Source organism: Stegodyphus dumicola, chromosome 8 (assembly GCF_044657685.1).
Source record: "Stegodyphus dumicola isolate Sdum_Otavi_A_Nest chromosome 8, ASM4465768v1".
Classification (NCBI taxonomy): domain Eukaryota; kingdom Metazoa; phylum Arthropoda; class Arachnida; order Araneae; family Eresidae; genus Stegodyphus; species Stegodyphus dumicola.
The window spans coordinates 123,046,179-123,334,536 of NC_140775.1; the positions used below are offsets into that span (position 1 = coordinate 123,046,179).

Genomic DNA, 288,358 nt, shown 5'->3' on the forward strand with positions numbered 1-288,358 from the left:
CGTGTTTATACACATACATATTCCCACCCTCTTACTCGGTTCGGTGCGCTCAGTATTTTTATTCTTATACGTTGGTAAATTGCGATTGTTTTCTTATTAACAGCAGTTGAATTATCTTGTTCGTATGTTCCGGTTAAAGATTTTATGCCTTAGTTAATCTGAAATATTTGTAAAATTAATAAAAATTTAAAAGTTTAAGCGTCGTTAAGCCTATCTATATTTTTTAACTCCCGACCCGTTCAATGAAGGGCACTACTGAGAGACTTCAATTCTGTATCGGAATTGCCGAACAACTGATCAGAAATCCGCTCAGCGTATGCAACCATAAGGCTGAGAGCATAAACATTGATTAACCGCGCTCGACTGGAAATTTGATTATGGGACCTACTGGTCCTTTGTTAAACAAGCATATAAAGTAATAAACTAATAGAGTAAGGTAGGAAAACGTATGCAAAATATACAGAACGAAAACTTGATATATTTTTTTTCCCCTCTTGCTCTTTACAAATGCAGACAGGTCATGCTATAATCTTTCTCTTAAACACTTGCCAAATTACTCATGTGATATGATGAATTATTTATAATTAAATATATCAGTTATCATCAGGCGTTAGGCCTAACAAGCCCACCTTTGTTTACTTTTAAAACCTTTAGTAGGATAGTGTCAATTGGTGCATCAAATTCAGTAGCTTTTTGTCCAGTGGGACCAAAAGTCAGCTTTCAATTTCGTGCACTGAACATTTGGTCTTCCTGTCCGTACGTCGAATTGCTTTTTTGAGTAGCAACTTTAATTTTGATTGCAAAAACTGTTTTTCTTTATTTTTTTAACTGTATTTGGCGTTTTTAAGTTTTTCTGCATTTCACGATTTTTAATGAAGGTGTTTTGAGTTTTTACGTATGCCTTGCCGTGAAATAAGAACTGAATTGATTTAATGGGAAATATATTCGAGAATAGAGCTTCGAATTCTTCAATGATTAAACAATTCATGATTCAATTTAATGAAGGTGTTTTGTGTTTGTTCAAATAAACAACAGTTTATTTTTTAGTTTAGTCCCTCTTGGGAAGTTTTCGTATATTTCTTTTTAGTTCGAGTTAAAAGTAAGTTACTTAGTAGTAACTTCAATATCATACAATTATTTGAATAAACGTCATTCTGGAAATCTTAATATTTTGCTGTCAATGAGTTTGTATCACACATTGGGACCCAGATACCAACTTTTAGATTTCAGGCAGAAAATAAATATAAATTTTAACTTTTTCTTTTTTGAGTCTACATTTTTAAAAATGTGTAGTTAATTTTTTTTTTTTTAATTTAGCTAAAATAGAACAAATTTTGTTCTATTAACAAAAAGAAAAACTTTTTCTTTGTTAGTTCAAGGAGCTTTGTCCCTGAGGGACTACTGTTTTCGTTTTGCGATTTTGCCTCGAATCACTCTGAATGTCCGTTTCACTTTTCAAACTGTTGCCAGCAAATATTATCGCCCTGTATTATATTTGAAGAAATTAAATAACGAAGAATCTGCATAAATGTATGTATGTTTCTCGCATTTTGATAAAAGAACGGTACCTAGAGCCATCCAATTTTGAATGCCGTAAGCCTACTGCGAATATGTGCATCTGAAAGCTCAAATTTGAAATTTGTAATTTGTTTTATTATCGATTTCATATTTTCTAAAACTTTAACTAATTTTGATTACAAACTCAACGATTTAAAAGTGAGCAATGGCAACACTCTACGGGGGGACGAACCTTTTTATCTCTAGCGCGCGGAACTGTGTATCGGAAAATGTAAAGATAAGCTCATTTAAAAATTATTTTACTACATTGCTGTTGAACTGAATTTTATGGTTTAGTTGCAAAGAACATGATATTTAATAAATAAAGGTAACACATAAAACGTTAAAAAAAACGCCCCTTTGGACATAATTTAAAATCTGAAACGTTTCATTTTTTTTTTTTTTTTTTTTTTTTTTTTTTTTTTTTTTTTTTTTATTGTGTCTGCTACTTTCAGGTCGTGCATTTGGCCTGCATGCTGTTTGAGCTTGAGCTTGAAAACACTATGCTAATGTATTAAACACGAATTATTAAATGACGATTCTTCTTCTTTTTATTTTTTTTATTTAAAAAAAAAAAAAAAAAATTTTAATTTGAAGCATGACTAAAAATAAAACAGACGGGCATATAAAAAGCTTAATTCTACTGGTAATTAGATTTTAATGGTCTTGTAGAAAATTAAAATTACTTAAAGATGATAAAACATAAAGAGAATGTGCTTATGAAGGTCAAAATACGAGGCATACTCAAAAAATACGTAATAAATTAAATAAAATACGTAAACTTAATAAACACGCAATTATTAACATAATAAACACGTAAACTTGCGTAATAAATAATACTGTACTTAAATATATATTTTTTATGACAAGGTATTTCTCCCGCCTTCTTAGCATGCCTTCGTGGTATAGTGGTCAGCACTGCTCGGTGCGTATGGAGAGGTCCGAGGTTCGAATCCTGGCGAGGGTATTGCTCATTTTTCACATCTCCTGTTTCGAAATATACTAATGCCACTAAAGTGGCGGCCGAACTAAAAAAGGTGGTGGATGATGATTTTCCATCACCAAGATTTGTGGATTGGGTACCCTAATCCCCAGTCGCCCTTTCAAAGGTATTTCTCCCGCCTTCTTAGCATGCCTTGCTGTTGTAGTGGTCAGCACACTCGAGGCGTATTCGAGAATTCCGTGGCTCGAGTCCCGACGAGGACGTTGCTCGTTTTCCACGTCTGCTGCTTCAAAAAAAACCCTAATGTCTCTACAGCATACATACCAATAGTATTCTTAATATGAACAGTGAAACATAAAATTAACAAAGCAAGAGCCTTGTGTTTGGCGTAGATATTTCAAGATCTCAATCGATTTCGAGGGCTAACAAGTATAGGTCCATCAGAAGCAAAGTAATCTGCAAGACTGGAAAGCGGCCGACATAGGTGTTGTATTTTTTGGCCGTCGTATTCGTATAGATTGGACCGTTTGTATTGGGCCGTGGTATAAATATGACCGTTGCACACGCTGCTTTTCAGTCTTGCAGATTACTTTGCTTCTGATGAAGAGGGACCTGTACCTGTTTGCTCTCGAAATCGATTGAGATCTTGACTAAATCTACGCCAAACACAAGGCTGTTGCTTTGCTAATTTTATGTTTGACTTTCGCGTGTTTCTCTTCTGATTGGGGTTTTGCATTGAGTAGCTGATCAGCATTAATTATACTACTGTTCAAATTTTATCAATAATTCGCTTACAGATCGTACTTGAAAATATATTATAGTGCGATCTGCATAAACGAAGCAAAATTGAATTTATGATGAAAACTGTCTGTAAACCTTACCTGAAAAACTTCCATCTCAGACCTTAAATCTGAGAAATTTAAAACTGACTATATGCATTTCATTATTTTTCATATTATACTATGTTTTACATCATATTTTACTACGCAAGTACTATATTCAACTTTCAAAGACATGTAATTTTAATTTTCATTTATTAATATAACTTTCGAAATATTTAGTGTTCAGCAGCATGCCCTTTATGGAAATTCAGGATAAGCATTCCACCAGTTAGGAACCGTTGGAGTAAATCATAGAATACTTTTGTGCCTGACTATTTCAACATCAGCAAAGCATTCGTTAAAATCTGCACACTACAGATATTTTTCATTCTCAGAAATAGAATAATAGAAAATCGTTACTTTTTCATCAGATTACAAGTTGTTCCTACAAATCGTTTTCGACTTCTATGGTTTCGTTCGATGAAGAACATTTGCTGTTTGTCACGCCATCTGTCTGTTTTAATCCTTTTAGCTACAAGCAGTTTCTTTTTACAGCAGTTGTCTCGGTCAAAGTATGCATAATTTGAAAATGAAGTTACTGAATTCTTATCATTCAAAATACGTTCAATTCTAAAAAATTAATAAACATACAACCTCAGACTAATGTTGAATTTATAGAACAGCTTTTTGTATTTCGAGGGATAATACGGATCCCTCTTTCTCAAACAGCAAAACTTTTATGCGTCATTTAAATTAAAGCAACAAAATTAAATGCATAATACGAAAGAATGATACAGCTCCCATCTGTAGTCAAAACAGGAGAGAAAATGTAAAGGAATAAAGTTTTTAAACATTCTGGAACAGGAATAAGATTTAATCTCATTTATTAATATTGAAAAATTTCGATGACTTGCAAGAATTATAAGCTCTCCAATCGAAAGAGTGTATTTTTAAATCCTATTTGCTCAGCTAAAACATTAGTGAAGAAGACTGTACTTAGATAGTGAAGAGGGACTGGAAGAATTGGAGTTACAGTGATTAGCTATAAAAATTCATTTATATCACCTTTTACTGAAACAAGGTTCATGTTCTTTAATGTTAAGTTTTAGTGCTCTTTTACTTTAGCTCAAGTCAATAAGTCACAGTTTAAGATAAATTGTTAAGTAAAATAAATCTTTAAGCAGTTTAAACATACACCATCATATATATTGTTTTTTCTCCCTGTGGCACAAAACAGAAAAGTGTAGATACAATAAAAAAGCAAATTCAAAATAAAATATACTGCTAAAAAGTTTCCTATATTTAATGAAAGTAGCAATAATTGGATTTGTTTCAATACAGACTCTGAAAACTTATTCCAGTATAGGTGATAAGTGCCAGAAGACGGGATACCTGTCTACCAGGGGTAAGCAATTTATTCCACATCTTCCACTGTCTGGAAATACTAACAACTTCCGCAAGCTCGCTAAGAAAGCTCTATGGAGAGTATGTTAACAGATTCATACATAAGTTTAGTAGTGACAGACGTTCTGCTCATATACAATATTTTTTTGCGTTTATAAGGTAATGTTAGATATTCTACGTATAGCATTAAGGCGTATATACAATATATACAGTACGTAACGTATATTATATTTTAAATGTACAAAAGGAAAAATCCGGTACTTTTTAGCATATTTCGATATTCATCATGGCTGAGAAGACCTTAGCGCTGATGGTTGGGCAGAGTGTAAAGGCTCGTTTCCATTAGTGAGTTGACGCATTTAGCACAAGTGAGCTTGAGGAATCACAATCTTTATTTTTTACGCATATCAAATCATTCTTTTGCAGACAAAATATTTCTTAATTATAGTTGAATACAATAAGTTCCATTTTAAAGCACGAAGTCAGCTTAAGCAAATAAACAGCAGCGTGGAACAGCTGCCAACAGGGAAACGTAAGCGAAAAAGGACGCAGCAGCTCAAAGGAAGAAGGGAGCGAGTCAAATAGTTTCAGTTCGAGTTAGAAAAGTTTTGGTTTACAATTATTTGATTGGGAAGGAGGTTAGAACGTTATGTAACATAGAAAGATCTCGAATCCGGGAGAACAGAAGAATTTAGGGGGAGAGCACCAAATCTAGAATGTTAATTTTGAGGTCGTCAATTATTATTTTTTAACAGCTATCTTATTTTATTATATCTTTTATATACATGAGCATAATAATAAAATTAAATTAAACATTAAAAGTATACATAAATTATAAATTTGCGATCGCTAAAATTAAAAAATAATTTAGGGCTTAAACTAAATACAAATTAATTTAAAGTTTTCAGTGCAAACGAGTCCTTCACTTAATACATTTATAAAGTGAAATTATATCAAAGTATTTAAAATAATGTTTTAAAGAGTGCATGTTGTAGTTATTATAACCAAGGCAAAATGTTAAGTACTATGTTTAATAGTTAAATATCTATGCCAGTTGTTAGAATTTGATTTTAAAGTACTTTGAACAGCTCTTGAGCACTAGTTCTGTTGCAATTATCACTTCGTCATTGACTTCTTCATTCTCTTTGCCAAATATCTTGTCCCCAGGGACGTAGCTAGGGTTTCCAGCGCCCGGGGACAATTAATGAATTTGCGCCCCTTTCTGTGTGCCAAGAATGAAAAACATTTCATAAGAAAATTTCGTAGCATCAATTTGGCGGCCCTTGGATGCTGCGCCCGGGAACAGATGTCCCCCCTTGCCCCACTCTAGCTACGCCACTGCTTGTCCCAAAGTTGAAATAGTGTTAATTGAGTTGAAGCTATTCTCAACTGATGCACTGTTTTTCATAACAGATTTCTTAAAATAGTCCATATTTCATGTCGGTTGGGGTAAAAGACTGGCAGCTGTAGGTGGGCAGTAAAGTGCATGATGGTCAGGTTAGTCTTCTAATTCGCAGACGCATGTACTTGTATTTGAGATGGTGCGACAAAAATGGTTTGGAAAGGGGCCTTGTTCCGTAATAAAATTAATTAGTCGTTGAGATGGTTGTGTGAATATTTGTGCTAGCTTTAGAAATGAAACTATATGTGCATCTTTCAGTTTCTTCTTGTTCCCATTCTGTTTGTCATTACTGTATTGCCTTCTTATGCAGAATTCTGGATTCCAGTACAGATGTCAGTAGCAAAAATAGAAAAATACGGAGATGATTAGAATCATATATGGATTCAAAATCTTATCACAATCATTATTTTAGACGCATACGACAGCGTACAGGTGAAGTATCAGAAAGAAATTTCATTTCGGAGGTATACGAGTGAAGATGCCAGGAACGTCCTTTATTAACTAATGTACGAGTGTTAATAAAATTTTTCACAATATAAAAGCAATAACAACTGAAAATTTGGGGAGACTGCAAATTCTGATAGCTGTTTTCATTCCACGCAATTGGAAATATTTATATCGGAAAATTATATCAGCAACTGATATTGCTGTTCATAATTTGAAAGCTAAATTAATTAAACAATAAAAACTAAATGACTCTTTATCGAGATAAATAATTTCTGGAATTAAACATTTTCTCCCTTATGGTAAAGAGGGAAATTTTCGTAAAAATTGCCAGTTATACATATTATAAATTAAATGAATTATAAATGAAATCATATATATATATGAATTAATTCATATTCTGGCCTTTTTGTATATTATGTACATTTCCTTGTACTTTATTTTATATATATTTCATTTTTTCAACTTATATTTCATTAATTTTGCAAAGATTGTATTGTTTATTATGTTTATCATGTTTATAACCATTACTTAAACAACCATAAATACAGCAAAGATTAAATTCTGTTTATCATTTTTATAAAAATAGCTTTGAATTAACATGCACGAAAGCGAGGGTGTCGGGGAACACTATACTCAAGTATATGATAACAAATGTTTACTACTACTTTATCCAGCAGAGAAATTTTTATTAATTTCTCTGCTGGATAACACAGTAGGCTATAATATCTCGAGTAACACAGTAGGCTATAATATCTCGAGTAACACAGTAGGCTATAATATCTCGAGATTTCTAAAAAACTCCATTAACTTAACGAAACTGCTACATTCAAAATGAATTTTTTATAGTACTTCACTTTAATTCATCTCACTCTAATCTCACTAATTGAATTAAAACTCGACTTACAAGTTTGGTTTTAACTAAAATTGTCAGTTTGGCATTTTCCAGAAAGCGAGGAACATACGTATATATACAGATTTATCATTATTATAAAGTAAAGTTAAAATCTTAATTAGAAATAGAAATTATTAAAATGTGAGTTTATTACATTTAACCTTTTCACATTCATAAATAATTACAGTTATATTTTAAAAGAACAACATTTTATAACCCTGAGAATTTACTATTTGATACGCCGCGTTAAAGTTGTGTTAAATCTTGGTAGCTCATGCGATGCCAAGACTTCCTAGGTCGTGCAAATGTTAAATACCTGGAAAGTAACGTGAGATGATGAGATGTAAAGGCGCGAAGAACTGAAACATGCTTGCAATGTCAAAAGATTAATTTCTCAGATTAATATTTAATTTTCTTAAATTTTCTAACTAATTTAATTAATATAATGCTTATCTTTTAAATTAGAGCAACGTAAAATGCATCCACTTAGATGAGTTTGTACAAAATCAAAAGTCGGGAAAAAAAATCTTTTTATCCTCAATTTTTAATATACAGCTTTTGCAAGTCTGTACAACGCTTGTCACGTTCGTATAATTGGGCTTGATTCTCATGAAGAGCTCATATTTTGAAATACTGTTAAAGTCTTTAATTTAAGTTCTTCCAATATTCAGTGTTATTTAAATAACAAATTTTGAAGTTGAGACTTCACTTTCGAAAAAAAAAACTGATGTGTACACCGCATGAGTTCCTTGTACAAAATATTAAATTATACGCCCTTTTTCCTGCATTGGGTTTAAACTTATTTCCTTGAATTTCATTAGAGATACATTTCTCATTCAATTAATTCAGTTCTCACTCCGCGCAAGGTAAAAATGCATAGAAACTCAAAATATTTTAATTAAAAATTGAAAGCCATAGAAAAATATAAAACACCAAATACAGTTAAAACAATTTTAACAATTAAAATTGGAGTTTGTGCTCAAAAATAAGCAATTCGGCCAGCAGGCAACAAGGCAGATTTTTCGGTGCGCAAAAATGAAAGTTTAATTTTGATCCCACTTGGCAAAAAGACACTGAAAGTGCAGAAAGTGAATTCACTATTCTGCTAAGTTTCAAATGTAAACAAATATTGCTGCTGTGGTAAACAAAAATTAGGCTTAGCCGCACTTAAACAACTTTTAATTGTGAATTATTCTACAAATATTGCATGCAGATTAACTAAAGGTATAAAAACCTTAACCGGAAGATAAGAACAACATAATTCAATCATTTTTAAAGCAAAAAATGAGCAATTTATCAACATACGAGGATGAAAATAGCTGAACTCACGGAGCCGAGTAACACAGTAGGTATATATATATATATGTGTAATAATAAAATTCCATAGTCAAGAATACACTTAAAATTCTAACTGTACGTTCTTTTCATTTTTAATGGCGACGTTCTCTTATTTGAAAGTACGTGGAATTAAATCTACAGCCCCGTAGTCAAGTTGTTTTTCCCGCCTTTTCTACACGTACAGTTATAGAATGTTCTGGAAATATTTAAAGCTAACTGGATTGGCTGACGAGGCTGACGTCATTTCTTGGAAGCTCCGCCTTTCCAGAGGCTATAAAAGGACTCGCAAAAGAATATCGGGGCTTTTTCTTAAATGTCACGATGCAGTAAACTTCATACAAAATGTTATTAGTAGTTCTTTTTTATTTACTCCGGATATCTGATTTTGTAACTGCTATTTCTCCTGACCAATAATAAATGGATCCTGTTTTTTAAACTTATCGTCTGATACTTTAAGCTACGACTACCTTTATGATTCTTCAACAATTTATTTATTCTTGACAAAAGCTGGTACATCATATATATATATACATATACCTACTATGTTACTATATACGTTTGGTATTTATATACGTTTGGTGCGGCCGCTCGCAACAAAAAAGGTAGGTGCACAAATACATGTTGTAGCAGTCTTATATACAAAATTGAAATGCTCTGAGACCACTCATTTTTTAGTTGTGCGAGATATCTACATACATACAAAAAGACACCACAAAAAAATCTCTTCTGGACTCATTTTAAATTAGTTTTATAATTCGTTTGGAAGAAATAGTCCTTTATTCTGTCCTTACGTACAGATGCTACACAAAAACATCGTTAAATTGCATTCGATAGTGGTCGAAATGGTTGTTTTCGTTGAAATATGATACCCGGAATTATTCGTGATTACAAAAAATTAAAAAATATTGAATCTTACAAATACTTAATTTCAACACGATTTTGACCATATCTGTGAAAATATTGAACCGTGTTAGTACTTAATTCCTTTGCGCTTTACACAATATTTCAAATGCCTTCGTTTCTACTTTCGCACTTTGCGGCAAGACTTAAATTCTAACTTTTGCTCATTTTGAATCCAGGTCAATAGATGATCATTAGATCAAAACGAGCAATTAACTGCACGGAAAATTCTATCCGTAAACAGATTAGAAATTTAGAAAATTCAAGTTTAGATATCATAGTAACAAACGCTGTCAGTTATCGTTTGGCAGATTTACTGAAAGTTTTTAATGTGTTTATTAGTGTAAAAACTGAACTAATGGAAAACACTATTATTCTTAATAAAATACCTAAGAAACAAATTATTTTAAAATATTTTTTTATAAATATTTACATCATTTATATAATTCTAAAAGTATTTTTAATCCCGTTTTATGTTTTTCGATATCAAAAGAATCATTTTTTCAGTTTTTTCAGCACTTACTCCAAGTGTTAACCTTTCTTTTTGTATTTAAAACACTGTATTCTTCTAGCAAACTGTTTTTAATTAAAAATTATTTGCTATCTGCTTTTCCAGCAAGATTCTTATCTGAAATGTTTGTGACAGCTATTCCGTAGATAAACGTAAATTTAATTAACAGAAAAACTGTATCGTTGCTGAAGTTTTCCGTTTTAGCGCAAAAGGACATTAGCCCGAATGGGCTATAAGTCTCGAAACGGGATTTGGCGGCTGATCACTTTAAATGTCTGAATCACTTTTCAGATTGTTGCCACGAAATATTATCGACCTGTATTACTTTTATCGAAATTAAATAATTAAGAATCTTCATGAATGTACGTCTATTTCTCGCATTGTAAAAAAGCGACGGTGCCTAGGGCCATCAAATTTTGAATAAGGTAATCCTCCACCCGAACATGTGCACCTGTAAACCCGAATTTGGAATATTTTTTATTATCTGTTTCATATTTTGTAAAACTTTAACGAATTTTTGGTTAAAAAAGCTCATCAATTTCAAAGCTAGTAGTGGCGACACTGCACGGAATAAAACATTTTTATCTCCGGCAAGCGAGACTGTATGCTAGAAATTCTAAAGATAAGCTGTTTTTAAATATTTTCTGTTTTCTTATTCAACTGAATTTTATGTGGTGTAAGTGAGAAGAACATGATAATTAATTAATAAATTTAACACACGAAACATTAATAATAAAAAGCCAAAAAAGTTTTGGAAGCCATCTTATCTGAGAAAACTGTACATTGATATGATAAACTGAGTAAAGACTGAAAAAAATAGAAAAATGTATGTCAAAACTCAACCCTTCATCGGGATTCTAAACACATGCTGCTTTTAATATTTTTGTGATTTTGCTTTTGAATTGTATATAGCGCAAGTGCAAAGAAAATGTTACTTAATATTAAAGCCAAAAATCCAAACAGAAATGGCTTAGCAGGAGTGAGTGCAACAGTAGACTGGTAGACTGCGAGAGCCTAAAATACCTTTAAAAACCCTTTTGGGCGACCCTTAAAATCTCATCCCTTTCACATTTTTTAAAAATATAATAAGTCTATTGCCTGAATAAATCGCTGTATCAGATTGATGAAGTTACTACTAAAAATGCTTTTTGCTTTTTAGTATCAAGTATGGATACGTGTTTGAAATTTAGAAGTAGATCGAAAAATGGCAGTTAAACAATTAATTTTTCAGAAATGTTTGATACGATTTTATATATAACCTTTAAAATTTTCGAATACAGATGGTAACGGTAGAAACGTCTAATTTCATTTTTATCAACGACGGCTTTTGTTTACCGGAAATCAGTTCAATGTTCTTATCTATTTTGTAGTATTGTTTTAGATTACGAAATCAGAATTTCTGTATCTGGCTCCACGTTTTTGGAAGGTGGGTAACTAAGCATTTTAACTGACGCTATTGTTTTACGTGAGAGGTCAATTAAGCTATCTCCGACAGCGATATAGTCTGTTCCTTAAACCAATACGGCTTAATGAACCTATTTGCAAACTTAATGTATTAAAGCATCAGTACTGGCATATTAATGTTCAGATTAAAGAAAAGGAATCGCACAGAAAACAGTGAACTGAGCATTAATCGGTTATTGTTAGCGTCCGAAAAAGTTAACTTCAAAAGACTTATTTTCTAAGAATAAGTAATTATGTATATTAATAATGCTGTACTATTATTATTTCAATTTTGGGCCTCGCACAATCTTGAAATGTAGGATGCTGTAATTTTCGTAAATTGTTTGAAAAGGATTGAATTAGATCAACTGAATACGACAAAGCGCACAAAAGCTATCTAAACTAAGGGTAGGAATGCCTTGATGAAGAATTTTCTTAGGAAAATTGGCTTATATTCATGTTACACATGGGGAAATCAGAAAAATTCTCATGCAACTAACCGTTCACCTGGATTTGAAACCGAGATTCTTCGAAACGTATTTTAATCTTTGTAACGCGCACTAAGCTCTATCAAGCAAATATTGTATTTTTTACAAAGCATACAAGAACTTTCCAATTATAGGGTTTTATATCTTTTGTTGTTGTGTCTAATCTCGCTTGTCTGATATCAAAGCAAGCCCACGAAATTGATCGTGGCAAGGAGGCAAGATTGCGCCTGCCGTTGGCAAGACCCCTGGGCACCATACAGGTAACTGTACGACCTTGCTCAGTTCCGCCCCTAATTTTGAAGAAGAGCACTTCCCGGGGAGGAAGGGTCCGAGGGTCTCTCCCCCCCCTCTTCCCCTACCACCAATTTCTCGAGAGTACTTTTAGCTCGTCGCATATATAGAGTGCCTCCATGCCGCAAGACACTATACATATAAAAATATCCATGCCTTCTGCGGGATCCGAACCCGGGTCATTCGGTACTGCAATCAGAGTCACTAACCACTATCCCGGTTGGGCGGCGGGTGTATTTTTAAATTATTTTTCTTCTTAGTATTTTCTTATTATTATGTGTCTTCTGTACATACAATATAAATTACATGTTTTATTATTTTAAATAAAATTTGGGATTTAAACTTTAGGGAAAAGTAGATTTAACAAGGACTTTTGTTTCCTACTGAATACGATCACTGAAGAGTGGCAGCTGAACAATAATTTAAATCACGGGAGTCGGGCCGGATTCATGGGTATTATCGTGGAGTTTCCCATGCCTAATATCAATACGAACCAGTTTCTTTAAGGTAGTCCTCCACGAAGACATCCTTCTCTTACGTAGACAACACTCGCATACTCACAATTATCGATTAAACAAACATCTTTTAAAATCTTCCCTGTTCTTGTTTTATAAAGCCATCATCATGTAATACAGTTTCTGCGATTATCACTTTCAATGCTTTGGTTATTTCACTATGCATAGTTACTTAATGATCCTTCGTTACTCTATCATACATTACCTTTATTTGATAAATGTTAGAACAAATATTACTTTAATTGTTAATTAAGCATTTTATGAGCTCAGACACTGTTTAAAATAACATTCGTCATGAAATAAATACAGCGCACACAAAACAAAAATAGCAAAAAGAGAAAATGCAGCACTCATGCGTAGTAAAATGTTTAAACACGATAGACAGTCACTTTTTTTACTTCACAACTGCAATGGATTGAACAGACCGACATAATGATTAATCTACGGAAATCAGGACGAAGGTTTGCATGAAAGAATATGAGAAGTGGTCGATATTTTTTTTTTATTCTAAACTGAGTATAGACAGGATTAAAAAATAGTTCTGATGTGAGTAATATACGGAGTTAGAAATACGTTTGTTATTATAAATAATGCTGCAGATTGTAATAAAAGTTATCAGAAGGGCAGATAGTAAATTAAATATATTTAAACATAATATATCAAATTTAATTTTGGAAATAATATCAAAATGACGGAAACAGGCCAATGCTAAGGTCTAATGACTTATTTGTTGATGATCATCGCTGTAAAACGTGGCAATAAGTTACTAATAATTGCATTTATTGCTTTAGACTTCAGTTTCCTAAGCATTTATAATTTGAAAGATACCTTAAAGCTCTTCCTTTGACAAACGGAAACAATCTCGGAAGGGGATATTTAGGACACCACTTATAAGGCAAATGAAAGACCTTATGCTTTCACTGAAGGTAATACTTGCTAAGCCACAAGGTGATAAATGAATTTTAACATAACACATTGTGACTAAGCACTCAGAATTTTGTAAATACTTAGATAAAAATATTTTTAATTTCAAAATTAAACCGTAGAACACCGGAAACCATTAAAGCCGTTGGTCACCTCTGAAATGTGGGTTTATAGTAACTGGCAATGGAACAACGCAATTATACTGCTGATCAAAATTAAAAGGATAATCAAAAACATTTTCTCACGGATTTAAGTTTTTAACCAGTATTCAAAGGTATAATTAAATTTGTTAATTATTTGCAGTTGAAAGCAAAATTGGATTTCCAAGCATAGGTTAGTGCATGTAACATACAAATTAGGTGACTGACAACATGTTGCGGAATGCACGCATTTATTATAGTGCAGATTTTTGTTTAAAGCTATTTGGTTTCTGAGATTTTTCAATATTCATCAGTTGTAACTCAAAGACATAATTTAAGTAAACAGCAAAAATGGCGTTTAATTTTTTAATTCGGAGATAGGCAAACCTAAATGACGGGGTCCAAAATCTGAATATATGTCAAAGCTATATGCCAAAGTGTCATATGAAGAACTTGGAACCACTTTTTAAACAGTGAATTAATTACTAGAGACTATATGGCCAAGAGCGACCAAGAGCAACAGTTGTATCCAAAGATTGTTTTTTGTCATTGTCGGCTCAAAGAACTTCTGAACCGACTATTAAAAGAATAGGTTTTAGTCTATCAAGCTGCCACAAGAACTCAAATTAACCGCTGTACTGGAGGACGCTTCATGGCGTTGGACTTCACTCCAGAGAACTGATAGTTTGTGTTCCACTCATTTCAGATTTCAAGGATGCCCATTTAAGGTGCTGTGGTGGTCATGTTCAATGGACCCAAGAAGAATGTAACTGTGTACTGTCATCTGATGATGGGGTTCAGATGTAACCTGAATTGAAATTCTAGAAATATTTTATTTGGAAGTGAGCAACATGCAGCTTGCTTTGTTTGTTCAGGAAAGATCTTTTTTTTTATAGAAGATGTTTCTTTTTTTGGGGTAGAATCATCAAAAATAACCGTACCAAGCTATATATATTTGATGGAGGTTGTATGGCTGGTCACAGTTCAGTTCAATTGACGATGAATTGTATATTTTGTAAAGTATTTATGAGTTTTTGATTAAGAGACTCAACTCAACTAAGTGAGAAATGACAACACTGTACGAAAAAAAAATATCTCCAGCGCGCGAGTCTGTGTATCGGAAATTCTAAAGATATGCTCTTTTTAAACTATATTGGGATATTGCTGTTGAATTGAATTTTATGGTTTAAGTGCGGAGAACATGATATTTAATAAATAAATGTAACATACAAAAAATTACAAAAAATACCCCTTTGGGGCGTAATATAAAATCTGAAAGCTTTCAGAATTTTTTCTTTGTTTATAAATTTTATTCATTTTTATGATCAAATTATTTGTGAATCATTTTGAACTCATTAACTAAACATCCATATTAATATGGAAATATTATACGGTAGTTCCAGGGATTTAGTTATAACGTTAGACTCCTAAGGACATTCTAAGAAAATATGTGATGTGTATATACCAGGGCTACAAACTTGTAGAGATACGTGAGCACATAGATGCCTCGGAATTATTTAGCAATGTAGGGTCGCAAAAACATGATCATGGTCATACGCTAGTGCACAAAGAAAAACTGAAAGAAAAAGAGTCACCTAAGTGATTAACAATAAAGTTAATAATAAATGTATATTCGCAAAAGCATCAAAGGTCAAAGAAAATGCTCAGAGTGTCCTCCACGAGCTACAATGCAAGTCCAATAACTCCGATGCATTAAATTCCGAATATCCTGGGAAATTTCGGGTATGTCGCGAAAATTTGAGGAAGTTTAGTCCGAGAAAAAGGAGCACACTCAAGCACATATATAGGGAAGAAAATGAGTATGATACGCGTTTTTAAATTAAAAAGTTTAATTTAAAAAGAATGAAACTGAATAGAGTAATATTATAATCGTGACCGTTTCTGTAAAACTCCGATGACCGTTGCTTCGGTTAAATCGAAACGTAATAAAAACCCATTTTCACGCCTCAATGAACACAGAAATTTCATTATTTTAAGGAGTCTTTTTTAAGTATTTTATGCATTTTGCCTGTCTGAAATAATATTTTTCTATTAAAGTAGTTGTGAGACAGGAATCATCAGTGGTGCTACAGTCTTATATTTCATAGCTTCTACTTATAGCTGTTGAAATAGTTATCATATTTACCACATCTTCAGGTACTTGACATTTCTTTTAGTTATAATAATTTTTAACTAATACTCTGAATGAGTCGATTATCCAAAGTAATATAGTCGGCTGCTATTTCGTGTGATTGAAAACTTGGTTAAAAGACAAATTTTTAGATTTTTATTTCGAATTCATATTTAGCAGACTAAATTATTTCTTTCAACTGCATGACCTAATATAACACTAGAAATATCTTTTATTATTACAGTGATAGCAGAAATGTTTACAAAAACTATCAGTTGAATATATCATGATTACATCAATTCGGTTAATAGCTTAGGATTTTGTTCCTCGGCAGTTTAAGATACAAAACAGTATATTAATAAGAATTAACTCTTGATTACAATGAGGTGTTAAAGACCAAAATTTTATAGCAATTATAAAAAATTGTTATAGTATTATTTCATCGCAAATTAGAGCCGCGTAGAATTTTTCTCTCTTATGTGACTTTATTCACAACAGTAATCTGTTGCCTTATTTCACAGAATACTTGCACTCAAGGCTTGCAACAAAGTAGTGGCAATACTTTCTGTTTTGCCAGGACGCGAAATGAAAAAAAGTAGACACCTCGAAGTGCTTTCCTTCAAAATGTTTAATGATTTTTATTTACACAATTTTCATTTTTATTGCACTAAACTGCGCTAAAAACATTGGTTTTGATTTGAAAAAAATATGAGCCGTGCAATCCGTTTCTATGTAATTAAAATAAAATAAGACGTAATTCTTTTAGTGAAATAAAATAATAATCTTTGCATAAATGAGGTCAATCGACTTTCAAATTGAACAAATATGTTTCGGTATTATTTGAATCAATGAAAGAAACTAAAACCATATGGATAAATTGAAAAACATTTTTTTGCCTTAGATAAAAAGAAGGGATTCCATAATTTTGAAGTTAAAAATACTTGTACTTCGGGAGGATGAAGTTCTGCTCTACCTTAAAAATTCGAATCCTGGAATTTCACGTGTTTTAAAATAGATATGAGATTCGCAATCTCGAACTTTGAGCTTTTATCGTCATTCGGATTATAACTTAAAAACCTGTTAAACCTTTTAACTTGCAAGTTTGTAAAGGTTATTTTTACTGACACCCACTAAAACAAAGAACGCAATGATAATTTCATTCAATCTGGTTAACCATGTAGCGGCCCTAATTGCTACCTTTCTTAATTTTTGGCAGAAAATTTAATGTTTATCATCTATTAATTGTGAAATAATCCCCTTCCCTTTACAATTGCTTTGATTTAAAACAGGTTCTGGAAAGCTTTAAAATATTTAACTTATTACTCAAAATATATTTTGTCAAATTATATCAAGAAAATGAGCAGAAAAATGTAAGAGTTATACTTTCATGCTATATTTATTTAATTTCACTCGTCTTTCCTTAATAAAGGTGTTTTTAAAAATATTCATATATTTGTTTTTCATTAAACGCAGATTTCAAATTTCGCTTCAATTAAAAGCTTTCGATGCTGATAAAATATGAGGAAATTTAGAATTCATCCTACCATTAATTAGAATATATTTTTAAAAGCAATACCTTTATCAAATAAAATAATCTACGCGTCATTCTGAAAACAATTTCAAAAGGAATTCAAACTTCTTTATGAGTTTAAAGTATCAGCAGTGTATTACAAAAGAGAAGATTTATGAGAATCCAGATTATCCATAAATATTGTAAAAGTTATTTAAATAGTGCAGGTTTTTATCAAACATTTTTCGTTTCTGGTCTTTTATTATATATATATTTCTTTTGTAATGGCTGCTAAAAATTTTAGGATTCATTTTTCTTAACCTATCGGCCTATAACTCTCAGCAAATCGGCAAAATAATAATGTACAGGATTTATTATTATGAAACAAATGAAAGGTTACACAATTCCATTCTTGTAAAGTAGTTTCTTATAAAAACCTATGTCTCACTCATTTCCCTTATACACTAGATTTGAAACCTCCAGAGTACTTTCTCTTCCCTAAAGTGAAGTCTCATCCCAAAAGTCATTGTTATAACAACACTTAAAAGATTCATCAAAAACTTTAACTAGATACTTAAGCAGTATTACTAATGATGAGTTCTACGGAGGAATTAAACAGCTGTATGTAAGTTTAAAGCGTTGTATGGCCTTTTAAAGATTATATAAGTGCCACGCGTTGTATAAATTTGCGAAGACTATGTGTTGAAGGCAAAAACAAAACAAAAATTACTCTTTTTTTCCCATTCTTCCCAAATTCTTAATTTTGTATAAATATAGTGCCAAATCTTTGTAAACGCATTGTGTATGTTAAAGCTATTAGAAAGCCCGTGAGAATAATTTTCACGGAAATTCTTCAGTTGCAGTTAGTCTAATCTACTCTCTATGCTAGGATGCAATCATAAAGTTCCTTTCCTGGCCTACCTCCTTAATCTTGGAGCTAGATTCGTGAGGTTCTGTTGTTTGCGTAAGATAAAAGGGTGCTTTACTACAGAAATAAATCCCAACCTAGATAAGAAGAAGAAAATTTTGAAATTTCTTTTAGAGTCAACTCTATAATTCATATAAAATTAAAAGATAGGTAAGAATATTATCTACACTTTTTTTGAAAGGTGATGTTGAACTTTAATACACAGTGCCAGCACAAAAAATAGGATGAAACATAAAAACGATTCATTATCCGTGACGAACATCCTCCCGTTTCCGGATAAAATCAGCTGCTTTTAAGTTTTGGGACATCTCAGGTTATTTGGCATTTTTTATAAAATTTTTGGCCTAAGATTTTTTTTTTAATTCGATGAACAACTGATTCCTGTATCTCCACATTTATAACAACTTGAAGGGAAGAAATGCATAGTTTAAACACTTCATGACCTATTTTTTCTTCGAACTCTTTTTCCCAAATGTTGATTGACATCAACAAGTCTGTCCACTTAATATTTTTTAAAAACTAGATAAATTGTTGCTTTTAATAATCGAAATTTTTTGAAAGTTACAAAGAAAGCAATTTTTTTCTTCTTAAGAGTTTTCTTTCCTAATACTACTTTTCGTCCAGAATAACTTTCGTTAATTATCTGCCATATTATAAATATTTCGAGATTTAATTAAATCTGCTATCACTTGAAAGAAGTGAGCCGCCGTTACTATGTCAACATGAAGTATTTGTATACGGTAAAACATTGCCGAACGTGAGAGTTACGCCATTAACACACTGCCCGTACGGCAAAACCTGAAAAGTTAACTTTCTGTGGAGAAACGAGTTCATAGTTCAGATTAAGAAGGTATGAATGATTTACTCAAACCTAAATATAATTGAAACTAAATAAAAAATGAAACAACAGTTAATTGAAAAAAATTATATTGCTGTTTAATAAGTAGGTACATTAGAGAATTATTTTTAAATAGCTTGTGATTTTTGTTTGGTGCAATATCTGATGCAACTCATTAAATATTTCGCAGTAAGGAGAACAATGATTTTCGGCACCTCTCATATAAAGTATCCTTTCCTTTCTTCATTTGGGTCAATTTCCAATGCAAATTTATTATAGATAAGCTTATCCAATTCTTCATTTGCCATTTCATGTTCGTCATTTTCGACTAATTCTTCTTTCTTTTGTATCAGGAAATCTTTCACCGCCTATTGCTTTTGCAATTTATATAATTTCCATTATTTTCAATCGATAGAAATCCTTTAAAACCGTCGATAAGTTTTGACCAGCGTTGCTGTCAGTAAGCATTTATTGCTAATAAATTCACTCAATCCCATGCGACTTTAATCTTTTCTGTGCAGTATACGATGTTGAATTGCTTCCACGCTGCTATTAACGTGTCTTCATTTCCTTCGTCTAGTGCTTTATTTGCAGAGATGTAAACACGCCTGGCTTAATAGTCTTGGAATGACTTCATAATTCCTTGATTCATGGGATGGATTAAAGACTGGGTGTTTGTTAGAAGGAATAAAATATCTACATTAGAATACAGTGTCGTGAGAGCTTCAAGCCGTGTCTTGAAGCATTCTGAAGACTTAAGAGAATTTTAAAGCTCAGGTTTTGTTGTTCTATATATTTGACTTCTTTAATGATTGAAGTTTTAAACTAGTCATTAAAAAGGACTATCGGAACGCAATCAACACTCTCCGTGCACCTTCTATAATTGAAATTGTCGCGTTGGGCAAATTAAATGCAGACAAATTATAAAACGCATATACGCAAAATCGCGTTTCACAAATTTGCTCTGCAAGAGATTTATATTTACTGTCTCATACTTAAGCAATGTAGTTGTCTCATTCTTGTTTGTGAAGCTCTTTAATAGATATTATTGTTACCAAAAGACTTTTATCTTTATTGTCATTGAATTATTCAGCGAAATCAGACGGAAAAAAAAGGAAGTTTCAAATTATTTGAATCAACAACAGTACGTCAAGTACGTATTAAAACATAAAACAGTATCCTTGACATAATATAAAGTTATGAAAAGAAAAAAAAATACTGTTAAAAATTTAATTTCTTCTATTTAATTATTTTACAGTTCTCTCATTGAAAAATGTAATAATGTACCTAGAATACGGTGTATGAGTTTTAAGACATGCCTCTTTTAAAGAAAAGTATTTTTTTTTTTTTTTTTTTTTTGTATGTTTCAAAACTCTTATTCTTTGAATTTATCGTGTTCAAGATAGCAAAAAGTATGCGCCATTGTAACCATGTGCTTGCGGAAATAATGTGCTTATTAAGTATTTCTAAATGTTAAAATATCTTTATGGCCCATTCCCATATTTAGCTTTCAATCTATCGAACTTTAATTATTGAACAATAGGATGTTTTATGCAGTATAACTAATATTCGCTAGTAACAATTTAAAATGGTAATATTTTTATCAGGTTTTGTTGCAAACATAAGGAGAAAATAGGGTTTTTTTCGCAACAAAAACACTACATGTGACTATAAGATCATTACCACTATCGCCGCCTTCTTGAAATCTAAAGTCCTTTTTTGACCCATATCTAATTCTAATACCTTAAAAGAGCAATATTTTCAATTTTGAGAAACACTAATGTAAAACAAGTTATTACAACAAGCTTTAATGCTCCAATTTTCAGAGGATTTCAGATATTTCTAAATGTCACTGAGTCAAATAACTCGGGTATCCCGCCCACTCGTTTACTCATCTAATCAGTACTTCTTAAAATAGCTCTTTGAGGAAAAACAGTTAATGGAGAAAAAAGTATTCCATGGGAATTTGTTTAATAAACACCGTTATGGTTTCCTCCTTCTTGCCCAGTTTCCGCGATCTACTTGACTGCAGAAATGCAGTTTAACCCGAAATAAAGGACTTGGCCGAATCATTCAGAATCGAGATGGAAAGAAACTGATGAAGCGGAACTTGGGACAAGTTGTCCACAAAAAAAGCTCGAGGCTGTGACAAAAACTACAAAATGGATGCAAAGAGAAAAAATAATTAAAAATAAATAAATAAATAAAAAGGGGGGCTTTCGAATGTCGATCCGCTTCGACGCTCTAACGACGTCAAATCTAACGCTTCAGGGCTGAAAGAAAAGCACGGTGTTCAAGCCATATTGAGGAAAAGTTCTTGTCCGGCATTTTGGGAACGTGAGAAAAAAAGTGGTGGACTGTTGTTGTGCTGGTAATAAAATGCAGAATGTGCTGCGCATTCAGCTTAGAAGCAGTCTAGCGTAAGGAGTAAAAAGTGGCAAAGTAACTTCATGGCTAGGACCAGCCGACGCCCTCCGAAGGGACATTCACACCACAATAGTTATACGTTCCAAGAACCTTAAAGTTGCAGTCAGACTGTGGCTGTATTACTACTCCGCAAAGCAGAACTTCGTTTCTAGACAACGATAAGATAGTATTAATTTACGAACTGTATCAGGACTTGTATTTTTCTTAATTCGCTTTGGGAACATGACATGTCCTGAATAGGAACAGGGAGCTTACTCAAGCTATGTTCGAATATGTGTGGAATGGACGACACAAGCAGGAAGGGTTAACTTATTATTATTTTAACCCTTTATTTTCCACAATATTACAGGTGCTCTCGCCCTTCGGGGTATAAAGACCAACCACTTGTGGTCTGAACGTAAAAATATAAAGTACTAACTAACTAAAATAAGAGTAACTTTGAGAGCTTTACACAATTGACTAACTCTAAGACTGGCCTTTTAAATTATTACTTATGTAGTACGCAAACTGCTGAAAACTACAATACGTTTTGAATAACGAGAGGACTAAACCTATGGCCTTAAATTACAACTGAAGCATAAAGCTTTTTGTCTAGAAGTTGAATCTCCAGATATATTTCTCTTATGCCTAAAGTTGAACATATTTAACCAAGAGATCACAGCGAAGTGAGTGACATTATTTCACATCAAGGCGAACTTTCTAGGATTTGCGCGGTATATACAAAAGCAGCGATCATTCTAGGATTCGCGCTGCATGTACATAACCCCAGTTTGGTCGGAAATGGTATTGCTAGTATGATTGACTGCAACTTAGTTCTTAACACCCAGAGATTTGTTGATGTATACAATCCATAAATGTATAAAATCTGGTCTTCTTCGGTAGCATATAATTAGACCAGAACTCCAAATGGCATCTTGTGACTTTTCACTGTATCTCATAAATACCACAGAGACAGGGGAAGGGTGTGAAGGATCCTTTTTTTAGTGGACGGCACCAATTCGTGCTTAGAGAAGCCAACACTATTGGCTTTGAATCAAAGGTTACGGATAAACTAATATTAATGAAAATTAAGTAAACCCTAACGTTTCACAGTATAACTAGCTCTCAAGTTGGCTTTCATTGAAGTCGGCCTAAACACGCCTTATGGCAAAAATAAATAAACGCCGCAGAATTCTAATCGAGAGAATCAAAGATAGCAGTATGGCGTTCAAGCAGGCAGAACACGCTGTGATTTCACCCTCCAAAACCTTCCTTCTTTCTACCTAATTTGAATTTAGTGCGCGTTTCAAATTTACATTCTGGCAGAAAAATAAAACAAGGCTTAATAGGAAAGGGCATTAACGTAAAATAAATGGTTAGAAAATTAAAATGAGATCTTATAAATGTTTATAACTTACATATATTATCAGGGCTTCGTTACCATAAAAGACCACAAGACGTTAACTTAAATCTCATATTTTAGGGAGTTCCAAAAATAACATAAACGTGAACCAGTTTTTGGATAACTTGAAGACGTCCTATAATTCTTCATCATTCTATTTCTTCTTTATAAAGAAGCTGATGGACTTTGGGGCTTCGTAAGAATGCTTCAGCTGGGATTCCAAATTCTCTTAATCAGGATTTTGTGTGAGAATAGCGATATTAAGGGATGAAGCAGATTAACGAACTGAAATTTAAAAAAGCAGTTCTTCAGGCTACTCTTTCAATATTTTTCTTTTCTTTAGAATACTCAAATCTCTTTCAGGATACAAACAAGTTTTAAACATCATAATGATCTATCATGTTTGTAAAAATCTCTGAAGGTTTAAAGTTTAAACCGGAGTTCCTCCGTTCTTTTACAATTAAAAAGCATTTTAAATGATATGTATGTCTCAGAGAGCTTCCATTAAAAATATTATGTATCAAACTCTGTACTTTTATTTTTCTTTCATAAGCTGGAAATTGACAACGAAAGTTAGGCAAAACTACCAAGAGAGATGCCAACACTGAGATTGAAACAGGCAGCATGAACTGCCAAATATTTACTTATTTTACAGAACAAAAGTATATATGCAATAAGTTTATTATAATAATGCCATTCCAAACTTCAGTCTGTTATTTTTTCAAACGAAGAATTTTCAGATGTTTTCTAAGATAGCTTTTCCCAGTAGTTTAGTTTGCAATGCTGCACGTTTTCGACACACTAAAATTCTTGCAAAATGTGACCACACTCTGTCAGAGAATTCATGGTTATGTTTGAACAGATGTTTTATAGTGGAATTTCTAACAAAGGAAACATTGCATGGCCATCCATTCGTCCAGATTTACCAATGTGCAACTGACTTAAGGCTAACTTCCGTGTCAAGAGCATATTAAGAAGCTTATCAGTATTGAAGAATCAGGATAATATTCATGGAAACATTTTTCAGCTATAATAGTCAAGGCAAAGAACAAGGAAATGCAGCTATACCAGTAAAGGCAACATATTTTCAGAAAGAAAATTATGTTGTTAAAAATCTAAAGTGCTGAAAGGAAGAGTGGTACTGTTAACAATAGTGGCACTGTATATACTACTATTTTGTAACATAAATAAATTGTGTAAATTGTATACCATGATATTGGTTTCAATATCAAGATTCTTAGATTTCTTTGCCCTACTCTTTACTGTAATTTTCTGATGTCTGGAATTCTGACACGTGGAAGTCTATCAGCTGAAGAAATAACTTTGAGAGACGAAGAGAAAGAGCGAAAGAAATAAAATGAAACCAAACAAACTTGTCTTGAACGAAATTTAATCACAAAAATTCTTAAATTTTTAAAATTTATGTAGCCAAATAACATGCTTAAATGATGAAGAAATTTACTCAATAATTTGGGTGAATGAGAGACTGAATTTACGTGTTAAACGGCCTGTCAGAAAATGAGCAAATACTCTGTTTTCCAGTGAGTCATTCGGTAAATTTGCTATGTATAACCAATATGTCTCATACAAAGAAATTCAAATAGTTAAAGAAGTTGTTGGTGCAGCTTCTGTGCATTTAATATTTAGGCATCTTTATTTATTCTAGCTCTAAATAAGCGGCGTTATGAGAGACATAAGTTTTAAACATTTATTATGGTTCTAAATATCACACGTTGAAGAACTTTGCTATTTAAAAGCGAAGAATTTACCAAGAAATGGCGCACGAAAATTATGAATTGAAGTTAAATGCAAAAATGTCTTGCAAATTCCAAAAACTTTTATAATAACATTTGAGCCAACAATAATATTATACTTATACGGTACCTGCTCAGATCTTTTGTGCAGTTTTTGTTCTAATTCTGAATTTCGGTTGTTCTCTTTCCAGCGGAGTTAAAACATAAATATTACAATTTATTAAAATTTCAGGCGATATTTTATTAGTGATTTCAGGCGATATTGATTAAACTCAATTTTATTAGTAAATGTATAGTAATCCCTAACAATCACTCAAAATGAAGAGTGTTTCTAATATTTTAGTGAAAAATTCCATTTATCGACGAATATTAACATTTGGGTAACGTTTCTTCGGTGCAATTGTTCTATTTTTTCTTTTATCTATTTCAACAATATTACCATATTTAAAACAATTATCGCTGTAAACTGGCCATAAAAAGCTCGCGTAACAGGTAACGTAAAAGAAAAAATACCTTAATTGATTAATTACTCAAGTAAAGCGAGAAATGATATCATTTCAAGCAATTGTGCTAAAGGATTATGTTACGTACCGAATTCACATTAAATAGGGTTTCTCTGTAACTGTCGAACCATCAAGTTAGCTGGACTCTTCAAGCTAACTGAGCGGACTAACAGCTTACACTCCAAAAGTATGTACATGGAAACTTAATTAGTTCTTTAAATTCTTTTCCTTAAGGGAGACTAAGATGAGGTGCTTCTCCCACTTCCCTAACTCCAGTCCTAAACGGGCGACGAGTTACTGTCGACTATTTTTTTACTTCAGGCGCTACTGTTAGATTAGAATTATCTTTAGCTGGTGTCGATATAATCTGATTAAAGTTAAATTTTTATATTTCATTGCTTTAGCACGTTCACGCCGGCGCGGGCCACCGGTGGCCTGCACTAGTCTGTCTCACCCGGTGGCGCGTACCACCGGTGGCCCGCACTAGTCTGTCTTATCGGGCGCGCGTGCCACCGATGATACGCATTCGATTGTGTTATTAGAGGCTGAAAATTAAAATAATGAAACATTAGCGTTTATTCATTATAAAAACTTTTTAATAAGAATTATAATTAATAATTATTAGCAAACTTACAACTCGTATACAGGTCTGAACAGGTAATAATCGCGCGCCGCCAGATGAAACACGGCAAAATTCGCGTGCCGTCTCACGGCGAAGAACATGAAAATTGGCCCCGGCGTGAACGTGTTAAGTACTTCAGTTCTTAAAACCTAGAAACAACAACGTCTATTATTTAAGTATAAGTTATACATTGCAAGTAGCTTAATAATTCTTTAAATTAACTTTTACCTCTTGTCTGTGTTGTTGCAAGTTAGCTAGAATTCTGTTTAGGTGTAAAAACGATCATTCCTCCTGGAATTGAGAAAAGTTAAGCTGGTGTAATTAGATAGCTGATTAACTTTCAACTTTAAAAGTTAACAACTGGATGAAATTTACTTTCCACAGTAAGAACAATAAATGAATAGGATTGTTGGAATTCAGAATATCGTAAATTAATTCAAAGTTAAAAAAAAAAATGCCGAAAACTTCCGAAATATGATTTCATCTTTCTAATACAGTTAATTTAATACAGTTTCTAATATAGTCTTCGCACACGAAGTATGATCCTACTTCTTGTACGATAATTTATTCTTCTTGTATGACATATTTCTCGTCTGATGACTCTTGTTGTTTAAAGCATGAAATAGCAGTCCCCATATTTTGAGGAAGTAAGGTAATGTTATGTTAAGATACCAGGACACGCGAACTGAGGAGTGTCACCCCTTCCATGAGACAAGATATTTAATGTATATTCCACGTATACTAGTAAATACTTAATTTTCAGAATATCCCTAAATTTTCTTAATACATTTTAAATTCATCTGTTCATCATTAGCAATGTTGTAGAAACAATCAGGCATTTAATTTTGATGAAAGAAATGGGAAAATATGCAATGCTCTCACCGGGATTGGAGCTTCGGATCTCCCGACTGCTAGACGACCGGTTCTAGTCACATCGCGGGATAACCACGGTAAGGAGGGAGAAAATATTATACAATGTGTAGCCAATGATCGATTTACGGAAAAGAAGTTATGCATATTCGGTTCTGCATCTCGATAAATGATTGGATTTACCGACTCATTGAAATTCTAACTGATATAATCTAAAATGCATTAATTTATAAAATATCTAACTGATAATTTTTATAAATATTTGCACTGTTATTGTAATTATTTAAATATCTCCATACATAACGTACATGGTACACAGTCACATAAAACTTGATTTGTTTTATAAACAAATATAGGAAGATTTATTATTTTTCTTTGCGTTAATGCATTAGGATTTCTCTCGTATTAAAAGCACATACAATTAAATTAAGCATTCCAAATAATTATTACATACATATTTAATAAAACTCTGGAGCTTATAATACTTATGAAAGTACCAAGCAACTACAGTCATTAGTAAAAGAGTGTATGTGGGCGGCTTCTAGGTATTTCCAAATGGCAACATTCCAAATATAATACAGTTAAAAAATCATACAGTGGATTCTCCCCTTTATACTGGCTGTATTTTCCTCTAACTTAAGAAGGCAACCGAAAAACAAATTGCGAGAAAACTTGCTGTCTGGAAACTTCCGACTTCAATCTAACACTTCAAAGGGTATATTGCCTCCCAATAATATAGTGAACATTTCCGCTGAAATTGGTCTCTAATTCTAAGAACTTAAACGCCATTCAATATCAGCTGAGACAGCCACCTGCTCAGAAAGTCAAAATAATACAGGACCGAAGGTGGTTGTCTTAGAAAAGGTTCATTGTACTTATTGAGAAAATTAATCTTTTATTGTTCAATAAAATTAAAATCTCAACTCAAAAAATAATTTCAATTTTCAAAGTTCCAGTCTTTCTTTATTTTTGCACTTTTTTTAAAATGTTATAAGTAAGAAAATATCAATATATAAACTAGACATAACAGCTCGAGCGAAAAAGAAAAGTTAATAGTCTAAATAAGATTTTTAAAAAGTGCATTACTATGCAAAGATGATTTCTTCTACATGCTACGACAAATTTTCATCATTACCATTAGATTTTATTTTGTTTAACGCAATAACCAGGCTTAGGATCATATCTTACTATTGCACTGATGATATAAATTAATATTTGCTGAAAAATCCTATTGTAAAATACACATAATTTTTTTCGCGTTGTTACGGGGATATTTAACTCATTCTTTTGCTACGGAATATAAATCAAAGATCTTAGATCTCGTCATTTGGTAACAACTTGTGATTTTCTTGGACAGAAATCGATAAATGAAATCATAACACTCCCCTCTAAATATAATAAGTAAATATTATATTATTAAAATATTATTCTGATAAATATATATAATATTTAGCAGAATAACTCCACTGCTAAATATAATAAGTAAAATTCTATCCGGAACTGAACACGCCGAGTAAAATATTAAGTTTAATGCAAGTTTGTAAATTCAGCATGTAAGTATTCATAAAGAAAAGGTTGTTAAGGATTTAGTATTATTTACGTGTCTACTTATATACTGCAAGTTTTATCTAAGATTAATACATACACATCAGTTTCATATTTTGGAAAGAAATATTTCAATAATTCTGCTATGGAAAACTTATTGAAATTTTTAGTTAACTGTAAATTTAGAAATAACTAAAATGGCTCATAGATTCGTAAAACATTATAAACATTCTTTCCCCACCGTTTTGAATTAGCCAATTGGATTTCGCCACCTCTAGTTGTCCTTTCAGTGGGAAGGGACAATATAAAAAAATGAAGGTATTTTCTTGCAACCAAACCATTCTAAAAGATTTTTCGTCTTACCAGTAATTTAAGTGCCCCCCTATGTCGCAGAGATACTATACACACTTACAAACATCCAAGAGGGATTCGAACCTGGACCCAACGATGAGGCAGCCAACAGCACTATACCGATCACGGCGATACTGCTTGATTATTAAACATTAAAAATATAAATTTATGGTATTTCTAATTTTGATGATAAAAATTAAACTTCTTAAAACATGGGAGGGGGTGGAGGAAGAGGAAGAGAAAAAAATTTAGAAACATCTTCAAGGTATTTATCGTTTTCAGAAAACTAATTTGTTATCCTGGCCAAACAGGATGATTCTCATTCGAAGAAAACATTAGCCGCAAGTCTCGAGTGTAAGCGATTCGGTGAAATAAATGCACAGCTAATTTTTATTTGCAGCTAAATCTTAAATAGTGAAATCTTTCCTTACTGAATTCTGCCGTTTAGTTTTGCCATTTTCAATAATCCGTTTTAAATCTGAGATGTTATGCTCTATATCTTAATTTCTGGCGGATTAATTCTTAAACTAATAGATTTGTCACTAATAGAGATATAAATTAATAGCTATTCACCTATTTTAAAATACTTTTAGGTGTTCAAATTGAAAAATAGAAAACTGAGACTGCAACTTCATTTTACCCTTGTAATTTTGCATTTTTAAAATTTATCAAATATTCTTTTAACGCTGAGAAACTTTCATGGTAAACTCATCGAAAAACTTTTAATCTGGAGCTTTTATACTGCAGTTATTATTATGATTATTATGGTCATTATTTATATTTCTTTCAGTATTCTTAACAAGGAAGCTACAGTACGTAGTAATGTTATAGACACTAGAATTAAGGTGTGCAGTGCCATCGAATTTTTTGGTGAAACATCATTTGATAGTTAAATTTATTTATTAAACGTAATTTTTTTTCTTAATTCAAAAATAAATGCATTGCACAAATGCACACGTAAACGCATTGCACAAACGCACAAGTAAATGCACCTAATGCAATTTTTTTCCTTAATGCACAAGTTTTTTCTTAGTGCATAAGTAATTTTGTTAATGTTATTATAACATTTTTCAAGTACATTTTGTTGATACTAATATAATTTGTTATCAATTTATACAGATGTTACATATTAGTTGGAAATTTATCAATAGAAATTTTCTTATTAAGAGTCTTTTTATTTATTTATTTATTTATTGTTACGTAGTTATAATATTTTATTATAAGTTTAAAATTCAAGTAATTTTTGTATTTTGTTATTAAATTTTATGGAATAGAAATGTAAAAAGAAGAGCGAAATTAATTCCAGTATTTATTTCCTCTTAAAACAGATAACCCACAAGAAACTGGGAAAAAACGCAGTTCCCGGTTTAGTTGACTCCTCTTCCGCCAGAGATCGCTAGCTTCGCCTTGGCGCAGTGGTCACGTGCACCACCGCTGCGGGATTGATCCGCAAGCTCGCCTTCAGTCGATGGCCGTGTTCGAAGAGGATGAGGGCGGGCGGAAGCCTCGGCCCTTCCGCCCGTTCCGAAGTCACGAGGAGTATCTTTATGCGATGAAGGAAGATTTAGCGGAGTGGCTACAGACTCTTTATGACCTCCCGGTAACCGCAGACGATTTCATGGACCGTTTGGAGACCGGGGTGGTGCTGTGCCGGCATGCGAACCGTGTCATATCGGCCGCTAAACGCCGGGGCCGATCCCCGGACGAGTGGCGAGAAGTGGTGTACCGCCCCGAGGTACAGCCCGGCACATTCCACGCCCGAGACAACGTGCACAACTTCATCGCCTGGTGCCGGGGCGCCCTCAAGATCAAGGAATGTCTATTGTTCGAAACGGACGATCTGGTGATGAGGAAAAACGAAAAAAACGTGGTGCTATGTTTATTGGAAGTGGCCCGTCGGGGCACCAGGTTCGGGATGCCGGCGCCTCTCCTCGTGCAAATGGAAAGAGAGATTGATGCAGAAATAGCGGCCACCAGCCGCGAAGAAGAGTCTAGGACAACCCCTCCATCGTCCCTGTCTCTAAGGGGTGACTCGGACGAGGGTCACGAGGCCGATGACGATTCGGAGTCCGAGCCCCCTGCCACTCCGAGGCAACCGCAGACACCGCAGCCGCAAATTGTGACAAATGACCTGAGGTCTCTACACGAAAGGGTGAGTCTCATTACTTTCTATTTTCCTGATATAACATTGCCCGTTTTTACCTTCTGAGGGAAGCCCCTCCAATTCTTCCCGACGAGAAACCCCTTCAAAGCGCCTTCCCGGCGCATGTCTGTCCTGCGCAGAGAAGTGACTTTTACACGAGCATGATCCCATGACATGAAAATATCCCCGAAAATACGAAGGTCTATTCTTTGTCGCGAGGCAAAACATGGCTGTTTTGGCATTGAAGACACTATCACGAATCATATGACAGTGTTGTTAATGGATACTTAATGTACTTTTAAATGTTGCATAAAATATTTAATACAGTAGAATTCCATTTTCCTTTCAGATCATGTAAAATTAAGCCTGTTGCTAATTTAGTGATGCACTTCTAGTTTTCCCCTTATTCTTTTAAATAAGATTAGAGGATCCGATAATACAATACACAGTATATAGTTCTCCTAACAAAGTATATATTAAAACAATTTAGATGAACACATATGGCATGTACAGTGGCCTATAATATTCGGCAGATACGTAGGCTTGAATGAAAAAGCTGCTATAATGCTGTGTATTACATTACTATTCTTTATTTACTTCGTTAGTCATTCCTTAATCATAAGAAGAGTTAGTTTTTGATAAAATGCATTTAAAGAAACATAACGATGTTCATTCCAATTCCAGTGAAGAAATTTTTGTATTATAGTACGCAGTGTCAAAGTAAATGAAAGTAGTTTTATTTCCTTAATTTTAGTTCATTAATAATAATAATAAAAAGAAATTATGTGTTCAGTTTTACAGCCTACCAAGTAAAATTAATTTCAGCTTTACATTTTTATGGGGGGGGATAGAAATCTTACTGGGTGTTAAGGGAAATGAAAAATAGATTCATCATTAAATTCTACAGAAATAAGTATGCTATACATTTTGTGTTACGGAAAAAGAAATATTTCATAATTGCACAATTTTCTTGAAATGTAATCCGATCAATAAAAAAATATGATTCCCTCACTTCAGTTATACATATTCGGCTTATGAGAGGAATATTCTGTTATGTGAATTTTCTTGATATTGGAGATCTTGTGATCCGATTTACTTCGGATATTTTAACATGAACTGTAAAAAATCTACGAATACAGATATGATCTGAATTTTAAGATAAATTCGTCAGATTTTTACGATTACATCCCACGTGCTTATCATTCTTCACCAGATCACTGAATAGAAGGTTAAGAAATGAAATGGAACATTCGAATCCTGGAATCTCAAGAATCTTTAGGATTCTAGATTTAAAAACTCGAACTTTCATGCTTTTCTTCGTATTTCGAATCCTGACCCAGAAAATTGCTGTATATTTTAAGCCGAAACTTCGGGAAATTATTGACGTTCATTAAAAAAGAAAAACGAATTTTGCGGTATCAGCAAACTTGAATCAGTAATTTTAGAACCTCGTAGTAGACCTGCTTGTCAGTCCCCCCCCCTGTTTTTGAGGACAACAGGAATTTAATCAAGTATTTTGTTTTCTAAACACATTGCTATCAGAACTAATGCACTAAACATTCGACGTTTAGAGTTTACATGTGGTAACTTTTGAAATAATCCTCTCTCTTTTGTATCTGATTTAAGTTAAAAACATTCTTGAGTTTCATAAAGTCTGAATTATTATTCAAGTACTTTTATCAAATTGTATTGAGAGAATGAATCTCAAGATTCAAGTTTTAGCTATACACTTCATTTGTATTGGCTTAATACAATATAGGCGCATTTTTTTAAAAATGTTTTCTTAAATATGTTTTTCATTAAATGCGTGTTTCTAATTTTGCTTTATAACAATTTGAGGGGTATATTTTTAGCTAAATGAAATACCTCTATCACCCACTCACCCTCAAACGTTGTCTTTAGTGTGATGGCGAGTTACTGCCGTTTTTAAACAGATTGTAGTAACGAGAGATACACAAAATGAATGTTAAATTTATTTTCTTACCGATGGTGAGTTAAAGTTGGCACAACATAAAATTTATCTTCTTTTAGCTACTGTCCAGAACGTAAAACAAATTAACACCAGTGCTCCTACTCGAAGCTACTGTTCTCACTGGGTCGTATAACTTAATGCTAATAATATTCACATTTAATCAAAACCGTGCATAATGTCCAGCAATCAGTTTTATTATAACAGCGGCACCCAACTAGGCATTGCAACTAGGCTATTGCTGCCGCTGTCTACAGGCAGCGGCAGCAATAGTAAAGATCTCTACTGTAAGCCATCCGGTTGCGATGCTTCCTCTCAATCTAAACGACATCGTTTGCCTTAAAATCTGCATATACCCCTGGAGTGATCGAGTAAGTGACTAAACGAGGCATAAAAGAAAGGCTCAAAAATAAATTTTAATTAAATGTTACAAATTAATTATTTTTTAATATCAAGTAGTAGGTATTTTCTGATTTATTATTCTTATACGAAAGATTCGAATTTCGATCGCTTTTAAATTCGAACTGGGATTAGGATGCAAGAACATATTGGATCTGTCCCATCTCTAGTTATAAAGTTCCACCCATGGCTCTTCTAAAGTTTACCATGGTAAACTATAATGGTAAACTTAACTATAATGGTAAACTATAATGGTAACTATAATGGTAAGTCCCGATTAACAGGAATAAGCCAGAAATGACTTCTACGGTTAACTGAAAATGAAAGTTACTCTGAGGGCAGTTAATAAAAGCTAAAAGAGTAATAAACCATATTATAATTAACAGAAGAATAATATGATATATACCTTTCTGGCCAGTTCCATTTTTTGATCATACGGCCGGATAGGAGAATCGGAATCGATATTGAAAATAAAGAAAATGCACTATAAATACGAGAGAACTAATATCAGTAGAAATCAAGAAACACGATTATACTCGTAAAATAGTATTAAAAGAGCAGTATTTACAAGAGAACATTAACAGTGTCACTGAGTGAATTCCTGTAAAAAAGTTGGCAGCATTGTTTGTTGGGGGCTTATTTTATCTGGTATCCATCATTTGATATCACTTCTGTTATACTGCTCATTTTTGTTTTCCCATTTTTATTTTTCATGGATGTTTTGTTTTATGCTAGTGGTTTGTGACAGTAAATTTTCATCGTTTGATAGCCAACAAACTCAGCATTTTCTCTCTCTCTCCCGCTTTTTTTTTTTTTTTTTTTTAACAAAACTGGTTAATATGCTTTTAGATAACTGGCAGTTAATCGTATATGAGTAATCTATCAACTTCTTAATCCTTACAGAACTGTTTGTAAAACACACCCATTTCTAAATCCCGAGCAAAATGAATACCTTCTGTATGTAATGAAGTTTGTAGAGTCTGCGATAAAAGTGACATAAATATCACGCTTGACAAGTCAACAGTTAAAAAAATAGTTACAAGGAGCTCAATCAGACAAGCATTTCATTCATATGTGTTTCGGATTGCGTTTCTGTTCATCTATTCCATACCTTGTGCTATCATAATCATTCAGTGCTATTACTAAAATTTTAAAGTGAAAGATGGTAACTTTAAATCGCAGGAATAATAATAATAGAAATATTTTGTAATCTGAAAACTTCAGATTATAATCTTAATCTGAAAACAGAATTTACGATCAAATAAACAAAAATTAGTCAGGATCTCAAAACATGATTTAGCGTTGTTTCACTTTTCATTCGAGTCTATTGCCGTTCAGAAAAACGTAGGGTATTTTTCTTTCATATTTACTCTTTTTGTTATTAATTAGCAAGCTATTTAAAAGTAAGAGATGCAGTTCTTAGGGACATTTTTTACTTTTGAATCTGATTCAGTTAAATAAAAATTCATTTAATTCACGGTACAGCTCATTAAAAACATTAAATATTTTTGATAGAATTACGTCATACACATTTTCATTTTTCAAATAGACAGAAGCTATACAACGTTATAAGGTATTTCTCCCGCCTTCTTAGCATGCATTCGTAGTGTAGTGGTCAGCACGCTGGGCTCGTATTCCAGAGGTCCGTGGTTCGATTCCCGGCGAAGGCGTTGCTCATTTTTCACATCTTTCTGCTTCCAAAACATCCTGATGTCTCTACAACGTTCCGATGTTAGTCTAAATACTAACATTTAAAATCCTATAAAATGTTTCGCTGTTCCACTTGGGTCATCTCTATCGATAATACCTACTGATAAACCAACCATATTAAACTTATAGGCTATCTCTAAAACCTCAACCTTTTCAGATTTTATTTTATTTATTTATTTATTGCTTTTCTAACTGGTAACACTGAATTTTTACAGTCCAACAAAACTGAAACACAACTCAGGGTGGGGGGAAGGGAATGAAACTTCGTATACTAATTTCTGCATTTAATTTTAGAATCTAAAATGTTATAAAACTAAAATAAAGTATTAAAGAAGCATATGACGGTTTAAATAAATTAAAAATTTATGTAATATAAACAGAAGATCGCAATCTGTATGTTACAAAATCTCATCAACATTATTCGATTTAATTTTGCATGTAGAAGGTTGCACGCACGAAATAGAGTAAATCGACATATTATAAGATATAAAATTTCATTTTATTTACAGCTCTGATAAATATAAGCATAAAATAACGTAGGTTTCAGAATATTGTTGAAATGCGCGAAAAAATGAGTTTTTAAATTATTCCATATTTTAAGATGATCAGCAAAAGAGGTTTTTGTGATATGGAAGATAAATTAAAGATCTTGGGCCTTGTTATTTGGCACCAACGTGATTTTTATTTGAAATGAGCAAAATCCCTGATTAAAAAAACATTAGCATTTTTCCAATGTGTAAGAAAAAGCTTTATTTATGTAAATTATTGCGCTGAATTTCTTTGTATACTTGTTATTAAATTTAGAGTTCTCCTTACAACTGTGAATAAACAGAAAGGAGCTATTAATTTAAGCCCAAATGATACTGCCATTTAAAATTAGTTACACCTTTACCATGTTCAACAAGGAAGTTGGACTTCTTCTACCCCAATTTTAAGCAAGAGCACCCCAAGGAGGCGTCCGAGGGTCTCCCACCCCTTTTCCCTACCAGCAAACCACACGAGAGGACTTTCAACTCGTGGATATTTGGAGTGCCCCATACCGCAAAGACACTATACATTTACAAACATATATGCCTTCTCCCGGATTCGAACCTGGGCATTCAGTAAGGCAGTAGGCTTCTCTAACCACTGTACCTTCTAAACGGCAGTGCTGACAGTCTCAAATTAAATTAATGTGGATTATTCATGAGTATGCTAAAATTTTACTATAGTTAATTGAGAAAACATAAAAGTCATATTAAAAAGTATTACGTTAGGCCTTTTCTTTCTACTATTTTAAATTGCATGCAATGAATATGGAATTTTCGTCCACTACAAGTCATAATTTTTCTTAACAGAAATCTGTCATAAAAATCCTAAGAAGCGTGTTACCGTGAATCAGTACTGCAATTTTTAGTTCATGTTTTAATTTGAACTTCCCTTTGCACCATGTGGACATTAATTTAGAATATTCCAAAAATCATACCTTTATTTACATTTCCTTCTTTCTGCTGAAAGTATCATGATTGGGAGTCTCTACCAACGAGACGCAATATAATGTTTTCCAGTTTGTAAGCATTATATTGCTATATCTCGTTTGGTCTCTCACATGTTTAACACGTGAGAAATAGTTCCTAATTTGTATATTGTAGACATAGAACTATAAACATTTCTTGTTACCATTTGTTATATTTAGGCACCTTGTTTCGTCTAAAAATAATCATATATGTTGTGCTGATATTTATTTTTCAATGACCCCTTTTTCCCTGATCCCCTTGAAATGCGGCTTTTCATAAAATTTCCGGGGATATTGATTTTCAGCTCTTAGAAAGAGTTCTTTTCAAGATACCAGAGGCACAATAGGTGAAACTTCAGGAGATTTCTCTGGAATACTCTGAAAATATAGATTGGCAATAATTATATCAATCTTTATGTTTTAGAGGAATGTAGTAGCACTTGTTATTTTGTCTTGATGAAATTTCACTCTTTAAATAAATGGAATTTCTATAAATATCGGACTTAAATCTTTTTCCTAATAGTATAATCGAGTTGATTTTAACATTTTTTAAAACTCTTCTTATTTTTTATTTCGTACAGTAAGAGAACCCTGCGACAGTCATAAACCCCCTACTGAAACGTTCTTTACATTGACGGAACCAGGTTTGTACATTTCTTTTTTGTTCGTTTAGAATAATAAATAGACCTTGTTTTGTTGCATTCATTTAGGTAAACCCTTGAGCCATCCAATATCACAATGTATTTCCATTTACAACCCGTTACATAGTTTTCATACAGAGTTGTACAAAATGTTCTGTGTTGAGCCACATGCCTCCGCAAAAAGCTGCTGAACATTGCTATTGTTGCTACAGGTGTATTAAAAAACTTTGCAAATGATTTCTGCGTCGGTGCATTTTCTCTTGTTATCAACGAATTGACTTTAGTACACACCTTTTTCGAATATTCGTTTGTAGTCTTCCCTCCATGTAGAAGTAATGATTTACGGTTTTTTTTTTCCCTTTCCAAATAGAAATTGTGCTTATTTTGTAGTTAAAAATTTTAATACCATGCATTTCGCTAAGTTTTTGAGTTATGGATTAGGAGTATTTCTCTTCGAAAAGCGCAAAACCATGTCCTTCAATACACAGCTTGTTTACATGCGGCACTTTGAAAAAAGAACAACTTTAAAAAGTAGCAGACGATATTTCTCGTTTCAAATAGTAAGCTTCTGCCAAAGATTTTTTGTTCCAAAACTTTTGCTTTTTTTTTTTTTTTTTTTTTTTTTAAATCTTTATAGAAATAATTCTAAAAACATGTAAATGCCCTCTGTAGTTAATAGTTGTTTAATGGTAAGTGATTTAAAATTAAGCTATAGTGTAGACCGACCAGGTGTTTAATTCTGAATTAGAGTTTTGTTTCGAAAAATATTCGAAATTAATAAGCAGAATAAGCTGTCTGATGTTTGTAATGGTTTTAATACAACAAACCGTAGTTTAAGTTAAAATTTTGTTGTAAACTACTAGGACTGGTTTAAAAAATTTCTTACATGGATTTAAATTTCACTTGTTCTTGTGTTTGCAGTCAGATTATTGATAATAATAACTCTCCAATAGATTAAGATACCTCTGTGTGTTAGCCGTTACATGGCATTAGTTTCACATCACAGTGATATAATCTTATTAAATCAGAATCAGAATCAGCTGCGTGGCTGAAAGTGTAAATTTTTTAAAAAAATTTTCCTGTGAAAGTAATTTTCACACCGCTTTGGTGCATGCTCACATCTTTTCTAACCTTGGCCATTATATTTTACCTCTGAGCGTCTGGTAATTGTAATTACCTCGACTGTCCATTCTGAATTAAAAAAAAATCTTTCAATTCTATCTTTGAATGATTAACTGAGATGTAAATTGGTTGTAAGACTAAAGCCTTCCAAAGCTACATATGTTTATTTTAGACGTTATTTATTTTGTGAATTAAATATCTATTCTAATATATCTTGGAATTATTATCCAAAAAAGGCGTGGATATCTCATGAAAATAAGAGAGCTAAAAAACGTGAAAAATACAGCAAGACTCGCCGAAAACCAAGACTTCACTTTGACTTTTTACCAAAGACTGATGCGTTTTAGATTCTGTTCCCGATATTGAAACACATGTTTATTTATGCAGTCATTGAAGTGAGTAGCGATGCAGTGGTGGGGTAATAAAACCGTGACAGAACAAGATATCATTTGCGATAGAAACAAGCCTATGCACTACAACAGAGTTGTAGTTTCATTACTCTCAACTCATGCGAGGTAGTTGTTATGAAATATTGTGTATTGCTCAGAGCTATGGAGAATCAGCAAATGTCACTGATTTTTGACTTAATTCTTAGTTCTAATTCTTTTGTAAAGATTCCATTATGTTAATACGGCAACTGTTTATTCAGGATAAATCATCAAGAGCAAATCTGAATTCGGTGATAATGCTTCTTTTCTATTGTTTCGAATTATTCTTTGTTCATTTGGAATCCCAGGAATACAGCATCAAATCGACATGCAGTTCAAAATTCGCTTTAGATTCTATACCAATATGGATTCTTTGCATGTATCTTAAAAATAATAATTTACTCGATTTTTTTCCCTTGTGTTATTTTCGGCCTTGACTATATTACGGCAATGTTGATTATATACCGTTTCGATACTATGCCCATGTCGACTTGTGCCAGTGATCATATGCCTGTAACGAATCACGCAATTGATGAAAGTGCATTAATCCTCTTCCTGATTTTACATTATTGCGAAATTTTTTGTTTTGTTTTGTTTTTGTTTGTTTGTTGTGTTGATCGTGAACCGGCTCTTTCAAATGTTACTGCCACGGAATGTTATGCTGCGCATGTCAATCTTATGAAGTATCGATTCTAATCAATCTTAGTTCTACGAATGTAAACCCGGAAGAAGACGACGTGTTGAGACCACAGAAATACTTAATTAATTCTGGATCAAGGCCTACATAAGGTTAGATGCAAAATGCTTGTACTTCTGGCGCGTTTTTTTTTTTTTTTTCTTTTTCTTTTACTACATATTACGTTTAAGTTTTTGAATAACATCTGAGCTATAAAAGCTAGCGTGAGGCTAAAATGTAAAATACTGCACTGTTTATACACACAGCCAGATTTTTAGATGCCTAAGCATGTAAAAGACTTTTGATGTCCATAAAGCATACATTTATATCAGTTTTTTTACCCCCCATTCCTTCTCTTTCGGTCTTAGCTGCATACATTCCGTGGTAAAACCGGCACCGAAAATCTTGGTGGTGCACCTTTTCCTGAGCAGCTTTTTATAGTGCCGTCTTTTCTTGATGCCTAAGCACATGCTTATTTTCCTAAAAGTTTCATCCAGTTCCACATACAGCGTAATTATTATCTATTTCATTTATCATCTGTGTGAAATTATATTGCTTATTAGCTTTAATAAGCATAATGGTGTAAATATAATCTGTAGTTCTTAATGATAATTTCTAAAAAACTGTTGTTATTTTTTTATTTAGTCATTTATGATAAACATGTGAGACTATTTTGCCTATAGAAAGGGATGCCTTCATTGAGATCTTTTTAAGGGAAACTGACATCTATACATGTTATTTACATGACATCTATACATGCATGAAGAAATCCACATATGATACTGATGTTTACGCAATTAATGTTAAAGTGTGTTTTTTACACCATAACTTTCCATAAAAAATCCCTCTTACTTTTGCATTGCTTAATAGGATCTACGCTTATCAGAGTAACAAAATGAATCATTTAAAATGTCATTTTATCTGTACGCCTTCATGATATTTTGTAGTATTTTATAGCATATCTGTACCGATGAAATGCATTTCCGATACTCTGCAATAGGCAGATTGTAAAATTTCTAACTATTTCTTATGGGTAATATTGTCTCCATCCAACATAAAATCTAATGCTCGTGGTAAAATTTTGTATTAATTCATAACAAGTTTCTGTATATATTTGTGTTTTAATTCTGTTGAAACATACTATATTTTCTTAATATTTTGATATTACATTGCCTGTATCGTTTCACATTCCAAAAATAAATGCAGAAACTTTGCATTTAAAGGAAATCAGGAACTTTTGAAACTTGTTTTTTAATTTTATTCCGAAGTCAGAATCTAGCTTCGCTAACAAATTCAGCTAAATATCTGTTTGAATTTTTTAAAAATATTTTACGACTTAATGGTAAACCCCTTTTAAAGATGTTTAACTATAACCTCAGTTTTTTCAAGTTGTATGTTATTATTCCTCCGTTTCTGAGATGAATTTTCATTTTATTTAACAGTAAAGCTTTGATTTTATCATTTGACAGTAACAACTACCAGTTTTATTCATTTAGTGGTGAGATCCTGTTTGAGATATTAGACTATAATCTGAGGTTATTCGAAATAGAAGTTTCTTTTTCTGTCTCCGCCTTCTACACCCCCACTAGAGAGCCTTACAGTTCAAATTCCATTAAATCTATATTAAATCTATAAAATTTAATAGTATTATGCTGTATTTTAGTATATATCTGCTCATGAAGGATAGTATCAATCTCTCTGGTGGAAAATAATATATGTAGTGTTTTTTCCCACCAGAGTTACTTTAGGCTCATTTGTGATAGACGTGTTACCTATTGTGTCATTCTTCAAAAATTCCTTTAAAAACTGCCACTTAAGGCTTGGAGCTAGGAAGTAAGACTTACCTCCATGACTTAAGGCGTCGTTACTATTTAGGAAACAGAAAGGAGCCCTTCACATGTGAGGTGCGGTGGTGATTAACAGCAGCTGAACTTGTTTGCAATACAGTCCCCGACGTATTTACATTGTGTCAAGGACGTCATTAACAGATACCATCTTACTTGGATGAAGGTTCCAAAGAGTGTGTATTGTACATAGATGTTCTTTGGCTTTTCTATACCAAAGAGATGTTCTTTTGTCCAGAAGTTGCTCTGTTGCTCTTTTGTGATGAGCGGGGTTTAGAACTACCCTCCGCTACGAATTCCTCTTATACTCGTCCTCCGAAATTCTGTTGAACAAAACTGCAGTGGAAAACTGCTTGGTCAAACAGTCATCCTTTGGCTTTTCCTCATGAAATGCTACCACCCAGTTCTTGCAAAATACTTCCTGAGAATCAGAAAAGGATTACCAATGTGGTGTTTGTTCGAGACACTGGAAATCAAATTTTCTGCAGACGAGTTTATAATTGTTGTATAATGAAATCGAAACTTATCATCTGTTTTACTCTATACATTTATAGACTAGATTGCAAATTTGCTTTGGATCAAACTGATATTGAACCTTATGATCATGATGAATTAAAACTATTTTTAATTTTAGAAACATCTGTCTTTCAGTCAGTCATCGAATTTCTGAACAGTTATGTATGTTATCATGCATTTGTTCTCCATGTGCAGGCAGGCAAAAGTTATTTTTGCTCTGAATGTAAAATATATAATTTATCTGCTACTCAGTCTGGTAAATAGTAAGCTTCCAGAATGTTGCCCCTGACGAGACGTAAGATCTTTCATATTATAATTGCTAAAGAAATTTCCAAGCAATAAGCATGTTTTTTTAACAATTTAATTTTTTGTTTTATAGTTTTAAAAATGTGTCTAATTGATGTGAATTAAAACATATTTAATTTGTTATATTCCAAATTATAAATCTTATGAGCATTTGCAGGGTTTTTTTTGTTATTATTAATTAAACATGTTTCTTTTGCTAAATATAATGTGTTTCGATACTAAATCATTTAGATTTTTATGGCAACTTAAGTTCTTTCATTTCACAGTACTGCATAACATAGAAATGATAAATGTTTGGATTCTGGGGAAAAATACACCAAATTATTTTTTGACATTCATGCACGTATGGTATTAAAACTACCGTGAAATATTGGGTTGACAAAAATATCGGTTTGCATAAATAGATAGCGTTATATTCGTTTTCTAATTCTTCTGTCAATCTTGTAATTTTTTTTTTTCTTTTGAGATTTGGCAGCTGACCCTTTTAGGTTGCTCTAGAAACAACGTTCTGCGTACATTTGTTTACAGCTGTAAATTTACGGTCAGTTTTAACGTGACGCGCAAAATAAACATTTTCGACATATTTTACTTTTTTTATTTTCATAAAGACAAGGAAGTGGCAGATACTCACAAAGAGATATGTGAAGTTTATGGTGTCTGTTGCTAACAGAACGCATGTGTCAGAATTGGTTTAAAAAATATCGTTCTGGAGATTTTTAGATAATAACAAGCGTTCTGAAGTTGATGATGACAAAATTAAAGCTATAAATGACCGAATCAAATCATTATGTAAGTGCTGAAGATTGCAGAAAGGTTAACTGTATCACACACAACAACTGAAATCGACATAAAATGTCTTGGACTCATTCAGAAGCTCGATATTTGGGTTCCGCAGGTATTGAAAGAAATTCACTTAACATAACGAATCAATATTTGCCTTTCAAACGTAATGCAATGAGCCCCTTTTTTTTTAAACGAATTATCATCGGTGATGAAAAATGGATTATCTATAATAACATTAAGCGAAAATGATCATGGTCCAAGCATGATGCGAAAGTTAAATTGCAGCAGAAAAAGGTCATGCTGTCAAGTTGGTGACATTACTAATGTGTTATGTATTTTGAGCTGTTTCCCAGCAACCAAACGATCATCTCAGTTGTTTACTGCCAACCACTTATAAAACTGGGAGAAGCAACCAAAGAGAAAGGCCAGTTGGCGAATCGCAAAGGATGCGTGTTCCACCACGCAGGTGCGAGGCCTCATTCATCTTTAACAATACGTACGAAAGATTGGAGCTTGGTTGGGAAGTTATGTCGCATCCTCCATATAACCCCGACATTGCATCATCGGATTATCATTTATTTAAGTTTACAAAACTTATTAAATGGAGAAAATTTCAGTAACAACAATAACTTCAAATCGCATTTGATTGAATTTTTTGCCAAAAAAAAAAAAAAAAAAAAAAAAAAAAAAAAAGGCATTTACTTTCGTATTTCAATTTCATCAGAAAGATATGCTAGTTGCGATTCAATTTTGCTATTCTAGTTTTATTTAATGGAATTATACTAGGCAACCACAAGAGACGTGACCGTGAATAAAAACATGCATGCGCTGCTGGAACCAATTTTTTTATGAAATATGGTAGATATGGGTGCGTTTCAGGTTGGAAAGGTAGAACTCGGTTGAGTTATCATAGTACAACGCGGGTTTCTAGCCGGCAACTTAATGGATGTACGGAAGTTTTTTGGCGGAGAGTCGGTCGAGGTTGTATTAGCTGTTGTTAAGAAAAGTCTTTGTCACTAATATAGTAGTTTATCGTTGAATATTGGTTTGCTTGGGGAAAAAAAAAAAAAAAAAAAAAAAAAAATTTGTACTGAAGTACGCGATGGAACATAACAAGCGTATTTTTATTAGTTACAGGAATGTTGAAAATGCTCTTAAAAATTATCAACTGGATATATTGTAAATTAAATGTACGTTAAATTATATGTTAAATATGTTATTAAAAAGTAATGGAATATTTCTTTACCAGAGTGGTATAATGCCCTTAGAAGCGTCTATTTGTAATTGCAATCTGTTTTCAATTGTCTGTTTGTAATACTGAAAATGCTCCTAATTATGAACTGGGTGTTCATTAAATAAATGTATTTTAAAATACATCGATTGCTTGCATAGTTTAAAAACTCAAATAAACATTTAACTTAAAAATTTTTGTTTTTAAATCATTTAACTTGTTAAGCATTGTAGGTACGAACTGAAAAACAAATGAATAATTTTATGTCACGCTGAATAGCAATACTTTGGAAACTAGCTGGTGTCTAAGCCGCGTAGAAGATAACATTTGCTAGCTTGCGAAGATGATAAATCTCATAATATCATGTTTATAAGCAATGGCCCCCACAAATTGTGGAATGTCTCCACGGAAAACTAAAATTTAATCGAAAAATTTAACCAGTTAACTGTGCATACGGAATTCATGTAATTAAAACAATAGAGTAATCGAAAGGGTATTGAAGAAATAGCAGGTAAGAATTAAGAAACGTAAAATTTCCTTTTTAATGAGATATTATTTTCTGAAATTAATAGCCTTACTACTGTGTCTTCTCTTTCGTTTCGCAGAACACCTTTAACACGTATGCAGAGTTTCAATGTAAACTAACAAAACTAGTGATCCTTTTGGGACTTTTTTGTTTACGATGCAGTTCAATGATTGGAAAACTGCGTTGGTTCTTCAGTTTAAGGCCATTTAACGCATTACCGAAGATTGAGATATTCTGTCGCCAACAAGCTGCATTTTTATATTAGGATTGCATAAATACTGTTTAGAAAAAGGCACTCTTAAACTGTGGACAGCAGAAATGTAGAAAACTCTCACTAAAATTATTATACATTATTCCAGATGATTTCAGTCATATGTAAAAGTAATCAGCTTAGAGAGATAATAATGTAATATAGTCTTTAATGTTCCCAGAAACACTGGTCTCTTTCAGAAGTGGTCGTCTTGGAAAAGTGGTCACCGTTACAGGGTTCACTGTATTTACAAATTTGCGATTAAAATTAAAATAGGTTAAGAACTTGGTCTTTCTATTTTTTGTTACACTACTCAACTGTTCACTGCCTCTTCCCAGCCTGGCAAACTGCAAGTTCATGGAAATAATGGCAGTCACTGGAACATAAAGCATTTCAAGTTTATTCTTTATCCTAAGTATCAAATAATGTACATTAGCGTGAGATCTTTTCTACGTTAGAATATTGTATCAGAAATATGTTTCGTTCATTTGACTAGTGGTTAAAAGTTAATAAACTTTTTGCATTGAGAAATATCGAAATGTTTTTTAAAAGTACATTTCCGTTCCAGTAAACTGAAAGAAGAATTAACATGTAGGCGATTGCAATTTTATTTGATTTGCTTCAGAAGCTTATTATGATCATCAGGTTCATTCTGAACGCAAAGCTCATTGACAAGTAGGAGACAGAACTGGATTAATCATTAAGCAAAATAAGCACATGCAGGGCACTATATCAATAGTTAGATATGTTTGAAAGAGTTAATAAGTAAATATTGTTACGGATTTGGTATTTAAATAGCTAATGTTAGTTGAATTCTAAATTAAATTGTTTTATTCTCCGTGCAGTGTAGCACGTGACGAATATTAAAGGAAAGCTAAGCCGGAAAATTAAAAATACAAGAGCACGTGCATTTAACATTTAATAAATAAATAAATTATCTCTTTTTGATTTCGAGAAAGTTCTCTCGCCCGATTTAAAAATCTTATAAAAAGGAGGCAAACCTCTCAGATAGTTAGTTTGTTGTTGTTTTAAGAATTTGTTTAAAAAACTGTTCTTGTTGATTGTAGCGAATTCGCGGATTAGCTTTCTTTAGCTGTTTTTGAATTAACTTCTGTTGAACGTTTGAGTAGTTATCTACTGAAAGAATATCTGAGGAAATTTAAGCATTTTTGTTGTGATAATAATAAATTTTGTCCATTTTTCATCGGACGTGTGCATTCAATTCAAATGAACCCGTACGCACGCAACAATATTATTTTCAAACAGTTCTTTTCTTACACCGATGTAGAAGGTAGTACTGTTGTAATTCTGAACGCAAAGACCGTGAACAAAAATATGCATGCGCTGTTCTCTGGCACGGAGACTATACAGAAGGTTTCTCATTTCAACTGTACAAAAACTGTTCAGTTCATCAACAGTTGTATACTGTTGTAATACAAGAAGATAAATAAAGCATTTTATGCAATATGCTTGGACGCAGTTCAAAAAAACTTTGGAAACAGGTATCATCGTACTCGTTATGTGAACAATTGCGAAGGGCGGGCCCTGTCAAAATATGAACTGTTTCTAATAGTTATACCATAATTTATCAGTTTCAAACTTTGACATAAAAATGCTGATATTAGTGCCTGTACAATTTTTCGGGTTCATAGTTTAAGGTACCAGAAAATTAGTCATCTATGGAGATCTGCAATTACACGAGACATCAAATCTTTAACTTAATTTCTGCGTGTATAACGTGAATACAAGCCAGTTTCCATTGCAATGTTTTCGGGGAAGACTTTCCAACAATCCTCTTCTCAGTTCTCGTGTGCTTTTCCATAGTCAACTGATCAGTGAATTTATAATTTATCTTCTCTATTTTCTGACAAAATGTTAATGCCCAGAACGTTGCTTTCGATGCAGTTAAGGTCTTTAATTTATATTTTAATCAAATTATAATTGCAGTTGCTTAAGAAGCAATACATTTATTAATTAATAATTTATATCTATATCTTTACTTTTTAATACTGAATCTAATTTAAGTAAATAATGTGAGTTCAAAATATAAAAATTTATTATGTTTTATGGATGTTTTCAGCGTTGTTATAATTAACACCGTATTTTATATTCCCCAGGAATAAATAATACCTTAGTATTTTAATATTACGTAATTATTATTACTTGTAATAGATTCCTTCGACATAATTTAATCCAATAATTACGTAATTATTATTACTTGTAATAGATTCCTTCGACATAATTTAATCCAATTCATCTGGTAACTTTTTATCGTACGCTTCACAGAACAAAAGTATAAGTTAATGTCAGCGTTCAGGTGTTAAAGCTGGAGTTTAAAAAATCAGCTAGCAGATTTTTAATAGATTTTTTTCCTAAAATCGAAATTGTATGTGTTGATAAAAGTCTTTCAGGTCTAATTCAGGCATTAAAAGGTAATAAGGATTTATATTGCTCTAATAAGGCGTGAAAATCCTTATTTTTTCCCCTTTCCAAATTTAACATTGTACCTTTTTAGCATTATACACAATGCGTTTAAAAAAAATTTTTGAACTATTTTTTTAAACAAATTCCAACAAATCTCTCAAACGATAAATATCAGCATTTATTACTAGGAGATTTCAACTTGCTTCTCCTAAAATATCGGAAGCTTAATGATAGAATTTTCTATGCACTTAATCGTTTGTTTTGAAATATCTCATACATTTCAAAGCAAATCGATATTACCCGCATATCGTGGAATCGAAATCTGCATATCATGAAACTATCAGGAATCGAAAGTTGAGTAAAGTCAAATAAACGATTTGATTCAAATAGCTGACATTAATTTGATGTTTTCAAAGAAATTGTGATTTGTAATGAAACATGGTACTTTTCTTATGATTCTGAGATAGAACGCAAATCATGTGCTTGGGTTGGAAAAGGTTCACAGTTTAATTATACCAGCAGAAACTTTGATTTTAGAGATCTCTAGTAAAGACCATGTTGGTAACCATTTTTGATATTGGAAATGATTTACGAGGAGTTGTTCCTCTGAATCAGAAGGTGAATTCCATTTTTTACTTCCTTGTACGAAGTAAAAAGGAAGTATTGTAATAGCGAAAAGTTTCAGGCAACATATTTCAACGAAAATATCTATTTTGACCGCTATCGAATGCAATTTAACGATGCTGTTGCGTGATATCTGTGCGCAAGGACAGAATAAAAGACACCTTTCCTCAAAAAAAAAAAAAAAAAAAAAAATTATAAAACTGCTTTAAAATTAATTCTGAAGAGAATTTTTCGTGGCGTGTGTACGAACGTATGTACGTACGTGCATACGTGCGTACGTACGTATCGCATAACTCAAAAACGAGTAGCCTCAGAACGTTGAAATTTTGTATATAGGACTGCTATAACATGTAGATGTGCACCTCGTATTTTGGTTGCAATCGGCCGCACCAAACGTATATAAATATATTTATATATATATCCACTCTGTTACCCGGCTCAGTGATCTCAGTATCCTTACTCTTATATGTTTGTAAATTGTACATTTTGTGCTTTAAAAATGATTAAATAATGTTGTTTTTATCTTCCGGTTAAGGTTTTTATGCCTTTCGTAATTCTCGAAGCAATATTTGTACAATTATCAACAATTTAAAAGCTGTTTAAGTGCGGTTAAGTTTTAAATAACATGGCGGACATATTTGTTTACATTTGAAACAGCAGAATTGTAGATTTGTTGCCAATCTAGAGAGACTAAGCTTCGCAACACAAAAATAACGCCTTCATTTATTATTGCGAATTAAATCATGCTTAATTCTTTCTGGAATTTTTTCGAGGAAATAAGTGTTTCAGATTTACTTCGTAATTTTTAATGCAGATATTTTAAGTTTTTATGTATTTTTGGCCTTGTCGCGAAGTGAGAGCTGAATTAATTGAATGAGAAATACTAAATCGTGTGTGAAAAACTGTTTCTTTTCTGTTTTGTTTGCTTAATTTCTTTCATACATCGTTGTAGCTTTATTATAGTATTTGAATAGAACATGTGGCAACGATAATTCTTCAAATGATCTAAATTTTGTGCATTCAGAGTGTCGTTATAGTAAACAAATATAGTGAATTTTAAAGAGTGCATTTATTCTATTGTGGTTTATGCGCTGTCGACGAAGTAGATTTAATTCAATCCAATCAGTTTAAATGAAATTCAATAAAAAATGCGTATAATTTAATATTCCGTACAAGGAAGTCATGTGGTGTACACATCAGATTTTTTTATAAAGTGTTATGGGTAGAATTATAAAGGCATTTTAGCATGTTGGGCCGAAAAAAAATCTGTTCAACTACAGGTTCATTACAATGCGTCACCATACAACTCCATTCTCGTCAAGCAGTTTCTAGCAAAGGAAAGTGCCACAATTCTCAGCCGTCCCTTAATAACCAAGTTTGGAACCTGTAGACTATTTTCTGTGGCCTAAAGTGAAGTTGCACCTCAAAGGTTATAAAGTATTTCTCTCGCCTTCTTAGCATTCCTTTGTGATGTAGTGGTCAGCACGCTCGACGCGAATTCGAGAGGTCCGTAGTTCGAGTCCTGGCGAGGGCACTGCTCATTTTTCATCTTTCCTGTTTCCAAAAAATATCTAATGACTCTACAAGGTCGTCAGTTTAATAATCTTGTGGGGTATCAAAGCCATAGCAAGATACTTAAACAATATTTCCAAAAGATGAGTTCTTAAGGAATCAAGCAACCTATATGAACTGAAGTCTAAAATAAAAATGTTGTTTCCTACAACTTTTTTTTACGCGAACTTAATACTCTTTAGACTTAATGTGTAAATAAAAGTTTACTGTGAATTATTGTTTCTAAATCAGGACAAAGCATGTGGGCTTGTTTTAGTAACCAGGCAGGATGTTTACCAAGTTTTTACAACCAAGGTTTATTTACTGAGGGATTTGAGTTGCATAAACATTATCGCATGCATTATTATCAGTTACAGGAAAGAAAAGCCAGCAAAAGTATGATACGTAGTTAGGAGGTTGTTAAGTGTTTCTATGCGTTTTTCCAACTGTCCATTTTTCACTATAACTCAAAACCATGCGGAAATACAATCTTTCACATAAATGTAATTCTGAGCAAGCTTTAAATTAAATGCAGTGCTATTTTAAATCAAAATCTTTGAAAGCTCTCCCCCTGCAAGTATTTAAGAATTATATTGATAACAATTTAAAGTGTATTATTAAATTATTTATCCTAAGTTATGTTATTGATGATTTGCAGATGTAAAATAGAGGTAACGTGAGAAACGAACGTATGTAGTCGATTGAACAAAAGCTAAAATTAAGATTACAATTAGATTTATTAACAAATCAAGAACTGGAGTCAGTAAATTTGACCAAAATTATTACAGATATTTTAATTAACCCAATAATATTTTTTTCAATTTGTGGAAAGTCACATCAGAGGTAAAAAGTAGACATATCAATCAATCTACGGGTAATAAGTTCTTTCATTTATCTTCACTTTTGTGAAAGTATATTGATTTGCTTTATTTGGTCGTGGCAAAGCACTCGAGAGAGCCATCTGTCTAAAGTGAGAGATACCTTCGTGAAGGGCTTTCTAAAGGAAATTGGCTCCTATACACTTTAAACCAGAAAACGCCAATACAGCCAGCCCATTCGCGGAATTCGAACCTCGAACCTAACTACCAGTATTCAGCGAATTTACCGCTTGGCCGGTGGTGGCTCTTGAAAGTATATTGCATGAATATAAAACAAAACAAAATAATAAAAATTCTAATGAATATAAAACAAAAGGTTCAGTTTGAAACGATATTTGTTTCACAACAAAGGTTTTTGAAATTTATGTCATTAGTATAATTAACAAAAGTAGCTTTCTAGAGCAATGAATATGTATTCAATGAATTGTAGTGGCAAAATTTCTTTCTCGTTGTCTTACTTCGACTTAACCGTCGACGGGGAAAAGAATGAATAACATCTGAGGTTATGAAGATTATGTTTTAGAATTCATGACGTTAAAAAAAATGCGTCTAGTAGAGTTTTTCCAAACTTTTGTCCATAAAATCTACTATAGTGCACGGTTTCTAATCTACGACGAGATGCATTTAATTTATAATTCATAATTTTTATGAAAATGTGTAGGGTTATTTAATACAATATGCTTTTATACGCGTTGTATTAGTATAAAATCGCTTTTCCCAGCTTTCTTTAGTTATCTGATTTTTTATGTTAAGGTGGCTGTATGCAGCATTTTAACTTACTGCTGCAATAAGTAAAATATTTATTATAATAATGTTTACATTGTTATAATAATGTTTCATTGCACTTTTTTAAAAATAACTGATGGAACTTTATTAGTTTTTTATTTATCGAAATTCTTTTTCATTTAAATTTGTATAGTGTATAAAACTGTTTCAACTAACTGTTACTTCTGTATATTCTTAAAAAGCGTTTTTTCTTTTTCTTTTTTTATATCCAACTTTCTTTAAAATTTGGCCTGTTCGAGGCAAACTGATTTATTTAGAAAACTATATTTATTATTTACTTATCGATTTATTAATTCCGCTTGCTTACAAATTTCCTTTACTCCAGGTATACAATTACGCGTACAGCATTGATCCCTGTTTTATACAGAATCTTAATGCAGACGATTATCGCCCTTCACCTTTCTAGGATTTGTGCAGCCCTTTCGCGCATGTCCGGCTATTGGTTAGTCAGGTGACCTTCGGAAACGACCCCGATCGAAGTCCTCGTGACCATGACTCTCTTCTTCCTTATCTCCGCATCTGGAATTCTGGGAAAACAAGAGATCAGAGTTTGCGTGTCCCAGTCGAATCAAGATCAGGTGCCGATATCTCCACTCTGAATTTTGGTCTTTGTAATCGTTTGTAGCTTGTTACTCACCGGGAAAAAATGCTGCCGATGGAATACACCCGTTGCCTCCTTCTCCTCCACCTCCGGTGGATTAAGTCAAGGTCGTGCGAGAGTACTTTGACATCCTGCTATGACAAAAGAGACAAAACGAATTAGCATCACGACCTCTTCGAAAAATTGGCTTGTTATCGTGTTTCCCATTCCTGCGCGTGTTTGTTTTTGAGTGCTAGGGTGTAGCATTGTTTCCTTGGAGCCTACTCGCAGTCGGGTTGCCATCTTGGCTTTTTTATTCCAAATTGGATAAATCTCCCTTTTATTTCAATTTAGTTGACGTGACAAATGTCATGGAGATTTCTCTTTTCAGAATTTCTTTCTTCTTCTATTATTATTTCTTCCACTATTATTATTATTTGGAAATCATATGTTTATTCATTGATGTGGAAATGGCAGTCAAAATTCAGGTGAGCTAAAAACTGAAAACAAAAACATCTGTGACAGCTGAATGGCATTCTAGAAGTTAGACTTACTTGGTCTGTTTGAATATGTAGTAGATTCTTCATACTGGGGGAATGCCAGGGAAGATATTTAATTGACTCAAAAAATCACAGTTCATCCAAAAGCAATTTAAAAAGTTTAGGAAAACGGAATAAACCAAGTCATAATTAATAAACAAACAAAAAAAAATGTCTTCTGCAGTTTCTTATTATGCAGCACTGAAGACTATTTGACCTGACCACTGCAGCTATTAACTTAAATTAAACTTGATCTTTACAAAAAAAGAAAATCTGTAAAGTTTCAGATTACGTCCAAGGGGGCCTTTTTTTTTTTTTTTTTTTTTTTTTCTGTACAACGTTGCCATTGCACGCTTTGAAATCCTTGTGTTTGCTAATAAAAAATTCGTTAAAGTGTTACAAAATATCATATCGATAATAAAACAAATTCCAAATTAGGGCTTCCAGATGCCCATATTCGCAGTAGGATTACGTCATTCAATATTGGATGGCTCTAGGTACCGTTGTTTTATCACAATGCGAGAAACATACATACAATTATGCAGATTCTTCATTATTTAATTTCTTCAAATATAATACAGGACGATAATATTTGGTGGCAACAGTTTGAAAAGTGAAACGGACATTCAGAGTGATTCGACGCAAAATCGCAAACCGAAAACAATAGTCCCTTAGGGACAAAGCCCGTTTTAGACTAACAATTTAATTGTATTTTATAGGCAGTTTAATCTAGAGAATGAATTTATTTGGTTGCATGCATTAAATCAATATTCAAAATAAAAAGGATACTATAAATGTTTGAAGAGTATGTAAGCATCATTGGAAACGAAGACAGTTATAAGTAACATAAAAAGAACAGTTTTTGCGAAAGAACTTAACGATGCTATTGAGCTCAAACAAGTGTAAAGCCAAAAAAAAAATCTAAGATTTTTTTTTTTTTTTTGTTAGGACTAGATCTAGAACCTCCCCCCCCGAATTCTTTGGCAAATATTTTCTGTTATCATCTGGCACTTTTTCCGTTCCATTCTGTACTTTGTGCGGACAGTTTTGTTTTAAGCTGATGGTATCTGATCAACAGTATCGTAATCATGGTCATTAAAACCAGATGAAAAGATTGATCAAAATTGCAGAGTTATGCAACCCCCGCTAAAAAATTCTATGAAGAAAAAGATATAATGGCATACCAAGAAAGAAAATCCAAAGGTAAACTACTGTTAAGCATATTAAACGCATTGGCTTAATCCCGTCATCTTTTGTTCGTCACAAATTCTTAGCTGTTCGATCTAATTCTTAAATCTGTAGTTTAAAAGCGGGGAATTTTAATGTCCTGCAACCCTGAAAATGTCATAAAAATTTCGAAATCTTTATGCAAGTCGGCAACTGTCCACTGGTATAAAGATCTTCACATGTCGTGTCGGCATCTTGGTGAAGTTTGCATCAATCATGGTCTAATTTGAACTTCATAAAAGTACCGAGCAAACGCATGTCTTGGTAAACACTGGACAATACGCAAAATGTTAGCGGCTCCTTTTACAAATTGTTCGCTCCAGTAAAAACCAGTTGCATCCGCCCCTGGCCCCAGTTTACAGTCAATAACGGATGGGGCCAGATCCCCATTTTTCTTGTCTTTATGGAAGAGAAAAACAGAAGTACTATTTTTGAACCGTAGTTCAATGACTTGCAACCGTGGGCAGAAGTCAGTTTTTCTAGAAATGGAATAGAAAACTGAAACCTGCGACTTAAAGTAAGTAGAATATGGGGTTAAAAACATGTTTATTAATTAAAAAATGAAGTTAATGTTCGTAAATTGTTAGTTGAATACAGTAAGACACCGCTTAACGCGGGGGATACGTTCCATCGAAGTAGAGCGTAATGCGAAACAGCGCTAAGCGAGGCTATCTTAACATGTAAATAATGGGGTTAGGGGAAGACGGATAAAAAATGGTTAGGCGTTAAATTTAATAATGTTTTTTTTTAATAAAAATAAAATCAAACATTTATTTCTTACAAAAATAAAAACAATATAAACGCATATACTTTTAAAAACAAATAAAATTCTCAGTCAGATCATTCAGTCTATTCTGGGTTTCCAATTTTCTGCCTTTTTGTCAAGAAGGCATTATGATAGATTGGCTTAATGGCATATTGCGTTCAATTTCGTCGTCAATCCATATAGACAGTCGTTTTCCCATTTCCTCTATAATGTTATTTCTAGAACGGGTAATTCTAGTTACAGAGCTTGACGTAGTTGCAGTTGCCGATGACAGTATTTTTTCTTTATTCTTAAGAATTGTCCTTATTGTTGAAGTTGCCAAAATCAATGCAGCACTAATTTGAGATTGACGTTCACCAGAATCTAATCTTCTAATCACTTGCATTTGAGTTTCCAGTGAAATGCTTTTTCTGGTTGCTTTCTTTTCTTGTTTTTTATTATCACCCATGATAAAAACTAAAGATCATAATATTTGTCACTGTATTAATCGTTATAGTATTATACAAATTTAAACTTACAATAATGTCAACAAATGTTTCAAATGATAAAAATGCGTCCACAAAGCAAGAAACACAACTACACTGTTTCGGATATGTTATTTGGAAACCTAGCGCTGCGCACAATTTCGGAGAATCCCCGGGTTGAAATAAAAGAGCGCTAAACCGAAACAGCGCTAAACGAAACAGCGTTAAGCGGGGTCTTACTGTATCTTATAAATTATATTTATTAGATATATTATTTTCAAAAAGAAGCCAAATTATTTTGTACCAAAGTTTCGCGAGATATGTAATATACAGCATTAAAATATCTTTCATTAAGGACAATAAGGTAAAAATATTATGAAAATTAAGTATTACAAAGTATATGTATTTTAAATTGCATCAATTCAATATATGTAGGGTGTCATTTTACTCTCTTCCAAAGATAACACCGGTAATAACATTTAGTATTTTAATGACGAAAATACACGGACATAATTAGCACTAAGATAGCATGTAAAAATGTAAAGAAATAAGATGAAAGGTTAGTTCATAATATCACGTAAATGGAATGGTGCCACATCAAACGGCGTCACAGAACAGTCTATAGTTCTATAGTGTCCTCAGAACGCTTTTGTTTCCGTCGTCTGAATCTTTCACGCAGCTTGCAGAACCATCTAACTGTTGTGGAGGTTGTCAATTTGGGATGTCAAAAGAAGGTAGTAGCACATATATAAATTAAAAAATAAAGATTTAAATTATCAAAAAATGTGTTTATTGCTTTTTAATCTCTGAATTTTGTTTCTCTGAATTTTTTAACCAATTGCAGATTCATTAATTTTAAAAAGTAAGTTAAAATCTTTTTTTTTTCCCTTGCGTGGCAATATTCTGCAAAATGACTAGCGCATGGACGAGTTCAGGCTAAATATTTATGGTAATGCTTACTAAGGCGTGTTGATTGTAAATGCATGGTAGCGTAACATAACTAAATGGCTCAACATTTTTGGAAAGATTCCACTAAGGATGATTCCAACGTCAGAAATGAAATAAAGATATAAATTATTAAGAACTGATTTACTGGATTTAAAATTTATCATTTTACGACGATACATGAAAGATTCCATGTAAAAAATACATCTTTAAACGATAAATTAAAGAACTTGTATCACGTTCAGTGGTTACATTCTGAAAACTGATTATTTGCCAATAGAATTCTGCTATAGGTATTTATAATGTTAAAAGAAAATGTAAAATTCTAAATGTTGAATAAAATTCAGTGAATTAACAGTTCGTATAATATGTGTACGAAAAACATACGGAAATTATTTGTACTTTTTGCAGCCTTTTTTAATGCTTGATTGGCTATAAGTCAGAATACTAACCAACCAGCCATGCTCACAAAACTATGAATGAGTTTCAAAGCGTTTTGGAGGTCAAGCGATGGTATTCTATAGGAGGAAACAGAGAGGATTTTGAAAAGGTCAGGTGGATAGCTTTTGATTTGTTGCTGTTACCAGTTATCTGAATCATTTGATTAATGTGGACTTGGTTATTACAAGATATTAATTTCGTAACTTCACGCAGTGCCGACTATATTGCATGTAATATACTAAAAATGCTGATGCTAAAGCTTCAGCCTACTGTGTTCGTGCTGCTTCGTCTTTATGAATAAGATGTTGCAAATCTGAGCGCATTTTAACCTGAAGAAAAGAGTATTTCTGTAAATGCAGCTTTCTATTTCTATTGCGCATGAGGTTTGCAACAAATAATTCCAAATGAAGTGGCAATAATTTCGTTTTTGCCAGAACAATGAATTCGCATAATAAAAAGAACAGCATCTGTGTTCTTATTTTTATTATTCGAATGCGCGATGTAGTATATCAAAAGGCTAAGAGTAAACAACTGATTACAGTCACAGTTTCTTGCGTGCAGAAAGAATATAGGTAACATCATCATTAGGAAGTTTGATCTGTTTCGAGAAAAAGAGCACTTATTAATGGCTAAGCAATGATTTGCTTAGTAAACGAAGAACAGCAGGCCATATACAGTGCATACAATGTCAGCTACTTAATGATTAATGCTTTTAAGGTTACAACATGTAAACTGATAGATTATTCAATCAAATATGAAGATATGCCTGTTGGTTTATGAATAATTGCTTTCGTTGTAATTTAACATATATATCATACATTTTCACTTAAATTAATTAAATATTTTGTATATGTATGTATGTAATGTATGTATGTGTGTGTGTGTGTGTGTGGTGCGCGCGTGCGTGTGTGCGTGCGCGTATGTATGTATGTATGTATGTATGTATGTATGTAGTAAAGTATATCATACATTTTCACTTAAATTAAGTAAATATTTTGTATATGTATGTATGTGTGTGTGTGTGTGTGTATGTATGTAGTAAAGTATATCATATGTATGTATGTATGTATGTATGTGTGTATGTATGTATGTATGTATGTAATGTATGTGTGTATGTATGTAGTAAAGTATATCATACATTTTCACTTAAATTAATTAAATATTTTGTATATGTATGTATGTGTGTGTGTGTGTGTGTGTGTGTGTGTGTGTGTGTGTATGTATGTAGTAAAGTATATCATATGTATGTATGTATGTATGTATGTAATGTATGTGTGTATGTATGTATGTATATAGTAAAGTATATCATACATTTAATAATATTTATCAGACATTTATAATGTATATCATACATTTTGACTTAAATTAATTAAATATTTTGTATATGTATGTATGTAATGTATGTATGTGTGTGTGTGTGTGTGTATATGTATGTATGTATGTATGTATGTATGTATGTATGTAGTAAAGTACTAACTTTAATTTGCAGTGCTCCTCTAATTCTACATTTTAATTTGGTTATTTCCTCTTTTTTGTCTTCTAAAAATACTAACTGCCTATATTAAAGCTCTCTAAATTGCATCATTTCAAAATGAGTGCTACTTGTAAAATCTTTGCATGATGCTAATGACAAAGGCTCTTAAAAATGCCGCAACCAATCGTAATGTTAAAATTTGTGAACAAAAACTCAAAACAAGAAATAGAGATGAAACTGAACCACGTCATTCTAAACTAAAGTGACCACATTTTCATTGAGACAAAGCGGGACAAATGGAATGAAATGAGAATTGTAATTTATTTATGAAAGCAGACCAATAATTCAAAAAAATATATTTTATTATATACATTCATATACTTGTCTATAAATATACAAAAATATATTTATTATTAACTATTGGTAACTATAAAAGTATTTGTAAAAAATAATAATTTGAATATTATGTTTTCTAATTAATTTAATATATTGTTTTAAAACATTATGATTTTCTTTCACGGTTATACTTTTTATCGGAGTGAATACTTTGAAATAGATTCGAATCATTTATTAAAATGTCGTAAAATTTCTCACGTGAATTGTTCAAATTATATTTTAGGCTTAATACAGATTTTAAAATTTTAATGTTCAACTACCCTTTTTTTTTTTCAATTGTCCACGTGTTTTTTCTAGTATCTATACGATACTAGAAAAAACATGTTCTGTTGCTGCATTTGTTCCTGGAAGGGAGAGCGAGTGCTCTATAATTTTCAAAATATTTTCGTAAGAAATATTATTCTGTTTAAAATGAAGGAATAACTCCGTCCATTTTTTGTCTGTTTCCACATTTGTAGACAGCCAACATTTAGTTTTTTCATCAGTAACGTACCTTTTTACCAACAACACCTCATCAAAAAGATCATTTTCGCAAATATTATTTTTCGGAAAATAGTTACTAATATACTAAAAAGATTTTCCACATATTCCCATAAAATCTCTTTTTTTAAATGTCACCCAATGAAAGTTCTTAATATCCTCGAAGTGAACTGTCCGTTCTTCAAGATATTCCAAGCAGTTATAAAAATTTCTGACTTCTTTCAGAAAATCAGGTCCTTTAATATGGCACCCTGTTATTCCAACCTAGTGATGTCCTTTCGAATAACTAAAGGAACGTAATCGTTATCAATTCTTTCTTGCAATTTTGTTTTTAAATTATTGGTTTCATTTGACACTTCCGTAATTGAAATTTTGTCCCCTTCAATAATTTTCGCAGCATTGGAAAATAATGTAGCTTCGTTGTGGATGAACTGAAGACAAATTTGTGATGTGTCATTTTCAAAAAACAGCTGCAATATTCTTGGACATTTATCTTGTGATAAAAAGTATGATTTTAATGGTTCGTATATTTTTAAAATATTTTCTACAGCTGGTAAAAGAGCCAGACATTGTGTTTTGTTGTAACCAATAATTCTTTTATATTCGATTTCTGCACTTTCACAAAACTGTTTCTGCACTTTGTTGAAACTTCAAACTTTCAACACGCGCAGTATATATATATATATATATATAAATACGAATAAATTTTTGAAATAATATTTTTAACATCCACTGGAAGTAAGTCAGATGCTGTTTGAATAGTATTGTGTAGAATATGCGCTGAGCTACCTACTCGAATAATTTTTTGGTTCAAACGTTCGCTAAGTTTCGTAAAAACGTTATTGATGTCTCTTCTAGCTTTTCCACCAAAATTTGCGTCAGTGTCAACACTAAAATTATTGCCTCACAATAGGCAATAACTTTACTGTTCAACTATTCTTTTTTAAAATAGTACTTATTGAATCAAAAATTATTTATGAAGTTTCACCCTGCAGCCGGCATTAGTGGTTAGGAGAGCCTGACTGCGATACCGAAGGGCCTGGGTTCGAATCCCGGAGAAGGCATGGTTGTAACTGTCCATCCCTTCATAGGAGGCAATGGTGGCCCACAAATTAGGTGCCTCCATAATAAAGAGACCACCACGCTTGGCCTTAGTATAGATTAATGGGCTCTGTTACAAAACTGTAACTGTTCACAATCTGCCATTGGAAAAAAAAAATAGTTTCACCCGGCAATGAAACAAAATCGAATATTGTAATTTAATTCCTGTTTCTGGATCAAAAAGTCTTAACAATTGTGGCAAATAATATTAAATCTTTGTGGTTGGAAGCATCATAATATATGGACATAAATGTGCATTTATCTAATTCTTTCTGCAATTGTGAAAACGAATATAGTTAAAAAACATTACAAATAATTGCTTCGGTTTTTGTCCTTGCACGTGCAAATTTTTTGTCGTACAATTTCTTGAGCATTTGCGACGTACAATCAATTGATCTGATACTTTGATTGCGGTTTATGGTGTGGAAACAAATAGCCCTTCAGCTAATGCTAGCTGTTCCTCAGTTAGCAATACATATTCCTTGACGAAATATAACGACAATGATCGAACACCACCGAGTAAATCTATCTTGTTACATCGCCTAATTTAGTTTACTTTTCATGCATTTTTATGTTTTTTTATTTCTTTATATTCACTATAATAATTAATAAATAAAAGGTAATATATTTTTATAGTGCATTTAAAATAAGAAATGCAGATGTTTTCTAAAAAGCGGGACATTTTTAAAAAACGGCGGGACACGGGACAGTACTCCAAAAAGCGGCACTGTCCCGCCAAAATCGGGACGTATGGTCACTTTATTCTAAACCCTATTTTCGTGTTGCACACGTCGCTGTCTGCTGCTATCGTCATTCGCCATCTGTCCTTTTTCTATCGCTGACAATAATCATGTGAAAGTTCATTAAAGAACGGGAGCACTTAGCTCCATTTTATATATGTTCGCTTTCAAAAATGTGGTGGCAGCGATAAAAAAATTTTTAACTGGTAACGATTGCAAGTATTCCAGTTGTCAATATGTAAATTATTACCCATACACGTGCATATGTACACTGTTTTAACGAAAGTCCTTACTCGGCCTTGATTTTCGCAACCAACCTACAAAAAGAAAATTACAAACAATTATTACAACATGATCAAATTCTAAAAATATATTTAATAATGCAAAGATTTATGTTTTTGTATTTTTAAATTAAAAAAAATTAGTAAATTTAAAAATATATAAAAAATAAAAATAAAATACGAAACTAACATTTTTACACGTTCCATCTTTCCCTATACTTACAAATTTTTGTTCTTGTTATTAAAAATAAAACACTAAAAGTGTGATTTCCGTATGACAATAGTTGATGAGGATATTTAATTTCAGAATTTTCGATATTTGACGTCATTTTGAATTTGCAATGAGGGCGCATTTAGTGAATAAATTAGAATATTTCGAGGTTGATATTTTGCCCTTAAATACAATTCAATTATATTTTTCTCTGATTTACTAGTGTCTTAATTTTTAATTTTGTAACATTTAGTATGCCGAAAGACCTTTTACTCAGAATTTTTACGCCGAAAGAATTTATAAGTTTTCAGTCTCAAAATGCGTTATTAATATTTTCATAAAATTTTATTACTTTATATTCATAATTTGGTAAGCATAAAAAATTCATTACAGTACCAATATTCTCAATTTATGCAAATATTATTATGAGTTCATTTGAGACAATATTCTGTTAGATTCTGTGAATAAGATCTTCATTTTGAGAAAAAAACGTGTATTGATCGATATTTTCCATAATATAATCCGCATACAGAAGCTCGCCTCATAATCTCTTAACCTCAGATAACGTTTTCTAAAAAATACTTTATTTCTCATTTACGTACAAACGTAAACATATCGCTCATTAATTTGTGTACTACTCCTGAATATGATTCCCCATTCTAAATATAAGTACAGGAATCGAAAGAACGCGCAAAATTGTTAGAGTTGTTACAGTTTGTAGTTTTCACAAAATTGCTTTCTTTATATTTATTTCAAAATGTCAAAATATGAAACTTTTCATCATTTGAAACATTTTTGTAATTGGTAGGATCTATATATATTGGCTTTACGGTGTTTTGTATATATATTGATATGCATGTATGTATATATAAATTAACGGTGTATAAGAATTTAAATGAAGAACTAGCTGTGCGGATAACTGCAATTCTGCTGTATTTTAATTCCATTAAAGGCTATTAGTGGCAGAGTCGATATGACCGATAAATAGTGGTGTGGAATCATAGCAAGCGAGCTAGTTATAAGGCGAATTCCATAGTTTTTCATTTCTCATGGTATTGTGAATACAAGCCAGTTTTCGCTGAAACATCCTTCACAAACGCATTCCTCCCTTGCCAGGCAGCCCTCACGTTCTCTTAATTAACTCAATCACTTAGTTGAAATTATTTTTGCTTCGCTCTTATTGGTAAGCATTATTACCTTAACAACACGTACATTCCGTTATTAAAACAAATAAATATTGCGTCCCTCTTTTGATATCGCAGTTTATCAGCTTCTAAATGCTATTCCGCCCGAAAGGCTGTCACCCTTCTGATAAGCAACCCACAGAAAAGTCTTTCTCAGATAAGGGGTCAAACAAGAAATCAGTTAACATATTCGAGTGGGTCAAAGTTTAAACTATTGATACTTTGAAAAATATCGCTGTTTTTCTAATAACATTTAGCTTTCTGTTGCTTTGCACATGGTCTTCAGTGACCATTTCACTGTAGATGGATTGAGAAAAGATTAAATCTGATTACTGTTAGTGTCCAATTTGAGACCTAATTTAATATTTACCTGCTCGAGTATCATGCGGATAAATTGGTGGAAAGAATTTGGACTGCAATCAACAACGTGATATCGCAGTTACAATCTATGGGCTAAAGTAGAACACAGTACAGGCATTAAACGTGTTCAAAATATTTCTGTTTTTTGGGTATTGAAAAATGCAAGTTATTACTAAAATGTATTAAACTGATGTTGATGTGGCTATCCTATTTCGACCAAGAAGAAAAGAGAGTAATGTTAGTTATTTTTATTGGAACGTATATTAGAATAGACAACTTGTTCACTTAAAATATTGGTGCGTAACAAATATAAAACATCGAGACTATTTAATATAAAACTATTTGCACCTTGTTCAGCAAAGATTTTGAACGGTAGGAAAGAGATAACCTAAGTATACAAATAGAAAATACTAATATACGATTACCTCTTGAACTTCATTTGATGAGGGCATCCGAACTTTGCTTATTGTCACTGCAAGTAGCTCAGACTTCTTTTATTTAATTTAGAATTTATTTTATTAATATGGAGACGTCTTTTATTTAATTGCAAATGTTATACATTGTATATAATAAGCTGAGAGTGGAAACAGGGTAGTTAGTGTTTTGCTTCCAGCAGTGTATACAATGCTTAAACTGTTTGCGTTTTATCTGTTGAGTATTCTTTCAAACAAGGAAACCAGGTCCTTATCCTAGCATTTTTGGACATCCTGCAGAGCCAATGAAGCCAATGAATAAGTTCCTCTGCTCCCAATCTTCAGAGGTATGCGCACGAGTAGAGAACAGATTATAATCGCTCGCTACCGAAAATGAGAGTGCTATTCTTGTTGTCTTCAGGATATTAGGAGATACCCAATAAGAAAGCGCCGAAGCGTTTCAGAAACTCCTCTTCATATTCGCAAATGGAATCCAAAACGCAGAAATGATCTTGAAAACTATGTTAATGGATTAGACGTGATGAGCTGAACATGCTGAAAGAAAATAAATTGCCATTTGGGAAACTGTATGAAAGACATGCACTGCTACTTTGCGGAGGGGTGAACCGGATTACAAAGAAAAGGGGATAACTTCATGAAGAGATATAGATAACCGTTTGAAAGTGAATCTCCCGATTCTAGATTTCTCTTGTAACTTTATCAGCATGGAAGGTCTAGGATGATTGATTTGTGTGCGAACTGTCAACATAGTTGTTTATAAAGAGATCATGCCAGAGTGTATAAAGAGATAAAACAAGATCATGCTACAAAAGATTTCGCAGAAGCGGTTAGAGTCGTCAGGTTTCTATTTCTTCGTATTAGCGCTCTTGCGAAAGAATAGAACGCTATTGTAAAACTTTTCGTAAGCCAAAAGGGCCTAACGCCTTCGCTTTGCACCATTTCAGCATGGAGTTTTAGTAATCGCATAATTCTCAAGTCGTATTGAAAACATTTTTAGCATTCTCTGAGCTTCAGGTAAAACCTATGAAATCAAACCAAGTAGCACATAAAACATAAGATAGCACTAAATGGAAGAAGGGTGTGATAAATGTAAGGTGAATGTAGTTAGAAACACAAACTATTTTTACCTTCTAAAGATGGGAAGTCAATGGTATGCTGAAATACTTAAGGCTTGTGATGGTGACAATGGTGATTTTAATTACAGCCTTCGGACATTCAGTCAGAGGTTAGGAGAAGGAGAACGGAGATCATGTATTACTATCTTATCACTATTTGCGTCTATGGACACCTAAAATATGTGTATATAATATAATGAAGTATTGAAGTCGAAATTTGTCGTACACGCTGCTTGACGTAAACAATTTGAAATATGATAGACTTGTTCGCTTAGACAACTGGTCCTCAACATTTTATACTTCATGCATCCTTTATAATTAACTGTCATACCTTTTGCGCAGGTAGTGATATGACAATGCCAGTAAATTAAAATATAGAGATATAACAACATTTGCGCTTTCACGACGTATTCCCGAAACTTTTGCTGCGTACCCCTTCTTAGTAATGCGAACCACAGGTTGAGAAGCTTTAAATAAAAATTACTTTATAGTACTTCGACGGCAATCAAACCATCCTGCAAAACTGTTATTAAATCTTCGAGTTTCTTCATCACGGAAAATCATACTTTTCTTCAAGCGCTGCGTTACACAAACGGTGAATAATATTTTCTCTTCTATAAGCGTGATTCTTAGTAATTTGCATCGTAATAATGGGAAATGTTTAATTAACACTTATATTTACTTATCACTTGCAACAAGTGTTTCCTGCATTTCAGATCAGAATGCAAAATGTTTAATTATACTAGTCAAACTTCATCACAGTTGTTAGAGAATAAATAAAATATCTATTAAATGGATTGCTAAGGATTTACTACTTCAGAACAAAACGTAATATATTGTGGACGAGAGTTCTTGATTAAAAAAGACATCTATTTTGATGTTAAAAAAAAATCCCGTAGTAGGAATCGTGACAGTTAATCGGTTAACGTTATATTGATATCGTAGATATCTCTATAGGGGGAAAAAAAAAGTCAAAATATATGTGTCTTCACAAATAAGCACGAGGATGCGTAATCGTAGTCGTTTGTGAGATGCATCACGACCTGCATCTTTCATTAGCTCACCCTCCAGTCTTCGTGGGCGGTGTTTTCACGTGGGATTCTTCTCTCAGTAGCGCTCCCGTTAAGTGTTCGATTATCGATCTTGTTTGGGTCGACGTTTTCCGCAAACAAACCGCGTAAGCTAGATTGTCCAAGACGTTGAAGTCCCCCCCCCCTTTTTTTTTTTCAAATACCATAGAAAGTTTAACTGTAGTAATAAAATTTAAAATATCCGGATTGACTGTATCCTAGCTCATCCGAATATTCGAACAGTTTGAATAATTAGATGGTATTTCGGTAGACCAGATGCGTAAATGCTATAACGGAAGTAAAAGTATTTCATTTTTTATTGCAATAAAAATTATAAAGTAAAATCTCAATTTTCATGAAACAATTTTTTTTTTTTTTTTTTTTGAGCGAGGTTTAATAAAATTAAATAATGGAGCTATTTTTCGTTTGCTTAAAACAATTCGCATAACATATTTCTGATCAATTTTTTTTAATTTAAGAATATTCCTCTTTTTTAATAATATTATTAAATGGTTATTTTAGGCAAAATCATTTTAAGCTAAAAAAAATTTGTATAGTAAATTTTTCGTTAAATTTTGTAAAGAAAATTTTAACAAATAAAATATCCTTCTTCTACAATTTTCAACGTTTCTATTGCAATTTTTTTATTATGTTTGCTAGAATGTTAACAACTTTAAGGATCAGTTTTACAATTAATGAATTAGTTTCCGAGAAAAAAAATATAATACGTATTTATATGTAAAACCTTGGGAAAAAAATGATTCAATTACGTTTTCACTTCCAACAATATTTTGCAAACACCTTTCTTTTTTCCTACGAATAATGAATAAGCAGTAAAAATATTGAATAATTGGCATACGTGGACATAAGATTAACATACGGCTATTGACAAACGTTGAGGCAACACTCATTACTGATTTTCTCTTCTTCCTCACCTCAAAGAAGGCTGTATTTCAAATCAATTAACATTAATAGTATGTGTTATCTCTGAAATAATCTTGTCTTTGATATATCTTGCATTTCGAAAGGCCAGCAATGTATTTAAAATCAAACCGTTTATACGTAAAAACAGAGTTTGCTGATAGTTGCAGTCACATCTAATTACGTTTCTCTTCTTATGCATTGATTTTTGATAAATAACTGATACAATTAAGACGTAAAAGAAAATAAACACAGAAGTGGTTGTGTCATTTAGAGAGCTGTCAAACTTTTTATAAAAAGCCTTTTTTATATCATTTATAATCGTGAGATCGTTTTTAAATTTCTTCTCTATGTAGTAAGGGTGTCAAAGTGTATTTTTAGCAAAAAAACTGGAAAATCAAACCTGCAAAGCAGCATATATTTAGAATTCCGGATGCAGCGTAAGTGTTGGCATATATATATTGTCTTTTCTCAGTTCATCATATCACTTTTCACTTTTCTTAGTAAGATGACTAACAAAAAAGATTTTATTAAACTTTATTTACTAAATATCACGTTCCCCATAAAGTTTAATGCCCTTACGCCCCATAAAATTCAATTCAACAGCAAAATCACAAAATATTTTAAAACAGCATATCTTTAGAATTCCCAATAGACATTCTCAAGCACTGAAGGTAAAATTCCAGCTTCGAGGTGCATTCGGGTGGAGGACTACATTATTCAAAATTTAATGGCTCTAGGTACTGTCATTTTGTTCACAATGCGGGTAACATACATTCATACACGCAGATTTTTCATTGTTTAAGTTCTTTCAAAGTAATACAGAGCGATAATATTTGGTGGTAAAGTGATACACTGACGTGATATGTTGAAAACTGATACGGCGTTTGTAGTGAACTGAAGCAGACTCTTATTTTGAGACTAATAGCCCCTTTTAACCTAAAAACTCATATTTCTAGAAGAATCCAGAACAGCTACTGAAGTTGTTGATCGCTGTCAAAAATCAGGGATGATATTTTCAGTTACGTCTGGTCATGTAATAGGTAATATACAAGTACCGGATATTCCAGCGTGTAATGCTCTTTTTATTTCTCTCTCCTTATTTTATAAAGACATAATGAACAGGCTTCTGAAAGTAATTCAGTATATTAAATCACATTCATTCGAATAACTAATTTCTGCTGGACGTTCCGTCATTGAATTCTACTCTTCTGAAGCAGTTTCTAGGAGAGAGAAGTTACGCAGTTCCCAATGCCCCTTATTCACCGTATTTGCCACCTTCAAACTACTTTTACTTCGATAGAGAAAAAACTCACATCAAAGGTTATTATTTTAATAACATTTAAGAGAGACAGAAAACCCTAAATAGAGACTTGAGCAGCATTTAAAAAAAAAAAAAAAAAAGTTTCATGAAAGAATCAAACTATAGCTATAGTGAAGTGCCAAATGTTAAAAGGCTTTTATATTGAAGGCTAAAAAGTAAGATTGCTTCCTTCTTCAGATTTCAATTTTGTGTGCACGTATTCTTCAAATTTTGAAGGTGCACCGTGTATTTCAGAATCTTCAGAATGGCTACCGAATTCAGAAATCAACTGCTCATAATAAGCGGCACCGGAGGAAATAAAAGTAGTACGCTATATGCAATATGTAACAAATAAGATTTGTGATCTTCATTTGGTCAAAACTGAACTAGCTCATAAATTCACAACTAGTTTAACTTTGCTTGATATGAAAAGAAGTATAAGCGATGAGGATATATTTGGAATTTGTATATCTGCAGTTCCGGGTTTTAGCATTCTCTTTAATACCCTTTTATTTAACTATGCTTTTTCTGATTCCCCCCCCCTTATATATGGAAACCAATATAAACTAGAAATCTAAAGAGCTTCAAATCGCAGTGTATACCAAAAAAATAAGTTTACCATTAATAATTTCAAAAAATCGTTTAAAAAGTGAAAGCTTTTAAAATGTCAAATATTACAAAAGTTAAGAAAAACATCAGACTTCCATACCAATTATGCAATATATGACATTCCAGACATCTTTTAATAACTACAACAAAGCTGCAATCACTTATAAAAATCATTAGTTTATAAGGTATTTCTCTTGCCTTCTTAACATGCCTTCGTAGTGTAGTGGTCAGCACGTCCGACGCGTATTTGAGAGGCCCGTGGTTCGAGCCTCGGCGAGGGCATTGCTCATTTTTCATCTCTTTTGCTTTCAAAAAATACCTAATGTCTCTACAGTGGCCCCCGAACTAAAAGATGGTGAATGATGATTCTACACCACCAGGATTTGGCTATTGGGTCTCCTAAAGCCCCAGTCGCCCTTTAAAAGGGGGAGTACATAAGCTATTTCTCCCGCCTTCTTAGCATGCATTCGTAGTGTAGTGGTCATCACGCTCGACGCGTATTCGAGAAGTCCGTGGTTCGAGTTCCGGCGAAGGCATTGCTAATTTTTCATCTCTTCTGCTTTGAAAAAATACCTTATGTCTCTACAAGTTGACTGAATCATAAATTTAATTTATTTCAGTTTGGCTTAAATAAATGCACTAAGCAGGAAGAAAAAAAAAATAATTTAAAAAGTTTGTTTATTAATTTTAAATTCTTCAATTTCTCAATCAATAGCAGACTGCTTAAATTTGAAAAGTGTATTCAAGTTTTTATGCTTTTCTTAATAGCAACATACTGTGAGTCATTTATATACGAGAACGCGCAGAAGATAATTTGAAGATCTTTATATCGAGCAGTGGAAACACATTGCGCTTAAATCGCTTGGTTTGTTAATTAATAACAAACTTATTAAATTTGATAAATAAATTAAAGACCTTATTGTTTAGACTAGAAGAGAAACACGCTAATGTGACAATCAAAATCGTAAAAAACAACCTTATATTTAGCGTAGGTATAATGAAACACTCAATCGATTTCGAGGGCAGCTAAAGGTCCCTCCTCATCAGGAGAAAGAAGAAAATAGGAATCACAGAAACACGTGGTGCTTATCAGCACTGCACGTGGTTATAACTAGATTACTTAACCTTATTGTTTGCTAAGTGGTTGCATTCTGAAAGTACGTGCCAAGTCGAATGGTCAAGATCGCTGACTACTGGGAATTTAACCCAGAAAGAACCAGGAGAGCTGGCTGGCTGCACGAGTACTCTTCGCGATTATCCGTATGTGTAATGTAAATACGAATAAATTTTCTTTAGAACGTCCTCCACGATGGCATCACCCCCGTACTCTTATAGCCTAACTTGAAAATCTGCTATGCGTGAGGGCGTATAGAAGGCAAAAATTTTATTGTTTCTTGCAATGACCACACTTGCCAAGGTCAGTTTTATATCCTCCCCATTCATTTATTCTTTTAATTTTCGAGCTGCGATCGTGTCTTCGTATTTTATTTTATCCTTACGAGATAGTATATGTTAAACAAAAACGACACAATAAAAATTTGCGGAATAAATAAATACTAAATTCAATCAATAAGTTATATGTGAGTGCGCAAGGAAGAGAAAATGCGAAAAATTAAAACTACAGTGAAGCCTGTCATGCTAAACCACCTGTTGATGGCTACCTTTGTAGGTAATAAGTATTTTTGAAAACATAAATAAACAACGTTGTGGAACGGTCGTGTTAGGGAGTTTTTTATACATGGAATTTTTGTTCACAAATATTAAAGTTTTTGCTATATCTAGTTGATGGTAAAATGAAAAATATCAAAATTTATGAAATTACCGCTGTAATTGATTTCTATTGAGACGGCGTGTTTTCTTCAAGTACTTCGACATCTAGGAATAATTCTATGAAAATAGAATTTCGCAATTTCAGGTTGCAGCAGTCTTTTAATCATTACTTGGAAAGAGATATGTAGTTGGTGGACGATCTTCCTACATGTATCTTCGGACTGATGCGTGTCATCTTCACGCGTCTTCTGCATACCTGGCACGTCCGATTAGAAGAAGTCCATCACGGAATGCGGATTTGAAAACTGGATCTGTCCCGTTTGAACGAACATACCGAGTGACAACTTTCTGGCAATTACAAACACCACCTAATCGATGACATCTCTCCGTTGAAGCGTGAAATTAACGTTTAATTGGTGACGCTGTTTGTCCCCTTTTTTTCAGAAGATACGCCATTTTGTAAAAGCATTACTATTGTCTTTGTGGCGATAATTCTTTCTGATCCAAGTAACTCTGTGAAGTTTTCTTACATGTTTTTTGGTCAGCAATATTCAAAAAGCAAATAAATCTGCGCACAGTTTTGTAGATTTATTTTTTTGTGGTAGGAAGTTTTCAAAAGCAAGTACTCAAAGTATTTTGCTATTTGGCCTAATCTTCTGTATGAGACAGTTGAAGGATTTTCCTTGGCTTTGAAAAATCAAATTGTAAAAGATATCAGCAGAAGTTTAAGAAGTACATTTCTATATAACGAAGAATAGTTATAATAATAAAATTCCGAAAACGCTTTAAGAAGTTTAAGGACCACACAGGACCGCTAAATAAATCAGTGCACTGTTTTGCGGTTTTGTTACTATAACTGTTGTACAAGATGCTGTGGTAAGAAGATTATACTACTAAAGCAATATACGCAATCAAAAATATAAATTTATCTTCGAAATTTTTCAACCAGGTTGTATCTGCAAATTTAGATGTTTGTAGCTCTGAGAATTAAATTTAAATCCTCCCCACCCCGACAGTTGTCTATTTCATCTGATTCAACTGTATCGCATTTGCCTGTTACATGAATATCGTGTTATAAACATGTATACTCTGTTTCATGTACTGCTGTAGGTTTTGAAACATGTTACCTGCTGATACGGTACTCACGGAAGTTTGAAAATACTGTAGCGTTTCCAGAACTTCTTAGTCCGCAACATACAAGGATATAGTTATGGAATGGACATACACACATGAATATAGTTAAGATTTATGGTGACTCATATTGTAGTTCTAAAAAAGAGGGAGGAGATTCTCAGAAGGAAATAAAGTTATAATAAGAAATAAATACATATAACTATTAACAAGAAAATTAATTCGCTATTAGAGGCAAATATATATGTAATGCAATAGGAAAAATGATATTTCAGAGCTCTTCCCGACCAACCAAAATTATCTCTGACTCACACTTTTGGGAGAATCAGCCTACGGCGTTTTACTTTATTTATACTGGAGTCGAACTCGAAATATATCGAAGTATTCTTGTATAGCATTTTGTGGACGAATCCTACATTTTCTCGAAACCGAATCCGAACCCAAAAAGATTTTCGAATCTTAGGAATCTCGAACATCTGGAATCTTATGTAATTTCATACTAAAAGAGGGAGAGAAAAACTCCTTTTCACTTAATTATATGAGTCTGTTAATTGAAGTTCGTTTAATGAAAAACAAATTTAAAAAACCATCTGTATTTATTTAAGAAAGGTGTATACGCACCGAGTGTGCTACCGTTACACCACGAAGGCATGCAGGAAAGAAGGAAGGAAATACCCTATAATACAACTAAAATTTAGCAAATGAAGTATGTAATCAAAGCTCTTGAATTTCGAGGTTCAGTTTTTCAATATATGTATATAAAAACTGAGTAACAGTTGAAATTTTTTATCGTTTAGAGAATATTTCTAAATCAAAGCAAAAGAATTAGCATATTTAAGCGCTGAACGTAAAACTTCATAGAGTTTATTAGGCTTTTCGAAACAGAAAATATGAAAAGTCAGCGATGCCCTGCCGAAATTAAAGCTTTGGACACTTCCGGTTTTTAGCCGGACGTGCAATTTTTAATCCGGGAGGAAGAATAAAATTCCTTATAATATGTCTAGAAATTTAAACGTGTCAGAGGAAGAGAGGTACGATGGAGAACGAAACGAAACTCAGGGAAGGGTACGATGTGATATGGGTAATTCAGGTCCGTTGAAATTGCAGCATTAGTGTTCTGTTTTATAAATGCGCTTCTGTGGATATAATAAAATTAATCTTTATGAGTTTTTTAAGTTAAAACTTTCTTTTTTACTTCCTTGTACGAAGTAAAAAGGAAGTATTGTAATCACGAAAAGTTTCAGGCAGCATATTTCAACGAAAATATCCATTTTAACCGCTATCGAATGCAATTTAACGATGTTTTTGCGTGATATCTGTACGTAAGGACAGAATAAAAGACTCTTTTCCTCCAAAAAAATTATAAGACTGCTTTAAAATGAATTCTGAAGAGAATTTTTCGTGGCGTCTGTACGAACGTATGTACGTACGTGCATACGTGCGTACGTACGTACGTATCTCGCATAACTCAAAAACGAGTAGCCTCAGAACGTTCAAATTTTGTATATAGGACTACTATAACATGTAGATGTGCACCTCGTATTTTGGTTTCAATCGGGCGCGCCAAACGTATAGAAATATATTTATATATATATCCACTTTGTTACCCGGCTCAGTGATCTCAGTTTCTTTACTCTTATATGTTTGTAAATTGTACATTTTTTGGTTTAAAAATGATTGAATTATGTTGTTTGTATCTTCCGGTTGGTTTTTATGCCTTTAGTAAATCTGTATGCAATATTTTTAGAATTCTCGACAATTTTAAAGTTGTTTAAGTGCCGCTAAACCTTTTTTTTTTATGGCGGCCATTGCTTGTTTACATTTGAAACAGAGACTAGTGGATTTGTTGCCAATCTAGAGAAACTTAGCTTCGCAACAACAAAGATAACGCCTTCATTTCTTATTGCCAATTAAATCATGCTTAATCCTTTCTGGAATTTTTTCGAGGAAATGAGTGTTTAAAATTTAGTTCGTAATTTTTAATATAGCTATTTTGAGTTTTTATGTATTTTTGCCTTCTCGCGAAGTGAGAACTGAATTAATTGAATGGGAAATAGTTAATCGTCTGTGAAAAACTATTTCTTTTTTTTTTTTTTTTTTTTTTTTGTTTTTTTGCTTAATTTCTTTTATGCATCGTTCTAGCTTTATTATAGTATTTGAATGGAACATGTGGCAACGATTAGATAATTCTATTCTTTAAATGATATAAATTTTGTGCATTATGAGTTATAATATGAACGAAATATAATACTGTTAAGTGAACCTAGCGCCAGAGTGTCGCTATGGTATACAAACACTAGAGTGAATTTTGAAGAATGCATTTATTCTATTGTATTTTATGCGTTGTCGGCGAAGTAGATTTAATTCAATCGAATAAGTTTAAATGAAATGCAAGAAAAAAATGTGTATAATTTAATATTCCGTACAAGAAAGTCGTGGTGTACCCATCAGATTTTTTCTTTTTTTTTTAAATGTTAGGAATCGGAAGATTTGAAGGTATTTTTCTCTTAAAGATGTGCTCCTTAGTTCCAAATACAAACATTGCTGTATAATTTAAGTAGATGGCAGCACTCCTAACGAAATGGAAAGCTTCATAAATACTAAAACAAAACTAGTAATAATAATAATGCATTGTATAATGTGACAATATTGTTTAATGTGTACAATGCCGGGTAGTAAAACTCCCTGATTATCTTAAGCGAAAATAGATCGCTGTATACATGGAAAGAACTCAGAATCTGTGTAGTTCACTCATGTTTTTGTTTAAGAAAAAAGAGAATTGCACAAATTTGACATTTCGTATATTAAACATTGTACAGCTATTCATGTCGTTATACCTATATTAACAGGCTACCACATTTAGGTGACAGGGATGTCACTAACACTAAAATACCTATTTGAATGGCGAAGGAGTACGAAATTTCGAGTTTTCAGATCTCTAATATTTTTTAAGAGTCTAGAATTCGAATGTTTCTCAGTCGTAATTTGTGTAAGTGATATTAGCAATATTTTTTTAGCCATTTGACTCATATAAAACAAACAGAGGTCTGTTGACAAAACAGCATGCAAATAAGCTAATAAAATTAATTTATTGTACTTTTAGAAGCACTTTTAGCAGCATTTTATTCCACTTTTAGCTATACACAGACATACGTATGCCTTACCATATACATAAATAAGCAATACTCTATACATATAGGAGCAATACTGTATAGTTAAATAAGCAGTGTACACATAAATGAGCTTCTGCACTGGCTTGATATCTGCTGGATCCATGGTGCACCAGAACGAATCTTTGTGAGCTACAGGAGTGCAATTTTTAATACGAGAGAGACATGTTTGTCCCATATATGTCAAAGGATCAAACTTATAGCAAAAAGAACGGTAACTGAGAGTCAGAAGTGTTTACACTTTCTGCAGCATAATCGAAGTTGCATTATTTCTACGATAAAAGTAGTCGTGCCACCATTAAATGTTTATTTAGATGTTTAAGTAAATCCTATTTTAGATCATCACGGTAATTTCCTCCCACATATGCCTAATCAACATTCTAGTCCTTCTAACCTGAGATGTGACCATTTTTTTCCCTTCCTTCTATTCGAGACCCGAATGGAAACTGCAAAGCCTAATGGCCAATTTTAAGCGCTATTAACGGAAAAGAAAGATGTCTTATCACTCACAGAGATTTCATTTCCCTTTGACCTTTCATGCCCTACTTCCTCGTTTAGCCAGTGTCTCGGGACTGAGAAGTTTCGCGCTCGTCAAAGCAGCCTTTATCGTTTCTTGGGGATTGACTTACAAAATTCGTGAATTTTTATCAAAATCTTAGTTGTGCAGTAAAATCTCGAGATCTTTCTAGTTACAGGAAAATAAAATATTGAAATTTTTCTGAACATAAAATATATATCTCTTAGATTAATTACTTTAATAAATTTTTAATGATAAATAATAATTATTTTAATAATTTAACAGAATCGAATGTCATGCATTAAAAATTGTTTATTGGCAAATACATATATTAAAAATCATAATACTGTTATAAGAGGTCAGAAAAATGCATTCAATTTAATAGTGGCCAATAGGCAATAATATCTACTAATAACTCTCAATCCAACGTCTTCCGATGAACTCACATAAATAAGAATCAAATGCAATGCCATAGACTATTTACCATTGCCCATGTAACGTGCTCTAGAAAATCAATTGCTCCTTGTTCGTTGTCCTATAACGGAAAAGATTCAAATCCCATTTATCTGAATTAATTTATGACTAAGTAATTTAGGATAATACATTTGTTGCATAATCGATGGTTAGTCTTTACTCATTAAAGGGGGCGAGTCCTTTCTCTGACGCATTATCATTTTTGACAATTTTTAAAAACATTTAGAGTAAAATTAATCTCAAAATTTTCTTTTTAAGCATCTTTTATGCTTATATATGTTAAGGAAATAATATATGCTTGTAATTCAAAATATAATAATAATTACGGCTCGCTCCAAGTACCCGAATGGATGATACCTCTGATCACTGATAATTCAACTTGTTTGAATCTGATGAATTGAACTGTTGGCTTTTCTTATATGTACTGTGAATACGTGCCAGTTTCGCTTAGAAAGTCGTTCAGGAAGGCCTTTATTAATCCGATAGCTCTTGCTTATTTCTCCATAATCTATTGAACATGCAAGATTTTTTTTTTTTTTTTTTCAGATTCATTTTCATCTTTTGCGTAATCTGATATTATTTCCGCGAAATACCGTTGAGCTGCATGATTGCATCTTCAACGAACTATCGTTTTAAAGATTGAAAACGTTTTAATTCCTAATTCATTTAGTTGTATTTACGTATTTGAACTATTTAGATATTTTTAAGATCAAAGAGATATAAAACATTAATTAATTCAAGAAAATAATGATTAAAATTGCTAAAAGTTTTCACCATACAATAAAAATTATTGATAGTTTGAATCTTATTACCAAAGAAACAAATACTGGAAGAAAAAAGAAAAAAACGAAACTTATTCTACCAAAATATATGATTTACAGATTGAATATCTTTTGCTTTTTAACTTTAAGTATTCGGGGAAAAATCATGACCGTTTCATGGTAATAATTTCAACTGTCTTTCTATTTTCCCAGAAAAAGATTTTTCTATATTTTAAAAAAATGTACGTCTGGGCTTAACGTCACTATTATCGTAATTGTTGATGGTCACTTCTATTGTTTATGGTATAAAAGTATAATATCCATCAGCATCTGCTAAAACAAAGCAAAACAGGAAATAGTTTTGGGAAAAAAACATATGTATGAAGGAAGCAAATAAAATGTGAAAGCCCGTCAGAGGCAAATTTGAGGCAAATTTATCATTGAATAAATCATGATAGTACAGACTTTTATTTTTGATCTAAACTCCATTTTTGGTTGCGCAAATCTAAAATAGAAATTATTTTTTAAAGTCTCAGTACTATTTGTTGAATCTAAAATGTATTCGATAAAAGTATAAAAATTAGAATATAAAAAAAATATTAGAAGTTCGTGACGGTTAAAAGAACAAGACGATTTCAATAAGATACAAAGTTAATTACGTAGAGATTACTAGAATTTTTGTATTTCTTCAAAATTTCATCAATTCTCGTTAGATTTTATTTTGGATGCAGATATACAGAAAAAGGAGAGTTAGAAATTTTGAGATTGACTTCCCACAGGGTGCTGGAAATGTGTTTTATTTATAACGCTAACGCTGTAAGATAACATCTTGAAATACTGTTAAGGAGTATAGATAAACTTATATTTTAAAGGATTCACTTTATTACACTGATGAGCGAAACATTTTTGTAATATTTCTGATCTTTATTACCAATGCATAAAAACTGTTAAATAAAGTTACATTCCTTTGAAGTATTAAATCTTGAATAAATTATTTCATGTATATTCTGATTCAATAGAGTTTTACTCAAACCTGCTGCAAAAATTACTCTTTAAGTCGTAGCAAATGGTTTGACCGCGTATTAAAAAGTTGATTTTCTTAAAGACTTAGCTATCTGGAATCCTAGATGTTTTTCAAATGGAATTAGCAGAAATTCTCGCTAAATTAAATTTTTGATTACTCAATGTTTGTCTGCTTCTGTTTCTTTCAGTTTTGACTCGGCAAAATTCAACTTTGATCTTTGTACGTATTCGGAATTCTGCCATCTGAGCTTTGCTGAAAAGATTACTGACATAAATGAATCCACTAAAACGCAAAATATTTGACATTTTGCTATTATTTTTAATAAATGAAAATAATCTCTAGAGTAGATTTCGCAGTGGCTTTAAAAGTACCCGCGTGTGGTCCAAACACTATAAATATGCATATTTTATTTGAAGGAAAGTAAAACGATACTCCGCGAAAAGAACATCCGCTTTTTATCTACGCAAATAAAAGTGAAGTTTCGTATTACATATTACCAATATGGTATTTTAATTTGTTATGATACCGAGCGGATGATATGTCGCCATATCCGTTACCAAAGTTGTCAAGCTTTACAACAGAAATTAAACACTATTTGGTCTTAGCCCAGAAAGATATTTGAAGAGCTAGAAAATGCATACGTAGTAGTTATACTGCTTTTTAACATCCCATTTGCATAGGAACATATTAAAAGTTCAAGGTGATCTGAACATTCATGATCGTATTATATATATATGTGGGTTTTTTTTTTTTTCTTTTTCTTTTTCTTTTTTTTTTTTTTTCTTTTTTTTTTTTTTCCCCTCTCGGAATTGTAAATGAGCTTTATGAGTTAGGTTTCTATCTTTTGCTGTAAACTGTTCTTTTTTTCACTAAGATGAAATATAAAAACTTTTTTTAATATTGCTTGTATCAAATAAATAGACTGTCTATCATAACTATCCACCCTTACAAATTATTTTGCTCATATGTAGAAAGATCATGTTTAATATCGATGCTTATTTGCGTTCTAAGAAATAATAGTCGTTTTTACAGATAGTTATTTTAGAGAGATGATCACCATGAAAAGGTTTATTTATGCCACATAAAATTCAACAACAAAATCACAAAATATTTAAAAACAACATATTTTTAGAATTCCAGATAGTGGTAAGTGTTGTTATACATTTTGTAAAGACATTAGATATTTTTGAACTTCTGGAGACGTGAAAAATGAGCAGTGCCATCGCTGGGACTCAAACTTGGACCTCTCATAAACGCGCCGAGTGTGCTAACTGTTACACCACGAAGTCATGTAGAAAGGAGGTCATGTACCTCATATTTTTTTTTAATATTTGCTGCATTATTTCTTTAAAAATAATACATGTCGACAACATTATAGGGCAACATCCTTTTATTTAAAAGTAATACGGCCAAAAAAGTGAGGATCGAGTTATACTAATAATAAAATATCTCAGCAAAAACGAAATTGTATAATAGTTATAAAGTGATAATACTGTTATTAATTAAATATATGTAACTAACTCTGTTGCCTGAATAAATATGATAACGTTAATTAAGGTGAAGTGGGAAAAAATTCTTTATAATATTTGCTATTTCCATTAAATATTTATAACTTTTTTAAGTATCTGTTCTAGCATCTAATTGTTGGCAGATTCTTTACAAAATCTTGTAGTAACTAAATCACAAAATAACTTAAAATTCATATATTATATTTTATTTACAGCCAAGCAGCATATCATTTGATTTATGTAGTCCAATAAAAACATGCTTAAAAATTATGCTCTGTTTACGACATTTTCTCATTACTTTTCAATAAAACATCCATTAATTAATAAAATTATTTGCAAAATTAGCAAGCAGTCCAATACTAGCTCAGATAAAAGTTATTGATGATTTTTGGTAAAACAGCGTATTATCCATTGCAGGTAATCTATTAAAACATTGTAAGTCTCTATAAGAAAGTGACTTATAAATATGTTTTAATAGATTACCTGTAATGGATAATACAGTAAGACCCCGCTTAACGCTGTTTCGTTTAGCGCTGTTTCGGTTTAGCGCTCTTTTATTTCAACCCGGGAATTCCACGAAATCGCTCGCAGCATAAACGGATTGTATTGATGCTTCATCTCCGGGGATTCCCCGAAATACTATTATGCAGCGATAGGTTTCAAATACATATCCGAAAGAGTGTACTTGTATTTCTTGTTTGGTGCGGTATTGTACAGACATATTTTGAAGGGGTAAATGTGGAAGATGTCGAAGAAATAATTCAAGAAGCAGCGGCTAGTCTTTCTAATGATGAGCTCAAGGAATTAACTGAACAAGAAAAAAACAAAAATGTTGACAGCAGTGATTCAGAAGAAGAGCAAAAAGAACTTTCGATGGCGTTTGTAAAAAGGAGTTTGTCTACCATAACTGAAATAATGGATCAATTCATTGAAAATGATCCGAATTTTCACAGGAGCTCAAAAGTAAGGCGTGGTGTTAGAGATGCTCTATCCGTTTATGAAGAACTTTTAAGAGAACAACGCAAAAGAAAAAGGCAAACAACATTAGATACTTTTGTCACAAAAAGGCAGAACACTGAAAACGCGGAAGGCTAACTAAATATGACTGACTTAGAATTTTATTTGTTTTTTTTTTTTAAGAATATTCGTTTTGTTATTTATATTTTGTTTTTATTTTTGCAAGAAATAATAATGTGGTATTAATTTGGGCTTTAAGAAATAAATGTTTGGTTTTATTTTTATTAAAAAAACATACTTTTTAAATTTAATACCTAACCAATTTCCTAGCCATCTTCCCCTAACCCCAATATTTACATGTAAAGATAGCCTCGTTTAGCGTTGTTTCGTATTACGCTCTACTTTGATGGAACGTATCCCCCGCGTTAAGCGGGGTCTTACTGTACTGTAATTTCAAATTTATGTAGATTATATATAAGTTTGGAAAAACTTCAAGTACAGTTAGTCCAAAATTAAAATTTTATAAATTTTGTGTCATTTACCTGTTGATTTATTTGCTACAAAAGTTTAAAAAATGTTCGTTTAAAAACGGGAAACTACATTTAAAAGTTTTACATAAAAAACATTTAAAAGCATTGTTTGTATAGAGGAAGTAATGCCTTGAGCATTTACATATATATAATGATATCGCCTGCCTTGATAATGAATGCCATTAATTAATCTTTGTCTACCAATATACCATATTTTGGAGACGTAAATAATAGTTTATTGTTGTTGGAAAAGATTTTTACTTAAGAAGCCTCTTCTTAGTGCCAGTGTAATTGGACACTTCAAAATATAATGGTTAATATCTGCTTTTTCATTTAATTTCCCATATTTACATCATACATTTACTGCGATCTGAATTTTTTCAGTCAACCCATATGCCTATATGACGCTAATATAATTACTTAGGAGAAAGTTGGGTAACATAGTTTGCATCGTTGTAATGACTGATGTAATGCCATATATATACTTCGACTGCGGAATTCGTCTCTCAATCTTCTCCTGTGCATTAATATCTGCACCATGTTTGTAAAATTCCGTATCGGTATCAGCATTGCGGTCATTTTATTAATATTTTTAATTGTATATGGGCCAAAAATATATTTCTTAAAACTGCTTTCATCTTTCTCGATTTATGCCATTTTATGCCTTTCTGATTCCTTGAATTTGGCAGCTTTACAATCGCTGTTTTATTTTACATAATCTAAAGTATGCATGAGTAAAAATTTCTAATTATAAAAATTCCCGTTTCTTTAAGGAAATGACCATATTTCATTTTCAGCTACAATCTGTTTGAAAAAAAATCAGAATTAATGTCTGCCATCTAGATCAAACCATGCAGAAATTTGGTCTGCTTCCTCTTTTGCAGTGAGTGCGCAAGGGACAGACTGCGAACAATTTTTTTTTTTTTTTTTTTTTAAGATCTTCCAAGACAGTTTTGTGAGAAATGTTTTTACAGATGTTAAGCTCATCTGGTTTCATTCGAACAGACAAGTGATGATTTTTTTAATAATAACTGGGGAACTTTTTTGAACTTCTCATCTGTTCGAGACTTCAAAGAGATCATCAACATTTTCAAGTCCGTCAAGAAATCCCCCCTCCCCCCCCGCCAAACGGATTGTATTGATGCTTCATCTCCGTATGCTTCTAAATGTCTCCGTTGTCTTCCCGCTTTAGAGTAAAACTTTATCGCTGTTCCTTTCTGAGCTTCCAGATCCTTGAGAGTAGTTGTTCACTGAATCAAAACAAACTATTAACTGATTTTTAATCGAATTTCGATTAAAACTTGTCTGTATTGCAATTGCAGTGAAATGTGTTCGTAAGCTGATCGTATTTTAGGAAATACAAATAAAAATCTCTTAGTAACAATCACCATTTGATAAGCTAGCTGAAGCTTGTTAAAAAAATAGCCATAAAACTTCCTAGACGCTGTTTGTGCATTCTAACTTTTTAGTGTTACTAGCTTGTGTGTAACTTTCTGTTGAGTGTTTTTTTAATATTTTTAGGGTTTGCCACCAACAGATGTAGAATTCCTTCTATCCAAACTAATTGCTGGAACGATTTCTGGGTAGTTCTTTTTTTTTTTTTCCTTTCGTGATAAATATTTGGTACGTTAAGATACACTTGTATAAGCTTTAAGCATATATTACAAGTGCATAATATTAACGCACCTGTTTCATTTAAAATAAGGAATGATCTTTTGAGTTGTTTTCACTATTTGCTATTCAATATTTGTCGGCAATTATATTGCATAACCACTTCAGAAGAGTGAACCCAGTTGACTCAGATTCATCTCTTCAAACGTTCTCTACCATATCCTCCTTCCTCTTAGCTAGATGTTGTGGCATGGCTTTGCCATAATCCTCTTCGTCAACATCATCTTGTTCGTTCGTGAGGCATAAGACAACTCGGAACAACGCAATTGTTTTAACATCTCGAAGAAGTGTTACTATTTCAGTTAGCGATAAAATATTTTCCGTTGCAAGCAGAAGTCAGAAACATGAAAAAACATTGTTTACGGTGAACGATGCGTATATTTTATTTATCTCTGATATTATAAAACTGCACTACGCATCAGCGTATGAAAGTGAATCGTTTGAAAAATTATTCTTTCTGTATTACCTCAAATATTTTGCAACAAATGTTATTTTATACAGTAAATGTAATTAATTAAATACGTTTCTAATATCCTATGTTCGGCATCTAAATTATAAAGTTTCTAAAAACTCCGTGAAGCGTTTTAAATATATACGAAATATTTTAAATATATCCCCCCTCCTTGTAAACTTCTTTATAATTGATTTTTCAACTAAATTAATGCGTAAAATGCGTAATAAAATAATTGTGTAATTATTTATGCTTTTTAATCAAAAAAACTTAAGAATAATTCTTCTTCGAGGTGTTAGACTGTAACCTCAAGCTTTCAGATTGCAAATATATACATATTTTTTGTTAAAGTTATATAAAATAACCATTAAAAAAACACATCGTATATTTCCGAATATAACCGAGCACTGCATAAACCAAGAAATAAGATTTTGCTCTAAAAATTCAGCCAAAATCGAAAACTGTCTTTAAGTGAATCTAAATTCTCCTTTTAAATGCAACTATCTATATTTTAACAAGCCGCCCAACCGAGGTAATGGTTAGCGATGCTGAATGGTGTACCGAAGGCCCGGGTTCGAATTCCGGAGAGCGCATGAATGTTTGTAAATGTATGGTGTCTGTGAGGTATGGAGGCACTCTAAATATGCGGCGAACCGAAAGTCCGAGAAAATAGTGGTAGGGAAAGAGGGGTGGGAGATTCTCGAAGCCGTCCCCCTGGGGTGTTCTCCATCAAAATTTTGAGCGGAACTGAGCGAAATAGTACTATCACCTGTATGGTGCTCAAGGCTCTTGCCAACGAAAGGCTCAATCGTGCACTCTTTGTCACGATGAATTTCATTCTGGTCTTACTGTCAGACAAGTGAGATAAGTCACAACACAACAACAACATATTTTAACAGATGTGTAATAATTCTTTATCTAATTTAAGTAGATATATCAGACCAACTGAAAGTGAGTGCCAGTTTGCTTTCGGCTTCCATTCAAAACATTGAGGTGACAAAGTGTAGGAAAAGTATCGCTTATATTTTTTCTCAATTTTTTAAACTTTCCTACATGCGCATCATTTGACGCTTTGGTAATAGTATAAACGAAGGTGACGTTGCTTTACAAACTATGGAAACTTCCAAAGCTTTACAGCTATGGAAACCATTCTCCAAACATTCAGGAGAATTTTTTTCCAATTATTTGCTCTCTCGCATTTAAAATAAATATGATTTTCCATTTCTAGATTTTAGTCTGAGCAGTGTTGTGGATAGAACTGAAGATGATATTATCTAGAAGGCGGATGAGAACGATGTCAGTGATGCTGCGGAGTCGTTAGGTTTGTCGAAGCAGAAAACGTGAAAAATGTACAGTGCCTTCACCGGGACTCGAATTCCGGAACTTCTGATTGCTAGTTGGATGTGCTTTACAGTTACATCTCGAAGGCACAGGGTAAGGAGGAAGAAAATACCTTACAGTAAAATGGAGGGCAAGGATAGTTATTCATACTCTCTTTTAGTAGAGGGAGACTTCCAAGATTTGATAGAAAATTTCGAGTCGGATACTGATAATGAAATATTTTGTGATTAAATAAAATAAAAATATTTTTTCATTTACTTATTGTTGTGATCGAATATTTGTAAACCTTTTAAAGTTCATGCATAAGCCGGCTCCTAAACTTCAAAAAATTTGCTAAACATTCTAGTTTTATACACCGAAATATACAGTAAAACGGTTGAAAAGGCGACCATGCATCAGTTTTTCCAAACTTTTTTTCATTTTTTTCAACAACATTTCGATTAAATGGGTTTTTGTTGTATTTATGATTAATATTGTTGCTGCATTACGAATCTAGCAGCTTTTGCAGCCTCTGTGCTAGCTTTCATGGCCATGTATGAAAATACATGAGTTTCACAAATGGAGCAACGAGGCTGAACAATATTTAGCGAATAAAATAAATAAACTTCAGTCTTAGTTTATCCTTACAGTCTAACACTTCAAAAATGTTTCGAAGTTAAAAAGGAATTTTTAATCAAAAAATATTCAAATTATATACAAATATTTTGTTTTTCTTCTCAAATGAAAATAATGTCTGCTAGTACCAAAACTAAAATTATACCTTTGTTGTTTAATAAAATTAAAACCGAACTCAAAAATAATTTCAGTTCAAAACATTTTTTAATTAGAAGACTACCAAAATATTAGAAACTTATATGACTGTTTTTAGAAAATTTATAAAAAGAATGCATGCTCAAGATTGCGATCTATGCGTTACTTCAAAATTTTATCATCATCATTCCATTTTATAGAGATTATAGAAAACAGTGTATACAGGATTCGGTTTGGTTTATTTAATTATGGTAAAGCTCACTAGGGCTATCTGCCTTAGAGGAGGGATGCTTTCGTGGAGGGATTTTTAAGCCAAACTGGCTAGTATCTACGTTACACATGGGGAAAACCACAAAAACGCCAGTGCGGCCAGTCGATTCGCCTGAAATACAAGCCAGGTCGAACTATCAGTGTTCAGTGATATTTATCGCTCGACCGTTGGTGGACGATGCAATAAAAAATAGAGAAAATTTTCCAGTCAACCTATAAGGCAGGGATACTCGTACCGGTGGTACGCGTACCACTGATAGTACGCAAGAGAAAAATAGGTGGTACGCAAAGAAGCAAAGTACTTTTAGCTATTAAATTCAAAAATTAAAACCCCCAAAATCCTGGTTGAGTTTTTTCTCTAACACTCATTAATGTATGCGATCTGAAGTTTTGTTCAAGACTGGTGGTTGTAGTAGTACTTTGTTGTGGTGGTACTAAAGGTTTTCAGTTTTTGTTTAGATGGCACTCGTTAGTCAAAAGGTTTGAGAACCGCTGCAAGGTATTTCTCCCGCCTTCTTAGCGTGCCTTCGGGGTGTGGTGGTCTTCACGCTGGGCGCGTATTCCAGAGGTCCGTGGTTCGATTCCCGGCGAAGACGTTGCTCAATTTTCACGACTCCTGCTTCCAAAAAAAAAAAAAAAAAAAAAAAATCCTAATATTTCTACAGTGGCTCCCGAATTAAAAGGGTGGTGAATGATGATTCTACACACCCAGGATATGGCGATTGGGTCGCCCTGTAAAAAGGGGTAGTATATAAGGTATTTATTCCTCTTGCCTTCTTAGCGTGCCTTCGTGGTATAGTGGTCTGCACGCCGCGCGCGTATACCAGAGGTCCGTGGTTTGATTCCCGGCGAAGGCGTGGGCTCATTTTTCATCTCTCCTGCTTCACAATTAACCTAATGTCTCTACAAACCTATTATGAGGCGCAAGAAATGCATTTATTTATGATATTAAAAAAATTCTTGTTGGAAGATCTTGGCAAGAAATGCAGTTAAAATGCCTTTTTAAATAATTAATCGCCACTCAGACGGTATAGTGGTTAGGGGAGCCTGCTTTGGTACTGAAGGGCGCGGGTGTGAATCTCGTAGAAGGCATGGATATTTGTAAGTGTATAATGTCTTTGCGACATGAGAACACTAAATATATATATATGGCGAGCCGAAAGTCCTCTCGTGCGGCTTGGTGGAAGGGAAGAGGAGCGGGAGACCTCGTTTGTCCCTTAAAATTGGGGTGTAAATTTCCAACTTGCTTGAGGCTCAGTCAATCATTTTTCTATCAGTTATATAAGCAAGACAACAACAACAACAAATAATTCGCGATTAACGTATTTTCATAACATCGAAGGTCAATGAACGATCTTACGTATCTTTGACTAAAAACAAATTGTTTTATGATGAATAGGAATTTCTCGCAATAGGAAATAATAACACCTGTTCGAGGTAATGATGGAATAATAAGTGTTTAAAAATGTAATTGTTTAAAAGTCTAAGTCTGCGAAAGCAATAGTTTGCACAAAACAATGCTAATGGTATCTCAATGCGCGCGCAACTATTGCATCTTTTAATGATGCTTCATCCAAACAATGAAGTTGGAAATTATACGTTGTACCCGAGGGGAATGACATCGAAAAGAATGTGTACTCTATGTAGACAGAAAATATTTGTTATCGTAATATTCTCACGGCTTCTGTTTTTATCGTTCTCCGCGAACTTAAATGCAATTCGGCATTAAATATTTATAACTGAACGATTACGAAATGTTTATGTATTATTTCTTCCTCATACCAGTTTTCAGTTGCCAAATACTAATGTTCGGGATCAATGACGAGAGCATTCTTTTATAATCCCAATTCATAAATTTGAACTATTCATTTTCAAAAGAGTCGTAATCATCGGAGAAAAGGTCATTACTCATTTAATGTTGTGAGTTTTTAAACTCTTATATTCTGCTGTCTATTTTCTTTTCCTGTTATGAACGAATTATCTCAATCCATCAGACAACCAAATCCGTATTTTTTTTTTTTTTTTTTTTTTTTTTTTTGGTGTGTGTTTGTGTGTGTGACGGAAATGAAACTTAATGCTTTGCTTTTGATCCTGAGACAGAACGGCAGTCGTCTGCTGGGGTTGGAGAAATTTAACCTGACTACAGATATTCAAAAATTTTCAAGTACAGAGCATATTGATGACTTCTATATTTTATAAAGCCTTATAGTGAAGAGATTTCTCAATAGAATTCAGCGCATTTGGCCTAAAAAAACTCAATCAAATAACTGGTTTCTGGTACACAGCAATGTCACATAGTTCCATTCTCATCAAACAGCTTTTAGCAAATTAAAACATTACAATTTTTAACCAACTCGTTACTCACCGATTTCTCAGCTGCACAGTACTTTCTTTTTCTGAAAACGAAATCTGGCCTCAAAGGTTTTTATTTTAATAACATTGAACAGAAACCGTAGCCAGACACTCAAACATTGCCCCCCCAAAAAAAAAAAACGTTCTACGGTGTTATTGAACACATGGGCATGCTCAGTGTTATGGATTTACAGGGATTGTGTATTGAAGGCTGAAAAATAAAAACGTTTTCTTTCCATCTTTCCATTTTTTTTAAAAACGCTAGACGTGCATTTCTAATCTTTCAGCGAAACTTTTACAAATGCTTTGTAGAGTAAAAATTTGAATTAACTAAATTTGTCATTTTATTTTAATAATGTAAAGAATTTCGCTCCTATACTTTCAAATTTCTGGAAATATGAGAGAATGAAATTATCGTCTTTAATCACTCGTCAACACGTATTACAGAGAAGATCCAATTAATTTTCCTTAAGAACTCTTTCGTGCCGACCACCTGCCCAAGACAATTAGCTCTTAAAAGGATATTTCTGAAATATATATTTTCAGAAATATATTACCAATATTTCTGAAAAATAAATTAATTAATTAATCCATTTTTAAGTGCAAACATTATTTTAGAGACAATATTGAACGGCGCTATCACATCCAAGTTGAATATCATCTGGAATTGCGGATGGTCTGTCGTCATGCAGAAGATTCGCTGTATTTAGTAACTCGCGTTACTATGAATGGCTGTATACAAGGAGGAAATATCATACAAAGTAAAAGATTGTGACGTGCATCTATCCAGAATTCTACGTTATGCTGTATGATGTGTATGAGAGTTATTTGGGAGTAAACAAAATATTCCTGGGCCTCATGCAAAACTTTAACCCTGAAAATGAAAATAATTACTGTAGGAAAAAATTATATCACTTTAGTAACAGCAATTAATCGTATCTCTCTATAACGATCGAGCAAAGAAACCTACCTATCAATGGTATAAACCATTTCAGTAATGTAAGTTTATAATGCCTAATTTTATAATCCAGTTCTAAGTTTCCTTTGTACCTTTTTGCATTTTGAATTTGTTTACTTGACATATAAAACCCTGTCCTTATAAAATTAACGGATGAGAAAAAAAGTAAGGAATCTAGAAAACGCCCTAGGCAAGTGTTGCCACTGCGCGAAACATAAGACTTTAATTTATGTTCCGCCTTCCTCTGTTTTCCACAATATTGTCATTTGGAAAAGTTTAGGGTCTTTAATATAATTTTTATATTTAATCAGTCTGTTACTGATGAAAAAATGAGCCGCTTAAAAGCAATCAATACACTTGCATAGTATTTTATATTCTACTTTTTTAATAATATATTTAATTGATGTAAATTAAGACATTTAATTTATAATACACTGAAATGATATTTTTGAATATTTTCAGTGTTACTGGAACTAATAAATGACATTTCTAACTCATACATTACATCTTTGGCAAATAATAGTTAGGTAAAGGGACTATCACGCAAAAGGAAAGGGTAGCATTCTGTTATAGCTTAACAGTATGTATGACACATTATCGAATTCACTGACATTTATAATTAGGCTTTTAATGCTTTACAAAAGACAAAAATTTTAAACATGTTAAAGAAAATTATTAAAAAGATTACAATTTTATTTGTTATAATCAGTGTCCACCTTAAGCAGTTTAGATGCCCAAAACAATTTTTTAATCATGTTAAACTCAGATTATTTGAAAAAGAGGGAAAAAATGTGTGGAACTTGTCTTCTGTTTCCTTATTAAGACCTTTTTTGGTATTATATAACCTACGCAAGCATTGTAATTGAGAAGTTAGAAAAATTAACAAAACATAAAACAACATTAAAAAGAAAGTTCTGCAGAGAAGATATTCATTTCAACTTTGTGGGAGTTTGAAAAGAAGTAACCTACTTGCTTGTGAATAGAAGGTTTTTTTTTTTTAAAAAAAAAAAAAAAAAAAAAAAAAAAAAAAGCTTCCCTCTGTATTCTTTGCTTCCTTGAATGCTACATTTGTGACGGCAAACTACCATTAACACTGAACTTTCACGCCTGAGAGCTCTATATTTTATTAGTTTTTTGAAGCGTTTAACTGCAAGGATGCCGTTTTTAAAAGCAAATAATCGTAGTATGTGGATAAATGGAAGGTTTGAATTGTTTGCCTAGAAACACTGTGCAGCGGTAAAATATGCAACAGCTGATGTATGAGAAAATTTGTATATAAAAAAAAAGTATTGCGGAGAAGGGATTTTAAAACAACATTACACTTTATTCTTTATTAAATACTTTTACACCTGACTATGTAGCCACTGTAGTGGCTTAATTTTGGCTATAACTTTTTCTTAATTTCTTTTTATTAGGAACGCGCCACGTCCAGTATAATACGCTGTCAAGGAATTAATCAGCCAAACTGTCTGGGAAAAAATTCTAGTTCTTGTATCTGTTGCCAGTCTTAAGTCAGAAATTGTTTCTTCATTCTTTCTGGCAAATCGTCAATTCTGAGATTATTAACAATTTTACTGGCAGAAAATTCTATACTACAAATATTTTTAGTGAAGTCTTCCGCAAACTTTTATATTGCGTTACTCTACGCTACGCTATCATATGTTTATCAATTTTGCGATTTGATAACTGTTACCATTGAAGCATAGCATCTCTATCTTTCATGAAGCTTCGGAAATAGCATTCATTGAACAGATTTAAAATATTTAGAAATGTATGACCACTTGAGCGTTTTAAAACTAATAAACATATTGCTTAATAATTTAAAGCTTTGTTTCATTTCTTACTAATATTATATTTAATTGTTAATAATATAAAATACAGTTCATTTCAAATATATTCAAGAGATGAACATTTGAAGCGTTTCTATAATTAATGGAATGTATTGGTAGCCCCTGTGTATTACATACCTACGTAACAAACCTTTCTTGAAATTTATCTTTTTTAACAACATATGTACATTTTATATAGACTGAGAAATTTAAAATACAAACTGAGAAGTTTAAGAACAATATTTTTTGTGCTGACTAACTTTATTTCATTTTTTAATAATTGGCAATTTTTATGCACTTAATGTAGTCCATAAAAAGCAATTATAATGCCATATATCATGCAATAGCAAGGGGTTCTCAACCGGTGATACGCGTACCACTGATGGTACACAAGAGAGAAATAGGTGGTACGCAAAGAATCAAAGTAATTTTAACTAGTAAATTCAAAAATTAAAACCCCAACATCCTGATTGAGTTTTTGATCTAACACTCGTAAATTTATGCGATCTGAGCTTTGTTCAAGAGTGGTGGTGGTGGTACTAGTACTTTGTAGTGGTGGTACTGAATGTTTTCAATTTTTGTTTAGATGGTACGCGTTAATCAAAAGATTGATAACCGCTTGCCTGTACATTTTAACTTTTTATTTATTTATTTACTTATTTTTTAATTTTTATGCTAAAGTTAGATATCCTGAGCTTAACATTGGTGTTGGGAACAAGTTCTAAATATTTCGAGGTAATATAAGACGAGCAAGGGATTTTTCAAGAAATAAAAAATAGTAAGGATCACTCTGCGAAATTGAACGAGTAAATAATAATACATAAAATAAAAGCACAAGAACGATTATATAGTGCCATCTGTCGAGCAAAAGTAGAATGCAATCAAGTAAAAAGTATAATATAAATCTTTCAAAACTCTTCGGAATGTACAGAAAGAAATTAAAATATAAAATAGATTTTGATGAATATGGAAACTTTCCGGAATTCATCAGATCTTTTGCACCAACTTTAGCATAACGGAATTTTTGTGAAAGGGTTAAGATATCAAGTAACTTTAAATAGTTTTTTAAAAAATCGAATCTTTTAAAATTCTTGCGTATTAAATTCACTTTCTTATAAGCATTTTAAAACATATTCCATATAAAAATTCGTTCTAGAATCAAAGTTATAGTAAAAAATAGTTATAAGTCTCTGCCATTTAATAGTCCAGTTAGTTTGTTTTAAAAATTTCAGCAAAAATTCAGTAGTCTTAAATCCTCTGAAATATTCTTAAAATAATTTTGTGTATAATTATTTACAAATATATAACTGCTTCTGATGGAAAATTTAGAAAGATAGCTAGCATATCTATCTATATGATATTTATTATTGTCAAGGAAGTAATGCGCTTACAAGTTCCCAAAGCAATTTCGATTTCCATTAAGATTTCATAAATGTTCATAAATTTTCCTGCTGTCATGTATGGTTTCTTTGAATTCGCTGATTAGAATTTCAAGTCATTTTGAGTAATTGCGTTTAATAATGTATCCGTATAGAATGGCCATCTGACTTAAGAACGTCTAGAACTATAACTGAATGTGAATCCGCCTCCACACTTTTCGTTGTTCAAGTTAAAATTATGATAATCGTCAGCAAACTCAGCTATACGTATGGAAAATATAGTGTGTCTTATAACCATCAAGACTGGCTTAATAACCTTTTACGTGGATTTTTTATTTGATTCGTTTCTGTGTTTGCAGTTACTAGATAATTATTAAGGGAGTTAACTCGCCAACGGATGAAGAAAATTATGTGTTTAGCCGTTATTTGAATTAATTGTAGACTACGGAAGTGTAACGTAACGGAGTTCTGTGATTAAAAATGTTAAGAACTTTTGCGCGCACCCAGTATATGCACAATCTGAATTTCAATCAGATTAAAAGAAATAATAAAATATTTTAATATCTTAGTAATCGTTCAGTTAAAACCTCAAGGTATGTGATATAATCAGAACGTTTGCATTCCTGATGTCAGACCAAAAGGATTTCTGAAGCAGTTCGAAGACTGAAGAACTCAGCGGCTTAATGTGATTTCGGAAATAAAATAACGAGAATTCAAATATGACATACTTCCTCAAAATAATCTGGTGTGCTAACTTGCGCCAATATGTCAAACATCGAGTTATTTTTACGATATCGATGGTAATCACCGAAGTCAGAAACCGTGGAAGCTTAAGCCTTGTTTTATAACATTTCTAATGCTTAAGACTTGTTTTAGCAGTGAGTCTAAAAGTATCTTCATTTTCCTACGGGCATTTTCTGTTTTCACGATAAAACAGGATTTTACTGTTGGCATTATCCTTTTCGGGCTTTCTTAAAATAAAATTGAAACTGTGAAAGTAAAACTAAAATCTGAAATCAGAAAATGCCAACCTTTGTATTTAACTATACGCTATTCTATATGTAGTAGTATTAAATGCATCTCAGTGGTAGTGATGTAAGAATTAAATTGTCATTATTATCTGACTTAAGTGGACTTCAATTGAAAAAGATGCGTATTTGCAAAAAAGGGAGAAATTAAGTAAATACTCTTTTGTTAAATTATATGTTTGAAAATTATTTTCAGACATATTAATCAATAAATTATATAAGTCACCAAATAGAACTGCCAAGGGTAACATACAATTGATAATACACAAAAACGAAACAAATTCTATTGCGTTTTTCAAAAGGAAGGAATTTATTAAAGGTAGTAGGACGTAGTGAACAATTCAAAAATCATAAAAAGACAACCTATAAATTTTTTTGGTAATTAAAATTAAGTAAGATTTTAAGCGGTATGTATCTTACTGTAATTCCAAGAATTTACTATTCTGTAGGATTGCGTAACAAGCAAACAGAGGCAGATTATAGTACGCATTATCACCTGCATGTAGATTTAACGACAAGCTTAATTGCGGTTGGTAAAAGTGAGACGAATGCTAACTGTTTCGAATTCGAATACTAAAAGATTCTCAAAACTTTTGAATGATTCGTATAAAAATAATAACTATAATAATTAAAACAAGCAAAATTTAAATTCTTCGTCAAATCAAAGACATTAAAAATATAATTTATAAAAATCTACCTATATAAAAATATAATTTATAAAAATCTACCTATAGTTAATAAGAAGGTACAATTGAAATTTAATTAAAGAAGTACATAATGACGGTTTTTCAAACTCTTTTTTCAACGTAATTAGATTCTGAAAGTTAGTTTTCCCTATATAATTTAACAAAAAAATTATTTGAGGGACAGATTGTAAGGCATTCGAAATTTTGCAATTTTCCTGAAGCTATTAGAATCAAAACAAGTATATTTCAATAGTCATATAAATATTAATACGGAAATCTAAATTTTCTTCAGAAAATTAAGATAAAATTTGTTTTAAGAGCTCAAGAAAAACACATTCTCATTCTGTACTGTCACATTCATTGCCGCCATAAAATGATATTGTTGATCCGGGTACCATTAAATCTGCAAAAAGTTTTTTTATTAGTCAAACACTTCTATTAAACGAAACAGAATCACAGTTCTGAGATAAAATATTCATCGATTTTTGATTTTTCTAGTTTGAGGTTTAAAAGATTAGAATGGGAAAAAAAAAAAAAAAAAAATTTCTAATCTTTTCCAAAATTCGGTGGATTCGCGAATTCGAATCAGAAGTTTTGAATATTTGAAATCTACATAATTTCAGTTCTGCTAGATTTTTTACTATATTCGTACAAATAGAAATTTCAGTATGGTCTAGATATTTAAACACATACTACGCGGATGGAACATCTTAATTCTATTGAATAACGTTTTTTGTCAGCGCGAAATCATTGACCTTGAATTACAATACAGGTAACCAATACATTTTTTTTGTTTACAAATACCGTAATTTTCATTGTGCACAGAGCTTAGTATTCATCCTGTATAAGCATATGAAGATAAACAACAATGGAACAACGCCTAAAACTTGCGGGCTTGCAAAAAAAAAAAAAAAAAAAAAAACTGTTACGAAGCAGGCAGCAAGCAAGGGTTGCGTTATTCACACTGCACTGAAAATAAAAACCATTTCTGAAAACTCCAGTTCTATTGTATTTGTTTTGGTCTGTTTGTGTATACGTCATTGTAGAGCAGCACCTAGGAAAAAGATTGCCCAAGCGTGCGTGCTGCGTTGTGACGTAATAAAATAGTAACAAAAAGCGCAAAATGCTTCGCAAAGCGCATGAATGAGAATGGTCCGCAGTTAAAGCAAACCAAGTTTTAAATACTACTTGGGTTGACAGAATTAGGAAACTTTGATTCTGATTCATTCATTGAAACAACACACATGAGGACTATGTGTTCTAATCTTTATTCTTAAAAAGCTACAGGTAATAGAATCCGAAATTGCCGTGGACTCTTTCTTTTAGCAATAACTTCTCGAAAAGACTTCTAGATTTCACTAAAGGATAAATTTTAAATGACTACTTGTATTTAAATTGTATCAAGTTTAGAACTTGGCTCTTTAAGCGTATGCAGTTAGATTTCACCCGCCATTTTTAACTCATCAGATCACTGTGTATCCGAGAGCAGTTAAATAAAAATGGAGCCCACATTATAATTCACAGAAAAATGTTATTAACAACTTACGTTTTCTAGCAGTGTAATCCAGAGAACTAGCTCGTTTGGTCATGTAAATTAAATCAGTACTTAAAACGAAAAGAACGCATCGAAATTAACGGAAGGATAAATATTATTAGGAATTCAGATACTAAGTCACAATATTTATAAGAGAGTTTGAAAATGTCATTAAGCTCAAATTCGTGTAAAAGTGTCGCTTAGAGCCTTTCGTTCCTTTTTCGTAGCCATCATGTGCTGACACTGTTATTACTTCCCGCACTTTTGCTTTCCATTTTTGTGCTTACCAGCGGCCAAACAAATAAGAACCGCTCAATACTGGTTGTTTGAAATCCCCGAGAGTTTGCTAGTTACATGTATTTTTCGTGGTTTAGCCCATATATATCGTGAATATCAGCCAGTGTCTCTTCGAAAGTCCTCCACAAAAGCGTTCCATCTGTTTCGCAGTTAGACGAAGTATCCTTTGCCATAGTCTAATAAACGCAATCCATTCCTTTTTGTATGCTCCATACACAATTTTGTTTCATACTACAGGTGTGCGACAGTCATTTTTCAATCGTTGCATAATAAGCGAGCTTAATCATTTTTTAGACACGGCTTTAGTTAATCTGGGACCAATTATTTCGGAGTTAACTGTATTCTTTTCTCATTATTTAGACATTTTCAAATCGTATTATCGTCATTTTGCTGAAAATCAGATGTAGGAAAAAAAAAAAAAAAAAAAAAAAGGAAATTCTGTCTTTGCAGATAAGATGTCCTGTCTTTGCAGATAAGATGTATATACATCAAGCAAAGTAGCAAGCCAAATGACTAAAAAGCAATAAACGCAGTTCTTTAAAAAAATTTTTACAATTTAATCTGATTGATTTAAATCCATTAAAGTCCATTTAAATCATGAAGTCCATTAAGTTAGTTTAATCATTAAGTCTATTTAAATCATGAGATCAATAATAAAAAGTACATTTAAATCATGAGATCTCTAATTAGAAACATTAAATATCGTTTATGAAGTAACATTATCTAGATTCATTAAGATCATTATATGCTTTTTTATAATAACTCTAGGTGGCTGACCGTTCGAGTGGCGAATTTCAAAGAAATATTATAGCGAACATAAAAAAATATATGGCAAGACTAACAGCCTATCGGGAGTTCTAAAGATATGCTATTTTAAAATATTTTGTAATTTTGCTATTGAATTTTACGTGTCTTAAGTACAAAGAAAGCGAAGCTTAATTATAAAACTAAAAAGACAAAAAAAAATGTATTAGCAGGCGTGTGTCCAAGAAGAGATTGGTAATCTAAGATACTCACCGAAAGCATAAAATACCTTAGCAAATCCTCTGTTCGACGTTAAAATCTAAATTTTTCAAATTTCCTTTCTTTCTTTCTTCCCCCCCCCCGTTTTTTTTTTTAATGAGAAGAAAGGAATTAAGTTTAATATTTTACATAATATATCTTATGCATATTTTTACTGAGTCTCGTGTAATAAAAAAGTCCTTTATTTGATCGGTTTTAGTCGTGGCTTTTAAGGTTGACTGCAACCATCGTTATTTTTTTTTGAAACGCATATTACGAAAAGAATAAAAACAACTGTGAAGAATTATAGGTTTTTGATGACAACTAACCCCCTTTTTTTTTTCCTTCTAAATAACAAGATTGTAAATACTATATTCACAGTAACTTTTCTTGCGTTGACGGTATGATAGCAGTTTTTAGTGTTCTATTTCATTGGTTTGTTATACAAATGATGTAGGAGTAATATATATATATTTCATTTGATGTTTTTGGCTTGTAGCCATGCCGAAAAACTATGCATTAGGTGTATAAAATGTATAATTTTAACACTACATTTTTCATATACAAAATAATGACATTTTAATGGTTCAAAAATTGATTTTTAAAGCGAATTAATGAGTTCGAAACAAGAATAAGCCGTTTCCTCTGCAAGAATATTGGCAATATTTTTTATTGACGGAACAAATGTATAACAATAAAAATGTCTTCTTATCGAGTGTAAAGGTAGCATTTTTATTGGCTTTTCACACGCTACAGCCGCGTTCTTGAAATAATAGGAATTTTTTTTTTTTAATGCCACAATCCTGGAAGCGTTCATAAAAGTTATTAGTGAGATGTATTATAAATGAAACATATTTTAAATTGGATTAAATGGATAAAATATATGAAAAGTAAAAATTAAGATCTAAATTATTAAGAAATCGGTTTGTTGCTTTTAAAATCGCTGAGTTTGTTAATTACTTACAGATTCAGGGCTAAAGTCGGAGCCTTTGCTCTGGTACTTTTAAATTTCTCCACTCATCTCCGGTACTCTAGTGTATGAAATGATTTGCATGATTGCCCATGATTTGTTATTAACTTAATTTAGTATGTTAATATTTGTATTTACGTTTTTACATTTAATTTAATTGTAATTGCCCATCATTTGTTATTTTATTAATTATTATAAGCAAGACTCTAAACCAGTGCTTCTCAACTTTTTTTGCCCCATGCACCCCTTTTGCCATTGTTAGATCATCTCCCTCCACACACACATTTTCCTTCGCAATACTCGAAAAATAGATACATTTAAATTTTTATGGTTATTTTTTATGTGCTTTATAATAAAGCACATAAAAAATAACAAAACATTTTAAATAAAAAGTATATAAAATGTTGGAAAATATCAAAACTTGAACAAAAGTAGTTTCTTATATTCATAAAAAATCTAGATATTGTAATTGTAGAAATTAATCGCTGACAAATTGATTAAATTTAAAACATAAGTTAATGACATTATGCTTGTTCGAATGGCAATATTCTGAGAAACAGCTATTCGCGATGCTATGTGAACCATAAATTAGACCTTACAATTAGCGGAAAGATAATAAATGTTTTCACATTGCGCCGATCCTACCAGTGGCGGGGGGGGGGAATCAATGCTGAATACTAGTAGTTCGGCCAATGTTCAAATCCTGATGAACGAATGGCTGCATGAAGCTTTCTCTGGTATTTTCCCATATGTAACGTGAAAGTGTGCCAATTTCCCTCGAAACGTCCTCCACAAAGGCATCTCTCCGATTAAGCGTGAAGCCTTCGAGTGCTTTGCCATAATCTACATATTCCAAACTATTCCAAGTCGTGAGGAAAATAAATGCATGATAGCGTAAGGTATTACATAATGTATTGCGTTATGTAATGTTATGATCGGGTATAAAGCCGTTGTTGTAATCGGGTAAAAAATTTCAGAAAGATCCTTTAAGGACATCCAAAAGTGGAATAAAACAGTCCACTCGGTCAAAGCTTTAATTTAAAGTTTCTGAAAAGCAGTCCTTCTGTTGCAAAAAGAAAATCTGTCATGACGATTTTAAGCTAATTCTTTTATACAGGAATAATAGATATGTATGGCACAGTGCTTATAACTATACATAGACTTCTCCCTGTATATTCTATTGAAAAATATAATTGAAAGGCGTAACATTTTCCTTATATCTTCTGTTTTCATTTCTCCACTAGCCCAGTGACGTGTACAACAGCAGGTGGGAAAATAGCACTATGTAAAGATGTCGGTAAACAACGCTATGAAGTTTCTAAAGAGAATTTTCTCACTTCCAGCTTCGGAATTTTTTAACCTTTAACCTTTTACAATTCATCTTCCATACACTGTAATTACAGTAAATTTTTATTAGTACGGTTTTCTAAATTATTGCTGATAAACTGTAGTCAATGCCTAATTAATATTGATTATAGTAGCAGCTTAATTTTAGTTACAATAATACTGAAATATAGTATTATTATAACCATAATAATTAGAATGTTGAACTAGTATTACGGTAATAATAATCGTGTACTTTAAAAATATCATGACTTACTTTATCGATTGTCCGCCAGTGAATGAACAACTTATTTGCGTCATAAACCATAATAATTATATGGGGTTTCTTTTCTTTCTTTCCCCTATATATAGGAGAAAAACTTGGCCCTCACACTTAAAAACAAGGCTTGCCGCGCTATGCTTTCGTGAAGGACTTTTTAACGAAAAATTGACTCACATTCACATTATACATTCGCATTGCGCAAACACCTCATGCAACCATCCCGTTTAGTTGCCTAAGAACTGAACACGAAACAGACTTTTAGTTAGTGGTTTTTATCCACTCGATAGCTGATGAGCAAGTAATAATAGTAGTAAGAACTTTAATAAAAATATAGCATTATAATAACAGTGCAATGATGTAGTGGTAGCAGTGATAACACAATATTATTAAAACAGTCAAATATGTAAAAAAAGGCTTTTTGAATTACACATTAGTTTGTTTGGTTAAATTTAGTGAAACATAAAAAATAGTTTTTTTTAGCTACCATAAACTGTTAAGAAACATTTAAATGAACGAAACCGAATTCTTATTGACATCATTCCTGTGCTATCATTTTTAGCCCAAAGGGGCAATTTGCTAAAAGGGTTATTGATTTCATTTTGGCATTTTGCGTCGGTTCACTTTTCAGATTGTTCCCACCAAATATTAGAGCCCTGCATTATATTTAAAGAAATTAAATAATAATGAAGCTGCATAAATGTATATATGTTTCTCGCATTGTGATAAAACAACGATACCTAGAGACATCAAATTTGGAATAACATAGTCCTCCACTCGAATATGGGCATCTGGAAGCCCAGATTTAGAATTTGTTTCATTATCTTTTTCATAGTTTGTCAGACATTACAGAATTTTTGATTAACAAACTCAACGATTTCAAAGCGAGCAATGGCAACACTGTACGGGGAGGGAGGGGGGAATTATCTCCGACACGCGAGTCTGTGTATCAGAAATTCTAAAAATATTCTCTTTTAATATTTTGTGATATTGCTGTTGAATTTAATTTTACGGTTTAAGGGCGAAGAACATGATATTTATTAAATAAAGGTGACACACAAAATGTTAAAAAACGCCCCTTTCGACGTAGTATAAAATCTGAAAGGTTTCAGATTTATTCAATTTTTTTTTTTTTTTTTTTTTTTTTTTTAATTTTACGCTGCGAAAACATGAATATTTTCATCGTTTTTTGTAATTGGAAGTATATGGTTATGACCAACGATTGCGAAAATTAAGGCCGGCTAAAAACTATTAAGCCAGGCAAAGGAGGTGGGTATATTATGTATATAAAATGAAACTTAGTAACATTTTAATTTTGCCCAAATAGTACTTTTAATGGATTATTGATTTTTTTAAAATTCTGTTAAATTGCCAGTACCTTTTCTGTGGTCATGCAAGATTTTATATTTAATTGCATATAACGAAAAATCTTGTTTTAGATATACAAATTATTATATTATTATTATTTATCCATCATTGCATTTTACAAAAACTCTACAATTTGAAATGTTTCTTTTTCCTTTTATTTTATTTCTTATTTCATGATGCATAAAAAGGAGGATAATGAAGAAAGAATGTAAGAAGGCAATTTCTTTTAATTACCGTAGCAACGAATTGACATTATCATGCCTGTTAAGTCTTTCAGTCTATCAAATAGCATAAGATTATATTCAGTTCACTTACATTCCTGTCTGATTAATATCGATCATTTATAATCATGCTGCTGTTGGGAAAATGATTAAGGCTTTTTGGAGGGCTTTCTAAAGAAAAGTCACTCTTATTCACTTTAAACATAAAGAAAATCAAGATAATTTCCATCCAGATAACCCGTTCACTGGTCTCGGACCCAGATCGTACTAGCAGTGCTTAGTATCACATCCGCTCGATCGCTAATGGGCTTCTGAAGAATCGCCAGAATTCGGTAAATTATATTACAGAAACCAAGCAAAGGTCATTTGAAGGATTAATGTGAGCTTAATAATGGTGCAAAGATCGATATTCTGATAGATAATTAATACCATCGTTAACATTGAAAAAACTAAAAACTAAATCTAAAAAGTCTACATTGAAACTATAAAATGTTACGTAATATCGCATTGTCATCACAATATGCAGGTGTGCAAAATTGAAATAAAAACGGCTGGGTTAATTTTCACCCATAAGTTAATTTTTAGGTATGACCAAAGCAATTTTTTTTAAAAAACCTTTGGCATAAAATGTTATCTTTCTGTATAGAACAGCTTAAAATCTTTTCAGCACATTTTAATATTCTGCTTCAAATTCTCATCGTTTTGTACGGTTCCTGACTTTTATCTTGTTAAATGTAATGTCGAGGAATCTAATGAACTACTAAGCGAGTAATCGCTTAAGTCCAAGTACAGAAACGTAAACTTAAGAAGGATTAAATATCCTTTATTTGCTCCAAATAAAGATATACAGTCGTCTCCTTTCTCAGGGCGTACAGCAAAGCCTCCACTTGGGCTTAAACTCATAATGCACGAAATAAGAACTAATAACTAACTAAAGAGATTTAGCCGAAACTAGCACAGTTCTAAACTAGTTGTCCCGTGATATTAACTTAACCAGCGAAACTATCAAAAGGCACGTAATATGGCCGAGCGTAATAACGGTTTAGAGAGACGTATCCAAAAGGCAAACGCGCGCTATTTAGGAATCCTAACTGTCTCTGTGGAAGTCAGTGGAACTTGACTTAAATACTACTTACTGTACTTCTCATTTGCATTTAACGCGATTCTAAAAACTCATTCTGAAACTTCATTCTAAAAACTCATACTATTCTGGTAAGGAATTGTAAACTGAAGCTAGAAGAGATAGGAAAGCGGCATAAACTTCAAATAACTGTTATAAAATTAAAATATACCTTACATTTTGATAAAATAAATATAAGAGCTACCGTCACCAATGATTAAATCTTAAGTGTCAAATAAAACTAAACCTCCAATAAGAAAGTAAATGGTTTTTTTTTTTTTTTTTTTTTTTTTTTTTTTTCCCCTATTTAAATCTTTTGGCATTTATTTATGTTTCATTTTAACTTAGAAAAGGTATAAAGTGGAAAATATTAAAAACTGAAAAATGTCCCGTGATATTAACTAGTTGTCCCGTGATATATCTTTTTAAGTAAAATGTTAAAATATATAAAGACGAGTGCAATCTGTAAATTATTAAAGAAACTTCAATTAGATTTTATTTTGTATGCTGAGAAAAGAAAAGGGTATAGTAAAAGTAGGACATTTTCAAAGCGTATTCACTTTGCGCATAGAAAAAAATCCCTAAATTTTCTATACATCCAGCCCGTTCACTGAGCTTGAACCAGATCGAACTAGTAGTGCTCAAGGTCTCATCCGCTTGGCTGTTGGTGGGCATATTTGATTTATGCAACTAACAGTACAAAAATACTTCTTGTAAAACATTATTAAGAAATACAGATTAAAATTCGTGTACAGTTGCTACACGCTTGTGTGCTACACGCTGCGCGCTAACATGAAAAAAAAATTTTAAATCTTAGGTCTTGTCGACTGGTATTCATTCCTAATTTTTATTTATAGGTGACAAATTAACCACTGAGGTAAAACAATAACATACTTTTGAAATGTTAAAAAGAGAACTTGCTTTAACGGAAAATGCATTTTTAGTTTGCATAATCTTGCGCGGATAGAAAATTTTTAGACCTTGATTCAGTAAAGTATTTTGAATTTAGTGTTTCAAACAAAGTTCAAGTAAAACTGTGCAATAAAATGCCAATTTTTACAGCGCTTTACCCCACAGTATTCTCTGAGTTTTCTCCTCAGCATATTAGCTCTCTGTTCTCGGTATGGCAGTCAGAGTGATTAACCACTTTCTCTTTCGGGGAGTAAGAAAAGAAATGTAAGGGGAGACTTTCAATGTATTCATTGCCATAAAAGTTTCATAGTCATTCGATTTTATTTTTGATGCTAACGAAACTATTTTATTCATTACATCCATGCTATAAAATAATATTTGCTGTAGAATGCATTTAATAAGTTCAAATGAAATTAACTTTTAAATGATTGACTTATGTTGTACTGGAAAATACATTTTTTTACAATACTTAATATAAGAAAGATCTTATTTATCATTGACTAACAACAACTGTATTGATCAAGAACGAAATTTTATCAAAACTGAAAAGTATAATACCTTTTCTTCGCGGTATTATAATTTTGTTCAAATTAATTGCTTTTAACATCATTTCTCTTCCAGAAGTATTTGAAATAGAACTTTTTTTATAAATTTATCCGATTTGAAAATTAGCAGGTAAACAATTTAAGAATGGCTTCGATATATCGATTAATCCTAAAGCGATGTCGAAGTCAATTGCAAATACCCATGTTAGCAGAAAAGCAATTGCCTCAATTTAGGAACAAACAGCTGCTGCCGGGATGTCGTTTCATATTCGAAAATATCGCTTGCGCAAGTGATCGGTCATCGTCTGCCGGTCGTTGATCGTCGCGCTTCGTCAGGTCCGAGAGGAAGCGCGTTTCATCGGAATGCGGTGTTCTCTCTCCACTTCCCATCTCCTTCCCCATCGCATCGCTTGCGGATTGCGTTGGGAAAGGGATGCGTAGATGGGGAGGAGTAGCCCTACTCTCCGAAGAGTTAGAACGTTTTCTTCGGAACGCGCAATTAGAGCGGAGAAGGATTTAAGTTCCAAAACAGGCGATCGCCTGAAGCTGTGGAACTGAATGCCACTCTCTTGTTTACTTCTCAAAGCGATTTGCTTAGCTTTGCTTTTTTTGTTTGGTTTTTGTTAATTTTGGGAGGGTTAATTTGTAGAGGATATTGAAATTCGTTGCCGAACCTTTCCACCGTCGCTATGTAGAAAAGATTAAAAACCACGCAGAGAGAACTTCCCAAGTAAAAAGGGTTATTAACTTCACAAGAGTACTGTTGTTCTCGTAGGCCTTGTAAATAGAGTTGCTTCTACCGCCGTAAGCGAATGAGCTCTATTTAAGGGAAAAGAAAGTTTCAAAGATTTGAGTGTTTCTGAGAGTTTTCTCTTCATATGGTGTACATATTGCTTCTACAAAGTTGTAGGATTAAGATCATACAAATATTGAAGATAACAACATTCTTACTCTGCCTCCAAGATATAGTCCTTGTAAGTCTGCATAACGCTTGTTACTTTCTTTAACGTTGTTTGATTCCTTCGTAGAATTCATCGTTTGGAATACTGTTTGTCTGTAGCTACAGTTTTCCGAATCTCTTCAGCGCTGTTAAAATAGTGACCTTTAAGATGAGACTTCATTTTAGGGAAGAACTGTCTTTAAATTAACACTTCACTTTAGTGATCTATAGGGGAGGCTTTACTTCTTCTTTTCCTTAAGTGAGACTTAACTCTAAGAAGAGAAAGTAAGTAGTCTGAAGATGCCAAATATGATGACTAAGAGGAGGCTGAATACTGAGAAACTTTTCTTTGCTAGAAACTGCTTGAATAGAATTGTGTCCCAGCACATTGCTATGCATTCGTAACCAGTAATTCAACTAAACGTTTTCAAGGCCTAGAAATCTGTCCATTATAGTTTTACGAAATATGGTGCTTATCGTCTGTCCCTCAGAAGCAAATTTCATGTTAATTAAACCTTTGGATGCCTTTATCTAGGGGTTTGTTAGAGGCATTATTCGATTTGTACATTAATAAAAAAAAGCCAGTTTGATGGTTGTTTAAATAGTTGATAACATCTTCGCATAATAAATAACCTGTAGCTAAGTTTCGGCTAAAATAAAATACCTTCGTTTTATTTTCTGTTTTTTGATGATAGAAATAAACCTTGATGGCGGAAACAGTTCTAATTTAAATGAATAAGTGTAATCATTTTTAGTGCCAAGGACGGGATAGAGACCTGTTAAGAAAGGTAGCCTTCTTCGTTTATAGTGCGTCATATCATTAATTTTCTTCAGAATTTGTCATGAGATTTTACCTCGAAGCGCACAGGAACAAAGTTAGAAAACTCTGAATGATTACTGAAATTACGATCAAACATTAAATGCGATTCATCATCTATAATGAGTTTTCTCGCGCTTTCAGTTGCTAATAAATTCGGATCAGTTGCTAATAAATTTTAAGCCATTTTGCCTAAACTTCTTGATCTTCTTCTCTATTTTTGGAGTTGTCAAATATAAGAATTTAAGCCTAACTCTTCTTAATTCGAAGAGCTGTTCATTTTGATGGTTTCGAGAGCAACTTGGCGGATAGAAACTTTGTGTTTCTCCACGAAATCTTGTTTAGACGTTTTCATGACCTCTTTGCTATTTTTATCTCATTTTAAAACAGGATAAACTGTCGCTTTCAATCGATTACTTTAAAACGGTTAATCTTATCAGTTTTGCTTCTTTTGGCATCACAACAATAGAAACGTACTATTTCGCTCTTAACAGTTTTCGTTAAGTAAGATGTCATTTTGTAATCAGTTTTCGAATTTAACTGAAATTGCTATTGTTTCGAAGGAAACGAATCTCTGTTACAATATGAATTTGACAAACTTGCATACCCATTTTTATTAGCTCGTATTTTATTAATATTGTCATTGATAAATCAATGTTAATGACTCATTCTTATCCTGGATGCTGAAAAATTCATTTAATATCTTATGCTACGTTGAATTACAACTGTATGAAAACTGCGCATTTTAAACATTGAAGAGACTCTGCTACAAATGTTCCTAAACCTCAAAAAGAGACTTTTCACTAAGGGATATGCCTTCACGATATGGTTAAGTCAACTTTTAGTTTTATGGCAATTTTAACACTGATCACGGCTGATGAATTTTTCATGCCGAGAAGGAGCTGTAAAGCTGCTTCGAAGCCTGAACACAGCTTCCACGAACGGCAAACGATTATGAGGATATAATTTTCGCCTTTTCCGTATCCTGTTTCTTCTGAGAAAAGTTCGAGAACAAACAGCCTTTTATTTTACTAGAATGAGACAGTTTCGTTTTTGTTGTATGCCAGCAGTTGTTCTCATAACCTAAGGCATTCAGTAATGAATCAGTAATTCAGTAAATTGAAGATGATTTATTCATTATTATATTAATGACATTAAAAATGAATGTATTGATTACGCAACTGTCCTTAGGTTTACCTGTTCGAGTAGTTTGCATTTTAAAGTTTGACCTTGAAATACACTGATTTGAATTGCATGACCACGTCCGTAATACGAGTATATTGGAATATTTTTATGGAAATGATTGGGCATATATCACAAAAACGCGAAACTTATTTAGATAATTAATGTTAACTATTTACTTAAATTTTCTAGAAATCCGTTACAGAAACCTTTTAATATACTATGCTTAGTGTTTTCTGTTTATCTATTACCAATTCTTAATTTAAATTATATGTTTCATGCGGCCTTTAGAGCCTGCTAATTCCGCCCGGATTGTGGAATTATTTAAATTATGGCAAAGTGGTGAAGGGCTGGCTGTCTGCCTAAGAAGGTTGGATTTTCTTCTTTTATGGGAAACTATTTCGTAGTCTTGTTACTACGGACATCCCCATGCACGGAAATATCACGTGCATGGGGAAAAATCACGGAAACCCCCATGTGCCAGCCTGTTCTCCCAAATTTGAACCTTAGTTGAGCTTCCATTATTAAGCGGAGTTTAACAGATGTAATTCGCATTTCGGAACTGGGAAAAAAAAAAAAAAAAATGCGAAAGAAAAACTTAAGCACTTGCGATGCTAAATACTAAACGAAAAGTTGATGATTATTAAACGCTACGAAGCTTAGATGTTGCGTTTGAAAAGGAGAACTTAACAACTCATAGAGTTGTTATTTTTCACATTAGCGATAAAAAAGTCCTGCCGGTTGTAAATAAAATAAGTCTAGAGCTAATTGGATGATGACTGAAATCTTTTATTTAACTGGCTTATCTTGCATATTATGAAAATGCGTTCCTCATCAATGTAAGAAAGTGAATGATTTATAATTATTTATTTTATAACTACTTCATAATTACATTTTGAAACAAGTGTTACATTTCATGCCAAGGGTGTGGTGAATATACTTTTCAAAGACTTTAATAATATATCTATTTCAAGATTTCTAACTTTTCTTCTGCACTTTGCGCCCGGAAAAAATTGAATGCTGATGATATGATTTTTTTAATAATTTCCACGAACTTCATTTGGGTTTCTGTTTTGAGTTCTGTTCAAACTTTTTTATACTTTGAGAGTTTCCTGTTTATATCACTTTATGCCCTCCAAAAAAATGCAGAAGCAAACGTAGCTTTTAAAATTAATAGTAAACTAAGAATTCACTAAAGAACTTCTTTAAGAAGAACTTCTAGTTGAGTTTAATTTTATTCAGTATAGTCAGAAATTTTTTTTATTTAAGGAGAGAAGCTAAACAACTGTGGGGATTTCCACGTTTTTTTTTTTTTTTTTTTAAATTTTATTTTAAATTTATAAATGCTTTAAAAACTGTTGTATGATAAATTCTTTCTTAGAATGTCAGGTTGTAATCTAAAGTTTTTAAATTGTAATTTATTTTCCAGGCGGGGCACCAAGAATCTGAAATTGCTCTGATATCTCTATATTAGGAAACTGTCAAAAATACTAAAAAAAATTTAAGAGACCAATTCATTAAAACATGTGAAGCAGTTAATTACAATAAAGCAACCTTTCGACGCGTTTTCGATTGAAGCAATAACATACGAAGTTAAGCATTCGTATACTTTTTAACATTCCATTACCTAAATCTTTTTTCGCTCTTTTTCTGTTTCTTTTATTTCTTTTTGTCTTGCGGAAATGCAAACGATATTAATTCACAGGCTTGAAAAAGTCGCCGTGTGTATAAAAACATTAAATTTCCGAAAACAAATTATCCGTTTCGAGTACAATGCGCCGCACTACGCTTCGGTGAATTTAAATAAAAAGAAACAAAAGTATTTGGAAGGGAGGAATAATAGAGGAAGGGAAAACGCGTTTCTCAGGCAGTGGTCGCTTTACACATTTTTGGCGCCGAGTTGACATTCAATGATGCGTAGATAGTGCGTGCGTTTCCTTGGTGAAAGGGTTAAAAAGCGACGGGAGGCTTCCACTGGTCTTTCAAAATCCGTCTGGCCGAGCACAGTTGGTCATATTTACCAATCGATTACTCAGAGGTAAAACATGTAATGGACTAGACGAGACGGCTGCAACGATCGTAAATCTGGTAGACGAAATACAACGCCATTTTGAATATTGAAATGTATTTTTAATATAATGGCATGTCTTTACGTGGCAATTAATGCGTTTTTATTATGGGAGTGATTTTCGTGAAGATGGAAAGTTTTTCGTGAGAGTTCCGATATGAAGAAGTAAAACCGACGCCTTTGTAAAAATCAATTTTTATCTTGAAAACAAGAATATTTATATTATTGCAGAATACTCGAGGGCTCTATGCCTAAGGAAAGGGACACCTTCGTAGAGAATTTTTTTTAAAGGAAATTAACTCACATTCACTACTATAAACCATGAAAATTCACCTGGGTTTGAACACAGGCCGAATTACCAGTGTTCAGCTGTTTTTCGTTTCAGCCGCTGATGGCCAACTTGGAAAAAGCAACCTTCATAAAGATGCAGGGATCCTCTGTGCAAAGATCTCATCAGTGGCCATGTGGATATGACCATTGAACTCTGGTAGTTTGATCCAGGCAGAAGGTTTTTTTTTTTAATGTATAATGCTTTTTAGTATTTTTTCTTGTTTTTGCCAAAGTAAATGAGTAGTTAGATGCAGAAGTGTGAATAATTCGCGTGTAAATTATTGAGTCATATGTAAACATTAAGCTTCCTTTTTCGGTAAGTCTGCCCACCAGCGGCCGAGCGGTAAAGTCGCTGAACACTGGTAGTTCGGTCCGAGGTTCGAATCCCGCGAACGGGCTGGCTGCATGGGTGTTTTCGTGGTTTTCCCCATGTGTAACGTGTATACGAGCCAGTTTCCCTTAGAAAGTCCTCCACGAAGGCATCCTTCCTCTTAGGCAGATAGCCTTCGAGGCTTTGTCATAATCACACACACACACACACACGTATATATATATTTTCGGTAAGTCTGAATGGCAATAGTATAAAAACGGAAAATTATGATAAAACATTTGCCTAGGATTAAAAATTAACTTTGAAGGAAAAAATTTGACAATATATTGGATTGCTTGGACAGCGGCATTTGTAATTGCATTGTAGATTCCAAAATGCAATATATATCCAAAATTGTTTGTATTTCACATTTTTGACCAGTTTAAAAAATTTTTAAAGAATTTTCTAATTTTTCCCCGTAAAGAAATATTTCTAGTTTTGGCAACATTCAATCGTCTTCAGGCATTCAAAATCCAATTAAAAAAAAAAAAACTGAATTATTAATGTCGCCTCTCAGTCGCTAATCAAGTTGTCGTACTACATAGAGGATGGCTGCGAGTCACCTCTGAATCGCAAACGCGTTGTTAAGCGGTGCGAAACCGATTATTCTGTATCGAGGTTTTTTAATGTATCGCATTAGAAACATCGTTAATTAATTATAACAATAGCGAACATATTTATGAAAATAATGAGGAATTTCAATTAGATACATTATGAATTATATTAATTAATACATTAAAATACATTACGTTTAAAATAAATATATACTAAAAATATGCACATTGTTTTTAAATCATTTAATTGTTAAACTGTGTATGATTTGAACATAAAGTGTAGACTTTTTTATCACTCGAAAAAAGACAACACCTTTGAGAACCAGCAATCTGATGGACGATGCGGTGACAGTAAGAATTTTCGTTTCACGTCGAATGGAATATCGGGAGATCATGAGGTTTTTTTTTTTAAATAGTTGGATGAGGCCGCCATGAATGCTGACTGTTTTGTGTCAGTTTCCACATTTAGTTTTCAAACCTTAATTATTATGGAATAGGTTTTTTTTTTATGCTATGTTAATCAACACCTATAAGTAACTAATATAAGTAACTTTGACGAATTTCATCAGGATAAAAGGAAATGTATATTGTAGAAATTATATGTATTTCCATTTGTTTTCGTGCAAGTTAGAATATTAGCATTAGTTTTTCGCATATTCGAGCCAGCATCAGCTTCTATGCCCGTGTGTGCAGGCCCTTTTTTTCTTAGAAATTCATAAAATCAGTCATTGATGATTAGCCTGAGAAATTAAATCAGTAACTGATCAGCTTTTTATTTTCATTGGAAGAGGATCAGCTTTTGGCTACGCTTTTAAAAATGAATCAGTTTTTACACCATTCACACAAAGTGTGATAATTTCTCCATCTTACAAAAATCTCTTATTTAAAAGAAAAAAAAAAAAAAATGGTGAATTTAGGGCATTTTAACCTTTTTGGAAAGCATTTTACTTCTTAAAATTAAAACCCACCAGAATATATAGGAATTCCTGGGGGGGGGGAGACACATAACGGGATCTTTGATTCCGGGAAAGGAACTCTGTTCGAATACCCGTTGCTAAACTAATTTGTGTTGTTATGGCGATCTGAAGAGGAGCAGCCCTTCTACCAAGAAGTGCAAGGACCTCAACGTAACGGCGCCTCACCCGGTTCTGGTCTGACGCCCCGCAACACGGCACGCGCTGCCGACCGCGAATTTCCTTTTTATTCTTGTGGGGCAAGGGCGCGAGTCCATTTCCTAACGGGGCGTAGTCTGTATGCCTTAGAAATGATTGCCATTCTGTGGTTTATTATAGAGGAAGAAAGTTGAAGCTCTTCTTTAACAGGTCAATCCGAGTTAACCTCCACCGAATTAGAATTCAGGTTCGAGGTCAGTGTTTCTCAAATGGCATACATTATCGGAATTTGCAGTCAGCTGGTGGGAACGGTTTCTTGGGGTGGTGAGTTAATTATGCAAGAAACATTAATCGCTTCCACCCGTGAAGATGATTGCAAATGTATTCATGTTCAAATAATGTGTTTCTGAAAATGCATTTCCCAAGATTTGAAATTTTAACAGAAATGTCTCTAGTGTGTCTTTCCGATTTATTGAGATGTTGTGTTATGTTATAATTTATCAGAGCATATATAAATACGTGGCTTAGCAAGTAATGTCATTCTGAGAGAAAAAACGACTTGCTGCTGTAGCTTAGCAAGTAGTTAACACTCGGAAATATCCTTATACTAAAAAAAAAAAAAAAAAAAAAAAAAAAAGTTTAATTGTAATAAAAAAAAAAAGTCAGTTTTCTCCGTTCTTATTCAAAATGGGAAACGATTTTTAGTACAAAGGGGCATTTTGCCCTGAAGCACTATTAATTTCGTCATGGCATTTTTAGCTGAAAACTTTAAAAGGCTAGATAACATTTCAAACGTTGCCACCATATATTATCACCCTGTCTCATATTTAAAGAAATTAAATAATGAAGAATCTGCATAAATGTATGTATGTTTTTCGCATCATGATAAAACAATGGTACATAGAGTCATCAAGGTATGAATAACGTAATCTTCCATAGAATATGGGCATGTGGAAACTCTAATTTGAATTTGAAATTTGTTTTATTATCGATTTCAGATTTTGTAACATTTCAACGAATTTTTGATTAAAATACTAAACGATTTCAAAGTGAGCAATGGCAACACGCTACGAAAAAAAAAAAATATTATCTCTAGCGCGCGAGACTCTGTATCGGAAATTCTAAAGACATGCTCATTTTAAAATTAATTTGCGATATTGCTGTTGAATTGAATTTTATTGTTTGAGTACGTAGAACATGATATTTAATAAATAAAGGTAACACACAAAACGTTAAAAAAAAAAAAAAAACGCCCCTTTGAACGTAATTTAAAATCTGAAACTTTTCAGATTTTTTTACTTATTTATTTTTTATTATTAATATTATTTAAAAATTGTTTGCATCTTAAAAATTTTTTTAACTGTAATTGCTTAAAAAACTGATTGAATTAGATGTAATATATGTACTTCTTAATAGTTCATATATTTAGATTGCTATCATAAATATGTTTACAGAAGATTGTTCAAAATTCTTTTACCATTACTTTGCGTTACATTATACTACTGCTGTGGATATATCATCCACATAAATAGGCAAGTGTTACCAATGCATGAAACATAAGACATAAGATTATTCTGCGTATAGTTTATCTTGCACTCCGCCTGTCATATAATCAGTTTTCAAACTTACTATATGAATTTGACATTTAAAATGATTTGAGATCTTTAATAACTTTCTCAAATTACAGTTTTATTTAACAAGTTGAACAGTTTAAGAGCAACAAATATATCTCAATAATTTAAATCTTATTTTTTAATAATATGTAAAATTGATATAAGTACGTTTAATTTGCAGTAAATTCACTTCATGAGGAATTATGCCATATCTCCATTTGTACTAACAATGGTATAAGTGTGATAATGGACGTGTTAGCACTTCCAGTCATCTTCGCGTCCAGTTGACAATTGGAAAATCTGTGATTCGAATTCTGACGAGGATATAGTTGATCTTTTATATTTTTTCTTTCGAAATATCTACTGATCTCTATAGGGGTGCCCGAAATAAAAAAATGTTGGGATAATAACAAGTTACCATCACGCGTAAGAGATTGCGATAATTCCTTATAAACTGATAATTATTGGGAATGGGATGTTGGCGTCCTACCAGTCTTGAAAAATTCGAGACCGGAGAATTCGAATCTTCCATATTTCAGAATGTTTCATTTTATTTCATTTCTTTGAAAGTATTGCTTTTAAGTCGGCTTTCGAATAAATGTTTACTTATCCTTTTGTACAATTCGTTCCATACACGTCAGATATGTTTTAAGTTCGAAGAATATGGAGAAGTTTTGTTAACTTCAGGACTGTTGTATAATAACCACAAGCAAATATTTAAGACTGTATGTTTAGGATCGTTAATCTTGATAGAACTTGAATGTATTTCCCATTACTAGATGCTTTTCAGATTTCATTAAGAATATTTTTACTGATCCATATTATTTTCTATAAAGGGTAAATTTCTCATTTTAGAGCGGCAGCAGAAAACATCCAAAGCATTGCTTTTTTTCGGATTCAGTTCTTTATTTGGCTCACGTTTCACTGCAATTCGCCCATCATACCAAAATATATTAAATTTTGACTCGTCTGAAAACATTAATTAATTCAATATCATAAATATTTGCTTATCATGGATTTTGTGAGCACCCAAGTATTTTCCTCTTTTTCTTGTAGATGAAGAATTGTCTTCTTGCTGATCTCCGACCGTATCCACGTTCCCAAATGGCTTTCAGTAAAGTTTTCAGGGTTAAGTTTTATTGCAAGTTGTTCTTCTAAATCCTCTGCAAGTTTTAGAGCACTAATTCTTCGATTTTGTTCGATTTTTCAGAGGATAAATCTCCGATTCCTTAGTGTTGGCTTGGAATATGGTTCAGACTGCTGTGCATTTTGAACAGTACTATCAGTTCTATACATTTTGATCAGTACACAGTTTCCAACATTTTAGCACATCAAACATAGTTGAACGCTTTGCATCAAGCGTTTTTTTTAATATTTTAAATACTTTTATCATCTTTAAAATCGTGAATAGTTAAAATTTCGAACAAAACTTGCCGTTAATTTTTAGCGTCTTGCTATGTTCACTTCATATATGGACCTGTTACTTTTCTAAAAAAGTAGTAATTTAAAAATGCAGACGGTAAATCTTATAATGTGTTTTTACTTTAAAAAAAGATATAAAAACGAACGTTGTCTTCCAAAACATCTTAACAAAAATTTCTATTGTCCGAATTATTATGTGAATTACTCATTAACACTTTCGGAATAAATTATCTTACTGCAAAGAATATTTTGATAATATTTATTTTGTAACAAGCAAGTCTTAATAGGAGGAAAAGTACAAGCTGGTCATAAAACTCTTCTCCGATGTATGAACACCTAGCAGCCTATCCACTCAACCAATCGAAATGAAATTTCAGATACTGTTATTTGAAAGTATGCGCTCGAGATCATGATGATTTGAAACTATAGAGCTCTCATGGTTACTGCAGTAGAAAAAAATTTCGAATGGCAACATCAACATTTTCTCTGTGCAAATTATCAGCCCATTCTAAATGAATATGAAGAAAATGAAAATGAATATAAGCCACAAATGAAGAAAACTGCCGGTGTAAAACATGTGCAAAGAAGAACATTGTAAAGGATCAAAGGCAACACAAGAGAAGAGAGGGGGAGGAAACTTTTATTGGAATTACAAGGTTTCAATGTGCCCATCTTCGCATACGATAACGTATTGCATGCGGGATATTATTGGCAACAAGGACGAAAACATCACAAAAGGAATCTGTATAACTTCACATTTTATGACAATCTTTCAATTCTGGCAAATCTCGTAGATTTTATGCGTACACCTGAGACTTCAGATAAACCCCACCCATCGGAGTGAGATCGGGGATAGCGGTGGCTGCGAAAGTGCAAGGTTATGGGAGATGACTCTAACTTGACATATTGCACACATTGAAAACATGTAATTCCAATAAATGACAACAGTATCCTCCTCCTCCATCCGTCCTTTTTTCAATGCTCTTCTTAGCAAATGTTTTGCGCCGTCAATTTTCATCATATGTGTATCATTCCAATGCAATTTATGGTTTTTTAATGCTGATCAGTTTGCGAGGAAAAAAAAAAAAAGTATGTATCCATTAAAATATTTTGAAATTTTTTCGCTATAATTGTAGAGCTTTATTGTTTCAAATCATAACAATCTTGAGCATATACCTTCAAATAACAACATCTGAAATTTCATTTTGATTGGTTGAGCGAATAGTTCGTTAGGCGTTTATATATCGGAGAAGTTTTTATGACCACCCTGTATATTAGGAAATATGTTAGAATCCGTGTTTCAATATTTAGTATAAGATCTATGCCAGAGTTTCTTAAACTGTGGGTTGCGACTCCAGTTGTGGTCGCGGTACCTGCAGTAGAAAGTCGTGAAAAATTTTAGTAATTTTGATATTTCTTTAACTTATTATAATAGTTTTACAATTACCAAATATTTTTACGTAATGTATCTGAAGATAGATAAAGATAAGACAATACAGACAAAAAAAAAAAAAAAAAAAAAAGGGGGAAAAGAAAACGAAAGCATTTTAACGGATTTTTTAAATAATAGAAGCGTTCATTTTACTTTAAAAATTAAATTTAATGACCTAAAACTTCAATGTTTTATTACATTACAAGTAAAGACACTGACAGTTTCACTGACGCGTGTGTCGGATTTACGCAGTGTTTATGGAGTCCCACAAAATTTTCACAAATATTATAGGGGTCCACACATCAAAAAATTTTAGAAACCCTGGTCTATGCAAACAAATTTCAAAAACACAAGCATCTTATAACAAGAATGAACCACTATACATATACAATGTATATGTTGTATTACTTAAGGTCAATAAAACACGAAATAGTCACTTTTGTTAAAAACTTCTAATTTTATTACCTTCGTCGTAAATAGGTAAATTATAATAACTGTATAAAATTTAAAACTATTATAATGAAATATACATATGTTGATCTTAAATCGGTGCTAAGTTTTGTTAAAGTAACTTTTATAATTTCGTCATCTAATTCAAAAATTCGAAGTTTTGAAAAACCAGTCTGTATTATAAAATGTGAATTTTTATAAAAATTGGAATTCATTAAATTCAAAATTTCAAAACATTAAAATTTTTACAAATGGTAATTTGAAATACATGTCTGTAAATGAATGTTTTTGAAACTTAAAAGTTATCGTTTTGGAATCCGCATTAAAAAATTTATTCTACATAGTTAAGTTTTCGAATGCTGTTTTTACTTTCTGTAACGATACTTGTATAACTGATCAAAATTTTTCGAAAAATGTTATTCATATGAAAGGATGGATCTTTTTAACCTCTTAGAGAGGTGTTATTATTTTCAGTTGGCATCTTTTGTTTACTACAAGTAAATCAAAAGTTGCTGCTAATCGACATTCTTCTTCCACGTTATAAAAAGTGCGCTGCTTATCAACATAACAGAGTGTGTCATTTTAAAAAGTTATTTCGTCTGTAATACTTAAATTTTGCAATTAATGTTCTTTTGTACTATTAGTGTCATACCTAAAATATTGTTACGTTATTTTCTTCCTTCACGTTCGTACGGGGTTTGTAGATTTGGAGTGAATAACGATGACACTTGATAAAGCATCGAAACACACTTTATTTACCAATATTAATCAGATAGCTCCAAAATCATTTTTACAGTCGTCGAACTGTTATAAACACGCTGACACGCTCAGCGACACAGCCTTCACACTGTCAGGCAATAACGGTTTCACTGCAAAGCACCCGAGTACAGCTTCCAACTCTTCGGTTCAGTCGTTCTTGGAACTCGACCTACTCTCGAGACTGTCCACGCGATGCACTCGACGATACACAAGAGTATAGCTCTCGACTCAGCACAGTCTAAGACAAAACTCGACGATGCACTAATTCGCGATGCACTAAAAGACTCTCTCGATGCACTCGACGACCAACTCGGCACTAGACTTCAAGACACTCGCTCAACGACTGACTATCAGCCCGCTAGACGAGGCACACACACTAACTGACTGCGGACCAGCAGGGTTTATATAGCTTTCGGCTTGTGTTCGAGAACATTCTGGGCTAAACCGGTAAGAATTCGTTCCAGAAGGTTCTCCATCTGTCCATGGCATATCGCCAATTTTGTAGCCAAATGGGCGATTTCTTGCCAAATGTGGCAACCTCGCCTTCCATTGCCATTTTATGGCAACCCTAAAACTGCTTTGCGGAGAAGCCATCTTACCGCGCCTTTTCATTTCGTAACAATTTGTTTTTCCCACGTACAATATGTCGATTGCAAATTGTCTTAATTTTTTTTGTATACTAGATACAAGAATACAAGAGAAGACCTAATAAATGATAAAATTTTTAGTAATATACGGATTGCAACAAATGTTATTCAGATTATCATCTCCCTATGTTTTGAAATTTTAAGATTGTTTTGGATTTACGTTAAAAAAAGGAATGTCGCAGCAAATACCGGAAGATTAAAAATTGAATTTTTTTTTACTGAATCGTTTATATGATAGATTTTTGTCAATATATATTTATTACTTAATATTATTATATTTGTGTACAATTTAATAAATATAGGTAACTAATATGGCTCCTTAAAAATATTTTAAAGGTTACTTTTGTGACATGTTTTTTTTTTATTCTCCTTAATGCTAATAAATTTAAAAACATATTTTCTTTATAACCGCCGAAGAAAATTCCAATAACTATTGCGGTATAATATTTAATCAATTTATTCTGTTGTTATTGCTTAATTACAATTTTACTTTATTTTCAGAATGATTCTCGCAGTGCTGAAAAAAAATCTGCACATTCCTGTGGCTGTTTAACTTATCTAAACTAAACAGAAGTATTCAGCTCATTCCAATTTTAGTTTTATATCGACGGAAATAGCGAGATAAAGAATTGGGATAAATATATATTTATTTTTGCTTTTCTAAATGTCGTCTCTGTACTTTCTGAATTTGTTATTCCAGAATGTTTCTTTCATACCAAGCATATATGATTAATGCATACATGCAATTTTTCAAAAGAATTTCCTTCCCAAAATTCTAAATCCTTCTGACTAGCTCCCATGTGCAGAATTCTATTCAGAATTTTAGGTTTTGAGATTTCCAGGTTATGCCGTTCTGAACATTCGATTACCTATTATTACTGTTTCAGCACAATGCCGAACATCTATACAATGTCTTCAGCGTTATCTTTCGCTCATTCTTTAAGTCCAAATATATATATTCATTTCCAATCATCTTTAGTTTCCCACGGGCTATCCTGCGAGGCTTCTGTTAATGGTTCACGATTTTCAATAATAGGTAGGGTACGTAGGCAGCATTTGCCATTTAAAGATGCAGAGAATGTGAAAGGTTCTCTACGCACGCACTTTTGTCGTTATCATTTTATGTAAATGAAATATTTTAATCATTAGCAGTTTATTTCAAATAAAATAATAAACAAAAATAAAATAAAATGAAGAAAATAATTAATGAAAGAATCACGATTAAAAAAAAAGTTTTGAAGTTTTTTGCTTTGCCAATTATGGTAATTTTGTTTAAATAAGCATCTTCTAATTTAATGAAATATACTTCATGATGGATTCGTAATTTTGTTCACCGGGTGTGATAGACTGAAACAATTTGCCAAACTGCACAGTAATTTATATGTATATAATTTTATTTTTCGAAATATAACTAACGGCTAGAATTTGTAACACACACAATAGATAATTTTTATTAGCATTTACAACATATTTTCTGTCTCTGTATAGAATCATTTAATTTTATAAAACTGTACGTAAATTATTTTATTTAATGTTGAACTCTTTTTACGCGTTTTTCGCATAATCCTTGCCTAAAAGTCGAATCAGTTACCACAAAATTTTAATATTTACACCATCGAATAAATCAAATATAATAATGTAAATATATAAATATCTTAAAATAATCTTTGGAAACTTATTTTTCAAATTTTCATAATGAATGGATTTTGGCAGATTTTAAATTCGAAACACATCCTAGATTTCGATCATTAAAATATTAAATTTACATTAAATATCGTGAATTTTGTAGCTCCTAAAATCCTCCGTAGGTCTTAAAATTTCTACGAATTAGAATGTAGAGACATTAGGTATTTTTGGAAGCAGACAAGATGAAAAATGAGCAAACGCCTTCGCCGGGAATCTTACCACGGACCTCTGGATACCGGCCCAGTGTGCAAACCAACACACCACGAAGGTACGCGAAGAAGGTGGGAGAAATATATTATATACTCCCCTTTTTAAAGGGCGACTGGGGTTTTTAGGGGACCCAATTGCCAAATCCTGGGTGTGGAGAATCCTCATCCAACACCCTTTTAGTTCGGGCGCCACTGTAGAGACATTAAGTATTTTTGGAAGCAGGCGAGATGGAAAATGAGCAAATGCCTTCCCCGGGAATCGAACCATGGACCTCTGGATACCGGCCCAGTGTGCAGACCACCACACCACGAAGGTACGCCAAGAAGGTGGAAGAAATACCTTATAACAAAAAAAAATCGTCTTTCTTAAAGATAATTAGGACATTTGATTTTATTAATCATACCACATTAACGATTTTCCTTACGGAGGAAGTTTCTTTCGTGCACCAGTCACATGATTTCGCTTGGAAAAGACATAATGTAATTTATTTCTCTGCTATTCTGCGTAAAAGAATTGCATTTTTCAGAGTCTATGTTTTTTTTTTTTTTTTTTCCATTATTAATGACTCCCATTTTTATAGATTTTCGTAGTGTTTCATAGTATACCTGCTGCAAATAGTTTTCTTTGCCGTCCTTCAGAGAACAGGTATATTACTAGCAGTTAATCTCAAACTATTCCGCCTGAGTGATCATTTTCTGTGAAAGTTAGGATCATTTCTCAGTCTGATCTGGAACAACTTGCTACTGTGATAAACATATTTCTCAAAGCTTCCTTTGCCCCTTTCCTTCATAAAACATAGCTATCTCAAAACTACAGTTTACGGTACGGCACCTGAAAGAAAAATTTATTATTAAATACTTTAATTTTTTTTAAATATGAAAATCATATACGTATTTCGCTTTTCTTTTTACCTCCTTATGCGAAGTAAAGAAAGTATTGCAATCGTGAACAATTTCGGGTATTTTATTTAACCGAAAATATCCATTTTGACCGCTCTCGAATCCATTTGAACAATATTTTTGTGTGACATCTGTACGTACGAACAGAATAAAAGACTCTTTTTTTCCCCAAAACGTATTGTAAAAAAGGTTTAAAATAGATTCAGAAAACTTTTTTCCGTGATAAATGTACTTATGTATTACACATTTCGCATAAGTCAAAACCGAGAAATCTCAGACCGTTGATATTTCGTGTATGAGACTGCTATTACATGCAGTTGTGACCGGCCTTTTTTTGGTTGCAGTTAACCTCACCAAAAGTATATATACAAACCCTGTTACCCGGCTCAGTGAGCTGAGTTTTTTATTCTCATATGTTGGTAAACTGCGCATTTTTTGCTTTAAGAGTGATTGAATTATGTTGTTCTCATGTTCCGGTTAAGGTTTTTATGCCTTTAGTTTATCTGCACGCAGTACCTGTAGAATTATCAACAATTTAAATGTTGTTTAAGTGATACTAGGCCTAACGAAGCTGCCATTCGTTTACTTTTGAAACTCTCAGTAAAATAGTGAACTAAGTCCGTTTTTGCAGCATCTTCAGTGTCTTTTTGCCGAGTGAGACCAAAAGTAAACGTTCAGTTTTGTGTACTAAAAAATTTGTTTTCCCGCTCGCTGGCCGAAATGCTTGTTTTTGGGAAGAAACTTTAATTTTAATTGTAAAAATTGTTTTTTAACGTTTTTAACTGCATTTGGTATTTTATGTTTTTCTGTATTTTACAATTCTAAATCAAGATGTTTTGAGTTTTTATGTGAGAAGTGAATTGATTGAATGAGAAATACAATATCTGTAATGAAATTCGAGGAAATAAGTTTAAAGGAAATTCAGTAAAAATTGTGTACAATGTAATAGGCCGCACAAGGAAGACATGTGTCCACATCAGGTTTTTTGATCAGTAATAGATGATATTACCATCTATTGCTAAATCATAAAACAAAATATTTGCTGTCGAATATCATTAAACCTTGATTAAAAAGATTATAATTTTGAAGCTTCATTTTTTGGCCAGCCTCTCCCCCCCCCCTCGTGTTTTAAATGTAAAACGGTACAAACAAAAAATAATTATATATTATAAAAGAATATTACCGTTTATAAATAAAAAAAATATTTTCAATCTATATATTACCTCAAAACTGTATCATAACCGTATTAGATTTTATTTTCAATGCAACGGTTTCAGTCGACTAATTAAAGGATGTTAGAAATATATTTATTTATGATACTCGTGGTATAAAATAACAGATGTTCCAATAAAATGTGCCCATATGAAATAACTTTTTACGTTATTTCCACTTTTTACATGATTAACTTAACAATTCACCACGCACTTTTCTAATATCGACGATAAATGAAGAATCTTATCCATCATCGGTTGGCAAAAGCATTTGTTTTTGTCGAATGCTATTTTATCGTAACTAGAAAGAATAAATCCTCTTCAGTATATTAAAAGAATACGATCACCAAGGCAGGTTTTTACCAGTGCGTATCTGATTGTATCGTAATCTTTCTGATAACAAATTATGGCTTTTCGAAAACTGAAATCTAATTCTCTTTAGAAAAATAAAATATAAATGGCTTAGTTTATTAAAAATATATCTTCTATATGTTTTTGTAAAAAAAAAAAAAAAAAAATCGTGTCGCAGGTTTGTAAGTTTTGTCGCAGGTTTGTAAGTCTAATGGGAGTCTTTCTTTACCAGAATAATCGATAGAAGTTTAAACAGTTTGAAATATCGACTGACATAGAATTTCGAAAAATTGATCGAGATAACATTTGAACTTTTCGATTTCTAAATTTACTTTTTAAGGCTGTTCATTCATTTTTCCATTCATTTTGCCTGCGCTTTAGCTTAAAATATTTTTAGGAAATGTGGGAAAAAAATGCCAACTCGAATATCAGTTTCTTTTTGTACTTGTGGCGACCTGCCTTGGATCGAATTGATCTTTGTTCACTATTGATTTGTATTTGAACTCAGAATCTTCTGTCCTGGAACAAATAATTGAACTATCCAAATTATTAATTATTAATTTGGATCCAAATTATTAATTGGAACTATCCAAATTATTAATTTAATAATTGAACTATCCAAAAAGCATTCATCAGCTATTGATAATTTCTAGTCAGATGTTAAGTAATGCATGTTTGTGGTTTTGGCATGTTACTAGCGCTATTTCTTCCATTGTCTGTGAAATTAAATACCACGCTAATGCCAGGTATGGCGTTTTGACTATAGTATGCTGAATAAGGCTCGTAAAATCTGTCATTGTTGTTTCGAGAGTTTTGTAGTCGAAGCAAACGGATGCGACATTTTCCTATTTTTCTCTCAAAACTGGTGGGAGAGAACTGAACAAAGTGATACTGTTACGACTGGTGGTCAAAGTCTGTGACTAGCGGCGGGCCGATCCTCTAGCCCTGATTATACGCAAGGCTTCCGGTTGTGTTGACAGTATCTCTATAATGCTGTGGCACGTTTTCAATGTCAAGTAAAAGTTCTAATAATAATTTAATTTTCTTTTAAAATTTTTATTTAAATAATAAAGCATGAATATTCAGTCACTGAACTTCTGCGCTTCTGGCCCAAGGAAGATATACCAGCAAAATTGTATTAAGGGCTACATATGAAAATAAATATAACTTGTCAGCCATTATGTAACTTGCCTTACTATTCTATCCCATAAAATTACATTTGCGTTTTAATCCAAAATATACTTATTGGGAGAAAATTTATGAGCATAGCATTTTTCGTACCAACACTGAATCTGCTTTTTCAATACTCTAGTATCTGAATTTTTAGTCTATTTCTTTAGAATAAGCATTTCAAAGTCGTAGCAAACCTCCGCCCATTTGCGATCGTAACGGGGGTCGTCGTTACCGCTGAGGATATTTTAGGGGATTTTAACAAATTAGGAGACTCTGCTATTCTTTCGCAGCAGTCGTTACTGTGGTCGTGAGGCAAGTTAAAAAAGGGGAAAATATGGTTTTGAAGTGCCTATTCTAAAGTAACATAGTACGGTTTGATAGATGAAGTAACGATTATGAAAAGTATATTTGATACATATTCTGAAATTGAGAAGATTAAAGGAGCAAAGCAGTCCGTAGATTAAACGTCAGAGAACTTTACAGGAATGAGTTGAAAAGGTATATATGCAATACTTGTATCAGTCTTCAGTTTTTCAAGAAATGTAGTGTACTATTCAAAGTATGACTTGTTACTTCATGAATTTTTACTCTTTGAAAGTCATTGGCATGAGGAAATGAAAATTTCTTCTGTAAAATATTGGACGTGAAACTTTCTCTTGATAGTTAAGTTGATTTCATCATTTTTTCACTCTTCTAATTTTTAATTTCCCACTGTAGGACAATCATGCGACCATTATAAACTCCTTACTGAAAGTTTGTTTGTCTTGGTGAAACTAGCTTTGTAAATTTTTTCTCTTCATTTTCGATAATAAATAGAGACTTTTTATTGCAGTTATTTAGGCAAACCCATGCTTCATCGAAGATCACAATGTGTTTCCACCTACTCGTATCTTCCGCTGGATAGTTTTCGTGCGGGTTTCTACGAATTGTTCTACGTTGAGCCCATGCCTCGGAAAAAGCTGGCGAACATTATGTTTTATTAGTTTTATTAAATTGTTAATCTTAGTTTATTATTTTATTTACTGTTGTTGCAGATGTAATTAAAGATTTCGCAATTGGTTTCTGCTTCGGCGAATTTCCTCTTTTTACCAACGATTTAACTTGTAACCAAAGATTTAATTATTTTTCAGTTTTTTATAAATACTAGAAACAGTACGTACCTTCTTCGGATTTCGTTCGTTCCATTCCGTGTAGAAGAAGTATCGGCGGTTTTTATTTTTCCCGATTAATAATGTTGCTTATATTGCACTTCGAAATTGTTAATACCATGCATTTCACGACGTTTTTGAATTGTGGAACAGGAAGTTTTCTCTTCGGAAAGCGCGAAAACATATTCTTCAATCCACAGCTTGGTTAATATGCGACATTTTGAAAGAAAAATAAATTTAAAGGTAGCAGTTGTTAATTCTTATTTAAAAAATAAGCTGTTGCAAAAAACTTTTATTCCAAAATATTTTTTTTTTCCCCCTCTTTTCGAAATCGTTTTAAGAATGTGTAAAGAAGCTCTGAACATCCAGTCGATAACGGTAACTAATTTCGTGAGCATTTTTAAGTAATTAATTCATTTTTCAACAGGAATGGCTTTATATTAAAATTTTTAAAATGGCGATTCTGTTTGTATCCGGTTGACCCGAAATATAAGTATTTCACGTCTCTCTCTATTTTGCTTAAGAATATCGAACATTGCTGTAAAACATTTTCAAGTGGGCTGATTGTTATACTTATTTAACGTTTTAGAGCTTAAAAAAGATTCTTAAATATAATTCTGTCCTCATTTTCATGAATTGATTCTTCTTCTCTCAGCCTCAGAAACCGTAATTTATTTTTTAAAAATTATAATAGGCGCTTTAACTTTCAGTATCGCATGAGTAAACGGTGTGGCCTCCTTAGAATGGATACTCATCTTATCTTCCAGATCTTTCAATATGCTGATAGCATCTTTGATCAAGTAAAAGATAGTGCGGCTTTGTTACTATTGAGAAAGATAATCTAGATTATTTCAAGTGCAGTCATTTTACTTACAACATAACGTATTGTTAAAAGGGATCATAGCATAAACAAAAGCATTTTCCAAATAACCTGTAAAGAGTCAGTTTACTGGTCATGAATGCAAGTACGTTTCTTCAAGTGCTTTTTGTGTCATTATGACAAATAACGACAATCTTGACTTTTGTGCTGGATAATTTGATGATAGCGCTTGTTTACGGGAAAGTGTTCTTCAAAGAACATTTTGTTCATGTGACAAGATGTATAGAACAGTCTCGTTTAGATTCGGTGATTTCATGGTATATAACACTATAATAATTATATGTGATTTGAATAATTGTATATAAATAGCCCTAAACACTGAAACTAAGGCTGTTACTAAGATCTTACGTTCCACTTCTAAAACTGTTACAGCTTTAATAATCATGAATTGATACTAACAACTAATCTACAAGTATAATCCCCATAAAATTGATGGTTAACTTTTTAAAAAACACAGCGGTATACGGAACTAAGAAATGGTGTCAGATTTCGTAATCTAATCTTACGAGTATGTTAAGTAAAAGAATTATAGTTACTGAAAATAAAATTTAAAATTAAATGTGTTATATAGTAAGAACTGCTTAATGTGATCACATTTGCCTGTAGTTTTTTAGTATCAATAGACGATGAGAAAAACTGTCCCTTAAAAATGCCAATTTATTTTAATAATTTAATTTAAATATAATAGAAGCATTCAAGTCGATACGTTTCCAAAATTTTATATCTTCCTGTTGGTGTTTGGCTAGTCGGCTGCGTTAGTTTTGATCCCAGAAGGTTCAGATCTTGGAGAAGACACGAAAGTTCGTAAGTGCAGTGTTTGTGCATCGCGGGGCTTTTAATCGAACCTATCAAACCGAAGATATTCTGGAGAGGATGGTGGAGGAGAAGAGGGACCGGAGACTCGTGGATACGTTTTCCGGTAGATTCTCTTGCAAAACGAGACGGAGCTGAGAATATTTCCTTTGGCAACTATAATGCATTCAACAACTGTAGTACCCTGGCTTCTTTCTTTTCATGTTACTGTGATAGAAAGGAGATAAGACACAACAACAAAATTTTAATTACAAATAAACGTTATTGATAAAAGTTATTGATAAATACAAAATTCCTTGCAGATATTACGTATAATTTTTTAATGTTACTTATATTTATTTTGTTTATGGAAATTTCCTTACCGGTCTTATACCCATATCTTAATATGCAGAGCACTTTCTCTCTGAGCATTAATAGGAAACTACTCAGAAACTTTGTTTTATCTCATACGCTGAGTAGCTTTTATTGCTGCATAAATGATCATTTTTTATTATTGAAGAATGGTAATTGTGCCAGTATGTTACTGTGAAATAGAAAGTAATCAATTACTAGAATGGAATTCAAACAATCAGAATGTTTCTTTTTTAATGCCATTAGATTTTAATTTTTGGCAAAAATTTCTTTTTTTAGAAGAATTTAACAAATGATTTTGTATCGAGGTGTCTCCAGCATTAGAAACAACTTTAAAAATGCTGTAAATGTTTATAAGTTATAAATAAAAATTGGATGGAAACTAGTTATCTGCCTTTCAGCGCGGCAGTTAAATTATGCATCTAACATCTGATACAATAGTAACACTTATTAGGCTACGTGAATAATTAAAGGCAGAGTTGCATAGCATAACAGTGTAGAATTTGGGGAAAGACTCCCCTAAAGACACTTCTAACGTCAAAAAGCTTAGTTTTTGATCAAAACTTTAATTATTTTTACCCTTTTTTCAGAAAATTTTTAATTTATTTAAACTGTGATTAACTCTTAAAACTCTTCCTTCGAAATTTCTGGAGTGTTATCAAAACTGGCAGGGCGTTAATGCATTTAGTCTTTGTTTAAATTTCCTAAATAATAAAGTAATCTATTTCCTTCTACCAAAATTATTTCCTAAACACAGACCTAGTTTAGTGCTGCTTTACATTTTAAAAACATGCTGCCGTGGATGACAAATGACTATTGTGAAGAAATTAGCATCCTTAAAGTGCCTTGTTTTGCATTTAATCGCCTGGTTACTTTTTCTTCGCATCAATTACCTTGAGAGACTGAAACATCTTAAAACAGCGTTTGTTCCATTTAAATGTCACTGGGTGCTTAAAAACAATGAACAAGAGCAGAGGCGGGAAAACCCGTCCGCAAACGTCAGAAGTAATCTGTTTTTAATAGCGTTTTTTGAATGATGATCGTGACACGATACACTACAAATAACAACGATTTACCTGAGTTTTCGTGCTACAGTTTCTCGTAGTGTTTTTTGATAAAGATTGACTTAACTAAGCCTAACTACTATTTTGATATGGAATTAGAATATTCTGCACACAGATTATTAAAAATGAAATATGTACTGTTCTCAGAGCAGATAAAAGTAATTTGTTTTAAGAATTCACCTACTTTTCATTTAGGAAAAGGAAATGATTTAGTTTGTTTAGATTATAAGTAATAAATCAGTTGAGACACGTTTTTATTACAATGATCAGGTATTTCCGATTCGAAATGATTTCGAACTTTTTCGCCGTTCTTGTGGAGGTAGTCGGCTTACAAGCTATTCATGATATTCAGTACAGATATTTATTCATGTTCCCTAATAAAGTACTGGTCACTTTTATACGTAGGCATCAGCGAACAGTGCTGCCGTAAGAACTTTCTCTATATTTACTACCAAAATACATGTGTTTGTCCCCATCAGCAGAATTCAATTGTTAGTGTTACAGATTTGAAAGACGTATGATTGTTCTAAAAATAGAAAAAAGTATGAGTTCATTTTGCTCATGTGCGAGCAATTTAATAGATGTTTTATCTTTCTTTAACAGAAGTACTTCAATGTATAATTTGTAATTAAATAATTTTCTACCGTCTAATATTCTTGTTAATATTCCTTCATTTGTGTTTTTGAATTTTACTGTATTTTCCAAGGATAATTCGGTTTAAAATTCTGTAATTCTGTAGTAGATTTGATTTCCTCATTCATTTTTCTTACTAGGAAATGGAGCATCAGAAAATATTTTGGAGACTCTTCTTTTCATGAAGCTTGCGAATTTCCTAAAATATGCATCAAGAATGTACGATTATTTGATTATCGAATGTATTTCCAATATCAAATTATCATGCATGCATTTTTAAGATGTTTTTGTACAATCAGGTCGCTTGGATGATTTGATCCCTCAAAATTATCTCCATGACCGAAGAGATGGACTCTGAAAAATATCTCGTTGACTATTTACAAAATCTGGAAATATTTACAGAATCGAGGATATACGAGTATCTTGAACCGGGACACTGCATTAAAATATAGACGTATTCCGCGTAATTTAGGACGTGTGGTCACTTTTATATTATATGAATCTGTCGTTAAGATTTACTACAAGAAAGTTTCTGTCTAATATTTTCATTTTTAATACTTTCTCTCTCATTGACAGCGTTGTTATGGAAAATTTGTTTAAAAAAGAACTGTTTGCTCTTGTCTTTCAGAAAATTTGGAGCCTTTACATCACGTTATTCTAACATACATCTGTTATTCACGATATTTGGCAACTTTTAATTAATGTACTTCCACGTTACCTAAGAAATAAAGAGTTCCTGGAGTTCTACTATTCGATATAGCATAATTTATTTTTCAAACACATGCATATTTATTGTATTTTTAATACTATATCTATTTATATTTTATTTATTATAACTCATTTAGTTTGTAAAGCAACTGCAGTTATGATTCGAAAGAAAAGTGAAAAATCTTAACAGTAAAATTTTTTTTGCCGGGTTCCTTGAAGGTGAATTAAAGATTTTATGTCTTGTGCAATGGTACCACTCCTAAGATTGGTTGAATAATAATGTCCCAGTAGCATAACGTAACGCAAAATAGAGACCGAAAAATTGGAATTCAGCTATAGTCGTTTCTAATTCAAAACGTGTTGGAATAATCTGATTTAGGTCCTCCTTCTTCAAGAAGCAAAGGTATTCTGCCTCTTTTTGCTTAGAAATGCGTTATTTAAATAACAAAATAAAAACAATTAAATAATAAGAGGAATCAATTTTAGTGCCACCTGTTGGACAAAATGCAAAATGAAGAAGGGAACAAAAATAATTCCTAAATTATTCAAGCTTTGTTCGTGCTAGGCACTGGAAAGTATGTTCTCATTCATACTTCACAATATACATTATACGCTTACTTAACCCAGCTTTTATGGCGTTTGACGTTGCCAAATATGCCAATATAATCACTCATTTGAAAAAAGTACGTGTATTTCACACGCTTATAGGTCATTTTGTCACACCAAGGGACACAGATATAAATGAAGCTTTTTTTGCCTTTCATGAGACTTATTAAACTCGATATTTATTCAGCCGTACGAACAGTGGAATGCTTATCAAAGATGCCAAAAAATTTCGAAAATATCCAATAGAACTTGAGTTACCTGGATACTCAATATCCATGATTCCAGTTTTCCGGATCTGATACTTTTCTTTTTAAACAATTACAATTGACAGATACTTTTCTTTTTAAACAATTACAATGACTTTTTACAAGTACAATTGAGCTTGCTTTTAACGTATTTACGTGTTCTTAATTTTTTCACCAATTTAAGAATGTTAAGAAAATAACCCATTTTTTCAATAAAATTTTACGTTTATTACAAACTGTTAAATGAAAAGTTCAGTTATATAAATTCTATATTGTCAGTTTTATTGCTTTGATTTTTGCGCAATATGTATACATATTAGTTAGTTGTTAGTTCAGAAACAGGCTGATGTTTTTACTTCTTTCGTTGCACCAACCCTGTGATAACGATGCAATGAAAGACGTAAATTACTCTTCGCCTTTTTTCATTTTGACAATTTTTGCACCTTCCGTGCAATTTTAACCATACTTATGTTTATTATTATTAATATTATTGTATATAATTTTTTCCGAATTGAATATGGGATGGATTTTAAACGAGGATTTTAATGAGAGGGATTTAATTAGTTTTAAATTATTTTGCATAATTACCACATTTTTTGCACCATCCGTGCAGTTTCCACTATGCTTATAGTATTTTTATTTTTGTATATAGTTTTTATCGAATTGAATATGAAATGGATTTTAAACGAGAACTTTTGTGAGAGGGATTTAAGTAGTTTTAATTTATTTTGCATTCTTAATATTATTGCATTATTAATTTATTTTGCATTATTAACAAGTGGGGGTACACTTGTTGCTGCTACCAACGCGCAGCTGGTAGGTTGTGAATTGCTTACTCATTTATCTCTATATGTATATACCTTAATATTAGTTGAGTAGAAAAAATATTGCATGTTCTCTTTTATGTAAATAAATACGCTTTCTTTGTTAGATTTTATTGTAGAAAATATAAAAGAGAAATTTTCTTTAACTGGTTCAGCCTACGTCCATAAAAATTATTTCATTTGTAAGGTATTTTTCCCACCTTCGTAGCATGCTTTCGTGGTATAATGGTCAGCACACTCGGCGCGTATTCGAGAGGTCCGAGGTTCGAGTCCCAGCGAGGGCCTTGCACATTTTTCATCTCTCCTGCTTTGAAATAACCTAATGTCTCCATACATTGTTTCATGTAGTTAGTTTTATGCAATTCTTTTTTTAAGTCCGTACGATTCTGTAATTTGTATCAGTAACATATAATTTTACAAAAATAAAAATTAGTGCTTCTGTACCATAATATGGAGCATTAGAAATATGTTTTGTTAATTACCAAAGAAAAAAATACTTCACATATCCAAAAAATGATTAAGATGATAAGTTAAATATACATTAATTTATCTAAATTAATTACCAAAGTATTATTATTAAAAGAATGAGCAAACAATGATATCTCGATAATGATCTTAAAAACATAGTGGTAAATATTCGCTTATGGTTATCGTTCAACTGTCATCAAGTTGTCTACACGTTTCTGTATTATTTGTACTTAAACCCTATGGAATGAAGTGCAGATGAGGAAAAAGATATACACTTCTTCAAAAACACAGCTGAAAGTAATTTTGACGAAGGTGTGGAAAAATACCTTCAGTAATTCCGCAAAAGATTTACTTGAATGCATGTCGAAGTGCATGAAAACTATACGTTTGGATAAACGACATCCAATTAAGTATTAAATATTTTCTTATCTGCATATTCTAATTAATTATTAGTTGTGTTTCCTTAGCATCCGTATACTTATGTGAATTCATTTCCAACATTTTTGGCGTAAATTATTCAAGTTTAAAAAACGTTTTTGAACTCCCCCCCCAACAGTCGGATTTTGAAATATATATATATATAAGAGATATGTATACAACAACAGCATATGTTAAACAGATTTTGATTTACTCTACTTTTTTATAGATTGCGGAAGAGAGGGGACAAATAAATTTTAAAAATGCCAAGTGTCCAAAACAATTATTAGTCAGTAATAATATTCAACATTCTTTGAATGTATTCAGTTGTAATTTAAAATTACTTTGTAAAGGCATTAGCTATTTTTGAAGCAAGAGAGATGAAAAATGAGCAATGCCCACGCCGAGACTGGAACCACGGACCTCTCGAATACTCGTCGAGCGTGCTTACCACTACACCAAGAAGGCATGCTAAGAAGGCGGGAGAAATATCTTATATACACGTCTTTTTAAAGGGCGACTGGGGTTTTAAGGGACACCCAATCACCAAATCCAGCTGGTGAAGAATCATCATTCACCACCTTTTAGTTCGGGCGCCACTATAGAGACATTAGGCTATTTCGTAGCAAAAAAGAGATGAAAAATGAGCAATGCCCTCGCCGGGTCTCGAACCATGGACCTCTCGAATACACGTCGAGCGTGCTGACCAGTACACCACGATAGTATGCTAAAAAGGCGGGAGAAATACCTTATAACATTAATTTATTCCTACTTTATTCAAATATACATTATGTAAAATTTTGAATTTGGAAGAAAAGAATATGGAAGTAGTGAACAACCAGAAAATTTCCTCGAGTCATATCTTGCCTTCGGCTATAATTTATTTGCACAGCAGTAAGAAATAGAAATCACTTCTGATGCCCATTGAAGCGCATCCTTTTCACTTTTTTCTGTGGGAAAGTGAAAGATGCTACTTAACATTCCATATGTAGCCTTCGGCCTTGACCATCATTCATAATGCTTACGTCATAGAACATTATTAATAGTGATATACTTATGGTTCTTGCATATCTAACACCAATGATGCTGAAAATCTGCATTTCTGAAAACTCTGTTTTGAGGGCCATCCTTAAAACGTAATTTTCAGGCCGTAATAGACTCTGACTATCACTTAAGCCAGAAAGTTCCCAGTTTAGAACATTATATTTTTAAGGCTGTAAAACTCATCATGTGAATCCAGTGATTAAAAAGAGTTGATATCTAATTCCTAAATTTCTTTTATTTGATATTTATTCCTCATCTTCATAAGATGAACGGAGGGAAAAAAGCTTACATTCTGATAAACTATTTTAGTAGACCAAATCTTTTATAATAAACTTAGTGGTTAATATATTGTCATTTATTCGCATAAAATTATTATTAAGCTGTATTAATAGTTATTCTGATTTAAAAAGCCTAAAGAAATGTATAATTTATATGTTCTTTCCATTTGATAAAGTGGGGTTTTTTATATATATTTTATTAATCTTTATAGAACTTCATTCTGAATATTTGATTTTTAAAAACATAAAACTGTAATAGTTAGTACTCCTGCAAATTTTAAATTAAATAAATGAACGGTTGTTTTTGTGTTTTAAAAAGAAAGAATAAAAAGAAAAAAAAGGAAATGTAATTGCGAATCAGATGAATCTTAGTTGAAAAATGAAAAAGGAGTACAGTGATAATGTTGTTTAAAGAAACTTTTTAAAGGACCCAGAAAAAGGAAACATCTGAATCGGAGAAAACTTTTATCAGAATTATGGGTATTAATAACTGTAATAAATTTATTATTGCTTTGAAATTCAAATATTCACCTTCTCTTTTTTAAATAAATTTAAATAATTCGTACCAAATTTTATTAGTCCAAAGGGGCCATTTGTCCTGAAGGACTATTAATTTCGTTTTGGCATTTTGCATAGAAAACTATAAACGGCGAATCACATTTCAAATTGTTCCCGCCAAATAGTATCGCCCTGTATTATATTTAAAGAAATTAAATAATGACGAATTTGCATGAAAGTATGTATGTTTTTCGCATTGTGATAAAACAACGGTACTTGGAGCCATTAAAATTTGAATAACGTAATCTTCCATAGAATATGGGCATGTGAAAGACCTAATTCGAATTTGAAATTTGTTTTATTATCGATTTCATATTTTTTATTATTATATTTCATTCAACAAATTTTTGATTAAAAAACTAACCGATTTCAAAGCGAGCAGTGACAACACTGTACGGAAAAAAGAATTGAAAGGTTTCAGATTTTAAATTACCTCCAAAGGGACCTTTTTTTAACATTTTATCTGTTACCTTTATTTATTAAATATCACGTTCTTCGCACTTAAACCATAAAATTCAGTCAGTGGTGTAACTAGGGTGGGGCAAGGAGGGACAGCTGTCCCCAGGCGCAGCATCCAAGGGGCGCCAAACTGATGTTATGAAATTTTAGAATGAAATGTTTTCCATTCTTGGCACACAGAAAGGGGCGCAAAATCTTCAGTTGTCCCCGGGCGCTGAAAACCTTAGCTACGCTTCTGAATTCAGTTCAAGAAAAATATCGCAAAATAGTTTTCAATTGAACATATCTTTAGAACTTTCGATACGCAGTCTCACGTGCTGGAGATAAAAATGTTTTTTCTGTAAAACGTTCCGATTGGTCGCTTTGAAATCCTTGAGTTTGTTAATCCAAAATTCGTATTTATAAAATATGAAATCGATAATAAAACAAATTCCAAATTTTAAATTTGGGCTTCCACATGCCCATATTCGCAGTAGGATTATGTCATTCAAAATTGGATGGATCTATGTACCGTTGTTTTATCAAAATGCGAGAAATATACATACATTTATGCAGATTTTTCATTATTTAATTTCTTCAAATATAATGCAGAACTCTAACATCTGATGGCTACAGTTTGAAAAGTGAAACGGACATTTATAATGAATCAACGCAAAATGGCAAAACGAAAACAATAGTCCTTTAGGGACAAAGCCCCTTTGGACTAGCGGGGGGGGGGGAACCTTTTTATTTGCATCGCATGAGACTCTGTGTCGGAAATTCTAAAGATATGCTCATTTTAAAATTATTTTGCGATATTGCTGTTGAACTGAATTTTATGGTTTAAGTGCGAAGAACGTGATATTTAATACATAAAGGTGACACAGAAAACGTTAAAGAAATGCTCCTTTGGAGGTAATTTAAAATTTAAAACCTTTCCTTTAAGTTTTTTTTTTTTTAACTAATTCCGAGACTGTGAATGCTTATGTTTTATTCTTCTTCGTCTTTCTTTTCATAAAAATTTACTGCTCATGCAAAAATATTAAATGTAAAGGTAAAAAAAAAATTACTTATTTTTACTAGTACTCACCAATCATGATAACAAAATTCACTTAAAATGTTTCAGACTGAAAACTCGTATGTACGATGATTGCATCATGCGGTGATGTAGGTGATTTTCTTTTCTACCACGATGGTTATAACTGTGATGTTTTCTCTTTGCTTTCTTCCTTGACTTCCTTTTCTTCCTTGACTTTCTTTTCTTCCTTGGCTGTACGATGGCGTTTTTTCCTTGCGTTGTTTTCTCCGGGAGCGTTTGTCGATGTGTCCGGAGAATACCCAATATTATATCATATTAGAATTCGAGAAAACGGAGGAACTGGAAGTAAATTTATCAAGAGCCGCAACTGGGTTTCGTATCTTTTAAAGAGTATTAAAATATATTCCAATAGGAAGAAAATGTCTTAAATAATTTTGCAATTATATTGTATTTCATAGTTAATGAGGTTATTTAATATAAATAAATAATTCTTGTTGTCCTTGCGCTGTATTCAAGAAATTTTCTATGAAACACAAATTTTAAACTATTGTACGAAAGTAAGTAAAGCATTTTCTTGTGGTTTCTATAAATCTTTTTCTGATTACAGTTGGCAAACGATTCTAACAGCAGTAAACGAAGAAAAAGTAAGAAGATCGAGCTTTCCTAACAATAGCCTAAAACACCTTTCCATTCGAGTAAACAATAATGCAGTGATTTGAAAAACGGTACCCGTGGCTCCCCCCCCCTCGCCGTCCATCTTAACATTAAAACAAACTTGAGGACCAACATACGTAGATAAATGCTCGTAATGAAATTGTATCATCAAGTCTTTTTGTTTTTTCCAATGCAAGCTATACTAAACATATTCAATGAGATTTAATACGTCATCATTGCGGCGTGTAGTTAATGTATTTGTTTTTTCTCGTATCTTTATAGCCTTTACATGTTCAGCAATTAGTATCGCTGCAGTGATAACGTCGCAAAAATGAACAACATTTTGAACTTGTTTAAAATATTACATGTAGTAGTAACTGCTTTAATATTACTACTGAACAAAGACTTACATAAAATTTCAGCCAATAATATTTTTAAATTTTTATACTAAAACTTTTAGCAACAAATGGCTATAAAGTTGAACAACTTCTAAACCAGGCGTTTCATTTTAGACGCTTTGCATTCGCAATTCATGCAGCTCAATTGTTGCAATTGAACCATGCCTGTTATACATCGTAAAAGAAAGATGAAAGAAAATGCATCGAAATTTAGAGACTTTTCTCGCTGCCTTAAATAGCTAACTTCCTTAGGTATCTTGCTAACCTTGCAAATGACAGCAAGTAGTATGAGGTCATTTAAAAGGTGTCGAGAACAATAAAAAACAGTTCTCACTACTCTCTAAAAACAAGATTGATGATTTCCGTCTCTAGTTCAAACTAGGAGAATAAGTACATTCATTGAAAAGTTCTATACGGGGGGAGGGGGGAGATTATTCTCCGAAGGAAAGAAATTAGAAAAATGTGTGCGAATTTCGTAAGCGAGAAAATATTTCAAGATGAAATAAGATTTCATTTTCTCTAGCTCAAACTAGTTCAAAACGTAATGAATTTCGTTCATTGATGGTGACGTAATGAATTCAAATTTAACACTATCGAAATAGAAAAATATGTGCAACTTTGTGAAGCAGTCTCCGAAAGAGGCAAAACTTCTCAAACGTACTTATTTTATTGTACAAAATAGCGTTCAGTTTTACTCTTCGAATAACATGGGCAATTTTAAGTAATACTCTCTAAACGAAACTATTTTGAAATTGAGACATAGGTCTAGTGGAGGGATTTCAAGGAGAAGATTCAAAAACTCCTCTCAGTTACCCCCAACCATTGCTGCAGCGGACGTAATTTTTAGTTGGGAAACTCCGGCAGATTCCCTCCGCTTTTACTCGTATCTGCAAGAAGACAGCATTGTTTCCAGGACGCAAATTTCGTGTCCTGGCAAAATTCATGTTGTTAGAATTTCACTTCACAAAGTATTTTTTACAAGCCGGTAATCGAACGTTCCAGTGAAAAAAGTGCACAGCTGTCTTGAATAATGAAGTCTATTCTTTATCAAATGCATATCGAAATCTTCATGTGGTGTTAATTCATGAAGAATAATATCGTAACAGTTTTTTTTCAACCTTACCTTTCGGAACTACTATTTTAAACAACTTCGTTTAAAATATATGAATTTCTTGGTATTCATTCTTATACTGGTATACGCCTGTCGTAGCTGTTGGGCTTAAAATTGTAAGCCAATTTAAAAATTTGAACAGTTCGACTTTAAAGAGTTAAACTGGAAACCAAAATATGCACGTAACAATTTTTTTGTATTTTTTTAATTGTTTTGAATATTGTCGGAATTTTTTGAACTTTTTAATGATAAAAAATATTTTTAGGTCTTAGCTTATAATCTTAGGTTTCCTTATTACCTATTTTCTTTCTCTTTTACTTTCTCCTTTTTAAAAAATTATAGTACAGTTCCGAAAATCCATAATGTGTGATTAAATCAGTACGTCTGCTCATTTTAATCTAGCGTATATTGTTTATTTAGAAAATTATCAAAATTCGGAACTGGAAGTATAGTTCTATTAAATGCTTTGTAAGGAATAATTTAATTCCTCCTCGGTTCAAGTGGTTAGCACGTCCAGTCAGCTCTAAATGAAAACTGAATTTTCAGATTTCCTGCTCCGAAAAACTTAATAATCTGTACAGCTTAACTCATTTACTTCACCATCAATTCAAAAATTTACAAGTCATACCATCGTGAATCGAGGACCATCTTGTGTTTCAGTTAGAATCATACATTATTAAAGTGAAGTTCTAAGCTATTGTCAGGTAGATATGCCCATGAAATAACCGAAAAACTTTTCAGTAAATATTTTTTCTTTTTTTTTCTGGTGGCATCGCTCCGTTGGTGTTTCTTTATCCCAATCCGGGCCACCGACGGCCCGGAAACGCTCAAGCGGCGCAAGAATCTAAACATGAGTCAGGCGTGCAGCATGAGGGATTATATTGTCTGCCATTTTAAAGACCTCGTAATCTTTTGTTCACTCGGTTCTGCTATTTTCGCGAAAGGAAATCCTTTGTAATTTTTTCCGAATGCAGTTTGGCGCTACTTTGTTTTGTTACACTAACCTAAATACGATGAGCATTTGAAAATTTTACAATTTGTGGATGCGTGTAATCTCAAGTGCTGCTGAATGACTCACTTCTGTTTTGGGAACCTTTACCTAATTATTTCCATTGCTGTTTTATTTTATTTTGCTTTACAGTCTGTTGTTACTATTCCATTGCTGGATGCAATTGCGGAATGCATATTGCAAGTTAAACGATCGGCTCAATCGCTATTCGAATGAGGTTCCATAGAATTTACGTGATGCGGATAGTACCATAATGAATGCCTTACGCAATTTTTGTATGCAGTGACCTTTCTTCAGTTGAATCAGTCAGGAAACGTTCTTTCAAAACGATACTTGTTATCCCACTTTTAATACTTGAATACGCCTGGAAAGTAGCTTGCTAATAAACAAGTAGTAAAAGAACTGGAGGACAGTAACATAGCACAATGACATATCTATAGTAAACAATAAATAAAAGTCATTCAAAGTAAAGATGTACTTGTAAAATCATTTGTAACGTCAAGATATTCAAAATATTCGCCACAATTATCTATGCAATTATTTCGCTAAGTAATCAACCTTTGGTCTGTTTCTCATGTCATATGTTGGAACTTCTGAACCCGAAATGATGGTCCAAATCGGATTACTGTCTAAGTAAATGTTTCAGTAGCTTTACGAACTCAAAGAAGTGGCAAAGTGACAAGGCGTGGATCTATGGAAATCGTCATTCGACATTTGTTCTGAAGAAATTCCCGAGACATTGCAATCTAGTTGTCTGTGATTTCAGCGTACTGTGCCCCGGGCGCGCATCGACTTGTAAGTTGTTTCTTATTTCACAAAGCCGTTTATGGCACTTTTTGATTGTCTTGTGCAATACTAGTACCTCCTATAGCATACAGGGATTGTTACAGAATGTGTTTCAGATGTTTCAGTTCGTAAACAATTTTACGTTTCTCATATACTCCCCCACGAATTCCCAAGTGTTCGCGATTAGTATACAAAAACTTTATTATGGCTGTGATTCCTATTTTGTAATCTTAAAATTTTGGAACATCTTTTCTTTTTCTCTTTTTTATTTTTATTCATTTGTTTATAGTTGTTGTTGTTGCCCATTCACCTTCGATATCAAATACTATAGCAATTTTATTTTCATTTGCTTTTCGACTTTGGTCAAATATTTCGTCTATAACTTTGCTATAACTATGTTAATCTTCTTTTTGCACTCTCTTGTTCCTTAGTTTCTGTAGCAATAGTTTGTTCTGTTCAGAAGTTTGTGAAAATTTCAATTATGCAAGAGTAAAGTGTAAATCCTGCTTCCTCAACTTAACGCGCGCTGAATCAGAATGAATCAGCTGAATAGCAACATTCCGTCGGAGAAACTGCTTTTCCAAGTTAGACGTGTGTTTATGCTGTGCTACTTGGTTGTGGCTTTGAGAACCTACATTTGAGGATAAGTGGGTAATGTTTGATGCTTGCTTAAATGTGGCAAAGAACATGATGGCTATATGCCTAAGAAGAGAGGAGACGTATTAGAGAGGAAAAATCAGCTTTTTTTTAACTTTAAACATAGTGAGAAATCCACGAAAACACTCCTTTAAGCAGCGTATTCGCCAAGATTCGAATCTGAATTGACCTACCAGTATTCGATGATCTTAGATGGGTACTAAGAGTAACTGAAAGTTTTTAATTTAGAGAGATAGGAGACTTTTTAGATGTCTTAGGAGACTGAATAATTAGAACTACGATTTTTTAGCGTCTTTAGGTCATTTACGTATTTTTAGCAAAACCTAAGCTTAGTGTCTTCCATTATTAATTCGACCACAACCCAGAATTAAAGTAGTTTTGTTGTGTTGTGACTTGTCTGACAGTAACATCAGAACAAGCGCACGAAATTTATTGTGGCAAGGAGTGCAAAATTGCGCAGATCATTGGCAAGAGACTTTTAACACCATTCAGGTGACAGTACGACTTCCTTCAGTTCGGCACCTCCATTTTGATAAAGAGCACCCCGGGGGAGACGGGTTCCAAGGTTTCCCACCAACCTCTCGGGAGGACTTGCGGCTCGCGGCATATTTGGAGTGGTCCCATGCCGCACAGATACTATATATTTTCAAACATCCATGCCTTCTGTGGGATTTGAACCCGTCCCTTTGGTACCGCAGTAGGCTTTCCTAACAGGTCTCACAGGACCATCTGAGCGGCTCAAATAGTTTTAGTTCTTGTTAATTAGTTGTGTTATCTATATTCTTGAATTGGCAATAAATAGACTTCGTATTTATGGAGTCGAAGGTAGGCTGTTAGATTCAAAACATCTGACCAATAGATAATTTAAGCTAATGGCAGTAATGTTATACTATGCTATCATGTATGTATTATTCATACAGCTTGGCAATTTCAATTACTTGAAACAAGAGATCTTTAGCTTCCACGAGACATCTCAAATTAACAGTTCCACATATTTTTCATTCTATATCATATATTATCTTTCATTTATCTGTGAAATTACAATCGCTTAACTAAAGTAGAGATTAACATACTTCTTAATTTGAATCGTTTTATTCTGATTCGTGTATTTAAAATGAACTTGATTTGCAATTTATGCAGTTGATAACTGGAATATCTACAGCTTGATTATATTTCAAAAAATTTATTTCTGACCCCACGTTTTACATACTTCGATATAGAATCGCGTGATATTTTACTGCATGACAACAATGCTACAGCTTCAGTATCTTCGGCAATACGGAATTGAGTTAAAGTAGGGCTATTTGGCTTCTTGCCGTGATGAATATGATGCCCTTCTGCTGACCTTTGTCAAACAAAACAACAACAACAATGTATTTTATTAATTATTGTAATGGCATAAAAAATTCGCAACATTTGTAGCAAAATATTATTAAAAAATAGTTTTTTTTTTTTTTTAGTCCAAAGGGGCTTTGTCCCTGAAGGACTATTACTTTCGTTTTACGATTTTGCATTGAATCACTATAAACGGCAATTTACTTTTCAAACTGTTGCCACAAAATGTGGCAACAGTTTGAAGGGCATTCTATTATTATAATTATATTTTAAGAATTATATTATATTTGAAGAAATTAATTTACATTATATTTGAAGAAATATAAATTAATTTCTTTTGACATTATATTCTGGGCATTATATTTGAAGAAATTAAATAATGAATAATCTGAATAAATGTATGTATATTTCTCGCATTGTGATAAAAGAACGGTACATAAAGCCATCGAATTTCGAATGACGTAATCCTACTGCGGATATGGGCATGTAGAAGCCCAAATTTGAAATTTGTTTTATTATCTATTTCATATTTTGTAAAACTTTAACGAATTTTTGATTAACAAACTCGAGGATTTCAAAGCGAGCAATAGCAATGTTATACAGAGAAAAAAAATTATCTCCAGCGCGCGAGATTCTGTATCGGAAATTCTAAAGATATGCTCAATTTAAAACTATTTTGCGATATTACTATTGAACGGAATTTTATGGTTTAAGTGCAAGAACATGACATTTAATAAATAAAGGTAACACACAAAACGTTAAAAAAAAAAAATAAATAAATAAAAATAAAAAAAAAATTAAAAAAAAAAAGCCCTTTTGAACGTAATTTAAAATCTGAAACCTTTCAGATTTTTTTTTCTTCTTTTTTTCAGTGATGAACAACTTCATTGTTATATTTTGGTAAATGATATATCTTTTAGACCTTCTCTACTAGAATAATTTACTATTTACTACAAGCACAAGCATGTTTATCTGCCGTATAGAGGATCTAAAAACGTGTAATTGCAGATATAAAAAAATATTCTATTACCTCTGGCTCTTTCTCCGCACACGCAGAAAATAAAATTGTAAAACTACAGGCAAATGATTATTTTGTTCAGATGATTTTTTCTGAAGTATTCGACACATAGGGAGGTAAGTTTTCCAGCCCAGAAGCCCATTGAAACGAATTTTTGTTAGTTAAAGAATTTAATTTAAAAATGGTGAAAATGTATGTAGTAACTATCAGTTTGATGTATTGCAAGTTATATCAATTAGCTAGATTTTAAATGAATAAAGATGTAATTTATTAACAATGTTTGAATCGCTCCATATTTTAAGCAATATGCCCTTTTAATTTTAAACGGAAACGTAAGGTCAAAATTCTCTATCGCTAAGAACGTCTCACCGCCTGAAAAGTAAATGCCTTAACACCATGAAGTAAAAAAGAAAACGGAAAGAGTAAAGTATTGATGTTTCTAAAGCAAAATTATAGACCTAAATGTTTATGAAAACTCCACTAAAATTAACACAAGTAAAAATCTCTTTGATCCGCGCCAGTGTTCCCCTGATGGCATCATATTTTTAAACTTAGGTCTCCTTTCCGAGTTGCGTGTCGAAATGAAAACACTTTGTTGAAACACGAACATCTCTTTTAGGTCGCGTGCGAAATTATATTTCACGCCATTTGCTTTAGTTAAGAATTCGTTTCTTTAAATTATGAAGTGAAAATTAAATGATACGCTCATTTATGGCTTTCTCTTCAGTACGGGTATCTGATGGAATTTTTATTCTGACGTAAGTAATATAAATATTAAAACCAGGTGCATCTTTTAACAGCTTTCTACATCGCTGAAATTAGTTTTAACACTAAGAAATAGCGATTTGTGTTCGGTATAATAAAGAAAAAGATTTTTTCAGTTTTCTTTTACACTGTTTTAGTGCATCAAGCGCATTGACAAAAGAAATACGTCGCTTAAATAAATGAAGACAAAACTGAATTAATGAATGAGGGGACGGGAATTAAGAAACCTTGGAAATACCGTCTGTTGAATTAAATAAAGAATTAATTAAAAGAAGAGGAGGTGAAGTTAGATTTATAAATTCTTTGCTGAGAACAAGACTTTAATGAGGCTTTAATATGAACTGTCATTTTTAGAAAAATGTTGCTTTTCTTCGCGATGTACAATTTTTAAATTAAGTTTTCGATTAAAATTAAAAATTCATATTGCTTAAAATACTGAGCGATTTAAAAATATTTCTTAATAAATTACATCTTTAATTAGTTTTTTTAATTTAGCTAACGATGTAATTTGTGTAATTTGAAATGCATCAAACTGAGTTTCTATGAACATTTTAACCTTTCGTACAATTAAATTCCTTAAAACCGTAAAATAATGTTGATAGTAGTAGTTGGAACCAGGAAGTGGTCATAGAACTTGATTAATGAAAAGACTTAGCCAACTCACTAACTGAAGAAGTTAAATGAATAATTTTAGCAAAAATTAAAAGCACACTAAGGTTATCTGCCCAAGGAAAAGAGAGGGTCTTCGTAGAGAATTTTCGAAGGGAAACTAAATCATAGTCAATTTAAATAAAAGGAAAAACACGAAAAACCCACATAACCAGTATGTTCACTGAAACTCGAACGCGGATCAAACTGGTAGTGTTTAATGGTCTTATTCACTCGGCCACTAAAAATTGTCGAGGAGTTAGTAATAAATGGCGATGCAATCGATGTTTGCCTCCCTTTCTTATCCTTATTTCTGGTTTGCGGCAGATTATGCAATTAATTATTATTATTTATTTCGCCCACATTAAGATTGGACCTAAAGATCAAGTGGAAAGTTCCAAACAGGGCGTTGTTGTCGATACAAGGCGGCATAAGGCTTTTTATCTGTTTTTTTCCTGCTGTAAACGTGATTGCCTATCAGTATAAGAGAAAATGATTTATTTGAAAGCAGTCTGTTTCACTTAACAATATCTTGCCCTAAAGCGTAAAATTTGTACTATTAGAATGATTAATAAAAGATCTTCCTGTTTCAATATAGTATATACCTATTTGCCAATACAAAATTTATTTTGTCCTCTTTTCCCCGAATTCACCTTGCTTCTTGCAACAAAAATAAAATTTTGTAATAATGATAACATTTCTGGAACGTATAAGCTCTTTCCCCGTGACTGATTGGTTAAGGTCGCTCAATACTGGTAATTCGATGAGGAATCGAAACCTGATGAATGGATTCGTTGCATAAATGCTTTTCCTGATATCCACAATATTTCTGTTGTAACATGAATAGGAGCCAATGTCAGATAATCAGATAACCTAGTCTGCAGCTGCTGCACCTGCTTTATGTTTCTTAATATTATTGATTTCTATATCTGAAAGCCATTTGCAGAGGTAATTTTGGGAGTTGGGGGAGGGGGAATCCAAATGTTTACTGGGTACTTACGGAAAATCCCGTCGACCATTTTTGCCTATTAAAGAAAAGACAAAAACTACGCGATTTTTCGCCAAAAATGAAAAAGCCTTCTTCAAACACGCTGGATTTGGTGTAACCTTGAAAATGAATATAATTTCGCGAAATTTGGCAAGTGAAAAATTTCGAATTTTTTATTATTATTTGAGGCGAAAAGTAGTATTTCGCAAGACTTACATTTTCTCGCGAAAATTAAAACCTAGCGAAAATAGTTGCTTTCACAGTATATCTCCTTAATAAAAAAATAATGGAAATTTTTAATGAAAAATTAAATGTAAATAAATGATAATATGATAAATTTGGAAAAAAAAATTAGAATAGAACGTCTTTTCTTGTAGTTAAAAAATGTTTTTTTTTGAGGGGGGAGGGGGGTTGGCGCGATTGGCGCCATATTTTATTTTTAATATGCAGTTGTTATCGTTGCTGCCTAAATTCTAGGTAGGGTAATTTCATTCGTTGCATGAATGGCAGCAGCTTTTTGTTAAGAATTTTATTCTAACAATCTGTTGGGTGATACCAAGCAACTGTCTGCACAGTTGTCGGAAATCAGGAATGAGCCGAAATTACTTACAACTTTTAAGATTGTAATCTAATTGTACTGCAAGTGTTTCTAATTATGATTAACTTTTCAAAAGTTGACTTTTATTTATTTATTTTATTTTAGGTTGCTGAGCTGCTAAATCGCTGTTCGTGTCCGGCCCAGTTTCCCATGCTAAGAGTGGGTGACGGCAAATACCGTATCGGTGAAACGCAGCTGCTTATCTTCGTCAGAGTAAGTATGAATACGTAACGTCCTTCACGAATTTTCTGTTATTAAATGCACTCAGAATGGAAATGCATTTCATCGAGCTACTTGTTATATAGAATAAAATACTAAGCAACATTATGAATGTTCCTTGGTTTGTTAAAAGATGCTAATTCACAGTGTCTTAACAAGTGACAATATGAAAAACGTAATGCAAAGCTATTCAAAAAAAAAAAGAAGCAGTTATTGCTGATTAAAATTAATTGATCAAAATTTTTTTTCTGATAATTTTAACCACTAATTTCTTGAAAATAACTCAATAAAACCTTTCGCTTTCCGCCTCTTCAGGGATAAACTCCTAGATTAGTAAGTGTTATGCATGTAATTTTATTTATTGTTACTCAATGAATTTGTCACTGTCTATAATTTTCTTTACAAATGCCTCTGCTCTCTCTCTCTCTTTTTCTCTCTTCCGCTGAAAATGTGTTATGAGGCATGGCCCTCTTCTTCATTACTTACCAGATTCTTTCTTCATAAAAAAAAAATACTAAGTGCGACTGGTATGTCAGATGTCTGTATGACTACATGTCTATAGGTACATAAAAATATTACATATATTTTGTTATATGCGAAAAGAAGAAATGAAGCTCATTATACCTTCAGCTGCGCAATCACAGGAATAATGTCGTCTGTAGAAAGCAGAAGCAACAGATGTGAATTTTGAATTCACGAAGCATTGGACAGTAGCGGTGCTGCGAAGAACCTGCTGTTCACAACGAATGAAACGAGGTTTTCACAACCTGTGTAACAGATGTTGTTTCAATACATACCAGCCGTAGAACATCCTAGTAAGGTAATTAATACGGACGAGAATGTGCTCGTAGTTTCGTTTTTATCATTTGTTATTTATTTTTATAGTAATATCATATAATTTACTATTATTTTTAATGGTGTTATTAACGTTGTAAATTTTAGTTTTACTTGCGCAATAAATCATTCTTTAACCACTACATACTGGCCGTCCAAATATTTGCTTTTTTCCTTTTTTATTCTTCTTCCTTTTTTTTTTTTTTTTTTTTTTTAACCGTCTTTTGGATATTTGTTGCATTACTCTATTCCTAATTCTACGATTTTACCAGCACTCTGTTATTATGTAATAGTTGGCTAATCACATAATAGCTGACAAGTGCACGTGGCGGTTTAAGTGCTTTTCTCTAATGTGTCAACTATTCTTTCTACCCAGGACAAAAGATCAGATCGTATAACTTATAGCCAAGAATTTTTTTTTTTTTTTTTTTCAGTTTTTTTCTGACTTGCTGAAAATTGCAACCGGTTAGCAGTCCTTCCAACAGCGCAAAATACATCGTAAAAAGATATCCAAAATCCTGCCTTTCTCCTTTCTATGACCAGTATTTCAGTATTGCTCCATGGAAGAAATCCCGTCTTATGAGGTTTAGGCTTAATGGGATCCCAAGAATGTATTTCGTTCGATACAGCATTCTGGAGCTAAGTCTAAATACATTCCATTGAATAAAAATAAAAAAATAAATAAATAAATAAAGAAAAAGAAGAAAAAAGAAAAGAAAATTCTTCCATTCTCGTGAAAGATTTGTGACTGGAAGCATGAAAATTCCTAACTTTACAGGAATATGATAGCTTCAGCATATCTAGATTCAGTAGTATAATATCCGCACTATTATTTGTTGACCGTAGTTGATCCGCAGTTGAAGATTTTTTCTTTTTTTCATACTTCTAGCTCATACCGATTCTGTTTTACAATTATATAACATGTCCATAACAAAAATATGCGGTTTCAAGATATATCGATGAAGAAATTGTGATAATTAATGATTCACCGTCCCCTTCTAACCCCTAACAAAACATGTAACTTAGAAAGTTTTTTAAATCTATTTACAGAAGATGCTAATTGCCTCAGAGAACATCAAAAACCACAAAAAAAAATGCAACTGCATAGTCGCTAGAGAAGACAGGCTGTCATCTATGTTTAAATATGATGCCATCGCCTTCTGTATTTTTGTTTGGATAAAGTAATCGATATCAGAATAGTCTTGACTCCTATCTAGCGCTTTAATATTTTATGCGATGTAATGAGGTTACTGTCATTAAAAATAAATGCAGATTTTATAGAACTACAATTAAGTTGATCAGGAAGAAATGAACAAAAATCCTAGGTAACTTCCGAGGTCTATTCTTGTTCTAGTCCAAGTAAACGCGAATGGGATAGCTGCATAAATATACCGGCACCTTTAAGCATGTGGTCAAGATAAGCAGTGTTCGCCAAAGCATTTACAAAAAAACCTTTTACAACATTGTTGAAACATAAAAAATGCTGGGGTACTGTCATAAAGATCCATTTTTAACTTCAAAAACAAAAGCATTCCTAAAGATGCAGGCACGTTATGCCGCGGCACCATTACGCAAATAGAATTTTAACATCTCTTATTAATCAAAATAGAAAACCGAAATTCCACTCGCTTATTGCTATTCAGGCATAACTGTGTCAAATGTTATTTTGTTTAGTTAAAACGTTTTTTCATAAAGATGATGCCCTTTTATACGGGAGGATTAACATAAAGTATTCTGCCTTGGAGAATAATGAGCGCGAAAGGTACCGGTACTTTTTTGATGAGGTGCAGCTATGTGTCCCATGCATTTCAAATGTAAACTACATCATTACATTTTAGAGTGATCGAGCTTTACAATGACACGCACTAGAGTAACTAAACATTTAAAATGATCAAAAACATGGAATTTAAACATCACTGAGCTAGAGTCGTCAAGAGCTTGTAACGCATGCGTCAGTATGTGCCTACTGGATGTTGGAGGTCATATCCAGTATATGATATCAGAGATACATCATCGGAAGAGGAAAGAAGCTTCCGGAATTAGTTCTAGATCATTTCTGCCCATTCATTCCTGATTTATGGCAGCAACTTGGCTTAAGCTCTGTATAAGAAAATGGTATTTATTGTGCTAATTTCAATTGTGCATTTCAGCAACTTCTGTAGTTTAAATATGATAATAGGAATATATATATATATATATATATATATATATATATATATATATATTACTTTGATGTGAGAAATTCCTTTATTTTTTCCCTTTTAACAGATCTTAAGGAATCATGTAATGGTTCGAGTGGGTGGAGGATGGGACACCCTGGAACACTACTTAGACAAGCACGACCCCTGCCGTTGTAAATCAGGTAACGTATTTTTATTGCCAGTTTCTGAAAACAGAAAAGTAAATTTGTGTATTTCAAGCTATCAATTTATTTTATGTGGTCTCGTTCATTCTTAATGCGCTGAATTCAGCCAGAATTAAATATTTAATTCCCCCTTCCTCTCCCTCCTCCCTTTCCGACTACCCAATTAAAGGAAATATATAAGATTATGAAGTGGAAATTCTTTTTATATATTTTCTTCGTATGTTATCATTTAGACACCTCAACTATTTGCTTCACACATTCTTTTTTACTAATGATTACATTTCCGTTGATTTGCGATTCGAAAATGTAACCTTAAAGACGTATTCAAAATTCTGTATACTTTTTCTTTAACATCTTTCTGTTGAGAATACCCAAACCTTGTGCATGCAGTTCCATAATATAAGGTATTTCTTCCGCCTTCTTAGCCTGCTTTCGTGGTGTAGAGGTCAGCACGCCCGACGCGAATTCGAGAGGTCCGTGGTTCGTGTCCCGGCGAAGGCATTGCGCATTTTTCATCTCTCTTGCTTCGAAATAACCTAATGTCTCTGCAATACTAGATAATTGGCCTATCCTGTAGCCCTCCAGTAGCAAAACGGGTTAAAAACGCTGAACATAGGTAATTGAACTCGGACTGGGATTCCATCGAAGCTCGAGCAATCGAAATTTTGCTGTAAATAAACCAAAGTCTCATTTTAATCAAAGAGTTTTAGATCTCCTAAATTACTGAACGCAGCATTATTATCATTAATTTATATCAAAATGAAGATTATGAATCAGGTAAATGATCTGATTAAAATTTTAACTTCCAGAAAGTTATATTTTAAAAAGACTGAAATGGAATTCTTTAGTTGAGCCCTATAACAGTACGACAAAAGGGCAATCGACACAAGATGATTTAATATTACTGTTTGCACACATTCACAAAAAGAAAAGTAGACAAATGTAATGAACTTCATAAAGATTTTTGACTAAATATAGCTTGAAAAACTTATTATGAAGGCACGATTCCAGTTTAAGAAATAAATAAAATGTAGGCTTATCTGCATCCGTTCCGGTTGCGTAAAACATTTAGTGAAACTGATTAAAATTTGCATATTTATATTTGCCACGCAAGTAAGAAACAAGTATTCGATGAATTAGAGTTTTCAAACAGATAATTCAGGGAAATGAATTAAATCCAAATACTATATCAAAACGAGCTGAAATAGCATTAATTAAACTTTTCAGTGGATAATTTCAGTGGTAACCCTACCCAGCGTGTTTTGCCATAGGTGATTAAACAAAACCGCAGAATCCTACACAAATATTACTGAACGTAACCTACGTACAGATGTTAAGTATTTGAATATAAATAATGTCTATAAAAGATTAAGAAACTTCAAAGCATAAGTATGAGGTACAGATTCCAGCATCTGGACATTTAGAAATGCTATACTTAAGCCTAAAGCAACTTAAATTATACAACATTAACTAGTGTTTCATTGCCAGTGTTACATATATAAGATACAAAATATGTAAATCAAAATTTTAACTTCAATTAATATAGCCCTTTAATTACTCATTTTTATTTGGGGATTTCTCCTCTCTATTCTAAAAACAGTGTAACTGTTCTGGACCTCGTCTTTTCTATAGTAATCCATATCATTTGACTTTTACATAAGGATGATGACGTAGCTAATTCGGAACTTAATATTTAATCTGCCTCGGTTGCCAAGTCTGCTGTTCATTGTGGATCAACATCTCGATATCTAAGTCATCAACTTATTTACATCATTTAATATATATTAGATAAAAAAATATATAAATCAGCTTTATAATTCACTTTAGCAATAGGCTTTTAACTCCTTATTTTTAATTTTAGCATTTCCTCTCTGTATTAAAAAAAATTGCAATAATTTTCCTGGACTGCGTCATTTCTAGATAAAACTACGCGGCTTTCACTGCGCTGATGACGTTGGTAATTGGGAGCTTGAACTCAAAATTTTGAGAACTGAAACTTAACCTAAACCGAAACCTTCCTCTTCGTGAGCTTACATATTAAATAAGCGCGCAGGTTTAGCTTTAGCCTCTGTGCTACTTGGACACAGTTTCACTGTGCTCTCTTCCTATCGCAATAGTATTCAGAAATGTTAATGTTCTGGAAATAGGCATGATTAGGGTGCCAATGTATTGTGGCCCCAAATGTTAATTTAAATAAAAGCGGAATTTAATCAGCCTCGACTTCTTTTTCTTCAATATGGATCTACGATCTGTCCTTTCTATATATACGCCGCAATCGGTATTTCTGCATTTCTGCATCTCAGTGTTTCCACTTCAGTACTTCTAAAGTTTGCTTTCATTACACATATACATATATATATATATATATAGAGAGAGAGAGAGAGATGTAGGTACAGATAGATATAGCTATTTAAAGCTAGAGAAAAAACTATTAGAAAAATTGAGATGACAGTCGAACATCTGGAAAAAGAATTTACTGTTAATTTTTTTAGTAAAAATTATATAATTTTTTTAAATATAAAAATAGCATTTAAGAATAAGCATAACGGAAGTAGCATAAATATTTTGCTTCTTTTCTTTAAAAACAAAGTCCCCCTCCCCCCCCAAAAAAAAAACAAAAAAAAAAAAAAAAAACAATAATCTGTTTTTAGCACCTCATGAAACTGGAACTTTATTGTTGAATAAAATTATAAACCCAACTAAAAATGAATTTCAATTCGTTTTTGGTTCTTTTTGAACGTAATTTTGTATGAATTAAAAAATATAAAAATCATAAAAAGGTGTATTACTTTTTGAACAAAATTTTAAAATAATATCGTAGATAAAAAGATCTTATGATCGTCGGTCGACAATAGTCTGAGTCATTCTCTAATTTATTAAATTATGCAAGAAATGTATTCCTGGAAAGAATGCATCTTCGTGGAGATAAAATGATAATTATTTACAGGCATAAAATGTTATTTACGGACAACAAAGAAATTGCGGAATTTTCGTTAATTCTGAATGGGCGCACAAAAATTAACAGATGAATGAGCAAAAACGTAATTAGAGCATGAAAGACTTGCGCGCATACTAATCGTAGAAAATTATAAAACTTCTTAATGGCTACTGGAATTGAACAAAAAATGCTATTTTCCGTTGTTTCTGTTGTTTTCGTTGATTAAAAGGAAAACAATTATAGAATATAATCATATTTGGTAGTTATAATATCAAGGAATAAACTTCCTCAAACGCTTTCTATCTATTTCACAGTTTTGGGATGCGTATTGAATTCTAATTCAGAAACTTTTCTAGGCATTGCGTTATCTACTCTGCGAAGTTAGAACTGCATTTGATGCAGCTAACTTAATGCATAGTAGTTTATGATACTATAATACATTAATGCTGAAACGTTCTCAGAAATCATACGCAAAAATTCTGTAATACAAAATGTTTTGTAATAAAATTTATCAATTCATCGTTTAAGTTATTCTCAATTTGAAGAGATCTAGGTTTTTCCCCTTTTGGGATATAATCTTGCTCTCTCTGCGTATAGAAACCAGAGACGTGTAAGAACATTTTTGCCAGTCGACACCACCGTATACCTTTAATTTATCTTCTTGTTATGAAAATGCATCGCTCATCAACGTAAAACAGATGATAATTTAAAGTGCAATTTTATCAGCACACAATTTCATTACTAGCCCAAAGGGGCAATTTGCCCAGAAGGGCTCTTAATTTCGTTTTGGCATTTTGCGTTGTTCACTGGCATTTCACTTTTCAAATTCTTGCCACGAAATATTAGAGCCCTACTTTATATTTAAATAAATTAAATAATAAAGAATCTGCGTGAATGTATGTATGTTTCTGGCACTTTGAAAAAACAACCGTACCTAGAGACATCAAATTTTGAATAACATAGTCTTCCATTCAAATATGGGTATCCGGAAACCCAAATTTGGAATTTGTTTTATTATCTATTTTATATTTTGTAAAAAATTTATGAGTTTTTGATTAAGAAACTCAACGATTTCAAAACGATCGATGAAAACACTGCACGGGGGAAAAAAAAAAGAAAGAAAAAAAAATTCCAGCGCTCGAGACTGTGTATCGGAAATTCTAAAGATGATTTTGCGATATTCCTGTTGAATTGAATTTTATGGTTCAAATTAATTTTAAGAATTTTATGGTTAAGCATGATATTTAATAATTAAAGGTACCACACAAAATATCCAAAAATCGCCCCTTTGGGCATAATATGAAATCTGAAAGACTTCAGATTTAATTTTTTTTTTTCCTTTGTAATCTAAAGTTTTAACCTAAATGGACTGTCAGTCTCGAAATGGGATTTTGCGCCGTCCATTACAAACGCCTGAATCATTTTTCAAATTCTTGCCATCACATATTTTTGAAGAAATTAAATAATGAAGAATCTGCGTGTATGTTTGTTTGTATGTTCGTCGCGTTGCAAAAAGGCGACTGTACCCAGGGACATAATTCCGAGTAACGTAGTCCTTCACCCAAACATGTGTACAATGGAAGCCCGAATTTTATATTTCATATTTTGTAAAACTCTAATAAATTTTTGATTAACAAACTGAATTATTTGAAAGCGAGCAGTAATAACATTGTACGGAATAAAACATTTTTATTTCCAGCCGAGACTATAGATATGCTGTTTTTAAATATTTTGTGATTTTGCTGTTGAATTGAATAATTGCGAAGAACATGATATTTAATTAATAAATTGAACACACAAAACGTTAATAGTTGGAGAAAAAAAATTTTGCAAGCCTTCTGACTAAAATTTTTTACCACTGATATCATGAACTGAAAACTTTAAAAAAAAAAAAAAAAAAAAAAAAAAAAAAGAAAAAAAGAAAAATGTATACCAACGTTTAATACTGCATCAAAAATTCTAAGCATACGCTACTATGCTGCTTCTAAACTTTTTGTAATTTCCTGTTGAATTGTATACGGCGTTAGTGCAAAGAAGATGCTTATAGTAATAAAGCTCAACAGACATTAAAAAAAAATCTGAAAGGATTCAGATTTTAACTATTGTCCAAAAGGATTTCTTAAGGTTTTTTACGCTCTGAGCTCGTAGACTACCAATCTGCTGTTGTACTCACGGCTAGTAACACATTTCTTTTTATCTTATTTGCTTATCATTAAGAATCATTTCATACGCACTTACGTCACATACAATTCAACAGCAAAATTACAAAAATTTTAAAAGTAACATAACAGTATATATTTACAATTTCCAATGCAGTGTTAATCGTCGCCATAAATGCTATCAACATTCAGTTTTCGCAGGAAGACGGCTTGTAAAACTTTATTTTTTCTTTTTATTAATAACGTTGGTGTGTTAACTTTATTTATTAAATATCAAAAAATATTTTAAAAAACACTATCTTTAGAATTTCCGAGGTACGGTCTCGCGCACTGGAGATAAAATTGTTTTATTTCGTACAGTGTTGCCACTGCTAGCTCTCAAATCGTTAAGTTTGTTAATCAAAAATTCATTAAAATTTTATAAAATACGAAATATAAAATTCGAAATTCAAAACTCGCGCTTCTGGGTGCGTATGTTCGGGAGGAGGACTACATTATTAAAACTTCATGGCTCTAGGTACTGTCATTTTTTCACAGTACGAAGAACATACATGCATACTAGCAGGTTTTTCATTACTTAATTTCTTTAAAAATAATGCAGGGCGAAAATATTTGGTGGCAACAATCTGAAAAGTGTTACAACCATTTATAGTGAACGAAGCAAAGTCCCGTTTCGAGACTAATAGCCTATTCGAGTTAACGACCGTTTGGACTAAAAAGAAATGGATTAGCATGAGTGAATGCAACAGCAGACTGGTAGATTGCAAGCTCAATGGCAGCATAAAAAGAAACTCAACAAATCCTTTTGGGCGACCGTTAAAATTTGAACCCTTTCTGTTTTTTAAACAATTTTGTACTTTCATTATATTTAATTTCCCTTCATTGCATTCCATATATAAAAAGAAAATTTTAAAATTTTCGAATCAACCTATGATAGGGTGTTATAAACGTACTTTATTTATTAAATGACATGAAATAACGTACTACTGGTGACTGTGCAGCTGTCGGTAGTAAACATTATGCAGCAAACATTGTTTTATATCACTAAATTGTAGGGTTTGTACCTGTAACTTGTGCCATATCTTTGTTAGACGTGTAAGCGACTTATCGCTATGTCCAAGGTTAAACAGAACTTAAGAAAAGTGTGCTGTTGTTACTAATCTCCATGCCTAGGAATATACTAGACGAGGTCCACGAGTCCATTCACCTTCGAAAACAAGCTTAGGAGACCCGTAAAGGTCCAAGAAAAGTGTAAAGGAACCTTTTACTCAGAACTCAAAATAATTTAAATGAAGGCACTTCTGATGCTTACAGACCAGCCAGCATTTATAGGGTAACTCAAAAGTAATGAATTCGTATTGAAATCACTATAAGTCTTACGTTAGCCAAAGACTACGCAGAACTGATTAATGTGCGAGTTGGCTCAACCCTACACCGACGTGACAAGCACTATGAGCACTATTGGCAAGAATAAAACCAGGCTGCAGACTGCTATACAAGAACTGTAAATAGTAACGGGGTCTTCAGCAGTCGGAACACACTCTGATTAAACAGTCTAAAGCCTTCCTTTAAATATTATCTCTTTCTGCGTCGTTTTAATATGCGCGAACTAAAATCAGCATTCTGGCAGGAAAACGAAAAGGGGGAATGACAGTAAAGCTACTTAACATGAAATAACTGGTTAGATGAAAATTAGTAAATCCTTACAAAATAAATAAAACACGTTTTTTAACACCCTGTCATAGGTTGACTGAAAATTTTTATGTATTCCTATTGTATACAGGATGCATTGCAATGAAAATAAAATTTAGAGTAGGAGATTAACGGTGAAATTTTGTAGAATTCATCGGACTCATTTGTGCATTTTCTTTTTCTTTATTATTATCATCATTGTTATTCAAGCGGCAGCATACTTTTCTACATTAAAATTTCTGTTATACCGTTTAGGATCCAAAAAGAAGAGCAAAAATGCAAGTCGGAGATTTCAAAACCGAAATTCTTATAGAACCCAGTTTTATAATTGTACTTTTGAACTAATGAATGAAAAAAAAAAGTTTTCATTAGTTGACAATTACTAATGTTATTTTAATTAAAGGAGAGAAGAGAAATAGGTGTAATAATATGTATACATTGTATTGTTTGTATATATATATATATGTAGTAAGGGAGTTGAAGATGCTAAATAACAGTTCCAACTTTGTTTTCCACACCACAGAACATTTAATAAAGATAATCAGAAAAGGTACAAATTAGATTAAATACAAGTGCCGTTTGATACAAAGAGGATTATGATAGCTTTTACCAGTCTTATCACATAACCGATTAGTGCCTACTCGCATTTGCTGATGTATTAAACAGTACAGTCCAATTTACCACCTTCGCGTGGAAAACTACAGTTCCTTATTCTACACCTTCACGTGCAGCTCACCACCTTCGCGTGGGATAGCACAAGAGTCTCTCTGTCTATGTCATACTCATCTTTCACCTCGCTGCTGGCGCATCGGTGAGGCCCTCTGGTGGTTGTGTCGCACTTACGGATACTACAGTTCGGCCTTCCTGACGCTTTTTCGTCCTCGAAAACACGGATCAGCAACACTGGAACATCAAGACAGCACCTGAAAATAAATTTAAAAAAAAACAAAAGAAAAGGGAAAAAAAACAAAAAGAAAAGTGCGGAAGAACCACACATGGTTTTATATAGTAGAAGTCCACGGCTTCATGAGATCAGCTGCTGTAGTGGTACATCCAGGACTTTCATGGTGTCCCACTTTTTCCACCTGGTAACGATCTTTGCCTTTCCTCGCTGTTACACGATATGGACCGAAGAACTTTGGCCTTAACTTTAGACCACCTCCATATTGCGTTCTTTGTATGGCAACTAAGTCGTTCACATTGTATACTTGTGCCTCTTTCCTCTTTTTGTTGTATGTTTTTCTATTCTCTTCCTGAATTTTTAGAATGTTTTTTCTTGCTTCTTCTCTCATATCTTCTCGATCTTTCATCATAGTATTTCTTTCTTCTTCTTCAAGAATTTCCATAATCTTTAAGTCCTCTCGATTTCTCATTTTAACACCAGTGAGAAGCTCAAATGGAGAACTCTTTGTGCTTCTGCTCTTAGTGCTGTTTAAGATCCTTTGTACATCGCCAACATATTTGTACCACTTGGTTGGATCATCTATGGATAATTTAGATAGGACTGGAATCAGAGTGAGATGAATTCTTTCCACTTGTCCATTTCCTCTAGGAACGCCTGTAGTTGTAAATATGTGCTGGATCTTCTCTTGATTACAGTAATCTTCAAAGTCTTTAGAGGTAAACGCCGTACCTTTGTCACTTATAATTCTCAAAGGATTACCGAAAATTAATTGTTGCAGTTTCAGCTTCTGCAATGCCTCTTGAGCTGATGTAGACTTTACTGGATAGAGCCATACGAACTTTGTGAATGCATCAACCACGGTTAAGATGTGATTGTAGTTCTTATTTGTCGAAGGTAATGGTCCTATAAAATCGATATGAAAAGTGCTCAAAGGGATACTATCTTTTGGTATGGGATTCAGCAACCCTTCGCTCTTACCTCGTTTTCTGTCGCACAAAATACATTCTACACAATTTGAAATAACTTGCTCAATTCGTTTTCTAAGGTTAGGAATATAAAAGTCGTTTTTTAGCAGATCTTCTGTTTTAGACACTGCGAAATGTCCCTTGTTGTGGATACTACGTATGATTTCTAGCTCTAATACTTCGGGTACCACAAGTAACTCATGACCTCTGTCAAACTTGTATAATATTCCATTTTTCACTAGAAAATCTTTCTTTAGTCCTTGCTCGACTAAGGATTTTAGCAACTGGAGACGCTCATCACTTCTTTGCGCAGCTGCAATTTTGGCTGTAATTTCTCCCTGAGAACAAGTAACCATCATGACCGCGTTCCTACTTAGTGAATCCACATGCTTCATTTGTTGCCCAGATCTGTGAACAATTTCATAGTCAAATTCTTCTAGAAGTAACGCCCATCTCGCCACTTTAGGAGTTAAATCCTTCTTGAACATAGTCTTCTGGAAAGCATCGCAATCCGTAACTATCCTGACCTTAGATCCTAAAAGGTAATTCCTGAATTTCTTTAGAGCTTCTACTATAGCTAAAACTTCAAGCTCATAACTAGATAGCTTCTCTTGTTGGAGACTCGTTTTTTTACTCATGAAGTAAATGGGGTGTAACTGTCCATCATCTGACTTTTGTAGCAATACAGCGCCGAAACCATGACTGCTTGCGTCTGTATGCAATTCTAATGGTGCTCCTTGTTTAAAAATATGAAGAACCGGACTTGTGGATAAAAGTTCTTTCAATTTATTAAATGCATCTTTTTGTTCAGGCCCAAATTTGAATTCTGCTCCGTTACGAAGAAGATCACTTAATGGTTTCGCTATTTTTGAATAATTGGCAATAAATTTCCTAAAATACCCAGTAAGGCCCAAGAAACTTTGAATCTGCTTAAGGTTTTTGGGTTCCGGGAAATTTTGAACAGCCCTGGTTTTTTCAGTAGAGGGGCGAATTGTACCATCCTCAATAACATACCCGAGAAATTCTATTTTTCTTTTCAAAAATTGGCATTTCTTAAAATTAATCTCCAAACCATATTCTTTGGCTACTTCTAAAACGTGTTTCAACTTTTCTAAGCCTTCTTTCTCATTTCGTGCTGGAATAATAAAATCGTCCATGTAAGTAACAACAGTGTCATCCCGAATTAAATCTCTAAACACATTATAAATAAATCTTTGAAACACACTAGGGGACGTGCACAAACCAAAAGGTGCTTTTAGAAATTCGTACAAGCCTGAATGAGTAATAAATGCCAAATATTTAGTGCAGTTTTCCTCAACTGGAACATGAAAAAAACCATTCTTTAAGTCTAATGTCGAAAAAACCTTTGCTTCACCTAAACGATCTAAAACTTCTTCTACTTGTGCCATAGGAAAAGAATCCTTAACTATTTTTTTATTTAACTGCCTAAAGTCAACACAAATCCGTGTCTTGCCCGATTTTTTCCTACACAAAACAATTGGCGAAGCATATTCTGAACACGACGGCTTTATAATCCCATCCTTTAACCATTCATTTATTTGATTATCAACAATTTTTTGATCAGCAAAAGGAATTCTCCTCGAACGCTGAGAAACTGGAATATCATCTTTTAATATTACTTTCATTTTTAAGTCTGTACTGCGCGGCTTTTCTAACGGTTTATAATCATTAATAAGAGTGGAAACAGTATTGCGTAATCCTTCATCTTTAATATGCCATAAATCTGTTTCGCTGTCTCCCTCAAATCCCTGTCATGGCTGCAGAAATAAAAGACAAAAAATTCCTTTCCGAAGAGACGGAATCATTTTCATATTGCGTAATCATCACCTGGTCACAACAGATCATTTTTAGACAGGAAGGGGGAAAAATACAGTCTGTTATCAATTCATCAACTATCGCTGCTTCAATCTCTTTTTGTTTTTTGCTTTCGCATAAAGAAAAAATAAACTTAGCCGTTTCCGCTTTAACCACGTGACCAAACGAACTTTTGAGTTCTATACATCCAGTTGATAATTTATTCGGAAAAAGGGATTTCTTTACAACTATCAATTCACTTCCAGAATCTATTAAACATTTTACTTTTTTACCATCAATCAACAGTTCAATAAATTCTAACTTATTTCTAGCTGCATTATCCGAGTCAATCTCTAACCCAGATACCTTTTTTGGAGACAAACTTTCCTCCTTTCCTAACCGTTTGGGACAATTTCTAGCAAAATGAAATAATTCCCCTTTACTCCCACAAACATAGCAAATACGTTCTGGTTTACTACTGCCCTGATTTACAAACTTCCCTGAATCCTTGAAATTGCTCTGAGCTTTTCTAAGATTGTTTTTGGAAAAATTAAGCTTTTTATTTTCTGGAGTTTCGATTCGTGTGTTATTGGTATCAACTAAAGATTTACCCCTGGATGAATAAAATAAATCACATTCTCTTCCCAATTGATTAGGTGGGAACCAACTTTGACCCTCCCGAACACTAATATGTTCCTTTGTTTTAGAATCAAGAGTTTCATACAACTTATCAGATACAATAAGATCACACAATTTCTTAAAGTCATCTACCTCTCTTAACTTGCAATAATAATTGAAAGTTGCACTGAGTCGAGACGCGAACTGAACATGTGATTCAGATGAATGTCTCTGCGCATTTTTAAAATTGTTCAAACACTCACGCGGTGTTGGCTGAAATTCTTTCAAGATTAGAGTTTTTAATTTATCATAATCCGCGATTTCTTGTTCAGAAACATACGTTAGAACATTATTACATTTATCACCTAATATATTAATCAACACTTCTGATTTTAACTCCACTGGTACACTTTTAGTAGTAAAAGCTTTCTCAAGTGACTGAAAAAACAAATGCATAGCTTCCGGTTTCTGAGGTACAGCTATAGTTAGTGTTTTGACGCTTTTAATAATATCTTCAACACTAGTCTCCGCGTTTCTTCTATCACTCGATAATGATTGTGATTTTAAACTTTCTAATTCAATCTGCTTCTCAATTTGAGCTAATTTAAGACGTTCGATCTCTAACAAATAGTGTTCATTACTTGTTTTAGGCGTCCGATCCTCTGCGATCGACTTGACGACGCCACGAACAAATTCAACGTTCGTTTTGAAAACATCAGAATTTTCGATAATTCTTCTAATTTCAGCTTTTTTAGCATTTTCTGGAACAGTCTGTCCAATTTGTTCCGCAATTACTATTAAATCACTTTTCTTTAAATTATTTAGGAAACTCATTTTAAAAACGAAACAAAAGTATCACTATCTTCAAGAAAGAAATAAAGCAAAGTTTTCACAGTACCTTCTCTGAAGTATCCAAATATCCAAATATCCCGGACAGGGCCCCCAGATTTTCTGTAGTAAGGGAGTTGAAGATGCTAAATAACAGTTCCAACTTTGTTTTCCACACCACAGAACATTTAATAAAGATAATCAGAAAAGGTACAAATTAGATTAAATACAAGTGCCGTTTGATACAAAGAGGATTATGATAGCTTTTACCAGTCTTATCACATAACCGATTAGTGCCTACTCGCATTTGCTGATGTATTAAACAGTACAGTCCAATTTTACCACCTTCGCGTGGAAAACTACAGTTCCTTATTCTACACCTTCGCGTGCAGCTCACCACCTTCGCGTGGGATAGCACAAGAGTCTCTCTGTCTATGTCATACTCATCTTTCACCTCGCTGCTGGCGCATCGGTGAGGCCCTCTGGTGGTTGTGTCGCACTTACGGATACTACATATATATATATATATATATATATATATTATGTGTGTGTATATATGTATACATCTATTTTACTGTTTTTATTTTTGATGGTAAAATTCACTTTGAAACGTTAGACTGTGATCTGAAGCTTTCAGTTTACGAATTAGTTTTCTTTTCTTCTTATGTATGCTTAATATAATTTTCAGTATTATGAAGATGATGCTGGGTGCTTTCGTGCTACATATTCAAAGACGAAAGTTAGCCTTAGAAGAAGGAATATTGTTGATTAAAAGTTAGTTAGTGGCTACAGAGCTCTTTAATTTTCTCATTAGGACATTATTCTTGAATTATATGAATGTTTATTAATGATATTAACTTATACAGGAATAGATGAAAGTTTGCCACCTCTTAAACGACTTCATATGCATCGGATGAAAAAAAAAATCGAGAAAGGCATTTTGTATTTTAAATGTTTTAATTAATCTAAATTTTTTCAAAGAGACCGTTAATAAACGATTCCTTCTTAAATTTTCTCTGAAATAAAGCAGGGCATATGATAAATCTGAATAAAACTTAGAATTTTGCAACTGAAATTTAAAGTAAAAGAGCAACATTAAAATTAAATTTTAATTGCACATATAGCATACGAAACATTATACAGGAAATGAAAGACAATACGGTTGTATGGATACTAATATTTAGGGTACATACACGACTCTAAAAAATAATTTGCTAAAGAAGAATTAAATTCCTGATGCCATTAAATTTCACTGAAAACTTAGCAATAAATTTTGTTAATAACGTAAAATTCTGAGTGTTGTGTAAACTGTTAAAAAAATTTTGCGACAGTCTTTTGTTTACATTTTATGTTAGCCACTTCTCATAACTCTTTTTACTTAATTCTTTTTAATTTGGCGACCTCTTTGGGCACAGATAGTGTTGCAAAAACATTATTCTCAATCTACGCTACTTCATTAGAATGGACTGAATAATTTGTTGGCGGAAGAATTAATTTTCTTTTCCGTGATTTTATTCTTACTTTCGTTGGCATCCGCTTCTAACAAAATGACTTTGTTCATTTCTTTCATCTTGAGATAGAAGCAAAAAGAGAATTATCTAATGTTATTTTCACTTTACATGATCTGAAATAGACATACCCTGGGAGATAACGAGCTAAAGTTGAAAACGTTTGTAGGCGTGTGTGGATGGGAGAGACAGGAAGACTTAATTAAACCGTTCGCCTGCAGAAAATACTGCATTGTCTGCAACATCTAACAATTAAGAATGTTTCCGCAGGCGGTCGTCCATTACATTCGGTGGACGAACGTTATTAAAAAGGTTATTTTTTTATGTTTTCATCACGTTGTTACCACTGCATAATGATAAAATTTCTTTCAGGTCGTCGCATCTCCGTGAGCCGAGTGTCTCCGTCCAGTTCGGGATCTATACAGGTGCACCTCAACAGTCACAGGTAATTTTTTGAGTTTATATCTGAAGAAGATATTTATATGATGACGTAAATCTTCATTTCAGCCCCCGATTCTTAAAAACTTTTAATCCTCTGACTGAAAAATTGCAACAAAAAATAAAGCTATAAAGAGTATTTCTAATTTTTTGCTACTTTAATGATTTAATTTCGTTAAGGGTTCTAAATTTGTTATTATTTTGTTACCGTCATTAGAAATATCTTTAGCGCAATGCTAATTAAATTTTCCTGATCCTCTCAGTTACGTTTCGGTATCTTGCTGCTTGCCATCCACGCCACCTTATAAATGTTGCTATTGCTCATTCTATCTCGCCTGCTTGCAGAATTATTAAACTTTCAAAACAGCTACTGTCCAAAATTGTGATGCAAAAATATTAGTGAAATTTATACAGTTTTTTAAAACCGCTTGAGTGTTGTTGATTAGACTTCTCAAAAAGTATCTTCATATTCTGGACTGAGTAATATCACGACAATTGTAACATAAATGAGGGTCATTTCATAGAGGGTTGGAATTTTTAAGCTGTGGGAGAAAGGAGACAGTAATTAAAGAGAAAGTGAAGTGATCCTTTAGGGGCAGGGATGAATGAATGCATTCTCATCTCAATACGTTAACTGGGGTAAATATTATATTAGTTTTGAAATATTTCTAATCGTCTCTGAATTATTTCGGAGCGAAAATCTCTAAGTAACAAAGTAAAAGATTAATTGCTAAGGTCCTTGAAAAGGGCTTTTTGGATACACAATATCGAACTGAAAGTGCAAATGTTAGCTATGAAAAAGGGCAAAATTATGGAGACAATGATTATATATATATCCACTCGTACTCGGAAAACAAGCAACAAATGCTAAAAGGAAAGGTACAAATATAAAAACGGGAATTAAAACACACAGTTTTCATATAAAATACAGGTTGCATCGCCGAATGCAAACGGGCAACCAAAATTAACATTGGACGCAATCCCGCAATCATACCGCAACGCCTTAAAAAAGAGGCATACCGGCATATGCGTGCGTCAGTTCGCAAGCAGCGGTAGTTCCATGTAATCCGAGATAACCAAACCGGAAACCATGAGCCGAAGACACTATTTGCATGACGAAATCCGTTGGAGGACTTTCGGGATGTTGCAGGCTGGTGCGAGAAAGTCCGCTGTTGCTGGAGAGCTGAATGTGCATCGTCGTGCCATCAATGAGCTGTGGAATCATGACCAAAGGGATCAAAACTCCTGTAGAAGACGTTTGTCTGGACGCTGCAGGTTTAACACAAGGGCAGACGATCGCTTCCTGCAGTTATGTGGAAGACGCCGTAGAGCACTAACAGCACGACAGTTGGTGCCGCATCTCTTTGCTGCTACAGGATGGCCCATATGCCACCAAACTGTATCGCCTATACTGCATAAAGGTGGACTGTACGCCCAACAACCTGCGATTTGTGTTCCTTTGTCCTCATCATATGTCAGACCGTGATTGAATCGGGCCTGTGAACATCGCAGTTGGAAACCAAAACAGTGGTTCCACTTACTGTCTGCGGATGAGTCTCGATTTAACATCTAGAATGATTCCCAAAGTTCAATGATAGGGCGAAAGCCATAGACACGCTATCGTGTGCCATATATCATCGAAAGAGACCATTACAGAGGAGAAGGCTTCCTTGTATGGACTGAAATAGCAATGAACGGCCGCACTGACCTCTACATGATTCCTGGTGGTTCCATCGCAGCCGTCCGATATTGCGACAAAATAATTCTGTACCCTCTTATGCGTCCTATTATCGCTGCAATGGGTACCGACGTGATTTGTTTGGGCAGTAACGCCCACCCACATATAGCTCAAGTGGTGTGGAGTTATCTGAAGAGTTAAACTATTCCATATTTGTCGCGGCCTGCTAGATCATTGGGCCTGAATCTCATGCAGCATGTAAAATGTGTTTAAATGTTTGCTGCTAAAAATATATTATGAAAAATGCAGAAACTGAATTTTTAAACGTCGCTTTGATAAGAAATATATTATCGCGCGCATACGGTTTCGTAATGGATTGAATGCACAAAAAAAAAAAAAAAAAAAAAAAAAAAAAAAAGAAAGAAAGAAAGAAAGAAAGGTGGTCGCTTGATAAAATTTATTTTCCCAAAAGAAACATTTTACAATTCTGGAACTTTTCCCAAGGACGCTCGTGCAGCTCTTCTCAGTATCACAGAGCACAATCAGTAGTTACACTTCAAACTAATAAGAACGTTAACCGCAATGCAATGCAAAGCGTATATAAAAGGCATAGCTCTCACGGAGATCTCAGTATTAAAGTTTTTTCAGTTTAGTAGTCAACTCTAAACTGAAAAAAGCTAAGAGCTGATGCTGTTTCCGATCTCATATAGTTTTCCTCCGGCCGCCGAGAAATCTCTAGTACCTTTCATTTCTCGAAATTACTAGAAGGCATATACGGTTAAAGTTACATGTAAGGGCCGGATACGGTTACACTTACGTGTAGGGATCAATAATAGTTATGAAATGACAGTACCAGTTAAATAGAGCTATTTGGCGATAAAAAGTAGTCGCTAAAACTATCTCCAGCTTGGCGATATTTCACAAGTTTAACGAGATAGCTATTTGTTAGATACCTCAATGTTAAACACGCTTGCCCCTGTAAACTTATTTTTTCCGACAAAGCTTTACTCTTTCAAGCATTTTATGTTACATTATATAAAAGATATTATAATTTCACTAAAATTATTTACATATTTAAAAAATTCGTAAAATTGTTTAGCGTTTAGGAATACAACAAGAGTAAATAATTTAGAGACAGGCTTCCGTATTTTGCCATTTGTAGCCATCTTGGTCAAAGGAATCCCATTCCAAAATCAATGAAATTCTTAAGTAGGTAAGAATGATGGATGGTAGGATGGTAGGCTGTAGTTAGTGAATAGCAACTTATCTGCTTAAATAGCTCAAACATGGTGCTTTCGATTGTAGACGAGACATTTAAATATCCGATAAATTTGTTCTCTGTTTCGAAAGTCTTCGACAAGTGCAACCCCATGAAAACCAACTTTATTCTCCAAGAAAGCATGACCATTGCCAGAGACGGTGCGACCGCACCTGGCGGCAAAATTTTTAGAAGATATAAAAACACCAAACAGCAAAATTTAGGAAAGGCTAAATTTTTAGAATTTATGGAAGCGCCAGGAAAAAGAATTTAATAGTCACAGAAAGCGCATCGGAAGGCAAAATGCCTAGTGCAGGCCTTGCAAGAAAGTTAAAGCAACAGTTCCCTAGAAAGCATGATACAGGGATTCAGGTTTTTATCCGTACAGCATGCAATATTCACATTATTTGTCTTTAAATTTTTGTCATATGCTTCTGCACCATCCGATACTAGTAAATCAGATTCCAGAGGTCACATTTTATCATAATGGTCATTTTTAATGGATGATATTACATACCTTGTTTCCTCCAGATGGATCCTCCAGTTTTTAATGCATGATATTACATACTTTGTTTTTTCCGGATAATATCCTTCCAGTGAGTGTCACAAAACAATTAAATCTTCATTCGTATGTCAAAAGAATACGCGCTTTGTTATCTCGACTTCATGAATGACTCAGTCTGAAAAAGTTCTACATGTGCGTTTCGGTGAGAAAAAGGTGAATTATGCAAATTACTAGCCTGTTTGCAAACGAGCCATCGCCGCCAGTCTCTGGTATACGGTTTGCCACGACAAATTATCATCTGGAAGGACTTGGTAACTAAGAACTTCTGAAAATTTTTCAGCATGGTAACTATGTCCAGTTTTGAAGAAATGTTTAAGTTTAGTAATGTGGTCCAGTAGGGGTTAGATTTTCAAGACATCAATTTGTTTCTAAATCAAGTAATGAGCATTTGCCGTTTTTCGCAGAATCTTATTCTGTACTACCTGAAGTTTGTGGAAGAAACATCCATCACACCTTCTGTCCAGTTTATATACGAGTTGCTTAATTTGCAAAGTTATCAGCTTCTAAGTGTCTGATATGAAATTTTATCTCTGAGTAAATGCTACTGTAAGATACATTTACAGGCACTTTTCGAATCTTGTTGCATTTTTCTTCATTGTATTAATAAACTAATAAAAATGCACTTTTAATGCAGCTAATATACTATAGCAGTTTAGATATGTGTAAAGCTGTCCTTCTATGAGGAGTTTATGTTACTGTGAATTTATGTATCGAAAATTTTTCCTCAGTTTATTTCAGATTAGTATCATGTTCGCTGAAAACTTTTTTTTTAATTTATTTATTTGTATACATTAATTCTTTTTCTTAACCCGAAAAGAAAAAAAAAAGCGGTGTTTTAAATATAAGTAACACGTACGTTTAATTTCACGTTTAAGCATTTAAACGCAAAATATTCCGAAAATCAGTTTATTCCATCGTCCAGATAGTATTTAGTTTTAGTTCTGCAATAAATGTTTCATTATTTCCTTTTGTAAAGTACATTTTAATTCTTCTTATGCGATTTAAGCTGCATATGCAAGTTAATACTTTTCTTTAACGCATTAGAATGCAACATGCAATTAAACATATGTATTTAAAATGTTTCTGTTATCTCGCATAGTAAAAGCAGAAATAAAATTAATATACTCTAACATAACTAACACAACGTGGAAATGTTAAGTAGCTTTCATATATGCGCCTAATTCAGTATGTCTTACAGCTGTTATCGCGTGAAGTAATTCCTAAGTGTCTCTTATTCAAAAAGTGTGTAATTATGATAACAAGGTGTAGGTAGGCCTTTCAAGAATGACTTAGGTGTGGATAGGTGTATTTCGATGGAGCAGAAACTTGCGCGCAGTCCGCTTCAAGAAAAGTATATACATGTCCAAGATGGGAAGTTTCTTGAGCTCGATGCCATTTTTCTAGAATTTTTCAGCCAGTGTCATGCATCCAATATTCCATTGAACGGCCTCTTGTTAATCGAGAATTCAAAAGAAATACCACATCGACTGAATATGCAGGAAGCTCGCTTTTCAATTAGATGGCTTCATAAACTTAAAATGTGGCATGAATCGAAACCAGATATTAGTCACACTGAGAATGACATCAGTCAATCATAATCCAATTTGCTCTTCGTGTTTTTTCTTCACTGCAAAAGACCTGCGAGTATCAGAAAAAAAGTTGCTACATCTCTGAGCATTTCCTGGAATTCTGCCGAGTCAAAAAAGTGGGTAATTTTAATCCAATGCCGAGTAGAAATTCATTAGCCCTCGCATTTTTGAAAGTGTTTAATGGTTATCTCTTCAGTCATCCTTCTGACTGTCTGAGCTAACTGATACATCACGTTAAAAACAACGTTTTGGGTACCCGAATAAATATTGCACATTTCAATCTATCCTTCAAATCTGTTATACGTCATCCTGTTTGTAGGAAATATTGCGAGGTCGCTGTGATGTTGCCGAATTAGAAAGACTTAGGAGAACTGAACAAAAGACAAATACACCTATATTATACCTCTTTTTAACACCGGAGATTCTATTAATCTTGATCCTTACTTCATTTTCCGTATTGCTTTTGTGTTAATATCAGTCCTGTGTCCGGAAATAAAGGATGTTGTCGCAAAATATATTATTTTTAATAAGACATCGAATATTAAAAAAAGTAAGGCAACCCTTAGCACTTTGCTTAGGAATTCTAAAAACGCTGCTTTTAAAAAATTTGTGATTTTACCTTTGAATTTTATGTGGCGTAAGCACGAAGAAAGCAGTGTTATATAATAAAGTTAAAAAGACAAAAATTGTAATAGCAGAAGTGAGTCCAAAAGCAGATTAATAACTGCGAGCTCAGCCGAGAACATAAAAAAATTTAACAAACCCTTTGGTGCTACGTTAAAATATAAACTTTTTTGGGAGGGATATTTTTTCTTTTTATACCTACCTTCCTTTCAGGAAAATCAAAATATGAAATAGCTACAGACTTCATAACCGAAAACTGAATCATATAATTGAGTTCCTGAAATTGCAACTCAGAGGGAAGTTCGTTATGTTTCCAACAAGAGGAATTATACCCCTTTTTCTTGTATTTATGCGTTGATTAAAGAACATAAGGAATAAGGTTCGAAAATTGAAGCAAAAGAAATCGTGATTGACTACGAGGCTAATGAAATATTGATGAAAGGTCTGAAATTTAATCAAAACAAAGCGTTAGGATTCTCATTAATTTGCAATTTTACTGACAAACAGCTAAACCCGAGAAAGCGCAATCGCTTTATATTAAGTTCGGAAGAAATTCATCTAAAAAATATAATTTTCTATTAATGATTTGTTGAACCTGATTGAAAAATGCTTCAAGTAGTTCTAAGGTATTTCTCCCGCCTTCCTAGCGTGTCTTCGTGGTGTAGTGGTTCTGCACGCTGAGCCGGTATTCCAGAGATCCGCGGTTCGATTCCCGGCGAAGGCGTTTGCTCATTTTTCATCTTGCCTGCTTCCAAAAATATCTAATGTCTCTACATAGTTAAAAATATATAATGTATTCAATCTGTAATACATTGTTTAATACAAGCCACGATGATAAGAGGAAATCAGAACGATCGCATGTGAAAATGTTCTGAAGAGTATGCCAGTATCATATTGTATATGGCAATATCTGTCAATATCATATCATAATTAAATTTTCATAATTTCAGTAATTAGTCTATCGATATATGTTTGTCATTCTCAAGACTTTATCTGAATGATCTAAAATCATACGTTTATTGACTTTTTGCTGCATTACTTGTATAAGTACATAACAGGTACTTTTAGAGGATACTGCTTCTCGAAGTATATGTTCTTATATATAATAAGTATTTCTTACTTTTTCTAGGCCTCTGTCTGGCACGCCATCTTCTTCACGTTCCTCCAGCGTTCCAACGTCCCCTCCTTCTCGACGGCGTTCCTTTGACCTATCAAGATTAAGCTCCCCCGATGACCGGACTTCCTCTAGAAGCAGCAGCGATGACTGGGCCCCTTCCATGCGAAGAAGCCGCGGAAAGACTGGCCGACCAAGCTCCGCAGATAGTTCTTCCGAGATATCGGAGGCTGAGGCATGCAGGGGAAATGCAGACTTTCTCCGACGGCAGCGCCGATACTCCCCCAGAAAAGTTATGAAGTTTGGCGAGGGCACCTGCTCTGAAGACGCCGAAGATTCTTCTCTCGAGCCACCAGCTGTGACAGTCACAAGAAAAATATCGCCACCCCGAAGCAGGATTCCAACTTCCCAATCGCCATCCCCGCACCATAGATATCGTGGAGATGAGGTAATGGGTCGCCGCTTATCTGCCAGCCGCTCTGAGACATCTCTCTTCCAATCGCCTATTAACCGGGGTAGTAGGACTCAATCACAAGGACCAAGAAGGGGTATGCAAGGGAGCAGGCAACGTTCTTCGTCTACCACACGGACTGCTACTTCTTCTCCCGCCCGGACACCGGAGTGGAACCCTAAACGTAGGACGCTTTCTCTACAATCCTCTCCGGTGAAGCCGGTACCACCTTTGCTGGAGGAAATTTTGAACGACTCTGAAGTCCTCGATTCTGACGAGAAGATCCTTGAACGTATGGAAAAACTAATTAATGAATACAGGGCGCGCGAAGCCTCACCCGACTCGTCGCTGGCCGACGACCTTTCAGCGCCCATTAAGTCTTCTGCTAAAAATGTAAGAAGGAGCTCGTTATCCAAAATTCCTGTCCTTACCTGGCACGTGAGACAGTGATTTCCATAGACAATCCGCCCGTTAAAAGTTTCGCTCTTTTTGCGACCACAAGGCGAAAAACCCTTTACCTCCTCTTTCATCATCATAACATATCAGTCGATTTGCAGTTGTGCCCTAAGTTCAGCATCATAAAGAATTTTATTGAGTCTATTGAAAATGGCACTCTTATTTACTAATATATATGCTATGGTTGCCACGATTCCAGTGATATACGTCAATATGAAGGCAAGTGTGACAGAGCCTTTCTTCCAGGTGCTGTAGGCCAGTAGTATGTAAGCGTAAGCCAAAATTTTAAAAGGCCTTACAGAAAAAGGTCAAATGAACCCATGATTTCTTGATATAGCTAACATATCCTTCATTGTATTAGAAATTGGAGATCAAGCAAGATATATATGATGCTGAACTTAAAAGATACCCTACAATAGAAGAACAGTTGTTAGAATATTTGAATTTTTTATTATAACGTACTTTCTAGTTTTTAATTGCATTGCCAAAAAAAGCTCTTTTAAGCATCATAGCAGTTTATCTTAACGGCTGAAATTTTAATTAATACAGACTTTTCAAAGAAGAAACATTAAAAAAGCAACATTTCTTCGTTTGTAAGGTTTCGTTTAGTTTTAATCATAACCACACTTAACATTCCTAGCAACAAATGGGCAGTATTAGGCGAGTAAGGAAAAAACTATGCCGTTGTTTTTCTTTTTTAACTAATTACTTGTTTTCCACGATAATCGCGAACATGAACGCAAATAATTCGCAATCTGAACCTCTGTATTTACCAGAATATAAATGGGATGGTCTCTGAAGCAGAGGTGTTTTTTGTTTATTTCCTTCTTAAGTCATTATATCTTAATTACAAACACAAAAATTATTCGACAGTCATTATATAGAAGATCACATAGAAGATTAAGATCACATAGAAGACATTAGATAGAAGATTATATAGAAGTCATTATATAGAAGCATTATCATATCATACCTCACTAAATCAAATAATAAAAGTGTATTTTTTTAAACTTGCAGCTGCGTGCTTTTCTACCTGCCGCATGAGTGAAATTATTTTTTGCTGAATGCCAGTGAAAGTCGGACAATATTTTTCAAGTTCGATCTCTTTTTATATTCCTTTCTAAAATTATTATTAAACTTGATTTCTTAAATCGATGCTTCCAAGTCCAAAATTTTCTTTACTTACACATTCCTTAAGCGAAATGTAATCAATTGAATATATGAAGTTGGGGCCAAGACCTTGACTAGGTCAATATCCCCCCCACCCTTTGTTTATTCTTTCTCACATCATGTGATATTTAGATTAATTATATGCTATTTTTATAAATTTATACAAAAAAAGAAGTTTTCCTTCTAGAACTGCCACAGCTTCTTGTACCGTTGTAAGAATGCATAATTTGATAGGTCTGTAGTTTTGAAAAATCGTACAGAATTTTAATTGCAATAAAAAGAAAATTTTTTTGAATTTTCGATACTTATGTTAATCTTACTTTGTTCTTTTGCAATTTGTCAGACTTTGGTCATCAAATTGTTTTACAATATAATAACATTTCCTTATAGGTGTTTAATTCATTAAATGAAAATTTATGTATTTCATAAAGATGTTCGCCACATATTTTATGCTTCATAATTGATCGAAAGCAAGCGTAAAGCAGCATTTATGGTAGTAAATGCAAATGCTATTAAGTTCAAAAATCTTATGTGTCACTGACCGAATTTCGATGACTTCGAATTCATCGAATGGTGATTCTCTTAAGACATTCTGGGATCAAGTTGTATTCTTTATTGAAATTACTGTTATGGATAGGCAATTTTAATTTAAAATAAATTAAATATAATTTCATTATATCCGCTGCAAGTCTGTTTTTTAAAATATAGGAATCGAAATATATTTTCGATCCTACCAAAACCTAGCTTATTGGCAGCCAGCATCCTAAATTAAATCTAACGTTCATTGAACGCATAATGAAAATCAAAATGTTTTATTTTTAATTTATCAAAATTATTTGCAAATACTCGACATTTTTTTTTCAAGATTAATGTATATCCTAAAAAGAACAGCTACATTGTACGCTGCTTTTATACTTATAAGAGTATCGGCATATTCTTCTTGATATCGAAACACAATTTAAAAGATCTAGTTATAATTTTTAACTGCTATGCTTCAGATTTATTATATTTCGCATTGTTTGTTTCGAATATTTGAGATTTGCCAATCACTCTTAAATCTATAATAAATGAATTCGAAGTTGTAAACAATTTTTCATGTAAAAAGCAGTTAAATTTAAAATGTTTGTATATTCAGTTAGATAGCTCTTCATAGTTAATCTCCGAAATAGGTAAGTGCTCTCTCACAATGATTTTTAAAAAATTTTGTATAACCGATAGAAAGAAAGTCTCCATAATATCTGTGATGAATTTAATACTTATTTCCGCTTAAAATTATACCGAAGTCACTAAACTGAAAAATACGAATAGCATTAATATTGCACAGTTTGCTTCCAAGTGAACAGTACACAAAACTTTAATATATCACTGCTTTTAGCTGCTTAGGTTCACGATAATTTTTGAATATTTTCTTCCGCTTCGCCCCAAATCGCAAAACGAACGAAACTTTATAAAGAAAATGTGAAAGAAACTTTAAACTCAACAGTGTTTTCTGTTGTTGTTTTCTAGTCCTACTGCATCATTCTGCAAGAATCTTCATGTTTCTGCTTCTGTGTCCAGTAATTCAACAGCCGTTGATCCTGCTTTTTAGATTGGTCCACGTACGCTACCACCTGAACGAAAATTATATCAGGTAGGTTGTGCCACCTCTCGAGTTCATTGCAAATGCGCGCAGCATGCCAAAGAGTAAAGAAAGACATTTGTATCAAGTCACATTTTCCAAATTTGAGGTCTTTAAAGACTCTAATAAAAGTTATTCTATATTTCTGCTGTTACTTCTTTTCTTTGTTCTTTATTTCACTAGAAATTACATAACAATCCAAGAAGGTTCATTACACAAGTAATAATCGGTGACAACTAGGTGTTTATAACAATCTTTCCTATATTTCAGTAATAATTAGCGACAACTAGGTGTTTATAATTTGTATATGTGGTATACAACCAAACAGGAAATTATGTTTGGCACCTTGCACACAGCGTATGCATGGCGTGTAAAATCAGATTTCCTCACCGTGGTAATCCAAAGCAATTCCGAATCCTTATTTGTTCCCAATATCATATTGTGTGCTAAGACCTCAAACACAAATTCCACAAGAGATTTTTGTAAACTATATCAAGAATTTCTTAAACTTCGTATAGGAAAAGCCTCGTTGATAATTGTTATAAGTAATTCTAATTCGCATCTTCAAAATGCCCCGTGACTGATGCTGAATTGTTAAACTTGTGGATATTAAAGGTACTCCTTCATAATGCTTCCGGTAACTTTATAAAACTTGCTACTGTACTACGTTAATGTGAAAGAAAGATCATACAGTTGCATTCCGTATACAGATAAGGATTTGTTTTGATTTAAATCTGTTATCATCATGTTAAACACAGTTACCATCAAAATGTTTCGTTACTACAGACGCGTACTTCTGCAACCGCTCATACAATTGTTCGAAATATTTATTGAGTCGTTTGGCAACTACACTTCCTTCAGCTGTAATGGAAAATCACGTTTCTTCTTCTATTATGTATGATATTGTATAAAATGCCAGGGAGATTCAGGCAGCAATTTTTGCATATACGAGACCTGTTTCTTCGAAACTTCTTTTTCGCTAAAGAAAAGGAAGATTTTATACACAAATAACGGCTTGGCGAAATAACAAGCTTTCTTGCTGTTTTCTTTATTCTTGCTTAAATACCAAACATCCATATGGCTTATATCTACGTAAGATAATTCGCGGTTATTAAAGGGGATTGCAGAACATTTGGTCCTTACCTTGATATGTGCTTATTGCAGAGTGTCCTCAGAAACTTCATGATGTGAGAAAATATTGCCATGGTTCACTCACTCATCGATTCCTCACGTTGAATGAAAACCCTGTAAAAAAAGCTTTTTAAAGAGAGAAAACAATTTGAAAATAACTTCAGTAGATGTTATGGAAACACAGAACCCTCTCAAGAGAATGTGGATTCTTAGGCACTACATTCTTTCAGGAGCCCCTAAGATGATGTGACACTTCCCCACATAACATATCAGTGCGTCACATCTGAGAGAACATTCTAACAAGTGTAACCAGTCTTGAACAGCTAGTGACTTTCCCGCATTAACTTGTCAGAAACAATCAATCAGTCTTATGATTTTATTGACATGATTTTCCTTAAATAGTGTCCATTCCTGGCCTGGCGGTTGCTCTGAGTGTTCTCAAAGTATTAATATTTTTTCTATATTCGTTTAATTTCGCCTAACGGGCTCAATCTATAACCATTATCGGTATCGGTATAATTTCGTGCTTATTCAAATTCTGAAGGGACAACGCGGATATTAAAACCGAAACTGGAAGATGATAAGTGTGTGACGACGTGAAATAAAGCAATCTTGAAAGTTGCAGAACGTATCTCTAAGTCTGATGTAGCCAAAGCAGAAATTAAAAGTTCAGTTGTCGAATGCAAGAGCGATGGAAGAACATGGCTCGATATTAAAAGTTTGAAATAATAAAACCAATGGATCGTTTTAAAAAGATGATTATTTTTTGTCAATATGGTAGCCATAGCCAGATTGAGGCTTGCGAGCTGCATGAAGCTGTTTGGTGACTCGCCTGCAAGAGATAGTAGTTTTATTGAAATACTGCTACACTTTTAAGCTGAAGTACATTATTTACAACAGGTCCAATACATTATTTTTTTCTTTTAAAAAGTGTTAATGTTCCCGATTTTTTTTCCTTTATGTTTTCGTATATATGCAGGTTGTATAAGTTAATATTTATTTAACATTATTTTTAATTAATTTTAAAGTTTTTTGATTTTTTATCCTAAAGATATGATATGTAAGAAAAATGTTTCATTCAAGTTAAATATTTAATTATTCTTTCAACAAATTTTTGAAACTCTGCTGTGTCCCAATACTTTTTAAGAGGGGTACATGTGAGTTAAAAAGCAGAGAAAAATCATTTTTCAAATTAGTGCCTAATTCTTCACACAGATGAAGAGCTTTTGCATCATTGCACGCAAAAGACCTTTACGATACCACTTTTCGATTCCAGTTTACGCCTACTAAAATCACGTAGTAATTTTATACGGGTGGAGGGGAAAGAACCAAAAGAAAATACTTGGCATTCTGTCTACAAAGAGAATACTCATTTGCATCGTACAATTTAATTAATGCGATATGTATGTAATGATTTTAAAATGCGTAGTTGAAGGCGCTGTAACTTTAACAGCTTACGATACTGAGAAGACCGTAGTGTGGCAGAGTGGAAAGCATGATGACGCATTTATCACAGCATATCTTGAAAAATCACAATCTTTATTTTTTTTATGTATATCAAATCATCTTTTTTCAGATAATATGTTTCCTAATTATATTTGAATACAGCAAGTTGCATTTTGAAGTACGACGTTATCTTCAGCAAGTAAGCAGCAGCATGGATGAAAAGTAGGAGACAGTAGGAGAGCTTCTGTGAAAAAGGGGGTAAGAATTATAGTACTTTCAGAGGAAGAAGGTTGGGAGAAAATTTCAGTTCAGAGTTCTGGTTTACAATTAATTTGATTGGACAAGAGGCATCTGCATTAAAACGTTATGTTAATTTTGAGATCGCCAATTATGTTTCGAAACAGCTATCATATTTTGTTATATCTTATATATACCACCTTCAAAAGAAAGTTTAGGTGAGCAGGGGGGAAGAACAAGCATTAGAGCAGCAAAATGTGAAAGATATAATTTTAAAGATACAAAACACATTAACAAACCTATTAATTTATAAACAAAAAATTGTCATAAAATTTTTACCGATATTTTGACTCAATTTTGATATTTCACTGAAAGTCATAAAATTTTGAATTCAATGATAATTTTTAAGCACTGTATTCTTTTAAAACAATTGCATATTTTAGAGTTCTGAGATAAGAATGTTCAATGAAATTTTGTAAAGTGCTTGATAGTTCCACACGGTAACAGTTCAAATTTTTTCACAATCTAGAAAAATCTGGAACCTGTGAGAAGAGATAAATTTAGGGGCAGATCACCAAATTTAGAATGTTAATTTTGAGGTAGCCAATTATTTTTTTGAAACAGCTATCATATTTTGTTTTATCTTATTTCAGATCTACATATCGCAGTAATAAATTATCATCGGTATTAAACAGATGTAATAAAAATTCTTATTTATAAGAAACCGCATTAATTAAATTGAGAAATTCCTTTAATCTACTTCTGATGTTTCTGTTTATGAAAGCATGTTTCATTACTTTTAAAGCGATGTAAATGCAACTCTGCGGCTCTCAAAATTTCTCGAATCTAAAAACATGTGTCTCCTGCTGTCTCGATGTCATCTCTGCAATATAGCACTGCCTCAAAATTTCATGCCGTTTTTTATAGAATATGGAGGATAGCTCAAGGTTAAACTCTGAAATCAGGTAGCTCTAATGGTTTAATTGTTCCTTCCAACTTTATCAGCTTTCTATTTACGATAGCAATGATACAGACACAAATGTCTTCTTTAGCACTGACAAGAGAAGATGTGTTTTGAGAAATACTTTTTTTAATGAATGCAGCATTTAAAATTATTTTTCTCAGTTACATTCCTTGCAGGCAGATTTGGGTAGCTCACGCGACGAACATAAATTGGTGACTCCAGCATATGCTCAAGAAAGTAGGACAAAAAAGGAGCTTTGTTATAAAAATCGTTTAGGTGTACATTATTTGTCCCCTAATTTGTAAATAGTGATTTGTTTATTTATACTGCCGTGCGAAGTACTTATTACGGTATTAAGCGGTCAACAAAGAAGGTATTTAATTTAAAATATTTTAGTAACTGGTGCATAAAAATAGCAAATACACTATTAGGTCTATCGAAACAAGTATACAAAATTTCGCGTTCATGAACCAATTATTTATAAATATATTGAGCTTTATAATGTGTTACAATTTTGCCATATTTTAACATTTTAAAGGTACCTGACTCCTTAAAATGTTTATCATTATCTACACGGTTTATGTTATATATATAACCATTTTGCTACAATAAAATATTTACTTAAGCAGTCCAATAGCTTAAAATTTTGTAAAGCATAATAATAATCAAATTCCAAGTTATCGAAAATTAATCAAGAAGATGTATTAATATTATAAGTGCTGTTACCCATCTAGCAATGCATATTTCTTTGTGCGGAAATGGCGCTGTATTTCGACTTGTGCGAAAGTGCACTAAACCAGCATTGCATTAGATTCCATGAAGGAAAAATCTGATTGCCGTTCTTTCTTAGTACTGGATAAACATTTTCAGAAACGCCTGTGATGGCACTACTACATTCGGGATATCTGGATGCTTGGTCAAATGTTTCCTGGGATACAAAAGCGGAAAAAATTGGCATTTTAGGCAGAAGTCCGAACAGGATTTAACCATGGGCAGTACGGCCTTATTCATTGGGAGTTCTCGACTCATAGCGCTCTTGGTTAAAGATTCTTAGTATCAGTGTCATAGATTTTTAAGATGTTATAGGACCAAATCCACTAGCTAAGGGTTCCAGAAGTGAATTATTTGTTCCAGCATTGTTAATAATATACGATGGCGGAAAGACAATATCATAAAAGCGACTATATTATAATCTTATACGATCACGTTTAAAAAGAATATGAAAAAGCAAAATGTGTATATAATTTTTCCTTTACTTATCATTATAGATACTATTATACATAAAAGTGTTATTTAAAGATATTATTACTGATTTTTTTAAAGCATAAATTATCCAGTAAACAATTGCTGACAACCTATACATCATTGATTTCTTGCACCCAGTCTTTGATCAAATTAATTTTTAAAAAAATCTTCCATAGTAATAAAGACTTTTTCCTTGTTTCAAATATGTCACAACCAAATTTATGGCAATAGTGTCTGGTATTGCTGTATTTCTAAATTTACTACATTTGTTGATGATTATGATAATCGCATAAATACAGCAGACAGAAATTATTGTTAATCTTAGAAAATCTTATTCAACAATGTACTAAATTTTGTCTTACATCTGAAATCAATAATAAAAAATGCTTTGAAAGCATTATCTACAATATCAATCAACACTAAGTTGAGAGAAGTTATAAATCTGGTCTTCCTCGTAATGCCCTTTTAAAATGGAAAAAGAACATCATTAAAATGATTAAAAAATTTTGCAATATCAGTATTGTTAACCTTCAAGTTAAGTACCCAGAACTACTTCATCATATTCAGGAATTTAAAAATCAAATTTTCGTTACTTCTGCAGATAAATAATAATTTTAGCATCGTTTGAAAGATTTTCTATTATGAACTCATTGAAACAGAACTAAATGGGTTGGCTAGAAAGTAATTTTGGTCTGCATAAATAAATAGCATTAGGTTCCATTAGGTTCACTTTACTATTCGTCTGTCAATCTTAATCCCCCCCCTCCCAGATTTAGCAGCTAACACTTTAGATTGTTATAGAAACAAATTCCGTGTATTTTTGTTTGCAACTGTTAGTTGACATTTAGTTTTAACATGAAGTGCAAAAATGCATTTTTCACATATTACATTTTTTTTTTTTAATTTTCATAAAGGCATGAAAGCGGCTGAGGCTCTCAGAGAGATATGTTAAGTTAGTGGTCGGCAAAGTGCGGCTCTTTGGCTCCTTAAGTGCGGCTCTGGTGCAAATATCCACGGAAGGCGCAATGATATTTTCATTTTAACAAAAATTGATAAGAAAAAAATTACATATTATTCTAATAAATTAAAATTCTTCTATAAATCGAGAACATGTATAGTTTTTTGTTTGAGTAAAATGATACATAGGTAATTAAAATTTTATATTGTTGTAAAAATACGTAATGAACATCGAGTTTAATTTTATTAGTTTTCGTAAACGTAAACATAAACCATGTACAAGCTACCGGCATGCGTGTGCATGCTTTTTATAAAGTAGTGAAGGTACAAATTGGCATCACAGAGCAGCAGTTACAGTGTGAACAGTTTTGTCTCATCTACTGTGTCTGCCGTTGTCCTGACTTATTAAAAAGTTGTTGTATTTTTTAATCTAGCTGCACATCATACAAGTATTTTATACGATTTTATTACACCTGCTATGTATGTTTGTAGTTCCGGTAAAAAATTTGTAATCGATTTTTCGATAACTTCTATTTGTCCAAATGTTGCAAGTTTTCTTCCATTTTTGGTCATATTAAAAGTTTTATTATTCTGATGATGGAAAAAATTATTTTTTTCTTTTTAGTGCAGTTACCTATATTAATAAAATTGTATTTGTTAAAAAGATTTATTTTAATTTTTATTTTTCATCAATTTAATAATGATAATAATTTTGCACTGGTGGCTTTGGAAAAAAATATATTTGGAATATTTTTATAGGCACCCCAATTAACATGGCTACCAAAAAAAAGTAAAGAAAAACGGAAGAGGAAAACTGCGAATTTAAAGTTGAGTGAACCGAGAATTTTGCGTTTATTCAAAACTTGAATGGACTTCCGACATGTCTTATTTGTAAGGAGAAATTCGCGCATAACAAGAAGTCATATTTAGAGAGACACTTTACAAGAAAGCACGCGTCATTTAGCACTAAATATCCTACCGGTGATGCAAGGAAGAAAGCAGTCGAAGAACTTCAGAAAGAGTCAAGAGTCGTCAAATTCTGTGTTTAATAACTGGATGCAATCGTCCAGCAATATTAATATGGCATGTTTTGCTTGTAGCCAAGAGATTGCTAAAAGAGGAAAACCGTACACAGGCGGCGAATACATAAAAAATTGTTTTTTATAAATACATCCGAAGAGCTATTTCGGGATTTTAAGAACAAAGCAGATATTCTGAAAAGAATTAAAGAGTTACCATTGTCTGCCAAAATCATTAAAGATAGAACAATTAAAATGTGTTCGAATATAACCATCCAGCATATCGAAGATCTGATATTGGTTTCGACTTTATCAATAGCAGATGACGAGTCTTGTGACGTAAATGATACAGTGCAAGTTTCACTTTTTGTAAGATTTATGTCTCATTCAGGCCCTAAAGAAGAACTTTTAGGATTATTGCCACTCATAGGTCAGACGTGTGGAGAAGATATCGCCAATGCTGTAATTGAGTGTATGGATAAACATCTTATTCCCCTCGATAAAATTGGGTCGATTTCAACAGATGGGGCCAAAAGTATGACCGGCGTAAGAAAAGGGATTGCTATTTTGAAAGAAAAAATTAATCACGAGATACTTGTTTACCATTGTATCATTCACCAATAAGCGCTTTGTGCGCAAACATTTTCGGAAAAAATTTGTAAAGTTATGGAATTAGTGATTACTATTATCAACTCCGTTTTAGCTAAATGCTTCTTAATCATCGCCAATTCAAAAAATCTTTATTTGAAATGGAGAATGAGTACGCTGATCTTCTGCTTCATAACAATGTACGTTGATTATCAAGAGAGAACGTTTTAAAAAGTTTCGCGTCCCTTTTTCCTGAAATTAAAGCATTTCTCCTTGAGAAGGGCGTTCACTATCCAGAACTAACAGACGATCAGTGAATCGAAAACTTTTATTTCATGGTAGACGTTACGTCTCATGTAAATCAGTTTAATCGTAAACTACAAAGACACGGGATTTTTGCACAGGATTTTGATAGGGAAACATTGTTTCACTTTCCGAACCTGCTGAAGCATCGCCAAGAAAATAATTCCTCTATTGATAAACACCATTTTAAAACAATAATTTTAAATATGAGGAAGCATTTCTCAGCAGGTTTCAGGAATTTAAAAACAGCAGAGCAACTTTAGCATTTGTCAAAAATCCTCTTAATGCTACGATAACCGAGTTGAAATTTTCTCCTTTTGAAATTGACATTGGTAGCTTTGAAATACAATTGCTGGAGTTAAAAAACAAGGAGATATGGCGCTCTAAATTCGAACGTCTTTGTGTTGAATTAAAATATTGGAAAAGAAAAAATGTGATCTTAGTTGACAACACAAGTGGTCTGCTTTGAATGACCTGGAGAAGGAAGACGTGATCATTTTCAACGCTTGGAATAGTATTCCTGACTCTTAGGATCAGCTGAAAAAGGCTCGCGTTTGCTGTTCTTTCCCTTTTCGGTTCTACATATATATGCGAACAATCTTTTTCAAGCATGAACATTATCAATGGTAAACTGAGAAGTCGTCTAATTGATGAGAACTTGGAATCATGCCTAAAATTAAAAACAACAACATACAAACCTGACTTACTCAAACTTTCCAAGGAGATGCAAGCCCATTGTTCGTATTAATAAATATTAAGTATTAAATTTTGTTTATTTAGTGTAATAAAAGTTTACTAAACAAGTAGATTTGGCTCCCATTTTTTTTTAAATTGTTGTAATGTTCATATTTGGCTCTTTGGCTAATAAGTTACCGACCACAGTGTTAAGTTTATGTTGATTTCTTAACACAACGCATGTGTCAGGATTGGTTTAAAAAATTTCTTTCTGGAGATTTTTCACTTTCAGATGACGAACGTTCTGGTAGACTTTCTTAAGTTGATGGTGACAAAATTAGACCCATAATTAAATCGAATCATCAAATAATTGTTGGGGTGATTGAAAAATGGTTAAATTTATCACACACAACAACTGAAAATCACATAAGATGTCATAGACTCTGTAAAAAGCTCCATGTTTTAGTTCCGCATGACTTTAAAGAAATGTACTAAAGACTTTACTTGTGATGAAAAATAGATCATCCATAATAACATTAAGCAAAAAGTATAGTCCAAGCACAAATCATATCGAAATTTAAACTGCATCAGAGAAAATGATCACAGGGGCGTAGATAGAGGGGGGCAAGGGGCACATCTGTCCCCGGGCGCCGAATCCAAGGGGCGCCAAACTGATGTTACGACATTTTAGAATTAAATGTTTTCCATCCTTGGCAAGCAGTAGGGGGCGCGAAATCTTCAGTTGTCCCTGGGCGCTGAAAACCCTAGGTACGACTCTGAATGATCATGCTGTCCGTCTGGCGGTTTTACAAAGATGTTATGTGTTTTGAGCTTCTTCTGAACAACCAAACTATCAACTCATATCTTTACTACCATCAACTTATGAAACTGGTGGAAACAATCAAAGAGAAAAGGCCAGAAGTGGCAAAACACAAATGAGTCATGTTCCACCACGACAATGCGAAGCCTCACTGATCTTCAACCACACATACGAAACTGCTGGAGTTTGGTTGGGAAGTAATATTGCATTCCTCCATAAGCCTTGCACCATCCGATTATGTTTTGTTCCGAAGTTAACAAAACTAATTAAACGGTAAAAATTTCAGTAATAAAGATGACCTCAAATCGCACTCGGTGGAGTTTTTTTGCTGATAAAAACTAGAAGTTCTATGAGCGCGGAATCAGGAAGTTACCAGAGAGATAGCAAATGGTCATCAAACAGAATGAAAAATATTTGACTGGGGATTAAAGTTCATTTTTATAGAAAAAAATTTAGTTTTATTTCACACTAAAAACCGAAATTACTTTCTTGCTAACCCAATAATATAATTACTAATATGTTAATTATTATATTTTCAATCAAACTGCAGTAAAAAAATGTAAAAAATAAACGCCTTCCACAAAAAAATTAAAAATTTCTTGTAAATCTTACTGTAACAAATTTCCCGATTTTTATGCCTTTTCAAAATTTCATAAAAGCACTCATTAAATTCAGATTTATTGTTAATGGCACTAAAAATTACAAATAGAACATAGAGACTTTATTTATGAAACAATTTTTTAGCAAGTTTGTTTTCACATTGCCTATGATTCTGATTTACCCCCAACCAATACTAGGTTATTAAAAAGATAAAAAATATTAGATTAATAATGTTAAACATTAGATTTTGAAAATATGTGCCCATCATTTCCCTTAAAAGAAATTAATAATAGTGGTAACAAATTTTGCAAAATGTTTCCAACATTCAATAGCATTCTTAATTTTGAAAAATGGATTACCTATTTTTGGATTTAGATTGTCACAACGAATCCAATAATGCGTTTTGCGCAAGCCCTAACTTTTCTGTTTCTTCGTAGTTTTCTATATTTTTCTCTCGTCTCAGGATGAATGACTGCTAACTGAGCGGTTAGATTATGAAAGAAATCAAATTTTTTTAGTATTTCTTAATGATCTTATTTCATAGTTACAGTCCGAAAACACTTGTTCTGTTTCGCCGGAATGTCTCAGCAATATTTGAAATAGATTTCTTTTCCTGAGGAACTCGCTAAAGTTAGGATAATGCCGTCATCAGATATTGTTGTTTTTTTTTTTTTTTTTTTTTCGAAAAAGAGGTAACCTGAAAGTACGAAATAACGCAATTAAAAATCTTTATAACTAATTGTCATTCAAAAGTCAATATTACAGAACTAGATTGTAAGCAGGACAATGTTAAAATTATTTCAAATAAATCTAAAGAATTTAACGTTGAATATTATGGTATTCTAAAAGGTGAAGAACATGAAACCATACTCTTAGATATGGAGGACGACCTCATGAGAGTTGAGGTAAATATTTGATGTTTGTAAAGGAACTGGACATTAAACCCAATAGCATAAGAGTATTGTAATATCGTAGACTGTCACGAAAATCAGGACTGCGAAGCTTAAGACAAGAAAACCTTTATTTCTGGACTAAAATACACACTGTTACGTGCGTATGGAATCGTAATGGACGGAACGCCCACATAACTGATGATAGCGTGATAAAAATATATTTTCGCAGAAGAAACACTGCGCAGTTCTGGAACTTTTCACAAAAGGGCTCATACAGCTCTTCTCAGTGCGACTCAGCACAATCATTAGTAACCACTATAATCTACTAAGAACGTTAAACACAATGCAATGCAAAGGGCATCTAAAGAGCGAAGTTGTCGCGGAAATCTCTGAATAATCCAGAGTCAACTCTGAACTTTACAGCAGGAACAAACATTTTAGCCTTTAGCCACTACTTAGGCCAAAAGTGGACATCATTTTATTATGGGGGTACCTAATAGGTTGTAGGGTTTTTCTTAATTTGCATAACAAATTTATTTTAAGTTTTCCTGTTCTCAACTTCTCAAACTTCCCCTCACATTCTCTCGCCAGGATGCAAATTTTAAGTTAAGTGAAGTGCTATTTAAGCGTGTGATTATCTCAGTTTATTCAGAGCGTGTTTTGCTAGCCTAGCGCACGTTTCGTTGTTATTTCGCAGTCACTCGAGTAAGCCTTTGTGGCCTTATCGGTTTAGTATCACGCCGGTTAGATCTCTGTGAGTCCATCTCTTAGGAATAACTTTGAAGTGCGTTCTTGCACTCGTTTAGTCTTAAGATTTTTGATTTGTACTCTAGTCTACGTTTTAGTTATCGCAGCAAGTGTGCGGCGATTTTGTAACGCACGAAATCCGCGCTGTCTGTTATTTTAGTTTCAGTAAATAAAGGGTTATTTTTCACCCTTCTTCTGTGCTGGTATTTATTTCACACCTGTGAGAGAATTCTCCAGGTTCATCGTAGGATCTAAGTTTAGTGCATGTGGAAAAGTAGAGATAGGTCTTACAATGTGACGATCGTTGTCCCCAATGAAGGAACAGACAATTCACATAAATGTCATCTCTGGGGTTCAAACTGGGCCCTTTGGTACGGCAGCCAGAGTCACTAGCCACTTTCCCGTCTGGGCGGTGTCAACTCTGAATTAAAAACTGAGAACTGATCTCTCTAGTCTTATACAATTTTTCCCCCGGCCGCCTAGAAATGTCCATTCTTCGATTTCTTGAAACTGCTGGAACGAAAATAACAAAACGGTTACAGTTACATATAGGCCCTCATACAGTTGCGATTACATGTAGGGATCAGAACAGTTACAGCTATACTAGGTCGGACCAAATGATCGACAAGTATGGCGACTTTTGGCGGTTTTTTGTAAAACATTGTGACAAAAATAGTAGCCAAAACCACCGCCAGCTGGGCGCTATCTCACCAGTTTGGCAAGAATCAATGTAACAATTTCAACAGTGTTAAAGACATCGACGCTATGCATGAAGATCTTATGCAAACACTGCTCTCAGTGTGCGAAAAAGTCTTGAAAAGGAAAAATTACGCAGCCCCGAAATGCACCCCTTGGTGGAGCACCACGCTGACTGCTGAACTCAACAAAGTCCGTGCCCTAAGGCGCAGAATGCAAGTATGCAAGGATCCCATAGAAAGAGAGACACACTCGCTAATTTTTCGAAAGCACAGAGCTGCTTACAAAAGACAGATTGCAAAAGCGATTCATCCTGGAAAGAGTACTGTACAAACACTGCGAATAACTTCAGAACTGTCTTCCGTATCGCACATGATAAGATTTTTACACCTACTAATCTTACTGCCACAATAAGCCACGGAGCAGCAACTAGCACAGAAGTAGTCGCGCACATTCTAGACAATATCTTTAGACATGATAATGCAGAAACAGATAATCCCGCACAAAGAAATATCAGAATCAGTGCTGAGCAATATTACAATACGAAGAAAACAGATTTTGAACCTCTGCCAAACGCCAAAGAAATGAACGATATTCTTAAAGCATTAAATACCAATAAACCCCAGGTCCTGATGGGATAGATAATGGCATTCTGCAAACCATTAACAGTACGCATCCGGTGTTACTGTATGCCTACATTACTGCGCGTTGGCGCAACAGATATTTCCCAGCCGGCACGAAACTCGGTGAGGTGGTGCTCTTCCTCAAAGCGAAAAAAGACCCTAATGTACCAACGTCTTACCGGCCTATTTTCCTTCTTCCTGTCTTGGATAAAGTACTAGAGAGAGTCGTCCTTCAAAGACTTAAACACTATATCCTGTCTGGAGAAAACATAGTGATAAACAATACGGCTTCATTCCTGGCAGATCGGTGAATCACGCGCTGCAGGACCTACGAAAAATAATAGCAAATAACAGAAGAAATAACCAGCATAGTCTCATTATCTCTGTGGACATACAGGGCGCCATCGACTCGTTGTGGTGGCCCGACGTACTGAAGAGATTACAGGACATGGGTTGCCCTAAGATTCTCTTTGACCTTATTTACAGTGATCATAGATACATACGCTAATTGTTAGGCTCACTTCGAAGCCTTCACAGGTAAGGAAGATTCCAGCTCAACAGGATCACGTTTTGATTATCAAGGCTAAAGATACAAGTAGATCGCCAGTGTTAAGACGCAATTAGTTCAGAATATTAAACCGCAAAGGCTCGGAGTAAATATTTTACAAGTTCGTCCAACAAGAGCCAAAAAGTTACTTGTTCGTTGTAAAGGGGAAGAGCAATTGGTGACATTGAAAAAAGCCATTTTGGAAAACTCGGATTTGAAGGAACATTTGGACCTGAGAATTCCAAAACTACCAAGAGTGTCTTTCATAGTTTTTGGGGTTCCTCAGGATACTACTTCTGAGGAACTACAAATTGTTTTTCAAGAACTCTTATCATCAGGTGAGAAGAATTTTGTTTTTCCAAGGGAACCCAGATCCAGAACAGACGGTACGTGCAACTGGCTTGTTGAGGTGTCTAGAGAACAGGTACAATTGTTGAAGGACCTGAAGAGAGTCTATATTGAAGACACAATAACACGCCGAATAAATACTAATTCAGAAATCAAACAACAAAAATCAGCGTTAATTTACAAAGTTTTCACAGGACTAGTTTCGATGGTTTTACCAAACCACCATCTTCAGCTGCAAAACCGCAAATGAACAAGATAGGAAATAATGATTAGATAACATAAGAAAGCCTGGACAAGAATAAGCAAGTGGCGCCATCTGTTGGTAAAACCAGAACTAAAACATAATTTCTTTAAAGGCCGAAGGCAAATTTGGATTGGAATTAGGATCGTTAACTAGAACAGAAAGATTTTTATGAATGTGAAATGCCTCTAGAAAATCCAGTTCTCCAATGGAAGATGTTTTTTGAATAATTTTGGCAGCAGAAAAACTGAAAGTGTGGTTTTCGGACCAACAATGTTGAGCAACAGAAGACTTCTGTGTTTCCTTTTTTCTAACATATGCCTCATGTTCCTTGACGCGAAATTTTAAGGTTCTCTTAGTTTGGCCAATGTAAATTAAACCACACTGGCAAGGAATCCTATAAATACCCCAGGAATTCATATCCGGAATGGGGTCCTTGAGTATGGAACTTGGAATTTTATTGATGGGAGAATAAACAACCCGAAAGTTAAATTTCTGCAAAATATGTGCAACTTTATAGCTAATTGATGGAAAGAAGGGAATGACAACAGAATTTTTATAATCTCCTAAAACAAGATTGTGCCTTTTAGTGTGTTGAGATGAGAATTTTTTAACTGCTTGATTAATAATGTTGGGTGGAAAGCCCCTGTCAATAGCTATTGCTTTTAAATACTTTAGTTCTTCATCAAGGGCTAGTTTGGAGGAGCAAACTTGAAGAGCACGGAAAACATAGGAATAAAATGAAGCTAACTTTTGTTTAGTCGGATGACATGATTTAAAGTGTGGTGGAAGGCAAACCGATGAAGGTTTACGGTAAACCGTAGTACTGAAGTTGGATGTGTTACGTGTGACCAGAATGTCGAGAAACGGAAGAGAATTGCAAGTCTCAAGTTCAAAAGTGAACTGAATAGCAGGATCAATAGAATTCATTGTTGAAAGAACTTTATTTAAATCATCTTTATTACCTTCAAACAGGTCTAATTTCTCTCACTCAACTCTGAAACAAACACATTTTGTTTTCCAAAATAAATATTACAAGCAAACTGAGGGATTAGCCATGGGAAGCCCCCTCAGTCCCATCCTGGCTGATATCTATATGCATTATTATGAATCAAAATTGTTTGAAACTTTAAACTTCCCGGCATGGTTCCGCTACGTAGACGATACTTTTACCCTGTTTGAAGGTAATAAAGATGATTTAAACAAAGTTCTTTCAACAATGAATTCTATTGATCCTGCTATTCAGTTCACTTTTGAACTTGAGACTTGCAATTCTCTTCCGTTTCTCGACATTCTGGTCACACGTAACACATCCAACTTCAGTACTACGGTTTACCGTAAACCTTCATCGGTTTGCCTTCCACCACACTTTAAATCATGTCATCCGACTAAACAAAAGTTAGCTTCATTTTATTCCTATGTTTTCCGTGCTCTTCAAGTTTGCTCCTCCAAACTAGCCCTTGATGAAGAACTAAAGTATTTAAAAGCAATAGCTATTGACAGGGGCTTTTCACCCAACATTATTAATCAAGCAGTTAAAAAATTCTCATCTCAACACACTAAAAGGCACAATCTTGTTTTAGGAGATTATAAAAATTCTGTTGTCATTCCCTTCTTTCCATCAATTAGCTATAAAGTTGCACATATTTTGCAGAAATTTAACTTTCGGGTTGTTTATTCTCCCATCAATAAAATTCCAAGTTCCATACTCAAGGATCCCATTCCGGATATGAATTCCTGGGGTATTTATAGGATTCCTTGCCAGTGTGGTTTAATTTACATTGGCCAAACTAAGAGAACCTTAAAATTTCGCGTCAAGGAACATGAGGCATATGTTAGAAAAAAGGAAACACAGAAGTCTTCTGTTGCTCAACATTGTTGGTCCGAAAACCACACTTTCAGTTTTTCTGCTGCCAAAATTATTCAAAAAACATCTTCCATTGGAGAACTGGATTTTCTAGAGGCATTTCACATTCATAAAAATCTTTCTGTTCTAGTTAACGATCCTAATTCCAATCCAAATTTGCCTTCGGCCTTTAAAGAAATTATGTTTTAGTTCTGGTTTTACCAACAGATGGCGCCACTTGCTTATTCTTGTCCAGGCTTTCTTATGTTATCTAATCATTATTTCCTATCTTGTTCATTTGCGGTTTTGCAGCTGAAGATGGTGGTTCGGTAAAACCATCGAAACTAGTCCTGTGAAAACTTTGTAAATTAACGCTGATTTTTGTTGTTTGATTTCTGAATTAGAGTCTATATTGGTTTCGCATCGTGCTTCTTTCGAGAATTTCATAAAGTGACGCGTTGTTATCACTGTCAAGCCTTTGGGCATTTAAGTCTAATTTGCAAAAATCCACCGGCCTGTGCAAAGTGCGGGAAGGGCCACCTTACTCAGGAGTGCTCCGAAAGCATTGCAAATTGCGTCAATTGTACTCACTCCAACGCCTCTGCAGGAACGAAGTACGAGACATCACATCAGGCGAGCTCATCACAATGTCCGCTATACAGGCAGGAGATTCTTCACCTCAGCAACATTCAGAAGTGACAGGCTCAATGAACATACCTGTTACTCAGAGCATCTCGGGTCTGACTTGTGCACAAGTGAATTTACAGAGATCAAGGGCAGCTACTTTAAATTTTATTGATTTTATGATTAGAAATGAAATACAGCTTGCTCTCTTACAAGAACCTTATGTCAAAGATGGCAAGATCATTGGATTACCAAACTGTAGTAAGATATTCTTTTCTGGTTCTTTTAAAGCGTTGATAATATATAACGGCCCTCTAAATCCATTTTTTGTGGCGAGAACTTTAGATGCAGTGACAATTCGCTTGCAATTTATCAATAGAAGTATTAATATTACTAACGTTTATTTTCCACCGACGGCCGATTTAGATAGCAATTTAACCGAACTTTGTTCACATATTATTCATAATGATCATTTGCTTATTGCGGGTGATTTTAATGCTACGAGTCCTCTTTGGGGTGGAAATCAAGAAGATCATAGGGCTGCTAAAGTTCTTGATTTTATCCACGAAAACAGACTGTGTGTTCTTAATTCCTCCGATTCAGAGCCAACATTCTTGACTGTCAGAGCCAAGGGTTGGCCTGATATTACATTAGCTTCATCTCCTTTTGCAATTTCTATTACAAATTGGAGGGTGTTGACAGGTTTGTCTATTAGTGATCATCAAATTATTTTGTTTGAAATTGGAATCTCGGAAGACATAATTTTGAAACGTAGATTTAAAACTTCATATGGTGGACATGAAAAATTTATTGAGAAACTTCGTCCACGAATTTCTCAATTTATAAATTTATTTGAATCTAATACTTCTCGAGAGGAGTTAGAAAATAACTACGACTTTTTTATTGGTTCATTGATGGATGCAGCAACAGCGTCCTATAAGTCGAAAAGAGTACGGATTAAAACCTCTTCATTATGGTGGTCTGACTTGCTCACAATAAAAAGGAACAAAGTTCGTGCTTTAAGGAGACGTATGCAAAAAGAAAGAAATGACAATATAAGGCATTCACTTAAAATTTCTTATAAGAAGGAACTAGCAATTTTTAAAAGATTGATTATAAAGACAAAAAGTGAATCTTGGAAGGCATTTTGTCCTGCTATTGAAAATCCTTATGGCATCACTCAAAAGATTGCAGTGGACAGAGTATTTCGACCTCTTCAGCTACCAGTAGAGGTAGCTCCGGACTGTACTTCTCTGGGAGAGAAATATAAAAAAATTTTAGATGAGTTATTTCCATTGGATTTGGAGATTGACGATATGGATTTACATAAAGTAATGCGAGAAAAATTTAAAAATCAAACTTGGAATGCTACTTTAAGTGATTCTGCCCTCCTGGAGCTTGAGGAGTTAGAAAATACAATTCGTTCTCTACCGTCTAAGAAGGCCCCCGGACCAGAGTCTTGATAATATTATCATAAAGATACTTTTCAAAGAATTCCCCCAATTGTTGTTATCTTTATATCGAGCATGTTGGAAATTGGCTTTATTTCCACGGCAGATGAAAATTGCCGAAATAGTTTTATTTGGCAAAAAAGGTAAAGATCCTGCTATTTTGTCTTCTTATAGACCAGTGAGTCTTCTTTCTTCTTTAAATAAACTCTTTGAAAAATTAATATTGAACAGACTAAATTATTTTCTAACTGAAAATAAAGTGATCAGCGACTTTCAGTTTGGATTTAAAAAGGGGGTTTCAACTGAAATGGCTGTTTTTAATCTGCTAAACACAGTAAAACGCAACAGGGATGGTAACAGGCACACGTTAATCATCTCCATTGATATACGTGGTGCATTTGACACGGTCTGGTGGCCTGACATAATTGATGCATTGGATAGCGCAAACTGCCCTGTAGAAATTTTGAATTTAATTCGAAATTATTTGGAACAACGCAAAATTCAATTAACCCTGGATAATGAAATTTTAATAAAAGATTTGCAAAGAGGCTGTCCACAGGGTTCCTGTTTAGGACCAACCCTGTGGAACTTAGTCGCTAATTCGGCCTTTGGTATGTTTGAAAATACTGAACAAGTAACTTTGCAAGCTCATGCCGACGATTTTCTGTTAATTATCTCAGGCGTAAAGGACATTGAAGTAAGAGCTCAACAAGCGATTAATAAGTTTGTAGAGTGGGCAGACATGCATAAATTAAGAATTTCCGAAGAAAAAACTACTATGTTGTTTATCGGTAGGGAAAGAAAAATGCATCGAAATCCGTCTATAAAAATCCATGGAAGGCCAATAAAATGTGCAAACACCTTGAAATATTTAGGCTTTGTTATCAGCAATACGCTGTCTTGGTTTCCACATGTGAAACATCTTAAACAGAAATGTGCCGTTCTTACGAATGGCAGGACAAAGACTATGGGCCTTAATTGGGGTACTTCCCCAAAAATCTTGCGGCTGTGGTATAAAACAATCACTGAAAAAGTTCTTTTGTACGGAGTCTCCATTTGTGGTTTTGATATGAACAAAACTATGAGTGGCTTACTGAATTCAATACAGAGGCATCAGCTATTACTTATTTCCAAAGGTTATAGAACAACCTCGACAGCCTCACTGCAGATTTTGGCGGGTATACCTCCATTAGATCTGCAGGCTCAAAGAGACTCTTTCTTAGGACGGATCCTACGATTACGATTGAATGGGGATTTATGGAACCAGCATCACCTAGTAAATGATTATGAACTACGGGTTCCATCTAATCTTGGCCATCCTGCCTCTTTAAAACTCAAATCTGCAGTCAATTTATACTATACGGCTCCAGTAGCCAATGACATTGCTCTATTTACAGATGGTTCTAAAACTGAATGTGGAACAGGTTGTGCATTTTTGTATTTAACAATACTCAAAAGGTATATACATGGACTCGAAGGCTTGATAACAGAAATACTGTTTTTCAGGCAGAACTTTTAGCGATAAACGCTGCTCTCACTTATGTTAAAAGAAATCTATCGGGCAAGACTAAGATCTTCAGTGATTCATTATCTAGTCTGCAGGTTATCTCAGACATTACGAATAGAAATCCGATTGTACAAGTTATTCAAGAGAAATTGCTAAGATTTAATTCATCTGAAAGACCACTTCTTACCTGGGTGCCAGCTCATGTTGGCATACTGGGCAACGAAGAAGCAGATACTTTAGCTAAATGGGCTGCTAATGATATCAACGGAATTGAAAATCCAACGAAATTGCCTTTTTCACACTTGAAGAGCGAGACTTTAAATACACTGCTTGTGAAATGGCAGGAAAGATGGACTAATGACTCCACAGGAAGACGAGTCTTCTCTTTCTTTCCAAAAGTTTCACTCAGTCAAAGAAGCACATCGAATTTTTATACTCAATTTTTCACTGGTCATGGACCTTTTAATACATATCTCTTTCGATTTGGACTACGTACGACTGAGCTTTGTTTTTGCGGGGAGTTGGGAGACCCTGAACACTTTATCTTTCACTGTCCATTTACTAAAAACCTTCACTTGAATAAACCTTTAGATCAACACAGGCCAAAATGGGCTGAAATGATATTAAAAAACTCTAGTGAGAGTAAGAAATTTAAGGAAATTATACTTTTCTGTCAGGAATTAAATTTTTCTGTAAATAATTCTCTCAGATCATCTCTATTGGGAGTGAGTAATTGACTTTCAGCGACTGTTAGATTTTTACTGTATAATGGTAATTGTTTAACTTTGTGTGTTTGATGCTTATTATTGTTCAGTTTTGTTGTTTCCACTACTTATGTTACTGATTTAAAATTAGAAATGGTTTTACGTAGAACAGACGTATCTGACATTGAATGCATCTATGCTCTTATAAATTGTAACGGTTACTTGTAGCCTATTAGTTTTGTAATTGTTAATTAAATTTAACAGAAAATTTTTGTGACAATTTTATTATTTTGCATATTTTAATGCGTTCTTTTGTAATTGAATTGATTCACTTTGGTGAATTTGATAGGCATTAATTGTGCATTCTATTATTAAAATTTGCATTCATGATAGTTATTTTATATTAATTTTCTTTACTTTAATCTTGAATGCATTTTGTTTTTGATTTTGAAATTCTGTAAAATTTTGTGTCGGCATTTTTCTAGTATTGCATTTGTCTTAGCGATGCCAGCAAACCTAATCTAGAATAATTATTTTATATACCTTTTTGCACTTTTCTGAATTGAATAGTTGACCTGTTTTTGTGAATTTTATTGGTTTTACTTGAGTTCTCTATTGTAAAATGTGCATTTAAGGCAGTATTTTATAATAATTTTCTTTGACTTATTTTTGAATGTTTGACTTATTTTTGAATGTATGTGGTTTTTGGAATCGGAATTTTTCATATATTAATGTTGGCATTATTCTTGTACTGTATTTTTATCGCGTTGCCAGCAAACCTGATGTAGAGTTTTTATATTACTTGGAGTGGTTTTGTTTTTAAACCAAATTTATATTTTGCATTGTAATAATATCTCAGGTTCAGTGTATTTTATGATAATATTGTTCAGGTATCAAAGTTATTGGTTCTTAATTCTGAATTCATATGAAAAAATTTTATTTGGCAGTTTATTATTGTCTTAGTTTATCTTTATGCTTTTTTTTTTTTTTTTTTTTCTAAATTGAATGGTTCTTCTTGAAATTGTGAATCTAATTGATATTAATTGTGTATAATGCAGTAATGGATGTATTATATTTTGTTTGTACTATAGTTTTTATTTAAATTAGTTGGACTCAGTTTTGAAAGTATTTCGTATTTTCAGTACAAATTATGGTACTCGGTTTATTGTTTGAATGCTATAGGTACTACTTGTAACATGCTTTCTTTAGGGTCTTTTATGACTATGTTACTTATGTTCTTGTGTTCTTGAAGGCCTTGTATGCCACTGTAAACTTATTCTGCTTAGTCATACTAAATAGCTTCTGGAGGCAGGGGCTTTAATCCGTGTAAGGCAGATATCATGTCAGCTAGGTAATGGAGCCCCTGTTCTCTGGTTACCAGTGATCATAGATACATAAGCTAAACGCAGTGGACGTGCATGAATTTCGCTCACGCATTTTGCTTCATTGTGTGTGGAATATTCAGGCTTACAAGAGTATTTTTGCACCTGCAGCTACAGAAAAGCACTAGGAGTTCAGTCGTGTAAGCAGGGGCGTAGCTAAAGTTTCCAGCGTCCGGGGACAACTGAAGAATTTGCGCCCCTTTCTGTGTACCAAGAATGGAAAACATTTCATAAAAAAATTTCGTAGCATCAATTTGCGGCCCTCGGATACTGCGGCCGGGGACAGATGTCCTCCCTTGCCCCGCCCTAGCTACACCACTGCGTGTAAGTTTCTTCATTAGTTAATTAGTTTTCTAAGTGATAATGCTTTGATTCGAGTTCCTGACCGTCGGACTTTAACACAGTAAACGGTCACGCGACCCTCCTTTTCTTCTGCCTTTAAGATAAAGGAATTTCAGCATTCTCCCTTCTTCTTCGTCTCGGACAAAGGCGGACAGCGGGTGTGCTTGCTACCGAATACTATCCTAATCCTCCCCCTCCCAAGTCACTTTTAGTGTCCTTTCCGCTGCAGCAAAATGGAAGAAGAGAATAGCTCCTTTCCCCCCCCCCAGCGATTGAAGAGACTGCAGCATCAGTCTACGATCCCCCAGGCAGTTTGACATCAGTTGCTCCAGACAACGTGTCTGCTTTTCCCTCCCTGCAAGACCCTGAAGGAAATGTGGATCTTCACATAAGTCAGCTGTACAATACTTGTATTGATATTGCGAGCACTAGAAGAGGGGGGAGGAGACTTATTCCCCAAAACCTCTTTACGCTGCTTAAAAGACATTTAGACGAATTAAAATTACTTGCCTTGAGAAACGCAAAGGATATCCAAATGACTGCTCCTCTCACAGAAACATCCTCAGTTCCTACCCAAGGTAATCCTCCTCTGCATGACATCGCAACATGCAAAGGGAAATACAGTGACGGAAACGCAGACCTCTGTTATTGCAATGGAAGAGAAACTTTTGCCGAAATCGTAACCAAACCACCGAAGGAACGCGACCTGGCTATCCTGATATACCCTAAAAATGATACCATAGGTCTCACTAATGATAAACTCAATGAACTCATCCCCTTAAAAAACATTAAAGCAAAAATAAACAAGATTGCTCCGATTAAAAATGGAGGAATTGCCATCTGTTGTAGGAGCTAAAGAAGGTGTCAGATGCACTGAACGATACAGCGGATGCTAAATCCCTCTTTGATATTAAGACTCCGAATTCAAGATCGCCCAAAGTATCTATTAATAATATTCCTAAAGATACTCCTCAGAACTCATAATAGAGAAACTTGTTGATCAGATCAACATTGAAAAAGAAGGGATCTCCGCTCTCTTTAAGGTAAAAGGAAGACTTCCTAATACAGTAAAATGGATTTTTTAATGTAATTCTTCAACCTTTAAGACATGCACGGAACACAAGAATATTACTTAAATTGGAATTTTCTCCCTATTGCAGAGTTCTTTGGCGTCAAGACTGTCAAGACTTTACGCATTCTCAGTACAAGTGCAAATTTAAATCTCATTGTGCATTCTGTGGAGGCAATCACTCAATAAAAGATTGCAGAGCCGAGATACCTAACTGCATAAACTGCAGATTGTACAACAACGCAAATGGCACAAACATTAATTACAAGCATGCAGCATATGCACCTCAGTGCCCTCTGTACAAAAGAGAAACCGAAAAAATTAAAGCTATCACAAATTATCAAATAGTCTAAATTATACTTCATTTCGATTCATCAACGCAAGTTAGCCTTTGATTTACCTAGTTACTCTTCTCTTTTTCTCATTTTTCAAATTGCAAAGTATTTTTATGGATGCCTCATTTGCCACAAATCCTTCAATGCTAATCAAAACTTCACAGATTCTCAAGAACCTTAATTGCCTTCAGTGTAATCTTTGGAGATGCAAGGAAGCCACATCTTCACTTGTGCAGTTTGTCTCAGAATCCAATTACGATATCTTACTAATCCAGGAGCCACACAGCGTGAAAGGAGAGATAAGAGGGTTTCCATTATCATGGAATATTTTATATAAAAACTTAAGCAAAGATTTTCCAGTCCAGGAAAAAAAAAAAAAAAAAAAAAAAAAAAAACCAGAGCATGCATTGTCGTAACAAGCAAACAACTAGACCCTACTGTATGTAAAATTGATGGAGACATTATATCTATCTCAATTAATTCAGATACAGTACAACCATGCATTTCTTCTTGCTACTGTTCGCCCGCAGAAGAACTTGAAAGAAATCTTATACACCTTGACAATATAATTCAGAGTGCTCCGACTGCACATCACTTTATCGGTGGGGATATGAATGCCCACTGCGTGCAATGAGGATATCCAAAATCAGATTCTAGAGGCAAACAAGTAGAAGATTTCATAGCTGCCAACTCTCTCATCCTTCACAACGACACCGTACAAGGGCCTACCTTCGGAACATGCTCAGGTAAAGGATGGCCTGACCTGACCCTTTCAAGCACAAATGCCAGCACCTTTCTTAAAAACTGGAATATACTGGACGAGGACAATAATTCGGATCATAAGTTCATTCACTTTGAGATTGATCTCACATTTTCTAGTACCAGCACGAAACGTTTTCACATAACTGAATCTGCCATCAAGAAATTTAAAAACCTCCTTGCTAAAGTAAAAACTTTCATTTTGAACGGCATAAACTACTGCAATGATCGCAACCAATTAAATGAAATCTCCAGTAACTTTTCTCAATCATACAAAGAATATCCCAACAGAGCTTTAAAATTAGAGCTCAAATAAATTCACTGAAAATTGGTGGACAAAAGAGTTAAGGGCAGAGAGGAACAAAACTAAAGCCTTAAGGAGGAAAACAAAATCTACACTGGAAGACAATTCTAGGAATGCTGCGTGCGTAAGATACAACGAGCAAAGGAGGATTTACAAAAAGAAAATTATGGAAGCTAAATTAACCTCGTGAAAAAAATTTTGTTCTCAAAATAAAGATACGTATAGCATCCTCCATAAACTGGCAACTAGGAAATTCTTCGTTCCCACAAAAATTACGCTTCCTAACAAAGATCACGCAAGCAACAACAGTAGTATTCCTGATTCCCAGATTCTATCGCAAGAAGCAGCAACCAAAATCCTTGACGCTATCTTCATGGATGACAATTCAGAAGATGACACACCCGAGCAGAGAGAGATTAGAATTTCCAATTTCTCACAGAATGGCTCAAAAGACTTCCCCTTCACTCTACAAGAAATTAATAATATTATCAAGCATCTCAACAATAAGAAAGCCCCGGGCCCCGACTCTATAAACAACAAAATTCTAAAAATTATGCACAATCATGACTCAACAATCCTTCTTAATTTCTTCAATAAATTCTTAGAATTATCGATCTTTCCCGATAACATGAAGAAAGGACAAATTATACTTTTCGAGAAGAAGGATAGGAACCCCGAAGATCCTTCTGCATTTCGGCCAATAAATTTGCTGCCCGCCATAGGAAAAGTTCTAGAAAGACTTATTGCCCGGCGGTTGAGATATCACTTTATCAAAAATCAAACAATCAGTAAACACCAATACTGATTCAAAGCCACCACAAGCACTATTCATGCAATTGATAAAATACTGAAGCAAATCAAACAGCATAAATCAAAAGGTGAAAATAGTTCACTTATTTGTGTTGATTTAAAAAGTGCTTTCGACTCAATATGGTGGCCTTCAGTATTACATGCTCTTACTAAAGCCAACTGTTCTTCTAATCTTCTCAATATTCTTATACATTACTTTCATAATAGAGAAAGCATATTCATTCATAACAACATGATAACCAGCAAAAAATTTACTAGAGGATATCCCCAAGGATCCTGCTTGAGCGCTGATTTCTGGGCCCTCACCTTTAATGACGTCTTAAAATATGAATTTCCCGATCATACGAAGATCTTCGCGTCTGCGGATGACACTGTGTTGGTTGTTAGTGGTAGGACTAAGAGACATCCTCGAAAGGAATATGAACGGTTCTCTCAAACAGCTTAACATAGAATGCCAGAGGTTGAAACTCTGCATTTCGCAAGTGAAGTCCAAGGCTGTACTTTTTAACAAGCCAGGCCAAAAGCTCTTAAGAAAGCCCACCTTCACCCTGGACGGAAAGAAAATTAAGATTACCTAAGTCCTGAAGTTTCTGGGTATCCACATAGATAACCAACTTAATTTTATGTACCATCTCACGGAGACTCAGAAAAAGATAAAGAGACAATAAGTTTATGGGACAGGACTTATGTTTATACTGACTATGAGCAAAAAGCATTCCCGAGCTACCTTGCCACCCGGCCGAATTCAACATCTCGATTAACTGCAGATCACCAACATGGTTCAAAGCCACTGCAATCTACACCGATGGTTCCAAAGGAGAATGTGGCACCGGTAGCAGATACTGTGTTCTACATGAGAACGAGATCTTCTACATGAGAACGAGATCTACATGAGAAGACCTGGGAAAGAAGGCTCAAGCACCACAACTCAGTTTTTCAGGCTGAACTGATTGTATTAAAAGCTGCACTTGTCTACGCACTGGAAAATAACTATTCCAGTATATATTCAGACTCAGCCTCTAGCCTCCAGGCAATCCAAGGCACATGTAAAAATCCACTCGGCAGGGCCATACAAAATCTCTTACTAAGAACACCAAAATACTACAGGCCTGAACTCCAGTGGGTACCTGCCCACACCGGAATACTGGGTAATGAAATTGCAGATGCAATATCCAAAAGAGCAGCTATTTACCCCCACGTTCGCACACTTGACGTGCCTCTCCCGGGCTCGTTCATAAAAGCTGAGCTCGAGAGAGTATTACTCAAACGTTGGCAACATCTGTGGGAGAGAGACCACCGGCAGAAGAGTTCACAGATTTTTTCCAAAAGTCTGCCGGCTTCTAAAAAGTGGCTCGTCTCACTTCCCTCAGTTTCTAACAGGACATGGTCCCTTCATGACTTACTTGCATCGCTTCAGACGACGTGAAAACGACCATTGCTTATGCGGGATGGTAGGAGATCCGGACCACTATCTGTTCGCTTGCAGAGAGACCGCCAAATATCATCTTAAGCAACCAATAGCAAACCACATCCATGCATGGGCCGAAGCTACTTCGAAAAATCGCAATGCATTGAAACGCATATGCGATTGCATAAATATTGCACGCAAAATCTCAGACAGGCTGGAGTAATTCTCAGCTGCCATCCTCATCACCAGCACAGCCTCTGTACCCGTAATGAATTAATTTTATCTTAAGTTAGCTTATTTGGCTTTTCTTATCTCCTTGAACTGTAAACCCTGAATTATGAACCTTGAATTATGTATTTTGCCTTATTTTATGCAGTGCTTTCACTGTTTTGCCTTTTTTTATTTCATGTATTATTTCGCTTTTTAGTATTTTACTTCTTATTATTTTTAGTATTGCTATTTAGTATTTAGCCCTATTTTAGATATTACTTTTACTGTTTTATCAGTCACTTTGTTAATTGCTCATGTATTGCATTGTACTCATTTATTGTTCACGTTGTGGATGTCTTTTGTAACCACCTATCCATAACTCTGTAAATATGTAACTGAAATTGTTCTTCTCACCCGCAATGAACCCTTCTTCCATCACTGCACTATCGTCTCGTTCAACATTTGTTTGCACTGCCCTCAGCACTCGTCTTGAGCACAATATGTATATATAAGTGTGTTATGTTGATCAAGTTATTTCCGTCAGCGGTGCTACCTGGCCGATATGCTAACTACCCAGTGGACCGGCTGCCTCGCTGTCGGTGCAAAGGAAAAGAAAGGAAAAGCGCAAGCATCTACGCCCACTACAGTTGATGGAATTAGAAGCTAACCAGTTAACGGAAATTGCTAAAAATCACGCCGTTAAAACTCTTGCCAAACGAATAATGCCACATGATTTGAGCATGCGCGTAGCCTAAATAGAAACAGAACTTTAATAGAACATGTAATGGACGTTCGAATGAAAGATATAATCAGTAACTTCCCTTCTGTAATGTGTATAACCCCTGTTAGTGTTGTATATTAAAATATGTTATAGTATAGAAGTGCCTTCTGTGATGAATAGTGAATGTCTTCGGTTAATAAAAATATTCCCGGATTATTTGGATTATATGAAAGGAAAGAAGATCTTCTGAAAAAGGTAAGCCTTTATTCTTAGAATGATTAATCTTGATATTAACAAAAGAAATCATATTAATCAATTTAATGCTATAAAACTTAGATTATAGATTTCCTCACTCTTTTTGCACTAAAAGGAATATTGAGGAATCTAGTGAACTTGTTAGCGACTTATCAGCGAGTTCCAACAACTAAGACATAAACTCAAGAAGGGTTAACTACCCTTTATTTCACTCAAAGTAAGATGAACAATTCTCCCCTTTCTCAGGCTTACAACTAAGCCTCCAGCTGGACTTGAACTCAAAATAAGAAATAAGAACTAAATTAGAACTAAATAAGAGACTTAGCCGAAGCTAACAAAATCTAACATAGTTGACTTAATTTCAACTAGCTGGCGAATATCAAAACGCGCGTAATATACGGTCGAGCGTAACAGCTTCTAGTGAGATTTAGCCCGAAGGCAAACACGCGCTACTCAGGATGCCTAGCTCTCTCTCACGAAGTAAGTTGAGCCTTCCTTTAATACTAATTCTAACTTATTGGCATTCAAAGCGATTCTAAAATCTTATTCTGGTAGGGAATTGTAAGTGGAAACACTAATCAATAGGAAAGTACATTGAAATTAAAATACCTGTTAAAAAATTAAACTATACCTTGCAAGATAAAGAGTCAAAACGTCAATATGAAAATGTCTTTGACGTCTACAGATTTTCTTGACTGGAGATATTGCACAGATTATTTAGAAAAACGATGTCAGAAACTAGATAATATGCAGAGATGTCGGTTACGTGTTGATTTCTTCTCAGATAATTCAGTATAATCCTGAGACATTCCTCTCTTTAGGCAGATAGCCGTTGCGTACTTTGCAGCAATCCAAATAATCCAACTGTTTCTCCCTATGATGCTTTATCCTTCATTTTTTCGACCTGACAAAACTTAACCTGTGTTAAATACTTGAAGCAACAGTAGATAAGTGCAATCTGAAAACTTCTTATTATAATGTAACAGCTCGGAAAACGTATTATTAAAGTTTCAGAACATTTAAAAATTTATTTATTACGTAAGTAATTAAGATTCAACGTGTAGTCGTCAATTTATTTCAGTGAATCGCTTACGCACAAGACTTACATTTTCTCAATTGACAGTAACTTTTATTTTTCCTGGGCACAAAATTCTCTTATGGTAAGCAATAGACACCTAAATCCTGATAAATCATCAGATTGCGGGGCAAAATAGATCTTTAAAAGGGAGCCCACCAGCGACCAAAAGGTAAAGTCGATGAATATTGGTAGAAGACGCGGAGTCAAATCCAGACGAGCGCTTGACAGTCTACTTCAATTTCCTCGTGAATAGAATCAGCACAGTGACCGTGATTTTAATAGGAAGGCAGATTGAAGCTTTTTTTAGTGAAAAACTGAAAAATACTGCATTTTTTATGCAAAATCATATTGGAAGTGGTGTTTCCAACACACACGCACACATACGTGCTGTAAATTTGAATACATTATACTTAGTATTTGAATTTCTTTCCGATATAGATGTAATGTTGAAAACTCCAGGTTTTGGTTACATATCTTTCTAAAATATTTATTTCTATTTCATTTAATGATTGGCAACATTTAACTCGAAGTGTGCCACAGTCTCTCACATTGCGAAATTTCTTACCAATTATGCAATTAATGACCTTATGAAAGGAAAAAATGTGGTTCTGATGATCATTTTGGACTTGTTGGACAATGTCCAACAAGTTAACAAAGGGGAGCTAAATTGCTATCAAGGGTCTTTTACCTTCCAAGGAAATATTTGACAGTACTACATGATTCACGCCATGAATGAAGAGCAGTTCCGATTCCATTTTAACCTCTCATTTTCCTTTTAAAATGAGAGGTAAAATGGTTCCTTTTAAAATTGTTTAAAGTATTCTTTCATTGAAAGTCAAGCCTTCCGTGATGGATGGGTGGCAGATGCAGATTAGGGTTAATACGGCGAAACCAGTTCTAACCGAGATGACAAAGAAAAGCCAGTATTTCATTGTCCACAGCGCTTTCGAATGTCTTCTTTTAGAAGCACATTCATCCGTTTGTTCGCATTCGAAAGTGTTTCCTGTTTCGTGATTCCGGAATTGAGTGGTTAATAATTAACTATTCGAATTCGCAGAGTTTCGGGTGCATTTGCCTTCGGAATTTCTCTGCCCTCCTTTAACGAACGAGTGTCCTTCGGAATAGAATAAAGGGAAGAGTGGAATAGTTGTGGCGGACACGCATCGTCAATCGAACGTTTTACGGCAGCGATTGAAAACGATTTGGGCGGTAAAGCAAACCGATTTTCCGCCCGCTTTGAGAATCTGACATAGGAACCACCTGTAGGGTTGAGTAATTTTCTGGCGCCCTTTTGTTCTGTTTAGTGTCCTGCTGTATCTATTTGCGAGAGTTAGTTTCATGAGTGGAACGCATAAAATACAGACGGGCATTAACATTTTTAAAGTTACGTTTTAAACTTTTTTTTTTCCTTGGTCCATAAACATATTTTTTTATTTTAAAGTGTTCAGGAGCATTTTAAATAAGTTATTACAAAAACGGCACATGATATCATTTCACAATTTCGATATATGTTTGGGTAAAAATTAAGGTTGTTATTAATATTCAGCTCAGTTGACGATGAATGGGAACATCTGATCTTTTCCAGTGCTTTACAGGTATTATTCTTCATTCATAATTAACAAGATTTATTTTAATTTTAAATCTTAACAACCAAATTAATTAAATTTTTCGTATCTCAATGTGTAACTGAAAAGTATAAATTTGGAACATATATTACATGAAAGAGGAATGAAAAACTAAGGGAAAAAAAAATACTACATTAAAAAGTTCATAAATTCTACAGTTCATGAAGACTATTAAATCTGATCAAGCATTCATAAAGTCAATCATACATATATTCACACTGTCTTATGCTCATAAAATAAATTTACTGTGAGTGAGCTTACAAATAAAAAAGAAAAAATTCTGAAAGGTTTCAGATTTAAATTTCGTCCAAAGGAGCGTTTTTTTAACATTTTATGTGTTACCTTCATTTATTAAATATCATGTCCTTTGCAATTAAGCCATAAAATTCAGTTTAACAGCAATATCACAAAATAATTTTAAATTGAGCATATCTTTAGAATTTTCAGTACACAGTCTCGCGCGCTGGAGATTTTTTTTTTTTTTTTTTTCTGTACAACGTTGCCACTGCTCGCTTTGAAATCCTTGAGTTTGTTAATCAAAAATTCATTAAATTTTTACAAAATAAGAAATCGATAATAAAACAAATTCCAAATTGAAATTTGGGCTTCCACTTACGCATATTCGCAGTAGGATTACGTCATTCAAAATTTTATGGTTCTATGTATCGTTATTTTATCTCAATGCGAGAAACCTACATACATTTGTGCAGATTCTTAATTATTTAATTTCTTTAAATACAATACAGGGCGATGATATTGGGTGGCAACAGTTTGAAAAGCAAAACGGACATTCAGAGTGATTCGACGCAAAATCGCAAAGCGAAAACATTAGCCCCTGAGGGACAAAGCCCCTTTGGGCTAATAATGAAATTTGAATGAAGAAGTAAATATACTACTATTATATTCATATTTTTAAGCGGTATAGCAAATATCTTTCCCCAATGCAGGGAGTAGGTTAATAATTTTACAAATTTTAAGAATAAGATGTCTTTGCTTAAAAAGGAATCTTTTGAAAGAAATGGCATTCGCTGGAAATTTAATACGCTATTGTTTCTTTAAGGAATATTCCATTATATAATGACCTGAAGATCCAGTATCCCCACAGAAACCATGATTAGTGTGTGTATAGTAAAGGCCGTTCAGAATATCGTGTCCTGTTGCGTATCGCAATAACATCGAAATAGAAATTTTACGTTTTAGGTAAACTGTTGGGCAGATATTTAAAGATGCCTCCGCCCTGTTCACAAAAATTCGATTCTTCTTGCCATTTTTTTGAGAGAGACTGTTAAGGGATATTTTGTTTTTAAGATATGCTGTAGACCAAGGAATGGAAGCTTACTCCCCATTATAATTTTTAGAGGCCTTTCTTGCTTAGTGATTCACCTGATCATTGCTTTGTGTGATCCAGCATTTATCCAACAATTATTGTCGCGAATCCTTTTATCGTTTCGCAATAATTTCTGAATCTTGTAAATTAATGATGATGTCAGTGAATACTTCGGCATAATATCACTCTAGATATTTGAATGAACACTTTATTGCTTGCAATATGCCCAGTGTCTAATGCTTCTGCTTGGGATATACTATTTTCATTGTCAAAATGTCCTTTCCATTGATACTTAATAAAATCACCCTCCAGTAGAACAAAGGCGCATACGGCAGTACTTAGTACTAAACAAATAAATTGTAACCCATTTTTAAGATATTAACAAGAAAATTGCACAACTTTGGAAATCCCAGTTTCGTCTCAACTCCGCACAGTTGTAAAACGTCTTAAAATTAATACATTTACAAATGCTTAACGCAGACCTCCCAGAAATAAATTAAATTATCCGAGCTGTAGCTTCAGATAATATATACACTAATTAAGTTTGTCTGTTCAACAATAGCCCTCTTGGGGGGAGAATTTGGAACAAAAATTCCAGATTTGAAATTCGTAGCTAAAGCTGTTTGTTATTTTGTTTTTGACCCAGTCTTTCTAAAATTTTTGGACCTTTCCATTACGTAAAATCTTACGTTACATCTAATTTACTATAATTTTTTTGCATATTTAATATCGATTGATACGTGAATTATTAATCGTGGAAGCATTTAAAACATTAAATTTTTCGGCGTAACTAACACTGAGCAAATTAAAGCTTTAAATGAGTCAAATTTATTTCTGAAACATTTTCTGTAAAATTTCAAAGGAAAAGCATGCTGTATTTATAGTCGTAATCATTTTAGAATCATTAACTGATCTGATACGAACAAAGCCCATTTGAAATTTTTCTTGAATATAAAGAAAAATTCCAGAATTTTTAAACTTGGATTTGCATAGATAAATGTATCAGGCTTATGATATAATGACCTGAAGATCCAGTATCCCCACAGAAACCATGATTAGTGGTAATTTTACTGTGGAAATATGTCTCATATTTTAGTTACTATTAGCATAGTACAAGGAATATACATTTTACGTGAAAATAAATATGCTGATTGAATGTACAACTCAGACGAACTGCAGTAAGAAAGTAATTGAAATACTGATTTGTTTTATACCACTTACAACCAGCGAACTGAATCAATTTATAAAAGTTTAAAAAATACAAGGTCACCGGCGGCAGAAGGCAAAACCGCTGAACCCAACTAGTAGTTCAACATCTGTTCAAATCGTTGTGGCTTCAAGAGAATTTTATTGGCTTTTCCCACAGGTGAGCTATTTATCATAAAAACGTTCTCCCTTTCTTTTGAAATAAAAATGCTGTAAATTTTTCACTTTTATTTTTATCCTGAACACATACATTTCGATAATTTTAATCGTTTGTAACAAAATAGGCTATAATTCTGCTGCTTTCTCCTTATGATCTCTTTTGCATGATTGAAGCTTTGAGTCCCTCCCTCCCTAGATTCATTATGTGACGAATCAGCTGTGAATTATCTTTCCAGTGTGTTATTTGATTCATTTTCAGAGCCACTCTCTTCAACTGATGAGGAGAAAATTTTTTCTACTTGGTCAACTGTAATTTCTCTTGGACTTTCATATTGTTTTAAAATATCAGAAATCCTATATTTACGTTTAATATATTCTTGAGTAAAATCTGTTAATTTAAAATGTCTGTTATATAATCATAAGACCATATCCAAACCATAGTGAAGGTATTTATCGCATAGAACAAAGTCATAAGTTTAGAATTACATGTCTAAACCAAAGTCTCCTTATAGTTTTAAGACTTTGGCAATTAAATTGGCTGCATGTTAAAATAAAGTTATTTGTAGCTTCCGAAAGCAGAAACATCTACAGAAAAAAAAAAAAAAAAAAAAGTGATAAACAGTAATCTGCATTTAAGCGAATACATAAAAGAGTAATGAATTTTACTATAATTAACTTCAAAGATTCGTTTACTTGATTAAGGCAAAGCACGTGAGAACTATCTACCTCAGTCATATTGGGCACGTAATTATGCTAACATGATGGGAATTCATGAAAATGTTTATGCAGCAAACCCATTCGCCTGGAATCGAACCCAAATCGAACTACCCGTCTTCAACGACTTTACCACTCGGCCGAGCACTCCAACAAAGCCACTGCTTTGTATTATTAGGCGGACATTGTGCGAATATTATCTCGCCCTAATGAGGTTTCGGGGGGGAAAGAATTCTTAACTATCAGTAAACAAAAAATTTCTTATCTATCTGTCAGGCACAATCCATCTACTAATTTCATAAATGATGTTCATGTATTTAAATTGAAAACACGTAAGCGTGCATTTTATTTATCACAAAATGAAAATTTTACTTATAGTGCAATATATTTATCACAGAAAAATAAATATGTCTTTAAAAATATTCCTAAAACTAAAACAAAATTTGTCTCAAAATAAACACAAGAAATCTGTCAGATTAAATAAAAAGTAGAATACCTAATTAATAAGTTTTAATAATCGGCTGTCGGGATCGGATTCAAAAATTTATGTATGTATGGATAGATGTACGTATAGGCGTGTATGTATATACTCGCGTACATACGTACGTAAATATATACATGCATACATGAATACATACATCCATTCATATATGCATATATACACACATTTCTGAATCCGATCCTGATAACAGAACAATACCAAAAGGATTTAATATATTTTTTATAATTTTTGCAGCAGATTCTGAGAAAAAGTGAGGTGAGTAAAAGCTTCTTTTTTTTTTTTTTTTTTTTTTTTTTTTTTTTTAAGGGACGAGTTTTTTAGGGGGATGCATAGCGCACCCATAAATGATGCTATGTGAATCTGTTTATGTGTATTAAAGAAAGATTGCTCTATTACGAAAATAAAATTATATTTTAATTCAACGCCCACTTCTAAAAGCTTTTCTTATCCTTTCTCTCAGCTTAAGTATCCACGCAGTTGTTTTCTAATGCCGACTTATCTATGAAATTTATATATGCATATACATCAAAAACCACCGGCTACTCAGCAATAAAATCGTGGAATATTCATAATTCGATGTTTGGTAAAATTCCAGTGAATTAATTGCCTGCATGGAGGTTTTTGTGCTTTTTTTTCCATGTTTAACTTCAGTGCTAGGCAGTGTCCAGTGGAAAATCATTCACGAAGGCATCTTTTCACTTAATTAAGTAGCCCTCGAGTGCTTTGCTGGAATCTAAATAACCCAATCCAATCCAGAAGGGAAGGTGTAAGAAATAGAGCAGCATTAATATTCTTATAATTTCTGTCATAAAATTACACACTATAACATTGAAGTTGACTCTTAAGTCTTGAAACTTAATTCTCACAAATAAGAGAAAAAAAATGAACAGCAGAAAGAAAATGAAGGAACAAGACCTGTAATAAACATTATACCCTGTTAAAAAGGATATTAAAGTATAAAGTAGGTATTATTTTAAAAAGTATTTTTAGTAACATACTTCAGAAAAGTGTAGTAGTCTTAAAATTAAATGATATTCAGGTCCTAGATTAACTGGAAATGAAGGGGGGAAAAAAGTCTGCACTGGACTATCTGAATTCGAAGTTATGCATTGTCAGCATTTTGAAGAATAAAAAACTATATTTTTGTTGTTGCCACCATGATTCTTTTTCTGTCCTTAATGATACGACCCACATCCTCATTATTGCCAATTAAGACGGGATAAGCTAGATGTAGAGGGGGAGAATCAGGGAGCCAGCAGAATTTCAGAAAACTAGTCTAGTGTTAGGCTTGACGAAAACAGGAAGCGATGAATTTTAAATGAGTCATATTGTCAGACAGCGATAGAAAGACAGTCGATTTTGTCTTCAGCGCAGTTTTTCGAAAATTTACGAACGATTGCCTTTATTGCACTGCCATGCATTTATCATTTTATCATCCAGGTTATATGTCCAGTACTGTTATTGCATGAAACATAAATTCTTGATTTACCATTGATACTTCCTGGGAATTAGCCAATTTCCACACTATTACCATTCACGAAAAGAATAGTTTTTCCCTGTTATTATTTTGTTGTGTCAGTTCAAAATCATCACCGATATGGTAAGAAATCAGTTAGTGAGCATTTAGCTAATTCATGAAACACGTAAACAATTGTTTCACTTTTGTTATTAGTAAGAAGAAGGAAGATAAAACAACAAAGTTAGGCATTTTAAAATTTTTTTGCTGTATCGATCAGGGCTCGGTTAAAAAGCTCTGAGGCCATAGCCACAGGGCTCTTTCAGAGGTTTACATTCCCCATTTTGCTTGATTTTATGGCTTACCAGGCTTTAATGGTCGAGCGATAAAACTATGGAACACTAGTAATTCGATTCGAATTCACTCGATTGAACAGATTAGCTAAATAGGAGTCTTGACGAATTTCGCCATGAGTAATGTGAATAAGAGTATATCTCCCTTACCATATTCTCTAGAAATGCATCCTTCCTCTTAAACAGATATCCCTCAAATGGCTTTGTCATAACCTAAAATAACCCCAATCCTTTTTCTTTAGAGGAAGATAGGATGTTTTAGAGCCCCGCTGAAGTGTGGAACCTTAAGACTGGATCTTATGCACCGAGATAGTAATCAGGTTCTGCCTAAGATTTCCGTCTTCAATCATTTAAAGAACTAAAACTACAGCATGACCTCATATTTCGCTGCAACTGACAAATAGCACAAATTGCTACTATTATTTTCAAATTCTCCGCATCTATGTGTATTTCATTTTCTGTTCGCTAGAGAAATTTTTAGAGCTAATTTTTCGCATTATAAATAATTTTTTGATAAAATACTTATCCTCTGAATTTTAAATAATATTTTACTTCTGCATCAATGAACCTTTGTGAAACGTTTGAGCCCATTTGCCGATTTTCAATTCTCCGTGTAATCAAATTACGCTTTTTTAAACTGTATGTTATTCATAACTTTTGGAAACATTCTTGCATAATAAGGAATAATGTCATTTGTTAGCAATAAAATCATTTTAATTCAAAAGGTTTCCTTTATGTAACATGCATAAATATACTGCGTCATAAAATTTATGAGCGATCAATAACAACTTAGTTTTTCCAAACTTTAATTCCAAACGTTAATTAATTTTAAACTTTAATTGCATTAAATAAATATATTTTCAGAAGAAAGAGAAGAATACGTACTAAAATAACAGATATTATACAAAGCTATACCTCCCTGAGAAAATTAATACACAAATGCAAAAATGCAAAAATGATGATACAATTATTGTGTATGTGCAGAGTAAATCATGTTACAAAGGTTGTGTACTAGAAACTGACGGTTTTCAGAAAGTTATGATGACATGTAAGGCATGTTTCCGCGCATGGCATATTTTTCAGAATGTTAGAAACGGGAAAAAATATATTGCAAGTTATTGAGACACATTCAAGACTTAAAAATTGCATTAAAATATCAGTTTGCTTCACAAGGCAAGCGAAATAATTTTACATGAAAAGTGCGATCACCTTTGTGCATTTCATAGTTTTACGTGAAAGTGTTGGTACCATTATGATGTGAAGATGTTTTTAAAACGTTGCAGAGATTATGTTTTATAAAAATAGTAAATTAATTAGAACAGCAGGTCTTTGCATAAAGATATGAAAGTCATAGTTGCTTGATTCAAATTACCGAATTTGCCAACGTATAAGACTCGTATAAGACTCACTTTTTTATTTGAAAAGGGGTCTAAAAAACGGGATGCGTCTTATACGTCGATGCTCAATTTTTGATTATATTCATTTCTGGAAATTTCGTCTACTCGGAGTTATGCGATTTTTTTTTTTCCTTGTTTCCTTGGGGAGTGTGGGAATATTACAGTTATGTAGAGTTCAGTGAATGCGCATGAGCTGTCATCGACGATCAATGTTGGGTTTAAACTTTCCAATTTTTGTGAACGGCTTTTAAGTGTGTGAAATTTCTACTGTTCAGTTTTCTTAAATTTGTTGGCAAGTTATGGTTCAAAAATAACGTCGGCATTACTATAACATAGCATACAAGCTTCGTGTGATTGCGTATTCTAAAGAACATGAAAACAGAGCTGCAGAGATTCTGGGCCACCCCCAACCGAGAAAATGATAAGAACTTGGCGGAATCAGAAAAAGGATATAAAAAAGCAACTCACAGTAAACATAACCTACGCAATGAAATAACTTCTAATCGCTGTTCACATTTGAAGCTCAATTAAACTAGCGGACTGGAAATGATCGACGAGGATTCGTATGGTATCTTCTCCAATCCCCTTCAGGAGAATATTAGAAATTCAAAGGATATTTCCATGTGTACTTTAGAAACCCGTTACTACAGGATACAATGACTGATTCAAGCAACGGCAGAATGAATTTTTAAGATTTCTGGTTTCCAAACTCTTAGTTGTTTCTGTAATGATAATAAAAAATTAGTTGTTTTACCACAAGGCGGACAAAATGTTTCAGAAATTTCGTATGGTGACAGTTGTTAAAAACACTTTCTCCACTTATAGAAGCAATCCTGCTGACATACAAGTAGATAGAAAATGGGGGTTCACCCACACGCGGTGTGCGGTGTGGGCGTGGCCAATGACGTCACACAGAAGGCGGGGCCAAAGGCAACGTCATCACACTAGGAGGCGTGGTTTCGAGGGGAGTTGAGGTGTTATTAGACTGCTGGTTGAGTTGTAGACCTCCTGCTTTTCATTTAAAGTTAGTTTTTTAAAAATTGGCAACGGGAAATATTTTCTGCATCTTAATTTTGATGATATAGCGATGCTGCCCTCTATTAATGAAAAAGTGAATTATATGTTTTAGAAATATATTTTTTAAGTCTGGTGTTAAAATTATTCAATGCGCGACTCTGAAAACAATGTAAAAGAAACAAATATAAAGAAAAGACTTTCCTTTAATGAAACTACAAGATAATTTTTTTTTATTACTCAATTTTATTCTGATACTTTTATTCTTTCTAGTTTTCCATGAAACTTTAACTTATTTCTCAGGTTTTCTGTTCATAATAACATATTTATTTACTGTCATATTTTTTTAATACTTAACGTTTCTAATTTGTAATATTTTATTTAATTTCCACATACTATTTTTTTTTCATACCTTTCATACCATTTCAGCATACCCTGATTTTTAACTTATATATTATATTTCACAAACGTTCCCGCACATGCTGTTTATTTGTTACACTACTTAATTTTAGATGCAATTTCACACTTTTTTTAACGTTATAATGTTCAATATATTCTGAATTTTAACTTCATTTACTTTTTTTAAACCATTCTAGTATTCTATACACACTTTAACTTAGTGGTTTGAAATTCTATTTAAAAAGAAACGTTTATTTTTCGTGATCTTAGTTCTTTTACTAAATTTTCTACAGAATTTCTAATTTCTTTTACATGTTTAACAATATCTTCCTTACATTACCGAATATTTTTTTTAAACACTTAAGTCTATAACTGTTAATTGCGTTTCTTACGTTCATGATTTCCCTTCTGTGTTTATATTTCTTAATTCTAGTTTAACTTATTTATTATAATGTTTTTATTTCTGTCTCATCATTCGTAATTCCAACATTTTATCCCTTTTTATTCATTTTAACGATATGGATTGTTTTCATTTACTCCATATTCAAATATTTCCTTACAATTTTTAAAATACTTGTTTTATTCTCCGATCATAATAGATCATCTACAGGTTTTACTCAGAAATTTCCATTCACAACTTTACAGTTTAATACCATTTATATCTAAATGCATTTCTTTCTCATATAGTTTTACGATCTTCAAAGTTTCTAACATCATGTTTAGTTTTAAATCCCTATTACCTTTATGTGTGTTGATAATTTTCATTTCTAATTTTACAACCACGTTTAGTGTTTCATCCACACATACCAAAATATTTCTTACATCTTCTGGTATTTAGTCTATGTCATATTTCAGTACTTCAAGTGAATTTACACTGCTCACACTATTATTTTTTCATGTTTTAGAGACACTGACTATATTAATTTTACTATACTATTATAAGAATGGTTTTAGTTAAATTTATAATAGTATGTTGCCTTTAAACTGGGTAAAAATGTTAAGTATATTTTCTGATGGTATTGATATACTTGTCAAAGGAGTTCTAGAAACTTCAAATGTCGAAAGAGCATATGATAAGAGTCTCCTTTCCTATCGCTACGTCAGTTACAGGTTAAGGGGTGTTTTGAATGGATGAAGGTAATGTTTGTGCGAAATATAGTAGTTCTATTTTGAACTGAGAAATGATTCGCTTTTTGTCAATTAAGGAAACTTGTAGTATTATTAAACAGAATGTCAGTGAAAGACATTGCGTTTGCATAGTGAATTATGAAGGTATTGAAAGGTAGTAAAGAAGGTGAATTAAAGAATTAATTTGAACAAATAAGGTAAGGCTATTATTAAAAGAAAAAACTGTTCGAAAGATGTATGTTAGAATTAAAAGTAAGATGTTAAAATTTAAAAAGATGTAACAGAGTAAAACCAAAGAATACTGGTAATTCCCATTTGGAAAACAGTAATTTGAATACGATATTGAAAAAGTTGGTTTTAAGAATTTCTTTATGCATGTGATGCAAAACAATTGCTACTTTATCATGAGTGCTGACATAGATGCAATTAGTGTATGAAAAATAGTAAAATTAATATAGTCAGTGTCTCTAAAACATGAAAAAATAATAGTGTGAGCAGTGTAAATTCACTTGAAGTACTGAAATATGACATAGACTAAATACCAGAAGATGTAAGAAATATTTTGGTATGTGTGGATGAAACACTAAACGTGGTTGTAAAATTAGAAATGAAAATTATCAACACACATAAAGGTAATAGGGATTTAAAACTAAACATGATGTTAGAAACTTTGAAGATCGTAAAACTATATGAGAAAGAAATGCATTTAGATATAAATGGTATTAAACTGTAAAGTTGTGAATGGAAATTTCTGAGTAAAACCTGTAGATGATCTATTATGATCGGAGAATAAAACAAGTATTTTAAAAATTGTAAGGAAATATTTGAATATGGAGTAAATGAAAACAATCCATATCGTTAAAATGAATAAAAAGGGATAAAATGTTGGAATTACGAATGATGAGACAGAAATAAAAACATTATAATAAATAAGTTAAACTAGAATTAAGAAATATAAACACAGAAGGGAAATCATGAACGTAAGAAACGCAATTAACAGTTATAGACTTAAGTGTTTAAAAAAAATATTCGGTAATGTAAGGAAGATATTGTTAAACATGTAAAAGAAATTAGAAATTCTGTAGAAAATTTAGTAAAAGAACTAAGATCACGAAAAATAAACGTTTCTTTTTAAATAGAATTTCAAACCACTAAGTTAAAGTGTGTATAGAATACTAGAATGGTTTAAAAAAAGTAAATGAAGTTAAAATTCAGAATATATTGAACATTATAACGTTAAAAAAAGTGTGAAATTGCATCTAAAATTAAGTAGTGTAACAAATAAACAGCATGTGCGGGAACGTTTGTGAAATATAATATATAAGTTAAAAATCAGGGTATGCTGAAATGGTATGAAAGGTATGAAAAAAAAATAGTATGTGGAAATTAAATAAAATATTACAAATTAGAAACGTTAAGTATTAAAAAAATATGACAGTAAATAAATATGTTATTATGAACAGAAAACCTGAGAAATAAGTTAAAGTTTCATGGAAAACTAGAAAGAATAAAAGTATCAGAATAAAATTGAGTAATAAAAAAAAATTATCTTGTAGTTTCATTAAAGGAAAGTCTTTTCTTTATATTTGTTTCTTTTACATTGTTTTCAGAGTCGCGCATTGAATAATTTTAACACCAGACTTAAAAAATATATTTCTAAAACATATAATTCACTTTTTCATTAATAAAGGGCAGCATCGCTATATCATCAAAATTAAGATGCAGAAAATATTTCCCGTTGCCAATTTTTAAAAAACTAACTTTAAATGAAAAGCAGGAGGTCTACAACTCAACCAGCAGTCTAATAACACCTCAACTCCCCTCGAAACCACGCCTCCTAGTGTGATGACGTTGCCTTTGGCCCCGCCTTCTGTGTGACGTCATTGGCCACGCCCACACCGCACACCGCGTGTGGGTGAACCCCCATTTTCTATCTACTCATACATTTACGTAATAAATTTACAGTTTGTTTTCGTGCAAATATAATGGCCTATTTTCATATTAAAAGTATCGAAAATGATGAAGATGAGATCGATTACCCATTCTATTTCTTCGTTTTTTATGTCATCATTTTTACTTTTCTTAAGCAAAAGGCTTTCGTGCTCTTGAAGTTCTCCCAGTTTTGTTTTACTTAGTCACTTCGTTTGGTTCTCTAGACATTATGCTCCACGCCTCAAGACATAGAAGGATGTTTGATTGCTACTGAAAGATAAGAAAATCGATGGATCTTTTTTCTTACCGTCTGATTTTTATTTGCCTTTGCCTTGTTCGATTATCTAAAAAGGATGTTATACCTTATAAGTAGCTTGAACTATATACTAAATATCTCGTAATCAATACTACAACACTCGAGCGGGGGGTTATTGGGAATGACATGGTGAGATGAAAACTTCTTAAAGTTTTCAGCTTAGATTGAGTTACGAAGAGCATATGAATCGATTGCGAAAATATTAAAATCGAAATTTCTAAGAATTTACTTCGTTTAGCAAAATATTCTGTGAAAATATAAAGTATTGCATCACCTTAAAAGTTCTATAGTCATTATTTCCGCCCATTGATGTTTGATAAGGCTAGTGGAATTATTAATAAGAAAATACGCATTTCTTAGAATTAACATGCACTCCGCTGCAAAGTGATTAACATGGAAAATCTGAACAGATTATTTTATTTAACGGATGTTAATCTTTAAGATTTTGGTAAGCGGCATACTGTTCAATAGCAGTTTCACATCTTGGCAGAATGTAGTTGAGTTAGCTTTATGAGACATACAATTCGTTTACGCGAAAGTTCACTGTTATGGCAGTTCAATAGTAAAACAGAATTACACTGCTGATCATTATATCTGATGCACCAGAAAGGAAAACAAATATCAGAATCTTTTTTAGTGCACATTTATATTTAATAGGAGAAAGACATGATTATATTTGCAAACGATTTTGGGCACACAACGTTTTGAATTCAGTACACAGAGTTTTTTGTCGTTGTCGCAGCCACAGTACACCTGTGGCTGCGACAACGGCTGTAATACGGCTTGACATCAAATCGAACTAAGCTTGGATTGCAAATACGGGTGTTGTACCTCTCACATACAGCAAGGATAAGTCTGGCAACAGCTGCAGGAAGAAAAACTTGGCAGTGCTGGAATGGCAATAGCGGATGATATTCTATAGATTTTTAATTTTGATTTTGAATCGATATTTTTTGCGTCTTTTGCGATACTATTGCGTTACAAAATTTGAGTTTTGGATGAATGAAATGGAATCCGCTGCGGATATTTGTAAAATATATTTAGAAAATTAGCTGCGTTGAAAAGGATGAAACCCTTGTGTTTGAATTGGCGATATTTTACCTCCTAAAGTTGCGTCGAATTCAGAAATTATGCCAGGCTTATTTACCCTGGTGCAGATAAGTTCAAATTTTTTTATTGTGTTTATAGTGTATAACTTGCAAATATATGAATAGAATTCTATTAAATAAACATTTAAAATTCTGGAATGGTGTTTAAAATTTTAGATGTAGAGTATCCACATTCCTATGTTGGAGCCAGTGGCAGTCAGGTGTAAAGTAAAAATTGTTTTTGCTCCACGACATAACAAATTGGCGAGCCTGCCAGGATTGCGATCCTGATTCGAATGTGTTGGGATTATTATATTAATATATTTGAGAAATTATTGTGTTTGCTATATTAGATTATTGTAGAAGTAAATATTAATTTAAGTGTTATTTGGAAACGTAATGCGTTTTATCGTCTGCATTGTTGAATTTCGTATTTGTATTCGACTTAGTTTCAATTTTCAATCGAAATGCTATGCGTTAAATCGTCTGCAGTGTAAACGTAGAAAAGGTTATGCGTTAAATCTTCTGCTGTGATATTCAAAATAATTTTGTTTTGCTGTATTATGAATGTTATGACATATTGTTATTCATTTTTATTATATTGAGTTATATTTTTGAAATTGCTGAGTAAAGACGTTTTTGAGGATTTGTCGGATTGATGATAACATTACAGATTTTGAGTTTTAAGTGGGTCTGCATTTAAAGATAAAATGGATGTTGATATGTTGAAGAAAAAGCGTGCAACGGTACGCAGGGCCTTTACTAGGACGGCTAAGATTCTAAAAACCGAACTTTGTAAAGTTGTTCAAGAGGATAGAGATGTATTAAAAGAAAAAATTTTGAAGTTGCAGATGATAATTGCTGAGTTGAGATCTTGGGATTCAGAAATACTAGATTTGGGGTCAACTTAAAAAGATCATGAGGATAAGGAGCTTAATGACGTTGACAAATTCCATTATTTAGCTCAATCAATGTTACCCGGAACTCGGGCTAGTGAGTTGATAGTTATCCGAAGGAGCGTTTTGGAAACAAGAAAATTTTAACTGAGATACATGTGAGGGAATTGTTAAAATTAATTATCCAAAACGTACGCTCACAAGGGAAGGATCGGTTGCCGCTAGTGTCACTGTTTGACAAAATCGAATCCCATCTCAGATCTCTTTCAGTCTTTAGGCTTAGCCCTGGATACTAATGTTTCCTGGTTCTATCCCATGGTCGAGTCTTGTCTGTTTGCTGAGATGCTTCGAGTATGGCAGAGAAGCGTTTTGTTCAGCAAAGAAGGACCACGTCTCACAAATCTCCTGGAATTTTTGCGTAAAGAGGTCGAAGGAGAGCAGAGAGTTAAACTAGCCAAGTCTGGATTTGAAATTTCTTCTACTTCCCGCAATGAACTTTCTAAAGATGTAAAAGTTAAGACCAAAAAACCAATCGCTAGCGCAGCAAATCTAGTTGCTGTCAAAGAACAAAAATGTGTTTTTTGGGGAAAATCTCACGAAAGCAAAGAATGTTTTACAGCTCGATCGATGACCTTAAAGTAAAGATTAGACAAATTAAGAGAATTAAGGCTATCTGCCTAAGGGAAGGGATGCCATTGTGGAGGACTTTCTAAGGGAAACGGGCTCGTATACACGTTACACATAGGGGAAACCATGAAAACGTCCATGCAGCCAGCCCGTTCGCGGGATTCGAACCTCGGACCGAAATACCAGTGTTCAGCTACTTTACCGCTCGGCCGCTGGTGGGCTCCATTGTGTGATTGTGATGGGTAATAGCAATTTATATGGTTATGCTTATGCAAAATGTTATGTTTAAAGAAGATTTTAGCAAAAATGTTGCGCTTAAAGAATGAAAAATACCTTATAATACCTTTAAAATTATATACGTCTTTCGATACCCTTGATTATGCACTTCGTAATAAAAATAATCTTTAGTTACAAACAATAGATTACATAAGTTGGGTACAGTATAGATTACAGTAGATAAGCTGATTAATTACGTAACTAACTTTCGTTAGCTATACATAACAAATACGAGCTACTGCTGAAAGGAAAAGGTTAGTATTTGTACTTCTTTTCATAATTCTGATTTCAATAATAATTTTAAGTTCTTACCTAACGCTCTTAAACTATTACGGGATTAAAGCTTTACTCTGCGAGCTTATTCTGCGAGCCTTTTGTTCTGCAAATAAATCTATGGCATCGCCATAATTAACTTACTTGATGTACTGTTTGATTTTCGATTGCCAGAATTGTGAGACTTGATAAACACTCCTGGCTCATCGATGATCTCAGATAGATTTTACTAAGTTTTAATTTGCTAAAACTTCGCTCACAGCTTGCGGATATAGTTGGAATCATAGAGTAAATCAAAGCAATACAAATATTGCAAAAGGCATCCTGAAAATCATAGGTGCAGATCTGTTGCAAGAGATAAAAAGTTCTAGCCGTTTTTATGACGACGAATAACACTGGGGCTTGTTCTTTAAAAACGGCAAGTTCCTGACCGAATTTAAATGCGTTTAGAGATCTCGCTCATATTTTCGTGCAAGATCTGCTCCATTCTTTTGTAGTTCTTCAGTTGACATATTCAGTATTTCACGACCATTGAGAAATGGAAATATGAGTTTAGTGTAATAGCACTGTTTACCCTCGTTTTATTTTTCTGATGAGATTCGATGAAATACAATTTTCATTGCATTAGAAAGTAGCTGAACACAATGAAATGTTCGTGATTCGTCCTCGCACAATTCATCAAATTCCTTTTTGCGTTTTAGAATTCGTTTATTTGTCAGAATAGGTTCAACCTCAATTTTTTCGACTGCTCCTTATTCTTCTATCCAATATTCCGTAGGAATTTCTCTCATTTTTTGAAACGTTTTGGTCAGACCTTCCATTAATGCGACGGAACGCGCAAGAATAATATCTTCCATTTGAATTTCAGTATTTATTCGATTGATTTCTCGAAAAGTATTAGCCCTAATTGTCAGGCTGATAATAAATTAAAAATTTTTGCGACATGTGGCGGATGTCCTGCTTTGTACTTTGATAGATAATTAATTTTAATATAGTAATATAGTACTTTGAAAGATAATTTCTTTCAAGGATTTTACTACTTCTGGTAAATTCGTTAGAAGGGCTTTCACAGCCACATATTTTGCCGACCATCTCGTCTGGGTCCTTCATTTTGAGTTGGTTTTGGTACATCTTTTCGTAATATCCCATGGAATAGTGAATCCCACAAAAAAGCTAAATATCTTCTGGATAATTCCAAAGAAGTTAACTGCTTCGGGGCAAGACGAGGCAGAATGCACACAGACAAGATTCAAAGAGTGAGCCAAACATCGCAAATATTCGGCCAACCTATTCATTTCTGTAATTCTGGCTTGTACTCCAGGATTACTCCAGGATCTAATATGGCTGGTAAGTACCAGCCATGTTAGATCCGTTATCCTCAGATTGACCATGGCATTGTCAATATCCAAACCATCAAGCGTCAGTTTTACTCAATCCGTTGAGAAATACATTCTCCTGTCTTTTCATCAATTTCTATGAAATGAATAAAGTTCTCCTTTATTTCACACACATCACCACATATTTTTTACGCATTGAATCACCTGGCTCATTTGTTCTGTGAGCGGCACATCTGGAATGCAATCGAACATTACTGTATAATATATGGCTTCTTTAATATCATTTAAAATGCTATTGCGAACTGTTTTTGCCATTTCATCAGTAATTTCAATTTGAATTATCTTTGTTAAATATGATACTTGTCCCTTCTTTAGATATTCTAACTGGTACTTAAGAATTATGTTTGACTAGTAGAGTAGATAAATTCCAAAAATTCTCTTGGCTAGGCCGAGGACACTTTGTGAGCAGACTGCCAGGGGTTTCATCAGACCCACGGAAAGAAAGACAGTTTGTTGACAGATAAAATACAGCATCCATACTCATCTGTAGGATCTTTCTCCATTTTTCTTTCTCTGTGTGAATTAGTCTCTTAATGTCATGATCGATGCCTTAATACGATTTCATTTGTTGTAGTGGAATTTTCCACTTAATCATGCACTCTCACCTAAATCCCCACCTAAATGAGGATTTCAGATATTTCGTGCTCAGTTACCCTTTCTTAAGCTTTTTTCCAATTAGTGAATTAGCTTTTTTCCAATTATTGTAGTACACAATGCTGATGTAACGGCAGTGGCATGCTTCTGGTAAATCTCACAGGGTGTACAAAAAATTTCATTTTTAGTTTTAGAATATATAAGTTACGATATTTTAAGCCTTTCCTTATTTGCTAATGTTCTGTGCCACGATGAAGATGTCTTCCATCACATTCAGTATGCCTTCCATCAATCCAAAATGTCTTCCATCATATTCAGTATACTTATGGTCTATGTTTTCTAGATATTTTTCGACTAATAATAGAGCTTGACTGCTAAGAAAGATCGTTGCTGATCGTTCATTTCTTATGTGATTGGCCAACTACCTGGGTCCGACAAATCAAAAGATTTTAAGTCTTCTTTCTACTACCCACACTCACCTAAATGAGAAAATACTTTATATCCTAATTTCATGTCCTCTAGATGTTCGTTTGGGGTCTATGAAGCAAGTTATTCTCTCAGTTGTTGAAATAAAGGCTGTTTGAGGATGATACATGAAGCTTCTTGATCTTGGTCATGCAAATTGCAAAGAATATCAATATCGTTTAGAATCTCGGCACCATCGGAAGTTGCCGAAGGGTATGACTGTTCATCTTTTCCGTGAAGCCATTTTTCATTTTAGCTGCCATTTGTTTTCTCTCTTCGGTCCTATCTTTTGCTCTGGTTCTATATTCTGCCCCTGAGAGTTTTTTCCTAGACCCTCTCATGATCTAAACACACTCTTAAATTACCATGCATTTTCCTTATTACCACTAATGAATTCACGAATTCTGTTGGTTGGTTAACTTTCTTTATAATACCATCTTTTTCTATTCTTGCTAATTCCTTTTTTAATGGATTTAATAAGCTAAATGGAATTTTCCTACTGGGTTCTATTTTAACAACAGCTCCTGGTTTTAATTTAATATGATATGTATATCCAGTTAAATTCCAAGTTCTTTTAAACAAATCTTGATATCCTTTTAAAGATTCTGGTAACTTTTCATTGGAATCAGGATTTACTGTACAAATCCTTTTTATTAGGTTTAATTTTTGCAATGTAGGTAAACCTAAAATAGCTGGAACAGTTTTATCACATGCTACGACTTGAAATTCTACTTCATCCTTGTTCCCTTTTGATGTTTCACATAATAATTTACATTTTCCGACTACATCAATTGTAGTTATTTCAAGTGACTTTTGATTTAGTCAAACATTTATCTCTTAAATTTAATTTTTTAAATTTAGGCAATGGTAACACGATATACTGAGCTCCAGTATCCAACTTAACAAATAAATATTTAGATATGTTTACGTTTAGTTTTTCAAACCATTCTGTTCTATTTTTAGAAAATGGATTTGTATCTTCTACTGACCCTAAAATATATTCATTACCATTATTATGCATCTCATGCTCTAAATTATTCTGTACTACATTAACATTTTTATAAGTGCACATTATAGAAAAGTGATTTTTCTTTTTACAGTATAAGCAAATCTTATTATAAGCAGGACAATTGTATAACTTAAGAAAAGTTCCACATTTTCTACATGGTTTCGGATTATTGTACTTATTCCTTGATAGTTTGAAGAAGATTTAGTACTTTGTTGCTTTTGTTTTACATGGTAGTTTTTCTTTCAAGGCTGACTTTTTTCATCTGAAGGTGGAAATTTATTACGTTTAATCGCTTCTATTTTATTTTCTTCAGTTAAAGTTTTCAGCTGAAGTTCTGTTAATTCAGAAGCTTTACACATTTTAATACATTTCTCCAATGTTAACTGATCTTCTTTTAATAATCTATCTTTGAGATTTTTATTTAGAATTCCACTTACTATTCTATCTCTTATTAAACTATCTTTTAATTCTGCAAATCCACAGTTGCTACTTAATTTCTTTAAATTGGTTAAGAAATCATCAAACGATTCACCTACATGCTGTGTTCGACAGAAAAATATATGTTTATCAATACTTTCGTTTGCTTTCGGTATGCAAAAAATTTTAAAAGCTTCAATTACTTTGTCAACATCCTTCTTATCTTCTTCACTTAAATTAAAAGGATTAAACTTTTCAAGTGCTTCTTCACCAATAATATGCAATAAAATAGGTACTTTAATTTCAGGTGATTTAGTAATACTACCAGACGCTAACATAAAAATATGAAATTTTTGTTTCCATTTCTTCCAATTTTCGCTTAAATTACCTTCGAAATTTAGATTACTTGGTGGCTTTAATCCATTCATATTTAATTTAGGACTTTAAGTAGTTTATATATACGTATTTTTAGCCACTTCAAACAAAAATAAACAACACACTTACCAGCGATAGAAGTTCCGATTTCACAGTAAACAACTTCCCATCATGTTTTTTTTAGGATATCTTTACGGACGCTGCATGGTTCTTCAAAAAAGATTTTTTTTTTTTAATCTACGGTCGACTGCACCATGTGTTGTTTTTATATATGTTGGGTATGTGCTCAGTGATGATTAACAGGGCCCACCAGCGGCCGAACGGTAAAGTCGCTGAACACTTGTAATTCGGTCCGAGGTTCGAATCCCGCAAACGGGCTGGCTGCATGGGTGTTTTCGTGATTTTCCCCATGTGTAACGTGTATACGAGCCAGGTTTCCTTAAAAAGTCCTCCACGAAGGCATCCCTTCCCTTAGGCAGATAGCCCTAGTGTGCTTTTCCATAATTAAATACGCCACACCACCACCACTAATGATGATTACAAGATGTACACAAACATCGTTTATTCTACATTACTCATCTACTATTCTATATTACAGTTATGATTAAAGATAATAATGGATACAGTTACATATATAACATGCACCCTTTATCAATAATCACTTTTATTTAAAACCCTTCTCTTCTACTTATAACATTTTGCCTGGGGGGGGAGATTTTATCATAAACTATACAATTAATTCACTTATCTGTATTACTATTTACTTATCTGTATTACTATGAGGGGCGGATGGAGCTATCGGGAATGTGAGAAATGCCTCGAAGTGCTGGTGTTCATAGCCTTGTTATCTGATATCGAATGTTTAAAAATAGGCGAAACATTAAACAGAATTACGAAATTATACTATAAGGTATTTTCTCTTTCCTTCCAGCATGCCTTCGTGGTGTAATGGTAGCACACTTGGCGCATATTCGAGAGGTCCAGAGTCACGGCGAGGGCGTTGCACATTTTTCACATTTCTGCTTCGGAATAATCTAACTCTACAATGCAACCAAAAAACTCATTAAATAAAAACATGTAATGAAAAAAAGAGAGATAAACTAATAGTAAATGTATTGAACTTTTCGTCTTAATCCCGTCGTCTTTAGCTAGTCGTAAATTCATAACTATTCATTTTAATTCTTTACTCCCTTACTTCTCCTTGCTCAGGCACACTGATAATTTCAGAAAATTGCCGACACGTTGGCAAACAATGGGCGAAAGTATCAAGTGCAAAACGGTAGCGGCACGGTTTGAAAATTTTCTACTTCTATCTGACCAACCCCATCCACCCCTGATTGCTATCAAGACTTAATAATTCTCGGACTGCCTAAATTTCGGCTTCTTTCACTTCAGTAGGGGAGTCGTTTATCTTAAAATTTGAGATCCAAAATTAGTTCATACTAACAACAACATTTCTTCTCCTTGCCATTAACAATGAAAAAAAAGTTTAGCTATTGTCCAAAAGAAAGAGAACTTATAGAACTTAGGGACTGCATGGATTCATAATTTCTACTTCTTTCCCAAGTTAGTAGCCGCCAGCTTTCAATTAACGGAATGAAAAATTGCCATACTTTCCATACTTTTCTTGTGTTCCTGAGATCTCCAGTGCTCGAAGTTTTGCTCTTAGTTCACCGGATAAATCTGTTAAATCGGCCTTGGCTCGTGTCGTCACTGTATTCTTCATGGCTATTAACAAATCACGAACAAGAGTTTGAACTAGATACTTAACAAATCACGAACAAGAGTTTGAACTAGATACTTAAAAAATCACGAACAAGAGTTTGAACTAGTAAATTATCTCTTATAAACATTCTTTTAACTATTCTATGGCCTTTGGGAAATTCTCCGCCGCTGCTGGAAAACTCTGAATCAATCATTCAGCCCTCGATTTTGATTCTACAGATAGCACTAAATGCGGTATCTAATCCTCATCAAGTGTAGATCTGTCCTCATGAATTTTCTGAAATACGTGCGAAAAGACAAGAAATCTTTTGGTTTACTTAAAAAATTTCTTCAGTTCTATTATCAAGAATCTGAGCTTTCTTTTTTCATTTGTAGTTGTAACATATGCTTCCAATTTTCTTTTCCGTTTAGAACATATTTTTAACTGTCTGTCTGCGTAATTTTCAGCTTTTTCGAAATCATTGTTGAATAATTTTTCTCCATCTTCAGTAAACGTTCAAAAGTCAATGACTCTCAATTTTCGAATTTCTGGAACTTGTCAAGAAACTGCAGTTTCAAAATAGAAGGTTTGTCCAAATTTATAGCTTCTGTAAGTACTTCGTTTTTAATTTTCTTCTGGCTGAGAGTAAACGATGTTCTCAATTCCTCCTGTTGTGCTTTTAAAGTATTCAAATCCATCTTCATATAAGAATTCGGATTTAAAAGTTCTGAAATGTAAGTACCCATCCTGCCAAGGGTGCTAAATTTTTACGATCAGAACGCAACCGAACAATTATTTTATGGTTAGAATCTATACCATGCAGAGTGTTCATGAATTCAAGAAAACAAAACTTTTTGTAAAAAATGAAAAATATTTTATTTCACAAAATGACATATACAAAAACAAACTTGCCTTCGCATACTTAACGCAAATTCTACAACAGGTCTTGTGAACACAGATATGGTAATACTAGTATTGTAATTTATATTTCTTAATGCTTATGAAATCTTGAACTGTGAGGGAGAAGTGACATCACTTTTGCAACTGCAGCGCCACGACACTAATTCAATTTTTTTTCTATGCACGACACACAGTTTCGCTATCGTTATCGTTATCATAATATCTTGCAGCAATTTAATTGTTTACCTGTAGGACAATTTGATACTTTCGCTTAGTAACTGAAGTAAAATCATGTTATAACTGTCTTTTAAGTGTAAGATTGTGTAGTTAGCTTTAGATAATAATGAGTGTCGTAAAAAACGCTAATGTTTTAAACTCCAGCTCCAAGAAAAAAAGTGGTGGGATTTTGCGGCAGGCAAAATCTCGTAGAGATCAATCAGCGGAATCTGATCCTATAACAGAAGAAGAATTGTTACAAAAAGATGTTATTACTCCTGACGACGTTTTGAGACTAAACAGAGTTACAGAAAGTAAGTACATAAAAAAAGTATCAGTTTTTAAATGAATATAGCTAATAATCTCTGGAAACTTAGCTATACATTAAAATGTTAATATATATAGAGAGAGAGATTGCGATATTTGTGCTTTGTTAACCCAAGTTAATTTGTTTCATGTTAAAATAATTCCTGTGGCTTAAAAGTTGAAAAATCTTATTTTATTTATATGCTTTAAAAGTTGTGACTCCAAATCATAAAACATTGGTTTTATTCCATTAACTGAAAAACTTTTTAGTTTGTCAAAAACTTTTTAGCATTAGTATTAAAAAATCTTACCTAATGTTGTCTAAGTGTACGATACCTGTAAATGTAAGAGATAATAAATTTAAATTATCAGCATAAAATGAATAATGAATAAAAAGCAGAAGTTAATATATTTTTAATCTGCTAAGTTTATTTTAAATATTTTTTATATTTGAAGAATATATGCATGTTTAAGAATGTTGTCTGATTCCTTTCCTGAGTTCTTTTATGAAAGTCTTAAATTTTTGAATTGCGACCCGCTAAGTAATTCAACTAATCTGAGTTTTATTCACTGTTTGAAATTAACTTCATGAAGATGTTTTCATAGTTTCCTCATGTTTAATACGAAAGGTGCTAAGAGTGTGCATAGTATTTTGCTTTGTGGAATTGCTGAAGCCTTGCATTTGTAACGAAATATAATTATGTGACAGAATTTTGATTATTTGAGCTTCAGTAAATCATTTTTAATGTCGAAAAGAAGTACTCCAAATTTGTATGTTTTAACTCTTTGACGGTTGTGAGAATAAGCAGTTCTTTCTTTCAAAATACATGATATCTGTCAGTCATAAATCTGCTTGTTTTTTCCACTGCCAGAATCGTAGCTAGGGTTTTCATCGCCCAGGAACAACTGAAGATTTCGCACCCCCTACTGCTTGCCAAGGATGGAAAACATTTAATTCTAAAATCATCATCATAAAATAACATCAGTTTGGCACCCCTTGGATTCTGTGCCCGGGGACAGATGCCCCCCCCCCTCTAGCTATGCCCCTGTCCACTGCAGTAGTGTATAACTGGAAGGCAAGCTGAGCTCGTTGATGACCATCTGAAGGAAAAAATTTTCCTGGTTATAAACAGTTTCCATTAAAATTATATTCAATGTTGAGATATGAAATGTTTAACAAAGGACTTGCACTTTGTTTTATGAAACAAAATGTAAAATTCTAATTAACTGTTATACAAAGCTAGAGAATATAAGTAGTTGTGCATGACAGTAACTCCTCTCCAAAAAACATCCAGTTTAAAAAAAAGGAAATCCAAAGTGTCGTAGGAATTACAAAAAGTAATGAGTAGGGTTAACTATGCAATTCAAATTATACCAGAAATTGCCACTTTTTTTTTAATGATGGTGTTTTTCTTTTGGAAATTCTAAGACCAAGACACGATTTTTAAAAAAATGTTTTGTACGCAGGGTTTAGAATTTAGTTCTTGGTACTTATGTATCATTATGTATCGGTACAACTATTTTAGTTCATCAAGTTTTCAGAACGTGCCAAACTCTAGCAAATAGTCCTTTAGTCTCAAAAAATAACATTATCAGTTTTCGTATACATTCTTTTTGTTGTATCCCAAGCTACAGTGGTTTCTATAGACAAATTGTGATAATTTTTTGTTTGTTTGTTTGTCTTTAATTCAGAGTAATTTGCCAGAAATGGAAAAAATGCTATAAAATTTTTGAAGAAATATGGGTATTTTTTCACAAAATTGCTTAAGGGAGTGATTGCCTTCGTTGTATTCTTAAAGCAGTTGAGACAAAATTTTCATTAGAATAAAAGAAACAGAAGTCTACCTGTAACTATGTTTAGTGATTGATTTTGAAGATAAACACCTAATTAACCTCTTCACTCCTGACATCAGGAGAAAGATGTTCTCCCATTCACCTATGATCTTGGAGTGCTGAGCATAAGTGTATGCTTGAGCTCATTTTGCAATTAAGCAATTTTCACATTTTGTGAACAAGCAAAAGTAATTCTTATAAAATCTGCTTTTTTTATCAAAATATTGTAATTGTTGTATAAGCTATTTAAATGTTATTTCTTATAATATAAATAGAAAATTGTAAATGTTCAGTATTACTAATAATGACTGTATTTACATACTGCAATTATTTTCATATAACAATGAAGTAAAAAAACTTAAGAATCTAAATATCAGTGCTTATTAAATCCTTTTGCCAAATTACAAAAAGTATTACATACTGCAATCATATGCAAATATTTATAGAGAAAGTGTTTCTTTTTGGTGTGGATATCTGTGTCTTCTGTAACATAAAGCATTTGAAAAATCAGACAACAAAAGTATAAGCACCAAAAAAAAAAAAAAGAAAAAAGAAAAAAAAAAAAAAAAAAACTGCATATTGTATACCTCATGTTACTGATAAGAAAGGAGAAAGTCTGCCATAATGAAACAAAATCTTTCCATAAGTTCATTTATATGTATCATTAATGTGTAAGCATGATTGTAAATTGTTTATTGTTATTAGACAAAATATCTATTAAGAAATGACAACAGCTAATTGCTGGATGTCGTTCTATTTATAATTTTTAAAAAATATTCAGATGATGTACGCTTGAAATGTATAAGGGTACGATGCAGTAAGTATGTTTGTTATGTTATGTACATTTACGAATACGTTACGTGTAGTTTATTAAGATTTATCTTTAAATAAATGTTTGTTTGTCTTTCAAAATCATTTTATGAATGATTAATCTAACTACAAAAGGAAGTTAACATAAATCAGAAGTGGGATTATTCTGAAACCTAAGCCTAAAGCTACAAGAATTTGCTATACATAAATAAATTGAAAAGAATTTGAATTTCAAGGTATGTGCATTGATTGATGTAACATATCTATTACAGAATTTAATTTTATTTTTTTATTATTTTGGAAAGAGAGTTTATTATTTTTTTTTTTTTCGTTTCTTTAAATTTTAAAACGTCAAACAAATTTATAAAATACCAGTAACTGTGTTCTACTAAGTTGTCAGAATTAGAAGTTAATAATAATAGCATATATATATAATTTCCATTTTAATGAGTACGAAAATGTCTTTTCGGTACGGCAAAGAAATGCGATTTAAGGAAACTGAAGAATTGGGAAAAGATTTAAATGAGAGTCATAAAATGAGCGATTTGAAAAAGATAATTTTGGCTAGCAAAGAGTACTATGAAGAATGCGCCAAAGAATGGTTAAACATTATAATAAATGAAAGAAAAGAAAAAGAAGAAATTGAAGAACGAAAACGTCAAGAAGAAATTGAAGAATGTAGGCAAAAAGAAGAAATTGAAGAACGTAGGCGAAAAAAAGAATATGAGGAATGAAAACGAAAGTATGAAATGGAATTTGAACTGCAAAAACTACGTATTGTAGCAGAAAGTAGATCTACAAATTCTGCACCAATGAAAATGCTAGTGGTATGCATATGAATCCAAAGTTAGAGCTTCATCGTTTGATGCAAAAATTTAAACCTGACAAGAATGATATCAGTTTATATTTAATCATGTTTGAATGTTTGGCTAAACAAGTTGAAATACCAGAAAATACATGGGTTACTCATTTGTTTGGTTTATTGCCGTATGATATTACTCAGTTAATCGCCAGAGAAACCGATGAGATTGCAAGCGATTATAAAGAAGTTAAAAGGATCTTTTTAAAACGGTACAGGATGACATCTGAAAAATTTCGCCAAAAATTTTTTACACACTGTAAGAGTGTAGGAAACACATGGAAGAATTTTGTGTATGAGTTAAGAATTTTTTTTTAATGAATGGATAAGTGGAATTAAAGTGGATACTTTTGAGAAACTTGGCGACTTTATTGTAGCAGATCAGATAAAGTATCTCCAGAAGTAAAAGATCATTTTATTGACGTCTGGTCTAAGTTGATTTAGTTGAAAAACTAGATGATTATGATACCTTGAAATCAACTTTCAACAATAAATAACTGCATAAAGAAGGGTCTTACGACAAACGAAACTCCTTTAAAGATGGTTCAGTTGCTACAATCAATGAAAAGAAAAAACTCTATGGTCTCACACATAATGAAAAAGGTGAACCAAAATGCTTCAGTTGTAATAATTTTGGATGCATTTCAAAGGGCTGTCCGCTGCCCAAACCAATAGTAACATGCCGAAAATGTAATAAAACAGGTTATAAAGCTAAAAGTTGTGTTACTAAAGCTGAAAATAATCATTCAAATGATTAAAATTATTCTGTTGAGCAAGTTGGCAAAAATTCAGAAGACAGCAATTCATATTTGAAGAAAGCAAAACTGAATAATTCTGAAGAAGTACAGGCTTTAATCGATACAGGGAGTTCTTGTTGTCTCTTAAGGACTTCAGTTGCTCAGAAACTTAACGTGAAACCCGAACCTGCTATGAATGAATTGTATGGTTTTGGAAATCAAAGGGTGCCTACAGTGATTTCTATAGGAATGGTTAAAGCCGATATTGAGGTTGATAATGTAAAAGGCTAAGGCATAAATGTATACCTTGTTCCTGATAATGCACAGCCAGTTGATCTAATCATCGGACAGACATGGCTTGATCTCCCTCACATCGCTTATATCAGAATAGGAAAAAGATTTCACTTTGGGTATAGGAAAGATGAACTGTTTAGTAACCTCCAAATTAATTAAAAAATAAATCGAGTCTGCCTTAAAGCTCTTGAGGCAAATGAATTAGTGAAAACTACGATCAGTCTTGTCAGTTCTCAAACAAATTCTCGATTAATTATGATAGAAAATCCTTCCGAAGGCATTGGCTGTTTATCAGAAATTAAAAATGGCGAAACTTGTATACCAGTGATTAACGTTGGCGATAGAAGTGTTAAAATCCAAAAAGATCAATTCGTTGGGAGAGCAGAAGACATTGCACTATGTTTAAATATTGAAATTTCTGAATTGAGCTCGAACTTAAAAAAAACGGAAAATATTAACAACATAAAAGTTCCTATAAGTTTAAGGCAAGTTAAAATTGGCTCGGATCTCGACATTAATCACCAGCAAGAGTTATTGCATCTTCTGAATGAATACAGAGATTGCTTTGCACTAAATATTTCAGAACTAGGGTGCACAGATCTCCTAAAAATGGACATTAAGGAAATCGAAGGTTCAAAGCCGGTATGTATGAAGCCTTATAGAACAAGTGCCTCTGAAAGAGCTGCGATCAAAGAAATAGTTCGAGAATGGGAAGAAAATGGAATTGTAACAGAAACACGATCCCCATATGCTAGTCCTGTCATATTAGTAAAGAAAAAGACTTGTGAATACAGATTAGTTGTTGATTATAGGACTGTCTCAAAAATCAAAGAACTGTACTGGTTTCCTGCTATGAAGAGATATGTTCGTCAACATATATCAAAGTGTTTCGAATGCCTCATCAACAAAGTTCCAGGGGGGGGGAGATAGGGTCTTCTGCATCCTATTCCCTCAGGCCGCAGACATTTTGCAACAATACACATTGATCATCTTGGACCTTTTATCACAAGTTCTAAAAGAAACAAGGAATTGTTAGTCATCATTGATAATATGACCAGATTCGTTCAACTGTATGCTGCGAAAAACACATCTTCGAAAAACGTACTGAAATCATTAATGAGTTTCGTAGAAGAATTTGGATTACCAGATTGTATAATATCAGATTGATTACCAGATTGTATAATATCAGATTGAGGTTCTTGTTTTACTTCAAAGGAATTTCAAATCTTTTGCAAGGAAAAGGGAATTCTTCATACATTAAATTCAACCTCGCATCGAACAGAACAATTTTATCAACGATAGTAAACTTCAATGAAAAGTAAAGATCAAAAGGATTGGGGCAAAAGAATTAAAGAAGTTGAGAGAAACTTGAATAATACAATCAATAAAACTATTGGGAAAATGCCATTTTAAATACTTCATAGATATATACCACAATTTCAAGATGGAGTTTTGAGATTACTTGCTGATGAAGAAGCAGAAGTTCGGAAGGAAAAGGAAAAACTACAAAAAGAAGCTAGAGAAATGATTGTTAGAGAACAAGAAAAAATGAAAACTTATTATGACAAGCAGAAATCGGGATCTCTATCATTTGAACAAGGAAAAATAGTAGTAGTTAAAAAAAATTCAAAATCTACACCAGGAGAACCAACCAAAACTCAACCTAAGTATTGTGGCCCAATGGTTGTGACAGAAGTACTTCCGGGTGACACTAATAGAATATCACAACTAGAAAAAGCCTGCGATTGTCGCTTTTATGCATCAACTGCTCATGTAAGTCAACTAAAATATTGGAAAAATGCAGAAGCAAATGATGATGACGATAATGACGATGACGAACTTAAAAGGCCCAAGCGAACAGTGCGCAAACCATTGCGCTATAGAGACTTTGTCTAGGACCTTTAGAATTTTTTTAATTATATTTCATTTTATTTTTTCCCTACCTATTATTATATTTTTGTTGTTGTTTTAATGTATGATAAGATTTGGTTCAATTGAAAAGTCAGGATGGTTGAATGTAAGCACGATTGTAAATTGTTTATTGTTATTAGACAAAATATCTATTGAGAAATGGCAACAGTTAATTGCTGGATGTCGTTCTATTTATAAATTTTAAAAGATATTCAGGCTTGAAATGTATAATGGTACGATGCAGTAAGTACATTTGTTATGTTATGTACGTTTACGAATATGTTACGTGTAGGTTATTAAGATTTATCTTTAAATAAATGTTTGTTTGTCTTTTACAATCATTTTATGAATCATTAATTTAACTACAAAAGGAAGTTAACAAATGATATTTTGTGGCAGCTTTAAAATAGGAAATCTCTGTGATTGTCGAATTAATCTACATATTCCTACATTGATTACTTATAAGTCTATTTATAATAAAGATATGAAATTAAGCATAACAAATAATTATAGTTTTGAAAAATATCTACAAAAAGTTTTATAATTCCTAATATTTCTTGTTTTATATTTATTTTATTTATTTATTTATTTATTTTTTATTTCAGATTACCTTTGTTCTCCTGAAGCTAATGTATATGATATTGACTTCACACGTTTTAAGATACGAGATATGGAAACTGGAACAGTTCTTTTTGAAATAGCAAAACCACCACCACCACCAGGTTGGTAATTTCAGTTTTGTTTTATCATTTTATACTTTTTTTTAAGTCTATGTTGTTATTATTCAGGGATGGGTTTCTTCCAGAAGAAACTGGAACAAACAAGCAGTGATGCACCTGTAGGTCTGCTAAAGGGGATAAATTTATTAATAACAGTTTAACATATTTGAAAATAAATGTTAGATTATTTCTTTAAAAAAAAGGCAAAGTAATCATTTAACTAACTTTTCCTTAAAATTCTAATAAGAAGTATCATGCATATCTGACTCGTATACAATATGTTACTCTTTGTTAATGATTACATATACTCAGATTTTTAATAATTGATTTATTTTTGTTTTCTGCTTTTTCTGAATTATTATATTAATTTTCTATTTTTATTGCTGTTTGGAACTGAAATTGGGTTTAGAATTCCATGCAAATTCATAGATGTGATAGAAGCAGATATCAAAACAATATTGCATGTATACATGTTACTGAAGGAAGTTATTGTAGGTATACAAATGAAGCTAAATGTACACTTAATGACTATATAAATTATTTAGTAATACCGTGGTATTACATCTGAACACGATATAAACATATTACCATTAATTAAGTCAATTTTTTCTCATTTTCTCTGCCATAAAAAGAACTTGCTAAACCTGTCAAGAATGCAGTATTTAAAAAATTTTACTGTATCCAGATGCTATATGCAGTGTATAAAACTTTTAGCATAAAAAGGAGTGCATTTATGAAATTTCACATGAATTGTATAATGAAGTTCAGATTAAAGTTCAAGAAGGATTAGAGCAAATTTTCTGTTCTTGAATTTACCTATTCATCATCCAAATTTCAAATCAGTTTTATATAGCTAAAAAGTGGGAGGGGGTGAATTATTACAAGCATGCAGATGAGGCTTTTTAAGTTGTACAGAAAATGGAAATATTTAAATTATATAAGCATTTAATATATGCATAAAAATACAGATAAAATAATATAAAATTTATTTAAAAATCAGATTCCAAACCTATTTCTTCTGGCCTATTAAGAAATTTTTTTTCTGATGTGAAACAGAGAGAAAACTCTAAAAGAGAAAATAGTAGCAAACTTTGTCACCATAACATGAATTAATCGCTACTGCAACCATATGACATCACTAAGTTTAAAGAACTATATAAATTTCAGTTTTAAGACTGGAGAATTTTCTATGGTTTATATTTGAATCTCCCAAACAATGAAGGGGATTATTTTCCAGTTTACATAACATGAAGTTTTATTCAAGTCAATCGAAGAGTGCATGACAGTTATCAAATGACATGGAATCAGTGGGAATGTGAGTCAGCAATTGGTTTCCAGAAAGTATATTACTACTTGTTACTGCCATCAGATTCATCTACTGCTGGTGTAAGGAAATGACATCAATAGGCCACCCAGACACTAGAGTAGTTAGGGGAGCCAAGTGAGATACCAAAAGCCTGGGTTCAAATCCTGGAAAAGGCATGGTTGTAAGTGTCTGTCCCTTCATGGGAGGCAATGGTGGTCACCTGTTAGGTGCCTCTACAATAAAATGGCCACCACTTCTGGCCTTGGGAGTGGCCATTGTCGAATAGGCAAGCGCTCACCATTAGTTAAAAAAAAAAAAAATAAATAAATAAATAACATCAATGATATTATATATGGAAGAATTCAGCATGGGGGATACTACTGTTTTAGACTGGCACAATTATTTGAGAGAAGTTTGTGTCTACAAGACGGAGAATCTTGAAAGCAAAAAAATAGACAGTGAAGGCTTGCTTATAGATATTGATGAAATCATCGTTTGGAAAGAAAAAAGTAATATTTGCCATATTCAGTGGTATTTGATAGGAAACTAAAGAAACTTTTGTTACAGTGCCTGACCAAAAAGCCATGCCTTTGTTAAATGCTGTCCTCATGGAATACCTATCAAGCAGAAGAATTCCAAAAAGCCGGTTTCATGCTTTTCAAAATGGCTAAATATTCATTCCGAAATTCCATTTTGTAAATTAACATTTAAAAGTTCATACACAACATATTGAGTGAGTATTGGGTTCTCAAAATGACAGAATAAAAAACATAGGTTTGCAATAAGACACCATTTGGAGTCATACCTAGTGTAGTTCATGTGACAGCAGAAAGTTGTAACTCAGGGTAAGAAAAAAGCCTTTGAAGTGATTACTAAACATTATCCACCCAAAATAAATAAAAACTAATTGTATCAGATTACTGCCAAAATTAGCCAATACTTCTTCCTTTAGCACTTTAATAGCCAAAAAACTTGCCAACTCTGCTGTTGTTATAATTTTTAAAAAATCCGTGTTTACATCATTTCCATATTACATATCATATTCTATCGTATCCATCTCGTATTCACATTACACATGGGAAAAACCATGAAAACCAACCATGCAGCCAGCCCATTCACCTGGGTTTGAATCCAAAGCAATGTCTGGATTCTATGCTTTGAAAGTTGGCTTCAGTTTATGTGCCACCAGATGACACTCTTAGTGAAAACTAGCTTTATCCAATAATATGTAAGAGAATAAAAAATACCTTCTTAAATCTTTATATATAATGAAGAGGATTATAAAGCTATAAAATTTCTGTGAGTATTATGATAACTTTTATAGTTTTTTTTAAAATTTTTATTATGATTTAAAACTAATTATTGATAGTTAACATATTTTAAATAAAATATTTATTTTGCAGCTTTATAATTGCTCTTTATAATTTTTGCAGGGGTTACTGAATTATCACGAAAGTAAATGGTTTCTGTTTTGACTCGGAATTTCAACTTCATTTAATATCTGATTTATTTTCACTAAGAACTATAAATGTATGAATTAAAGAACAATAAACATACAAAATGACATTACAATTATCAAATGCATACTAGGAAAAAACTTAATAGCAGTTCCCAAGTCCAGGCATTTCACAGGCATTGGTTGGCGACCACTTGGAGTTAACTTTACATCATCTGGAACCTCATTGTCACTAAATTCTGTTTTGGGTTAGCCTCGGTTTTCTGAGGTACTTCAATGAAGTTCTCAGCAGAAGTAAGCTCCAAAGGATAAATTTGCTGAAGGAATCATATAATTTCACATTGGTTGTTCTTAGCTTTGAGACACATTCAATATTGTCTTTGCCAAGAAACAGTTCAACTACCTGTGCTAAAGGCCGATTTATTCTGTTTGGATTCTCTAGGAGAAATCATCTTTCTTCATTAGATTTTAGATGAATTTGGTACCAGTTATCCAAGATATCGTTTATAGAAACATTTTTGTAAATTTAGCCATAAGGTAATGCACATGTTTCAGTAAGTGCTAAGAATCAATTAAATCTAAGTCAGTGGTTTCTTATTTACCTAAATCTTGAATAAAGTGAGCAGACATGAGAAGCCTCAGTTCGTTAGACTAACCTGACAAATATGTGAGTGGTTATCCATTTATAGTGGCCTCACAATTAGTGAGCAAAGTCAACATTTCTTCATATGCGACACAAGATTTTCGCAAACACTTCCTAAGAAGTTTCTTGATACAACAAGCCATTCTTTCCCCAAACCCGTCATACCGTGGGGCAGATGGAAAGCTGAATATCCACTTGATAATCATTAAAGCACTTTCCCTTTAAATGAAATCTGAATCCAGAGATTTCAAAGCATTTGTTACACTTATAAAGTTTATACGACTAACAGTATAAAGAGTAAAATATCTTCCTCTTCTTGCCGTAAATCTTCATAATACTTGCATAAATACATCAGTAGACAGGACAAAACTAGCTCCAGATGAACTGCTTGATAGACAGCACATGTGAAAAGTACTATCCATACTTCACCTCCTCCATATAGGAAAAAAGGTCCAGCAAGATCTGTAGTGGTTACTCTCTGTTCTTTGGGAATCCAGAATTTTCTTTTAATTGTGTTAGTATCGTTAATACTCCAGTGTGCATCAAAGAACTGTGGGTATCAGTCTCTCTAGAACAGGATGGTCTGGTAAAGCATGTAAAATTCTGTGGAGCTTGACTAAAAATTACCTTCAGAATTTTGTTTTCAATGTAAAACTATATTGTGCTATTATACTTCTCATGTATTTCGGAAGGCCATTCAGACTGGATGATTTTTTTCAGAATGTTTTCTGCCCTTTCTGTTTCTTCATGTGAAATCTCATCTTTCTTAGAGTTTGCCTTGATATTGTTACAAAATCTCAAAACATAAGCAGTCATGCAGAGAGTTCTTTTGTAGCTTGAAAAATACATAACATTTTTCTAAATTTCTTTTCCTTTTTAGTGACTAGATTTGTAACAACTGTCTTGCCTCACAGAAGTGCTTCCTCTGTAACAGATAATTTCAATATTAACCAAGATGATTCCCTTCCATACAACCAGGTTGGATCTTCCCTCTATATTGACATTCCCAGGAATGTATCTCTGATCATCTATATTGGTCAGTTCCCTAATTTCCTTCACCTGATTTCCAACGAAGGTGTTCCAAGGTTCTGTGTTTGTAGTCCATGCCAAAACTATCATCAAGTCCATCCAAAAGTATATCTTCAAAAGAAAATTCAAAATTTCTAATATTATTGAACCAATTCTAGCTCCCATAACAGCTCGTAAGAGCTCCAATCATGAAATTATCAGCCTCTTAATCCATACAAAATGTCTTCAAAAGAAAATTCAAAATTTCCTAATATTATTGAACCAAAAGTTCTATGCAATATCCTTCAAGAAATTCTACATTTCTCAACGAGATCTAAATATTTATCCCTTCCTTGATAATGTAATTGCAAATTGGATGGCAGCTATTCATCCCAGCCCAACTTATTATGCGAAGCTTCTTGGAGTGTTAACTTTGGCATTAGTGTTGTGGGTGACATAAAGCCTATGGAATTGTATTATACTGTTAACAACAGAAAGTACAGTCAAAAGTCTTTAATCCGGACTCGTCGGGACTTTGGTTATCGATTTCTCCGGATTATAGATCATCAGTTTAAATCTGGTAAGATGGCATGCAGAAATTATAAAATTAAAAATATGAAACCGTAATTTATAAAATAATGAGCAATTATGATCTAAAGGGTATCAAAATTTACCAAAAAAGAAGCCTAATATTTATTTGTTTACTTTATTAAACATTTCTTTCAACGTGCGGATGCGTAAAGCATACCTTACGCATAGCCGAAATTAGAAAATTGCAACCAGAAAACTATTTGATTTGTATTCGTGATATTTATAATGACGAGGAATTTGATTTAAATCATATCAAAGACGGAGTACATCGAAATTAAATACTACATTTAGTAAGGAATTATAAGCCGAATAAAATAAAAACATCTGCCCTGAAGATAACGATAGTGTTGACAAATCAACTTCCAGTTCATTGCGCGCCGCGACGTCCCCCCCCCAGCGCAGAGCAGCGTGAAATTGATAAACAGATTTCGGAACGGTTAGATAAACAAAGAATATGCCTTTATCCATTTTTTGTAGCAATTCGTTTTTTGTTTGATGGACATCGAAACATACTTTCGTTTTGTAGATCCTTTGGAAGTTCCAGCATCGGAAATTCTATTTGACATAATCGAAAGTTCAAGCTTACTTTCAGAAAATTGCTCTTACAGTCTGCAAAAAATAATAAGCCGGATCCAATTCGAAGATTAAGGAACAACGCAATCATCAATATAACTGAAATAGATAATTAGATAATTTTAGCTTATACCGTCCGTTATATATTAAACGCGCACGCGAAAACGTATTCTGCACTTGTGCAGACACATATGCGCAGTCGAAAATGTCTTGCGCGCACGAGTAAAATGCCTGTGCGCATGCGTCAATGCGGCGCATGCGCAGAAAGATTTTAGCTTTGAGGTCTGGATTATAGATCATTCCGGATTATGGGTGTCCGAATTAACGACTTTTGACTGTAATATTTTCTTCATAACAACTTCACTAAATTCCATATCAATTTGAGGACCAATGCAGTAAAGTTCATTAGTCTCTATATCTTGCTTAAGACCAAATATGCTTTGGCTTTCCTGGTAATGAATGCTAGTCTGAGTCCAGCATCTCAATTAATGTTTCATTCTTTAATTGTATAGCTTGATATTTCAATTGCATCAACTCCTTTACGTCATCAACACTTGTGAATAGGTTATCAACATAACTCTTCTCACAGTTCATCAGTTGCATTTTGAAGGTTTTCTGTCTGGAATTCCTGCAGTCCTAAATGATATTTTATTGTAGCATTCATAAGAAAAGAGATGCAAAAGCCACTTGTCCATGACAGTACATTCATCACTTTCCCACCGCAAGAACCACAGTACATCTGCCTTTGGCCTTTAAACCTATTTGCAGAAAAGCTGTTTTATGTCAGCAGTAACTCCCGAGGTACCTAAACTGAAACTCAGCAGTAATGGTGGTATCTGATGAATCAGACTGATGAGTCCAGCACTTAAATACTCATTTAAGGAAGCATATCCAAGTCACTTGAAAGAAGCGTCAAACAGGGGGCCCAAGCATTATGAGTGAAAGTATAGTGCATCAGTGGATGAGATTTTTCAAAGAAGGAAGAACAAACATTCATATGAATCAAGGAGTGGGTGGCCTTCTGTAGTGAGGGATGATCTTGTCCAACAAATTGATAACAAAATCCATCAGATTTGTTGATTCACCATCTCGAAACTTTAAATAGGCGCTGCCTTATATGTTCTTTCCCAGTATCAGATGGAACGAGAGTAGTGACTTGAATGTGAGATTTGGGTGGCGCCTGTTCATGCTGAGACAAAACAACTGTCAATGGCATGGAGTCGTACCAGTTCTCCAATCTGACTGAGGAAAGCTTGTCGAACTTTATCAGCAAGGAAGGTTATAGTCTAGTCACTGTGTTTTGCTAATGGAGTCTTTCTTGTTGAATTCATGGATCTAATGGATGCTAATGAAGTCTTTCTTGTTGAATTCATGGATCTAATGGATGCTAATGGAGTCTTTCTTGTTGAATTCATGGATCTAATGGATGCTAATGGAGTCTTTCTTGTTGAATTCATGGATCTAATGGATGCTAATGGAGTCTTTCTTGTTGAATTCATGGATCGTGGCCTGACAATCAATTCTGAAGTGGACTGTAACACTTTGAGAAAATTTAAATGAACCATCCAGAACAGAAAGTGCAGCCTGCTGACATCTGGGGCTGTGCTCCTGCAAAATAACACTCTCCCTCACAGTGCTGAATGAACACAAGATCTTTTGCACCATTTCATATTGGATGTGTTTCAACATTCCTTCTATAGCCCATACTTGGCTTCTTCTGATTACCATCTGTTCCTTGAAATGACAAAGTGGCTTGGGGCACAGCACCTCGGTAATTATGAAAAACTTCACCCCACTGTGACAAGTTGGATCAAGTCACCTGCAGCTGTGTTTTATACAGAAGGTATTGGTAAGTTGTAAAATGCTATGACAAGTGCTTGAATATACATAGTAACCTCTGTCGAAAAATAGAAGGCAGTTGTACCAGTCAGATGTAAAAAAAAAAATTTGTTGAATCTATGCAAGTTTTTTTATTTACAGCAAAACCGAGGGTTGTTTCTGAATTGCCCTCATACTTACACCGTGCACAAAGGGATGTAATAATTCCCTGGAATTTTTACTATAGAAGTTAACATGAAACAATATGCCATACGAAAAAAGCTTCCTTAAAGTAACTTATGTGTAACAAGCTAATCACATATATTATTGACTTAAATTCATTGGAAATTTTGGATGCTGTACATTAATAAATGCGTTAAAAGATGCCAGATTAATATATTTTTATATCATAATTGCTAAATTTACTTACCATCGCATAAGGAATAATAATTGCCAAAATTTTAGATACTTTGTACCTTATGGTTTTTTGCTTGTGGATCATATTAGCAGCCCATAGTAAATAAATTTTGCCTGCCAGTCAGTCTACCTGTGACAACAAAGCATTTAGTAGTTTTTGTTAGTAATTTACATTACAAGTACATCAGCGATATTTTCTTTCCTAGACAGCAGCAGTTGTTAAAAATTGATTTCATACAACTGGTGGGCCAATGGACTGTGCATAATGAAAGCAAGACTGTGGGAGAAAAAATATTGTGAGCAGCTTTGTAAGCTCTCACTCTGTAAACTACGTTAGTCATATGAAAGCAGATTCTCATGTTGCTCTGTTATCAGTAGAAAAGTATTGAGAAAATAGTTAATATTTTTAAAAAATCAACATATATATAACCACCTGTAAAACTGATAATAATACATATCCATAAATCTCAAGATCTCTAAACTAAAAAGTGAAAAAAGAATGTATTATTTTTTATAATAATGTAACTATTTTAACTGTTACTCTATTATCTTTCTTTCTTAAAATTCAATCCTTTATTGGCCAAATGAATTTGTTTCCAAAATATTGCCATTATTTTTGATAAAATAGATCAGCTGTATAGATACTTTCAGGGTTTCTTCATGTATATAATGTAAATGTTAAGCATCTTTCTCAATGCAGGATGTTGTTTGCCGTAATAAACCATCTGTGTATGCTTCAAAAAAAATTTTGCATATGCATTAAATATGTACTTAAAAAACTTTTACTTATCTCGTGGTATAATACATTATACCTGAAAAGAAATTTTTAAATGAATGTTTTTTTAAACTGTTAAATGTTTTCATATGAATAGTTAATGCAATGGTAGTAAGTGTAATTAACACATTCTCATTGATAGTAATTTCATTACAAGTACATCGGGGATATTTTCTTTCCTAGACAGCAGCAGTGGTTAAAAACTGATTTCATGCAACTGATGGCCAATGGACTGTGCATAATGAGAGCAAAACTGTGAAAGAAAAAATATTCTGAGCAGCTTTGCATGCTGTAAACTACGTTATTCATCTGAACTATGATTGGTCTAAAGCTCCTTGAAGCCTTGTTCCTTGTCAGTATAGTTTAATGGACCTGACCGCTCAAGGAGCAACTGGGATCGAATAGCTGTCTTGGTGAACTTGGTCAGCAGGGTCAGATTTTTTTAGTCATTATTGGCTGCACTGGGTGAGATCCAGTGATCATAGCATAACCCTATAGTTTGAAACACCAGTATTAAATGATCTTAACCATTCAGGTACTGCTGGGCCTGGACGTACTTTTTAGAGTCGGTTATTAGCAAGGTGACTTTATCCTTTACTAGAACACTGGTTCTCAAACTGTTGATATGTGTAGCACTGGTGGTACATTACAATATTTTTAGTGGTACAATTTTTACTGAAAAAAAAATTAAATGAATGTAAAATTGCACCCTTTCTAACATTTTGTTTTAATCTATTGTGTTTAAATCGATTTTTAATGTCAAAATGTTTTTATTGTGGTACATATATTTTTGTTTCATATTTATGTGGTACAAAATTTGAAAAGTTTGAGAACTGCTGTTTTAAAACATTATACATTTTGCTAGATTCCCTGATAAAGATCGCTAAACTGAATAAAATAATGAGCATTTTCTTAACAGAATTCATAAAAATGTATAGCTCAAAACAAGTAAAAAAAGATTTTGGCATGGAAAAGCAAGGCCATCTAAAATTTCACTCTGTTAAACAATTTTGTCTAGTCCGTCTTAGCTCTGTTGTGTACATTCAGTATGCATACATACTGAAATACAGTTCTTCATTCATTGCAGCTATTGCCGTGCTCAAATTTTGGGAAACTGATGCAGTAACACCTTTTTGCATAATATACTGCTAAAAAGGATACCAGTACTGTCATGATTATATGTTTCTGCGAACTAGAAAAATGTGCTTGTAACTTTTCAAACTATCTAAAATTGTTCATCAAGAAAGATTCAAACTTTCAACTGGAGTTATATTTTTCACTTCTTTCACTACTTTTGATGATCTGAAGACACTGTTAGTTATCACATTGTATTCTCAACTGTTAAATGGTTCTGTAAATCTAATTCTACATATTCTGTTTTGCCTTATTCATTTTTTTTAAATAAGTAAAAATGGACAAAGTATAGTATGCCATTTCTAACCAATATCAGGTAGATTTTTATTTATTTATTTATTTATTTTTTTGTTAAATTTATCTGAGTGAAATAATGTAAATGAAAAATGGGCTTTGTATGTTACTGTAAGATGCATGCATAATTAAGTAAATTATCTAGCTGTCTATATATCAATTCATCTACAAGCCATTTATACAAAGACAAATTATGTTAATATCCTTAACCACTTGCACTAAAAAGACGTGCCACGCACTTTTAGATGCTTTTGTCTCAAACCGCGCGATGAACATAATGTGGTGCACACGTCACACTGTTTATTTCTTGAGCTACAGCTCTGGATGGCACTCGCAGATGCTGGGCCACCAGTGGCCGAGTGGTAAAGTCGCTGAACGCTGGTAGTTTGGTTCGAATCCCACAAACAGGCTGGCTGCTTGGGCTTTTTTGTGATTTTCCCCATGTGTAACATGTATACGAGCCAGTTTTCCTTAGAAAGTCCTCCACGAAGGCATCCCACTCCTTAGGCCCTCCCTGGCCCTCGAGGCTTTGCCATAATCACACACACACGTACGTACACTCGCAGACGCAATGCGGCATAAATGAGACACTTTACCACTGGTTATATTGTAGCGCACGGCACCGCAACCGTAAAGTTTAGTTGTAGCGCAAGTGGTTAAAAGGCTGAAAGTTGAATTCAGCATCATATTGGAATATTTATTTACTGATAAACAAAATGATAAACAAAAATTATTGGTTTTGGAAGTTCTTCTTGACGTTTAAATGTCACAAGTGGGCATTCTAAATGAAAATGCAGGAGGATCCTTGAAATAACCATACACAATAAGAATTTATGGCTGTGGCCTCCTAGGTATTAAAAACTGTTTATCCTTCAACCTTCCATCTGGAAGCCCGAATTTTGATTGTAAAACTTTAATGAATTTTTAAATAATAAACTCTGATTTCAAAGTGAGCGGTGACAATACTTTACAGAATGAAATAATTTTAATCTCTAGCGCATGAAACTGTCTAGCAGAAATTCTAAAGATATGCTGCTTTTAAAAATTTTGTGATTTTGCTATTCTGCTGAATTTTATGTGGTGTGAGTGTGATGAACATGATATTTAATGAATAAGTAAAAACAAAAACAAAAACACACACAAAAAAAAGTTTTGTACAACCAGAAACTTAGGAAGAAAGCTGATGAATTGTGAAATTAAAAAAAAAAAAAAAAAAAAAAGTATGCCAACACTTATTGACAAATAGGGAGCTCTAAACATATACTCCTATGCTGCTTTTAAAATTTTTGTAATTTTGATGTTGAATTGTGTTTATAAGTACATAGGATATTGTGCTTAATAATAAAGCTTAAAAGAGAAAATAAATTGGGTTAGTAGGAGGGAGTGTAACAGCAGACTGGTAGACTGCAAGCTCAGCAACAGCATAAAAAATCTTAGCAAACCCTTTTGGCTGAATGTTAAAATCTGAAACTATTCAGATTTTTTTAAGTAAAACTCATGCTTAAAAATTTTGTTTAAATGTTTTTTTAAGTGCTAAATTTGTTTCCAAAGCAACCAGATAATGAATGAAAGAAATCTGGATGAAAATAAGGAGAAAGTAAGAATTTCAAGGGGATATGGGAGGGGAATTTTAATTCTTCTTTGTTTGAAGTGCTGCCTTTCTTATTTATGGCAGAGGATTAGAATGAACCACAAAAACTGTTTCATCATGCAAAAAATTTCAGCTTTAAATTTTCAACTATGTATTAACTAATTCATAGTTATTCATAGTTAGAAAATATTTTCCTGAATAACTGAAAAGGATTTTATATTATCAGTTTTTTTCCTGTGTGTAGCATGAATTAAAACATATTCTTTAATTCAGAGGATGATGATACAGATGACAGAGATCAAGACCAAGAAGACACAGATCCTAATGCTGGCCGTTTTGTGCGATACCAATTTACACCTCAGTTTCTAAAGTTAAAGACTGTTGGAGCTACGTAAGTTCTATGTCTGTTCTGATCAACTGAATTTCATTTTCCTATAAAAATTGTGCATGATTACAAATAGTGTTATTTAATTTTTTGTTATTGTTATGCATACGGTACAAAGCCCAAGATTAGACTTGTTGTCCCTTTGGCAGTTCTGGATTTGGGACTATTCTCGATATTAGGTTATCAATTTAAATCTAGTAAGATGTTATGTAGAAGTTAGAAAGTATGAAATAGTAATTTATGAAATAATGAAGCATTTATGACCTTAAAGTAATCAAAATTTACAAAAAAGAATAAAGCTCAATATTTGTTTGCTTTCTTAAACATTTCTTTTAATATAAGGTGTTTAAATTGTTTCCTTTTTTGTTCAGATCAAAATTTTTTTGTTCTCAACAACCTCTGTGTCACTTTCTTCACTACCGATAGTGGTATTTTCTGCATTTACAGCCATACTACACATTTTGTCATATATTGATTGATTGATAATTGGAGAATTGTCATACCAGTGAAAAATTTCTGTTAATATCATTTTCATTTTAAATCACCACTTCTTCCCAAATTCCATTAACTGGATTTTTTTTTTCTTCCAATATCTGAAAAGTTCAAATTCATGGCTGTAGTACTAGTACTAGTGTCCACTGTATTCTATCAGCAATGTATCAGGAGATTGATGACTATAGCTTAGCTAGTGTCCACTATATTCTATCAGCAATGTATCAGGAGATTGATGACTATAGCTTAGCTAGTGTCCACTATATTCTATCAGCGATGTATCAGGAGATTGGTAACTAAAGACATGTTCTGCTAAATTTTGTATTTCTTCTGTCACTCACTGACGAAGTTAAGCCTGAATTATAATAGTTTAGTTGTGTATTATACTTACACCTATTTCCTGCACATGCTTGAGGCTTATCTGAGTCCCAAATAAATAAATTCTTACACCTACTTAAATGCTTATCCATGGTAGGCAGAATCAATAAGAGTCCTAAATTCTGCTGCCAAGTGTCTCCTTATATTCTCAAAAAAAATTTTTCCCTAAATTTCGCATACAAGTACCTTCCCTAAATTCTAAATATTCCTTAATTTTGTTGCTCGGTGCTTCTCTAAATAAATATTATTAAAAATTTTGCCTTCCTAAATTCTGCCATCCCATACACCTACACCAATTCAAACAATACTAAATATAATCTTTTGGCCTTAGAGTATCATTTATAAAATCAATTTTTTGCATATGGAAAGAAATTTCTGTTAAATTTCTAGTCATCAACACACTCAACATTTTGCGGTGCAGTAAGCCAAAGTCTGTAATCATGGGGAAGCATAATGCTGATATAAAAGGTTACCATACTCTTTGGTATTCAATTAGTAATTTTCAAAAAATTGTTTACATATCAATGTGTGAGTCATTTCTCAAGCTACTATGTCTTGATAGTCATGTAGTGATGAAATGACCATTTTGCCAGGTTAGCATCAGGGGTATGATTTATTCTGTAAATGTAAAATCAAGAATGTTTCAGTTTGAGATGTGTGCCAAGTAAAAATGCAGCTACAGAGCCAAATAATTGATTATACATATTTATGCTAAAAAAGGATTGTTTCTTCGGTATGGAGGATATTTTATTTAGCACTGAACTGAAATTAAAGGTCAAAACTCACCATATTTTATTTTGAAAAAGTATCAGATATGCATTTGTAAAGCATTAAAAAAAATTCTAAAAAAGATTGCTGGCAGCCCGGATTTTAGATCATTCCAGATATCGGGTGTCTGAATTTCAGACTTTGTTCTGCGTATAAAATTCATGTAGTGTAGAAGGCTGGAGCACATGTGGGCACTTACATTAGTCAAAAATCTTCCCTTTCTCCCAGCTACAACTTTATCTGCTAAAGTTTTGAATTTTTTATGAAGTAGTCTTGAAAATGGTATACAGTACAAAGTCTGAAATCCGGACTCGTTGGGACTTCAGCAACTGTGGATTTGGGATTTTTTCTGGTATTAGATCATCAGTTTATAGTAATCATGATTTATTAAATAATGAAGTATTTATGATCAAAATTTATTAAAAAAATCTGATGTGTACACCACATGACTTCATTGTACGGATATTAAATTATACACATTTCTTCTTGCATTTCATTTAAACTTATTGGATTGAATTAAATCTACGTTCCAAGAAAAGATGGAAGTGGCTGGCAACTTCTTCAAAGAAGAGATGAAAGGATGAGATTCCATTAAAGAAGAGATGAAAGCAGAACAAAAATATGGTGAAAAATGAGATGAAAGCTGGTCCAGAGGAAATGAAAAGAGATATTACTGCCATAATAAAAAACAAATTTGAAGCTAGAGAACAGACATGGTTGAAAATAAAGTTGGAGAATTTCAAGAAAGAGTTTCTGTCATTAAACAACAAATCCAAGACAGAATTCCTGCTGCTGTCGCAAAGGAAGTCAAAGGTTTAAAGAAATTCATAACAGCTGGTCACAATTCTAACATGTTTGAATTTGAACATATGTCATCCCAGCCGGTTGGTTCGAACAGGCGTTGAAAGTCTGTCTTATATAGCTTTTTCAGAATGCTTGACAGAAACAAAGGAAATCCTGTCCCTGCAGTACTTCATCTCTGGAATCTGGAATTCAGAATTACAGAAGGCCCTGAGAATGAGAGATATCAAAGATCTAAAAAGCACTTTAGTTTATACCATGAAACTTAAAGGCATCCCAGCCAGCAACTTGCAGAGACTGACACCCAGTCATAGCTGCTCAAGTCCAGGAGTCAGTGGATCATCTGCCTGCTCATCTAGAGGATTTAATCAAGCAAATCAATGCCTTGACACAGAACAGGAGTGAGAACAAATCGACCTTGAAGTGTTAGAACTTTGGTGCTGAAGGCCATGTACGAAGGAACTGCAAAACACCTCAGAGCATGGAAGTTAAGACTGCTTCCAGCAAGAAAGAGGGAAACTAATTAGTGGCCATCACGCTGGGTGGAGGTTTTCTGATAATGAGAACCCCTATTTTAAAGCGCTTAAGATTTCTGCAGTGGCAGTAATGGACTCTTCATCATGGAACATATAAATGGAGTTCCTTGCAAAATGGTCATCGATACAGAAGCCAATGTTACCATCATCCGAAGAGACTTAACAATTGGAAGGTAAATTGATCTGGATACCAGCCTACCTTACCCTCCAGGGAGATCTGGGGATAAAATCGACACCAATGGAAAATTAAATGTAAACATCACGTTTGGAAGTGCCACTTACCATGACACTGCATATGTAACAATTACTACAGACCCCCTGTATATTCGGATTAAACTTTCTATGGAAATGTAATTTTTCCCTTGAACTTTAAAAATAACGAACTGTGTTCTGCCTCTGAGGACATAACAAATTTGGGATTAATCATGAAGAAAATCTCTCCAGCAAATCATAGCTCAAGACGATATCACCAGCAAGAACAGAATTTTTACCTTCTATATCTGTAGCTGAAAATGGAAATTTCCAGTTTGATGTAATGGAATATCCCAAGAACTGTAACACTCCACTAGAAGTACTTTGGCAGTCGTCGACTTATCAAAGGCAGTTATTCTGGTGAGAGTTGCCAACATCAGTGATGAAGTAAAAATCATTAGAAAAAAATGAAGTGGTCGTAGCATGTACTGCAGTGACCTATATTAAACAATCCAATAGTTCACTAGTCTCTGTGTCTTTGGTGACCCTAACACAATCTAGCAACATCCAATGCCTTTACCGATAGCTAAACAGGGAAAAGTACAAAAACTTCTAAAGGACATGCCAGAAAGTGCAAAAAATGATTTTATTGAGCCTTGAGTCTCTCCCATTGTCCTGGTCAGAAAGAAAGTAGGTTGAACTAAATTTTGCTTTGATTATCAATGGTTGAACGAGATTATGAAGAAAGACATGTATCATCTTCCTTGAATTGACAATATTCTGGACACTTTTCCTGGAAGCAAGTGGTTTTTGATGCTTGATTTGAAGAGTAGGCAGAGTAGAGATACACCCTGATGAACCAGAAAAAGACAGCATTTACTATCAGACAAGGACTTTTGCAGCTCAAAGGGATGCCATATCGATTATGTAATGCACCAGCAGTCTTTGAGTGCCTCATGAGGACAATGTTCAGAGGTCTTTCCTACAAAGATTGTCCGATATACTTTGATGACATCATCATCATCATCGGGAAAACTTTTACACATTTTAGAAAATTGTAGAATGGGCTGAAACTCAAAGAATCATATTTTAAGTTGAGTCTTGATAAATGTAAACTATCCAGACGGTGTCATGTCATCTGAGTGAAGGTGTAATTACGGATCCAGAAAAAGTATCAGCAGTTAAAAACAGGGACACTTAAAAAATGGTCCATCAGCTGAGAAGTTTCCTTTAGATTTGCACCTACTATAGGAGATTTGTGAAGTACTTTTCTTCCATCCCTAGAGCCCTTCATAAGCTGACAGACAGCAAGCAGGAATTCTTGTGGACAAAAGAATATGGGGGATGCATTTAGCAAACTGAAGGAAGCTTTAACATCTGCTCCAATCCTAACGTATCCTAAGCTCGACAACCCATTTGTTGTCAACATAGATGCGAGCAATGAGAGTGTCGGTGCTGTTTTGTCCCAAGAAATAAATGGTCAAGAACGTGTTTTAGTACACTAGAGCAAAAAAGGAAAGTGTTGCTTATCATAGTTAAGGTTGTAGAACATTTCTACCATTACTCTGAGGCAGAAAACTCCTCTCGTACAGAGATCATGCATCGTTGACCTGATTTTTAAACTTCAAGAATCATGAAGGTGAAATAGCCAGATGGATACAGAGATTCCAGGAATGTGATGTCATTATCTGTCATTGGAAAAGATCATCGCATGGAAACACCGATACCCTGTCTAGAAGACCAAGCCCAGAAAGCTGCCAGTATAGTTTCAGTGTTGAAGCAAAATACGAGCTACTTAATCCAGTTGCATGTCAAATTACGAATTCAACATTGTCTGACTCAGACCCATGGATTGATGAAGAAGTCAGGAAAGACCACTTGAAATACGGTGACATTAAACCCATAATTGACTTAATGCAATCTTTAAATAGGAAGCCTACGTGGCAGGACATTTCGATCTGTAGTCCTATGACAAAACAATATTGTGTTCTTTGGGACTCGCTCTATATTTGAAACAGCGGCGTGTTGTACCAGAAGTTTGAATTAGAAGATGGAAAGGGATTCCAATGGCAGCTGATACTTCCAAGATCCGGAATGTCCTTAAAGAACTACATAGCAGCCCTACAGGAGGCCACTTCAGAATAATGAAGACTGCATTATTCTGAAGTAGTTCAAGAGCACTTCTACTGGAGTAATGCAAAGGCTGATGTCCAAAAGTGGTGCCAATCATGCGGTGCTTGTGCAAGTCAAAAAGGACCAAAGAAACACAGCTGTGGGAAACTATAACTTTACAGTGTAGGAGCACCTTTTTGAATGCATTGCCTTTGACATCCTGGGACCTCTGCCACAAACTGCTGATGGCAACAAATGCATTATCTCTGTCATTGATTACTTCCCCAAGTGGCCTGAAGCATATCCTATTCTTTATCAAGAGGCTGTCACGATAAGAGGTAGTAATAGGAATGAAATGAATGAATTCCAATTAAGGAAGCAATTGTACCTCAACTATAGTTAAAGAACTCTCCAAGCTACTCAGCATCTACAGAAACCAAATGACACCTTTTGCTTTCCCAGTTAGACGTCGTGGTAGAGAGGTTTAATCAAACTATCCTTAATAACCTCTCATTGGTGGTTTCTGGCCTATCACAGTGCTGTCCATGAGACTACTGGCTATTCCCCATCCCAGATGCTCTTTGAAACCTCTCTTCATCTGCCTTGTGATCTCATGTTTGCTTGCGCTTGGGATGCATCTTCATCACCTGAGTAATGCATCCAAGATCTCCAGGCACGGTGATGCAGAATTTTGCACGAGAGAGAGTCATCTTGGTGATGGACAAGAGGAAGACCTGATGTGACACAAGAGCTACAGGACATTAAATCAATGAAGGTAATAAAGTGTGGTTGTAGAATCCAATTCGACAGAAAGGACTCTCTCCTAAACTAAAGTCACGTTGGGATGGTACTTACACGGTCCTAAACAGGCTGAACAATGTCATAAGTCATCAAATTAGTTATTCATTACGATAGACTAACTCCTTACTATGGCCATACTATGTAGTTGCTATAGTGTATATAATGTTGAGCTATCTTCTTAGTAGTTTGAAGTGTAACTACTGATTGTTCTCTGTCATATTGTGAAGAGTTGTATATCTATTTTTGTGAAAAATTCCAGAACTCTGAAGTGTTTCTTTTCATAAAATAAATTTTATCAACCTGTCAGAGCTGTGTGTATTCAATCTATTACAAACCCATAGGCATTCATCAGTATAGTAGTACCTATGTATTAATGCAATCATCTTGGCATAATTTGGCAGCCTTTTACAGATGAAAAGGTGAAAATTACTTTTGGGTGCAAATTCATTATTTTTATGACTTTTTTTTTTTAAATGCCCAAACTATTGATATTTTTCAGAAGTCAGCAAATATTATCAGCATATCAAAAGATGAAAACCATTTTAAAATACGAGTTTTAATTATTAAATAATGGTTATATGATATATTAAAAAAGGGAACACAGTTTCCATGAAATCCTTCTCTAATTTTTTACCACTATTCTTCTCTCCATGTATACAATGACCTCTTTTCACTTAAAAAAAATCGGAAGATTCCACAAACTCGATATTGCATACCGACTAACTATCCAACTCACCTCGTCATTGTTCCCTTTAGCGATTATGTGGCAAAAATATTATATTCCTACGTAAGTTTTAATGCAATTTTTTTCTGCCACTGGCAAACCCTGCATGTGATATTTTAAGATTAAACGAAAGGCAAAAAATGTCTATGAAAAGCACTGGAACTCAGAATATAGCAAAAAGCATGCATTTAAAAAATTGTGATGTTACTTGGTTGTTGGATTGTTATGAGCATGATTAGCTGAAGAATGTTTGTGCATCTTGCCAGAGTTTGTCACATTCCGAACATTTGACAACTTCTTCTAAGTTGGTTGCGATAATGCATAAGTACCTATAGCGTATGTACCTTTTTGCTGGTATTCATAATGCACTACAGAGTTTTTTCTGTTTAGTCCTGTTTCAGAAGAGAAAACCTTGTTAGATGGTAAACCTTGTAATACTCAATGAGTTTGTACAAAATCTATTTATAAAGAATTTTTGTTCTTACTGCTATATGTTTGGGATATGATTGAATAGTACTTCAGAATGACTTTTGACTTCTGTGTAATTCAGTTCCTAGGTATCTTATGTCATTTGATGTGGATCAGATTTAAAGATATTCTTTTTGTTCAACAGTATTTATTCAATACCTTCTGACAAAATAATTACAGTTATAAAAAATAATCATAATTTCTCATACTGAAAAAAGAATGTTTTTAATGAACAGATTTTGATGAAGTTTGTAGATGGTAAAAACATTCCAGAACATATAGGGCCAGATTTACGTATAAGCTACACAAGCTATAGCTTGCCCCCTCCCAAATTAAACTATAGTATAAATAGTATTAAAATATATTATAAAAGACTTATAAGCGGCCCCATGTCTCAAATAGCTTAGGATCTTATCAAAGTCTAAATCTGGCTCTGAGAACATAGTCCTGTCCGCCCCCACACTGTTGCATTATGCTATGATAAACATCAAGCAAAAATGAAAGGAAATCTATTTTAAAGCCATATTTTTTCCTCTTTTATGTAACAGGCCTTATTCCTAGTACATTGTAATTCTCTTAAATTATTTGAATTTTTTCAAAATTTGTATTTTCATAACAAATGCTTATCAATATTTTTCATTTGTAGTGTTGAATTCACCGTTGGTGATAAGCCTGTTAATAAGTTTAGGATGATAGAGCGTCATTACTTTCGAGAGAAGCTGCTGAAAACGTTTGATTTTGAATTTGGCTTCTGTATCCCCAACAGCAAGAACACTTGTGAACATATTTATGAATTCCCTGTTCTAGATCCCGATATTTGTAAGTATTCACTGTTTTGCTTTTTTAAAATTTTGCTTTTGGTATAAATTTATTTTATTTTTTGTTTGTTGGGTATATAAATGAAATGCACATTTCGTAAAAGTAAAATATTACTTCTGTTTTTTAGTTAATAGGTATGATCCAAGTCTTAAGTTTTAGGTGTAAAATGAGGCAGTACAAATCATTAATATTCCCAGGGCGATCTCTAAAATGTAATTTCTGATATGTCATCGCTATCAGCTCTTCCAGTTTTACCAGAAGACTCCCAGTTTTTCACCATATTTCCCGGTCTCGTAGCAAATCACTGTATCTTCCAGTTTTTAATTTTTAGCCTTTACCGAGGAAAATGTTTTCCTGCAATAAATGAAATTTACTGAATTAATTCAACTTAAATTAGGCGAATTCCATTCCGAGTCTCTAAAAAAACTTTTTAATAAATTTTATTTCATCTAATTTGTATTTTTTATTACATTTTATTGATCTTTATTTTATTAAATTTTATTTGATCTGAGTTGTCTTAATCTCTTGTAGACATATATAGATTTTTGAATATAGATTCAAGCAATATTTAATCAGTTAGGGTTTATATTTAATTTTAATTTTGTTGTTTAAGATGTATTACCAAGTGTATCCATACAAATACTATGTACGATGATTATTAATTTTATTTTTATGGCATTCAAAAGTTCTTTTATACGTAAAAGCTTTCCATTGATAAGCAGAATTTTCTTAATATGAAATTGAAAAATTAAATGGTAAAAATAAAATTTAAAAATTAAAAAATAAAATTAGCCAAAGAACATAAAATTTTAGAATATTCAGTTAAATATTAATATATTTTGCATCAGGACTGAATTACAAATAGTTCATATAAATTAAATTAAATTCAGTTTGGAGTTCCTTTAAATAATTTCATTGCAGTGCAGGAAAACCTCCCAGTTCTTCCCAACATTCTCCTAGTTTTTAAGATTTCAAGGTCGGCAGCTTTGGCATGTTAAGGAAATTATAGTTTGCTCACAATTAGTATCATATTTGAGTGGTTCAAATAACAACTAAATGATGGTTATGGTACAGAAAATTTAATATTTTTAAAATTAATTTCAGTTTATAATTAATTATTAAATTTTTCCTTTATCATCAAAATACACTGGTGGATAAAATTAAGATATGGAACACTTTTCCCCAAATATCTCGAGAAATACTAGATAGAAATAAATGAAATTACGTATGGATATAGTTTAATGTATGGCAGTAATGTGTACAAAACAACAATGAAAATGCCATTCATTAGCATGAGTTATGTCCAAAAGTCGAATGTGGTTCAGTCTTGATAATGAAAGATGGTAGTGAACATGTGGCTAGTATGATGTGTGATCCCCCTTGACAGACAGACAGCAAGTACAACGAGTAGCCATGCTGTTAACAAGAGAGTTCAGGAATGCATGTGGAAGTCACACCCACTCCTCAATCAGGAGCAGTTTGTAACTCCTGAATGGTTCTAGGTGGGGGTGGCATATTGCAGTAGCCATCCCAAGAGCATTACCAGCATGTTCAGTAGGCTAAAGATCAGGAGAATTGCCTGGCCATTCCATTTGATGAGTATTCTCCCTTTCCAGATAATTATCAACTAGGTGGGCCCTATGTGGTCATGCAATGTAGTCCATAAAAATGAACTCGGGGACAACAGCATCCCTGAGAAGATGCACATAGGGCTTTAGGATCTCCTGCCTGTACCTCTGGGCATTTGTGGAACCAGTGTCAAACCAGAGCAGTGTGCAGGTATCGTGCCTGATCCCTGCCCATACTATCACTCGTCCACCTTCAAATTGATCCCTTTCCATGATGTTGGTAGAATGGTACCGAGTCCCAGGCTCCCTCCATACCAGTAATCACTGAGAATTGGGTTGTAGACTGAATGCAGACTCACCTGTGAAGAAAACATTACCCCATTGAAGCTGTCAGTGTTGGTGTTGTGTGCACCATTGTAAGCGCTCTCTCTGGTGGGGGGAAGAAGTAGGATGCAAATAGCAGGCTTTCTGGTGTATGATCCTGGCTCAGGGAGCCTTCTGGCAACTGTCTTTCTTGAAACTGTTCCTGTGGCAGTAGTGAGGTCACAAGACAGTTGTGTGGCTTTAGACATACTTTTGTGCTTGGCTGAAAGTACCAAATACTGGTCGTCATTTGTCTTTCTAGCTCTCGGGCATCCTGGTCTTCTGGACACTCTCCCATTGTTTTTAAACTGATTCCACAAATTAGAGATGACACTTGGTATTACATCCAGTTCTCTTGCAACCTGAGCTTGGGATTGCCCTGCCTTAAGCCTTCCCACAATTCTCCATGTCATACCTTCATCTAAGCAATGATGTGTACTCATTTGACCTAAAAAAAACAGCAAGATTATTCAAGAGAAACAATAATAATCACTACTGTGTTGCAGAGCGGAATGAGCTAAGCAGCTGGACACAAACTCTTATACCTCCTGCTGGCGTAGCAAAGCCCACAGAAATTCATAAACTCATCTCAGTGAAACCACTGCCACAGTAATATTATATGGCAGCCAGTTATCCAGGTCTTGCGTGGTATTTTAAGAGAAATGTGGGAAAATCTTTTTCATCTCAGAATTATGCCCACTAATGTAGAAGCAACATTTACTGGATGATATTTATGCAAATTTTTAAAAATGTAAATATTAACACCATTGAATTGCATCCTTTTTGGAATTCCAGGCAAGTCAAATATTTACAAACATCTCCAGGAAACCAAGTACGATAAAAAATGTTTGATGAACACATGGTGTTTCAAGTATATTTAGATTTACCAGCAGTTGGTGGTTGAGGTTTGGAAATATAAATGTCTGCAATGAATTGAAAAGTATTATTTTGCCAGTAAAACCCAGCATCCATAACTGCATATCATTTCTCCCATTCTTGATTTTTTTATGGGTTTATTTGATTTGGACATGATTTGTGTGATTAAAACCATTATTGCTTCTATGATTTTGTTTATTTTTTTATATACATGTTTCTTGTAATTAATTTCAGCTAGATCGATATTGTTAAACAATATTCATTTTTTATTCAAAACCTCTTATTACCTTTTTTTCTCTCTCTTTCTTCAGGTGAGGACATGATTGCAAATCCCTTTGAGACACGGTCAGACAGTTTCTATTTTGTGGATGACAAGCTAATAATGCACAATAAAGCAGACTATGCTTACAACGGAGGACTGCAACAATGAATGCACTAGTTGCCTGCAGTTATGCACTTGGCACTTTTCAAACGTGAAAGCATCACATGCAGCACTCCAGGCTTCTGGTCTCACCAGTGGTTGAATACAAAAAGAGAGAGGGAGCGTATTCACCAAAGAGTACCACATTTAAAATAGTGTTAAAAAAGTCCAGTCATGCAGTATTCCAGAGTTTTAAAAGTTGTATGAAGTGAAGGGATTGATAAAAATAAACCAAAAGCCATAATACTAAAACATGCATATCAGTAATAGTTAATGAAATGGACTAATACAGTGTGCATGCACTAACACTATTCAACCACTGGTGCTTGCTTTGCATTAGTTGCCTTCTTCTTGTGTTTCCCCCCTGTCATTTTGGCTGCTGCATTGGTGTTTTGGAGGTTAAAAACCAAATGTGTGCCTCACATATTTCAAACTAGTCATCAATGGCTGAATAGAAATGTTGTGAGAAATTCTCTGACACTCAAGCCATTGAACTGATACATTTTTATGTATCAAGTCTTACTTTATACTAATTTGTATTAAATATATAATTTCAGTTTGTTACAAAGCATTAATTAAAATATCTAGTCTCTTTGAATTTTAATTCATGTTCTGTCAATTTTGTATGTATTTTCAATGAACAAATATTTTATTGATCTGAAATTTTTCCTTTGAAGCATTTATATATTATATGGCATTTTTCTCATGTAAATATGTCATAATGAATTTGCTCCTATTTAAAAAATACCTTGCTTTTATTTTCTTACTAGAAAGGGGAAAAAATTAAGTAAGATAACTTTTATTTCTTGTCATGTGAAATGAATACAATTTAACAAATTGTAATTTACAAAATATAAACTTATATTTTTTCCAAAAGATAAAAAGAAAATTTTGTAGTATTTATTTTTTTTCTCTGTTTGTTAAAATTAGTATTCATTTCAAAATATAAATTTAATTTTTACTTATTTGATAAAAAAAAAGGAAATTTTAAACTATTTATGTTTTCCTTTTCTAGTTAAGATCAGTGTTTCTGTATGTATTTAATGTGAGTTTTTATACTGTATCTGATCTTCAGATGTGTGCAAAAAATCATTTTAGTATGTTTTTATTGCGAACAAATATTTCTATCCTATATGATTAATTTATACATGTCTAATATACCTACACTGAAAAATACTGTAATTTAAATTGTGCAATGTTCTTCAAAACCAAAGGTTTTATTGTTGAAAATGTCAGTAATTTTTATAACTTAGTGCATATTTATTTGGAAACAAATATGTGTTGGCTATTTAGTGTTGTATACATTTGTTGTGTTGATATATTGTTTTTAATGGACAGGTGCTCATATACACACACAAGTGATGTAATGTAGGTAATCTGGGACCACTGCTTACTGCCAGTCAACTTGAAATTCTGCAGTTTTACACTTTATGGCTTAGAGCTTAAAAAAAAAAAAAAAAAAAAAAAAAAAAATTGCATTTTCAGTATGTATTACGGTCAAGCTTATATACAGAGAGTAGGTATAGCTGTGGTTAGATTCAAGGTTTGGATAGCTTATGCTAAAAACAGAGAGAAAAATTTTATTTGAGAATGGAATTTTAGTTTGATTTTGAAATTGGGGAAAGAAAGCCCATAAAAGTGTAATCATGGGATTCTTTCTTGGTTGTCAATGGTTCGGGTGATGAACACAGTGGCAAGCAATTGGCTTAGTCTTCCTGAATGTCTCAGTTTGCAGTTTTCTTTTGGCCTTTCCTGTAGAGCTCAGAAAATCTGAACTTATGAAGAATAATTAATGATTAATTTTCTTTTACATTCAATACAAACAGTTTAAGATTGGGGAAGATTCATGGTTACTTGTTAAGTAAGTTGTTTGCTAAGAATATAGATTGTGATCAATAGAGTCATTTAGTACTTTATTATCAAATATATAACAGTAATAAATATGGTGTTGGGAAAAAATGTGCATTCTCATGTTTTTTAACCACATTCTGAAGAAAGGAGAAACGTTAGACAACGTTGCAAGAAATAATCTTGCGTGCAAGTGATAAACAGAATGGCTGTCTTATTCAGAATTAGAATAGTTCTTATTAAGCCTTAAACTGTCTGTATCTGATATTTAATTTATATGAATTGCATGAGCTTAATTAATATTTTTAATTTTCTGTGAGTTTGCCTCTTTTGCTACCAGGAGGGGGGGGAAGAAAGAAAAGAAAACAAAATATGGTATATAAAATTTCTACAAATTCTTCTTTCTTATAATTAGAATCATTTAAAAGAATGTAATACACTTATTATTAAGAGGCAAGCATGTAATTATTCTTAGCAGAAGAAAGTAAGGTATGGCATTATAAACATCTTTTATGAACTGTACTGTTTGTGTTAATGCTTCTGAAAATAATGAATTGGCTACGTTATTCAAAAAGTGAAGATAATAGTAATTAAAAATAATTTTTTCCCCTTAAATTGTTCAGTTTATTGCACAGGTAAATACCATATGCTGTATTTGGAAGACAAATTAAAAGCCTTATGTTACTAGAATTGGCAATTTGCTAGGCAGGTTAGATAATTAATGTGATTGTTGTGTAGCATAATGTAATAAGGCAAATAGAAAGATTAGGATTAGATAATTTTAATGTCAAAGTGAATGATATTTTTTTTCTTTATATCCTCTTTATATTTTGGCATATTGTATTTATTGCATTGCATTTATGGAGAGTAAAAATTTCTGGTTGTTAATTAATTTGTTACAAAGTAGGGGAGTTCTAATTATCTTATCTGAAGAAAATTAGATGAATGCTCATTGTATTTGAATTGCAATACGTAGTTAATTTTGGTTGCTTAAAAAAAAATCTTAAAATTTGACAATTTAATATTAACTTTATGATGCAAAAATAGGGGAAACATTTCAGATATTGATGTATATCATTGTCTAATGCAGAATTTTTTCAGTCAGCTCCGCAGAACCCTTGTGTTGTGCGAGAAACTGTTCAAAGTTTATCTCGAAATAGTAAAATTAATCATGTATAATTTAAATGTGATAACTGTTTTAGGAGTTCCGAGATATGTAAATTGTTTTAAGAGTTCAACAAAGATTTAAAAAGAAAGGAAAGGTTAAAAATGCTAACCTATTGATTATTTATAACTAAAGAATATAAAATATGGTATTATTAAAAAATTTACTTTTCCCTTCATGTTACTACATATAAATGATGTAAGAATTTTAAAAAGCCACAAATGGTGTTAACATATTCTAGTGAAGATAAACACTCAATGCAAATTCAGTGCAGAATATATATTAGAAATATTTACAATTTTAGAATGCAGTGATCGAAATTTCCTTAAAAGTGCACATTGTAATCTGATATGCTCTTTTAAAATACAGCTTTTTTTTTTTTTTTTTTTTTTTTTTTTAAATTCCATTATATCATGTTGTGTTAAAAATATTGAAATAGTGGCTAAAGGTGTAATGATGTTGACTTATAATTCATTCATTCCCCTCTTTTAAAGAAAAATTAATGCTAGTAAAATTTTTAGGGTACATCCAGATAAAGTTACTAAAAAAATATCATAGCCAGCTATGTAAGCTCTTCATTGTAGAAGTTTATTTGAAGTTATTTCCTTGTTTAGAATTTTGATTATTATCTGAAATGGCCATGGATTGTAAGGAATCATGTTGATAAACTATATGATTATAATTGATCTGTGTCATTTAAAAATGAGGTATAACATATGCCTCCAAATGTTCATGCCATTAGGATGTGTTCGTGAACTTTATTTAATTTTTTGCTTAATAAATCGTGTTTATGTAAAATTATATAAAGTTTGTTCATTTCTTTTATAATATAACCTTGTACAGCTGCATTTTGTTCTAAAATTGTTCTGCTTTACATTTAACTTCACTTGTGCAAAAATATTATATATTTGCATCCAAAATATATTACAGTTAGTTATCATTTATTCATTGTAATGTTTTAAATAATTCATCATTACATGTTTTCAAAATATTAAAAATTTAATGTTGCTAACAGTTAAAAGTAACTACAACTTTATCTGTAACATTTATGACTGTAAGATGCACTTAATTTAAATATGATTAATTAATCTTCAATATTAGGTGTTCTAAACTAATTATTGTGTTATTTTCATGTGCTTGAACCATTCTCATGTGTTACACAGAACAATAAAATGTAATAAGTTTTAATTTCTAAGAATAAATTTGATAATATATTTTTTCATGAAGTACATTTCTAATATTCTCATGGTCATAAAATTATTTCGCTTTTAAGTTATTGCTGTAATAAAAGTACTGTTAGAATGAATGTTTATGTGATTAAACTGGAATTACAGTGTTATATATGTGGATGTGCTGTTAGTTATTATGGATTATTAAGTTTAAGTACTCATTAATGTGTTTTGATTTCCTTCCATTCCTCCTGTCCACAGAATAAGTTTTTATTCTAAAGAAGAATAGTTACAGGCTCTTGCATTCAAATTGCATTCCTTTCTTCTAATTTTCAACTGTACGAATCTCTTATGCCAGTTACTGAGAAATTTATGTTTTTGTATATATATTAATTAACAAATGTATTTAAGACATGAATAAATGAAAATGTCCATGGTATAAGTATTTAACAGAATAGCTGAATATCATGTACTATTGCTTATAATTATGTTAAGTAATGGGTTTTAATGGATTCATTTTATTTTTCTAATATAATTACACTTTGTAACATTAATGTATGAATTCTGTATTCATTTTTCTTCTCAAAAAATTATATAATTAACTCCTTTATTTCATTTAGAAACAATACTTTGGACACTTTACGGCTTCCAATCATGAACTTATACTATCAGAAGCTGTATTATAAACCAACATTATAAATTACTATCCTTTCTGAAGTAATAGAATTTATATTCTTTTCTGATAAATTTATAATTTCAGTATTCATAAACTGTAATGATGAGGGCAAACTTTGGATATGTGATAAAAAAGTAATTTTAGTATAAAATAGTTTCAAAAGAATAAATGAATTTAAATACAAATTTAATTAGTTCTTTGTGCCATTGCTGCAAAGAAGGAAATTTAAATTTTAACAAACATGTAAATACGTAAAAAAAGTTAAAATAATTAAAAAAATGTGCAAACAAATAAAAGATTTAATTTTTAATTTTAATTTGCGAACCAATCTACAATATCATTTAAATTCAGATAGCATAAGCAAATCAAGTGCAAAACCAAACCATGAAAAAAGGTATTTTGATCAGAAATAATGTTTATTTGAAAAGCCTTTTCTCAGAAGTTTTACACTTGCAGCGTAATCAAATGCATATTGTGAAATACGCATTTGATTCATAAAATAGTGAATCTTTTGTGAAAGAAAATATTTTGCTATCCATAATCATGTCATTTTGTACATGAGATTGGTTTACATGTTATGATAAATTTATAAATGGATATTTCGTTCTTTCAAAAATTTAAATTTTGATTGTTAATGTATTGCTTTTAATTTTTTAGTTTTTATTGTAATTAATTTTCACTTCAGTCAATTTTGTATTCAATAAATATGTGATACATGTTACAAGATCATTACATGTTTTATTTTTTGTCTGATTCTATTGTATTTCCAGTTATGGCTAACTTCTGAATGTAATTGGTTCTTTCTTTAATTTATAAAAATATTAGCCGCTATGCGGGCAGCGTTTATCTGGCTTTTAAATGTGCCGGGAAAATGCCTAAAGGGAACACCAAACATTAAATTTAAAAACTGAACAGAATTTTACTCTGCAGAACAACTTTATTCCCCCCTCCCCCCCAAAAAATTCAATAAAAATGTATTACATATAAAAAAATTACAATGAAATAAGCAATATCCCTTAATACAAATATTAATTATCCTAACAAATAAATTAACCAACTTCCCATTGCCTTTTCTCAACAAACATCCAGTATCCAGGAGAAACATTAAATTTAAAAACTGACCAGAATTCTTGCTCTCATTTTTCCAAGTGGCAACAGTGCTGATTTTAAACAGTCAGCAGTCCAGTATTCAAAGCATTGAATGAAAAACTGTAGCCAAAAGAACATTTCTAAAAGAATGAAACTATTCAAAATGAAGCAATTTCATCAAAAAAGATATAATAAAAAAAAATCCGATTTCAATTTTTAAAAAATCGCTTCGAGGTGCACTGGATCTTGGCTAGATGCACCTATGTACCAAATTTCATAGCCCACAGACAGACTCGTTCTTTTATTATATGTAGAGATTAATCTAAATATTGTGTTTTTATTGTAATGTGATGATTTATATTTGAGTTTCATATGTAATCATAGTTTAGCTGAATGAATTGAAGGTAAATACCATCAAAATACTTTTCTTATTTATTTATAATTTTATTTTTCCCAGTTTGTATTTTCACAAATCTTTTTCCTTCTTAAGTAATGTATTAAAGTTGCAATTCATGTTTTGTTAAAGTTTGATTAAATTTTCAGTTAAAAAATTTTTATGTCAGATAATGATTGCAGTGCAAAACAGATTGGATGCATATTGTATGTAATGTTAAAAGAAAAGCCTACCAATCATATCTGTTTTTTCGCCTTTTTTTACCGAATAAATTTATTAAAAAAGCTAAACTTTATTTAGAAAAGAGTTGAGTTATGAAGTTAAGAGCTCTTGTTATAAAATAAATAACCACTTTAAAGAATTTAAAATTATCCTTCCTTGCATTATCATCTAAAACTTTTTCTTCTTCTCTTTGTCAATAAGAAAATTTCTTCACCAGAATCTCCAGATCTTCTTAAGTGAGAATGAAATGTATTTTTTTATCAATTAAATAATCTAATCTTATTTCTAAGATTTATCAACTTTTCCTTCCCCAAAATGCATCATATTATGTTGGTAGCATACAGCAATGCCAAAAAATTAATATTTTAACCAAATTAATAATAATATGAAAAATACTTGAAGAACTTTAAACATACATATTCAGTAACTCATCAAAAATATGGTAGAAAAGTTACTGAAAGTAAAAACGTTTTTATATTTCCTGTATCTAAAATTAGGCAAAAGAGTAAATGACATTATGTAAAAATTACAGTTAAGATTAAAAAAAAAAAAAGGTACTATTTTAGTAGCTTAATTTAAATATATATGTGTCTAGTAAACACATGAAAATATGTTCATTACATAGGTAACCCCCATTTCAGGTGGCAGTTCAATTTATTTTAATAGCCATGTTTATAAAGAGCTAAAAAAAGTCAGAATAGAAGTATGCTCAATACTTAAGGCCATATTGTTACTTGATTAAAATATATGGTGTTCATAACTTTGGAAGTATTTCATTCTGCTGATATAAAATTTTATTTTTTGTAAAATGAAATATCTTATAAGAGGTAACCTCACCTATCTCTATCAGGTGCATCAAGACAAGTCATGAAAATAAATTAACCTTTTTATATAAAAGTCTTTGTTAATAAATTTGAGACTACATATAAAGTGGGAGAAAAATCACCAAAAATCTTAAATTACCTTGAGAAGTTTAACCATGTTCTGTGTTGTAGGGATCTTGTGTTATATTAAATTTTTCCCAATTCTGTAATTATACTTTGTTGAAACCATGTCATAAAGATAATGGCAGGTACATGTTTATATGTACATGATTAATATAATTTTTAGTAATAAACAGTGAGAAAAGGATAACAGGATATACATGAAATACCTCCACCTTAAAACACTCTTTTAACTATTTTTAAAAAATTAAAATTTCATGTTCTATATTTCACTCAGTAAACAAAAATATTAATTAAATATATATTTCAATAATTTTATGCAAATTGCTTAAAAATGTGAAAACTCAGTACAGCTTTTTTATGCATTCTTCCTTTTGCATTTCTGGTTCTATGTATAAGCATTTTGTGATTAAACATTTTCATATTTATAAATGTTTAAGAGTATTTGTTATTCTGCATGCTATAAAGAGAAATGAGAAAAAATGAGTGATGTAAATTTCTTGTTACAAAATCTCTTTTTGAAATGTGATAAAAATTTAATTCTGTTATACATTTTTATTGTGAATAATTAGTTACACTGTGGCATTCCCTTCCCTTAAAAAAAAAATATATATATATATCTGTAATCAATGTGTGTTGTAGTTGCATAGCATCAAAAAAAATTGCCTATTGTTACTGTGCTCATTGTTACTATATAAATAAAAAATGTGATATTAGATGTAAAAGTAAATTATTCACATTCTTTTTACTGTTTGCTTTTGGTGAAATTTATATTCAGACAGCATTAAATACATGCATTTCTTCTTACCTTTTCCCATATTTATAATGTTCAATACACAAAAAAAGATGGCATCTTAGCAACTTTCCAGTGCATACTTTCACATGTTAAAATTTGGAAATGAAACTGTTGACTTAACCAGGGACAGCTTTGAAGAGAAAATTCTGCTTAGTAACACATGGTTTCCGAAATTCAGTTTCTGCTTAAAATCTAGGAGCTTTCAAATTCTGAATATACCACTTTCCATTTTAGGTACTAAATTAACTTCAATTTTGAGATAATAAAGTCGTTATAGATTATGTTGACTTTAATATCAAATGGTGAAAAATATAAAATTTGAAATGGTGTTAATCTTGCTCTTAGCTTCACTTGTTTTACCTATAAATATCATTGATTGCATCAGAGCTTCTGTAGGTATGTACACTGAGCGAAAAAAGAAATGGGACAGTTCTGTATCTCGTGTTCTACTGGGCTGATTGACGAAATTCAACTTGAGTTTTTCATGTCTCGAAAGCGCGACTTAGGATATGTATTAGATGTGTATATAGCATTGTTCTAATATAGGTATTTTGACACAAAATCGAATGATTTATTTTTTAAATTTGTATTTTTATAAATTTTTTGAAAGAATTTTTGAATTATAATCTATAAAATTTTTACCATCATCTTAAAGTAGATGTATTTCTAAGCATACCTGCAAAAATTAGTTTTTTATTAAAAATTTCCAAAGATATACGTGAATTTATAAATTGGTGCATTTTGAAATTTGGCATATTTGTTGAAAGCGATAGTAACATCAAATATGGTTCAGGCACTTTGTTAAAATTATTTGAAAGTAGAAACAATGTGACATTTTTGTTCCTCTCATGCACAATGTAAGAAGCTAAAAACGCTGTGACTTTTATTCCGCTCCTGTACAATGGAAGGGTAAGAAAAATAGGGTGCCATATATTAAAAAATTTGTTAAGTGAATTATTCTTGGCGCAAACTGAAAAAAAAAAAAATGTGGAAAGTTAAATATTTAAATTTTGCACCAAATTTTACAAAATTTAATATTTAGGCATAATTTGAGTCATGGAATCTAAATATGGAAAAAATTGGTATGTTATTTCAGAAAAGGGTTCCATTTGTTGTCAAAATACCTATGTTAGAACAATGCTATATATAAATCTAATATATATCATAAGTCGCGCTTTCGAGGCATGGAAAACGCAATTTGAATTTCGTCAATCGGGCCAATAAAACGGGAGCTAAAGAACTGTCCTTCAACTTTTTTTTTTTTTTTTTTTTTTTTTTGCACAGTGTACATTGTGCACCAGAAAGGACAGCTTCTCTTCTGTTTAAGTGACCAAATCTTATCTGGAAGGCAAAATAATTTTTGGTGATAGAGAAAAAATATCCTAAGACATCAAGCTGACATCCTACCATTTTTTATTTAACATACATGTCTGATGTTACAAGGAGAAAAAAAATGAGGCTGTGCTAGTAGCATTCAAAGCTCTCCAGAAATTTGAGAAATGATAACAAAAATAGAAGGAGGTTAAGTTAAATGAATCTAAACGTATCTTCTGTGAATCAGTTATTATGCCACATATAAACATGCTGCCTATACGTCATGTCCAGCATGCACACATACCACCAAAGTTTCATTTCAGGGATATATACCATCTTTCTTCTGTGAATATATTTCATTTGTCACTTTAAGATGCAAAAGAAATTTTAAATGGAATTCGTAACTGCTGTATGTTCGCACAATTTCTTATGTTGTAATTTGCTTTTTTATTATCCTTCAACTATTGCTTGCGTAAGTCTTAAAATTTAACTTGCAACAAAGTCAGAAATAAGGTTGGCCTTAAGGATTAGAAAGAAAATAACAGTTATTTAAGTCAAAGTATCTAGTAAAATAGCTATTGGGTTTTCCAGGATTTATTATCAAGATATTTCAATTACAATTTTTTTAAAATACATTTTCTTAAAACTTGCACATTTTGAGCTGTGCTAATTTCATATCAAGTAGGGATAAGTGTTCTAAATTTAACAACTTCCCATAAGAGCGACGTTTTTTTTGGGGGGGGGAGAGGATAAGACAAATAACTAGCATGTGCAATAATTTAAAAAAAATCAGGGATTAGGATTATTCAATTATGGCGAAGCACACAAGGGCTATCTGCCTAAATAAAAAAATCAGTTTCCAACTGAAATCATTAAAGTTATGATTTAATATACAGGTATATTTTGCAGAACAATTATTAATATGTTGTAACAAATAAAAAAAACTGCATAATTTTTTTCCCGTCATTTTAAGGTTGGAGGGAAGCCGAAGTAAGACTTTTTAGAGGCCTTAAGCACTTACAAGATTACAAGATTTTGGTGCCACTGCATATGTTTAAGGCTGTTTTTTTTTCTCTCGGGGCGCACCAGCGGCCGAGCGGTAAAGTCGCTGAACACTGGTAGTTCGGTCCGAGGTTCGAAACCCGCGAACGGGCTGGCTGCATGGGTGTTTTCGTGGTTTTCCCCATGTGTAACGCATGTACGAGCCAGTTTCCCTTAGAAAGTCCTCCACGAAGGCATCTCTCCCCTCAGGCAGATAGCCCTAGTATGCTTTGCAATAATTAAATACACACGCACACATACTTCTTTTCTCTTGGTCTTTAATTTAGCTGCACCGTTTCATAATGAAAATATTTTGTGGTACCCACTTTCCTTGATACCTTAAGCACATGCTTATTTTGCTGTGTAGTAAACCAGCTATAGCTCTCCTTCCCTAATTTAAGGGGGGGGGGAGAATTAAAAAGAAACTAGTGACTCTGGAGACACTATGGCGTAAATATGATAATCCCTTTTATTGCTGATGTTAAAAGTTAGAATGAAACTAGCAAGAGGTTCTGCATATGCTATGGCGTAAAAATTCGCCATTAATGAAAACTTAAAAAAGAACTATTAAGCGACTCTGGAGACATTCCTTCTCCGTTGGCGGGAAATTAGCCTTTGCTGCTGGACTTAGAACTGAAGAATTTTATTTATTTGTCTTTACTACACATAAGTCAGATCTTTCCTGTTTTGAGCTACGGTTTTCAGGCAGCTTCCGATATTAAGAAATTAAAGTCGATTTCAAGCACTCCCCTCTAGGTCAGTTCGCATGAAAATGTTAGATAATAATTTTGGACAGACGAGAATACTGTTTAAGTAACTTTTATTTGTTGCCTAGTACTGAAATGGCTTGTGTTTACTACAGCCGCTTAGTTGGGAAATGATTTAAAATCTCGGAAAAAGAATAATTTAAACTGTTATCTTCTTTTCGCAGAGAAGATCTTTAAACTACACTTTCATCGAATTATCTTAAAATATCAATTGTGTACTGTATGATATGATTAAAGCAATTAGCTTTCAGTAAATTTACTTCGCGGCAACGGATATACAAAAAGCGTTTTCCAAAATTTATATTATCATTCTCTATACGATAAGACTCGTATTTCACATCCAACTTGTGCTTTTCTGAGCTCTCCAGCACCAAACCAGTAATTGTCCATGGAGGTAAGAATGAAAGAAGGGGCCAACCTCGCACTACGACCAAAGAACGTCTATGTACAACAATACATATTTTTTGCAACGACTGAAGCAGTGCTTTCAGGCTTTGGTCTCCAGATGGGTGTATTTTGTTTATATGCAAAGCTTCCTTAACAGCGCTTTAATAGTATTTCCTCTTACGACGGTTCCATACAAATCGAAAAGCGGGACACTTTCGCATAAAAGAAACATACATTATTGGATGGATAAATAGAGTTTAGTGATATTTACGCAAAAATCACATCTTGGTTTCCCATAACTTGCGACAGCGATTTTGATTATGAATTTCTCTATAAAATTCTAAGCTGTTGGACTACAAAAATATAGATTTTAGCAAAAATGTTATGCGTAAAAAATATGCTTGCAAAAAATGTGTATATGCCTTTAACAAAATACGCAAATATTTATTAAATTATTTATAAATGTATTTGAAAATGAAGGATTTATTCATTCATAAACTCCTGTGAAAGTTACTCAGAAGAAATTTAGTTACAAAATAAATCTAAATTTATAATGATTATAAATATTATCTAAATATATAAAAACCTTTACATTTAATTGTAAACATAAAAAGAAATTCTGTTGACAAATACGTTTATAAAACTTTAAACAAGAATTGTTTGTACTGGAAAGCAATCTCTTAAAAGGTATTGTAAAACAAATTGTATGAGATGCGTACTTAAGGAAGTAATAAAGAGTTTTTAGAATATGTATTGTTGAAATTCAGGGTAAACAAGTATTAAAAGAATTATTTTCTTTCATTTTATAATAATTAAGTTACAAGTTTAAAAAAAATACTCTTTTTATTATTTTTCAGAAATATTCATAGATAGTTAAGTACATAGAAAATCAGCACCAATATTGAATGTACACTCATGTCCATAAATTAAGGATAATGCAAAATCAGGCAAAGGAAGAGTTAGAAGCAAAACAAATTTGACTTATTTGTAAAGCTTATTTATTAAACGAAAGGTAAAGAGCAAAAAAAAGGTGCTATATGTTTGATATTATTAAAAAAATTAGCGATTTTTTCTCCCTGGAGGAAAATCCAAAACACAACTATTTACAAAAAAACCAATATTACATGGTTGGTATGATTGTTAATACATTGTATGTCTCCCAGACGATGCAATACAGTCCGTACAAAGCCTAGGCATGCTGAGTATCAAATTATCGATCTGATCTTGGGGGATATTACACCACTCAAAAAGCAATGCCCTCCGAAGTTCCGGTAGACATATAGGATGAGGTCCTACACGTGCTCTACCGGATTCAAGTCCGGTGAGAATGCTGGCTAATCCATACGGGTGATATCCTCCGATTGAAGGAATTCGCTTACGATGTTTGCACGGTGCGGACGGGCGTTGTCATCCATAAACACAAATTGTGCGCCCATGGCTCCCCGAAACAAACGTACATGTTGTTCCAGAATGACATCCAGATAGATTTGGCTTGTCATGGTTCCAATTGGAACATGCAGGTCAGTTCTGGAACCCAGAATAATTCCACCCCAAACGAGCACTCCTGCACCAACGTAGCGGTGTCGTTCAATGCTGTTTTCTTGGTGGTAAAGGGCACCTGGAGCTCTCCATATGAAAGTCCGGCGAGAATCAGACTGCAAGCTAAACCTGAACTCGTCAAAAAACATCACACACGCCCACTGTTGCGGTGTCCACAATGCATGCTCTTTACTCCAGGAAAACCGCAGGCGACAGTGAGTTGCATTAAGGGAACGCATCTGACAGGTCTACGAGCATATAGACCAATCTGCCCTAAGCGTCTGCACACTGTCTGCTTGAAATTGTCGTACCAGTGGCTGAAGAGAGCTGACGAGACAGGTCTGAGGCTGTGCTCCGCCTGTTTCTTATGGCAGTAACTGCCAAATACCGGTCCTCATTGGGCGTTGTAACTCTGGGGTGACCTGTGCTGTAACGTCTACTCACATTACCATCATCTTGGAATCGTTGCCAAAGCCTGGAAATGACACTCTGGGCAATTCCAAGTTCGTCTGATACTTCCAGTTGGGTATTCCACATTCCAGACGGCCGATAATTCTACCACGTAAAAAATCATCCAAATGCGTCCTTTGTGTCATAACTATTCGGTTATTGCACTGAAATGCTTATAAAGCGCCTGCAAACAATTTTACTTCAATGCCTGTATTCCTTATATATCACTCTCTTACACTCTCGTCATTGTGACGTACCATCGGTGTCATCTGGTTACTTACTGAAATTTGTATATGATTCTTGAAGATGTGTGTAGTGATTTTACAGGTGATATATTTATTTTAGAGTTCGATTTCCGCGTGACTCCGAATTATCCTTAATTTATGGACATGAGTGTATTTCCCTATTAAAATAAAAGGTGCTCAAATTTGAAATAAACCTAATAGAGCATAAATCATAAATTGACTCCGATTTTCGATTTAAAAGATGCCTCAGAAGCTAAAAAATCATCTCATATTTGAGGAAGTATTTTAGGAAGTAGCTCTGTAAATACAAAAGGAATAATGCATAATTTTAATATTAATAATACAATAAATTTTGATCTTAATTTTTTTAATCCTTAACCGAATAAAATCGAATTACCTTAAAATTTCTTTCTAATGTAATTAACGAAAACTTGTGAAAATATTTAATTCAAATTAAAGTGTTCTGAGTAAAGTATAACATTTTATTCGTTCAGAATGAAATGTTGTTTAAAAATGTATTCTTTTCACATACTTAGGACTTTGTAAATATTGTAGAAAAAGAAAATATATACATTTATACGTATATTTACTACGTAATTACAAAATGTTTACATCCGATCATGTCAAAACCTATTGATCCCTTAGTTGTAAGTCACTGAATATTTTGGTCTCCACTGCTTCAAAGCAGTGCATGGGGAAAACCAGTTAGAACCTCTCTTCTTCAGAGGCGTATCTACAGAAGGAACATTTATCCCCGGGCGCAGCTTCCAATGGGCGTCAAACTGATGTTCTGAATTTTTAGAATAAAATGTTTTCCACTCTTGGCAAACAGGAGGGGGCGTCAGATCTTCAGTTGTCCCCGGGCGCTGAAAACCCTAGCAACAGCTCTGCTCCTCATACTTCCTGCCTCCATGTAATTGCCATAGGTGTTTCTTCAACACTTTCTTCAAAATCTAGATATTTATTCTGCGTTCCTTTTAAAGGATTTAAGCACCGAATGCAAACTGGGAAAATGCTTTAATTGCTCTGCTTGATACATCCAACGAAAATTTTTTTAAGACTTCTAATCATCTTAAAATAGGCACAAAGTTATTTATACTTTTAGGGGCAAGAACATTCTTCCCTGTTATCTAAGGTATTTTCTCTCTCCTTTCTGCATGCCTTCGTAGTGTAACTGTAGCACACTTGACACGTTTTCGAGAGGTCCAGGTTCAAGTTTCGCCGAGGGCATTGCTCATTTTTCGTGTTCCCTACTTCAAAAATAACCTAATGTCTATACAGTGGCGCCCGAACTAAAGGGTGCTTATGATGATTCTTGACCACCAGGATTCGGCGATTGGTTCCTCTAATCCCCAGTCATCCTTTAAAAGGAGCAGTATATAACGTATTTTCCCCCTCCCAGCATTTTCTATTATTATTTAACATTATTTATCATTAATTTAATTGATCTCAATATTAGGCAAAATAGCAACCAACCTTATTTTGACTTTAGCAACAAAATTCTTTTTACTCTGTATGAAAGAGAGAATCTGATTGCCCTCGAAATCGATAGAATTTTATTCAGAATATACACCAAAGTAATTTTCCTGTCATACCTAATTTTGAATGGCGTGCTTTTCTTCCAGTTTTTATTTGTCTCTATACATTTTGTTGGATTTTAACTTTAATTATTTTTCTATTTCATTAATTATTTTATTTATTTATTTTTGTTCCTCTTTCTTTATGGCACCTCTAAATTTCTAATTTTAGAAACTGAGCCCTGGTGGTATCACACAGTATGATACATTAAACCAAACTCAGATGTGGTGCTGTTGTTATATTCTTCGTTATTGTTTAAATTTAATAAAGTAATTGGGAGTTTATTTGAACTTGCAGAATAAGATTTTTCCTTAATTCTATGGCTGTTATATTGTGCATGTTACTTTCTCCACCATGAAATATACTAAAACCATTCTTACACAGTCTACAAAAGACTCGATTCTCGTCTGATCTCGCTTGAACCAATGAAAATGCATCTTCCCGTTCCCATATACTCTCACTTTAAAGAGGAAACAAATCATTCTCCAGTAGGTGCCTGGCCATTGTGGTTTCTGGGCAATGAACAAGCGGACTTCCTTACAAAAAGAGGTGCCAGCTTACTACAACATCCTAATACAGCCATTTCTTATTGGAGGATTAAACTGTTTTTTAAAAAATATTTACATCTAATATCTTTAGAAATCTTCAGACTCGTACAGCCTTAAAAAGTTCGAGAATGAAGTTCTTCTCTTATTCCTAATAGTCCAAGACCAGTGCAGTTGCGGCTTTCCGCCTGGCTACAGGGCATGATTGCTTTATTGCCTAACTGCACCGCATAGGCATTTCTCCACCAGCTCCGAAGTGAGGCTCCTTGTGGTCTTATAGAAGAGTTGAGATACTGGGAAGCAAGAATGTTCTTTAGACAATGATTTTAGCCTTTTTGTTCTTAATTAAATTGTTTGTAACCTCTTTTTAAAAGAATTTAGTTCGTAATTTTTTGCCTAGCCATTGGGAATTAAAAAAATTATTTGGATATAGTTAATCAAGTTCGGACTGAGATTTCAACTTCTTCCACGAAGAAGACTTCGATGGAATTTTTTCACCTTTATTTATTTTTGCTAGCTTGGCACTGATTTTCTAGCTAAGATTGAAAGGATTTAAAATACGCTGTTATTATGAATCATAATATTATCTTTATTCCATGCCTCCAATTTCTTCATAACTGTAGATTTTATGATGATTCACTAAGCAAGGTCACTAAGTTTCTCATTCCGGCATTCGTGTCAAGAAAATTAGAATTTTTAGGTTATTCTAACCTCCTTGTGTCCTGTATGTTTTTCCATTTAGTTGTCTTCTTTTATAAAACTTATTTCAATACCTTAGAGCTTTTGAAATCCCCGTATATCTAAGCTGATTTAAAAGAAATTCTAAGTTATCTCCAGTAACTTAGCCTCATTGTTATTTTTTTAGATACACTTAACAATTTTATTTGTTTTTTGAAACCAACTGAAGCAAATATTTCATTATTTTGGATTCTTGTTTACTTCTGTAGCTGACGTATTGTCTTTTACAATTATAGAAATACATGTCTGAAACACATACATTTAATCTCCTTCAAATGGTATCCGCTATACCCAGCAATGCCGTCGTTCATTTCCGGCAAAGTAACAAGACTTTTTTTCAGTGAGGAAATAATAATTCAGCCCACCAAGTATACTTAGATTTTTGTTATGCAGGTTGAGCAATAATTTAGGACTGATTAATAAGAAAATATGTTTATCGGTTTTAAGGTTTAGATTTGGTTTGGTTATGCCAAAGAACTAGACTATCTATTTAAAAGAAGGGATAATCGTAGAGGACTTTCTAATGGAAAGTGGCTTCTATTCACCTTAAACTATCTCTTATGTAGGAAAAACCAAGCAAACATTACGTTCACCTGGTTTCCAACCCAGATCGAACTACCAGCATTCGGCGGTCTGAGCATCTCGCCGAGTGGTGAAGCAGATTTAACTAGAAAAAGGGCGAAAATTAACAATTTTGTCAAAACAACGGAATGATATGAAAAATTTTCTCCAAAAAATGTTATTCCGCCTAAAACGATAGGTATGGTTAACCTACTGAAATGACTGCACACAGACCTCTTGCTGTGGGCTGGGACTACTTAGAGTTTTCAAACCGCAGTACTTCTAATCAGATTCTTCTTAGCTTCGCTTTCATGTTCAGAAAAGCTCAGTGGAACGAAGCATCTCAGTTCCTAAATTCTGTATCATCTACGTCAGGCTAGTATTTTCAAGTACTAGCTCAATACACTACATATTTGCAAGAGAGCATTAGGGATAGCATTATAAGAAGTTCCGAAGTGTTCTCTGAAAAATATCTTCAATTTCTAACACACTTTTCATTGTACATTCGAAAGAATTAATGGGGTAAAATTCGGAGAACAGCTTTGGTGGCGACAATTTGGCTCCTATTGGGATGTGGGCGACATTTTATTATGCCAGCGGAGGTGAAAATCATGTAAAGCTCTAGAGAAAGTACGTCAAATTCTTGTGGAACGGTGTTTGATACACCTGAGTGCCTAGGCTGATGCCTTACCCCAAAATCGAACATAGTTGAAAATTTCGAAATATTTTAGAAAGTAACTTATTTGAAATATAGTAATTTCTTTTAAAAAAATTTTAACTTTGAAGTGATTCACGCACAATAAATTCGAGCATTTTGGTTTCTAGCGCGAAGTCTGGTTTCTAGACATCTTAATGCACCCTCCACTGGGACATTTGGTGAATAATGATTTTACATCAAAAGAAACCATGAGTAAATTATCTTTGAAACTTTTGATGTAAAATCATTATTCACCAATGTCCCAGTGGAGGGTGCATTAAGATGTCTAGAAACCAGACTTCGCGAATTTCATTTCTCTTGCATCGAAATTGATGAGCTAATTTCTCTCACTCAACTCTGTTTGAAACAAACACATTTTGTTTTCCAAAATAAATATTACAAGCAAACTGAGGGATTAGCCATGGGAAGCCCCCTCAGTCCCATCCTGGCTGATATCTACATGCATTATTATGAATCAAAATTGTTTGAAACTTTAAACTTCCCGGCATGGTTCCGCTACGTAGACGATACTTTTACCCTGTTTGAAGGTAATAAAGATGATTTAAATAGAGTTCTTTCAACAATGAATTCTATTGATCCTGCTATTCAGTTCACTTTTGAACTTGAGACTTGCAATTCTCTTCCGTTTCTCGACATTCTGGTCACACGTAACACATCCAACTTCAGTACTACAGTTTACCGTAAACCTTCATCGGTTTGCCTTCCACCACACTTTAAATCATGTCATCCGACTAAACAAAAGTTAGCTTCATTTTATTCCTATGTTTTCCGTGCTCTTCAAGTTTGCTCCTCCAAACTAGCCCTTGATGAAGAACTAAATTATTTAAAAGCAATAGCTATTGACAGGGGCTTTTCACCCAACATTATTAATCAAGCAGTTAAAAAATTCTCATCTCAACACACTAAAAGCCACACTCTTATTTTAGGAGATTATAAAAATTCTGTTGTCATTCCCTTCTTTCCATCAATTAGCTATAAAGTTGCACATATTTTGCAGAAATTTAACTTTCGGGTTGTTTACTCTCCCATCAATAAAATTCCAACTTCTATACTCAAGGACCCCATTCCGGATATGAATTCCTGGGGTATTTATAGGATTCCTTGCCAGTGCGGTTTAATTTACATTGGCCAAACTAAGAGAGCCTTAAAATTTCGCGTCAAAGAACATGAGGCATATGTTAGAAAAAAGGAAACACAAAAGTCTTCTGTTGCTCAACATTGTTGGTCCGAAAATCACACTTTCAATTTTTCTGCTGCCAAAATTATTCAAAAAACATCTTCCATTGGAGAACTGGATTTTCTAGAGGCATTTCACATTCATAAAAATCTTTCTGTTCTAGTTAACGATCCTAATTCCAATCCAAATTTGCCTTCGGCTTTTAGAGAAATTATGTTTTAGTTCTGGTTTCGCCAACAGATGGCGCCACTTGCTTATTCTTGTCCAGGCTTTCTTATCTTATCTAAACATTATTTCCTATCTTGTTCATTTGCGGTTTTGCAGCTGAAGATGATGGTTCGGTAAAACCATCGAAACTAGTCCTGTGAAAATTTTGTGAATTAACGCTGATTTTTGTTGTTTGACTTCTGAATCAGTATTTATTCGGCGTGTTATTGTGTCTTAGTTATAGTTTCGTTAAGCAATGTTAGCGATATGTAAAGCAGTTATAGTTTCGTTAAGCAGTGTTAGCGATATGTCTTCACAATTCTTTGGCTATTTTTCAAAATATAAGAAAATACTTAGAATGATTGGGTGCATACACAGATTCATAAGAAATACTCGAAAGAGGAAGGAAGAAAGAGAATCAGGAGAGTTAGTTTATGAATTGATAAGGGCTGAGAAATTTATCGTGAAGATTATTCAACATGATTCTTTTTCATCTGATGATATTAAGAAGCTGAAGTCAATAAGTGTGTTCAAATATGACGACGGCATTTTACATGTCAGGTCTAGGTTGACTGAAAGGAAAGACCATGAAAATTTTATTTATCCGATGTTACTTCTGAAGAATCATAAGATTGTGGAAAAATTGATAACTGATAAACATCTCTCTATGTCTCCTGCAGGAAATCACGTACTGATGTCAACACTTAGAGAGACGTTTTGGATCCTGAAAAGTAGAGCTACGATTCGAAAAGCTTTATATGCATGTGTCAGGTGCAGGAGACATGGAGGTAAACGACTACAGACTGTGCCTGCTACTCTACCAGAAAACAGAGTTAGAGAGGCTCGTGTTTTCGAGATTGTCGGCGTTGATTTAGCTGGCCCATTAATTTTGAAGGATAAAAGTAAAGCTTGGATTTTACTTTTCACATGTGCTGTTTTCAGGGCGGTTCATTTGGAACTGATTTTGTCCTTTTCAACTCGAGGATTTTTACTTGGTCTTAGAAGATTTATTGCTTGTAGAGGGAGGCCATCGATAATTTGTAGCGATAAGAGAAGCAATTTTGTCGGATCCAATAATATCTTGAGATCGATTAATTAGAATACCATTGAGATAGAAGCCGCCACAAACATGATCGATTGGAAGTTCAATCCACCCGCAGTACCATGGTGGGGTGGCTTTTGGGAACGACTTGTTCAAATGATTAAGAAGCTTTTGCATAGAGTCCTAGGCCAGTCATGTCTGAATTATGAAGAATTGATGAGTGTGCGGTGCGACTGCGAAGCAACTGTGAATGCCACTCGTTTATGTATCAGAGGACTCAGATGATCTCATCCCTTTGACATCACCCTTGTTTTTAGGTGAAATTCCTGTCTTTGGAGTTCCTGACTTGGATCATCTTGATAAAGTTGATTTCAACAAGAGACTGAGACATTTACAGAATTTACGAGAGCTTTTGAGAAAGAGATTTAGAAACGAATATCTCGGCCTGCTAGTGCAACGTCCATCTACAGTGCCGATTTCTCAACAGCTAAAAATCGGGGATATAGTTCTTATCGAATGTGATGACAAACGCAAAGTGTTGTGGCCTCTAGCAAAAGTAATTGAACTATATCCCGGAAAAGACGGCAACATTCGAGTAGTTCGTGTCAAAACCATGTCTGGAGAATTAGTTCGACCAATCCAGAGAATATTCCCTCTCGAAATACCTTCATCTTTGGAGTCAGATGAGGCAAATAAAACTGCGATGCAGGGTGAAGACAGTTTAGACTCAAAATTACCAAAGAATAATTCAGCTGTAGATTTATAAAAGGACATTAAAATTGTCGTGACTAAAAGTGGACGACAAATTAAAATTCCATCTATATTTCTAACCTGAACACTACTTGAGTTATTTCAGAGTATAAATTTAAGAACTTAATTTTTTTGTTTATTATTTAGCCTTAATATTTGTATGGACAGTATTTTTTTTAATATTTTGTTTTGATTGATTAAGTATATGTCATCAATCAAAAGGTGGGAGTATTGTTAGAACCCAGCCTCAGTTGTTATTTTTCTTTTCATAGTTTATCACTGTAACAGTGGCAACCATCTGATCTTTGCTGTAGTTTGTTGTAGTTCTACGGATTTTGAAAATAAATATGACGCTTTGGAATTATATATGTAAAGTTATTTTATTTTAAGTTTATTAGGAGAAAGGAGAACGGTTAGTTGCAAATCTCGAACACTTATATATAAGAAATATTATGCACTGGCATTACTTTGCATAAATATTTTTTCAAATAGGGTTAATAATAGGAAAAGTTTGTCGATTGGGTTTTCCGTTGATTGAATCTCTGGCATTTTGGCAGAAATTTTCATAATTATGTTAGTTAATGAGAGTCCTTTGAACAGATTACTTATTTTTTTAAGAAGTTTGAAAACTTCACCCAGGGAACTGAGGTTAAAGTTGTTGCTATTAATTTTGTTTACATCAGAATTACTTGTTTTTGATAAATGTCTATTAGCCTTGCTGCCGTTTTGGGTAATATTTGCATAAGATATGCCATTAGTGACCTGAGAATATTTAGTTTCTATGGGTTTCGTAATTGCATTTTCGTCATTATTCGAGTGAAGATTAGCATTGTTTTTGTTAGGTTTAGAGAACTTAGAACAACGCCTGAAATTGGCGATGTCCCTCTTCCAAACAGTTACAGCACTTTACTACGTCAAGTCTCTTAGCTATGCATTCAGAAGTCTTATGATCGCCAGCACACTTGACGCAACACGGTCTGAGTTTGCAAGTATCTGAATTGTGATGGAAGTACTGGCAGTTATAACACTGCACAACACTTCCATTCACTTTATATTCGACCAATTCTACACAGAAAAGTAGCAAATATTTGATTCCATAAATTTTCTACCCCTGGAACATTTTTTAGTTTAATTTGGAATAGTGGCATGGGTCCCTTAGTCTTTTGCCTGTGCATTTGGGTTATTTTCCTTAATCTAAATTCTAAATTAAATAGTTCATCGTGAATGTCATCAATAGGACAATCTATCGGAAGACCTCTTACAACTCTTTTTATTGGTTGTTCATAATTCTTTGCAATAAGGTAATGATCCACTTTCAGTTGATCTAACTAATTAGTGATATCTCTGTGATCATCTTCAGTTTTAGAGAAGATTTTCAGGAATTCTCCCCAAACCTTACCCGCAAGTTTAATTCAATTTCCTGTATCATTTTTTTTTTTCAGAAATTCTGAGTACTTGATATCAGGCTTAGCCATTTGAACGCTTCCTTGATCCTTGATCATTTTCTATTTTACGCTAAAGCTCAATTTTTTATTGCGAATGCGAAAGCTGCCAAAGCCAACCTGCACCCTTTTTTCGCTAAAAATAGCGACCTGTCACTTGACAACAAGATCTTGTTTTATAAATCAATAATTCTTATTGCCTATTCTTACTTACGAGAGTCCCATCTGGGGCTCAGCTGCTCTGGCTAACTGTAAACACGTCCAAATTTTTCAATCTAAATTTTTACAACAGATATTAAACGCTAAATTATGCCCATTAATCACTTTAGACAGCCACTTTCGGAAAGATTTTTTAAAAACATCCATCTTGTTGGAAATCCATTAATAGCTAAGAGGCTATTCACACCACCTAAGTTCGCGCATGCGCACAATCAGCCCAGGTACCAGCATTTTACGCCGATTTCCGTAAGCCAGGCGATAGCGAGAGCGAAGGTTGTTAACCCTAACTCAGCAATAGAAAGGGTTGTTAATAGGTCACTAGCAAGAGAATAATTTGCAAGTAATAATTATCAATTACAAATACGAAATCAATCTATATGCATGATAATGTTTAGGAAAGGATTAGATAAAATAGGGATTTAATGATGATTTTAATTGCAAGCGAGGACGCGTAATTAGTTAAAAAATCTTTAATGTATTGACAAAAAGGCTACACATCTTACTTTTAAATTCTTTTATTTAACAGAAGAATTTTTATGCAAACTTAGACCCTAGTCTTATAGCTTAGGACTGTCAGAATTTATTATTCAATAAGAAAACTTACTGAAAATTATAATATAATATATAAGCGGCTAAAGTGTATGTCACCGATAGTTTATTGTTACCACTCGGAAAAATGAACGCGGAAATTTACGTTTTCGCAGTTTATAATTAATATCTCGGCTCATTAAAGTCGTACGAAGATGAGAACGGTATCGATGGAATCCAAGAAATTTTTGGAATCCGAGGATACGCGTCTCGAATTTCTACTCAGCGCCGTTCCGTGGATATTCGAGAAAAAAAAATTTGGCCCGTACCCAAATACCTCTAATAGGGAAAAAACAAGAAAGAAAGTGGAAAATGTAGGGGGAAAATTAGTTTTTAATTAATATCTCAGCTAAATAAAATCCCACGAAGACGCGAATGGTCAAAATGGCTTGCCTAGGACCTGCAAGATCCAACGGTATGCTTCGCTAAGCCCGGGAGCCAGCCGTTTCGGAGGAGATGATGTTACTTCACCCCATATATATGTATATATATATATATATATATATATATATATATGCTGGTTAAGTGTCTGTTTGTCGCCGATAGTTTATTGGTTGCTTGCGTACTAGCCAATGGGATGAAGTTGCCACGGCACATGGTTGCCGTTTCAATTGAGACGTAGACAATTTCCTGCAAAACTTGCCTTTGCTATGACCATCAGTAAGACTCAGGGACAAACGCTTAAGCAATTTTTTTACCTGAGCCTGCATTTGGACACGGTCAACTTTATGTTGCCTGTTCAAGAGTTCCTGAAAGAACGGACGTAAAATTAAAAATAATGGATGGTCCTCTGCAAGGCGAGCTTAAAAATGATGGAAAGCTCTACACAAGAAATGTTGTGTACAAAGAGATCTTTGACATGTGAACATTTAATATTTCATTATTTAAATCACCTTTACTGATAGAGCTAGCGGCTCTTAAAAAATGTACCGCCAGTGGTTTCCTTCATTGTACTCTACTTTAAGCATTTAAGCAAGTAGAAGGGGGAAACCCCGTGAGCCAGCATGCAAAGGGACATCCTCGCCGCCTGCCCTGGGTAATTCAGTTTAAATTAGCAGACACCTTTGTACAAATTATTTTAATTACAATTTATAATATCTAGAACAGCGGTCATTTCGTATGACCGCCATGCTTTCTAGTCTTATATATTCATCACTTTTCAGTATCCACACATGTTTATAGGTTCAAATGCCATATTTCAAAATCAAAGTTATTTATGAAATAAAACCTTATAAAATCTGATAAATCATTTGTGTGTGCAAATTTTTAAATTTAAATCTCTTACATCTCTTTTGACTTTTAAATTGCATCCCATTATTTATTTAAATTTAATTTATTAATGTGTTTGTACTAATATTTCAAAGTTCTTTGTGTCCTGAAAATGCCAAATATTTCCATAAAAAAATAAACAGGCATACAAAATTCTTAATAACCAGTATTATATGATTAATTGTTCATTTAATAATTGATTTAATTGCTTTTAACTTATTTCATGTCTAAATTTTCTACACAGAAATCTTCTGCCTAATTTTTATTACCTTTTCTCAGACGAAAATTTTCAAAGAGGAATGAATTAAAGTCTTGATTGTGCAAAACACATCTTTGAAACTAAGTGTATTCTAAAAAGTACAAAAAATGTAAACAAGATTTTGTCCCCCCCTCCTCCAAATCAGTCATTTAAACCAGCGGTTCTTAACCTATGGGTCGCGACCCAAAATTGGGTCGCGAAGCATATTTTTTGGGTCGCACTAAGTCAAATTAAAAAAAACTTTTAATATACAAAAATAAGTAATACCAACACCTACTAGAAGAGTTTTTTTCTAATACAAGTTATTCTCTAAAACAATGCATTGGTTTTACCGCTCTTCGCGAATGGCCTTCTAGAAGTGACATCCAATTTCTGTCTTATAGCTTTCTTCTATGAGGTGTTCGACTTTTAAGAAACCGGGGAATTTCCGTTGGTTGTAAACATGCAAGCAGATATTATCGATTTAACTCGTGTGAATAAAGAAGTAATAACGGAAAATTGTATTCTGTTAATTTCTGTTTGCATATTAATGATATTTACGTAAAAAAGTTGCACTCCGCTGCAAGTTCTTTGTCAAAAACTCGTTTCTGTGTATTATGTTGTGAATAACAGTGGAATGTGTAATAATCATGAAACGTGAATACAAGCATTTTAGAAACAATTTTTGTCTGTTTATTAAAAGTGGAGTGATCAAGCTGCAGTGCGTATTGTAAAATTGTAATCACCCTAAAATGGCAAAACGTGAATACAAGGAAGCATTTTTAGAATTAGGGTTTACTTGCATTTATGATGGAGGAAGGAACAAGCCGCAATGCGTCTTGTGCAGTGAAATACTAAGTAATGAATCGATGAAACCGAACAAACTTAAAAGACATTTTGATGCAAAACATAAAAATTATTCCTTTGAGGGAAAAGATCGTACTTTTTTCGAAAGAAAAGAAGCCGATTTAAAAAGACAGCGTTTAGATGCACCAAGTAGTAATAGTTTTCTAATTTCTACCAAACAAGCTACACTTGCTTCTTTTTATGTGGCTTGGCATATTGCAAGACAAAAGAAACCCCATAATATTGCTGAAAAACTTATAAAACCTGCTGCCATTGACATGGCACGTATCATGTGCGGAGATGAAATTTCAAAGAAATTACAAAAGGTACCATTATCAAATGATACAATTCGTTTACGAATTAATGATATGTCGTTTGATATTAAGAATCAACTTATTTCTGCTATAAAAATTGCTGGTTTATTTAGTATTCAACTGGATGAAACGACAGATGTAAGTAACGATGCTCAACTAATGGTTTACGTGCGGTATCCAGGGTTAACAGATATACAGGAGGATTTTTTATTTTGCAAATCAATGTCAACAAAAACTAGAGGTGAAGATATATTTCTCATTGTCGATTCGTTTTTTAAAGAAGAAGGATTAAATTGGAATCAGTGTTTCAGTATTTGCACCGACGGTGCAGCTGCCATGACAGCATCTCAAAAGGGTTTTTCGACAAGAGCAAAACAAATGAATTCACAAATTTTATCGGTTCATTGTTTTTTTACATAGACAAAATCTTGCTTCAAAAAATTTATCGCCCGAATTAAGTATCGTTTTGGATGAAATTGTTACGGTAGTCAATTTTATAAAATAAAGAGCTCTTAACCGTAGAATTTTCCGCGAACTGTGTTCAGAATTTGGTGCAGAATACGAACATTTATTATATTACTTTGAAGTTAGATGGCTGTCCCGGGGAAAAGTTGTTCAAAGAGTATTATCATTGCGGACAGGAGTCGAATTTTTTTTGAGAAAAGAAACACCCATTAGCATCTAAATTCTCCGAGTTGAAGTGGATTACTCAAGTTGCTTATTTGGCAGATATTTTGTTTGAAATAAATAATCTAAATACGTCTATGCAAGGACGTAATCATACTATTATTGAATTAACTGAAAAAATTACATGTTTTAAAAATAAACTCAAATTATGGAGAAATAAGGTTGAAGAAACTTGCTTCATTCCCGACTCTTAATTTACTTGTTGAAGACAAGAATATTAATATCACAGATTTTGAAATACAGAAAATTATTATCAATCATTTAGAAAAACTAATAGCAGACTTTGATCGGTATTTTCCTGCAGACCATGTTTTTTATTATAATTGAGTTCGAATGCCACTTGATTTTGACGCAAGTGATTTGCATAAGGAATTTGTTAATATTAATCAATTTCAAGAACAATTAATAGAAATTCAAAGTGACCAAGCACTTCGATACAATTTTTACAAAAACATTCAATCTTTATGTGCTTTCTGGTTAAATCTAAAAACCGGAAAGCCAATAATTGTTAAAGAAGCCCTAAAAGTTTTATTGTCCTTTTCAACAACATATATGTGTGAGGCTGGTTTTTCGGCTCTCTGTGTAATCAAAAACAACCACCGGAACAAGTTAAATCCAGAAATAGATTAAAGGCGCTCCTTGACAAGCATTTAACCCAGGTTTGCAGATCTTTCAAAATGTATTCAAGCACAAGGTTCTCATTAAAAGCGTATAAAATGTTATTATAAGATTAAATTTCAATTATTTTTAAAAAGTTTTAAATTTATTTAGTTTGGTCAATAAAAATATTAAAAACACTTGATTATTTATTAAATTTTTCTTGGATCAAAAGTACTTTTGTTTAACTTTATTATTATAAAAAAAAATTTAAAATTTGTAAGTTAAATAAATCATCATTGTAAGATTAAAGGTTTTTACAAATATGCTCTAAAATAAAGCAATGAAAAAATATTGACTTTTTTTGGGTCGCGGCATAAACATTTTTCTCAAATTTGGGTCGCGGCTCAAAAAGGTTATGAACCACTGATTTAAACTATTCCAACCGTTCTGGAAAACGATAAATATTGCGAACATAAAAATCTGCCCTTTTTATATATTAAATATATAATTAATCTATTTGGTGGCTATAATTAAACTGACAGTGCTCACAGTGTTCTGTAGCGCGATCTATTTGCGATAATGACACCACATTTTGTAGGAAGATTAAACAAGACGGGGGACGAAGGATTCCGCGAAAAAACAAATTAGTTCCAAAAGTCACCTCTAGGGGAATATTTGGCGCTGTGTATTAGAAAATAGAGTGTTAACAAATGCAAATCAATACGGAAATTACCTTTTATTTTGCATTCAAATGAGGTTCAATGTGGCTGCCGTTGTTGTGGACCACATATTGCATTCTGTGCACAGTATGCACAACAGCAGAAAGTAGCATGTCTGCAGGAATCTTCCGTACAGTCCGTGATATGTTATCCTTCAACGTAGCCAGGTCCTGGACCACTCCTTGATAGACCTTGTATTTAAGGTAACCCCATAGCCAGAAGTCGCATGGGATAAGATCAGGCGACCGAGGTGGCCATGCAGTTGGAAAGTAGAAGCTAATGACTCTTTCTGTTGTGAATTTCTGTAGTAGCATCTGTTGCACCCGTACAGCAACGTGTGGAGGGGCTCTATCTTGCATGAAAATGATTTCCCCCAGGCATTGTCTTTGCTGAAGTGCCGGAATGTCAAAGCTGTTCAACATGTGGCGATATTTCTCTCTGGTAACAGAACAGGTTTCCGGTCTTGTCGGGGTAATGTTCTCATAGAAGAATGGACCTATGATAAATTCTGCCGTGAACCCACACCAAACAGTTACCTTTGGTGAATGTAAGGGAATTACTGTGACTGCATGTGGTGATTTGTCATCCCGAATTCGACAGTTCTGGGCATTCACAGTTACATTCAGGTAAAAGTGGGCCTCGTCTCCCCATAAGATTTTCATCGGCCAAGCATCATCCACCTCCATTCTGGCAAGAAAGGTGAGAGCAAAAGTCAATCGCTTATCATGGTAGGGGTACAGTAACTCCTGTACACGGCTGATCTTGTACGGATAGAAGTTGATAATCTTTCGTAAAATTTTCCATACCGTACTGTGTTTTATCGTAATAAATTTTCCGGTGATATCTTATATTTTAGAAATGATATTTTAAAATCACTTTATTTTAATGTTTTCATACCCATTACAATGTATGGAATCTCTGCATGGGGCTCTAGGGCGGTGGAACTGGTTCGCATGAGGACCAAACTTGATTCTGTTCAACGCGGATGGCTGGTGACGCTTACAAGGTGTGTTCGTACGGTCTCGGGAGAGGTGCTCTGCACCTTGGCGGGGATCCCACCCCTCTCTATATATTATAAATATTTTTATGATAAAACATGTTTACGTTTAGGTACAGTTGATATGCTAATATATAATGATACTCCAGTTTTTTCCACGGTTTCTCATAAATTTAATTACCATTATTTACATCCTGCAGAGCGTTTTGTTATATCTTATATATATTATTTTCCAGATATCAGAGAACGTGAAATTTTTACAGATGGTTCCGGCATGGATGGGGGGGGGGGACCTCGGCCTTTACTGTCTTCTACTATGGAGTGAAAGTTTATTACGAAAAACTTGTTTTGGAAAGATTTAATTCCATTTTTCAGGCTGAGCTTGCCGCCTTTTTCTATGCCTTAAAATAGATTAGGGGTTGTGGTAATAATTATCGTGATATATTTATTTTCTCTGATTCTATGTCCTCTTTAGAGGCACTTAAATCTTTTAATTCTACAAATGACTCAGTATATTCAATTAAAGATTTATATTTAACTTTATTATATTTAAATTAAAATACAATATTATCTTTGGATGGGTAAAAGCTCATGCGGGCATTATTGGAAATGAGAGGGCTGATGTCCTCGCCAAGGAAGCTGCTTCTGGGGATGGGCTGGGGAGCGCCAATCTTCCTTGTTCTGTCAGAATTACTAGTAATTTAATTAAAATTTTTATTATAATGAATGGTATGTAAAATGGTTGAATTCTGATAAAAGAACTTATTATTTTGAAAAATTAGATTTCATAAAATATAAATTCTTATTTCCGCTAAACAATATAGATGCTAATTAGTTCTTCACAGGTCATGGGCATTTCCCTGCCTATCTCTCCAGATTTAATTTTCAACAAAACAATCTATGTTCGACTTGTAACATGGTAGGGGATGCTTGCAATTCCTCGGTGACTGTTAACTTACTTCAGACATTGTTAAAAGATATGAGATCGATAATGATCCTTTCTCAAAATACACTGAATTTGTTAAATGTTGTGAAGAAATAATGAAGTTGATTAATAGTAGGCGACTAACGGCTGGTGTTACAATTAATTAGTTGGTTGATTCTTGGTGGTGTGTTTCCATTTTCAGCTATTTGTTTCATGTTGTATTGTCCATTTCCTTATTCTTTATTTTGTTATTAACACCCATTTTATTATGTTAGTTTTATTAGTTCTTCTCTACTTTCCTTTTGTGATGTCCAAGAGGCAGATCTAAAATATATTAATGTATTCTTGTTTGAATTATGCTTTGTATTTTAATGTTTCTGCAATTGTAAAGATCTGCCTGTATTCTTTTAATTTCTTTTCTTTGCTTTATTCTAACTTTTAAGTTGCTCGGTTCTCTGGGCTCTGGTTCTCCGGAATGTGGTGTATCGTTTGGGGGTTCGGGTCGCTGGGTGTCCTCGTCTGTGGTTTGGAGTGGGCATGGTCCTATGACCATGGAGTCAATCTTTCGATTGACAGATGGGTCGGACTGCGTCTACGATTTAATACCGTACTGTAAGGCATCTCTCTATTCCGAGCTACTCCACGAGCGCTAGAGGTGGCATCAATATTGTCTGGTCCTCTGTCGACAATCGCTGTGGCAACTGCTTTGATTGTACCCTGTGGTACAGGTTTTCGTCCTCTGCCTGACTGAACCTTCAGAGAACCTGTTTTCTCAAACGTCGCAATAATTGCTTTTAGCCCATTAATTGACACAGGACCGTTACCTTTACGCATTTTTCGTGCGTTCTAAAAGCACGAAGAGCGGCTGACGCGTTGCGCTGGTTGAGGTAAAAGAATTTGACCCGTAACGCACGCTCGACTAAACAAGGAGACATTGCACATAAACTTTCAATCCGATTGATTCGAAACGTAACACATTGCCTTTTAAAACCCAAGCAGCTGGCACTGTGCGAATGGATGTAACGTGAAATTTGAATAAAGAACTTCTTCTGCTCAGCGTACGTGATATTGCAGATAACGAGACTTTTATCGGTGTTTATGTAGATTTTACGCTTTTTTAAAAGTGTTGCCATATTGCAATTGAACTAAATCAGAAAACGTGCATAATAAAAGATAATTTTATTCCGTATTAATTTGCATTTGTTAACACTCTATTTTCTATTGCACAGAGCCAAATACTCCCCTAGCGGTGACTTTTGGAACTAATTTGTTTTTTCGCGGAATCCTTCGTCCCCCGTCTTGTTTCTTCCTACAAAATGTGGCGTCATTCTCGCAAATAGATCGCGCTACAGAACACTGTGAGCACTGTCAGTTTAATTATGGCCACCCGGTACTTTAATAAAATGAAATGTGTTATATTCTTATTATATATACTTCTCCTTTTTATATAAAAAAGAAAAGGAACCCATTTTCCTTTCTAATCTTTTGAAAGTCTTCAACGCTTAAAAAATTATAAACTGCTGCAAGGTAGTAACCGGCCTTTAAAAAAAAAAAGATTCACTACAACACATACGTAGAATATTCACTACAATAATAATACTATAACTAATATACGTAGAATTCACTACATAGGCAGTTCGCATACGTAGAATCCGTTCTTTTCGATTGGGTTCAAATGACGGATCCGACAACTCAATGCTCAGTGCGCATGGGTAGTTAATGTTGGTACGAATACCTCAAACGGCTAATCGCATCACTGGTGCGAATAGCATTGGCCTGCTGGTATACTGTTGTGAGCTCCATGATTTATATTTGTTAACGATATTCAACAGCCATTGTGTTCCTTTTTAGACAGAGTTTTGCTTTTGTAGTTTGGCAACAGTAAGAAAGATTAGAATAACGTTTTGATTTCCTTAAGTGCATAAGCAAATAAAGTTTGGCTTTCTTAAGCAAGAAAATGCAATTGCTTATTTAAAATATTTCTTTTCAAGTGTTGTAGAATGGAGTCAGATTTAATTTAAAGGCGAGAACGACTGAATGAAATAATATTCAGGTAGATTCAACGCAATATTAGTGTTGACAACCGGGACGTGATTTCACTGGATTTTGAAGGCAAATACAGCTAAACATTTTAAGTATGGAATTATTGGTAAAGAAACGTTCGCCTGTTCGAGCTAATTTTACTAAAACTTTTAATACATTGAGTGGTTTATTAAATCAGGATAAACCTAATGAGGTAGAAATTCGATCAAAATTTGCTAGTTTAAAAAGGATATAAGCTCAGCTTTCTAGTTTCGATTCTGAAATAAGTGATTTATTAGTTGCAGATGCTGATGCAGAAAAATATGAGCGCGAGTATTTGATTATTGAAGAATACAATGAAAAGATAGATAGTATTACAGTAAAAGTAGATATTTGTATAAATAGAATTTTAAGAATCAGTGTAATCAGTTAGTTTGTTCTTATCCCGGTCAGGTTAAAAGGAAACTGAAATTACCGAAGATTGAACTCATTAAATTTACCGGTGAAATTAAGGACTGGCTTGCCTTTTGGAGTCAGTTCCAAAGAATTCATGAAGATGAAAATATAGAAAAGGAGGATAAATTTCAGTATTTAATACAATGTATGTCGGAAGGCACGAGAGCTCATAATATTGTTAACAGTTATCCGCCAACAGGTGAAAATTATAATAAAGTGGTAGAATGCCTAAAATCTCGTTTTGGTCGAGATGAATTACTTATTGAGTTCTATGTACGAGAACTATTAAAGTTGGTCGTAAAAATGCTACAGGCAATAACCGAGAATTAGACACTGTTAGACTGTACGATAAACTGGAATCTTATTTGAGAGCTCTGGAATCCGTTGGTTTGACATCGGATAAATATGCTGCCATGCTTTTCCCTCTCATTGAAGCGTGCATACCGGAGGACATTTTTAGGGTGTTGTTGCGAAATCCGATAGTTAGTACACTGGAATCCATACAGTGAGAAGCTAAAAAGCTTGTTACTGTTTATGAAAACGGAAGTAGAAGGAGAGGAGCGAGTTCTCTCAGTAAAATCTGGGTTTTCAAATAAATATGAAAAAGGGGAGAAAGAAAAGATGAATAAAGCTCTTAATCAACCGATAGCTGCAGATTTATTTTCAGGAGTTTTCGAAAAGGGAAAACAAAACGTAGCGTGTGTATTTTGTGAAAAGGCACACGAGAGCAGAGATTGTTTTAAGGCTCAAACTCTGAATTTACAGCAGAAACAAGATATTTTAAAAGATAAGAAAGTCTGCTTTATATGTTTAAAAGCTGGACATCGGTCAAAAATTTTGCAAGATTAAATGTATTCTTTGTGGAAAACATATTATAAATGTGTCCATAGCTGAAAACTAACAAATTAATGAATAATTCTCTTAAATCTGAAGAACCAAAACCAAGCGATAACAGCCTGTCAAATCGTTGTTACTCTGGTGAAGTTCTACTTCAGACAATAAAGGTTAGATTGAAATCAGGAAATAAAGAAAAACAAGTACGGGTACTCATCGATAGTGGTTCCCAACATTCATACATATTAAAGACAACTGTAGAAGAGATGGGTTTGGAGCCAAATGGTAACAGGTTTTTGATTCACACACTTTTTTGAGGATTAACGACAGAGATGAAGGAGCATAGTCAGTATGAACTTGACATTGAATCCTTAAACAATACATTTTCCTGTAAGATAGAAGCTCTAGACCAGTCCATTATTTCTGGAAAAATTCCGCGGCTAAAGAAAGAAGGATCATGGGAAAAAGAGTTAAAGGAAAAGAAGATATAGCTTAATGATTATGGAGAGAATTTTCCCGATATCGAGATATTGATTGGAGCTGATTTTTGTGGTCATTTATTTACGGGGAAAACTCATTATAAGTGTGGCTTAGTCGCATATGAAATGCTTTTGGGCTAGTTGATTATGGGGAAAATGTTTGATGAGAATCCTGCTAGCACCTCTGCAAACTTAATCACCTCTCTACTGATAAAAAATGCATCAATTGCTGATATGTGGAACTTGGATAATCTAGTCATCAGAGATCCTGTTGAAATAACATCTAAAGAAGAGACACATAATTAGTTATGCAACAGTTCCAGCGAACGGTGAGAAGGGATAAAGAAGGTCGTTACATCGTGAAGCTGCCTTGGCTAGAAGAACAGCAGATTTTGAAGGAAAATAAATTGGTTGCAGAGCGCAGGTGGGCATCAACTGCGGAGAAATTTGTTAAGGAAAGTAGATATGCA

General features: G+C 33.1%; 2 protein-coding genes across 2 annotated transcripts; both read left to right on the forward strand.

Moving 5' to 3' along the window:
* Positions 1–30,329: 30,329 nt before the first annotated feature.
* LOC118190624 (GAS2-like protein pickled eggs) lies at positions 30,330–170,615 on the forward strand. Its single transcript, XM_085822350.1, has 5 exons — positions 30,330–31,028; positions 142,761–142,868; positions 145,977–146,070; positions 159,873–159,945; positions 166,782–170,615. The coding sequence occupies exons 1-5, from the start codon at positions 30,345–30,347 to the stop codon at positions 167,665–167,667; spliced, it is 1,845 nt and encodes a 614-aa protein (XP_085678476.1). The 5' UTR covers positions 30,330–30,344; the 3' UTR covers positions 167,668–170,615.
* A 52,443-nt stretch (positions 170,616–223,058) lies between these two features.
* Positions 223,059–262,116, forward strand: unc-119 (unc-119 lipid binding chaperone). Its single transcript, XM_035350093.2, has 5 exons — positions 223,059–223,426; positions 230,468–230,584; positions 242,461–242,578; positions 250,491–250,663; positions 253,782–262,116. The coding sequence occupies exons 1-5, from the start codon at positions 223,240–223,242 to the stop codon at positions 253,898–253,900; spliced, it is 714 nt and encodes a 237-aa protein (XP_035205984.1). The 5' UTR covers positions 223,059–223,239; the 3' UTR covers positions 253,901–262,116.
* Positions 262,117–288,358: the final 26,242 nt, after the last annotated feature.

Coding starts and splice junctions, on each gene's coding strand:
- unc-119 (XM_035350093.2), top strand. CDS start 223,240: ATGAGTGTCGTAAAAAACGCTAATGTTTTAAACTCCAGCTCCAAGAAA. Junction 242,579..250,490: donor TTAAAGACTGTTGGAGCTAC/GTAAGTTCTATG, acceptor TTTCATTTGTAG/TGTTGAATTCACCGTTGGTG. Junction 250,664..253,781: donor TGTTCTAGATCCCGATATTT/GTAAGTATTCAC, acceptor CTCTTTCTTCAG/GTGAGGACATGATTGCAAAT.
- LOC118190624 (XM_085822350.1), top strand. CDS start 30,345: ATGGCCGTGTTCGAAGAGGATGAGGGCGGGCGGAAGCCTCGGCCCTTC. Junction 146,071..159,872: donor CCCCTGCCGTTGTAAATCAG/GTAACGTATTTT, acceptor AATTTCTTTCAG/GTCGTCGCATCTCCGTGAGC. Junction 159,946..166,781: donor GTGCACCTCAACAGTCACAG/GTAATTTTTTGA, acceptor TACTTTTTCTAG/GCCTCTGTCTGGCACGCCAT.